The sequence below is a fragment of the Bubalus kerabau genome, chromosome X (genome assembly GCF_029407905.1).
Source record: "Bubalus kerabau isolate K-KA32 ecotype Philippines breed swamp buffalo chromosome X, PCC_UOA_SB_1v2, whole genome shotgun sequence".
Taxonomy (NCBI): domain Eukaryota; kingdom Metazoa; phylum Chordata; class Mammalia; order Artiodactyla; family Bovidae; genus Bubalus; species Bubalus kerabau.
The window spans coordinates 81,173,264-81,461,621 of record NC_073647.1 but is presented as its reverse complement, the minus strand read 5'-3'; the positions used below and the strand labels follow the sequence as shown (position 1 = coordinate 81,461,621).

The window sequence follows — 288,358 nt, the reverse complement described above, 5'->3', positions numbered from 1 at the left end:
AAGTAATTAGCCTCCAATTAAAATTAAAAAAAAGTTTTAGGGCTTAATTTATTTTTAAAGATTTAAACCATATGCTAGGTAAAAATTCAAAATTATATAAAAGAGATTAGAGAAATCTCAATTTCATCACTATCACCTCCATATCATTACCATTTTTCCCACTGGTAGTATCCATTGTCCTTCAACTTCCACTTTTTCCAGTTTCTTTTATTACAAAACAGCCAAGTATACATATTTGCAAAAGAAACTGCATTTTGAAAAAAAAAATGTAAATATTTGAAAAATAGATTGTAACGTAAGAGATGTGCTTTGGTTAGTCACTCAGTCATGTCCAACTCTTTGCAACCCCATGGACTATAAACTGCTAGGGTCCTCTGTCCATGGGGATTCTCTAGGCAAGAATACTAGAGTGTGTTTCCATGCTCTCCTCCAGGGGATCTTCCCAACCCAGGGATCTAACCCAGGTCTCCCACATTTCAGGTGGATTCTTTCCTAGCTGAGCTACCAAGGAAGCCCAACACAAGAGATATCAGGTTTCAAATTAATTAACTGGGCTAGAGCAGTTACCAAAAGTCAACCAGCTCTTTTTAGTTATTAAAAAAAAAAAAAAGATGTATGATTTCTTTGTAGGATGAACCAAGACCTAATATATGACCATATGTTATTTTTCTTTGCTCATCAGTTTATTTGAAATAAAAACAAATCATGAAAATAATATCCAAATATATTTAAACAATTTAAAATACATTCTTTGATTTTACTCAGAGACTCTGTTACTGATCTTTATACATGTCTACTACTACGTTTCAGAACTTTAATATTCTAAGGTTTAATCCTTTTTTTTTTTGTTTGTTTGTTTTCTATAGTCACTTTACAATTACAGTGGTGCTTTGAGAACTGAAGGGTTAACTTTGAAAGGAGCAATGCAGGGATAACTAAAAGATCTCCTGATGGACCAGCCTGGGGTCAGCAAAAGGAATTTTTCAGGAATCTCCTATAGGAACTGCTTGGGGACCTGAAAGAGGACTTCCAGTGAGACCTGTAGGGGGACATGCTGTGAGTCCTACAAAAGGATTTGCTGAAAGATATGCAAAAGGAGACACTGTGAGTCCAGTGAGAAGTATTTTCGTGAAACCTGTAGGGGGACTTGCTGTGAGTCCTATAAGGGGCTGTTCTGTGAGTCCTTCAAGAGGACACGCTGAGAAACATTCAAAGGGACATACCATGAGTCCTACAAGGGCGCTTGTGAATCCTGCCAGAGGACTTATTGTGAGACTTGAAGTGGGACCTGCTGCTAGTCCAGCAAGGAGACATGATTTGAGTCTTTAAGAAGCCATACTGTGAGCCCTGTGAAAGGACATGCTGAGAGAAATGCAAGAGGATATATCATGAGTTCTACTAGAAGACTTGCTGTGAGTCGTGCAAGAGGTTTTACTGAGAAAAAATCAAGATGTATTATGAGTCCTTCAAAGAAATATTCAGTGTCTCCTGCAAATAGACTGGCTATAGGACCAGAAGGGAGACCTACTATAGGTCCTGCAAGCAGGTACCTATAATGATGCCTGCAGGAGAACTTGTTTTAGGAGCTGCAGAAGCACTTACTGTGAAACCAGCAGAAGGATATGCTGAGGGAATTTCTGGGAGATCTGCAGAGCCTTCTACCCGGTAAGATACTTTTCAAGTACCATTTCACATAAAAGGCCCAATATGCATTATTTCTTTAAATAACATTGCATTTCACATACACATACTTGTCACTATGTGTAAGTCAAAAGACATTATTTCAGCATCAAATTAAAGAACTGAAAGAAAGGAACTTATATCTTGTGATTTTAAAAAAAATCTCCTCTTAATAAAAACATAAAGAACAGCTTAAAGACAAAGTGCTTTTAATTCAGCCCCATGTTTTCTCAAATTGAGAGGAAAATGAAGAGGAAAAAACAATATGTTGGGTAGTTCAATAAACTGACCTAACTTTGAGAAATGATAAAGCCATGTTCCAGAAAGAAATTATTTCAATATATCCCCCAATAAAACCCCCAAAATGGAAAATATTTTTGTCATTTATAATGATCAGGAGGCAACAAAGTTAAAGGTAAGATAAAAAAATTATAGAAGATACTGTGCATACCATCTAATTGACAATGTTGAGTTACCTTCTACGCTATTTTCCACTTTGTTAGTATAAAAAAGCTTCAGGAGTCACCAACAATATCAGGAATCTTTAAAATTTGTATTTGTTTTCCTCCATATGGAGATATTTCATATATAGCATCTCACTAAATCATAAAGTAGTGTTTATTTGTGTGGAAACAAAAAAGACTGGAGTAGCCAAAGCAAACTTGAGAAAGAAAAATGGAGCTGGAGGAATCAGGCTCCCTGATTTCAGGGTATACTACAAAGCTATAGTAATCAAAGCAGACTGGTTTGATCTCCTTGCAGTCCAAGGAACTCTCAAGAGTTTTCTCCACAGCCACAATTCAAAAGCATCAATTCTTTTGTTAGAACAATTCTTTTGTTAGTGTTAGAATACTCCCTAACACCATACAAAAAAAAAAAAAAAAAAACCCTCAGTATATTAAAGACATGTTAGTGTTAGAATACTCCCTAACACCATACAAAAAAAAAAAAAAAAAAAAAAAACCCTCAGTATATTAAAGACATAAATGTAAGGTTAAACACTGTAAAACTCTTAGAGAAAAACACAGGCAGAACACTCTTTGACATAAACTGCAGTGAGATTTTTTTTTTTGACCCACCTCATAGAGTAATGAAAATAAAAACAAAATTAAACAAATAGGATTTAGAGAAACTTAAAATCTTTTGCATGAGAAAGGAAACCATAAACAAGATGAACAGACAACCCTAAGAATGGGAAAAAAAATTTGCAAATGAAGCAATCAATAAGTGATTTATTTCCAAAATATACAAACAGCTCAGGCAGCTCAACTTAAGGGGAAAAAAAAAAACCAAAACAGCAAATCACCCAATCCAAAAACGAGCAGAAGACCTAAATAGATATTTCTCCAAAGAAGACATACAGATGACCAAAAAGCACATGAAAAGATGCTCAACATTGCTAATTATGAGGAATGAAACTGAAAACTACAATGAGATATTACTTCACACCAGTCAGAACGGCCATCAACAAAATGTCTACAAACAACAAATGCTGGAGTAGGTGTGAAGAAGAGGAAACCCTCCTACACTGTTGGTCACAAATGCAAACTGGTGCAGCTACTATGGAGAACAAATGGAGGCTCCTTAAAACAAAATAACTAAAAATAGAGCTACCATATGATCCACCAATCTCACTCCTAGATGTATGTCTGGAGAAAACCATAGTTCAAAAAGATACATGTATCACAGTGTTAATTTCAACACTATTTACAACAGCCAGGACATGGAAGCAACCTAAGTGTCCAGCAACAGAGGAATTGCTTTTTAGTACTTTTTTTTTTTTTTTTTGCTAACAAACTGTTCTTTTCCTATCCACTGCCTTAATAATAATAATGATATAATAATAATAATATATAATGATCTATAATCAGGTCAATATATATGTGAGTTTCTGAATTTCATTATTTTGTAGCTTGCGACAGTGCCATTGAAGAGCACCCTGGGGCCTTAGCAGTGTAGACATGAGAGGTAAACACTGCCTTGGGCTGTGGCAAACTCAGTGCAGTCCATCCTATGTGAGCACTACATACATGCCAGCAGTATTTGTTTGCAGTGTACCTCCCCCCTGCACAGCACAAATGAACAAGTGAGCATGAATAAGTAACCCCCTTCACCACCTCATGTCGGGGCAGAAATTAGACACTGAAGAGACTTGCAAACAGAGGAAGCTAACATAAAGAAAGAAAGGGGAACTGACAGGTGCAAAGGATTAAAACCCTGTAGTTAATGCTGAGCCTATGCATTTGAGAAGCAACTACAGACCTTGAGAAAAGGTATAAGCCAGAACAAGGGAATATCTGAAACTGAACTGACCCAACAGTGCCCACAAAAGCACCAGAGAAATTCCTAAATAGATGTTTATTAGTATCACTTTTTTAATTTTTTAAAACTGTAGTTCATTGTTACTACTTTAAGTTTCATTTTTATAGCCTACTATTAACTTTCAGAAAAAAAAAAAAAACTATTTTTAAACCAATTCCATATATATTTTTTAAATTTTTGCCATCAATTGTTTTGTATTTTTATATTGTATTTTTGAGAGTCTAAACTCTATTCTAGGTTTTTAATCTTTGTTTTTTGATATTTGTTATCAGTTTTTTACCTTTAAAATTCAATTTTCAGTAACCATTTTAACATAGGGATTTGATTACTGGCTTGATTACTCTCTCCCCTTTTGACTCTCCCTTTTCTCCTCCTGGTCACCTCGATCTCCCTCCTCCCTCTTCTCTTCTGTATATAAGTCTGAATGTCTCTGGTTGTTCCTGGCTGTGGAGCATTGTTTCACCATTAACCTAGGGATTCTACCTTCTGTGCTGTGTGTATGCAGAAGTCTTGAGGTAAGAGGGGGACCAAAACCCAGAGGAAGGAGACTCAACTCCAGAACTTCAGAACGTAAAAGAACTCCTGACTCCAGACAAGCAAGTCACACCAAGCTAATTCTCCAGCAAAACAGAAACACAACCCTGAACATCAAAAAACAGCCTACCCAAAGTCATAGCATACCCACACGCCCTAAAACTCATTACTGGACACTTAATTGCACTCCAGAGAAAAGAGATCTGGCTCCAACCACCAGTACACAGACACAAGTTCCCCTAAACAGGAAACCTTGACAAGCCACTGGTCCAACCCCACCCACAGGGACAGACACCACAATGAAGAGGAACCACGACCTTCCAGCCTGCAGAAAGGACACTGCAAACACAGCAATCTATACAGAATGAAAAGGCAGAGAAATGTTCAGCAGGTGAAGGATCATGATAAAAACTGACTAAATCAAACAGCAGAGGAGTAGATAGGGAATCTACCTGAAAAAGAATTCAGAATAATGATAGTAAGGATGATCCAAAATTTTGAAAACAAAATAGAATTACATGTAAATAGACCAGAGACAAGGATTGAAAAGATGCAAGAAATGTTAAGCAAGGACCTAGAAGAAGCAAAGAAGAGTCAGTCAATAATGAACATTGAAATAACTGAAATGAACACTCTGGAGGGAAGCAACAGTAGAATAACTGAGGCAGAAGAGAAGATAAGTGAGGTTGAAGATAGAATGGTGGAACTAAATGAAGCAGAGAGGAAAAAAGAAATAAAAAAGAAATAAGGACAACCTCAGGGACCCCTGGGACAATGTTAAATGCACCAACATTTGAATCATAGAAGTCCCAGAAGAAGATGACAAAACGAAAGGGCACAAAAAATACTTGAGGAGATAATAGTTGAAAAGTTCCCTAATATGGGGAAGGACATATCCACCTAAGTCCAAGAAACCCAGAGAGTCCCAAAGAGGATACACCTAACACAAAACACCCCAAGACACATTAATCAAACTAACAAATATCAAACACAAAGAGCAAAAATTAAAAGCAGCAAGGGAAAAGCAACAAATAACACATAAGGGGGTTCCCATAAGAATAACAGCTGATCTTTCAATAGAAATGCTTCAGGCTAAAGGGAATGGCAAGACATACTTAAAGGGATGAAAGAGAAAAACCTACAACACAGATTACTCTACCCAGCAAGGATCTCATTCAGATATGAAGGCAAAATCAAAAGCCTTACAGACAAGCAAAGGATCAGAGATTTCAGCACCACCAAACCAGCTCTTCAACAAATGCTAAAGGAGCTTCTCTAGACAGGAAACACAGAAAATGTTTATAAAAACGAACCCAAAACAACAAAGTAAATGGTAATGGGATCATACTTATCAATAATTACCTTAAATGTAAATGGGTTGAATGCCCCCAAACAAAAGACAAGGACTGGCCTAATGGATTAAAAAGGAAAAAAAAAAAAAAAAAAACTTATTTATGCTGTCTACAAGAGACCCACCTCAAACAGAGGGACACATACAGACTGAAAGTGAGGGGCTGGAAAAAGCTATTTCATGGAAATTGAGACTAAAGGAAAACAGGAGTAGCAATACTCATATCAGATAAAATAGACTTTGAAATAAAGACCATGATAAGAGACAGAGAAGGATATTGCATAATGATCAAAGGATCAATGCAACAAGAAGACATAGCAATTATAAATATATATATACACCCAACTTAGGAACACCTCAATATGTAAGGCAAACGCTAACAAGCATGAAATGGGAAATTCACAGTAACAGAATAATAGTGGGGGACTTTAATATTCCACTCATACCTATGGACAGACTAACCAAACAGAAAATTAGCACGAAAAACAAGCTTTAACTGATACAATGGACCAGTTAAACCCAACTGATATCTACATGGCATGTCACCCAAAAACAGTGAATTTCAGCTTTTTCTCAGGTGCACCCACAACATTCTCCAGGATAGATCATATTCAGGGCCACAAATATAGACTTGGTAAATTTTAAAAACTTTGAAACCATTTCAAGCACCTTTTCTGATCACAATGTGGTAAGATAAGATATCAACTACAGGAAAAAAATCAATGAAAAACACAAACATATGGAGGCTAAACAACACATGTCTGAATAACCAACATATCACTGAAGACACCAAAAAGGAGATCAAAATATGCATAGAAACAAATTGAACACATGACAACACAAAACCTATGGGATTGAGTAAAAGCAATGCTATGAGGGAGGTTCATAGCAATACAAGCCTACCTCAAGAAACAAGAGAAACATCAAATAAACAATCTAACTTTACACCTAAAGCAGCTAGTAAAAAAGAACAGCAGCAAAAAAATATTAGTAGAAGGGAAGAAATAATAAAAATCAGAGCAAAAATAAGTGAAAAAAAAAGAAAAGAAAAGAAAGAGACTATAGCAAAAGTCAACAAAAGTAAAAGCTGATTCTTTGATGTGGTAAATAAAATAGACAAACCATTAGCCAGACTCATCAAGAAAAAAAGGGATAAGAATCAAATCAATAAAATTAAAAATGAAAATGGAGAAATCACATGTATGTTCCTTCTATGCCTGTTTCTGAAAAGCTTTTTATCACAAATGGGTGCTGAACTTTGTCAAAGGCTTTCTCTGCATCTATTGAGATAACCATATGGTTTTTATCTTTCAATTTCTTAATATGATGTGTCACACTGATTGATGTGCAAATATTGAATATTGAAGAATTGCTGTGTTGACTGTTGTAATACAAAAGATCATAAGAGACTATTATGAGTAATTATATACAAATAAAAAGGACAACTTGGAAGAAATGGACAAATTCTTACAAAAGTGTAACTTTCCAAAACTAAACCAGGAAGAAATAGAAAACCTCAACAGACCAATCACAAACACAGAAATCAAAACTGTGATAAAAAATCTCCCAAGAAACAAAAGCCCAGGACTAGATGACCTCAAAGGTGAATTCTACCAAAAATTTACAGAAAAGCTGATCTCTTTCCTGCTCAAACTCGGCCAGAAAATTACAGAGGAAGGCAAACTTGAAAACTCATTCTATGAGGCCACCATCACCCTAATACCCAAAACAGATAAAGATGCCACAAGAAAAGAAAACTACAGACCAATATCGCAGATGAACATAAATGCAAGAATCCTCAACAAAATTACAGAAGACAGAATCCAACAACATTGTATAAAGATCATAATATAAAGATATATCATGACCAAGTGGACAATATTCCAGGGATACAAGGATTCTTCAATATTCAGAAATCAATCAATATGATACACCATATTAGCAAATTGAAAGATAGAAACCATACGATTATCTCAATAGATACAGAGAAAGCCTTTGACAAAACTCAACACCCATTTATGATAAAAACTCTCCAGAAAACAGGCATAGAAGGAACATGCCTCAACATAATAAAAGCAATATATGACAAACCCACAGCAAACATTATCCTCAATGGTGAAAAATTGAAAGCATTTCCCCTAAAGTCAGGAACAAGACAAGGATGCTCACTCTCACCACTACTATTCAACATACTTTTAGAAGTTTTAGCCACAGTAATCAAAGAAGAAAAAGAAATCAAAGGAATCCAGATTGGAAAAGAAGAAGTAAAACTCTCACTATTTGCAGATGACAGGATCCCAGACACTAAAAACCCTAAAGATACCACCAGAAAATTACTAGATCTAAACAATGAATACAGTAAAGCTCCAGGATATAAAATTAATACACAAAAATACCTTGCATTTCTATACACTAACAATGAGAAAACAGAAAGTGAAATTAATGAAATAATCCCATTCACCACTGCAATGAAAAGAATAAAATACTTAGGAATAACTTTACCTAAAGAAACAAAAGACCTATATATAGAAAACTATAAATGATGATGAAAGAAATCAAAGTGACACAAATAGATGCAGAAATATACCATGTTCGTGGATTGTAAGAATCAGTATTATGAAAATGAGTATACTACCCAAAGCAATCTATAGATTCAATGCAACCCCTATCAAGCTACCAATGGTAATTATCACAGAAATAAAACAAATAATTTCACAATTTGTATGGAAATACAAAAAGCCTCGAATAGCCAAAGCAATCTTGAGAAAGAAGAATGGAACTGGAGGAATCAACCTGCCTGACTTCAGAATATGCTATAAAGCTACAGTCATCAAGACAGTATGGTACTGGCACAAAGACAGAAATATCGATCAATGGAACAAAATAGAAATCCCAGAGATGAATCCATGCACCTATGGACACCTTTTCTCTGATAAAGGAGGTGGAAGTATGCAATGGAGAAAAGAAAATCTGTTTAGAAGTGGTGCTGGGATAACTGGTCAACTACATGTAAAGGAGTGCAACTAAACACTTTCAGAGACCATACACAAAAATAAAGTCAAAATGGATTAAAGATCTAAATGTAAGACCAGAAACTATAAAATGAATAGAGGAAAACATAGGCAGAACACTCCTTGACACAAATCACAGCAAGATCCTCTATTATGCACCTCCCAGAGTAATGGAAATAAAAACAAAGATAAACAAATGGGATCTAATTAAACTTAAAAGCTTTTGCACAATGAAGGAAACTATAAGTAAGGTTAAAAGGTTGCCTTCAGAATGGGAGAGAATAATAGTAAAAGAAAAAAACGGACAAATAATTAATCTCCAAAATATACAAGCAGCACATGCAGCTCAATACCAGAAAAAATAAACGACCCAATCAAAAAATGGACCAAAGAACTAAACAGAAATTTCTCCAAAGAAGATATACAGATGACTAACAAAAACACTTTAAAGATGCTCAATCTCACTCATTATGAGAGAAATGCAAATCAAAACCACAATGAGGTACCATCTCACACCAGTCAGAATGACTGCCATCAAAATGTCTACAAACAGTAAAAGCTGGAGAGGGGTGTGGAAAAAAGGGAACCCTCTCACACTGTTGGAGATAATGCAAACTAGTACAGCCACTATGGAGAACAGTGTGGAGATTCCTAAAAACACTTGAAATATAACTGCCCTATGACCCAGAAATCCCACTTCTGGGCATACACACTGAGGAAACCAGAATTGAATGAGACACATGTGTCCCAATGTTCATTGCATCACTGTTTACAAAGACTAGTACACAGAAGCAACCTAGATGTTCCTCAACAGATGAATGGATAAGGAAGTATTGGTACAAAATGGAATATTACTCAGGTTTAAAAACAGAATGCACCTGCATCAGTTCTAATGAGGTAGATGAAACTGGAGCCTATTACACAGTGAAGTAATTAAGAAAGAAACATCAATACTGTATATCAATGCATATCTATGGAATTTAGAAAGATGGTAACGATGATCCTATATGAAAGGCAGCAAAAGAGGCTTTGATGTAAAGAACAGATTTTTGGTCTCTGTGGGAGAAGGCGAGGGTGGGGTGATTTGAGAGAATAGCATTGAAACATGTATATTACCATATATGAAATAGTTAACCAGTGAAAGTTTGATGCATGAAGCAGAGCACTCAAAACCAGTGCTCCAGGATAACCCACAGGGATGGGGTGGGGAGGAATGTAGGAGCATTTCAGGATTGGAGAGACACATGCACTCTCATGGCTGATTCATATCATTGTATGTCAAAGACCATCCCAAAATTGTAGTTATTTTCCTTCAATTAAAGTTAATTAATTAAAAAATACACTAGATGGAACCAACAGCAGAATGAGAGACAGAAGAATGGATAAGTGAGCTGGAAGATAAAATAGTGGAAATAACTGAATCAGAGCACAATGGATAAAAAAGAGTGAAAGATATGAGGACAATCTCAGAGAAGTTTTGGACAAAATTCGATTCAGTTCAGTTCAGTTAAGTTGCTCAGTCATGTCCGAATCTTCGCGACCCCATGAGTCCCAGCACACCAGGCCTCCCTGTCCATCACCAACTCCTGGAGTTTACTCAAACCTATGTCCATTGAGACGGTGATGCTATCCAGCCATCTCATCTTCTGTTGCCCCCTTCTCTTCGTGCAATCAATACCTCCCAGCATGAGGGTCTTTTCCAATGAGTCAATTCTTCACATGAGGTGGCCAAAGTATTGGAGTTTCAGCTTCAGCATCAGTCCTTCCAATGAACACCCAGGACAGATCTCCTTTAGAATGGACCGGTTGGATCTCCTTGCAGTCCAAGGGACCCTCAAGAGTCTTCTCCAACACCACAGTTCAAAAGCATCAATTCTTCGGTGCTCAGCCTTCTTCACAGTCCAACTCTCATTTCCATACATGACCACTGGAAAAACAATAGCCTTCACTAGATGGACCTTTCTTGGCAAAGTAATGTCTGTGCTTTTTAAAATGCTATCTAGGTTGGTAACAACTTTTCTTCCAAGGAGTAAGCATCTTTTACTTTCATGATTGAAATCACCATCTGCAGTGATTTTGGAGCCCCAAAAAATAAAGTCTGACACTGTTTCCACTGTTTCTCCATCTATTTGCCATGAAGTGATGGGACCAGATGCCATGAACTTCGTTTTCTGAATGTTGAGCTTTAAGCCAACTTTTTCACTCTCCTCTTTCACAATCATCAAAAGGCTTTCTAGTTCTTCTTCACTTTCTGGCATAAGAGTGGTGTAATCTGCATATTTGAGGTTATTGATATTTCTCCTGGCAATCTTGATTCCAGCTTGTGCTTCTTCTAGCCCAGCGTTTCTCATGATGTACTCTGCATATAAGTTAAAGAAGCAGGGTGACAATATACAGCCTTGACGTACTCATTTTCCTATTTGGAATCAGTCAGTTGTTCCATGTCTAGTTCTAACAGTTGCTTCCTGACCTGCATATAGGTATCTAAGAGGTAGGTCAGGTGGTCCAGTATTCCCATATCTTTAATAATTTTCCACAGTTTATTGGGATCCACACAGTCAAAGGCTTTGGCATAGTCAAAAAAGCAGAAATAGATGCATTTCTGAAACTCTCTTGCTTTTTCAATGATCCAGCGGATGTTGGCAATTGGATCTCTGGTTCCTGTGCCTTTTCTAAAACCAGCTTGAACATCTGGAAGTTCACGGTTCACATAGTGCTGAAGCCTGGCTTGGAGAATTTTGAGCATTATTTTACTAGCATGTGAGATGAGTGCAACTATGTGGTAGTTTGAGCATTCTATGGCATTGCCTTTCTTTGGGATTAGAATGAAAACTGGCCTTTTCCAGTCCTGTGGCCACTGCTGAGTTTTCCAAATTTGCTGGCATATTGAGTGCAGCACTTTCACAGCATCATCATTTAGAATTTGAAATAGCTCAACTGGGATCTCATCACCTCCACTAGCTTTGTTTGTAGTGATGCTTTCTAAGGCCCACTTGACTTCACATTCCAGGATGTCTGGCTCTAGGTGAGTGATCACACCATCGTGATTATCTGGGCCATGAAGATCTTTTTTGTACAGTTCTTCTGTGTATTCTTGCCACCTCTTCTTGATACCTTCTGCTTCTGTTAGGTCCATACCATTTCTGTCCTTTATTGAGCCCATCTTTGCATAAAATGTTCCCTTGGTATCTCTAATTTTCTTGAAGAGACCTCTAGTCTTTCCCGTTCTGTTGTTTTCCTGTATTTCTTTGCATTGATTGCTGAGGAAGGCTTTCATATCTCTCCTTGCTATTCTTTGAAACTTCATTCAGATGCTTATATCTTTCCTTTTCTCCTTTGCTTTTCGCTTCTCTTCTTTTCACCGCTATTTGTAAGGCCTCCTCAGACAGCCATTTTGCTTTTTTGCATGTCTTTTCCATGGAGATGGTCTTGATCCCTGTCTCCTGTACAATGCAATGAACCACTGTCCATAGTTCATCAGGCACTCTGTCTATCGGATCTAGTCCCTTAAATCTACTTATCACTTCCACTGTATAATCATAAGGGATTTGATTTAGGTCATACCTGAATGGTCTAGTGGTTTTCCCCACTTTCTTCAATTTAAGTCTGAATTTGGCAATAATGAGTTCATGATCTGAGCCACAGTCAGCTCCTGGTCTTGTTTTTGCTGACTGTATAGAGCTTCTCCATCTTTAGCTGCAAAGAATATAATCAATATGATTTCGGTGTTGACCATCTGGTGATGTCCATGTGTAGAGTCTTCTCTTGTGTTGTTGGAAGAGGGAGTTTGCTATGACCAGTGCATTCTCTTATCAAAACTATATTAGCCTTTGCCCTGCTTCATTCTGTACTCCAAGGCCAAATTTGGCTGTTACTCCAGGTGTTTCTTGACTTCCTACTTTTGCATTCCAGTCCCCTATAATGAAAAGGACATCTTTTGGGGGTGTTAGTTCTAAAAGGTCTTGTAGGTCTTCATAGAACCGTTCAACTTCAGCTTCTTCAGCATTACTGGTTGGGGGCATAGGCTTGGATTACCATGATATTGTATGGTTTGCCTTGGAAACGAACAGAGATCATTCTGTCGTTTTTGAGATTGCATCCAAGTACTGCATTTTGGACTCTCTTGTTGACCATGATGACTACTCCATTTCTTCTAAGGGATTCCTGCCCGCAGTAGTAGATATAATGGTCATCTGAGTTAAATTCACCCATTCCAGTCCATTTTAGTTTGCTGATTCCTAGAATGTCGACATTCACTCTTGCCACCTCCTGTTTGGCCACTTCTAATTTGTCTTAATTCATGGACCTAACATTTCAGGTTCCTATGCAATAGTGCTCTTTACAGCATTGGACCTTGCTTCTATCACCAGTCACATCCACAGCTGGGTATTGTTTGTGCTTTGGCTCCATCCCTTCATTCTTTCTGCAGTTGTTTCTCCACTGATCTCCAGTAGCATACAGGGCACTTATCGACCTGGGAGTTCATCTTTCAGTATCCTATCATTTTGCCTTTTCATACTGTTCATGTGGTTCTCAAGGCAAGAATACTGAAGTGGTTTGCCATTCCTTTCTCCAGTGGACCACATTCTGTCAGACCTCTCCACCATGACCCTTCTGTCTTGGGTGGCCCCACAGGGCATGGCTTACTTTCATTGAGTTAGACAAGGTTGTGGTCCATGTGATTAAATTGGCTAGTTTTCTGTGATTATGGTTTCAGTGTGTCTGCCCTCTGATGCTCTCTCACAACACCTACCATCTTACTTGGGTTTCTCTTATCTTGGACGTGGGGTATGTCTTCACGGCTGCTCCAGCAAAGTGCAGCCTCTGCTCCTTACCTTGGATGAGGGGTATCTCTTCATGGCTGCCCCTCCTGTCCTTGAATGTAGAGTAGCTCTTCTTGGCCTGTGACAGACTGTGCAGAAGTGTGCCGGTTGCAATGGACTGCATAGAATTCTGACAACATTAAGCACACTATATTCAATTTACAGGTCCACAAAAAAGAGAGAAATAAAGGGTTGAGAAAACATTTAAGGGGATTATACTTAAAGATTTCCCTAACATGGGAAATTAAATAGCCCCCAAGTCCAGGAAGCCCAGAGAGTCCCATATAGGATAAATCCAAAGAGAAACACACCAAGATATATATTAATCAAACTAACAAAAAATTAAACATAAAGAACAAATATTAAAATACACAAGGGAAAAGCAGCAAATAATATATAAGGGTATTCCCCATAAGATTAACAGCTGATCATTCAACAGAAACTGAAGGCCAGAAGGGACTGGCAAGAGAAGCTTAAAGTGATGAAAGGAAAAACTTACCACCAAGGTTACTCACTCTATCCAGCTAAGATCTCATTTATATGCCGTGGGGAAATCAGAAACTTTACAGATATGCAAAATTAAGAGAATTCAGGACCACCAAATCAGCTTTACAACAAATGCTAAAGGAAATTCTCTAGACAGTAAACATAAAAGAAAGAAAAGACCTACAAAAACAAAACCAAAACAACAAAGCAAATTGTATCAATAATCACCTTAAGTGTATATGGATTAAATGCTCTGCACAAAAGAGGCAGATTGGCTGAATGTATAAAAGAATAAGACCCCTACATTAGTTGTCTACAAGAGACACACCTCAAACCTAGGGACACATACAGACTGAAAGTAAGGGGCTGGGAAGTGATATTCCATACAAAGGGAAATCAAAAGAAGGCAGAAGTAGCAACACTCAGATAAAATAGACTTTAAGATAAAAACTGTTACAAGACAAGGAAGGACACTACATAATGATCAAGGAATCAATCCAAAAAGAAGACATAACAATTATATATGTGCCCAACATAAGAGCACCCCGGTACATAAGGCAAATGCTAACTGCGGCCACGAAATTAAAAGATGCTTTCTCTTTGGAAGGAAAGCTGTGACCAACCTAGACAGCATATTAAAAAGCAGAAACATTACTTTACCAGAAAAGGTCCTTCTAGTCAAAGCTATGTTTTTTCCAGTAGTAATGTATGGTTCTAAGATTTGGACTATAAAAATATCTGAGGACCGAAGATTTGATGCTTTTAAACTGTGGTGTTGAAGACTCTTGAGAGTCCCTTGGATTGCCAGGAGATCAAACTAGTCAATCCTAAAGGAAATCAGTCCTGAATTCCTGAATATTCATTGGAAGGACTGATACTGAAGCTGAAACTCCAATACTTTGGCCACCTGATGCTAAGAATTAACTCATTGGAAGAAACCCTGATGCTAGGAAAGATTGAAGGTGGAAGAAGAAGGGGACGACAGAGGATGAGATGGATGAATGGCACGATGGACTGACAAAATGGACATGAGTTTGACTAGGCTCTGGGAATTGGTGATGGACAGGGAAGCCTGGCATCCATGGGATTGTAAAGAGTCAGAAACAACTGAGTGGCTGAACTGAACTGATAAAGTGGAAATGGGCAGTAACACAATAATAGTGGGGGACTTTAACACCCCACTCACATCAATGGACAGATCATCCAGACAGGAAATGAGTAAGGAAACTCAAGCATTAAAAAACACATGGACCAATTGGAAGTAATTGATATCTATAAGGCATATTATCCAGAAACAGTAAATTTCACTGTTTTCTCAAGTGCACATGGAACATTCTCCATGATAGATCACATCATGGGTCACAAATCAAGCCTCTGAAATTTTTCAAAATTTTAAATCTTTTCAAGCATCTTTTATGAACACAATACTATAAGATTAGATATCAACCACGGGGGGGGGGGGGACTGTAAAAAACACAACTACACTGAAGCTAAATACTATGCTTTAGAATATCCAACACATTATTGAAGAAATAAAAAAGGAAAGCAAAACTATCTAGAAACAAATTACAAAGAAAACACAACTCAAAAGCTATGAGATGCAATAAAAGCAGTGCTAAGAAGTAAGTTTATAAGAATACCAGCCTAACTCAAGAAACAAGAGAAGTAACAAACAAACAATCAAAATGTACACCTAAAGCAACTAGAAAAAGAAGAACAAAAAACTTCAAAATTAGTGGAAGGGAAGAAATAACAAAGATCAGAGCAGAAATAAATGAAAAAAAATGAGGGAGAAAAAAAAAATTACAAAAAAATGAACAAACAACTAACCAGGTTCATCAAGAAAGAATGGAGAAGACTCAAATCAACAAAATTCGAAATGAAAAAGAAGTTACAACAGACAATGCAGAAAAACAAAGGAACATAAGAGACTACTATGAGCAACTACATGCCAATAAAATGGACAACCTGGGAGAAACGGACAAATTCTTAGAAACATATGACCTTCCAAAACTGAACCAGGAAGAAATAGAAAATGTGAAGAGATCAATCACAAATATGGAAATCAAAACGTTAATCAAAAGTCTTCAGACAAACAAAAGCCCAGGGCCAGATGGCTTCACAGGTGATTTCTACCAAAACTTTAGAGAAGAACTAACACCTATTTTGATTAAAGTTTTGGAGAAAATTGCAGAGGAAGTAAAACTCCCAAACTCATTCTACAAGGCCACATCACGCTGATACCAAAACCAGACAAAGATACCTCAAAAAAAAAAAAAAAAAAAAAAAAGGAAAAGAAAAAGAAAATTACAGGGAAATATCACTGATGGACATAAATGAAAAAAATCTCAACAAAATGCTAGCAAACAGAATTCAACAATACACTAAAAGGATCATATATCATGGGCTTCATCCCAAGGATATAAAGTACAAATGCCTTTCTCAGTTTTGGTTTCCTCAGGGTATATGCCTGGTAGTGGCATTGCTGGGTCATATCATGGTTTTATTCCTAGTTTTTTTAAGGAACCTCCATACTGTCTTCCATAGTGGCTGTATCAATTTATATTCCCACCAACAATGCAAGAGGGTTTCCTTTTCTCTACATCCTCCCCAGCATTTATTGTTTATATGCTTTTTGATGATGGCCTTTCTGACTAGTGTGAGGTGATATCTCATTGCAGTTTTGATTTACATTTCTCTAATAATTAAGAATCCTTGAACTGCAAGGAGATCCAACCAGTCCATTCTCAAGGAGATAAGTCCTGGGTGTTTTTTGGAAGGATTGATACTAAGGCCGAAACTCCAATACTTTGGCCACCTCATGCAAAGAGTTGACTTATTGGAAAAGACTCTGATGCTGGGACGGATTGGGGACAGGAGGAGAAGGGGATGACAGAGGATGAGATGGCTGGATGGCATCACTGACTCGATGGACATGAGTTTGGGTGAACTACAGGAGTTGGTGATGGACAGGGAGGCCTGGCATGCTGCAATTCATGGGATCGCGAAGAGTCGGACACGACTGAATGACTTAAATGAACTGAACTGAATAATGAGTGATGTTGAACATCTTTCATGTGTTTATGAGCCATCTGTATGTATTTGGAGAAATGTCTGTATATGTCTTTTCCCACTTTTTGATTGGGTTCTTTGTTCTTCTGGTATTGACCTGTATGAGCTGCTTGCTTATTTTGGAAATTAATCCTTTGTCAGTTGTTTTGTTTGCAATTATTTTCTCCATTCTGAGGGCTGTCTTTTAACCTTATTTATAGTTTCCATTGCTGTGCAAATTTTTTTTAGTTTAATTAGGTCCCACTTGTTTATTCTTTTTATTTCCACCACCTTCCTAGGAGATGGGTCATAGAGGATTATGCTGTGATTTATGTCAGAGTCCTCTCCCTATGTTTCCTCCATGAGTTTTATAGTTTCTGGTCTTACATTTAGCTCTTCAATCCATTTTGAGTTTATCTTTATGTATGGTGTTAGGAAGTATTCTAATTTCATTCTTTTACACTTAACTCTCAAGTTTTCCCAGCACCACTTATTGAAGAGGCTATCTTTGCCCCATGGTATATTCTCACCTCCTTTGTCAAAAATAAGGTACCCATATGTGCATGGGTTTTTCTCTGGGCTTTCTATCTTGTTCCATTGGTCTATTTTTCTGTTTTTGTGCCAGTACCATAGTGTCTTGATGACTATAGCTTTGTAGTGTAATCTGAATTGAGAAGGTTGATTCCTCCAGTTCCATTCTTCTTTCTCAAGATTGCATTGGTTTTTAAGGTCTTTCATGTTTCCATAAGAATTGTGAGGGTTTTGTTGTTGTTGTTGTTGTTGTTCTAGTTCTTTGAAAAATGCCATTGTTAATTTGATAGGGATCACATTCAATCTGTCAATTGCATTTGATAGCATAGTCAATTTCAAAATATTGATTGTTCCAACCCAGGAACATGGATTATCTCTCCATCTGTTTATGTTGTCTTTGATTTCTTTCATCAGTATCTTACAGTTTTGTGTATAAAGTTCTTTTGTCTCCTTAGGTAGGTTTATTCCTAGATTTTTTATTATTTTTGTTGTTGCAATAGTGAATGGGACTTATTCCTTACTTTCTCTATCTGATTAGTTATACATTGTTAGTGTATAGTAATGCAAGTGATTTCTGTGTCTTGATTTTGTGTCCTGTGACTTTGCTAAATTCATTGATTAGCTGTAGTAATTTTCTGATAGTATCTTTAGGGTTTTCTATGTATAATAGCATGTCATCTGCAAACATTGAGAGTTTTACTTCTTCTTTTCAGATCTGGATTCCTTTTATTTATTTTTCTTCTCTGATTGCCATAGCTAGGACTTCCAAAACTATGCTGAATAATAGTGGTGAGAGAAGAGTACTCATTCTTGCCATTATTAATCAACATAGTTTTGGAAGTCCTAGCCACAGCAGTCAGAGAAGAAAAAGAAATAAAAGGAATCCAGATTGGAAAAGAATAAGTAAAGCTGTCACTGTTTGCAGGTGACGGAATACTATACATACAAATCCCTTAGAGATGAAACCAGAAAATTACTAGGGCTAATCAATGAATATAGTAAAGTCACAAGATATAAAATTAATACGCAAAAATCTCTTGCAGTAATATACATTAATGGTGAAAAATCAGAAAGAGAAATTAAGGAAACAATCCCATTTATCACTACAACCAAAGAATATAATACCTAAGAATAAGCCTACCTTAAAAGACAATATACCCCTATGATGGAAGCTATACTCCTTCCAGTATCCTTGCCTGGAGAATCCCATGGACAGAGGAGTCTGGTGGGTTACAGTCCATAACATCACACAGAGTCAGACACAACTGAAGTGACTTAGCATACATAAGACACTGATGAAAGAAATCAAAGATGACACACACAGATGGAGAGATATACCATGTTCTTGGATCAGTAGAATCAATATTATGAAAATGACCATACTACACAAGCAATCTACAGAGTCAATGCAATCCATTTCAAACTACCAGTGGTATTTTTCACATAACTAGAACAAGCAATTGTACAATTTTTATGGAAAAACAAAGGACCCTGAATAGCCAAAGCAATCTTGAGAAAGAAAAATGGAGCTGGAGAAATCAACCTTCTTGATTTCACACTATACTACAAAGTTACAGTCATCAAGACACTATGGTACTGGCATAAAAACAGAAATACAGACCAAAGGAAAAATAAAGTCCAGAGATTAACTCATGCACCAATGGGCACCTTATCTTTGATAAAGGAGGCAAAAATATACAACAGAGAAAAGACAGTCTCTCCAGTAAGTTGTGCTGGGATAACTGAACAGCTACATATTAAAAAATGAAGCAAGAACACTTCTTAACACTATACACAAAAATTAACTCAAAATTCATTAAAGACAAATATAAGGCCAGAAACCATAAAGCTCTTTGAGGAAAGCATAGATCATACACTCCTCACCATAAATCACAGCAAGATCTTCAATGACCTAGCTGCTAGGATAATGGAAATAAAAACAAAAATAACAAGTGGGACTAGTTAAATTTAAAAGCTTTTGCACAGCAAAGGAAACTATAAACAAAGTGATAAATTAACCCTCAGAATATGAGAAAATAATTGCAAACAAAACAACTGACAAAGGATTAATCTTAAAAGTGTATAAGCACATACAACTCAATATCATAAAAACAAATGGCCCAGTTAGAAAATGGACAAAAGACCTAAACAGACACTTCTCCAAAGAAGACATATCAGTTCAGTTCAGTTCAGTCGCTCAGTCATGTCCGACTCTTTGCAACCCCATGAATCGCAGCACTCCAGGCCAATAAACACATGAAAAAATGCTCAATATCACTCATTATTAAAAAAATGAAAATCAAAGCTACAGTGAGATATCACCTCACACCAGTCAAAATCAATTTAATTTAGTTCAGTCACTCAGTCATGTCCAACTCTTTGCAAATCCATGGACTGCAGCATGCCAGGCCTCCCTGTCCATCACCAACCCCTGGAGTTTACCCAAACTCGTGTCCATTGAGATGGTGATGCCATCCAACCATCTCATCCTCTGTTGTCCCCTTCTCCTCCTGCCCTTAATCTTTCCCAGGATCAGGGTCTTCTCAAATGAATCAGCTCTTCGCATCAGGTGGCCAAAGTATTGGAGTTTCTGTTTCAACATCAGTCCGTCCAGTGAACACCCAGGACTGATCTCCTTTAGGATGGACTGGTCGGATCTCATTGCAGTCCAAAGGACTCTCAAGAGTCTTCTCCAACACCACAGTTCAAAATCATCAATTCTTTTGCACTCAGCTTTCCTTATAGTCCAACTCTCACATACATACATGACTACTGGAAAAACCATAGCTTTGACTTGGCAGACTTTGATGGTAAAGTAATGTCTCTGCTTTTTAATATGCTGTCTAGGTTGGTCATAAGTTTTCTTCCAAGGACAGAGTAGCCATCACACAAACATATACAAATAATAAATGCTGTAGAGCATGTGGTAAAAAGGGAACCCTCCTACACTCCTGATAGGAATTCAAATTGACACAGCCACAATGGAGAACAGTAGGGAGATTCCTTTAAGAAGTAGGAATAAAACTACCATATGACCCATCAATCCCATTACTGGGCATATATTCTAAGAAAGCCATAATTGGAAAAGACCCATGCATCCCAATGTTCATAGCAGCACTATTTACAATATCTAGGACATGAAAACAACCTAGATGTCCATTGACAGATGAATGACTAAAGAAAATGTGGTACCATATATGCATTTAAATATTACTCAGTCATAAAAAAGAATGAATTTGAGTCAGTTCTAGTAGATGAACCCAGAGCCTGTTATACAGAGTGAAGTTAAAGTAGCCAGGACATATATATACTACCATGTGTAAAACAGGTAGCTGGTGAGAAGTTGCCATATAACACAGGGAGTACGGCCTGGTGCTCAGTGATGACCTAAAGGGGGGGGATGGGGACAGAGGAGGGAGGCTCAAGATGGAAGTGAAGTGAAGTGAAGTGAAGTGAAGTTGCTCAGTCATGTCTGACTCTTTGCGACCCCACAGACTGTAGCCTACAAGGCTCCTCTGCCCATGGGATTTTCCAGGCAATAGTACTGGAGTGGATTGCCATTTCCTTCTCCAGGGGATCTTCCCAGCCCAGGGATCGAATCCAGGTTTCCCACACTGTAGACAGACACTTTACCGTCTGAGCCACCAGGGAAGTCCTAAGACGGAGGTGATATATGTATAATTATGGCTGATCTGTGTTATTGTACAGAAGAAACCAATACAACTTCATAAACCAAATTTCCTTCAATTAAACAATAAATTAAAAAGAAAGAAAAAATAGTAAATATTTGGGGCTAAAAAATAAAATCGAAGCAGACATTCTGAGGCAATTATAATGACCATCCTGGGGTGGCAATACCATTTCTGGTTAGAATATTTAATACGTTTTTAATAATATCATATATGAAACGAATTGCCAAAGTTCGATGCATGATACAGGATGCTTGGGGCTGGTGCACTGGGATGACCCAGAGGGATGGTATAGGGAGGGAGGTGGGAGGGGTGTTCAGGATGGGGAACACATGTACACACATGGTGGATTCATGTTGATGTATGGCAAAACCAATATAATATTATAAAGTAATTAGCCGCCAATTAAAATAAATAAATTTATATAAAAAAACAAAACGTTCACTTTCATCTTCTCTTTCAATCCCAAAACACCATTTTCTAAATTTAAGTGTAATAAATTAGGAATCATTAACATTTGTATTTGGATTACAGTAGGGAGAGGCGAATATTATTCTGTTAGTATTTCCAGAAGCAAAATAACAGAGCTGATTTGGGGAAAAGAGTCTATCCTAGATATCAAAAGACAGCTTTCTCCAGGTAAAATTCACCAACAGGTACTGTCTAAAAGAAAGCATCCAATCTAAAATAGCATATTTTTAGCTTGTAAAATGTTTGCCATGATTTTTAATAACATCATTTACATATATTAGGAGTTGAAAATTAAGACTGAGTCTTGCCTCTACAGATGCCATCAGGATAGTTCTAATTCAGCTTGAAAGACAATCTATAGGGAGGAGGAGCCAAGATGGCGGAGGAGTAGGACGGGGAGAACACTTTCTCCCCCACAAATTCATCAAAAGAGCATTTAAACATCGAGTAAATTCCACAAAACAACTTCTGAATGCCGGCAGAGGACATCAGGCACCCAGAAAAGCAGCCCAACTCTTCAAAAGGAGGTAGGAAAAAATATAAAAGACAAAAAAAGAGACAAAAGAGGGAGGGACGGAGTTGCATCCCGGGAAGGGAGTCTTAAAAAGAGAGAAGTTTCCAAACACCAGGAAACCCTCTCACTGCCGAATCTGTGCCGAGCTTTGGAAGCACAGAGGGCAACATAAAAGGGAGGGGAAAAAAATAAACAATTAAAAATCGCAGATTGTGAGCCCTACGGTAACTCCCCCAGCGGAGAAGCAGCGCAGACGCCTGCACACGGCATTAGCAAGCGGGGGCTGGGCAGGGAAGTGCGCCGCGGGCTGTGTCCCTTAGAGTAAGAATCGGGCCGAATGTGCTGAGCGCTATCTGAGCGAAATAATTTGGGCTAGCAAACCAGACTGTGGGATATCTACCACGCGAAAAGCCAGCCCTAACCTAAGACACCGCCAGGCCCGCGCACAGAACAAAGGACTGAACAGAGATAGCCGGCTGCAGACCTTCCCCCTCCGGTGACAGGCAGCCAGAGCCGGAAGGGGGCAATCGCAGCCCAAGAGAGACACTATCTATAAAACTGTAAGCAGGCTTCTTTGCTAACTAAAACTTCTTGTGGGTCTGGACGGTCAACAGCTGCCTGAGAAGGTGCGCCGGTTTTACACCCAGATAACCGAGTGGCGGGGAGGCGATAAGTCGCAGCATTGGCGCCCGCCAAACACCTCATCACCTGAGCTGCTCGGATCTGGGAAGAACACAAAACGCAGGCCCAACCGAGTCTGCGCCTCTGAGGACTACCCGAGTGCCTGAACCTGAGCGGCTTGGACCTGGGAGCTCAGCCCAGGGCCGGCCTCTGATTGTTCCCGGCAGAACAACCTAGAGCCCGAGCAGTGTGGGCAGGGAGGCTACACGCGCCTTGAGCGGGGGCAGACCCAGTGTGGCTGAGGCACTGCGAGCGCACGCCAGTGTTATCGGTTTGCAGCATCCCTCCCTCCCTCCCCACAGCACGGCTGAACAAGTGAGCCTAAATTTAAAAAAAAAAAAAAAAATAGTGTTCTCAACCATCCCCTTTGTGTCAGGGCGGGAACCAGACACTGAAGAGACCAGCAAACAGAAGAAGCTATAACAGAGGGAAACGCCTTGGAAGCTACAGGCCATAGATTAAAACCCTGCGGTTACTACAGATTACATAGGAAGGGGCCTATAGATCTTGAGAAATATATGTCGGACTAAGGAACTGCCAAAAATGAACTGAACCCACAATACTCACAACAAAACCAGAGAAAGACCTAGATATATTTTTACTATTTTTACGATCAATCTTTCTTTCTTTTTTTTTTTAATTAAAAAAAATTTTTAAGTCCTCTATTGTCCTTTAATTTTCACTTTTATAACTATTACTTTGCAAAAAAAAAAAAAAGACCCTATTTTTTTTTTCTTCTTCAGCAAACTTCATATATATATATTATAATTTTTTGACCGTGTTTTTTTTGTTTTTTCTTTTTTCTTTTTCTTCTTTTCTTTAACATTGTATTTTTGAAATTCCAAACTCTATTCTAGATTTTTAATTTTAGCCTTTTGGTATATGTTATCAATTTTGTACCTATAGTTTTTTTCATAATTTCTGTGACTTTTTTTTCCCTCTGTTTCTTTCTCTTCTTCTTTTATATAACATCGTATATCTGCAATTCCAAACTCTACTCAAGATTTTTAATTTATGCTTTTTGGTATTTGATATCAATTTTGTACCTGTATTTTCTTTATAATTTTTGCAACATTGTTTTTGTTGGTTTGTTTTCTCTCTTTATTTTTCTTCTTCTTCTTTTTTTTTAACATTGTATTTTTGAAATTCCAAACTCTACTCTAGATTTTTAATTTTAGCCTTTTGGTATATGTTATCAATTTTGTACCTATAGTTTTTTTTATAATTTCTGTGACTTTTTTTTCTTTTTTTTCCCTCTGTTTCTTTCTCTTCTTCTTTTATATAACATGGTATATCTGCAATTCCAAACTCTACTCAAGATTTTTAATTTATGCTTTTTGGTATTTGATATCAATTTTGTACCTGTATTTTCTTTATAATTTTTGCGACATTGTTTTTGTTGGATTGTTTGTTTTCTCTCTTTATTTTTCTTCTTCTTCTTCTTTTTTTTTTAACGTTGTATTTTTGAAATTCCAAACTCTACTCTAGATTTTTAATTTTTGATTTTTGGTATTAGTTATCAATTTTGTACCTGTAGTTTCTTTATAATTTTCACGACCTTGTTTGTTTTTCTTTGTTCGTTTTTTCTCTCTTTCTTTTCCTTCTTCTTTTCATTAACATCGCATTTTTGAAATTCCAAACTCTACTCTAGATTTTTAATTTTTGCTTTTATGTATTTGTTACCAATTTTGTACCTTTAAGAACCCAATCTTCAGGACCCATTTTTCACTAGGGTACGAGATTACTGGCTTGACTGCTCTCTCTCCCTTTGGACTCTCCATCTTCTCCACCAGGTCACCTGTATCTCCTCCCTAACCCCTCTCTACTCTACCCAACTCTGTGAATTTCTGTGTGTTCCAGACGGTGGAGAACACTTAGGGAACTGATTACTGGCTGGATCTGTCTCCCTCTTTTTCATTTCCCCCTTTTATCCTTCTGGCCACCTCTGTCTCCTGCCTCCTTCTTCTCTTCTGTGTATAACTCCGTGAACATCTCTGAGCGGTCCAGTTGTGTAGTGCACATAGGAAGTGACTACTGGCTAGCCCACTCTCTCCACTATTGATTCCACCTCATCTCATTTGGGTCACCTCTAACTCCCTCCTCCCTCTTCTCTTCTCCATGTAATGCTGTGAACCTCTCTGAGTGACCCTCACAATAGAGAAACTTTTCATCTTTAATGTAGATGTTTTATCAGTGGTGCTGTATAGAAGGAGAAGTTTTGAAACTACTGTAAAAATAAGACCGATAACTGGAAGTAGGAGGCTTAAGTCCAAACCCTGACTCCAGGGAACTCCTGACTCCAAGGAACATTAATTGACAGGAGCTCATCAAACGCCTCCATACCAACACTGAAACCAAGCACCACACAAGGGCCAACAAGTTCCAGGGAAAGACATACCAAGCAAATTCTCCAGCAACAAAGGAACACAGCCCTGAGCTTCAAGATACAGGCTGCCCAAAGTCACCCCAAAACCATAGACATCTCATAACTCATTACTGGACATTTCATTACACTCCAGAGAGAAGAAATACAGCTCCATCCACCAGAACATCGATACAAGCTTCCCTAACCAGGAAACCTTGACAAGCCACCTGTACAAAACCACACACAGTGAGGAAACGCCACAATAAAGAGAACTCCACAAACTGCCAGAATACAGAAAGGACACCCCAAACTCAGCAATTTAAACAAGATGAAGAGACAGAGGAATACCCAGCAGATAAAGGAACAGGATAAATGCCCACCAAACCAAACCAAAGAGGAAGAGATAGGGAATCTACCTGATAAAGAATTCCGAATAATGATAGTGAAATTGATCCAAAATCTTGAAATTAAAATGGAATCACAGATAAATAGCCTGGAGGCAAGGATTGAGAAGATGCAAGAAAGGTTTAACAAGGACTTAGAAGAAATAAAAAAGAGTCAATATATAATGAATAATGCAATAAGTGAAATTAAAAACACTCTGGAGGCAACAAATAGTAGAATAACAGAGGCAGAAGACAGGATTAGTGAATTAGAAGATAGAATGGTAGAAATAAATGAATCAGAGAGGACAAAAGAAAAACGAATTAAAAGAAATGAGGACAATCTCAGAGACCTCCAGGACAATATTAAACGCTACAACATTCAAATCATAGGGGTCCCAGAAGAAGAAGACAAAAAGAAAGACCATGAGAAAATACTTGAGGAGATAATAGTTGAAAACTTCCCTAAAATGGGGAAGGAAATAATCACCCAAGTCCAAGAAACCCAGAGAGTCCCAAACAGGATAAACCCAAGGCGAAACACCCCAATGCACATATTAATCAAATTAACAAAGATCAAACACAAAGAACAAATACTAAAAGCAGCAAAGGAAAAACAACAAATAACACACAAGGGAATACCCATAAGGATAACAGCTGATCTTTCAATAGAAACTCTTCAAGCCAGGAGGGAATGTCAAGACATACTTAAAATGATGAAAGAAAATAACCTACAGCCCAGATTATTGTACCCAGCAAGGATCTCATTCAAGTATGAAGGAGAAATCAAAAGCTTTTCAGACAAGCAAAAGCTGAGAGAATTCTGCACCACCAAACCAGTTCTCCAACAAATACTAAAGGATATTCTCTAGACAGGAAACACAAAAAGGGTGTATAAATTCGAACCCAAAACAATAAAGTAAATGGCAACGGGATCATACTTATCAGTAATTACCTTAAACGTAAATGGGTTGAATGCCCCAACCAAAAGACAAAGACTGGCTGAATGGATACAAAAACAAGACCCCTACATATGTTGTCTACAAGAGACCCACCTCAAAACAGGGGACACATACAGACTGAAAGTGAAGGGCTGGAAAAAGATTTTCCATGCAAATAGGGACCAAAAGAAAGCAGGAGTAGCAATACTCATATCAGATAAAATAGACTTTAAAACAAAGACTGTGAAAAGAGACAAAGATGGTCACTACATAATGATCAAAGGATCAATCCAAGAAGAAGATATAACAATTATAAATATATATGCACCCAACATGGGAGCACCGCAGTACGTAAGAAAAATGCTAACAAGTATGAAAGAAGAAATTAACAATAACACAATAATAGTGGGAGACTTTAATACCCCACTCACACCTATGGATAGATCAACTAAACAGAAAATTAACAAGGAAACACAAACTTTAAATGATACAATAGACCAGTTAGACCTAATTGATATCTATAGGACATTTCATCCCAAAACAATGAATTTCACCTTCTTCTCAAGCGCACATGGAACCTCCTCCAGGATAGATCACATCCTGGGCCATAAAGCTAGCCTTGGTAAATTCAAAAAAATAGAAATCATTCCAAGCATCTTTTCTGACCACAATGCAGTAAGATTAGATCTCAATTACAGGAGAAAAACTATTAAAAATTCCAACATATGGAGGCTGAACAACACGCTGCTGAATAACCAACAAATCACAGAAGAAATCAAAAAAGAAATCAAAATTTGCATAGAAACGAATGAAAATGAAAACACAACAACCCAAAACCTGTGGGACACGGTAAAAGCAGTCCTAAGGGGAAAGTTCATAGCAATACAGGCACACCTCAAGAAACAAAAAAAAAGTCAAAGAAATAACCTAATTCTACACCTAAAGCAACTAGAAAAGGAAGAAATGAAGAACCCCAGGGTTAGTAGAAGGAAAGAAATCTTAAAAATTAGAGCAGAAATAAATGCAAAAGAAACAAAAGAGACCATAGCAAAAATCAACAAAACCAAAAGCTGGTTCTTTGAAAGGATAAATAAAATTGACAAACCATTAGCCAGACTCATCAAGAAACAAAGGGAGAAAAATCAAATCAATAAAATTAGAAATGAAAACGGAGAGATCACAACAGACAACACAGAAATACAAAGGATCATAAGAGACTACTATCAACAATTATATGCCAATAAAATGGACAACGAGGAAGAAATGGACAAATTCTTAGAAAAGTACAACTTTCCAAAACTCGACCAGGAAGAAATAGAAAATCTTAAAAGACCCATCACAAGCACGGAAATTGAAACTGTAATCAAAAATCTTCCGGCAAACAAAAGCCCAGGTCCAGACGGCTTCACAGCTGAATTCTACCAAAAATTTAGAGAAGAGCTAACACCTATCCTGCTCAAACTCTTCCAGAAAATTGCAGAGGATGGCAAATTTCCAAACTCATTCTATGAGGCCACCATCACCCTAATACCAAAACCTGACAAAGATCCCACAAAAAAAGCATACAGGCCAATATCACTGATGAACATAGATGCAAAAATCCTTAACAAAATTCTAGCAATCAGAATCCAACAACACATTAAAAATATCATACACCATGACCAAGTGGGCTTTATCCCAGGGATGCAAGGATTCTTCAATATCCACAAATCAATCAATGTAATACACCACATTAACAAATTGAAAAATAAAAACCATATGATTATCTCAATAGATGCAGAAAAAGTCTTTGACAAAATTCAACATCCATTTATGATAAAAACTCTCCAGAAAGCAGGAATAGAAGGAACATACCTCAACATAATCAAAGCTATATATGACAAACCCAGAGCAAACATTATCCTCAATGGTGAAAAATTGAAAGCATTTATGATAAAAACTCTCCAGAAAGCAGGAATAGAAGGAACATACCTCAACATAATCAAAGCTATATATGACAAACCCACAGCAAACATTATCCTCAATGGTGAAAAATTGAAAGCATTTCCTCTAAAGTCAGGAACAAGACAAGGGTGCCCACTTTTACCATTACTATTCAACATAGTTTTGGAAGTTTGGCCACAGCAATCAGAACAGAAAAAGAAATAAAAGGAATCCAAATTGGAAAAGAAGATGTAAAGCTCTCACTGTTTGCAGATGACATGATCCTCTACATAGAAAACCCTAAAGACTCCACCAGAAAATTACTAGAACTAATCAATGACTATAGTAAAGTTGCAGGATATAAAATCAACACACAGAAATCCCTTGCATTCCTATCCACTAATAATCAGAAAACAGAAAGAGAAATTAAGGAAACAATTCCATTCACCATTGCAACGGAAAGAATAAAATACTTAGGAATATATCTACCTAAAGAATCTAAAGACCTATATATAGAAAGCTATAAAACACTGGTGAAAGAAATCAAAGAGGACACTAACAGATGGAGAAATATACCATGTTCATGGATTGGAAGAATCAATATAGTGAAAATGAGTATACTACCCAAAGCAATCTATAGATTCAATGCAATCCCTATCAAGCTACCAACAGCATTCTTCACAGAGCTAGAACAAATAATTTCACAATTTGTATGGAAAAAAGAAAAACCTCGAATAGCCAAAGCGATCTTGAGAAAGAAGAATGGAACTGGAGGAATCAACCTACCTGACTTCAGGCTCTACTACAAAGCCACAGTTATCAAGACAGTATGGTACTGGCACAAAGACAGAAATATAGATCAATGGAACAAAATAGAAAGCCCAGAGATAAATCCACGCACAAATGGACACCTTATCTTTGACAAAGGAGGCAAGAATATACAATGGATTAAAGACAATCTCTTTAACAAGTGGTGCTGGGAAACCTGGTCAACCACTTGTAAAAGAATGAAACTAGAACACTTTCTAACACCATACACAAAAATAAACTCAAAATGGATTAAAGATCTAAATGTAAGACCAGAAACTATAAAACTCCTAGAGGAGAACATAGGCAAAACACTGTCTGACATACATCACAGCAGGATCCTCTATGACCCACCTCCCAGAATATTGGAAATAAAAGCAAAAATAAACAAATGGGACCTAATTAACCTTAAAAGCTTCTGCACATCAAAGGAAACTATTAGCAAGGTGAAAAGACAGCCTTCAGAATGGGAGAAGATAATAGCAAATGAAGCAACTGACAAACAACTAATCTCGAGAATATACAAGCAAGTCCTACAGCTCAATTCCAGAAAAATAAATGACCCAATCAAAAAATGGGCCAAAGAACTAAATAGACATTTCTCCAAAGAAGACATACAGATGGCTAACAAACACATGAAAAGATGCTCAACATCACTCATTATCAGAGAAATGCAAATCAAAACCACTATGAGGTACCATTTCACACCAGTCAGAATGGCTGCGATCCAAAAGTCTACAAGTAATAAATGCTGAAGAGGGTGTGGAGAAAAGGGAACCCTCTTACACTGTTGGTGGGAATGCAAACTAGTTCAGCCACTATGGAGAACAGTGTGGAGATTCCTTAAAAAACTGGAAATAGACCTGCCTTATGATCCAGCAATCCCACTGCTGGGCATACACACAGGAAACCAGAAGGGAAAGAGACACGTGTACCCCAATGTTCATCGCAGCACTGTTTATAACAGCCAGGACATGGAAGCAACCTAGATGTCCATCAGCAGATGAATGGATAAGAAAGCTGTGGTACATATACACAATGGAGTATTATTCAGCCATTAAAAAGAATACATTTGAATCAGTTCTAATGAGGTGGATGAAACTGGAGCCTATTATACAGAGTGAAGTAAGCCAGAAAGCAAAACACCAATACAGTATACTAACGCATATAAATGGAATTTAGAAAGATGGTAACAATAACCCTGTGTACGAGACAGCAAAGGAGACACTGATGTATAGAACAGTCTTATGGACTCTGTGAGAGAGGGAGAGGGTGGGAGGATTTGGGAGAATGGCAATGAAACATGTAAAATATCATGTATGAAACGAGTTGCCAGTCCAGGTTCGATGCACGATACTGGATGCTTGGGGCTGGTGCACTGGGACGACCCAGAGGAATGGAATGGGGAGGGAGGAGGAAGGAGGGTTCAGGATGGGGAACACATGTATACCTGTGGCAGATTCATTTTGATATTTGGCAGAACTAATACAGTTATGTAAAGTTTAAAAATAAAATAAAATTAAAAAAAAAAAGAAAGACAATCTATAAACAAGGTTAATTGACATGTATTTGTACTTAGCTTTCTAATGTTGTTAATATGAAAAGTTAATTACAAACTATCCAACAATCAATAATGCAGCTTTCTTCAATCTCCTGATTAAAGAAGGCTCTTATATAATTTATATTGGCCTTGTCTCATAATTTTTACTTGTTTTAATTCTGGTTTGTACTATTCAGTTCAGTTCAGTCACTCAGTCGTGTCTGACTCTTTGTGACCCCACAGATTGAAGCACATCAGGCTTCCCTGTCCATCAGTGACTCCCAGAGCTTGCTCAAACTCATGTCCATTGAGTCAGTGATGCCATCCAATCATCTCATCTTCTGTCATCCTCTTCTCCTTCAGCCTTCAATCTTTCCCAGCATCAGGGTCTTTCCCAATGAGTCAGTTCTTCGCATGAGGTGGCTAAAGTATTGGAGTTTCAGCTTCAGCCTCAGTCGTTCCAATGAATACTCAGGACTGATTTCCTTTAGGATTGACTGGTTTGATCTCCTGGCAGTTCAAGGAACTCTCAAGAGTCTTCTCCAACATCACAGTTCAAAAGCATCAATTCTTCAGCACTCAGCTTTCTTCATGGTCCAACTCTTACATGACTTTATGGTCCAATCCATACATGACTGCTGGAAAAACCATAGCTTTGACTAGACAGACTTCTGTCAGCAAAGTAATGTCTCTGCTTTTTAATATGCTGTCTAGGTTGGTCATAGCTTTTCTTCCAAGGAGCAAGTGTCTTTTGATTTCATGGCTGCAGTCAACACCTGCAGTGGTTTTGGAACCCGAGTAAATAAAGTCTGTCACTGTTTCCATTGTTTCCTCATCTATTTACCATGAAATGATGGGATCGGATGTCACAATCTTAGTTTTTGAATGTTGAGTTTTAAGCCAACTTCTTCACTCTCCTCTTTCACTTTCATTATGAGGCTCTCTTGTTCTTCTTTGCTTTTTGCCATAAGGGTCGTTTGTACTATTGCTTTTTTGTTAATTTAAAGAAAAGTATTGTCTATTTATATTCTGGCATTTGGTGTCAAAATATATCCCATTGAATATTAACATATTTATAATGACACCTTGAAGCCATGAATTGTAGTGGTGAAGACTGTCGACTCAAGAGCTAGGCTTCCCGGATGAAGAGTAATATCAAATACTAGGTTTGTGACCTTGAGCATCTTATTTACCCTCTCTGAACATAATTTTTCTCATGTTAAATGGGAATAATAGTTTCTATCTCTTATGGTTGACATAAGTTTTAAAAGAATAAGTGCTTTAAATATCATAGTCATTCAATAATTATTGACTGTTCCTATTAAATATTTTTTTCTCCTGGGTATTTTTTTTCAGCTGGGTTGGACAAATGTTACTGTTAGCATATGGTTCCTCCTTTGGAGATGCAATTGCTAATGAAGATAAGAAGGTTAAAGTCCCTTTAGTCTAAATATTTGAGCAGTTCAAATGTTGTAAGTCAATTATAATTAAATTTTAAAAGTGCAGAAATATGATTTAAATATAAGTTCATCATTAACACATCTTTGCATATATGGTATCATTTAAAGATTAAAAGCATTTTCACTATAATGCATTTAATAAATTCAAAAGGGTTACTTTTGAATATATGTTCAAGAATTACTGAATTGTGCCAAAAGAATTTAATCTCTAAAACAGAGACATATAAATGAATTATATATATTATTTAAACTTTTGGATACATCATTTATTGGTTAGTTTAGGAAATGGGTATTTTATGAATGCAGTACACTTTATTTATCACTTGCTTCTTTACTCTCTCACATCATAATTCAAAGCACATTTTTCTGACTAATTCATCAGAGCCTCAGATCAGATCAGTTGCTGAGTCGTGTCCGACTCTTTGTGACCCCATGAATTGCAGCACGCCAGGCCTCCCTGTCCAACACCAACTCCCGGAGTTCATTCAGACTCACGTCCATCGAGTCAGTGATGCCATCCAGCCATCTCATCCTCTGTCATCCTCTTCTCCTCTTGCCCCTAATCCCTCCCAGCATCAGAGTCTTTTCCAATGAGTCAACTCTTCGCAAGAGGTGGGCAAAGTACTGGAGTTTCAGCTTTAGCACCATTCCTTCCAAAGAAATCCCAGGGCTGATCTCCTTCAGAATGGACTGGTTGGATCTCCTTGCAGTCCAAGGGACTCCCAACACCACAGTTCCAAAGCATCAATTCGTCGGCCCTCAGCCTTCTTCACAGTTCAACTCTCACATCCATACATGACCACAGGAAAAAACATAGCCTTGACTAGACGAACCTTTGTTAGCAAAGTAATGTCTCTGCTTTTGAATATGCTATCTAGGTTGGTCATAACTTTCCTTCCAAGGAGTAGGCGTCTTTTAATTTCATGGCTGCAGTCACCATCTGCAGTGATCTTGGAGCCCAGAAAAATAAAGTCTGACACTGTTTCCACTGTTTCCCCATCTATTTCCCCTGAAGCGATGGGACCGGATGCCATGATCTTCATTTTCTGAATGTTGAGCTTCAAGCCAACTTTTTCACTCTCCACTTTCACTTTCATCAAGAGGCTTTTTAGTTCCTCTTCACTTTCTGCCATAAGGGTGGTGTAATCTGAATATCTGTGGTTATTGATATTTCTCCCGGCAATCTTGATTCCAGCTTGTGTTTCTTCCAGTCCAGCGTTTCTCATGAAGTACTCTGCATATAAGTTAAATAGACAGGGTGACAATATACAGCCTTGATGTACTCCTTTTCCTATTTGGAACCAGTCTGCTGTTCCATGTCCAGTTCTAACTGTTTCTTCCTGGCCTGAATACAAATTTCTCTACCTAAATGCTCTTTTGTAATTCTGCACACATTAATTTTATTCCTCTAGATAACAAATTCCTGAAAGACAAAAAGCAAGATCCAGTTAAACTAGTTGACATAATCCCTAGTGTTGTTCAGATCAGTTCAGTTCAGTCACTCAGTCGTGTCCAACTCGTTGTGATCCCAAGAACCACAGCAAGCCAGGCCTCCCTGTCCATCACCAACTCCTGGAGTCCATCCAAACCCATGTCCATCGAGTTGGTGATGCTATCCAACCATCTCATTCTCTGCCATTCCCTTCTCCTGCTGCCCCCAATCCCTCTCAGCATCAGGGTCTTTTCCAGTGACTCAGCTCATTGCATCAGGTGGGCAAAGTATTGGAATTTCAGCTTCAACATCTGCCCTTCCAATGAACACTCAGGACTGATCTCCATTAGGATGGCCTGGTTAGATCTCATTGCAGTCTAAGGGACTCACAAGAGTCTTCTCCAATACCACAGGTCAAAAGCATCAATTCTTCAGCACTCAGTTTTCTTTATAGTCCAACTCTCATATCCATACATGACCATTGGAAAAACCATAGCCTTGACTAGATGGACCTTTCTTGGTGAAGTAATGTCTCTGCTTTTAAATATGCTGTCTAGGTTGGTCATAACTTTCCTTCCAAGGAGTCAGACCAGATCAGATAAGATCAGTCGCTCAGTCGTGTCCGACTCTTTGTGACCCCATGAATCGCAGCACGCCAGGCCTCCTCGTCCAACACCAACTCCCGGAGTTCACTGAGACTCACGTCCATCGAGTCAGTGATGCCATCCAGCCATCTCACCCTCTGTTGTCCCCTTCTCCTCCTACCCCCAATCCCTCACAGCATCAGAGTCTTTTCCAATGAGTCAACTCTTCACATGAGGTGGCCAAAGTACTGGAGTTTCAGCTTTAGCATCATTCCTACCAAAGATATTCCAGGGCTGATCTCCTTCAGAATGGACTGGGTGGATCTCCTTGCAGTCCAAGGGACTCTCAACAGTCTTCTCCAACACCACAGTTCAAAAGCATCAATTCTTCGGCCCTCAGCCTTCTTCACAGTCCAACTCTCACATACATACATGACCACAAGAAAAACCACAGCCTTGACTAGACGGACCTTGGTTGGCAAAGTAATGTCTCTGCTTTTGAATATGCTATCTAGGTTGGTCATAACTTTCCTTCCAAGGAGTAAGCATCTTTTAATTTCATGGCTGCAGTCACCATCTGCAGTGATCTTGGAGCCCAGAAAAATAAAGTCTGACACTGTTTCCACTGTTTCCTCATCTATTTCCCATGAAGTGATAGGACCAGATGCCATGATCTTATTTTTCTGAATGTTGAGCTTTAAGCCAACATTTTCACTCTCCACTTTCACTTTCATCAAGAGGCTTTTTAGTTCCTCTTCACTTTCTGCAATATGGGTGGTGTCATCTGCATATCTGAGGTTATTGATCTTTCTTCCAGCAATCTTGATTCCAGCTTGTGTTTCTTCCAGTCCAGCGTTTCTCCTGATGTACTTTGCATATAAGTTAAATAAACCGGGTGATAATATACAGCCTTGACATACTCCTTTTCCTATTGGGAATCAGTCTGTTTTTCCATGTCCAGTTCTAACTGTTGCTTCCTAACCTGTATACAAATTTCTCAAGAGGCAGGTAATGTGGCCTGGTATTCCCATCTCTTTCAGAATTTCCCACAGTTTATTGTGATCCACACAGTTAAAGGCTTTGGCATAGTCAGTAAAGCAGAAATAGATGTTTTTCTGGAACTCTCTTCCTTTTTCTGTGATCCAGTGGATGTTGGCAATTTGATCTCTGGTTCCTCTGCCTTTTCTAAAACCAGCTTTAACATCTGGAAGTTCACGGTCCATGTATTGCTGAAGCCTGGCTTGGAGAATTTTGAGCATTACTTTACTAGTGTGTGAGATGAGTGCAATTGTGCGGTAGTTTGAGCATTCTTTGGCATTGCCTTTTTTTGGGATTGGAATGAAAACTGACCTTTTCCAGTCCTGTGGCCACTGCTGAGTTTTCCAAATGTGCTGGCATATTGAGTGCAGCACTTTCACAGCATCATCTTTCAGGATTTGAAAGAACTCAACTGGAATTCCATCACCTCCATTAGCTTTGTTTGTAGTGATGCTTCCTAAAGCCCACTTGACTTCACATTCCAGGATGTCTGGCTCTAGATCAGTGATCACACCATCATGATTATCTGGGTCATGAACATCTTTTTTGTACCACTTGATCACTTCCATCAATAGAAGAATCATTTATCAAGTGATTTTGAGACCAAGGAAACAGAAGTTCTTACTATGGAAAACATTCTCAAGTATTCATTATTGTTACCAATAATTAAAAGAAATCTTGCATTTAAGCTGATCTGGAAAATAAAGGAAATGACAATAAAACACATGCTTACACAGAAATATTGCATTAAAATTTTTACTTGCATATTTTGTTGCTGATCCTGCTCATAGCGCCAATTGTCTCACTGTATGTCACTGTGGGCACTGTTTGCTGAACCCATGGTAGGCAAGGCAGGAGCTAAGAGGCTGGAAGAAAATGCAAAGAGCCATATGAACTGCAGACATATTTACTCCCTTATGGCTGGCACAGCAGCCATAGTAGCATTCATAACATAACACAACATAACCGCACACAACCTGTGACCAAGTGAGTACTTTGATACATGCATGCACAGTGCCATAAGTGATCTTAGCTGTTACATAACCATTATTTATGAAATTTGGGGCAAAAATGAGAGGCCATGGGGTGAGAGAGCCTGACCACACCATCTTAGTTAATTTGTTCTTTCCATACTCCACCCCTTCAGTGTCTCTTGCCTCACAGTCTACACACAGTGCATCTTATGCAGTATTTCCTTGGTGAGTAATCCTGGCCCTTTGGTTTACATCTTGCAACAGCAGTAGCTACAACAGTTACATCCCCAATACAGAGCAAAATCCAATGTCAGATAACACCTGGAACTTATATTGCAGATCTTGCCCTCATGGGGCTAGAAGAGCCTCCCACTGCACATAGAATGACTTTATCTTACATGGCCAAGTCCAGTCCACTATCTGTCCTTTTGAACTCACAGGGAAGCCTCCACAGGGGCAACTCCACTCCTGCTGGGTTTTTATTAAGGGCCCACAACCCCCCCCCCCAACACAGGCACTAAGCCCATCCCTTCAAGGAGAGGATTTTTGTGGTGTTCACAGCCCACCCACAAGATTCCAAATGCTTTCACACTGTGCTAAATCTGCAAGAGAATCAGAGGTTAATAGCGCATCATAGGACACAGCCTTTACAGTATACCTTCACACAAATCAGCCCACATTTACATCTGCATAACCCAGAGAAGACCCCTGACTGCTCAGGCCCCTTTCAGGGTCTTCACACTTCTAATTCCCTTTGCCTGCTGCCACTGTCCCTCTATTTCTCTCAAACTAGCTACATTGACGTCACCCGATAGATGGGGCACTCCACATAGGATGCAAGAATAGCAGTCAGGGATCCAAAAGTGGTGGATGGGGCATTGTTCAAAATGGCATCTTGCATCCTGCCAGTAAAATGATCATCACCTGGGCCTCGGGTATTTGGATTAAGCATAGACTGCTTCATGCCCAGCTCTCTCACCACTTGGGTCAACTCGGTATAGGTATGCCATTTACTCACAGTATCCAGGAGCTCTCCAGCATTCAACCACATGCTGTGGATGGCAACATTAATCCATTCCATGAGGGTGTGCATTTGGTTAGGACCACCCTGTATGAACCGCCCAGCAGTCCACAACCTTTGTCTTAACGAGGGGTGAGTGGTCATAGACGCCAACCATTCTATTTCATCCCCAACACATATTATGCTGTCCACCCCTGTGTCCCAGAGCCCCTGTGACTCATGCTTCCAAGAGTTCCCCTTGCTTTTGCCTAAACTGCATACCCAAGTCGACCAACTCCACCTGAGTATATACGTATTCACCTTCAGGGCAGTCAGGAAAATCTATCCGATGGAGCAAGTGGCCGTCTGTTGCATCTTGTTTGGCAAACAGGAACTCACCGCCTGTAACACCTTTTCAGTGTGATCTGGTGAACTGTCCACTGCTTCCCAGTCTTCCACCAGACCCCCTGCTGAAAGGATCACAGCCGCACAGTACCACATACTATCTGATGGCCACTGGATTCCTCCATCCAGTGGAGCCTCAGGCTTTTCTAACTGCTGGGTATCCTGCCAACTATTCTTCTGTGGAGTCTCAGTCCCCTCTTTCTGCTGGGTATCCTGCTGACTATACCAACTGTATTGCTGATCCTGCTCATAGTGCCAATTTTCTCACTGTATCTCACTGTGTGCACTGTTCCCTGAACCCATGGGTAGGCAAGACATGAGCTAAGAGGCTGGAAGAAAATTTGAGGAACTGCAGATGCATTTATTCTCTTCTGGCTGGCACAGCAGCCACAGCAGCATATATAACATAACACATCACAACCACATACAACCCATGACCAAGTGAATGCCTTGTGACACACATGTGCAGTGCTATAAGTGATCTCAGCTGTTATATAATCATTATTTACAAAATGTGGGGAAAGAATGAGAGGCCGTGAGGTGAGAGTCCATGAGGTGAGAGAAGACCATGCCTTCTTGGCTAATTTGCTCTTTCCCTACACATATTTGTCAAAAAGCAATTATAAATGGGGTACCAAATTCCAATATTTACTAATAAAAAGATAGATGCAATTTTATTGCAGAGTTAAAGTATGGAATTCTAATTGAGCTATTTAAAATCATAAAAGATGATAGTGTTAAAGTGCAGCACTCAGTATGTCAGCAAATTTGGAAAATTCAGCCATGGACACAAAACTGGAAAAGGTCAGTTTTCATTCCAATCACAAAGAAAGAAAATACCAAAGAATGTCCAAACTATAGACCAATTACATTCATTTCACATGCTAGCAAGACAATGCTCAAAATCCCTCATGCTAGGTTTCAGTAATTCATGAGCAAGAACTTCCAGATGTACAAGCTGTATTTACAAAGCAGAAGAACAAGAAATCAAGTTGCCAACATCCGTTGGATCATGGGAAAAGCAAGGGAATTCCAGAAAAACATCTACCTCTGCTTCATTGACTACACTAAAGTCTGACTGTGTGGATCACAAAAACTGGAAAATTCTTAAAGAGATGGGAATAATAGACCACCTTACCTGTATCCTGAGACACCCATATGCAGGTCAAAAAACAAGAGTTAGAACTGGACATGGAAAAACAGACTGGTTCAAAACTGGGAAAGGAATACATCAAGGCTATATATTGTCACCCTGTTTATTTAACTCACATGTACATAGTGCAAAATGCTGGGCTGGATGAATCACAAGCTGGAATCAAGATTTCTGGGAGAAATATCAATAACCTCACATATGCATATGATACCACCCTAATGGCAGAAAGCCAAGAGGAACTAAAGAGCTTCTTGATAAAGGTGAAAGAGGAGAGTGAAAAAGCTGGCTTAAAACTCAACATTCAAAAAACTAAGATCATGGCATCTGGCCCCATCACTTCATGGCAAAGAGATGGGGAAAAAGTAGAAACAGTGGCAGATTTTATTTTCTTGGGTTCCAAAATCACTGCTGATGATGACTGCAACCATGACATTAAAGACATTTGTTCCTTGGAAGAAAAGCTATGGCAAACCTAGACAGCATATTAAAAAGCAGAGATATCACTTTGCCCGCAAAGGACCATACAGTCAAAGCTATGGTTTCTCCAGTAGTCATGTATGGATATGAGAGTCGGACCATTAAGAAGACTGAGCACAGAAGAATTGATGCTTTTGATCTATGATGCTGGAGACAACTCTTGAGACTCTCTTGGACTGCAAAGAGATCAAACCAGTCAATCCTAAAGGAAATTAGCCTTGAATATTCATTGGAAGGGCTGTTACTGAAGTTCTAGCTCCAATATTTTGGACATCTTTTGCAAAGAGCCATCTCATTGGAAAAGATTCTGATTCTGGGAAAGAGTGAGGGTGGAAGGAGAAGGGGCTGACAGAAGATGAGATGGTTGGATGACATTACTGACTCAATGGATGTGAGTTTGAGCAAACTCTGGGAGATAGTGAAGGATAGGGAAGCCTGGTGTGATGCAGTCCATGGAGTCACAAAAAGTTGGACATAGCAACTGAACAACAGTGGACAATGAATAAATAAATAAATAACAAAATCACTTAGACCTATTCCATACAGCTAATTATTTACTGAAATATCCCACCAACACACAGCAAGCATGCATGCTCAGTCATGTACAACTCTTTGTGACCCCATGGACTGTGGCCTGTCAGGCTCCTCTGTCCATAGGATTCTCCAGGCAAGAATATTGGGATGGGTTGCCATTTCTTCCTCCAAAGGATCTTTCTGACCCAAGAATCGAACCTGTGTCTCCTGCATTGGTAGACAGATTCTTTACCACTGGGTGACTTGGGAAGCCAACACACAGCATACAAATGCACAATAATAAGGAGTGGCAAAGTGCAAACTCTGCATACAACACTAACCACTATTTCCATTGTCAACCTCAATTTCCGTTATTTTAAGATTGGTAGTTGATTGGATGCCTCAGAATGCAAGTTGTTTACTGAAATCCTGGATATAGCAGTAGTACTAGCCACATAAGCAAAATTTCCAGACTAGTGAAAAATAACAACCACTGACATCACTGAGTATACTGTTATGCACTAGAAAGAAAAGATTAGTTAAAAGTGTTTCTCTTTTTATTTGTCATCTCTTTAGCTATAGCACATATTTTAAACTATTATAAAAATAGCAATCTGCAAGTTATCATCGGGTAGACACTTCAAACTCAGAGTTTTTTCTTACAGAATAGAGAAGTACAGGTGCTTTCACTTATGCTAACTGTATTTTGGACCTAACAAGAAATTTTCCTGCGATTCGGTATAATACTTGCCACGATTCAACCACACTGTAAGTACTGATTCAATGTTGGTCAGCCATGGTCAATTGAGGAACACTCAAATTTTCAGTTGTTTAAAAGTGTTTGTGTCATAAGCAGTTCCTTATTGAAACACCTTAGTGTGAAAATATAAATACCATTTCCAGAAAATAGAATTGAAGACTCTATAGAGAAAAATAACGAATGAAAGAGGACAATCACTTACCTTCCCCTTAATTTTGCTGCACTAGATAGCATGATGAAAACTGGTATGTTAGGTGGATTTTAACACAAGCAAATTTTTTTTGTTTGAACATTGAATTGGTGGCATCAGCATAAATGTGCTAAATAAATGTATCTGGAAGAAATAAAATTCTTATTCATATTATATATTAATTCATATAATTCTTATTCAAAAAATCATCTTAGAATCTCATTTACAGCCTCAGGTAGGATTTTATTTATTCCCTTTAGATTTTTAAAGGGCATAAAATACATAGTTTAGAAAAAACTAGTAAAATTAAAACAGCCACTAAATTTTGTTTGCATTTGACTCTAAATGCTACAATTTTTCATATTTTTTCTCTAGCTTTCATGATACAATACCCTATATAAGAAGAACCAAAGAGACTGCCTAAAGCAACAGCATCACAATGCAAACTTCAGGCTACTATGTCATGCTGCATTATCAACTGGAAGATGAGACTAAAGCCTCAAAAAATAATTTCTAAATTTTTAACCTTTTACTACTAGATATTTTTAGAAGAGAAAATGTCTATCTGTTCAATAGTCCTTTATTTTTGTTTTATTTGGGATAACAATAAGAGGAGACTCTTCTATATTTGATTACAGTACTTTCTCACAGAATGTTCCAATCAAATATTAATAAGTGGTTTTATTTGAAATGTTACATATTAAATTCTGTTTATAAAACTCAAAGTTAAACACAATTTTAAAAGACTTCTCTGGAATGGAAAATAGTATAGACACTTGAGGAAATAGTCTGACAGTTTGCCAAATGTTTAAACATAGAATTAGTATACTGTATTGGTGTTTTTCTTTCTGGCTTACTTCACTCTGTATAATAGGCTCCAGTTTAATCCACCTAATTAGAACTGATTCAAATCGAGACAGCAAAAGAGACACAGATGTATAGAACAGTCTTTTGGACTCTGTGGGAGAGGAAGAGGGTGGGATGATTTGGGAGAATGGCATTGAAACATGTATAACATCATATATGAAATGAATTGCCAGTCCAGGTTCGATGCAGGATACAGGATACTTGGGGCTGGTGCACTAGGATGACCCAGAGGGATGGTATGGGGAGGGAGGTGGGAGGGGGGTTCAGGATGGGGAACACGTGTACACCTGTGGCAGATTCATGTTGATGTATGGCAAAACCAATACAATATTGTAAAGTAATTAGCTTACAATTAAAATAAATTTATATTTTTAAAAAAACATAGAATTAAAATATGACCTAGTAATTCTACACTGAGGTACATGCCCAAGTGAAATTACAGACTCATATGTGAATGCTCCCTGGAGGCTCAGACAGTAAAGTGTCTGCCTACAATGCGGGAGACCCGGGTTCCATCCCTGGGTCGGGAAGATCTCCTGGAGAAGGAAATGGCAACCCATTCCAGTATTCTTGCCTAGAAAATCCCATGGACGGAGGAGCCTGTTAGGCTACAGTCCATGAGGTCACAAAGGGTCGAACACAACTGAGCGACTTCACTTCACTTCACTATAGCAGTGTTAGTCCAAAGATCCAAAGAGTAGAAACAACCCAAATTTCCATCAACTAATATATGGATTAACAAAATGGTACATAGCCATACACTGGAATAAAGCTAGTGGAGGTGATGGAGTTCCAGATGAGCTGTTTCAAATCATAGAAGATGATGCTATGAAAGTGCTGCACTCAATATGCTAGCCAATTTGGAAAACTCATCAACCATAGGACTGGAAAAGATCAGTTTTAATTGCAATATCAAAGAAAGGCAATGCCAAAGAATGTTCAAACTACTGCAAAATTTCACTCATCACACATTCAGCAAAGTAATGCTCAAAATTCTCCAAGCTAGGCTTCAACAGTACATGAACTGAGAATTTCCAGATGTTCAAGCTGGATTTGGAAAAGGCAGAGGAACCAGAGATTAAATTGCCACCATCTGTTGGATGATCGAAAAAGCAAGAGAATTCCAGAAAAACATCTATTCTGCTTCACTGACCATGCTAAAGACTTTAACTGTGTGGATCACAACAAACTGGAAAATTCTTCAAGAGATGGGAATACCAGACCACCTTACCTGCCTCCTGAGAAATCTGTATGCAGGTCAAGGAGCAACAATTAGAACCGGACATGGAACAAAGGACTGGTACCAAATTGGGAAAGGAGTATGTCAATACTGTATATGGTCACCTTGCTTGTTTAACTTATATGCAGAGTACATCATGCAAAAGGCTGGACTGGATAAAGCTCAAGCTGGAATCAAGATTGCAGGGAGAACTGTCAATAACCTCAGATATGCAGATGACACCACCTTTATGGCAGAAAGTGAAGAGAACCTAAAAAGCCTCTTGATGAAAGTGAAAGAGGGGAGTGAAAAAGCTGACTTAAAACTCAACATTCAGAAAACTAAGATCACGGCTTCCAGTCCCATCACTTGATAGCAGACAGATGGGGAAACAATGGGAACAGTGAGAGACTTTATTTTCTTGGGCTCCAAAATCACCAGATTCTTTACCAGCTGAGCCACAAGGGAAGCCCAATGGTGACTGCAGCCATGAAATTAAAAGATGCTTGCTTCTTGGAAGAAAAGTTATGACCAACTTAGACAGCATATTAAAAAGCAGAGACATTACTTTACTGACAAAAGTCCATCTATTCAAAGCTATGGTTTTTCCAGTAGTCATGTATGGATGTGAGATTTGGACCATAAAGAAGGCTGAGGAGCTCCAATCCCATTCTTCCTCCTTCAGTAGCTGTCATGCCCCTGGTTGTCACTGTGAATGCAAGTTGTTGGTTTTCATGATTACTGAGAGTTTTTATCATGAATGTATATTGCATTTTCTCAAGTGCTTTTTCTGCATATTTACATACTAATAAATTCAACTAAATCTGAAGATCTAATTGGCATTATTAAATGATTCGTAAATTGGGCAGTGTCTTACATGGCAAGCAGAAAGATATTTTGTAGAGTTATACAAAATGCAAGGCTTTTATAGAAAGAAGGGTAAGACAAGAAAGTTGTCAACAAGAGAAAAATAGAAGTTTATTTTGGAGAAAAATAAGAGTTCATATGCTAATGGCTTCTCATTGTCTGAGCTGCAGCATTTCCAGTGGCTAGGCCTGCAGCTAATGAGAAAGAAAATCTTCCTCCTCTTGGAGTAAAGTTGCACCTCCTGTTTTGGAATGCGTTTGTCTCTTCAGACTGGGGTCTGTAATTAATGGTTCTTCCTATTTGGGGTAATTGGTAATGAGTGGCAGGGCATAACAGCTCCCTCTACATGCTTTCCTAGTTCCAATTTTAGTTTGTTTCCTTTTTATAATCTTCACAGTTTCCCCTCTTTTGATCAAGATCTTTCTCAGAAAGCATCTCTGATCAAGAGTCAGGTTTTCCAGTTCAGTAGATTTCAACACTCTGCCAGGAAGGACCTTTCCTGGTGTCATGTCCCACGTGGGAGGAAAAGTGTATGAAATGGCTTGAGGCCACATGTGAGTAATAATGAAGGATAATAGGGAGAGCTTTCAGATGTCCTTATCACAAGTCTATATTTTGTCAAGGTAGATATCATTGGAGATCATCTCAAAGAACTGAGTTCAGTTCAGTTCAGTCTCTCAGTCATGTCCGACTCTTTGCGACCCCATGAATTGCACCACGTCAGGCCTCCCTGTACATCATCAACTCCCGGATTTCACTCAAACTCACGTTCATCGAGTCGGTGATGCCATCCAGCCATCTCATCCTCAGTCATCCCCTTTTTTTCTTGCCCCCAATCCCTCCCAGCATCACAGTATTTTCCAATGAATCAACCCTTCGCATGAGGTGGCCAAAGTACTGGAGTTTCAGCTTTAGTATCATTCTTTCCAAAGAACACCCAGGACTGATCTCCTTTGGAAAGGACTGGTTGGATCTCCTTGCAGTCCAAGGGACTCTCAAGAGTCTTCTCCAACACCACAGTTCAAAAGCATCAATTCTAAGGTGCTCAGCTTTCTTCACAGTCCAACTCTCACATTCATACATGACCACAGGAAAATCCATAGTCTTGACTAGACGGACTTTTGTTGGCAAAGTAATGTCTCTGCTTTTCAATATGCTATCTAGGTTGGTCATAACTTTCCTTCCAAGGAGTAAGCGTCTTTTAATTTCATGGCTGCAGTCACCATTTGCAGTGATTTTGGAGCCCAGAAAAATAAAGTCTGCCACTGTTTCTACTGTTTCCCCATCTACCTGCCATGAAGTGATGTGACCAGATGCCATGATCTTCGTTTTCTGAATGTTGAGCTGTAAGCCAACTTTTTCACTTTCCTCTTTCACAGTCATCAACAGGTTTTTTAGTTCCTCTTCACTTTCTGCCATAAGGGTGCTGTCATCTGCATATCTGCGGTTATTGATCTTTCTCCTGGCAATCTTGACTCCAGCTTGAGCTTCTTCCAGCCCAGCGTTTCTCATGATGTGCTCTGCATATAAGTTAAAGAAGCAGGGTGACAATATACAACCTTGACGTACTCCTTTTCCTACTTGGAACCAGTCTGTTGTTCCATTTTCAGTTCTAACTGTTGCTTCCTGACCTGCATATAGGTTTCTCAAGATGCAGGTCAGGTGGTCTGGTATTCTCATCTCCTTCAGAATTTTCTACAATTTATTGGGATCCACATGGTCAAAGGCTTTGGTATAGTCAGTAAAGCAGAAATAGATGTTTTTTCTGGAACTCTCTTGCTTTTTCAATGATCCAGAGGATGTTGGCAATTTGATCTCTGGTTCTTCTGCCTTTTCTAAAACCAGCTTAAACATCTATCTCCAAGTACACGGTTCACATATTGCAGAAGCCTGGCTTGGAGAATTTTGAACATTACTTTACTAGCATGTGAGATGAGTGCATTTGTGTGGTACTTTGAGCATTCTTTGGCATTGCCTTTCTTTGGTATTGAAATGAAAACTGACCTTTTCCAGTCCTGTGGCCACTGCTGAGTTTTCCAAATGTGCTGGCATATTGAGTGCAACACTTTCACAGCATCATCATTCAGGATTTGAAATAGCTCAACTGGAAATCTATCACCTCCACTAGCTTTGTTTGTAGTGATGCTTTCTAAGGCCCTCTTGACTTCACATTCCAGGATGTCTGGCTCTAGGTCAGTGATCACAGCATCGTGATTATCTGGGTCATGAAGATCTTTTTTGTACAGTTCTTCTGTGTATTCTTGCCACCTCTTCTTAATATCTTCTGCTTCTGTTAGGTCCATACCATTTCTGTCCTTTATCAAGCCCATCTTTGCATGAAATATTCCCTTGGTATTTCTAACTTTCTTGAGATCTCTAGTCTTTCCCATTCTGTTGTTTTCCTCTATTTGCACTGATTGCTGAAGAAGGCTTTCTTATCTCTCCTTGCTATTCTTTGGAACTCTGCATTCAGATGCTTGTATCTTTCCTTTTCTCCTTTGCTTTTCACTTCTCTTCTTTGCACAGCTATTTGTAAGGCCTCCCCAGACAGCTATTTTGCTTTTTTGCATTTCTTTTCCATGGGGATGGTCTTGATCCCTGTCTCCTGTACAGTGTCACGAACCTCAGTCCATAGTTCATCAAGCACTCTATCTATCAGATCTAGTCCCTTAAATCTATTTCTCACTTCCACTGTATAATCATAAGAGATTGATTTAGGTCATGCTTGAAAGGTCTAGTGGTTTTCCCTCCTTTCTTCAATGTAAGTCTGAATTTGGCAATAAGGAGTTCATGATCTGATCCACAGTCCACTCCTGGTCTTGGTTTTTCTGACTGTATAGAGCTTCTCCATCTTTGGCTGCAAAGAATATAATCAATCTGATTTCAGTGTTGACCGTCTGATGATGTCCCTGTGTAGAGTCTTCTCTTGTGTTGTTGGAAGAGGGTGTTTTCTATGACCAGTGCGTTCTCTTGGCCAAACTTTATTAGCCTTGGCCCTGCTTCATTCCGTATCCCAAGGCCAAATTTGGCTGTTACTCCAGGTGTTCCTTGACTTCCTACTTTTGCATTCCAGCCCCCTGTAATGAAAAGGACATCTTTGGGGGTTTTAGTTCTAAAAGGTCTTGTAGGTCTTCATAGAACAGTTCAACTTCAGCTTCTTCAGCATTACTGGTTGGGGCATAGGCTTGGATTACCGTGATATTGTATGGTTTGCCTTCAAACGAACAGAGATCATTCTGTCATTTTTGAGATTGCATCCAAGTACTGCATTTTGGACTCTTGTTGACCATGATGGCTACTCCATTTCTTCTGAGGGATTCCTGCCCGCAGTAGTAGATATAATGGTCATCTGAGTTAAATTCACCCATTCCAGTCCATTTTAGTTCTCTGATCCCTAGAATGTCGATGCTCATTCTTGCCATCTCCTGTTTGACCACTTCCAATTTGCCTTGATTCATGGACTTAACATTCTAGGTTCCTATGCAATATTGCTCTTTACAGCATCGGACTTTGCTTCTATCACCAGTCATATCCACAACTGCATATTGTTTTTGCTTTGGCTCCATCCCTTCATTCTTTCTGGAGTTATTTCTCCACTGATTTCCAGTAGCTTAATGGGCCCCTCTGACCTCTTTCAGTATCCTATCATTTTGCCTTTTCATACTATTCATGGGGTTCTCAAGGCAAGAATACTGAAGTGGTTTGCCATTCCCTTCTCCAGTGGACCACATTGTGTCAGACCTCTCCACCATGACCCGCCTGTCTTGGGCGGCCCCACAGGGCATGGCTTAATTTCATTGAGTTAGACAAGGTTGTGGTCCTAGTGTGATTAGATTGACTAGTTTTCTGTGAGTATCGTTTCAGTGTGTCTGCCCTCTGATGCCCTCTTGCAACACCTACTGTCTTACTTGGGTTTCTCTTACCTTGGACGTGGGGTATCTCTTCACAGCTGCTCCAGCAAAGCCAAGCCACTGCTCCTTACCTTGGACGAGGGTATCTCCTCACCACCACCCCTCCTGACCTTGAACATGGAGTAGCTCCTCTCGGCCCTCCTGTGCCTGAGTATTGAGTACTGAGTTAGCATCACCTTTATTAAGCATGTCATTTACACAAAGATTTGACAAACAGCAAGGACAGAACTTAAAAACAAGTATGTAAAGCAGAATTAAAAATAACATAGCAACCCAAATTTGCTTCAAATCTCATTTCTACCACCCATCTGGTAAAATAAATAAATAAAATAAACACATGTATACCTGTGGCGGATTCATTTTGATATTTGGCAAAACTAATACAATTATGTAAAGTTTAAAAATAATAAAAAAAAATAAACTGAATAATTTGAACATCTATATGACTGTATTAACTCATGAATCAGGCAACATCTCATCTAACAAACAGAGAGATATTCAAAGGGGTTGTACAAAGTAGAAAGTTTTTACAGAAAGGAGTTTGGGACAAGGAAGTCATCAAAAGGAAATTGAAAATTTATTGGAGAAAAGTGAGAATTCAAGTGATTAACTATGGCTCTTCATTCGCTGACCTCCAGTATTTCACATTGGCTGAACTTATTGCTGGGCATGAAAGAAACCTTCCTTCCTCCTTCAGGAGTAGCAAAGTAGTTATGCTTCCTGTTTGAGAGTGTAAGGTATATTCTACTAGTTGGGATCTGTGATTGACACTTCTTTCTGTTGGGGTCTCTAATTGATATCTTCTTGTCTGAGGTAACTGATGTCAAATGATAAGGGATGAGAATTTCTTCTATAGGCCTTCCTGACTCCAATTTTAGTTGAGGTTTCTGTTATTAGTTTTCATAGATATGATCATGTGGTTTTTCTTTTTAAGCCTGTCTATGTGATGAATTACATTAATTGATTTTCTTTTTAAAATTAATCTGTCTTGGAGTATACTAATTGATTTTCGACTGTTGAACCAGCCTTTTACACTTGGTAGAAGTCCCACTTTGTTGTGGTATATAATTATTTTTAAACATTGTTGGATTTGATTTGCTAATATTTTGTTAAGCATTTTTATATCTATGTTCTTAAGAGATCTTCATCTGTAGTTTTCTTTTCTTATAATTTATTTGTCTCATTTTGTCATTGAGGTGATGTTGACCTTATAGAATTCCCTCTGCCTCTATTCTCTGAAAGAGATTGTAAAGTGTTGGTGTGACTTTTTCCTTGAATCTTTGATATAATTCATCAGTGATCCACCTGGGGCCTAGTGCTTTCAGTCTTGGAAGGTTATTCATTATTAATTCAGTTTCTTTAATAGATATATGTCTCTTCAGATTGTCTGTTTCTTTTTGTGTATAGTTTGACAAATCAAATCCTTCAAGGAATGATCCGTTTCATTTAGGTCATCAAATTTGTGGGCATAGAATTCTTCATAGTATTACTTTATTATCCTACTAATGTCCATAGGATCTGTAGTGATATCCCTGCTTTTATTTCTGATATTAGTAACACGTGTCCTTTTTCTTTTTTTCTTAGTTACATGAACTAGAGATTTATTGATTTTATTGATCTTAAGAATCAGATTTTGATTTTATTTATTGATTTCTTTTCTTCATTGACTTCTGCTCTACTTGTATTAATATCTTTTCCTCTTCTTACTTTGAATTTAATTTGCTCTTCTTTTTCTAATTTTTTAAGTTGGAAATTAAGATGATTGCTTTTAGATCTTTCTTCTTTTGTAATATATGTATTTGATGCTATAACTTTCCCTCAAATCATTGCTTTTGATGAGGTGAATTTTCATTTTTATTTTGTTCAATTTTTAAAAATTTCTCTTGAGATTTATTCTAAATAACTCATGTTATTTAGAACTGTGTTGTTTAGTCTCCATATCTTTGGATTTTCCAAGTATCTTTCTGTTATTGATTTCTAGTTTAGTTCCATTGTGGTCTGAGAGAAGACATTAAATGATTTTCTTGAATTCCATTGTGGTCTGAGAGGAGCAGACATTGTACAATTACTATTATTTTAAGTGTGTTGAAGTGTGTCTTATCGCCCAGAATGTTGTCTATCTAGGTGAATGCCCATGTGAACTTGAGAATGTGTATTCTGCTGTTGAATTAAGTAGTCTATATATGTCCATTATATCCAGTTGATTGATGGTGTTCAATGCAATGATATCCTTATTATCTACCTACTATATCTGTCCATTTGTTAGTTAAGAGGTGTTGAAATCTCCAACTATTTCTCCTTGCACTTCTATTAGTTTTTTCCTCATGCAATTTGATGTTCTTTTGGTAGGTGTATACATGCTAAGGACAATTGCCTTCTTAGAGAATTGACCTTTTTGTCATTATATAATGCCATTCTTTCTCCCTGATAATTTTCCTTGCTTAGAAGTCTGTTCTGTCTGAAATTAACATAGCTACTCCTGCTTTCTTTTAGTCACTATTAGCATGGCATTTTTTTTTTCTTGAACCATTTACTTTTAATCTATATGTATTTTTAAAGTGAATTTTTTGTAGACAATATATATGTAGGTCTTGCTTTTTGATCCACTTTAACAACCTCTGTCTTTTAATTGGTGAATTTAGACTAATGAGGTTGAAAGTGATTATTATTATAGTTGGATTAATACACACCATGTTTGTCACTGTTCTCTAGTGGTTGCCATTATTCTTTGTCTTTATCTCTTTTTCTGCCTTTTGTGGGTTTTTTTTTTTTTGTATGTTTTAATTTAAATGTATTTATTTTAATTGGAGGCTAATTACTTTACAATATTGTATTGGTTTTGCCATACATTGACATGAATCTGCCATGGGTATATATGTGTTCCCCATTCTGAAACCCCCCCCCCACCTGCCTCCCCATACCATCCCTCTGGGTTATCCCAGTGCACCAGCCCCGAGCATCCTGTATCATGCATTGAACCTGGACTGGTGATTAATTTCACATATGATAATATACATGTTTCAATGCCATTCTCCCAAATCATCCCACCCTCGCCCTTGGGGCATTTTATATGATTTTTCTCTTCTTCTTCTTCTTTTTTTTTTTTTTAGTGGTTGCCCTAGAGTTTGCAATACATTCACAACTAATAACACTTCCAATTTCAATTTACCAATTTACTGGTAGTATAAGTACCTTATAATAACAAAATAATCCTAATTCCTGTCTCCCATTCCCTGTATCATTGCTGCCATTTATTTCATTTCTGTGTAAGCATATATTTCTGCATAAGTTTTTTAAAATTTTTTATATAAATCATTTTAGTAAATTTTAGGTTTCCAATTGGATCAAATTATGAGTGCTCATATAACCCTACCTAACTGAATAGGTAGTTAGGTAGAAAGATACACATATATGTGATTTAATATATAAATGCTAAAACACATTATATATATATTAAAATATATTTTTATATTATTTTTTACTTTTTCTCTGCTTATATATATTTGGGTTTGTTTTTTGTTTTGTTTTGTTTTATTTTCTGTTTCTTTAAATTGGGCTTCTAGTTGCTTACAGCTGCAGTTTCTAGTTTCTGTCTTTGGCTATTAACTCATAGTGTGGACTTTCTAGATGATTACAGAAAAAGGGGGGAGAAGGAAGGGGACTGGTGGCCTCCTCTAGGCAGCCATTTCTTGTTTCATTTTCCCAGTTCATTTTCCAAGGATTGGGATTTGAATCCAGAGAACTATCACAAAGTTAGCCCCTTGCTTGAAATATCAGTCCCTTCTCATTATTTTTTTAACAAAATCTTTTCAAATAGCTTATATATCTATGTGGATGAAATTTCTTTCTTTTCTTCTCTCTTTATTTTTCTCTTCCATCTGTCCCCCAATTTTTATCTTTAAAGTGTTTTTTATTAGATAATCTTCTGGTAGCCCTGAGTCACCCTGTTCATAGATAAGCGCCTCCCTTTCTAAGGTGTCCTAATTGAACTTTGAGGTGCTTGGATCCACTTTCATGAGAGTAACAGTGGCCTTATCCATAACTTTGAGTCTCTAGATTTTGAACGTAAGGCCCTAGGCATGCTAGTGAGCAGCAGTGCTCAATAGGCATTTTATATACTGAATCAGTTGCATGACCTACTTGGGGGTTTTAGGTGGGGCAGGGATAAAGCCTGGATGAAGCACAAGCTGGAATCAAGATTGCTGGGAGAAATATCAATAACTTCAGATATGCAGATGACACCACCCTTAAGACAGAAAGCGAAAAAGAACTAAAGAGCTTCTTGATGAAAGTGAAAGAAGAGGGTGAAAAAGTTGGCTTAAAACTCAACTTTCAGAAAACTAAGATCATGGCTTCTGGTCCCATTATTTCATGGCAAATAAATGGGGAAACAATGGAAACAGTGAGAGACTTTATTTTGGGGGGCTCCAAAATCACAATGCTTGCTCCTTGGAAGAAAAGCTCTGACTAACATAGACAGCATATTAAAAAGCAGAGACATTAATTTGCCAACAAAGATCTGTCTAGTCAAAGCTGTGGTTTTTCCAGTAGTCATATATGGATGTGAGTGTTGGGCCATAAAGAAAGCTGAGCACCGAAGAATTGATGCTTTTGAACTGTGGTGTTGGAGAAGACTCTTGAGAGTCCCTTGGACTGCAAGGAGATCCAACCAGTCCATCCTAAAGGAAATCAGTCCTGAATATTCATTGGAAGGACTGATGCTAAAGCTGAAACTCCAATACTTTGGCCACCTGATGTGAAGAACTGACTCATTGGAAAAGACTCTGATGCTGGGAAAGATTGAAGGACAGAGGAGAGGGGAATAACAAAGGATGAGATGGTTGGATGGCATCACCGACGTGATAGACATGAGTTTGAGTATGTGATCATCCAGGAGTTGGTGATGGACAGGGAAGCCTGGTGTGCTGCAGTCCATGGGGTAGCAAAGAGTTGGACACAACTGAGTGACTGAACTGAGCTGAACTGAGGGATAAAGTGTCCCTTCTCCTTTTTTATTATGAATGTGCCACTTGTATCCAAGGGTGAAAAATATCCTTGTGCCCTACTGGGTCAGGGGACAAATTGCAACAGCAGCAAGGCATGCAGCAACACAAAAGTTTATGTCCAGAATTACACATTTTGGGGGGTGCCATAGGTGAACGTCCTCACACTGACTCTATGTGTTTCTAACAACACACAAGTACCTCTGAGTAGTATTTTCCTTCCACTCAACAGGTCAGGCTGAAATATATAGGAAAATAGCAACCCAGTTTCCTCTACCACTTGTCTTTGTTGCCTGATCAACTAATCAGGTCCATCCCATAATACTTGAAGGGAAGTCATATCTCACTTTCTTCAGAGTCAGCTTTTGAATTCCAAATTTTAGGCTGAGAACTCATGGCAACTCCCAATAAATGGAACAGTAATCAGAGCCATAGCACAAGAGCATGTCAACAAGCAGAGACACTATCCCAGGGAGTCTGATAGAACCAATCAGTAAGTCAAGAACAGTCTAATGGTATACCATTCCAGTCTGAGGCCAAACAAATCTGACCACTGTGTGAAATGTTTTAATACAGGTTTTATTATTTAGGTATAATAAGGCCAACAGATCAGATGATTGCCATTGAAAAGATAGTTTGTTATACTTACAGATTCCAAGAGGAGAAAGCATCCTTGTCATGGGGGTCCACACAAGGAAGCATGACAATGGGTCAGAATGCAGAGGGAAATGGAGAAGCTGGACAAGAGCCTTAACTGAGGTTTCTACAGGAATAAATAGGCAAGCCAGGGTTTGCAGCTTTAGGATTGGCTAATTTGTATAAATTTAGCAGGCTCTGGGACCTAGGAGCTGTCCCTTGCTATCTGGTATCTGGTCCTGGGGTGATTAAGGTAGGCAGATAGTGGCCTAGAATGCAAGAGCCTGATAAAAGAGATGGTTGGATATGGGCTGTAAATTGGTTTGTATGTGAAAGGCTTGTTCATGGGTAAGTAGTAAACGCTTTCTAGGATTTGGCTAAGCCTGTAAAGGGCAGTCCTTCCAAAGTCAGCAAGGCCCCAGGTATCAAAGCATCATAATACAGAAAATGTAAGGCATGGTTAAAACAGTAAGTTATATATATATATATATATATATATATATATATATATATATCTCAATAGAAAGACTTCTCACAGCCTTAGTAGACTCCTGTATATTATGAAGTTATAAGATAGAATATATACTATTTTCTAAATTATTATTACCCATGGAATCTTGTGTGTGTGTGTGTGTGTGTATGTGTGTGTGTTGGAGCCATTGATGAGACTAAAGTTCTAGGAAACACTGGGAAACACTAGACTAGAATAACGTATCCCTTAAAGAAAGAAAATATTTGGGAGAGTCCTTATATTTCTCAATGGATTTTAAGTAATCTGAGTATGTTTATAGTGTCTATTTTGGAATTATACTAGTCTTACAGATCTACGATACTATGTATCAAAAACAAGACAAGCATTAATGTAATGTGATGCATTGTATTTCTAGATAACAAAAAAAGTTCATAGTCTGATTTTCAAAATTAATGATTTAATCACGTTTTTTTTAAAAATTGTATTATATAATGTTTTGAACTTGAATTTCTTTTCAGATTGTTTCTGTAAATCCAAACTTCCAATACAGATGTGCTCAAGATGTTTCTGATGAGTTCATCTATTTTCATCCTATTGATCCAAAAGTTCGGGAAGAGGCCAGAAGACAAAACAACAACAACAACAGAAATCAACCATAGTCTCCCATCAACACACCAGAGAAGGTATCTATCAGAAGGACTTGGGAATTATAAATCAGGTGGTGATGGTAACTACACATCTGCCCCCGACACCCTGCTGCCACTAACTAAAGAGTTAGAGAGAGCATTGCCTTTATAAGACCAAAACTTTCATGGCTTCTTCACCTAGAGAAAATATCAGTTAAATCTCCAAGGGTCGCAGAATCTCAACTCTTAGAAGTTACAAGAATTTCCAGTCCAGAGAAAAGGGAGAAAGGCACAATACTTGTTGCTGGTGTGTCTGGAAACAAGGAGCTGGGTGATGTTGAAATTTCAACTTTGAAATTCACTGAGCCTATATACCTGGAGGCTTTAATAAATAAATGTTCACCATCCTCAGAAAACAGTCATCCAAGGACCCCAAGAAATCTATTGCTGAAATCTCCAGAAAATGTAAAGTCCCCAGGAAGTGATGACTTGGAAGTAGCAAGAAGCATGTACCCTTTTAGAGAAAGACCCATTTTCCGGGGTTCCTAAGAAGAGCTTTTAGAGGCACCACTGAACAGTGAAGGAAGCCATATACTCCAAACTACTCTTAGAGAGGAGAGAGAGACTGACTACCTGCAGCTACCACCAGAAGAGGAAAATCACACAACCACCTCGCTCAGGGGTCACCATCTCCATATTTAGCAAGGACATTTCCCACCGTTTCCCCAGTGCTCTAAGCTCCAGAGGCAGCACAGTCACAGCTTGCCATGATACAGTGATGGAAGGAGCCAAAAAGTAAATGGACCTGAGTTAACATTTAACCCTCATTCCATAGTTCATCAGGCACTCTATCTATCAGATCTAGGCCCTTAATCTATTTCCCCATGGAAAAGAAATGCAAAAAAGCAAAATGGCCAGGGGAGGCCTTATAATTAGCTGTGAAAAGAAGAGAAGCAAAAAGCAAAGGAGAAAAGGAAAGATATAAGCATCTGAATGCAGAGTTCCAAAGACTAGCAAGAAGAGATAAGAAAGCCTTCTTCAGCGATCAATGCAAAGAAACAGAGGAAAACAACATAATGGGAAAGAATAGAGATCTCTTCAAGAAAATCAGAGATACCAAGGGAATATTTCATGCAAAGATGGGCTCGATAAAGGACAGACATGGTATGGACCTAACAGAATCAGAAGATATTAAGAAGAGATGGCAAGAATACACAGAAGAACTGTACAAAAAAGATCTTCATGACCCAGATAATCATGATGGTGTGATCACTCACCTAGAGCCAGACATCCTGGAGTGTGAAGTCAAGTGGGCCTTAGAAAGCATCACTACAAACAAAGCTAGGGGAGGTGATGGAATTCCAGTTGAGCTATTTCAAATCCTGATAGATGATGCTGTGAAAGTGCTGCACTCAATATGCCAGCAAATTTGGAAAACTCGGCAGTGGCCACAGGACTGGAAAAGGTCAGTTTTCATTCCAATCCCAAAGAAAGGCAATGCCAAAGAATGCTCAAACTACCGCACAACTGCACTCATCTCACATGCTAGTAAAATAATGCTCAAAATTCTCCAAGCCAGGCTTCAGCAATAGGTGAACGGTGTACTTGTAGATGTTCAAGCTGGTTTTAGAAAAGGCAGAGGAAATAGAGATCAAATTTCCAACATCCACTGGATCATCGAAAAAGCAAGAGAGTTCCAGAAAAACATCTATTTCTGCTTTATTGACTATGCCAAAGCCTTTGACTGTGTGGATCACAATAAACTGGGGAAAATTCTGAAAGAGATGGGAATACCAGACCACCTGACCTGCCTCTTGAGAAATCTGTATGCAGGTCAGGAAGCAACAGTTAGAACTGGACATGGAACAACAGACTGGTTCCAAATAGGAAAAGGAGTACGTCAAGGCTGTATATTGTCACACTGTTTATTTAACTTATATGCAGAGTACATCATGAGAAACGCTGGACTGGAAGAAACACAAGCTGGAATCAAGATTGCTGGGAGAAAGATCAATAACCTTAGATATGCAGATGACACCACCCTTATGGCAGAAAGAAAAGAGGAGCTAAAAAGCCTCTTGATGAAAGTGAAAGTGGAGAGTGAAAAAGTTGGCTTAAAGTTCAACATTCAGAAAATGAAAATCATGGCATCCGGTCCCATCACTTCATGGGAAATAGATGGGGAAACAGTGGAAACAGTGTCAGACTTTATTTTTCTGGGCTCCAAAATCACTGCAGATGGTGACTGCAGCCATGAAATTAAAAGACACTTACTCCTTGGAAGGAAAGTTATGACCAACCTAGGTAGCATATTCAAAAACAGAGACATTACTGTGCCAATAAAGGTTCATCTAGTCAAGGCTATGGTTTTTCCTGTGGTCATGTATGGATGTGAGAGTTGGACTGTGAAGAAGGCTGAACGCCAAAGAATTGATGCTTTTGAACTGTGGTGTTGGAGAAGACTCTTGAGAGTCCCTTGGACTGCAATGAGATCCAACCAGTCCATTCTGAAGGAGATCAGCCCTGGGATTTCTTTGGAAGGAATGATGCTAAAGCTGAAACTCCAGTTCTTTGGCCACCTCATGCGAAGTGTTGACTCATTGGAAAAGACTCTGATGCTGGGAGGGATTGGGGGCAGGAGGAGAAGGGGACGCCAGAGGATGAGATGACTTGATGGCATCAATGACTCGATGGACGTGAGTCTGGTGAACTCTGGGAGTTGGTGATGGACAGGGAGGCCTGGCGTGCTGCAATTCATGGGGTCGCAAAGAGTCGGACACGACTGAGAGTCTGAACTGAACTGAACTGAACATTTAACCCAGAGGAGACATGCTTCCTCTTTCCAAGTAACCACCATTTGCTTTAAGAGGCAAGATGTTCAAACTCACTATGACTGCTTTTATAAATCATATATAAGTTTCCAGACAAGGAGACTTAATTTCAATTGAAGGATAATTTCTTTACAGAATTTTGTTGCTTTCTGTCAAACTTCAACATGAATCAGTGATAGGTATACATATATCCTCTCCCTCTTGAACCTTCCTCCCATCTCCCTTCCCAACCCAACCCTCTAGGTTGGTACAGAGCCCCTGTTTGAGTTTCCTGAGTCCTACAGCAAATTACCATTGGGTATTTTATATATGGTAATGTAAGTTCCCATGCTACTCTCTCCATACATCTCACCCTCTCCTCTCCTCTCCTCTCCCCATGTCCATAAGTCTGTTCTCTATTTCTACTTCTCCATTGCTGCCCTGCAAATAAATTCTTTGGTACCATCTTTCTAGATTCCATATATATGCATTAGTATACAATATCAGACAAGGAGATTTTAATTAGTGAACTTATTTTCAAACTCACCACCTGGAAATCTATTTGTTTCAATAAAACATTAGCTTATTCTAAGAAAAATATTTGATGGTTATAGTTTGACTTTAAGTTGTATAATTTAATCAGATCCCAGTATTAACCATATGAAAGTAAACTCTTAAATATTGACTGGTTATAACTTCAGAAATTTTTTATAATGGTTAAACCATCTCATCTTACACCCCAGAAAATAGGAGTTTTCTAATATAATAAAATTTATTTATTTTATTTTTGGTTGCTGTCGGTCTTCATTGCTGTTCAAGGGCTTTCTTTTATTGCAGAGAGCAGTGTTACTCTCTAGTTGCAGTGTGCAAGGCTTCTCATTGCAGTGGCTTCTCTTGTGGCATGCAGACTCGAGGCACATGGGCTTCAGTAGTTGCAGCATGAGAGTTCAGTAGATGTGGCTCAGGGGGTCTAGTGCATGGACCCAGTAGTTGTGGTGGCTGGGTTTAGCTTCTCCACAGCATGTGGAAGAGCCTTCTGGGACCAGGGATGAAATCCATGTCCCTTGCATTGGCAGGCAGATTTTTATTCACTGAACCACCAGGGAAGTCCAAGAGATTTTGAATAAATATTCTCTACTAAAAATAACTTCCAGTTAAGTGAGTAATCTTGAGAAAATGACATTGCATCATAGTTTTTAACCAATAGAATAGAACATTTTACCCCCTAGCACACTCATCAACAGAGGATTAGATTAGAAAATGAAGGAGATAATGGATCTCATCCTGTTGTTTAAAAAGGAAGAAGAAAAAGAAGAAGGAGGGGGAGGAGATTCTCTCCATTTCTTCCTGTATATGTGCACCTTATTCTTTAGAAAATATTGACAAATGAATGATTAATATTATAGCCTCTTCCTGATTAAAAATAATATTAAATTGAATATTTAAATGTATTTATTAGTGTGCTTATAATGTATTTTATGCAAAATCCTAGATTTATCTTTGCTATTAACTGTAAGTTAGCATTTTTGTTTTTATCATTGACAGCTATGTAAACATGCACAACAATGCTACTATGGATACCATATAGTATTTGGAATCTTTAATTTAACTCATGTTAGTAGCCTTCCCCATAATTTCCTGAAAATGGTGTCATCAGTCAGAAACCTTTCATAGAATTAGCCCCACCAAAGGTAGTTCCAACTATCAAACTATCAAAGGTAGTTCCAATATCTGGAATCTAGCCCAGAGTTTGTCTGGAAATCATAATCTGGCTATTATGTAATTTATTTCTTTTTCTACACATATTTAGGGCACCAAGAGGTTCTTTATCAGCAATTGAAATCCAAGTATAATCCAAAGTCAGCTTAGATCACTTCATCTTAAAATTGGCTCAATCTCAGTCTCACATTCAATCCCCTCCTCAAGATTCCTGTAGATTCCTGTGTACTTCCATCCTATGGTTACCACTCTCTGATTTCATGTTACCACTGAATAAACTCTCATACTGCCAAAGAAATAAAATTGAATATTAAATGTCCTTGTTCCAAAAGCCCTTCAGCTACCCACCACTATAATTTCTCATTGGCTAATATGCTTCTGTAGTCCACCTCCCATCACAATGTTACTTAATCTCTCTCTTCCTCTCCTTCCATGCCTTACTATATTTTCCATTACCCTAAATTCTTGGTCATTGTGTGGGACTATTTAGCCAGATTTTCACTTTTCTCTGTCCATCTTTTCACCCAAAAGAACATATCAATATATTTTGCTAAACAAAAGATTACATACTGTGATACTATTGTCATATAATTTTAAGTCATTAAAATGATTGAACTGAGATCAAATTTGAGTTCATTAGTTTCTCATTCCTATTCATGGAGTTTTTCCTTAAAATGATAGTCAATATTTAATCATTTAAAACTAACTTTTAACTTTGTGTTTTAGAAAATGCAAAGGAAAGTGACAGTTGAAGAGGCCTGGCAAAAGTCCGTTTTGTCGGCTTCTGGAGAACATCTTCCTATCAATCCAAGTTTTGAGAAATCTTCTGCAATGAGGGATACAGTTGGAATTCCTGGAGATAATCCTATGCTCCCCAGGAGCAATGGTCGACTTCCCAGGAATAATGTCATCATACCCAAGGCTAATGTTGGGGTTCCCATGGGCCATGTTGGGGTTTCTACAGATAATTCTGGGATTCCCAAGAGCAAGTGTGAAGTCCCCATAGGTAATGTTGGGGCTTTCATTAATAAAGCTAGGATCCCCATGGATAATTCTGGAGTTCCCAGGGACAGAGGTGGTGTCCCCCTGGTTAATCTTGAAGTTCCTAGAGGAAATGGTGGCCTTCCCAGGGGAAGTAATATTGGAATACCCATGGGTAATGTTGAAACTCTCAGGAATAATATTGGAACTTCCAGGCATATTGTATCATCTCCACTTATTGAACTCTCAAAGATAGGTGAACACAATTATAAAAACTGACACCTTACAAAGCTGTCCTAATAGTTAAAAGAATATACCAAGACACTAAACACCAAAACAGAGCTGTGTCAAATTTTACAATCCAAAATAGTAAATGAAAAATCTTAATTAACTTAATTAATGTATAAATAAACATATAAATACATTTATTATAGATGTCTTTTATTGGAATTTTTGGAATTAGATTGGAATCTACTTAGTAGTTTATTCTGAATGGTTATCCTCTATTAATCTGTGGAATAATATGATTGGAAGGGATGAGTTGTGGAGGAGTAAAACACTTACTTCATCAAGCCTATATTTCTATATATAGTAGTAAAGAGATAGTGTCTATCTGTCACCAAACAAAATAACCACTAATCTCTAAATAATATTGAATATCTCATAGTCCCCCAAACTTCAGGCTTTCTTGAATATTTTGATGGGCAAATGAAAGTGATATCAGTTATCAAGTTATCTGGATGAATCCAGCTTAATGTCCAAGAAGTTTATTAACTGAAAGTTAAGGAACCAGAAGACTTAGCAGAAGATTCCTGCATACAATGCATTTCTGATATGACTTATGAAGAAAAGTCACTAACAAGAGTATTTAAACATACATATTTATTTCTGTGTCACATATCTGGAAAAATTGTAAATATTTACTGGATGCTTTAAAAATACAAGGAGATAAAACTGTAAATGTATATGTGGTTGTGATGTAAATAATATGGGTACAGGTAAAACAACACTAACAGCACCACAGGATACTTAAAATATTGCATGTTAAAACATGTCTTTTAAGGAAATTAACTTTACTCATTCTTCGCAATTACTAGTTTTGCAAAAAAATACAAGATAGAAGTGAGAAATTAGTGAAATATTTTACTAAATTACTGAATAGGATGCCTTTCTCAGAAGAAAGAAGACCACTTTTACATGTCCGAGGTGATCAGTATAGTATTCAAATCATGCAACCATAGTTATCTATAAAATCTGATTTTCACAAATGTTTATTTCCTAACTCTCTTTAGATAGATAAGTTATATAAGATAATGAAACTCACCCCATAAACTACATGGGTAAAATAATTTCATTGCTTTATATTTATACATAATATAAATTTTGTCCAAAGGTTTAGAGCATATGAGTCACTACTCAATTTGTACATTTAAATTTTCAACTTTCCTAAATAATGATAGCTGTTGTTTTACAAAACCAAGGAAAATTTAATTATAGGTACCACCTAACCCCTTATTGTGTGCCTTACCACAGTGTGTGTGTGTTAGTCGCTCAGTCATATCCAGCTCTTTGCAATACCGTGGAATGTAGCCCACCAGGCTCCTCTCTCCATGGAATTCTCCAGGCAAGAATACTGGGGTGGGTTGCCATTTCCCTTTCCAGGGAATCTTCCCAACACAGGGATAGAACCCAAGTCTCCTGCATTGCAGCTGAATGCTTTACCATCTGAACTAGTACAAGGGGTGATAATCTATGATCTGAGGGAAAACTCTTCCCTACTCACAGGCTTCATTTGGCTTTCAAGGTAAGAGGTAAAGAGGCTGGCTAGCCTCCCTTTTTTTACTCTCTGCTGGCTTATTGTGGTTGTTGAACCAAGACCTTGGCCTCACAAGGAAAAGTAGCGAGATTTCTTTCTCCTACTTCTTACAACCCAGAAGCTGGGGTACTATTTCAGATTAGAGTAACCTGAATCTTGCATGGGGTGGCAAAACCACAGAAATAATGGAAGAATACAGACTGCTATACTTCAGTTACTGCCAAATCCTGAAAACAAACAAACAAACAGCTCATCTCTTTAACTGAAAGTCTACCCTCTAAGCTCTCTTGTAACACTGACTTTGTGAAACAGAACTATTCCTTTGTGAGTGCAAAAGGAGTAAGGTGGAAACTGAAAAATGACTTACTAAGAACTAGCATTTATCAAACAGCAAGTGATAAGAAAGACAGTAGAAAAACATTGCATTCAACTGTATATAACACTGATATGCAATTAAAGAGGGTCACTGAAACAAAACAAACAAACAAAACACCATCACAGTACCATCAAGAACAACAAAAATAACTTCTGTGTAAGTGTTCATGTAAGTGTTCATCATGTTCATGATTCATAAAATTTTGGGTGTTATGTTTAGTGATTTAAAATTTAAATATAAAAAGTATATGTAAGAGTGGGCAGTCCTAAGATGGCCGAGGAATAGGAAGGGGAGACCACTTTCTCCCCCACAAATTCATCAAAAGAACATTTGAATGCTGAGTAAATTCCACAAAACAACTTCTGAATGATGGAAGAGGACATCAGGCACCCAGAAAAGCAGCCGATTGTCTTCAAAAGGAGGTAGGAAAAAATATAAAAGATAAAAAGAGAGACAAAAGAGGTAGGAATGGAGCTCTGACCTGGGGAGGGAGTCTTAAAAAAGAGAGAAAAGTTTCCAAACACCAGGAAACACTCTCACGACCAAGTCTGTGGTGAGCCTTGGAACCAGGAACCACAGAGGGCAACATAACCAGGAGGAAAAAAAAAATAAATAATTAAAACCCACAACGGTAACTCCCCCAGTGGAGAAACAGTGCAGATGTCTGCATCCACCGCTAGCAAGCAGGGGCTGGGCAGAGAGGCACAGGCTGCATTGCTTAGAGTGAGGACCAGGCCTAAATGACCCAAGGGCAATCTGAGGAAACTAACTTGAGATAGCAAACCAGACTCTGGGATAGCTACCACACAAAAAGCCCTAACCTAAGACACCTCCAGGCCTGCTCACAACACAAAGGACTAACTAGAGCTAACCGAAAAGCCCTAACCTAAGACACCTTCAGGCCTGCTCTCAGAATAAAGGACTGAGCAGAGCTAGCCGGCTGCAGACCGGCCATCCCCCTCTGGTGACAGGCAGGTGAGGGCAGCCAGAGGCGGAAGGGGGCAACCATGGACCCAGAGAGGCATTATCTAACAAACTGCAATCAGGTTTCGTTGCTAACCAAGACTTCTTGGGATTCTGGATGGTTAACATCCGTCTGAGAAGGTGAGCCAGTTGCACACCCAGAAAACTGAGTGGCAGGGACAGGGTTGGCAATAAGTAGCAGCAACCACACTCGCCAAGCACCTGGTCATCTGAGCTGCTTGGACCAGGGAAGGGCACAAAATGCAGGTCCAACCGAGTATGCACCTCTGAGGACTACCCCAGTACCTGAAACTGAGCAGCTTAGACCTGGGAAGTGCAACCCAGGGCTGGCCTCAGACAGTTCTTAGCAGAGCAACCTAGAGCCTAAGCAGTGTAGACACGGAAAGCACACATGCCGTGAGCGGGGGCAAACCCAGTGTGGCCGAGACACTTCAAGCACATGCCAGTGTTATTTGTTTGCAGCTTCCCTCCCTCCCCACAGAACGACTGAACAAGTGAGCCTAAAAAAGTGTCAACCACTGCCCCCTTGTGTCAGGGTGGAAATCAGACACTGAAGAGACCAGCAAACAGAAGAAGCGAAACCAGAGGGGACCTCCTTGGAAGTGACAGGTGCAATATATTAAAACCCTGTAGTTAGTACTGGCTACATAGGAAGGGGCCTATAGATCCTGAGAAATATAAGCCGGATCAAGGAACTATCTGAAAATGAACGGGCCCCACACTGCCCACAACAACAGCAGAGAAAGTCCTAGATATATTTTTACTATTCTTACTATCATTCTTTAATTTTTATTTTTTTTATTTTTAAGTCCTCTATTACTTTAATAGAGTAAATTTCATTTTTATAACCTACTATTACTTTGCAAAAAAAAAAAGAGACACTATTTTTTAAAGCAAACTTCATATATATATATACATTTTATAATTTTTGTGACTTTTTTTTCTTTAATATTGTATTTTTGAAAATCCAGCCTCTACTCTAGATTTTGAATCTTTGCTTTTTAGTATTTGTTATCAATTTTGTACCTTTAAGAACCCAATCTTCAGTACCCATTTTTACTTGGGAGCGAGATTACTGGCTTGACTGCTCTCTCCCTCTTTGGTCTCCTTTTTCTCCACCAGGTCGCCTCTAACTCCTCCCTCCCCCATCTCTTCTCTACCCAACTCTGTGAATCTCATTGTGTGTTCCGGGCTGTGGAGAACACTTAAGGAAATTATTACTGGCTGGATCCGTCTCTCTCCTTTTGATTCCCCATTTTCTCCTCCTGGCCACCTCTGTCTCCTTCCTCCTTCTTCTCTTCTCTGTGTAACTCTGTGAACATCTCTAAGGGTTCTGGACTGTGGACAGCACATAGGGAACTGATTACTGGCTAGCTTGTTCTCGCCTATTTTGATTCCCCCTCTTTTCCCCTGGTCACCTCTATCTCCCTCCTCCCTCCTCTCTTCTCCATTTAACTCTGTGAAAATCTCTGGGTGTCCCTCACTGTGGAGAAACTTTTCACCATTAAACTAGATGTTTTACAAACAGTGCTGTATAGATGGAAAAGTATTGAGGCTACTGTAAAATTAAGACTGAAAACCAGAAGCAGGAGGCTTAAGACCAAATCCTGAGAACACCAGAGAACTCCTGACTCCAGGGAACACTGATCGACAGGAGCTCATCAAACGCCTCCATACCTACACCGAAATCAAGCACCACCCAAGGGCCAACAAGTTCCAGAGCAAGACATACCACGCAAATTTTCCAGCTACACAGGAACATAGCCCTGAGCTTCAATATAGAGGCTGCTCAAAGTCACTCCAAACCCTTTGACATCTCATAACTCATTACTAGACACTTCATTGCACTCCAGAGAGAATAAATCCATCTCCACCCACCAGAACACCGACACAAGCTTCCCTAGCCAGGAAACCTTGACAAGCCACCCGTACAACCCCATCCACAGAGAGGAAACTCCACAATAAAGAGAACGCCACATACTGCCAGAATACAGAAAGGCCACCACAAACACAGCAATATAAACAAGATGAAGAGACACAGGAATACCCAGCAGACAAAGGAAGAGGATAAATGCCCACCAAACCAAACAAAAGAGGAAGAAATAGGGAATCAATCTAATAAAGAATTTCGAATAATGATAGTGAAAATGATCCAAAATCTTGAACACAAAATGGAGTTACAGATAAATATCCTGGAGATAAGGATGGAGAAGATGCAAGAAAGGTTTAACAAGACCTAGAAGAAATAAAAAAGAGTCAATATATCATGAATAATGCAATAAATCAGATCAAAAACACTCTGGAGGGAACCAACAGTAGAATAACAGAGGCAGAAGATAGGATTAGTGAGGTAGAAGATAGAATGGTTGAAATAAATTAATCAGAGAGAAAAAAAAACAAATTAAAAGAAATGAGGACAATCTCAGAGACATGAGACAATGTGAAACGCCCCAACATTTGAATCATAGGAGTTCCAGAAGAAGACAAAAAGAAAGACCATGAGAAAATACTTGAGGAGATAATAGTTGAAAACTTCCCTAAAATAGGTAAGGAAATAATCACTCAAGTCCAAGAAACCTAGAGAGTCCCAAACAGTATAAACTGAAGGCGAAACACCCCAAGACACATATTAATCAAATTAACAAAGATCAAACACAAAGAACAAATATTAAAAACAGCAGGGGAAAAACAACAAATAACACACAAGGGGATTCCCATAAGGATAACAGGTGATCTTTCAGTAGAAACTGTCTAGGCCAGGAGGGAATGGCAGGATATACTTAATGTGATCAAATAATATAACCTACAGCCCAGATTACTGTACACAGCAAGGATCTCATTCAAATATGAAGGAGAAATCAAAAGCTTTACAAACAAGAAAAAGCTGAGAGAATTCAGCACCACCAAACCAGCTCTCCAACAAATACTAAAGGATATTCTCTAGACAGGAAACACAAAAAGGGTGTATAAAGCCCAACCCAAAACAATAAAGTAAATGGCAATGGGATCATACTTATCAATAATTTTCTTAAATGTAAATGGGTTGAATGCCCCAACGAAAAGACAAAGACTGGCTGAATGGATACAAAAACAAGACCCCTACATATGTTGTCTACAAGAGACCCACCTCAAAATAAGGGACACATACAGACTGAAAGTGAAGGCCTGGGAAAAGATATTCCACGCAAATAGGCACCAAAAGAAAGCAGGAGTAGCAATACTCATATCAGATAAAATAGACTTTAAAACAAAGGTTGTGAAAAGAGACAAAGAAGGACACTACATAATGATCAAAGGATTAATTCAAGAAGATATAACAATTATAAATATATATGCACCCAACAGAGGAGCACCACAAAATGTAAGTAAATGCTAACAAGTATGAAAGGGGAAATTAACAATAACACAATAATAGTGGGAAGCTTTAATACCCCACTCACACTTATGGATAGATCAACTAAACAGAAAATTAACAAGGAAACACAAATTTTAAATGACACAATGGACCAGTTAGACCTAATTGATATCTATAGGACATTTCACCCCAAAACAATGAATTTCACCTTTTTCTCAAGCGCACACAGAATGTTCTCCAAGATAGATCACATCCTGGGTCATAAATATAGCACTGTTAAATTCAAAAAAACTGAAATCATTCCAAGCATCTTTTCTAATCACAGTGCAATAAGATTAGATCTCAGTTACAGGAGAAAAACTATTAAAAATTCCAACATATGTAGGCTGAAAAACATGCTGCTGAATAACCAACAAATCACAGAAGAAATCAAAAAAGAAATCAAAATTTGCATAGAAACGAATGAAAATGAAAACACAACAACCCAAAACCTGTGGGACACTATAAAAGCAGTCCTAAGGGGAAAGTTCATAGCAATACAGGCATACCTCAAGAAACAAGAAAAAAGTCAAAGAAATAACCTAACTCTACACCTAAAGCAACTAGAAAAGGAAGAAATGAAGAACCCCAGGGTTAGTAGAAGGAAAGAAATCTTAAAAATTAGAGCAGAAATAAATGCAAAAGAAACAAAAGAGACCATAGCAAAAATCAACAAAGCCAAAAGCTGGTTCTTTGAAAGGATAAATAAAATTGACAAACCATTAGCCAGACTCATCAAGAAACAAAAGGATAAAAACCAAATCAATAAAATTAGAAATGAAAATGGAGAGATCACAACAGACAACACAGAAATACAAAGGATCATAAGAGACTACTATCAGCAATTATATGCCAATAAAATGGACAACTTGGAAGAAATGGACAAATTCTTATTAAAGTACAACTTTCCAAAATTGAACCAGGAAGAAATACAAAATCTTAATAGACACATCATAAGCAAGGAAATTGAAACTGTAATCAGAAATCTTCCAGAAAACAAAATTCCAGGTCCAGACAGCTTCACAGCTGAATTCTACAAAAAATTTAGAGAAGAGCTAACACCTATCCCACTCAAACTCTTCCAGAAAATTGCAGAGGGAGGTAAACTTGCAAGCTTATTCTATGAGGCCACCATCACCCTAATGGCAAAACCTGACAAAGATGTCACGAAAAAGAAAACTACAGGCCAATATCACTGATTAATATAGATGCAAAAATCCTTAACAAAATTCTAGCAATCAGAATCCAACAACACATTAAAAAGATCATACATTATCACCAAGTGGGCTTTATCCAAGGGATACAAGGATTATTCAATATCCACAAATCAATCATTGTAATACACCACATTAACAAATTAAAAAATAAAAGCCATATGATTATCTCAATAGATGCAGAGAAAGCCTTTGACAAAATTCAGCATCCATTTATGATAAAAACTCTCCAGAAAGCAGGAATAGAAGGAACATACCTCAACATAAATAAAGCTATATATGACAAACCCACAGGAAACATTATCCTCAGTGTTGAAAAATTGAAAGCATTTCCCCTAAAGTCAGGAAAAAGACAAGGATGCCCACTTTCACCACTACTATTCAACATAGTTTTGGAAGCTTTGGCCACAGCAATCAGAGAAGAAAAAGAAATAAAAGGAATCCAAATTGGAAAAGAAGAAGTAAGTCACTGTTTGCAGATGACATGATCCTCTACATAGAAAACCCTAAAGACTCCACCAGAAAATTCCTAGAGCTAATCAATGAATATAGTAAAGTTGCAGGATATAAAATCAACACACAGAAATCCCTTGCATTCCTATACACTAATAATGAAAAAATAGAAAGAGAAATTAAGGAAACAATTCCATTCACCATTGCAACGAAAAGAATAAAATACTTGGGAACATATCTATCTAAAGAAACAAAAGACCTACATATAGAAAATTATAAAACATTGGTGAAAGAAATCAAAGAGGACACTAATAGATGGAGAAATATACCATGTTCATGGATTGGAATAATCAGTATAGTGAAAATTAGTATACTACCCAAAGCAATCTATAGATTCAATGTAATCCCTATCAAGCTACCAACGGTATTTTTCAGAGCTAGAACAAATAATTTCACAATTTGCATGGAAATACAAAAAACCTCGAATAGTCAAAGCAATCTTGAGAAAGAAAAATGGAACTGGAGGAATCAACCTACCTGACTTCAGGCTCTACTACAAAGCCACAGTCATCAAGACAGTATGGTACTGGCACAAAGACAGAAATATAGATCAATGGAACAAAATAGAAAGCCCAGAGATAAATCCACGCACATATGGACACCTTATCTTTGACAAAGGAGGCAAGAATATACAATGGATTAAAGACAATCTCTTTAACAAGTGGTGCTGGGAAAACTGGTCAACCATTTGTAAAAAAATGAAACTAGAACACTTTCTAACACCATACACAAAAATAAACTCAAAATGGATTAAAGATCTAAACGTAAGACCAGAAACTATAAAACTCCTAGAGAACATAGGCAAAACACTCTGGACATAAATCATAGCAGGATTCTCTATGATGCACCTCCCAGAATATTGGAAATAAAAGCAAAAATAAACAAATGGGACCTAATTAAAATTAAAGGCTTTTGCACAACAAAGGTAACTATAAGCAAGGTGAAAAAACAGTCTTCAGAATGGGAGAAAATAATAACAAATGCAGGAAGTGACAAAGAATGAATCTCAAAAATATACAAGCAACTCCTGCAGCTCAATTCCAGAAAGAAAGAAAAACAAACAAACAAACAAACAACAAAAAAAAAACAAACAAAAAAAACGACCCAATCAAAAAATTGGCCAAAGAGCTAAACAGACATTTCTCCAAAGAAGACATACAGATGGCTAACAAACACATGAAAGGATGCTCAACATCACTCATTATCAGAGAAATGCAAATCAAAACCACAATGAGGTACCATTTCACACCAGTCAGAATGGCTGCGATCCAAAAGTCTACAAGCAATAAATGCTGGAGAGGGTGTGGAGAAAAGGGAACCCTTTTACACTGTTGGTTGGAATGCAAAGTAGTACAGCCACTATGAATAATAGTGTGGAGATTCCTTAAAAAACTGGAAATAGAACTGCCATATGACCCAGCAATCCCACTACTGGGCATACACACTGAGGAAACCAGAATTGAGACACGTGTACCCCAATGTTCATCACATCACTGTTTATAATAGCTAGGACATGGAAGCAACCTATATGCCCATCAGCAGAGGAATGGATAAGAAAGCTGTGATACATATACACAATGGAGTATTACTTAACCATTAAAAAGAATACATTTGAATCAGTTCTAATGAGGTGGATGAAACTGGAGCCTATTATACAGAGTGAAGCAAGCCAGAAAGAAAAACACCAAGACAGGATATAAACTCATATATATGGAATTGAGAAATATGATAACGATAACCCTGTATGCAAGACAGCAATAGAGACACCGATGTATAGAACAGTCTTTTGGACTCAGTGGAAGAGGGCGAGGGTGGGATGATTTGGGAGAATGGCATTGAGACATGTATAATATCATATGTGAAATGAATCGCCAGTCCAGGTTTGATGCATGGTACAGGATGCTCTGGACTGGTGCACTGGGATGATCCAGAGGAATGGTATGGAGAGGGAGGTGGGAGGGGGAGTTCAGGATGGGGAACACGTGTACAGCCGTGGTGGATTCATGTTGATGTATGGCAAAGCCAATACAATATTGTAAAGTAATTAGCCTCCAATTAAAATAAATATATCAAAAAACAGTATAGGTAAGATGGCTACCTGCATCTTTTTTGTAATTTTTTTTAAAAAATTGCTCTCTGGCATACAGTGTTATCATTACCATCTTTCTAAATTCCATATATGCCTTAGTATAAAGAGACACAGATGTATAGAACAGTCTTTTGAACTCTGTGGGAGAGGGAGAGGGTGGGATGATTTGGGAGAATTACATTGAAACATGTACAATACCGTATATGAAATGAATAGCCAGTCCAGGTTCGATGCATGATACAGGATGCTTGGGGCTAGTGAACTGGGATGACCCAGAGGGATGGTATGGGTACGGAGGTGGGAGGGGGGTTCAGGATGGGGAACACGTGTACACCCGTGGCGGATTCATGTTGATGTATGGCAATACCAGTACAATATTGTAAAGTAATTAGCCTCCAATTAAAATAAATAAATTTATATTAAAAATAATAAAAATTGAATGAAACTAAGATAAAGCAGCAAACAAATATAGTCTAAGAAAATAATTATGAAATTTGTAAAGAAAGTTACTTATAGAATCGGTTTTATTCTGCTAAATATTGTTTGTTTAAAACTGGGCAATGCAAAAGTTTCAGTGATATGTTGTTATCTATAGTCAAAGATTGTACCATGTCTTAGGCTTACACATATCAAGGAAGTTATCTAAAGTCAGTCAGTAATCATCAGAAGTCAACAGAAATGATAGTAAGGAGTATACAATATATTGAATAAGAAAACTTTTATCATAAATTTCACACCAAATGAATTTGAGATTTTCATGAAAAAAAAAATTAAAGTTGCAATGCTAAATATATAATGTTGAAGGAAGAAAATAAGCCATTTCTAACTCTTTCACTCTTACCAAAGATAGATTAAATTTATATATATACTTCTATATTTTAATATATCCTCTTTAAAATAAGAAAATTATGTGCTAAAATTAATAATGGCACTAAGTGGGAGAAAGAACTTGAAAATTTTTCTGCATATTGTTCTGTACTGGAAATAAAATTTGATTAAAAGACAATAATATAATTAGCTTAATTAGCCATATAATTTCCTTCCAAGGTACTAGAAAAGCATGAAGTGTTCTCAGTGTGAATAGAAGATTAATTTTTCTAACTCTACAGATTTATATATCTCTTTTCTCATAAACCTTTGAAATGATCTATTATTAAAAGTTTTAATATCTGTAATCACCTTTTTATTAGATTGTAACAGTAAATTTAAAAATCACAGAAAGTAAAATTGTTCATTTTTATATTGATTTGATCTTCTTCTGTTATTTAAATTTAAAATTTACCAGAAGTCAGCCATATTGTGCAGGACAGTTACTACTGTCCAACTAACAGGGCATTGTGACCATTTGGTGTAAAAAAAAATGAGCTGATAAATAAAATAACTTTAATCTTAAGAACAACCTAAGAACACTGAATTTTGACTAATAATTAGAAATGATTTTGAATACTAAACTGAGAACAAATTATGCCCATAATTAAAAAGTAAAATTGAGGGCTTATACATGTAGTGAAACTTTACTTCAGAAAACCACAGTATCAAAAGCAGTTATAATATTAAAATATATAACTATCAAAAAAATCTAACCAAAAGGAAAACCAAGTAAGGGGAATTGTTTTTGATTATTAATATAATAGTAAATTAATGTAAGTGGTATCTCTATTTAAGAATAAAGCAAATACAGAAAATGTGCACTATCTATTCTAAAATCCATTAACTAGTAAGAAAGCTTAATTAATTGCATGTGATATTTCCATCTAATGATTATATTTTAAGTGTTTTAGAAGTGAAAATTCAAAATATAGCAAAGTGCTTTAAATAGGTCATAGGGTGTAAAGTCATGTGCCTTTTCCATAATGCAAGACTAGAGACCCTCACTAGTGAAAAGTGAAAAGAAGAAAGAACAGAAAAATAAAAATTAGAATAAAATTGTAGTTTTTAAAAATGATATTATTTTGAAGATAATTCTGTTTGCTTTTTTTTTTTTGCTCTTTTGAAAGCTATTTTCTTTTTTAAAATTAAGTAATTTATTTTAATTGGAGGCTAATTACTTTACAATATTGTAGTGATTTTTGCCATACATTGACACGAATCAGCCATGGGTGTACATGTGTCCCCCATTCTGAACCCCCCTCCCACCTCCCTACCCATCCCATCTGAAGGAAAGTTACATGGCTCAAAATAGCCTGGAGTTAAAACTCCCCTCCAGGTCCTCCCCACCATTCTATGCAAAACAAAGAATTCTCTTACCCGAAGAAAAAAATGGACATTAGGTTGATTACGCCCAGCTCCCAGCCGGTCCAGCCTCTGGCCGATCTCCAAATTCCCCTGCCCCAGCCATTTAAGAGATAACTACTCCAAACAACCTTGGAGAAGAACAGGCCCCCTTAGACAGTAGCTTTCCACATGCATGCCTATATATACTTACTCTTTTCTTGGGTAAGTGCAGCAGCTCACTAATCTGACTGCTGCCCCTTGTGGCCTCATTAAAGGCGATCTGCTCCTGTAAAATGAGGGTTTCCTTCTTATTCTGAACCTCGCCTTCTCTAACTCCCTTACCCTACACCATCCCTCAGGGTCATCTCAGTGCACTGGCCCTGAGCGCCCTGTCTCATGCATCAAACCTGGATTGGCAATCTGTTTCACATATGATAATATACATGTTTCATATATGTATATGAAACATATACATGTTTCATACGTTTCACATATGATAATATACATGTTTCAGTAAACTGAAATATACATTTCAGTTTCTCAAATCTATTTTCTTATTAATATGAACAAATAAGCCTTAAAATAATTCAACTTTATCATTTACATCTCTGAATCTTATACTATTCCCTGGTTCCCAATTTTCACTCCTTATACATTTTCCTCACCCCAAAACTTATTCCAATCCATCCTTCACCTTATCTCACACCTCCCTTTACCCTATCCTTGACCTCTTCTCCATACACTGCAAACCTCATTCCTAACTTTATTTTTCCCTTGCCCTTACCCAACCCTACCTCATTCTGGATATCTTTCCTCATCTCTTACCCTCACCCCATTTCCTACTTATTTTTCTCTTCCCATCCCATTCTAAGTTCACACCCTATCCCTGATCTCTACCCTGTTATGTACTCTACTCAAATTCCTATAACCATTCTTTCCATCAACCTATTCCTGAGCCTTATCCCAACCCTAACTCCACCTTTGACCTCACCCATCCCAAGCATTGCCCTATCTTAGACCCTTCAACTCAACCCTAACACTAATCTTACACTCTCCCAAAATCTTGACCTTCAGAGATAAGAATAGAATAAAGACTAATATGAGGGTCATGAATGAATTAAAGATGTTTATTCCATACCTTTACTGATTTATTAAAATAAAACCCCAAGGTTGTATTTCTTCCAGATTATGTCAGAATATCCCAAATTATGCCATCCATGATATCAAAGCAGCTATGTCAAAATGATTTTGCCAAAATATAGGGCCCTGGATACTTTGTATGCCATAAAGGCATCCTTAATAGGGAAAATAGACTAGTTTATAGCAGACTTTAAAGGACTGTACAATCATATAAACATCATTTAAAACCTTTGTCTGTTTTATTTTTAAATTTTAATTTTTAAATGATTTTCAAAAGACTTGAAGGTTTTTTCCTTCATTCATATATTATAAAATATCTCTCAAAGTACTCATTTTAGGCTTCTTAAATAAATGAATAGATGTACATAACCAATTTCTTATTCTTAGTTGTAAGTTAATGAAAAAAGATAAAACATTTACTTTGTTATTTTATCTAGAAAATATTTTTACTATTAAAAAATAATATTTTGAAAGTTTATTTTTAAAGCTGATTCACCTCTAATAAATGTCATTATCTTATGCACCTAGTATCCATCTAAAAATCATGTTCTCTATTCTTATACACATATTATAATAAAATTAAGATATCATCTTCAAAATAAAACTCACTTTAAAATGCAGTTACATTCAAAACTATAGCTAATATAATATTAAACAGTGTTAGAAATATCAACTGCTAATATTACTGATTTGTCCTTCAGAGCCCAAGAATCTTGAGGATATCAACTAATTTTTATAATTCCTCCAGAAATGCATCTAGTCAGTTGAAAATAAATACACATAAATTTGATAATTCTAAAGTCACAGAATTATAATGGCCAAAGTTCATTTCTTAAACCCAACATTTCAGTACTGTATAATATGAGTTAATGCTAATAAATGTAAAGTACTTGGAGGGATTCAAAAGTCTATGAAGAAGAAAAATTAAATAGCATATTGATTTGGAAATACCCACTTTTGTCAAAATTTGATAACACCTTTACACATTGCACTTTCTCAAACCTTTAAACCCATCAAGCTCTCAAACCAAGTGATCAGTTTGTTGTGACTATGTCCAATATGTTCAAGCAAATAACTCCATATTTCTCTTTTACTACATTTATTACCAGTGATTAGAGGACAAATCTGTTTTAACTTGGGGGGAAAAAAACAGCTTGAAGAAAATCAGTGAGAGCTGATGTAATGTTAGCATTTATCATGAATTAAAATTTTCCACCTTTTGAAAATGAAGCATGTGACTTGGTTTTATTTTCAAAGAAAAGGAAGACAGCAAAGTATACTAATATTGTGAAATATTTGCATTTTACATTGATATTATATTACATTTTTCAAAATGCATATTGCCATTAATTGTTGGCCATTGTTGAATGCTTTCTCATTTATTAAGTATCTACTGTGACATGTTCAAACAGTGTACCATTCAAGGTTATATTTTAATGTATTCAAGGTTATATTTTAATGTATTTGTGATATATGTTTCTTGACCTGTATTGTATCTTTAAATAAAGTGTGGTGTAGATTGATGTGATGCATTCTTTTATTCAGGGGTTGAATTGTCACAGCACTAGACTGGAGAACTGCTAGTGCTAAGTCTATAAGATTATCCTAAGCTTCCAAGGCTCTCAACAGGTATTTTAATATCTTGATGGTGGTGATTCAGTGGCTCAGTCATATCTGACTCTTGTGACTCCATGGACTGTACCCCACCAGGCTTCTCTGTCCATCGGATTTTCCAGGCAAGAATACTGGAGTGGGTCTCCATTTCGTTCTCCATGGATTTTAATATGTTGCTAACTTAAAATTTAAATTAAGAATATTACAGAGAGGTTATGACTATTTAAAAACTAAACTACCAAATTAATCTTATTTCTGTAGCAAAATACAGCAAACATTCATTAAGACTCTTTTCAAAAACAGACAAAATCAAAATTATTTTTACACCTACTGGTGTAGCTGCTGCTCCCATTCCATGACCTTTTGTCTAAGAGTAGTACCAATGTGGACATTTTTACTTTTGGATCTTTCTCAGGAGCATGTATGTGTAGGTTTGTGTGTGCACATCCGTATATTAACAATCCAGGAACAAGGGGATCTGAAGAAAAATTTACACTATTATTAACACTTACATTTAATCACTGGTGGTTTTGAAAATACAACATATTTTTTCTTAACCAACCTAAAAGTATTATTTTATATTTTGATAGAAAATAATCCCCCAAGTAATACCTTCCAATACAACTTCATCTGCATTCATAATACAAACCTTTGCCTTGGTAAGTTTGCAAGCCAGGGAATAGATATACCAAATGTTGACTTTTGTGTTCTAATCAATCATGAATAAAAATAGAAAGGGCAGTTAACCTCCAGACTTATACATTGACAATTGTGGTTGGTTCTGTGTTTCACATTTTATTTATACACAAAATTTCATCAAAAGTTTAATTTTTCTGTTTTCATAAAGTGAACTCTTCTCTGAAACACAAACTTTATTAGAAACCTTATAAACTAGAACACTAGTAATGTTTGATGCTACAAATATAAGAATTAACTCCCCTCTTGTATCTTTAAAACTAAATTTCAACTCCTAGAAAAGATATTACTTCTCCTAAATTTTTCAACTTTGTATTTGTACCATGTTGAAACTTAAACTCTTAAAATATAAGCTGTAAGGGTTCAATGTTTCTCTTCGAGTAAATTGTGGTAATAATTGTAACTGACAACTTTTTTCCTATCATATTTCTGCAAGATTCAGTTCAGTTCAGTCACTCAGTCATGTCCGACTCTTTGTGACCCCATGAATCGCAGCACGCCAGGCCTCCCTGTCCATCACCAACTCCCGGAGTTCACTCAGACTCATGTGCATCGAGTCAGTGATGCCATCCAGCCATCTCATCCTCTGTCTTCCCTTTTCTCCTCCTGCCCCGAATCCCTCCCAGCATCAGAGTCTTTTCCAATGAGTCAACACTTCGCATGAGGTGGCCAAAGTACTGGAGTTTCAGCTTTAGCATCATTTCTTCCAAAGAAATCCCAGGGCTGATCTCCTTCAGAATGGACTGGTTGGATCTTCTTGCAGTCCAAGGGACTCTCAAGAGTTTTCTCCAGCACTACAGTTCAAAAGCATCAATGCTTCGGCGCTCAGCCTACTTCACAGTCCAACTCTCACATCTATACATGACCACAGGAAAAACCACAGCCTTGACTAGATGGACCTTTGTTGGCAAAGTAATGTCTCTGCTTTTGAATATGTTATCTAGGTTGGTCATAACTTTCCTTCCAAGGAGCAAGCGTCTTTTAATATCATGGCTGCAGTCACCATCTGCAGTGATTTTGGAGCCCCCCAAAATAAAGTCTGACACAGTTTCCACTGTTTCCCCATCTATTTCCCATGAAGTGATGGGACCGGTTGCCATGATCTTCGTTTTCTGAATGTTGAGCTTTAAGCCAGCTTTTTCACTCTCCACTTTCACTTTCATCAAGAGGCTTTTGAGTTCCTCTTCACTTTCTGCCATAAGGGTGGTTTCATCTGCATATCTGAGGTTATTGATCTTTCTCCCAGCAACCTTGATTCCAGCTTGTGTTTCTTCCAGTCCAGCATTTCTCATGATGTACTCTGCATATAAGTTAAATAAGCAGGGTGACAATATACAGCCTTGACGTACTCCTTTTCCTATTTGCAACCAGTCCGTTGTTCCATGTCCAGTTCTAACTGTTGCTTCCTGACCTTCATACAGATTTCTCAAGAGGCAGGTCAGGTGGTCTGGTATTCCCATCTCTTTCAGAATTTTCCACAGTTTATTGTGATCCACACAGTCAAAGGCTTCTGCAAGATTAGCATGTTAATATTTGTGTCTGATAAAACTTGTTGATGGGAAATATCACTTTGTTGTCCTCATTAGGTATATATTTTCTGATACAGTACAATGATGTGCAAGGTGCACGGCAAAAATCCTAAAATTTTTTTCTAGCAAATCAATTTGCAAAAAATATATGTATTTGGCACAATAGTGAAAAGAACCTATTTGTTTCTGAATCCAAATTTGCCTTTTGTTTTATAAACTTCATTTGTAAATTTAAATTTCAATAAATGGTGTCATCTGTATTTAAATATTGTTTTACTTTTAAATTTCTTTTAGAAACACTTTACTTAGTGTTGCAAACACCCCTAATTTCGCATCCTTAATACAGGCAATTAATAAGAGTAACTCTTTGACTGTTTGAAAGCTTAAGCATAACCCCCCAACCAAAATAGTCCAATCATTTAAAAAACTTTCAAGCAAGTTTGATGGTACTACTCTAAACCTTGAGGAATTGATTGTTCTATCTAATTGTATGTGATCAAGGCCTAATAACCTCAGGATTTCTAAGAAACACAATCTTCTCTCATATCCTAGGATTCTTTCATGCATGAGTCTACAGCTACAACTGTGCTAAAAGCCTCTCTTCCCAGTTCACCAAACTTGAAATAATCCTTTTGATACTCTCTAGATGTATATGTGCTGAATTCATCCTGTGGGGACTCCAAGAACTTTAGTGATTCCACTATAGTTAACATATCTCTAGATGAGCACTATTAATCCCTTTCCATGAAACAGGTGTTGAGCAAATATTGATATTTTAATGAAAATATACATATATAATAATATATTATACACATTAAAGTTTATTCCAACTACTTTATGTTGATGAGACACAAAGTGATGATTAAAACCAAACCAAAGTAGCTACTGTTCTTTCCTAAGTTCCAAATTAAATCTGATGGCTTTGGATATCTTTCTGATTTAAAAAGCTAGATACCTTATATGGAAAAAAAAATTATTCCAACCAATGAATAAATAAACATCAGTGTCTTGATGTTTCATTGAGAAGAGGAGAATTACTGCAGAAAACCTGAGAGAACTATGATTCATTCATTTTATTCAACATACAATTGAGCACCAATCATGGGGCATGTACTGTACCAGACAATAGTGGATATTGCTTCTGTTGTTGTTTAGTTGCTAAGTCGCGTCTGACTCTTTGAGACCCCATGGATTGCAGCACACCAGGCTTCCCTATCCTTCACTATCTTCTGGAGTTTGCTCAAACTCATGTCCATTGAGTTGGTAATGTCATCCAACCAACTCATCCTCTATTGTCCCTTTCTCTTCCTGTCTTCAAACTTTCTTAGCATCAGACTCTTTTCCAATGAATTTGCTCTTTGTTTCAAGTGGGCAAAGTATTGGGGCTACAGCTTCAGCATCAGTCCTTCCAATGAATATTTTGAGTTGATTTGTTTTAGGATTGACTGGCTTGATCTCCTTGCCGTCCAAGGAACTCTCAAGAGTCTTCTCCAACACCACAGTTCAAAAGCATCAGTTCTTCTGCACTCAGTCTTCTTTATGGTTCAACTCTCACATCCATACATAACTGCTGGAAAAACCATAGCTTTGACTATATAGACTTTTGTTGGCAACATAATGACTCTGCTTTTTAATACACTATCTAGGTTTTTCATAGTTTTCCTTCCAAGGAGCAAGTATCTCTTAATTTCGTGGTTTCAGTCACCATCTGCAGTGATTTTGGAGACCAAGAGAATAAACTCTGCCACTATTTCCACTTTTTCCCCATGTATTTGCCAGGAAGTGATAGGACTGGATACCATGATCTTGATTTTTTGGATACTGAGTTTTGAGCCAGCTTTTTCACTCTCCTCTTTTACCTTCATCAAGAGACTCTTTAGTTCCTCTTTGCTTTCTACCATAAGGGTGGTGTCATCTGCATATCTGAGGTTGTTGATATGTCTCCCGGCAATCTTGATTCCAGCTTATTGTGATCCACACTGTCCAAGGCTTTGGCATAGTTAATAAAGCAGAAATAGATGTTTTTATGGAAGTCTCTTGCTTTTTCCATGATCCAGCGGATGTTGGCAATTTGATCTCTGGTTCCTCTGCCTTTTCTAAAACCAGCTTGAACATCTGGAAGTTCACAGTTCATGTATTGCTGAAGCCTGGCTTACAGAATTTTGAGCATTACTTTACTGGCGTGTGAGATGAGTGCAATTGTGCGGTAGTTTGAGCATTCTTTGGCATTGCCTTTCTTTGGGATTGGAATGAAAACTGACCTTTTCCAGTCCTGTGGCCACTGCTGAGTTTTCCAAATTTGCTGGCATATTGAATGCAGCACTTTCACAGCATCATCTATCAGGATTTGAAATAGCTCAACTGGAATTGCATCACCTCGACTAACTTTGTTCATAGTGATGCTTCCTTAGACCCACTTGACTTCACATTCCAGGATGTCTGGCTCTAGGTGAGTGATCACACCATCGTGATTATCTGGGTCATGAAGATCTTTTTTGTACAATTCTTCTGTGTATTCTTGCTACCTCTTCATAATATCTTCTGCTAGATACCTACCATTTCTGTCCTTTATCGAGCCCAACTTTCCATGTAATGTTCCACTGGTATCTCTAATTTTCTTGAAGAGGTCTCTACTCTCTCCCATTCTATTGTTTTCCTCTATTTCTTTGCATTGATCGCTAGTTGTAGAATCAGGGTAAATGATTAAGGTGGTCATGAAAGGCCACTCTGGCAGTAACTGGTAATTATTTGGTCGCATTTCTTATAAGAAATAACTCTTAAAATTAGCTATAAATAAAGCATTAACACTGATGAAAAGGTCTGGTTAGGTTTTTATTGCATTATAATATAAGACATCCCTGGATAAATATCAAGTGGTTTCTGCTACTAGAAGAATTTTGGAAGAATATTCTGTCTCTCTAAAATACAGCAAAGTCTTAAGTCATGGCATCTAATCATGATTTAATCATACCAAAGAAATCATTACATATGTTCCTTCAAACTTGTTGGTAAGACAATTTTGATCGCAACAACAATCAAATGTGCTGTACATTAACGTCTCCTGGAGTATCAGATAAAAGATTAATTCTGAGACTAGATCCTAATACTAAAAGAGAATCTCAAGGGATGGGGCATAGAAAAATCTATATTTTTATTTTGAAATAACCACATAATTTAAAAATTGTGTAATATAGTAGAGAACATTTTTATCTCTGGAACATCAAAGAAAAAATGTTTCTGAGTTGCTGACCAGATGCACCATCACCCTTGAATAATTTAGTGTGTATTTCCTATAAACAAAAGCATTCACCTATAATCACAATACAGCTATGAAAATCAGAGTCCTACTGGACTCTATATAGGATCCTTCAAATGTCTCAATAATGTCCTCTATTGCAGAGGATCTAATTTAGAATCACAAGTTGCATTTGAGGGCTTTCCAGGTGGCTCAGTAGGTAAACAATTCTCCTGCAATGCAGGAGACACAGAAGATGCAGCTTCAATCCGTGGGTTGGTAAAATTCCTTGGGGAAGGGCATGGCAATCCATTCCAGTATTCCTGCCTGGAGAATCCCATGGACAGAGAAGCCTGATGGGCTAAAGTCCATAGGGTTGCAAAGATCAAGCACAACTGAAGTGACTGAGCATGCACACATGTCGCATTTAAATTCCAGGATACTTAAGTCTCCTTCAACCTGGATCATTCCCTTAGTCTTTCCTGGAGTTTTATGACCTTGATTCTTTTGAAGATTGTTAAGAGTTCCTTTAAATGTTAAATGTGGATTTGTCTGATTTTCCCTCATAATTAGGTTCAGGTGATGCATCTTCAGGAGGTATATCACAGATGTAGTGTACTTATCATGTCCAACTCTTTGTGACCCCATGGAATTCTCCAGGCCAGCATACTAGAGTGGGTAGCCTTTCCCTTCTCCAGGGGATCTTCCTGGGAAGTGCATGAAACACAGTGCCCACTTGGGACAGTGCCGTTGCAGAGCACCCTGGAGCCTAAGCAGTGTGGACCTGGGAAATACATGCTGCCTTGTGTGGTGGCGAGCCCAGTGTGGTCCATCCACTGTGAGCACTCCCTACACATGCCAGCAGTATTTGTCTGCAGTGTCCCTCCATCCCCACAACACAGTTGAACAAGTGAGCTCAAATAAGTGACCATCTTTATCTCCTTCTGTTAGGGCAGAAATTAGACACTGAAGAGAATTGCAGAGGAAGCCAAAATAAGCAAAGAAGAGGGAACCGATCTGAAAGTAACAGGTGTAACAGATTAAAACTCTGCAGTTAATACTGAGAAGGTGCATCTGAGGGGCACCTAGAGACCTTAAGAAAAACTACAAGCCAGAACAAGGGACTATCTGGCACTGAATTGACACCACACTGCCTACAACAGCTCCAAAGAAACTCCTAGATATATTTTTACTATTATCACTTTTTAAGTTTTTAAAAATTGTAGTTGTTTATTACTCTTTTAACTTTCATTCTATAGCTTACTGTTACCTTTCCAAAAAATCCTATTTAAAAAAAAAATTCCATATATACTCTTTTTCATTTTTGTGATTGATTTTGTTTTATATTTTTATATTATATTTTTGAGAATCTAACCTCTATTCTACTTTTATTAATATTTGACTTTTGATATTTGTTATCAATTTTGTACCTTTAAGAATCTAATCTTCAGTATCCAATTTTACTTAGGGATTTGATTACTGGCTTGATTGCTCTCTCCTCTTTTGGCTCTCCCTCTTCTCCACAAGGTCACCTCTATCTCTTTCATCCCTATTCTCTTCTCTACATAACTCTGTGAATCTATCTGGGTGTTCTGGCCTATGTAGAGCACTTAGGGATTTGATTACTGGCTAGATTGCTCTCTCCCTTTTTGACTCCCCTTTTTCTCCTCCTGGTCACTTCTATCTCCCTCCTCCCTCTTCTTTTCTCTACATAACTCTGTGAATCTCTCTGGGTGTTCCTGGCTGTGTAGAATTGTTTCACCATTAACCTAAGGGTTTTATCTTCTGTGCTGTATGGATGGAGAAGTCTTGAGGCTCCTGTAAGTGAAGGACTGAAAGCCAGAGATAGGAGGTTTAACTACACAACATTAGAAATCAAAGAACTCCAGACTCCTGGGAACATTAATAGACAAGAACCCACCCAGAAGTCTCCATACCTACACTGTAACCAAGTTCCACCCAAGAGCCAACAAGTTCCAGTGCAAAACACACAATGCTAATTCTCCAGCAAAACAGGACTTGAACGCTGAACATTACAGGACAGGCTTCCCAAAGCCATGAAAATCCCATAGACACCCCAAAACTTACCACTGGACATTTCATTGCACTCCAGAGAAAAGAGATCAAGATTCACTCAAGAGACACAGATGCAAGCTCCCTCAACCAGGAAACCCTGACAAGCCACTAATTCAACCCCACCCACAAGGAGCAGACTCCATAATTAAGAGGAACCACGAACTTCCAGCCTGCAGAAAAGGCATGCAAAACACAGCAATCTAAACAAAATGAAAAGGCAGAAAAATATTCAGCAGGTGAAGGAACATGATAAATGCCCACCAAACCAAAGAGGATGAGATAGGGAGTCTACCTGAAAAATAATTCAGAATAATCAAAGTAAAGAAGTCCAAAATCTTGAAAACAAAATGGAGTTACAGACGAATAGACTACAGACAAAGATTGAGAAGATGCAAGAAAAGTTTAACAAGGACTTAGAAGAAATAAAGAAGAGTCAATCAATAATGAAGAATGCAATAACTGAGACCAAAAGCACTCTGGAGGGAACCAAGAGTAGAAAAACTGAGGCTGAAGAGAGGATAAGTGAGGAAGAAGATAGAATGGTGGAAATAAATGAAGCAGAGAGGAAAAAATAAAAATGAATTAAAAGAAATGATGAAAACCTCAGAGACCTCTGGGACAATGTTAAATGCCCCAGCATTCGAATCAGAGGTGTCCAAGAAGACAAAAAAAAAAAAAAAAAAAAAAAAAAAAGAAAGAAAGAAAGAAAGAAAGGGCATGAGAAAATATTTGAGAAGATAATAGTTGAAAATTTCCCTAAAATGGGGAAGGAAATAGCCACCCAAGGCCAAGACACCAAAAGAGTCCCAAAGAGGATAAACCTAAGGCAAAACACCCCAAGACATATTAATCAAATTAACAAAGATCAAACACAAAGAGCAAAACTTAAAAGCAGAAAGGGCAAAGCAACAAATAACACACAAGGGGATTTCCATAAGGATAACAGCTGATCTTTCAGTAGAAATGCATCAGGCCACAAGAGAATAGCAGCACATACTTAAAGTAATGAAAGAGAAAAGCCTACAACCAAGATCACCCAGCAAGGATTTCATTCAGATATGAAGGAGAAATCAAAAGCTTTATAGATAAACAAAGGCTGAGATAATTCAGCACCACCAAACCAGCTCTTCAACAAATGTTAAAGGAACTTCTCTAGAGAGGAAACACAGAAAAAGTTTATAAAAAACTAACCCAAAGCAACCAAATAAATGGTAACAGGATCATACTTATGGGTTAAGTGTGCCAACCAAAAGACAAAGATGGGTGGAATGAATAATAAAACAAGAACCCTATATATGCTGTCTATAAGGGACACACCTCAAACCTCAAACAGACTGAAAGTGAAGGGCTGGAAAAAGATCTTTCATGCAAATGGAGATTAAAGAAAGCAGGAGTAGCAGTACTCATATCAGATAAAATAGACTTTGAAACAAAGGCTGTGAAAAGAGATAAAGAAAGACACTACACAGTGATCAGAGGATCAATCCAAGAAGCTGCTGCTGCTGCTGCTGCTAAGTCACTTCAGTTGTGTCTGACTCTGTGTGACCCCATAGATGGCAGCCCACCAGGCTCCTCCATCCCTGGGATTCTCCAGGCAAGAATACTTTAAGTGGGTTGTCATTTCCTTCTCTGATCCAAGAAGAACATGTAACAATTATAAATATATATGTACCCAACATAGGAGCACCTCAATATGTAAGGGAAATCCTAGCAAGTATGAAATGTGAATTTAACAGTAACACAATGATAGTGGGGATCTTTAATACCCTACTCACACCTATGGATAGATCAATCAAACAGAAAATTAGCAAGGAAACACAAGCTCTAAATGATACAATGGACCAGTTAGACTTAATTGATATCTATAGGGGATTTCATCCAAAAACAATGGATTTCACCTTTTTCTCAAGTGCACATGGAACATTCTCCAGGACAGATCACATCCTGGGCCATAAATCTAGCCTCAGTAAATTTTAAAAAACTTGAAATCATTTCAAGCATCTTTGCTTGAATCACAATGTGATAAGATTACAAGACAAAAAAAAAAAAACTATTCAAATACAATATATGGAGGCTAAACAACACACGTCTGAATAACCAACATATCACTGAAGAAATCAAAAAAGAAATCAAAATATGCATATAAACAAATGATAATGAAAACCCCAAACCTATGGGATTCAGTAAAAGCAGTGCTAAGGCATGGGTTCATAGCAATATATGCCTACATCAAGAAACAAGAGAAACTTCAAATAAACAACCAAACTTTACACCTAAAACAACAAGAAAAAGAAAAAAAGAAGAAACCTAAATTTAGTAGAAGGAATGAAATCATAAAAATCAGATAAATAATTGAAAAAGAAACGAGACTATAGCAAAAATCAACAAAACTAAAAGCTGGTTCTTTGAGAAGATAAATAAAATAGACAAAGTCATCAAGAAAAAAATGGAGAAGAATCTATTTAGTAAAATTAGCAATGAAAATGGAGAAATCACAACAGACAACACAGAAATACAAAAGATCACAAGAGACTAGTATCAGCAATTATATGCTAATTAAATGGACAATTTGGAAGAAATGGACAAATTCTTAGAAAAATATAACCTTCCAAAACTGAACCAGGAAGGCATAGAAAATCTGAACAGACCCATCACAACTCAGAAATCAAAACTGTGATGAAAAATATTTCAACAAACAAAAGCTCAGGACCAGATGGCTTCACAACTGAATTCTACCAAAAATTTGGAGAAGAGTCTCACCAATCCTACTCAAACTCTTCCAGAAAATTTCAGAGGTAAACTCCCAAGCTCATTCTATGAGGTCACCATCACCCTAATACCAAAACCAGAAAAGATGTCAGAAAAAAAATTTAAAAACTACAGGCCAATATCACTGATGAACATAGAGGTAAAAACCCTCAACAAAATTTTACCAAACAGAATCCAACAACATATTAAAAAGGTCATACATCATGACAAAATGGGCTATATCTCAGGGATGCATAGATTCTTCAATATTTGCAAATAAATGAGATGCACCATATTAACAAAATGAAACATAAAAATCACATGATTATGTCAATAGATGCAGAGAAAGCCTGTGACAAAATTCAACACCCATTTATGATAAAAAATCTAAATAAAGCAGATGTAGAAGGAACATACCTCAACATAATAAAAGCTATATATGACAAACCCACAGCAAACATTATACTCAATGGTGAAAAATTGAAAATATTTCCTCTAAAATCAGAAACAAGACAAGAGTGCCCATTCTCAGCATTACTATTCAACATAGTTTTGGAAGTCCTTGCCACTGCAATCAAAGAAAAAAAGAAAAGAAATACAGATTGGAAAAGAAATAGTAAAACTCTCACTGTTTACAGATGACACGATCCTCTACATCAGTTTAGTTCAGTTCAGTCACTCAGTCACTGACTTTGAGACCCCATGAATCGCAGCATGCCAGGCCTCCCTGTCCATCACCAACTCCCAGAGTTCATCCAGACTCACGTCCATAGAGTCAGTGATGCCATCCAGCCATCTCATCCTCTGTCGTCCCCTTCTGCTCCTGCCCCCAAACCCTCCCAGCATCAGAGTCTTTTCCAATGAGTCAACTCTTCGCATCAGGTGGCCAAAGTACTGGAGTTTCAGCTTTAGCATCATCCTTCCAAAGAAAACCCAGGGCATATTTCCAGAATGGACTGGTTGGATCTCCTTGAAGTCCAACGGACTCTCAAGAGTCTTCTCCAACACCACAGTTCAAAAGCATCAATTCTTTGGCGTTCAGCCTTCTTCACAGTCCAACTCTCACATCCATTCATGACCACAGGAAAAAACATAGCCTTAACTAGATGAACCTTTGTTGGCAAAGTAATGTCTCTGCTTTTCAATATGCTATCTAGGTTGGTCATAAAATTCCTTCCAAGGAGTAAGCGTTTTTTAATTTCATGGCTGCAGTCACCATCTGCAGTGATTTTGGAGCCCAGAAAAATAAAGTCTGACATTTTCCACTGTTTCCCCATCTATTTCCCATGAAGTGGTGGGACTGGATGCCATGATCTTCGTTTTCTGAATCTTGAGCTTTAAGCCAACTTTTTCACTCTCCACTTTCACTTTCATCAAGAGGCTTTTTTGTTCCTCTTCACTTTCTGCCATAAGGGCGGTGTCATCTGCATATCTGAGGTTATTGATCTTTCTCCCAGCAATCTTGATTCCAGCTTTTGTTTCTTCCTGTCCAGCGTTTCTCATGATGTACCCTGCATATAAGTTAAATAAGCAGGGTGACAATATATAGCCTTGACGTACTCCTTTTACTATTTGGAACCAGTCTGTTGTTCCATGTCCAGTTCTAACTGTTGCTTCCTGACCTGCATATAGGTTTCTCAAGAGGCAGGTCAGGTGGTCTGGTATTCCCATCTCTTTCAGAATTTTCCACAGTTTATTGTGATCCACACAGTCAAAGTCTTTGGCATCGTCAATAAAGCAGAAATAGATGTTTTTCTGGAACTCTCTTCCATTTTCTATGATCCAACGGGTGTTGGCAATTTTATCTCTGGTTCCTCTGCCTTTTCTAAAACCAGCTTGAACATCAGGAAGTTCACGGTTCACATGTTGCTGAAGCCTGGCTTGGAGAATTTTGAGCATTTCTTTACTAGCGTGTGAGAGGAGTGCAATTGTGTGGTAGTTTGAGCATTCTTTGGCATTGCCTTTCTTTGGAATTGGAATGAAAACTGACCTTTTCCAGTCATGTGGCCACTGCTGAGTTTTCCAAATTTGCCGGCATATTGAGTGCAGCACTTTCACAGCATCATCTTTCAGGATTTGAAAGAGCTCAGCTGGAATTGCATCACCTCCACTAGCTTTGTTCGTAATGATGCTTTCTAAGGCCCACTTGACTTCACATTCCAGGATGTCTAGCTCTAGGTCAGTGATCACACCGTCGTGATTATCTGGGTCATGAAGATCTTTTTTATACAGTTCTTCTGTGTATTCTTGCCATCTCTTCTTAATATCTTCTGCTTCTGTTAGGTCCATATCATTTCTGTCCTTTATCGAGCCCATCTTGGCATGAAATGTTCCCTTGGGATCTCTAATTTTCTTGAATAGATCTCTAGTCTTTCCCATTCTGTTGTTTTACCATTTCTGTTGTATGAAAAGGCAAAATGATAGGATACTGAAAGAGGAACTCCCCAGGTCAGTAGGTGCCCAATATGCTACTAGTGATCAGTGGAGAAATAACTCCAGAAAGAATGAAGGGATGGAGCCAAAGCAAAAAGAATACCCAGCTGTGGATGGGACTGGTGATGGAAGCAAGGTCCGATCCTGTAAAGAGCAATATTGCATAGGAACCTGGAATGTCAGGTCCATGAATCAAGGCAAACTGGAAGTGATCAAACAAGAGATAGCAAGAGTGAATGTCAACATTCTAGGAATCAGCAAACTGAAATGGACTGGAATGGGTGAATTTAACTCAGATGACCATTATATCTACTACTGTGGGCAGGAATCCCTCAGAAGAAATGGAGTAGCCATCATGGTCAACAAAAGAGTCCAAATGCAGTACTTGGATGCAATCTCAAAAACGACAGAATGATCTCTGTTCGTTTCCAAGACAAACCATTGAATATCACAGTAATCCAAGTCCATGCCCCAACCAGTAACGCTGAAGAAGCTGAAGTTGAACAGTTCTATGAAGACCTACAAGACCTTTTAGAACTAACACCCAAAAAAGATGTCCTTATCATTATAGGGGACTGGAATGCAATAGCAGGAAGTCAAGAAACACCTGGAGTAACAGCCAAATTTGGCCTTGGTATACGTAATGAAGCAGGGCAAAGACTAATAGAGTTTTGCCAAGAAAAGGCACTGGTCATAGCAAACACCCTCTTCCAACAACACAAGAGAAGACTCTGCACATGGACATCACCAGATAGTCAACACCAAAATCAGATTGATGATATTCTTTGCAGCCAAAGATGGAGAAGCTCTATACGGTCAACAAAAACAAGACCAGGAGCTGACTGTGGCTCAAACCATGAACTCCTTATTGCCAAATTCAGACTTAAATTGAAGAAAGGAGGGAATACCACTAGACCATTCAGGTATGACCTAAATCAAATCCCTTATGATTCTACAGTGGAAGTGAGAAATAGATTTAAGGGCCTAGATCTGATAGATAGAGTGCCTGATAAACTATGGACTGAGGTTTGTGACACTGTACAGGAGACAGGGATCAAGACCATCCCCATGGAAAAGAAATGCAAAAAAGCAAAATGGCTGTCTGGGGAGGCCTTACAAATAGCTGTGAAAAGAAGAGAAGCGAAAAGCAAAGGAGAAAAGGAAAGATATAAACATCTGAATACAGAGTTCCAAAGACTAGCAAGAAGAGATAAGAAAGTCTTCTTCAGCAATCAATGCAAAGAAATAGAGGAAAACAACATAATGGGAAAGACTAGAGATCCTCTACATAGAAAACCCCAAAGACACCACCAGAAAATTACTAGAGCTAACCAATCAATGCAGTAAAGTTGAAGGATATAAAATTAATACACACAAAAAAACCCTTTCATTCCTATACACTAACAATGAATAAACAGAGAGATTAAGGAAACATTCCTACTTACCATTGCAATGAAAAGAATAAAATACTTTGGAATAAATTTACCTAAATAAACAAAAGACCTATATATAGAAAATGTAAAACACTGATGAAATAAATCAAAAGTAATACAACTAGATGGAGAAATATACCATGGATTGGAAGAATCAATACAGGGAAAATGAGTATACTACCCAAAACTTTCTAGAGATTCAATGCAATCCCTACCAAGCTACCAATAGTATTTTCCATAGAACTAGAAGAAATAATTTCACAAATTGTATGGAAACACAAAAAACTTCAAATAGCCAAAGCAATCCTGAGAAAGAAAAATGGAACTGGAGGAATCAACCTTCCTGACTTCAGACTATACTACAAAGCTACAGTCATCAAGAGAGTGTTGTATCGGCACAAAGACAAAAATAATATATATCAAAGGAACAAAATGCAAAACAGAGAAATAAATCCACACACCTATGGACACCTTATCTTGGACAAAGAAGGCAAGAATATACAATGAGGCAAAAACAATCTCTTTAACAAATGGTGCTGGATAAACGGATCAACCACCTATAAAAGAATGAAACAAGAACTCTACCTAACACCATACACAAAAATAAACTGAAAGTGGATTAAAGATGTAAATATATGACCAGAAACTATAAATCTCTTAGAGGAAAACAGGCAGAACACTCTCTGACATAAATCACATCAATATCCTCTATGACCCACTCCCATAGTAATGGAAATAAAAGCAAAAATAAACAAATGGGACCTAATAAATTGAGAAGCTTTTGCACAATGAAAGAAACTATAGGCAAGGTGAAAAGACAGCCTTCAGAATGGGAGAAAATAATAACAAATGAAGCAACTAACAAATAATTAATCTCAAAAATATATAAGCAGCTAATGCAGCTAAATACCAGAAAAATAAATGACCTAATCTAAAAATGGACCAAAGAACTAACCAGACACTTCCCCAAAGACATACAGATGGCTAAAAAACACACGAAAAAAATGCTCAACAGCACTCGTTATCAGAGAAATGCAAATCAAAACCTCAGTGAGGTACCATCTCATGCCGGTCAGAGTGGCTGCCATCAAAAAGTTTACAAAAAATAAATGCTGGAGAGGCCGTGGAGAAAGGGAACTCTCTCACACTGTTGGTGATAATGGAAACTAGTAAAACCACTATAGAGAATAGTGTGGAGATTCCTTAAAAAAATGGAAATAGAACTACCATACAACACAGCAATCCTACTGCTGGACATACACACTGAGGAAATCAGAACTGAAAGAGATACATGTACCCCAATGTTCATTGCAGCACTTTTTACAATAGCTAGGACATGGAAGAAACCTAGATGTCCATTGGCAAATGAATAGATAAGGAAGTTGTTGATACATATACACAATGGAATATTACTCAGCTACAATAAAGAATGTATTTGAATCAGTTCTAATGAGGTGGATGAAACTGGAGCCTATTATAGAGAGTGAAGTAAGTCAGAAAGAGTAACACCAATAATGTATATTAATGCATATATATGGAATTTTAAAAGATGGTAATGATGACAAGATATGTCTATATGCAAGACAGCAAAAGAGACACAGATATAAAAAACAGAATTTGTACTATGTGGGAGAAGGTGAGGGTGGGATGATTTTAGAGAATAGCATTGAAACATGTATATTACCATACACAAAATAGATTACCAGTGCAAGTTCCATGCATGAAGAAGGGCACTCAAAGCCAGTGCTCTGGGACAACCCAGAGGGAAGGAGTGCAGAGGAAGGTGGGAAGGGTTCAAAATGGGGGGACACATGTACACCCATGACTGATTCATGTCCATGTACGGCAAAAACACCCACAATATTGTAATTAGCCTTCAATTAAAAAAATATTAATTTACAATAAATAAAATAGAATACTGGAGTGTGTTGCCAGATTCTTTACCACCTGAGCCACCAGGGAAGCCCTTTACTCAGTGAAATCCCCTTCAAAGCAAACATCCTTTAAGCACGTCTTCATTATTCTTTTGTACTTCTTGGACCTCTGAATTAAGATGTTTTGGTATCATGCAGTATTTTTTCTGCCCCAGTCCTGGAATTAGCCATTTCTCCAAGGAACCCTCATATTTTTTGAGATTGGCATTTAGAGGTCAAAATCTAGATGTTAAGTGATTAACATAATATTAATTACATTAGAAGCCAATATATGAGTGTTAAATGATTAAAATAATGTTAGTTGCATTAATATTATAATATAATAATAATATTAATGTATGGCTGCTTTAATATACAGAGCCAGAGAATAGATAATAGATTATTGTTGATTGATAGATAATGATGCAAACATATTTATGTCTATATTTATTTCTATATCAATATATATTGAAAACCATGAGTTCATATCAATACCTCCAATTCCAATCAAAACCATCAAAATTAAGTTTTAATTCTAATTTTCTCCTTTTCTTCATTTGTAATGTCCTTCTCTGACAGTGAGAAACCTGCCTTTAATTATACTTAATATTCTTACATGATTAACTAGCTAATATCCCATTTATGAGCTTCGCCTGTGGATGAGTGGTAAAAAATCGGCATGCATTGCAGGAGCTGTGAGTTCAATCCCTGGGTCAGGAAGATCCCCTGGAGAAGAAAGTGGCAATGCACTCCAGTTTTCTTACGTGGAGAATCCCATGGACAGAGGAGACTGGCAGGCTATAGTCCAAGGGTCACAAAGAGTCAGACATGACTGAAGCAATTTAGCATGGACATCCCATTTACATAGCCACACCACTTCCCCTTGCAGATACTGTATTCTCCTTGTTCCCACTCAGTCTCCATTCTGAGTCAAACAGAGTCCTCTTTCACCCACATGGATGTATTCCTCATCTTACTCAAGCTCTGACATCCTGTGCCAGGCCATCTCTCTGCAGGGATACTTCCCTCACCTTGCTGAGACACTGAATGCCCATGTCAGGATATTTTCCTTGTGTACACCTTTCTCGTTCTGCTTGGACTGACACACCTCACCAGATTGCCTTTTATCAAGGATGCTTTTCTTATTCAGCTTGGTCTTACTCCTCTACCAGGACATTTTAATGCAGGTATGCCTTCCTTAACCTTGTTTGGCTATGACACTCCACAGCAGGCTACCCCTCTGTGAGGATGCCACGTTGTTATGCTTGTGTTCGGACTCCCCACACTAGGCTACTGCTCCTCTTATAGACATCCTCCTCATTATGGTTGGTCTATGACACCTTGCTGTGGGTCTTTAGACCCCTGCCACTGACATCATGGATGCTTACTTTTCTCTTCCCTCTCAATGGCTTTAGGACTGAATTGATCAGGAATAAAAGGAAAGGAGCTTCCCAGGTGGTGCAGTGGTAAAGAATCCACCTGCCAATGCAGGAGATGCAGATTCGATCCCCAGGTTTGGAAGATCACCTGGCATAGGATGTGGCAGCCTGCTCTAGTATTCTTGACTGGAAAATTCCATGGACAGAGAAGTCTGGTGGGCTACAGTTCATGGGGTCACAAAAGAGTTGGACATGACTGAGCACACAGTCTTTACGATGTAAAGAGAAATACTGCATAGGAACCTGGAAAGTCAGGTCCATGAATCAAGGCAAATTGGAAGTGGTCAAACAAGAGATGGTAAGAGTGAATGTCGACATTCTAGGAATCAGCGAACTGAAATGGACTGGAATGGGTGAATTTAACTCAGATGACCATTATATCTACTACTGTGGGCAGGAATCCCTCAGAAGAAATGGAGTAGCCATCATGGTCAACAAAAGAGTCCGAAATGCAATACTTGGATGCAATCTCAAAAACGACAGAATGATCTCTGTTTGTTTCCAAGGCAAACCATTCAATATCATAGTAATACAAGTCTATGCCCCAACCAGTAATGCTGAAGAAGCTGAAGTTGAATGGTTCTATGAAGACCTACAAGAACTTTTAGAACTAACACCCCAAAAAGATGTCTTTTTCATTATAGGGGACTGGAATGCAAAAGTAGAAAGTCAAGAAATACCTGGAGCAACAGCCAAACTTGGTCTTGGTATATGCAATGAAGCAGGGCAAAGACTAATAGCGTTTTGAAAAGAAAATGCACTGGTCATAACAAACACCCTCTTCCAACAACACAAGAGAAGACTCTACACATGGACATCACCAGATGGTCAACACCAAAATCAGATTGATGATATTCTTTGCAGCCAAAGATGGAGAAGCTCTATACAGTCAGCAAAAACAAGACCAGGAGCTGACTGTGGCTCAAAACATGAACTCTTTATTGCCAAATTCAGACTTAAATTTAAGAAAGGAGGGAATACCACTAGACCTTCAGGTATGACCTAAATCAAATCCCTTATGATTCTACAGTGGAAGTGAGAAATAGATTTAAGGGCCTAGATCTGATAGATAGAGTGCCTGATAAACTATGGACTGAGGTTTGTGACACTGTACAGGAGACCGGGATCAAGACCATCCTCATGGAAAAGAAATGCAAAAAAGCAAAATGGCTGTCTGGGGAGGCCTTACAAATAGCTGTGAAAAGAAGAGAAGCGAAAAGCAAAGGAGAAAAGGAAAGATATAAACATCTGAATGCAGAGTTCCAAAGAATAGCAAGAAGAGCTAAGTAAGCCTTCTTCAGCGATCAATGCAAAGAAATAGAGGAAAACAACATAATGGGAAAGACTAGAGATCTCTTCAAGAAAATCAGAGATACCAAAGGAAAATTTCATGCAAAGATGGGCTTGATAAAGGACAGACATGGTATGGACCTAACAGAAGCAGAAGATATTAAGAAGAGATGGCAAGAATACACAGAAAAACTGTACAAAAAAAGATCTTCATGAACCAGATAATCACGATGGTATGATCACTGACCTAGAGCCAGACATCCTGGAATGTGAAGTCAAGTGGGCCTTAGAAAGCATCACTACAAACAAAGCTAGTGGAGGTGATGGAATTCCAGTTGAGCTATTCCAAATCCTGAAAGATGATGCTGTGAAAGTGCCGCACTCAATATGCCAGCAAATTTGGAAAACTAAGCAGTGGCCACAGGACTGGAAAAGGTCAGTTTTCATTCCAATCACAAAGAAAGGCAATGCCAAAGAATGCTCAAATTACCACACAATTGCACTCATCTCACACACTAGTAAAGTAATGCTCAACATTCTCCAAGCCAGGCTTCAGCAATATGTGAACCGTGTATTGTAGATGTTCAAGCTGCTTTTAGAAAAGGCAGAGGAACCAGAGATCAAATTGCCAACATCCACTGGATCATCGAAAAAGCAAGAGAGTTCCAGTAAAACATCTATTTCTGCTTTATTGACGATGCCAAAGCCTTTGACTGTGTGGATCACAATCAACTGTGGGAAAATCTGAAAGAGATGGCAATACCAAACCACCTGACCTGCCTCTTGAGAAATTTGTATGCAGGTCAGGAAGCAACAGTTAGAACTGGACATGGAACAACAGACTGGTTCCAAATAGGAAAAGGAGTACGTCAAGGCTATATATTGTCACCCTGCTTATTTAACTTATATGCAGGGTACATCATGAGAAATGCTGAACTGGAAGAAACACAAGCTGGAATCAAGATTGCTGGGAGAATTATCAATAACCTCAGATATTCAGATGACACCACCCTTATGGCAGAAAGTGAAGAGGAACAAAAAAGCCTCTTGATGAAAGTGAAAGTGGAGAGTGAAAAAGTTGGCTTAAAGCTCAACATTCAGAAAACGAAGATCATGGCATCCGGTCCCACCACTTCATGGGAAATAGATGGGGAAACAGTGGAAACAGTGTCAGACTTTATTTTTCTCGGCTCCAAAATCACTACAGATGGTGACTTCAGCCATGAAATTAAAAGACGCTTACTCCTTGGAAGGAAAGTTATGACCAACCTAGACAGCATATTCAAAAGCAGAGACATTACATTGCCAAGAAAGGTTCGTCTAGTCAACACCATGGTTTTTCCTGTGGTCATGTATGGATGTGAGAGTTGGACTGTGAAGAAGGCTGAGCGCCAAAGAATTGATGCTTTGGAACTGTGGTGTTGGAGAAGACTCTTGAGAGTCCCTTGGACTGCAAGGAGATCCAATCAGTCCATTCTGAAGGAGATCAGCCCTGGGATTTCTTTGGAAGGAATGATGCTAAAGCTGAAACTCCAGTACTTTGGCCACCTCATATGAAGAGTTGACTCATTGGAAAAGACTCTGATGCTGGGAGGGATTGGCGGCAGGAGGAGAAGGGGACGACAGAGGATGAGATGGCTGAGTGGCATCAATGACTCAATGGTCGTGAGTCTCAGTGAATTCCGGGAGTTGGTGATGGACAGGGAGGCCTGGCGTGCTGCGATTCATGGGGTTGCAAAGAGTTGGACACGACTGAGCGACTGATCTGAGCACACAGATACACACACATACACACGGAAATGAAGGGATGAGAACTAAAGGTATTAGGCTAGGTTCTCTGAGAACTGGATGCCAAAATATGAATAAATATACAATGATTTTATTAAAGGAAATATTTGTAATAGAAAAGGGGAAGGGAACTAGAAAATACTGGGAGAGCTATTGGTCTTTAGTAAAAGAGAGAGGGAAAGAAAGTTGGGTGGAAACATTCTGGACCACCTTACAGTCTCAGAAAGTTTAACCAAGACCCTTGTGAATTTCACAAGCCCAAATTATCAGTCAGAAGAATCCTATGTCTCTCAGTAATCTGCCTCCCTTAATTTATGTGCCATGTTCAGTCACATGCCAAGAGCACTCCATGGGAGGCATGGTCTCCGTGCAAATGTAACAGTGAATTTCAGAGTGCTGAAGCTGGGGCCCTTGGTCAACTATAGTTCCTATAGTTGGGATCTAAAAGGGGCATATTTCAAGGACTCCACAGAAGAATAATGAAGGATGGAAGAAAAGAGAGGGGAAGTACACTCAACAGAGCATCTATATAGGTCACATCAAAAGCTCTGTGGCCTTGGTAAATGTCACTCTAATACTCAGTTTACTTATCTTAAGCACTTCCACAATCTAGACTTTCACATTAAGACACTTCAGGAAGAATTTCTTAGAGCTTGTTTCCTCAAAAATAAAGGGGGATATAAGAATTTTAAGAATTTAGAACTTCATGAACTTCAATCTAACATATCTATTCTGTCTAGCACATAACATCCACCTTTTTACACATGTATATCCAGAGAGATCTCTAATGTTTCCTGAATACATCTCAAAAGGAACTAATCATTTTCCTAATAGAGAGAAAACCAAACATATCTAACTATCACACTAAGATGTCATCAGTGAGACTATTTCAAACACTGCTTGTCATTCTCATATTACATAATGTCCAGGTGATACAATTTTTGGTACTCATTTCTATTCCACTTTTGTCAGACTTCTACCAAGTTGTTATTTATCACAATTCCACCATTCTAAGTAGTAGATAAAACCACCACTAATACATAGAATATATATAACATTAGAGTAAATCCCATGGAGCTCCATTGCAATTCTCCTATTTGAGTTTGCCCCATCCTAAACCTTGGTTTGTCTCAGGCTTCAACAGTCATTCAAGTACCATTATATCAAATATATATATATATATATATATATATATATATATATATATATATATATATATATGAGAATCAATGGATAGGGATGCATGTGCCTCATCCTGGACTGATGAAAACTTTCAGATCCATGTAGAGATAATTTTCTCCATCACACATTAACTAAGCAGGAAAAGGAATGCATATGAAGTGCATACTGGCTTCCAAATCCAAAGACATCCATCAGGTATTATACCTTCTTCTTCTTAGTAGGGAACTTAAGGTGGTGTAATTTTTCTTCCACTTTTGACATTAATGCCACATGCCTCAGACCATAGCATTTTCCTAATAAAGAACTCCCTTACTAATGGAGAAAGTCATAATATTTTCTTCAGTATTTATTTCCCAGTCAGGCTTTCCTATATTTAGAATTTTATAAATTCCAGTTACCCAAGGCCCATGAACACAATAGTATCTTTATATGCACTATAAACGTTGTACACCATAATGATTATGGTGTATAAAATGATGCTTTGGAGGAGGGTAAGATGACCAAATTTCTAGTAGAGTAAGTCAATGTTTTGACAAAAATAATTGTGCAATATAGCAAAATAAATGGCATAATCCTTGGGTATAATGGTAGAGGTATAATATAAATACCATTAGGTGAAGGTGAATTGTGTCAGATAGTCACCTAGTGGATAGGAGCAGAGGGATAAAAAAGTATTATATATATTAGTAGCTCCATGTTAAGTTTAGGAAGTTAAATTTTCTGTTCAGAGAGGAAATTCCCATCTAGAATAGAAAATATAATCCAAACAATCATTTTGTTAAGTTCTTAGCAATCAATGGCTACTGGTCTGTCAGGGAATGTTTAACAGGAGGATTCCTATGTGCTGTTTCTCATAAATCCTCTGTTCCTTATCAGTTTCTGTTGTCAGAAACCAGTGGAATGGCAAGCCGCTCCCAGGACTGAGGTCATTGGATGAGACAGGCTTGAATCTCCTTCAGTAAACATTCTCCTTATGACAAAACTGCTTAGTCTCGATCCTCTTTCTTGAGATATAGATTGTCTCCTGACCTTGTCACCACTATTAATCCCTTGTTCCCTTGGTAATGGTTGCTGTATGTTTGGTTTTCTGATCTTTATCATTGTCGAAATAAATTTCTTGTACAACAGCCTATGTATACTCACAGAAAGATCATTAAAGCACTTTTGCTCCATCAGAGCTTGGGTCTCCGTGTCTTTCTTTCTTTCTTTATCTCTCTCTCTCTCCCTCCCTCCAGCTCTCTCTTTCACTTTCTTATTGTCAACTCCAGACCACCAGGTTCCGGTCCATTAAAGGACTCCAACACTGGTCTTTTGCAATGATTGAACTAAGAAAATGAATGGGAGATGTCACACAAATCTTTGATAGTGGCTCTAGTATCTGTAATTCTTCTAGAGAGGTGATACTATCATCATTGATTTAGCCTGTTGATAGAAAAGTGGTATGCCACTGTTTTCATTTAGTTTTTCCTAAGACAACCTTTAATTCATCAGGCAAAGAACTCAACAGAAAGTTCTACCAGTTACCAAAGATATCTTCACCTACTATCTCAGGAACTGAGTTGATTAATACAGAAAGAATTTGGGGACCCACTGAAATTAACATGAGGTAAACATATCAAGCCTATTACCCTCTGGTACAGCCATGGAAATGCACCGCTCAGATCTTTCTTCCAGAGAGAACTTGTTTATCTCTAAGTAAAGTTAGCTGACAGCTTCCAATTATTAGTACCTTCAGGATCTACTTCGATTTTTGAGCTGAGGCCCTCCTATTCTGGGTAGCCACAAATAGTGTCTGAAGATGGCAGAAATACTAGGGCCTGGACATTTCTACCTAATGTGGAACTCTTCTAATAGGAAATCTTTGCTCCTTATTTCCCCTTTATGTTGGTTAAGACTCCATTACACCTGAAAAAGGTCTGAGATTCTGTGCTTCATAGACAGCCAAGTACCACAGTTGTTTAGCTGCTAAATTGAGTTCAACTCTTTTGCAACCCCATGGACTAGCCTCCTAGGCTTCTCTGTCTATGGGATTTCCCAGGCAAGAATACCAAAATGGGTTGTCATTTCCTTCTCCAGGGGATCCTCCCGACCCAGAGATCAAACACGTGTCTCCTGCATTGGCGGGTGGATTCTTTAACACTGAGCTGCCAGGGAAGAACTTCAAGTACCATTAGATCACTAAAATTACGAGAATCAATGGAAAAGGAATCTTTATTCTTACCCTTATCCAAAAGACCTTTTGCATTTTCAACTCCATTTCAACATCTGCCTCCTAACCTATAGACGATCATGACACTTGGAATCTTCAGGAATTAGAATTAGCTCAGGGTCAGTCAAAAATATAATAATTTTCCTTACTCCAGTATTCAGTCACATGGATGGATATACTGCTTCAGTTTCCTTTGTGAAAGGCTATAAATAAAATCACAATTCATATTTGAGGTATTATAAGACATCTTTAAATTTTTCTGGACTCCCTATCATTAAAAGGTCTACATTTTGTTAAATGATCTTGTTCAGAATATAATGAATGAGGAAAGATGTTCTTCTCTGTATGTTTGAGTCAGGCTGAGACTCTTACATAGGCCCAGAACTTCTCTGACAAAAGTACAACCTTTGGGTCCTGAAGGTCAATTTAATATATGGGGCAATATTGTGCTTAAATCCAAAGAAAAATATATTAGACCACTCTTCACCTCAGATTGCTGTCCCATCTGGCTGAAAATTAAGTTTTTTATAACTGGCAAATACACTGAACCAACTCTGTTTCTCTTTTAGTTACTGTGATTTCTAGAGCATTTCTGAATAGCACAGCATGTATAGGGAGAGGCGTTTTACCTTAAAGGGGTTTAGCTTGGGAGCAAAGTTACAAGACAATCAGAAAGACAAATAAGATCTAGTACCACAAAAACCTTGCTTCTCACACCCAGAAGCTCCCAGGCCCATTTCCTATTATCAGCCATGACACCATATCTAATTTAACAGCCTCTTTAATCTCATGCTGCTTGGAATACCACTCATTGAAATATTTTTTTTGCATAGATTTGACTCACTAATGTTGTAAGTGCTATAATTACATTCTGTAATGAGAATTTAATCAAGTTTGTCTGGGAATGTAGAGTAGCAAGGTTTTCAACTTTTTAGCCAGAGCACTACAGTAGATCGCAGTCTCCCAAGAATAGAGGACCTTTTAAAAATTCATAGATTCAATACAATCCCTATCAAGCTACCAATGGTATTTTTCACAGAGCTAGAGCAAATAATTTCACAATTTGTATGGAAATACAAAAAACCTCGCATAGCCAAAAGCAATCTTGAGAAAGAAGAATGGAACTGGAGGAATCAACCTGCCTGACTTCAGGCTCTACTACAAAGCCACAGTCATCAAGACAGTATGGTACTGGCACAAAGACAGAAATATAGATCAATGGAACAAAATAGAAAGCCCAGAGATGAATCCACACACCTATGGACACCTTATCTTTGACAAAGGAGGCAAGAGTATACAATGGAGGAAAGACAATCTCTTTAACAAGTGGTGCTTGGAAAACTGGTCAACCACTTGTAAAAGAATGAAACTAGAACACTTTCTAACACCATACACAAAAATAAACTCAAAATGGATTAAAGATCTAAATGTAAGACCATAAACTATAAAACTCCTAGAGGAGAACATAGGCAAAACACTCTCCGACAGAAATCATAGCAGAATCCTCTATGACCCACCTCCCAGAATACTGGAAATAAAAGCAAAAATAAATAAATGGGACCTAATTAAAATTAAAAGCTTCTGCCCAACAAAGGAAACTATAAGCAAGGTGAAAAGGCAGCCTTCAGAATGGGAGAAAATAATAGCAAATGAAGCAACTGACAAACAACTAATCTCAAAAATATACAAGCAACTCCTACAGCTCAATTCCAGAAAAATAAATGACCCAATCAAAAAATGGGACAAAGAACTAAATAGACATTTCTCCAAAGAAGACATACAGATGGCTAACAAACACATGAAAAGATGCTCAGCTTCACTCATTATCAGAGAAATGCAAATCAAAATCACAATGAGGTACCATTTCACACCAGTCAGAATGGCTGTGATCCAAAAGTCTACAAGCAATAAATTCTGGAGAGGGTGTGGAGAAAAGGGAACCCTCTTAGACTGTTGGTGGGAATGCAAACTAGTACAGCCACTATGGAGAACAGTGTGGAGATTCCTTAAAAAACTGGAAATAGAACTGCCTTATGACCCAGCAATCCCACTGCTGGGCATACACACTGAGGAAACCAGAACTGAAAGAGACACGTGTACCCAATGTTCATAGCAGCACTATTTATAATAGCCAGTACATGGAGGCAACCTAGATGTCCATCAGCAGATGAGTGGATAAGAAAGCAGTGGTACATATACACAATGGAGTATTACTCAGCCGTTAAAAAGAATACATTTGAATCAGTTCTAATGAGGTGGATGAAACTGGAGCCGATTATACAGAGTGAAGTAAGCCAGAAGGGAAAACACCAATACAGTATACTAATGCATATATATGGAATTTAGAAAGATGGTAACAATAATCCCGTATGCGAGAGAGCAAAAGAGACACAGATGTATAGAACAGTCTTTTGATCTCTTTGGGAGAGGGAGAGGGTGGGACGATTTGGGAGAATGGCATTGAAACATGTATAATATCATATAAGAAACGAATCATCAGTCCAGGTTCTATGCAGGATACAGGATGCTTGGGGCTGGTGCACTGGGATGACCCAGAGGGATGGTACAGGGAGGGAGGTGGGAGGGGGGTCAGGATGGGGAACACGTGTACACCCCTGGTGGATTCATGTTGATGTATGGCAAAACCAATATAATATGGTAAATTAAAAAAAAAAAAAAAAGATGGACTGGTTTGATCTTGCCATTCAAGGCACTCTCAAATGTCTTCCAGCACTACATTTCAAAAGCATCAATTCTTTGTCTCTGTGCCTTCCTTATGGTCCAGCTCTATGGTCCAACCATACATGACTACTAGAAAGACCATAGCCATGAATAAAGGGGCCTTTGTTAGTAAAATGCTATCTTTGCTTTTTAACAATCTGTCGAGGTTTGTCATTGCTTTCCTGCCAGGAAGCAATCGTCTTCTGCTTTCATGGCTGGAGTCGCCATCCACAGTGATTTTAGAGCCAAAAAAGAAGAAATCTGTCACTGCTTCCAACTTTTCCCCTACTCTTTTACATGAAGTAATCGGGCCAGGTGCCATGATCTTTGTTTGTTTGTTTTAATACTTAGTTTTATGTCAGCTTTCTCACTCTCCTCCTTCACCCTCATCAAGTTCTTTAGCTCCTCTTTGCTTTCTGCCATTAGAGTGGTATCATTTGCATATCTGAGGTTGTTGATATATCTCCCAACAATATTTATTCCAGCTTGTAACTCACTCAGCCCTTCTGAGTGAAAAATGAAAAATGAAAATAATTTTTCATTATCTGCTTTGCATATATGTTAAATAAACAGGGTTACAACAAAAAGCCTTGATGTACTCCTTTTTCAATCTTGAACCAGTCAGTTGTTCAATACAAGGTTCTAACTCTTGTTTCTTGACCTGCATACAGGTTTTGCAGGGGACAAGTATAGTGGTGTGGTATTCCCATCTCTTTAAGAATTTTCCAAAGTTTGTTGTGAACCACACAGTCAAAGCCTTTCACATAGTCAGTGAAACAGAACTAGATGTTTTTCTGCAATTCCCTTGCTTTTACTATGATCCAACGGATGTTGGCAATTTGATCTCTGGTTCCTCAGGCTTTTCTAAATCCAGCTTGTACATCCGGAAGTTCTTGGTTCATGTACTGTTGAAGCCTAGTTTTGAAGGATGTTGAGCATCACCTTGCTAGCATGTGAAATGGGCTCAATTGTACTGCATGAGCTCATGTGAAATGAGCTCAATTGACCATTCTTTGGTATTGCATTTCTTTGGGATTGGAATGAAAACTGACCTTTTAGTGGATATAATGGCGAGAAAAAGAAACCCATTCAGACATTCCTAAAACTTACAATCTAGTTGAAGAAACGGTGTAAATGATTAAATTGGTCATGAAAGGCCACTCTGGTAGTAACTGGTAATTATTTTGCTCCATTTCTTATAAGAAATAACTCTTAAAACTAACTATAAATAAAGTATTCACACAGATGAAAAAGTCTGCTTTGCACATAATGCTGAAGCCTGCATGCAGGATTTGGGTGCAATTTGAATGCAATTGTCCAGTGGTTGGAACATTCTTTAGTATGGCTTTCTTGGGAATTGGGGTGAAGATTGACCTTTTCCAGTCCTGTGGCCACTGCTGGGTTTTCCAAATTTGCTGATATATTGTGTGCAGAACTTTTATGGCATCAACTTTCAGGATTTTAAATACTTCTGCTGGAATTACATCACCTCCACTAGCTTTATTGACAGTAGTGCTTTCTAGGGACCACTTGAATTCACACTCCAGAATGTCTGGCTCTGGATGAGTGACCACACCATCATGGTTATCTGGGTCATTAAGATCTTTTTTTATATACAGTTCTTCTGAGTGTTCTTTCTATCTCTTTTTTTTTAATCTCTTCTGCTTCTTAGGTCTTTACTGTTTCTGTCCTTTATTCTATCCCACTTCATGGATCACTGCCTTGTCATGACAAAGTGGCTTGCATAACTCAGTGAAGCTATGAGCCATGTCATGCAGGGCCACCCAAGACGAATGGGTCATAGTGGAGAGTTCTGACAAAACGTGATCCACTGGAAGAGGGAATGACAAACAGCCCCAATATACTTGTTGTGAGAACCCCATGAGCTATATAAAAAGGCAAAAGGATATTCTAGTCTATAACCCTTCATTTTTCTCAATTCCTCCTTTTTTCCATCCTTTCAACAGTGGGCAAGTACAAGCACATGTGTCACTTAGATGTGATTTACAATTTCACTTCCAAAGTTCCTTTTCAGAAGATATCCTTTCAGTAAATTTTAACACAAAGTGTACAAAAATATGTTAGTTTACTATCCATACTTTTGTCATACATTGGAAACTTCTTTAATATCTAGAGACTAGACATTATAAAATTGGGTTCCATTTGTCCAGTATATACATAATATATACAATAATGTTAAATGAAATGCAATTTAACATATAGAGCAATGGTAAGCTGAAATTTTCTAGTACACACTAGCAAAACATCATTTGCAATCTTCCCTCTCACCTCCCTCAACCCAATGAAAATTACAGAGAATTCTGTTCAGAGAAGAGGTCTAATGATTCAACTTTCAAAGACAGTATTTCCCATCAGATTTTAAAAACTATTTACACAAGATGGTGGAGTAGGAGGATGTGTGCTCATCTCTTGTAAGAGCGTCAAAATCAAAATTAGCTATTCAACAACCACCAATAGGAGGATACTGTAACCCATCAGAAAAAGATACCTTGCATCCAAAGACAAAGGAGAAGCCACAGGCCACAACAATACTGCAGGAGGGGCACCATCATGATAAAAATCAAATCCCATACCCACTTGATAGACAACCCGTAAACTGGAGAACAATAATACCAAAGAGGTTCTCCCACTGTTGTAAAGCTTCTGAACCCAATGTCAGGCTTCCAAGCCTGGGGACCTGGCATAGGACTGGGAATCCCCAGGGAATCTGACCTTGAAGGGCAGCGAGATTTGATTATAGGACTTCCGAAGGACTGCAGGAAACAGAGACTCCTCTCTTGGAAGGCACAAACAAAATCTTGCATGCACAAAGACCCAAAGTAAAGGAGCAGTGACCCCACAGGAGACTGAACCAAGCCTACCTGCAGGTTTGAAGGGTCTCCTGTGGAGGTGTGGGTTGGCAGTTGCTTGCCACAGGTACCAGGGCACTTTCAGCAGCAGTTCCTTGGCTTAATTCCTCTTGGAGGTCACCATTATCCCTACCATAAAGCCCATAGATTCCAGGGCTGGTCAACTCAGGCCAAATAATTAACAGGGAAGGAATACAACCCCACCAATCAGCAGATAATTGAATTAAAGCTTTACTAAGCCTAGTACTGCCAACCAGAGCAAGACTCAGTTTTTCTCACCCAATCCCCCCCATCAGGAACCTTACAGAAGTCTCTTAGCCTCATCCATCAGAGCACAGACAGAAGAAGCAAGAAGAATCACAATCCCACAATGGCTGAAATGAAAACCACATTACAGAATCATAATCAGGATGAAAAAGCAGAGAGTTATGTGCCAGATGAAGGGACAAGTTAAAACCCCAGGGGGTGTGGGAAACTAAATGAAGTGGAGATAGGCAAACTTCCAGAAAAAGAATTCAGAATAGTGATAGTGAGGATGATACAGGATCTCAGAAACAGAATGGAAAGGTGCAAGAAATGTTTGCCTAATCAAGGCAGAAGAACAGATAAGTGACTTAGAGTAAAGAATAGTAGAAATCAATGGTGCAGAGTAGAATATATATATAGAAATGGAAAAAAAAAATGGAGTAAGCCAAAGGGAACTTCTGGCACATCATTAAACACACCAACATTCACATTATAGTGGTCCTAGAAAAAGGATGAGATGGCTGGATGGCATCACTGACTCGATGGATGTGAGTTTGAGTGAACTCTGGGAGTTGGTGATGGACAGGGAGGCCTGGCATGCTGCAATTCATGGGGTCGCAAAGAGTCGGACACAACTGAGCAACTGAAATGAACTGAACTGAGAAGGAGAAGAGAGAGAAAAAGGATCAAGAAAATATTTGAAGAGATAATAGCTGAAAATTTTCCTAACATGGAAAAGAAATAGTTCTTTAAAAGCAACAGGGAAAAATGACAAATAACATACAACATAACTCCCATGAGGTTATCAGTTCATTTCTCAACAGAAGCTCTGCAAGCCAGAAGAAAATGGCACAATTACTTTAAGTGATGATAGGGAAAAACCTACAACCAAGATTGATCTCCTCAGCAAGGATCTCATTCAGAGAAATCAAAAGCTTTACAGAGAAGGAAACATCAAGAAAAGTCAGTACCATAAAGCCAGCTTTACAACAAATAATAAAGGAACTTCTCTAGACAGGAAACACAAAACAAGAAAAAGATGTACACAAAATAAGCCTAAAACAATTAAGAAAATGGTAATAGGATCATCAGTTCAGTTCAGTAACTCGGTCGTGTCTGTCTCTTTGTGACCCCATGGACTGCAGAACACCAGGCTTCCCTTTATATCACCAACTCCCGGAGCTTAATCAAATTCACGTCTGTAGAGTTGGTGATGCCATCCAACCATCTCATCCTCCGTTGTCCCCTTCTGCTCCTGTTTTCAATCATTCCCAGCATCAGGGTCTTTTCGTGAGTCAGTTCTACACATCAAGTGGCGAAAGTATTGGAGTTTCAGCTTCAGCACCAGTCCTTCCAATGAATATTCGGGAATTCAGGACTGATTTCCTTTAGGATGGACTGGTTGGATCTCCTTGCAGACCAAGGGACTTACAAGAGTCTTCTCCAACACCACAGCTCAAAAGCATCAATTATTCAATGCTCAGTTTTCTTTATAGTCCAACTCTCACATCCATACATGACTACTGGAAAAACCATAGCTTTGACTAGACAGAGCTTTGCTGGAAAAGTAATGTTTCTGCTTTTTAATATGCTGTTTAGGTTGGTCATAGCTTTTCTTCCAAGGAGCAAGCATCTTTTAATTTCGTGGCTGTAGTCACCATCTGCAGTGATTTTGGAGCCCCCCCAAAATAAAGTCTGACACTGTTTCCATTATTTCCCCATCTATTTGTCATGAAAGATGGGACCAGATGCCATGATCTTAGTTTTCTGAATGTTGAGCTTTAAACCAATTTTTTCACTCTCCTTTCACTTTCATCAAGAGGCTCTTTAGTTCTTTTCTTTCTGCCATAAGGGTGGTGTCATCTGCATATCTGAGGTTATTGATATTTCTCCCAGCAATCTTGATTCCAGTTTGTGCTTCATCCAGCTCAGCATTTTTCATGATGTACTATACATATAAGTTAAATAAGCAGGGTGACAATATATAGCCTTGACGTACTCCTTTCCCGATTTGGAACCGGTCTGATATTCCATGTCCAGTTCTAACTATTGCTTCTTGACCTACATACAGATTTCTCAGGAGGCAGGTCATGTGGTATGGTATTTTCATCTCTTTAAGAATTTTCCAGTTTGTTGTGATCCTAACAGTCAAAGGTTTGGTGTAGTCAATAAAGCAGAAGTAGATACTTTTTTGGAACTCTCTTGCTTTTTCAATGATCCAGTAGATGTTGGCAATTTGATTTGGATCCTCTGCCTTTTCTAAATCCAGCTTGAACATCTGAAAGTTCACAGTTCATGTACTGTTGAAGCCTGGCTTGGAGAATTTTGAGCATTGTTTTGCTAGTGTGTGAGATGAGTGCAATTGTGCAGTAGTTTGAACATTCTTTGCCATTAGCTTTCTTTGGGATTGGAATGAAAACTGACCTTTTCCAATCCTCTGGCCACTGCTGAGTTTTCCAAATTTGCTGGCATATTGAGTGCAACACTTTAATAGCATCATCTTTTAGGATTTGAAATAACTAAACTGGAATTCCATCACCTCCACTAGCATTGTTCATAGTAATGCTTCCTAAGGCCCAATTGACTTCATATTCCAGGATGTCTGGCTCTGGGTGAGTGATCACATCATTGTGGTTATCTGAGTCATTAAGATCTCTTTTGGACAGTTCGTCTGTGTATTCTTGCCACCTCTTCTTAATATCTTCTGCTTCTGTTAGGTCCATACCATTTCTGTCCTTTATTGTGCCCATCTTTGCATGAAATGTTCCCTGGTATCTCTAATTTTCTTGACGAGATCTCTAGTCTTTCCCTTTCTATTGTTTTCTCCTATTTCTTTGCATTGATCGCTGAGAATGGCTTTCTTACCTCTCCTTGCTATTCTTTGTAATTCTGCATTCAAATGGGTATATCTTTCTCTTTCTCCTTTGCCTTTAGCTTCTCTTCTTTTCTCAGCTGTTTGTAAGGCTTCGTCAGGCAACCATTTTGTGTTTTTGCCTTTCTTTTCCTTGAGGATAATCTTGATCACTGCATCCTGTTCAATGTCATGAACCTCCATCCATAGTTCTTCAGGCACTCTATCAGATTAAATCCCTTGAATTTATTTGTCACTTTCACTGTTTAATCATAAGGGATTTGACTTAGGTCATACCTGAGTTGTCTACTGGTTTTCCCTACTTTCTTCAACTTAAGTCTGAATTTTGCAATAAGGCGTTCATGATCTGAGCCACAGTCAGCACTCAGTCTTGTTTTTGCTGACTGTAAAGAACTTCTGATCTTTGGCAGAAAAGAATACAATCAATCTGATTTCGGTATTGACCACCTGGTGATGTCCATGTGTACAGTCTTCTCTTGTACTAGATGTACTAGATGATTCAAATAAGGACTTCATTTGTCCACTCTATACAAAGCAGTCTCCAATAAACTGCACACATCTAACAGTTATAATCTGCAAATGTCTTCACAATATGAGCCTAAGACCAGCACCCTTCTCTTGTCTCCTGCCTCCACCTACCCAGGGGGCTATAATGATCAAATTTTCAGAAGACAATCTTTCCTAGAAATTCTAACACAAAATATATATTATTCGCCATTTCCATTTTTGTCATACACTGGCAATTTCTTTAACATCTAGAATGACTAGATATAAATTAGGGCACATTTGTTTATTATATATGCTTTATGCACAGCAAAGTGAAACAAAATGGGCAAACATAAAAAAGACAATGATTAATTTTGCCTCACTATAAATACATTGATACAGAACTCTGCACTTCCTTCTCCTCCCTCTGTCCTTGAACCAGTGCACAAGGAACAGCCTTAGTTCTTCTTGCTTTGTGCCATAAGGGTGGTATCATCTGCATATCTGAGGTTATTGATATTTAATCTCCCACCCCGCCCAGCCCTGCCCACCAGTCCCCACCGTCCCTGTCACAGACACTCTGCTCTGCAGCCACGGGGCACAAGGAACAACCCTGAGCTTCCACGCATGATGTTTCCCCCCATGTCTGCAGCCATGAGGCAGAGGTTCGACCAATTTCTTCACCAAAAGAACTGCATGACTGAACTCTTGGCCAAGATCAAGGCCAACTGGAGTGAACTGGAGCTTCATCATTCTCAGTGTCTTCAGGCTGGTGGTTTAGTATCGGTTATGGAGCCTCTCTCCTCTGCAACATGATAGGATTTGGTTACTCAGCCTATGTCTCAGAAAAGAAAGTTGTTTTTTTTTGTTTGTTTGTTTTGGTTTTTTTTGTTTGTTTTTAGAAAAGAAAGTTTTGAGAAGCAAATAAGATGAAGATTTACTGAGTATGGCCCCACCCATCAGAACAAGATCCAGTTTCCCCCACAGTTAGTCTCTCCCATCAGGAAGCTTCCATAAGCCTCTTATCCTTATCCATCAGAGGGTAGACAGAATGAAAACCACAATAACAGAAAACTAATCACACTGATTACATGAACCACACACACAGTGGTGAGGAATACAATGCACACACAAAACAATGGTTATCATATGGAAATATCTTTTAAGTATGACCAGCCTGGCATACAGCCTTCTTTTATTTCTCTTCAAGGTCTTCCATTCCATGTCCTCTAAACGAAGGAACAAACATGGGCCTCTGGAGCTCCTGAGGTCACTTCTAGAGGCGGTCAAACAACTCAATTTCGAAAAATAATTTCCAGAAGACATTTGTTTTCTATGTTGTTTTTCAAACAAAAGGGCATTTATAAGACATGTGATTTTATAACTCTAGTATATGTTGGCAACTTCTTTACATCTAGGGGGTCTAGATGTAGTGAAAGTTTTCTTTTGAAAAGTTGAGGGGGAAGTTGAGAGCAGATTTTTCATATTATTGGAGAAGGGAATGGAAAACCACTCCAATACTCTTGCCTCAAGAACCCATGAACAATATTATATACACAGGCCTTTCATAAATAGCCAGTAAATCTTCCCAAAGGGCAGTGGGCACTTCTTGCCAGCAACATGGGGCACATTTTCTACCACTTATATCTTTTGACATTAAAGTCTTGGTAGAATTATGACCAACTGCCAGATGGCCTGCTAAGTTTCCACCTATCTTCCAGGACTGTTAAGACCTTTGTTTGTCATTGTTCAGATAAGGGGAGATCTGGTCCAACTTGGACAGAGGAGTCACTTCAGGTCCTGAATCTCTGTGGCTACAAGGCCTAAGGGTGGCCAGGCTGATAACCACACATGTATGCCTTCTGGCACCCCTGAGGCTCTAACAGCCCTCCATGGCATTTGAGCAGCCTCCAATCTTCTCATCCTGACATGCCAGAGGCCCAAATGTACCACATCCTCAGTAGCCTGGTGGAGGCTTTGACTAGGCCCAAGACCTGCAGCATTTGGCCAAGAGACCTGGTGGTAAAGGAGATCTGGGCTTGGAGGGGCCATTGCCATAAGGTCTCAGCAGCAGTGGGGGTGGGCCAGAATTCCCAGCTTCAGCCCTGCCAGTAGGCAGTCGCATGGAGGGCTCTGGGGCTCCACAAGACACAGCCTGAGGCTGTCCCAGGCCCTCCAGTTCACTCACTGACCAGAGGCCAGAGGATCTGGAGGGTCCCAGGGTAGAAGGCCATGATCCACTTCTTGCCATGTTCTCTGCCTGAACTCTCTTCTGTGTATTCTTGCCACCTTTTCTTAACTTCTGCTTCTGTTAGGTCCTTACCATTTCTGTCCTTTATTGTGGCCATCCTTGTATGAAATGTTCACTTGATATCTCCAATTTTCTTGAACAGATCTCTTGTCTTTTCCATAACATTGTTTTTCTCTATTTCTTTGCATTGTTCATTTAGAAGGCCTTCTTATCTCTCCTTGCATTCAGTCTTCTTATCTCTCTGCACTCAATCAGGTATATCTTTCCCTTTCCCCCCTGCCTTTCATGTCTCTTCTTTCCTCAGCTATTTGTAAAGCCTCCTGAGACAACCACTTGGCCTTCTTGCATTTATTTTTCTTTGGGATGATTTTGGTCACTGCCTCCTTACAATGTTATGAACCTCCATCTTTAGTTCTTCAGGTACTTTGTTCACCAGATCTTATCCCTTGAATCTATTTGTCACCTCCATTGTACAATCATAAGGAATTTGATTTATTAATAAATCATACCTGAATGGCCTAGTGCTTTTCCCTATTTTCTTCAATTAAAGCCTGAATTTTGCAATAAGGAGCTCATCACCTTAGTCATAGTCAGCTCCAGGTCTTGTTTTTACTAACTGTACAGAACTTCTCCATCTTTGGCTGAAAGAATGTAATCAATCTGATTTCAGTATTGACCATCTGGCGATGTCCATGTGTTGTGTCATCTCTTGTATTGTTGGAAAGGAGTGTTTGCTATGACCAGCGTGTTCTCTTGACAAAAACTCTGTGAGCCTTTGCCCTGCTTCATTTTGTACTGCAAGGCCAAACTTGCATATTATTCTAGGTATCTCTTGATTTCCTACTTTTGCATTCCAGTCTCCTATGATGAAAAGGATGTCGTTTTTTCAGTGTTAGTTCTAGAAGATATTGTAGGTCTTCATGGAACCATTCAACCTCAGCTTCTTCGGCATCATTAGTTAGGGAATAGACTTAGATTACTGTCATGTTGGATGGTTTGCCTTGGAAACAAACCAAGATCATTTTGTTATTTTTTTCTAAATTTCTTTCTTTTTTTTTTTTTTTTTAAATTTTATTTTATTTTTAAACTTAACATAACTGTATTAGATTTGCCAAATATCAAAATGAATCCGCCACAGGTATACATGTGTTCCCCATCCTGAACCCTCCTCCCTCCTCCCTCCCCATTCCATCCCTCTGGGTCGTCCCAGTGCACCAGCCCCAAGCATCCAGTATCGTGCATCGAACCTGGACTGGCAACTCATTTCATACATGATATTTTACATGTTTCAATGCCATTCTCCCAAATCTTCCCACCCTCTCCCTCTCCCACAGAGTCCATAAGACTGTTCTATACATTTCTTTCTTTTTTAAAAAATTATTTATTTTTTAATGAAGGATAATTGCTTTGCATAATTTTGCTGTTTTCTGTCAAACCTCAACATGAATCAGCCATAGGCATTGTACCCAAGTTTTGCATTTCAGACTCTTTTGTTGACTGTGAAGGCTACTCCATTTCTTCTAAGGGATTCTTGCCCGCAGTAGTAGATATAATGGTCATCTGAGTTAAATTCTCCCATTCCCATCCATTTTAGTTCATTCACTCCAAAGATGTCAATGTTCACTCCTGCCATCTCCTACTTGATTACATCCAATTTACCTTGATTCAAGGACCTAACATTCCACATTCCTATGCAATGTTTTTCTTGACAGCATCGGACTTTACTTTCACCACTAGACACAACTACAACTGAACATTGTTTCCTGTCTTGGCCCAACTACTTCACTCTTCCTGGAGCTATTAGTAATTGCCCTCTGCTCTTCCCCTGGAGAAGGCAATGGCAAGCACTCCAGTACTCTTGCCTAGAAAATCCCATGGATGGAGGAGCCTGGTGGGCTACAGTCCATGGGGTCGCCACGAGTCGGTCACGACTGAGCGACTTCACTTTCACTTTTCACTTTCACGCAATGGAGAAGGAAATGGCAACCCACTCCAGTGTTCTTGCCTGGAGAATCCCAGGGATGGCAGAGCCTGGTGGGCTGCTGTCTATGGGGTCACACAGAGTCAGACACAACTGAAGCGACTTAGCAGCAGCAGCAGCTCTTCCCAGTACCATATTGGACATCTTTCAACTGGGGGTGGCAGGGGGGTCGCTCATCTTCTGCTGGCATATCTGTTTGCCTTTTCATACTTTCCATGGGCTTCTCCGGGCAAGAATACTTGAGTGGGTTGCCATTTCCTTCTCCAGTTGACCATGTTTTGTCAGCTCTTCACTATGATTCATCCATCTTAGGTGGCCCTGCATAGCTTGACTCATAGCTTCATTGAGTTATGCAAGCCCCTTCACCACCAGGCTGTGATCCATGAAGGGGATCATGTGTCACTGTTGTTTTGTTGTTTAGTCAGTAAGTTATGTCCAACTCTTTTCCAACCCCATGACCCACCAGTCTCCTCTGTCCATGGAATTACACAGGCAAGAATACTGGAATGAATTACCATTTCCTTCTCCAGGGGATTTCCACAAATCAGGGATCAAAACCATGCCTCCTGCATAGGCAGGCGGATTATTTACCACTGAGGCATGGGGGAAGACTTCATGTGTCATTCAGTTCAGTTCAGTTCAGTTCAGTCGCTCAGTCATATCCAACTCTTTGTGACCCCATGAACCACAGCACGCCAGACCACCCTGTCCATCATTAACTCCTGGAGTCCACCTAAACCCATGTCCATTGAGTTGGTGATGCCATCCAACCATCTCATCCTCTGTTGTCCCCTTCTCCTCCTGCCCTCAATCTGTCCCAGCATCAGGGTCTTTTCCAATGAGTCAGCTCTTCTCATCAGGTGGCCAAAGTATTGGAGTTTCAGCTTCAACATCAGTCCTTCCAATGAACACCCAGGATTGATCTCCCCCAGGATGGACTGGTTGGATCTCCTTGCAGTCCAAGGGACTCTCAAGAGTCTTCTCCAACACCACAGTTCAAAAGCATCAATTCTAAGGTGCTCAGCTTTCTTCACAGACCAACTCTCACATCCATACACGACCACTGGAAAAACCATAGCCTTGACTAGACCGACCTTTGTTGGCAAAGTAATGTCTCTGTTTTTAATATGTTGTCTAGTTTGGTCATAACTTTCCTTCCAAGGAGTAAGCGTCTTTTAATTTCATGGCTACAATAACCATCTGCAGTGATTTTGGAGCCCAGAAAAATAAAGCCAGCCACTGTTTCCCCATCTATTTCCCATGAAGTGGTGAGACCAGATGCCATGATCTTCGTTTTCTGAATGTTGAGCTTTAAGCCAACTTTTTCACTCTCCTCTTTCACTTTCATCAAGAGGCTCTTTAGTTCTTCTTCACTTTCTGCCATAAGGGTGGTGTCATCTGCATATCTGAGGTTATTGATCTTTCTCCTGGCAATCTTGATTCCAGCTTGTGCTTCTTCCAGCCCAGCGTTTCTCATGATGTACTCTGCATATAAGTTAAATAAGCAGGGTGACAATATACAGCCTTGACGTACTCCTTTTCCTATGTGGAACCAGTCTGTTGTTCCATGTCCAGTTCTAACTGTTGCTTCCTGAGCTGCATACAGGTTTCTCAAGAGGCAGGTCAGGTGGTCTGGTATTCCCATCTCTTTCAGAATTTTCTACAGTTTATTGTGATCCACACAGTCAAAGGCTTTGGCATAGTCAATAAAGCAGAAATAGATGTTTTTCTGGAACTCTCTTGCTTTTTCTATGATCCAGCAGATGTTGGAAATTTTATTTCTGGTTCCTATGCCTTTTTTGAAACTAGCTTGAACATCTGGATGTTCACGGTTCACATATTGCTGAAGCCTGGCTTGGAGAATTTTAAGCATCACACTACTGCATATGAGATGAGTGCAACTGTGTGGTAGTTTGAGTCATTGGTCATTAGGGAACTGAAAATTAAAACAACAGTGACATATCACTGCACACTTATTAGAATGGCCAAAGTTTTAAACATTGATAAAACCAACTGCTGGGGAGGATGTAGAGCAGCAAGGATTCTCACTCACTAATGGTGGCAATACAAAATAGTACAGCCACTTTGGAAAGCTGTTTGCCTCCAGCATGTTAGAACTTAGACTGAACATCTAGTGCCCTAATTTTTCTGGCTGCTAACCAAAGGACTGGCTTCCAATCCACATGTCTCTGAGATATGATAGGGTCCAACATTACTTAGGCCCCTGATATGACAGAGTCAAGCAACAGTTTAAAACAGCATACATTCTGAGCAAATGTGCAGATATCTGCCATAACTCCTCTTTCTGGCTCAATGCACAGTGAATGGATGATACAATCCACCTCCTATCTTCTTCTGAGGAGAAAAGGAATTGAACCAAACATCTAGTGCCCAAGCTTTTCTTGCTACTACTAAAAGAACTCAAAGAACTCGCTTGTATTTCATCTGTCTCAGAGTACTGATGGAACTTAGCATACTCTAGCCTACAGAGAACCACTAAGAACAAAGATGGTGGTTTGGACACATAGAGTTTTTGTATTCAGGTGAGGTTAATTTGTGATTAGCTTAAAATAAAGAGTTATAAATAAACAATATTTTATGTAAGCCCCATGATAACCACACAAAAATTACCTATGGAAGTTACACAAAAGAAGAAGTGAAAGGAATTAAAGCCTATCAATTCAGAAAAAAAAGAAAGGAAAGAAGTACAAAGAAACTAGCATGACAGAAAAGGAGGGGCAGAAAAACTGTAAAGTCATTAACAAAATAACAATAGTAAATCCTTTCAATAATTATTAAATGAAAATAGATTAAATTCTCCAGTCAAAAAGGATATATTTAATGGCTTAATGGATATAAAATAAGATCCAACTTTACACTGTCTACAGGAAGCTCACTTTAGATACTCGTAGACTGAAAGTGAAGGGATAGAAAACATAGTTCACAAAAATGATAATCAAAAGAGAGCAGGGTTAGCTAGACTTATATCAAACCAAATAGATCTTAGGTCAAAAACTGTCTCTAGAAAAAAAGATATCCATTATATAAGGGTAAGGGGGTCAATTCACCAGGAAGGTATAATAATTATAAATGTATATGCATCCAACATTACATCAACTAAATATATAAAGCAAATATTGACAGGTCTGAAAGGAGAAACCAACAGCAATACAATAATAGTGGGACACTTCACTACCCTCACTTTTAATAATGTACAGAACATCTAGACAGAAAACCAATAAAGAAACAACTGACTTATATAACACTATAGATCAAACCTAACATACATATACAGAATTTTCACTCAACAGTGGAAGAAAACACATTCTTCTCAACAGTACATCACATGGAATATTTTCCAGGATTAATCACGTACTAAGTCACAAAACAAGTTTTAACAAATTTCAGTTCAGTTCAGTTCAGTCACTCAGTTGTGTCCGACTCTTTGGGATCCCATGAATTGCAGCACGCCAGGCCTCCCTGTCCATCACCAACTCCTGGAGTGCACATAAACTCATGTCCGTCGAGTTGCTGATGCCATCCAGCTATCTCATCCTCTGTCGTTCCCCTCTCCAACTGCCCCCAATCCCTCCCAGCATCAGGGTCTTTTCCAATGAGTCAACTCTTCGCATGAGGTGGCCAAGTATTGGAGTTTCACCTTTAGCATCAGTCCTTCCAATGAACACCCAGGATTGATCTCCCCCAGGATGGACTGGTTGGATCTCCTTGCAGTCCAAGGGATGCTCAAGAGTCTACTCCAACACCACAGTTCAAAAGCATCAATTCTTTGGCACTCAACTTTCTTCACAGTCCAACTCTCACATCCAAATATGATTACAGGAAAAACCATAGCCTTGACTAGACGGACCTTTGTTGGCAAAGTAATGTCTCTATTTTTGAATATGCTATCTAGGTTGGTCATAACTTTCCTTCCAAGGAGCAAGCATCTTTTAATTTCATGGCTGCAGTCACCGTCTGCAGTGATTTTGGAGCCCCCAAAAATAAACTCTGCCACTGTTTTTACTGTTTCCCCATCTACCTGCCATGAAGTGATGTGACCAGATGCCATGATCTTAGTTTTCTGAATGCTGAGCTTTAAACCAACTTTTTCACTCTCCTCTTTCACTTTCATCAAGAGGCTTTTTAGTTCCTCTTCACTTTCTGCCATAAGGGTGGTGTCATCTGCATATCTGAGGTTCTTGATCTTTCTCCCGGCAATCTTGATTCCAGCTTCTGCTTCTTCCAGCCCAGCATTTCTCATGATGTACTCTGCATAGAAGTTAAATAAGCAGCGTGACAATATACAGCCTTGATGTACTCCTTTTCCTATTTGGAACCAGTCTGTTGTTCCATGTCCATTTCTAAGTGTTGCTTCCTGAGCTGCATATAGGTTTCTCAAGAGGCAGGTCAGGTGGTCTGGTATTCCCATCTCCTTCAGAATTTTCCACAGTTTATTGTGATCCACACAGTCAAAGGATTTGGCATAGTCAATAAAGCAGAAATAGATGTTTTTCTGGAACTCTCTTGCTTTTTCCATGATCCAGCGGATGTTGCCAATTGGATCTCTGGTTCCTCTGCCTTTTCTAAAATCAGCTTCAACATCTGGAAGTTCACAGTTCATGTATTGCTGAAGCCTGGCTTGGAGAATTTTGAGCATTACTTTACTAGCGTGTGAGATAAGTGCAATTGTGCAGTAAGTTGAGCATTCTTTGGCATTGCCTTTCTTTGGGATCGGAATGAAAACTGATCTTTTTTAGCCCTGTGGCCACTGCCTAGTTTTCCAAATTTGCTGGCATATTGGGTGCAGCACTTTCACAGCATCCTCTTTCAGGATTTGAAATAGCTCCACTGGAATTCCATCACCTCCACTAGCTTTGTTTGTATTGATGCTTTCTAAGGCCCATTTGACTTAGGAATATTAAAATCATACAAAGTACCCTTTCTGACCACAGTAGATGAAACCAGAAATTGATAACAGAAAGAAAACAGGAAAATTGACCAATATATGGACAATACACAATACATTCTTGAACAACCATTTAGTTAAAAAGAAATAAAAAAGGAATCATAAAAGTACCTTGATAAAAATGAAAACAAAACACAACATATCAAAACTTATGAAAAATAGTAAAATCAGTGCTAATAGAGAAGCTCATGGCAATAAGCACATTAAAAAAGAAAAAATATCAAATAAAAACTAACCTTTATACCTCATGAATTTAGAAAAAGAGCAAACTAATCCCAAAGTTGGCAAAAGGAAGAAAACAATAAAGATTAGAGTAGAAATAAAGATTAGAAAAGCTATAAGAAACAGTCTATAAAACTGAGAGCTGGTTTTCTGAAAAGATAAACAAAATCAACAAACTCATACCTAGATTACCTAAGGGAAAAAAAAGAAGATGCAAATAAATAAAATTAGAAATGGAAGAAGACACATGACACTGGCTTATTTATTTGCCTCATAAACAATAAAGATCATAAGAAACTATTATAAATTTTGTATGTCAATAAGTTTGAAAACCTAGAAGAAATGGATAAATTTCTAGAAAATATACAATCCCCCAGGACAAAACATGAAAAAATGGAAATACATAATATGTCAATAAAAATTAGGAGATTAACACAGTAATCGAAAACCTCCCAACAAAGAAAGCCTAGGACCAGATAGTTTCACAGGTGAATTCTACCAAGCACTTGAAGAATAATTAATATAAATTCTAAACTTCTTCCAAAATAGAAGAAAGCACTTTCAAACACATGACCTTGGTGTCAAAATCAGACAGACATCAGAAGAAAAATGCAGGTCAATATCCCTAATGAACATAGATGCAAAAATGTTCAATAAAGTACTAACAAAATGAATTTGACAGTGAATTAAATGGATTAAACACCATAATGAAATGGGATTTACACTTTAGATGCAAAGATGATCAACATATGCAAATTAATGTGGTCTGTGGTATGATCTCCTAGTAATGCTGAAGACATGGGTCATGTGTGGTTTATTTACACTCCTAGTTGATTTTACTGCTTTGTTAGAGGCTAAATGAAAACATTTAGATTCATATGGCCATCAATATCCTAGTTCTATGACTCTTTTCAGTTTTATGTTTATAATTAATTCACAATATAATTAACTAGTAAAAAGATCTCTTCTGTGAAATATATTTTCAATGATGTACCAAACAAGGTTATAGAACATTTCTGTCTTATACATATTACACATATTTCAAGAAATAGTTCTTGAAATGTGTTCTGCATATGTGTGGTTTCACCCTACTCTAAAGAAAATATATGCTAGCACATATTCTTTTTTCTCAGTTTTATTAAGATAAACTTATAAATACTCACCCTTATAAAATGGCTTTAGTATGCTCACATGTGGATGATAAGTCACTTCTGCTGCTGCTGCTAAGTTGCTTCAGTCGTGCCTGACTCTGCGACCGCATAGACAGCAGCCCACCAGGCTCCGCCGTCCCTGGGATTCTCCAAGCAAGAACACTGGAGTGGCTTGCCATTTCCTTCTCCAATGCATGAAAGTGAAAACTGAAAGTGAAGTCGCTCAGTCGTGTCCGACTCTTAGCGACCCCATGGACTGCAGCCCACCAGGCTCCTCTATCCATGGGAGTTTCCAGGCAAGAGTACTGGAGTGGGGTGCCATAGCCTTCTCTGGATAAGTCACTTCAGTCATGTCCAATTCTTTGTGGCCCTATGAACCATAGTCTGCTAGGCTCCTCTGTCCACGAGATTCTCCAGGCAAGAATACTGGAGTGAGTTACCAGTACTACCAGGTACCAGGAGACTACCAGTAGATCTCCTCCAGAAGATCTTCCTGACCCAGGGATTGAACCCACATCTCTAACATCTCTCCTGCTTCTGTAGGTGGGTTCTTTACCACTAGTGCCACCTGGGAAGCCCAGTATAATCAGAGTTGTGCAACCATTGCTACAATCTAATTTTAGAGTATTTCATAATTCCAAAAGAAATTCTGTATCCATAAGCAGTTACTTTCCATTCCCCCCACCCCCCCGCCTCAACTTTCCAGCCCTAGGAAAACATGAATCTACTTTCTATCTCTAGAGATTTCCCTATTTTGGACATTTAACAGTAAACGGAATCATACAGTATGAAAACTTTTGCAACCGTTTCCATTTTTTTAAGAATATATTTTACTTCAGTTCAGTTCAGTCGCTCAGTCATGTCCGACTCTTTGCGACCCCATGAACTGCAGCACTCCAGGCCTCCCTGTCCATCACCAACTGCCGGAGTTCACTCAAACTCACGTTCATCGAGTCGGTGATGCCATCCAGCCATCTCATCCTCAGTCATCCCCTTTTTTTCTTGCCCCCAATCCTTCCCAGCATCACAGTATTTTCCAATGAATCAACCCTTCACATGAGGTGGCCAAAGTACTTAGGCAACAAATATTTATTGAATGGCTTTAATACGAAAATAATGACAATAAACATTTTATGAACATGGTTATTTCCCTTTGAAGAATTAATTATATATAGCATATGGGGAGAGAAAAGATGATTGTACCAAATATTTTGGAATTAGAATGTCTGTTTAAAGGAAAAAGTGAATAATCATGAGATAAGCAGTTAGGGAAAATGTAACTACAATTCATCCCTATGCTTAAAAAAAAATATATATATATATATATATATATATTCATTTATTTAATTTTGGGTATGTTAGGTCTTCATTTCTTTGACTAGGCTTTCCCTAGTTGCGGTAAGTGGGGGATACTCCTCATTGTGGTGCATGGGTTTCTTATTGCCGTGGCTTCTCTTGTTGCAGAGAACAGGCTCTAGGCATGTGGGCTTCAGTAGTTGCAGCCCGTGGGCTCAGTAGTTGTGGCACTGGGGCTTAGCTGCTCCATAGCATGTGGAATCTTCCTGGACCAGGGATCAAACCTGTATGCCCTGCATTTACAGACTGATTCTTATCCACTGCATCACCAGGGAAGTTCCATCACAATACTTTTAAAACAGCATTTATTCACAATGCATTTTTAAATGAGTGGTATGCAATTCTTTCTGTGTGACAAGTATGGATGGATACTAGCTAAACATGAATTTTATAAATTCATATGTCTATATATTACAAATACATAATTCACACACACATATAATGCCAATTACACAAATAATTTAAATCATCATTTAGAAAACATATAACTGAATATTAGAACCTCAAAAAAATAACCTACTTTAAAATTTCAGTTTGTGTGACTGGCTTCTTTAACCTAACATAAAGTTTTAAAATTTCATCCATGTTTTAATATATATATATATATATATATATGAGCACTTTATTCACTTTTATTGCCAAGCAGTACTCTATTGAATGTATATACCATATTTTTTAATACATTCATCAGTTGGTGGACATTTGGCTTGTTTCCACTTTCTAACTACTATGAATAGGGCTGCTGTGAACATTGATGCACAAGTTTTTGTGTGCACATATTTTTAATTTTTCTTGGTTAGATACATAATAGTGGAATTGCTGGGTTATTAGTTATTTCTAGATGTAACAATTTGAGGAACTGCCAAACTATTTTCCAAAGTGATTGTGCCATTTTACATTCCCATCAGCAGTGTAGGAGAGTTCTAATTTCTCCACATTCACACCAACAATTGTTATAGTGAACCTTTCTGATTATAGCTAATCAAAAAGTGAGTATGATGTGATATCTCATTGCAATTTGGATTTGCATTTCCCTGATGACTAAGGGTGTTGAACATCTTTTCCTGTGCTTGTTAGACATTTGTATACCTCCTTTGTAGAAATGTTAATTTAGGTTATTTTCTCATTGAAAAGAGTAGGTTGTCTATTGAATTGTAAGACTTTTTTACATATTGTAGATACAAAGTCCCTTTTTCAGATATACAATTTGAAAAAATTTTCTCTCCCAGTCTCTCTAGAATATATATATATATATTTTTTTTCTTTTCACATTCTCAGTGGTGTCCTTTGAAGAATGAAATTTTATAATTTTGATAAATCCAACTTAATTTTTTCTTTTTATGCCTGCACTTTTGGTATTATATCTGGGAAATATATATAAGAAATACAGGATACCTAAACTCACAGTATCGAAGATTTGCCCTGTGTACATCCATTATAATCATTTCTCTACTGCTTTATATATATATTTGATATTATCCAGTGTTTAACAATATAGTTTTTAGAGGAAATTTACCAGCAGCTTGAGCTCTCTGTACAAATACTTAGTAGCTAGCTTTGCACAGTTATTAGCAAGTCTTTTCCTCTGTTTCCTATGATAAATACATCTTTGAATGATGCTTCTTTGTTTTGGTCTCTTCTCAAATTTAAGCAGTCCATGGGATTGCAAAGAGTCAGACATGACTTAGTGGCTGAACAGCAACTTTAAGAGAAAAAAAAATCATCAGTTTTATTTCACAAATAATTATTTTGTACTTGTTTTAGAAAAACTCAGTTCACATTGAATGTACTCTGGATATGGCACAAAATTATCAATAAAATCAATTCATTATTTTCATAATTCTCATAATGGACAACATGCTAGGAATTTGGAGTGAATATATCACTGATTCAATAAAATCTAATTTTTATATATTTATCATTGCAGTTCCTGGAAATATTTTTTCTTTTTTTAAAGTTACTTATGCAAAATTATTGCATTCCCAGATGCATATATCTAAATGCATGATGATAAATAGTCTACACTTGTTCAAAAAGTATACTAAAAAAACTGGTACTCTTTTCCCTTCTGGATAGCTTACCTATTTCACCTCTGTCCATAAGAAAAGAGTTGTTTATACTATTTTTTCTAACTCTTCACCAATTATTATTTATGTGCATTTTATTAAATATGTGATACATGAATCCATTCTTATAAGAAAAAAATTCAACTGATACAGAAATAGAGAAAAACATAAAATCTGTGTTCATTATCCATATTTACATTTTTATGGCTTGTAGTTTTTAGGTTATTTATTGTAGTACTTAGACTATCTTAATAACTATTATGTATTTTTGACACATTCTTCCACCAATGATTAATTTTTGTTAAAGATCTGAGGCAACCTAATTAGTAACAATAAAATGCAAATTTAATAAATCTAAAGACAAAATGCAAATACTTAAAAATATACTAAGAAAGAGAAAATGAAAATGTCTTTGATGTGCACACATAAGCTTTGAGTATACAATTTTTACTAAGAATATAATGAGATTTCTGTAAAAATATTAATCTAAGATCTCAACTTTGTGATTATGTAACCAAAATTATTTTCTTGTATTTTTACTCTGAAACTTCCAACTAGCCTTGAGATTACTGGAAGAAAGATTACTCCATGCTTACCCTGAGCAGTTTCATTCATTAATCACCTATATGCAAGATTCCAAAATATTTGTAGACAGTTCAGACCTCTCATCAAAACTCCAATATGCAAATGAATGCCCCCCAAATATCTCATACCGGGCACATCCAAAACTGAACTCATCAACTCACATCTTCCTTCACTCCACTATATAACTGTCTCTGAGCACATTTGATTATGATAAACAGAAATTACTCAAGGTTGATCAACTTAAAAAAAAAATCTCAGGAAGCTCAACTGTTACAGGGTGTAATAGTTATGGGATTTGGTTTTCTGCTTTAACAACAAGTTCTTCTTTTACTCTGGATAGAAGGTTACTAATTGTAAAAAGTATGGGGTATTTGGAGTTTCCCAGGTGGCACTGGTAGTAGTGGTAAAGAACTTGCTTGCCAATGCAGGAGATTTAAGAGACATCAGAAGGATCCCCTGGAGGAGAACATGGCAGCCCATTCCAGTATTTTTGCCTGGAGAACCCCATGGTGAGAGGAGCATGGTGGGATACAGTCCATAGGGTCCTAAAGAGTCAGGCACAACTGAAGCAACTTAACACACACACACACATGGAGTACTTATTCCTCCCTTCCAATGAAGGAAAATTCTATTTCAAAAGACTTCAGAAAGGATGTAAAAAATTAAAAGTGTGTTGTGAAGAACTGAGTCAGGCTCTTTCTCATGATTGTCAGACCCTATTTTGGGGGGGACATGTTAGAATTAAGACTTTGGTGAATAAAAAGAAAAGCAATGCAAATAAGTCAATCCTAAAGGAAATCAACCCTGAATATTCATTGTAAGGACTGGTGCTGATGCTGGAGTTTAACCTCCAATACTTTGGCCACCTGATGCAAAGAGCCAACTCATGGGAAAAGACCCTGATACTGGGAAAGATTGAGGGCAGGAGGAGAAGAGGATGACAGAGGATGAAATGGTTGGATGGCATCACTGACTCAATGGACATGAGTTTGAGCAAACACTAGGAAACGGTGAAGGACAGGAAAATCTGGCATGCTGCAGTCAGTAAAGTCACAAAGACTCACACATGACTTAGTGACTGAACAAAAACAACAATAAACAAAATTCTAAAGTCGGTAGGAACAGTGGGGAAAAAGGCATATTGCAGAGGCTTTGTATCCTGAAGTTCAGATGTCTGGCCACATCCTTGAATTCCATAAACTATAGTCTGGAAGGTGCTGAAACTAGTGAGTTTCTATGAAGAGCACTGTGCAAGTACCCAGGATCTCTGATTAAGTGGAAAAATCACACCATCACTATATCTAGGAGATGACTTCACCTGGCATGAGCCCTATGAAATTTTGCTTGAATTTTCTTGTCTTAATATAAATTTCTATTGATTAAAGAGTTCAAGAACCCAGGTAAGTAATAACAATACAAAATACAGGACTAGAACTTGGTAATTCCTGCCACTTTATACCACTCATAACCTCCAGGTTTTGGGTTGCAGACTATGTGTGTGGTCTAAATATTTAAAAATCAGAATATTTTGTCAATATTTTGTCTTTAAAACTTGGAATTGAGTAGAAGGGAATGCGCTAAGGTTTGCCAGAGTATCTCTTTCTCTTTCTATTGTCTTCCTGACACTGAGGCTAAGTACCATTGATCATTACACTAGTGTTGTTTTCTTTGTATCCTTTTTTTTTTTTTTTCAAAGCACTGGGACGACCCAGAGGGATGGAATGGGGAGGGAGGAGGGAGGAGGGTTCAGGATGGGGAACACATGTATACCTGTGGCAGATTCATTTTGATATTTGGCAAATCTAATACAGTTATGTAAAGTTTAAAAATAAAATAAAATTAAAAAAAAAAAAATAGGAAAATAAAAGGTAGACTAAAAAAAAAAAACTATGTATCTCTTGCATATCTTATGATTCATTCATTTATACTAATAGATTACGAGTAATTTTGTGCCAATATATCTGAAAACTAAGATGAAAAAAGTCAATAATACTATAACTCTACATATGCATCCCTAAAAAGCAATTCACCATAAAATCATATAATAAAAACTGCAGATCTTATGGGGAAAATGAGATTAGAGGTGTAGCACCCAAACACTTCATCAGTGACACATTACAAAAATATAGGAACTTAATAAAATTGGTAGTACACTTTTATGCATGTTAAACTACAGCTCAACTCCAGAAAAATAAATGACCCAATCAAAAAACGGGCCAAAGAACTAAATAGACATTTCTCCAAAGAAGACATACAGATGGCTAACAAACACATGAAAAGATGCTCAACATCACTCATTATCAGAGAAATGCAAATCAAAACCACTATGAGGTACCATATCACACCAGTCAGAATGGCTGCGATCCAAAAGTCTACAAGCAATAAATGCTGGAGAGGGTGTGGAGAAAAGGGAACCCTCTTGCACTGTTGGTGGGAATGCAAACTAGTACAGCCACTATGGAGAACAGTGTGGAGATTCCTTAAAAAACTGGAAATAGAACTGCCTTATGATCCAGCAATCCCACTGCTGGGCATACACACTGAGGAAACCAGAATTGAAAGAGACATGTGTACCCCAATGTTCATTGCAGCACTGTTTATAATAGCCAGGACATGGAAGCAACCTAGATGTCCATCAGCAGATGAATGGATAAGAAAGAAGTGGTACATATACACAATGGAGTATTACTCAGCCATTAAAAAGAATACATTTGAATCAGTTCTAATGAGGTGGATGAAACTGGAGCCTATTATACAGAGTGAAGTAAGTCAGAAAGAAAAACACCAATACAGTATACTAACGCATATATATGGAATTTAGAAAGATGGTAACAATAACCCTGTGTACGAGACAGCAAAAGAGACACTGATGTATAGAACAGTCTTATGGACTCTGTGAGAGAGGGAGAGGGTGGGAAGATTGGGGAGAATGGCATTGAAACATGTAAAATATCATGTATGAAATGAGTTGCCAGTCCAGGTTCGATGCACGATACTGGATGCTTGGGGCTGGTGCACTGGGACGACCCAGAGGGATGGAATGGGGAGGGAGGAGGGAGGAGGGTTCAGGATGGGGAACACATGTATACCTGTGGCGGATTCATTTTGATATTTGGCAAAACTAATACAATTATGTAAAATTTAAAAATAAAATAAAATTAAAAAAAAAAGAAATATATACATACTACAAACAATACATAGGGAAGTCATCTGAAGTTTGCTTATGAAAGCGGATGTAGCAAGAGTTGCAGCTCAGGAGTCACTGGGAAGTCATTTTAAACAAAATTTGCAATATTTCACAGCCTTGAATCCGAGGTCATTATTCTTTCTTTAAATAGCCATTCAAGAGATGCAGATAACTGTTTCATTAAAATTGAAAATGTAAACCAATGTAATCCTTTTTCTTCCATTAACATGTGTTTCACTGCTAGAAATTCTTTTTCAAGTTTTAGATCTGTAATCATAGCTTTATCTAAGGCTGAAAGCTTTGGAAATTACAACAGTGTCTTAAACCATCAAACCATCATCTCAGTAATTGTGAAATGTCTACTTATTCTTTATTTCTTCTATGTCCTTGGTGATTGTATTAACTGTGTTAAAAGTTTCTTGCAGTTTCTCCATTCTATTTTCAAGTGTTCAGAGCATCTTTACTATCATTATTCTGAATTCTCTTTCAGGTAGATTGCTTATTTCCTCTTCATTTATCTGGTCTTGTGAGTTTCTCTTGTTCTTTCATTTATGATGTATTTATCTGTCTTTTTTTTTTTTTTTTTTTTAATTTTGCTCTGCTTGAGGTCTCCTTTTCCTGGGCTTTAGGATTGTATTCCTCCTTCCTTTTGGTTTTTGCCCTCGGAGAAAAATGTTTGTTGAGTGGTTTGTGTTGACTTTTTGTTAGGTGTGACTTTTGCCTGTGTTCTAGTAGGAGGAGATCAAGCAGATCAAGCAGGTAGTTACATAAGTACTGGGACATACACACACACTTCCATACACACAGTTATAACCAAAGTATTCTAAAGAGTACAGGAAATTGACTTGATGAACAAGGGAAACAAAAGGTGATATTGACCAATTAAAAGCAGAGCTAAACTAATGCTCAATCTTGAAAACTGAGCCTGAGCAGATTGCCAACTGGGGAATATAGCAAAGAGAGCACAACAATTTAACTTACATGGTGAAGAAAGAAAGAGTGAAGGAAAAAAGGGAAGAAAGAAAAAGAAAAAAGAGAATAAGGAGAGAAAAGAGAAAATGAGGGGGTTGGAAAGAGGGTTAAAAAAGAGAGAAAAAAATAGAAAAGCAAAGGTAAATAGATGTATGTGAAAAGGATTTATATATATTCAGGAATAGCTACAGTTGGTAAAGAACTATATGAAAGGCAGTTTCATATTAAAAATCACAAAAAAGGTGAAAAAGATCTTAAAAAGAATGTTTTTAACAAGAACAATAAGAGGAAAACTCCACAGCAACACACAAGGCTAATGTGAAGGTAGAAATACGTAGGGGGCATAAACTGTGATTTATAAGAAGAAAAAGAAAAAGGTCTCAAGATCATAGTTCTGTGTTGTGGAGTCTGCCCCCATGGATGGGGTTGGATTAGTGTCCTGTGATGTTTTCCTGGTTGGGGGAGTTTGTGCCTGTGTTCTGGTTGATGGAGCTGGATCTCGTCTCTCTGAAGGGCAGTGCAGTGTCCAGTAGTAGGTTTTAAGGTGTCCATGGGTTCATATGTTACCGAAAGGTATGCATGGGGGATACAACTGCTTGCCACTCAAAAGCCAATAAACAGGCCAGATTGGTGGAAAGGAAAGCTTGCTTTATTTCAGATGCCAGCAATTGGGGGAGAGGGTGGCAGATATGTGTCCAAAGGCTGACCCTTCCTCCTGACAAGCAGAGGGTGCGAGCTGTTATAGACAAAGTGAGGGGGAGGGTCACATGCAGAAACAGTATAGTCATCTCTAACAGTCATCTTCAATTGGTCATCAGTGATATTACTGGCATCATCTTGGTTATTTTAGGTACGGTTAATGTTCAGTTCCAGGGTGCACCTGTTCCCATTTCTTTGCAGTCAATTCTCATACCTGTGGCAGCTCAAGTCCAGGTAGTCTGGTCATCATGTAGTTAACTTTTCCACCTGGGGTTTTAGTATATATAAGACAGGATATGGTTCAGAATCTATAGTCCTTGAGAAAGAACTAAAGGTCCTTGACTATGCTTAATGACTACTTTATTATTATTTAGTCTCCTTAGACTATTTTCCTTTGTTTCGGCATATCTCACTTTTCTGATTAAGCTTCTTCTTTGATTAAAGTTTTCCACAGGCAAAAGGCAAGCAGAAGACATTGGGGGTGGTGGGCAAGGGCCATACAGTCCTACTCTCTTTCAATCCCCCCCTTTTCTTTAATACTCCTCAATCTCGAGGAGGGACAGGTACAGAACAAGAAAGGCAACAAACTTTCATAGTACCTGGACAAACATTTGAAAATTTCTAGACATATTACAATGAGGATAATAATAAAGATATACTTTTGTACTGTTTTTTGTCTTAATGATTAAAGCAGATGTACAACGCATGTTTAATAGGCCACAAATAGGCTGTTTTGGTTAACCTAAAGTTTAAATTAAATCATGTATAGGGCAGAATGACTTCTTCACACCTCAATATGTGAATTTTTTTTTAATCATTTTCCCCTTTTAAGTTGTAACTCTTTCTGTAGAGAGCATTGATAATCAATATATTTTTTCAACGTTGCCAGAGTGGTTCATTTGCCTGCTCTGGATCCATCCATGTCCTTCGGTGCCAGGCCTCCTCTTTATTGATATATTTGCCTAGTTGTCCACATTGGGAGAAAACTAATCAGATATCATGAACAGGTTCAGAGGTTAGTAGGGAAATGCTTTATAGGCCATACATTTTCTCATTTATACCCAATTGTCACACAAACATTGTACATGTGCTTTATAGTACACTTCAAGCCAGCAATGCTACACATCATGAGCAGCTATACTTTGTGATTCCTTTATTGGAAAAATTTTCCATCCTGAACGTTGGGGTTGGAAGAATGATTAGAAACAAAACAATTACTTTCCATTAGAAGTCTTTGTTACCAAAATCAGATCAATTTTCCAGGAGAAGTTTGCTTTCTTAACAGAGAGAAAATCCAACCTCAGTCTTGCATCAGCTTACTGTTAATAAAACTCATATATCTAATTAAATTTAGTCCAATGTTAATCATGACAATGTACACAATTCTTTTTAAAAATCCCTTTTTCACAAGCCTTTTGTCACTTTCTAGACCCAAACAAATTTGTCCTGTATTTCTTCATCAAGAAACAAGCAACTGTAGGACAAAACTATTATCATCATTTTTCCTCAACAAAAGTATCTCCATTCTTTATACCTCCTCTTTGTCGACAACATATATCCTACTTGCTTTACATACCAAAATGTTTTGCTTATCATTTTTACATATCACAATTTTTAACCCTTGAAAGCTTTAACAAAACCAAGAAACAATCACTTGAAATGTTACACCAGCATTTCCTGATTGGCAGACTTATGAACATATTTCATAACCTCAAAAAAATGTTTTTTCATAGTGTAATTTTTCTTCAGTGGTACAACATGTATGTTTAATAAACCCCAAACATCTTTAGTTTCCCTCTTGGTCTTACAAAGGGACCAAAGTAGATAAATTTAGATTTGTTTGATTTGTAAGTACCTATATTTTCTAAGGTCAATTAAATAGAGTTCCTTTACAAATTAACCTCAGTGATATTCTCCAAAGACAAAAACACATATTGAAACAAACAACATCCAGACAGAGATCCCATTGTTTCATTTTTTACCTTTCATTAATTAGGCATTGCAATTACACTTACCAGTTTATGGATAATAATCAGAATAGCCAAATCACACACTCAATTTTAAAAGTCTTCCCTCCTGTTTTTTTTTTTTTTTTTCCTTAGCTTGACATTTTACAATTAACCAAAGGCTGGAACTTCAGGCTATGTGGACTGTGGTTGTATTTCAACAACATGATAAGCATTAACTTCAAGTTTTTTCCTAGGTATATTTTTGTTTTCTCAGGGCCTGAAAAAATTGTTTTATCAAGTTAGCTTTCCCTAACTGCATATGCAAAAAGAATTGGTCTTTTGAGTTTCAAGAGTTTGATGAATTTCAACAGTTTTATCTTAGCCAATTTTCTCTGGAGTCTAAAGAATTCTGTAGACATATATTATCCAAAAAAAATTCATTTTTAGTCATAAATCCACAGCTAAAGTTTTCTTAATGAATTGAACCCGGATTTCCCATTTTACGTAAGGCAACAAGATTACCAGTCATACAAATAGAATACACACCTATACACCAAACATAGGCTCTGTTATAAACCTTCTCCAAGGGTGACCAGTACAGAATCCCAAACACTTCTCCAACACAAACGGTCCTCAGTGTTAGTCAAATGTTAGAACCAATTGGCAAAATACCCAAATGACACTCGGTGCTCACACATAGTCCTCAAGAATAGCCAGACATCAGGACTAATTGGCAAAAAATAACCAAATAGCAGTCAGTGCTCATAAATGATCCTCAACTTCAAACACAAGTCAGAACCAACTGGCAAAATGCCCAAATACCACCTCATGTCTCAAATAGTTCTCAACATCAGACACACATCAGAACCAACAGGCAAGAATGCCCAAATAGCACTAGAGCTCACAATCTTCAACAGTAGTCAGAACTAATTGGCAAGAATGCCCAAATAGCACTATCACTCACAAATGGGAAGGTTGCCCGTGTGCACACCAGTGGACTTAGCCAGTCTTGGAGCTCATCAACTCATCCCAAATGCAAGTTTCCATTCCACCAAGAAAAGCATAAGTTGGCAGTTAGTGCTGAGCAAGGGAGAAATAGGGAGGATCCTAAAAACACATAGTTTTGGCAGCTGCTAGGAAAGTCTCCCAAATCCCCTACTCAGGGCTAGCTAACCATGAGCAAGCTAATACACTGTCATGGCCACAACTCTCCCCTAGAAGACCCAGGAGAGCCAACTGCCATGAAAGCAAAGGAGTTAGCAGTAGCCAGCCATAGCTAGCAGTAGCTGCACCACGTTGGGCACCAAAATCTGTTACCGAGAGGTATGGGGGCCAGGGGTCCAGCTGCTTGTTGCTCAAAAACCAGTAAACAGGCCAACTTGGTGGAAAGGAAATTTTGCTTTATTTCATATGCCAGCAACTGGCGGGGAGGGTGGCGGATATCTGTCCAAAGTCCAACACCCTCCACCCTCTGCAACAAGCAAGGGGTGAGAGTTTTTATAGACAAAGTGAGGGGCGGATTACATGCAGAAACAGTATAGTCATCTCTAACAGTCATCTTCAATTGGTCATCAGTGGTATTACTAGCATCTTCTTGGTTATTTTAGGTACAGTTAATGTTCAGTTCCGGGCTGCACTTGTCCCCATTTATTTGAGGTCAATTCTCATAACTGTGGCAACTCAAGTCCTGGGTACAGTCTGATCATCATGTAGTTAACTTTTCCACCTAGGGTTTTAGTATATATAAGACAGCTCACAGGATATGGCTCAGAATATTAACTATAGCTCTGGAGAAAGAACTAAAGGTCCTTGACTATGCTTAATGACTATGATATTATTATTTAATCTCCTTAGACTGTTTTTCTTGGTTTCAGCATCTCTCACTTTTCTGATTAAGCTTATTCTTTGATAAGTTTTCCACAGGCAAAAGGCAGGCAGAAGATACGGTGGGGGGAGGGCAAGGGCCATACAGTCCTGCTGTATTTTAAGTATGTCTTTGAGCAGTCCTTCTGGCTTTGGCAGTGTTAGTCACATCTATTTCTGCAGCCACGTCAAAGTGGCCTTCTCAGCATATCTTCACTGCCACCAGTCCCCTACTTGCCCATAGAATCTTTGCTGGTGCTTCTGTTCCCAGGTCCTGCTCTGCACTGAAGGCCGAAGCTTGCTAGGTAGGGGCTTGTGTGGATCTTTTCTTGGCTCCCTGGCCCTGCCCTCTGTGTTGTGGACATTTGTATGGGCTTCGCTCAGGCCCCTGGGCTCTTTGTCCCTCAGCCCCCTGGGCCCTCCTTGTCAAGGGGCTTGGGTATTCTTCTTTTGGCTCCCCCAGCCTGCCTTCTGTGACACAGGGCTTCTGTGGGCTCCTCTGGTTCCCCAAGCCTGCCATCTGGTTGGGGCCACAATCCGTGAGCTGTCTGTGGGCTGAGAAGTACAACTTTCTCTGATATTTGCCTAAGTCCCAGCTTTGCTTGGCTTTCTGAGATTCCACAGCTCCCCCTTGGGCCCACCTGTAAGGAAGCTTCCCAGTGCATGGGAACTCTTCCTGCTTCATGACTCCCTCCCTCTCTCAGGATGCAAGCTCCCATCCAGAAGTACTCAGTCTTTTCGCTTTTTATTTCTCCATCCTCTCTCCTGCCTCATTCCAAGGAGCTTAGCCTGCCCCTCTGGAAGCCTGGGGTCTTCTGCTGTCACCTAGAGGTTGCTTTGTAGGAGTTGTCTGTATCTTGATGAGTTTTTGATATATTTGTGGGGAGGCTGGTGATCTCTCCATCTTACTCCTCCGCCATCTTCTTCCTCCTCCTGTCAAACCATCATTAAAGGAGCCAAGCCACTTTCACAGGATTTAATAATTCTCATTTAAGAAAATTTTGTGCATAGATAGTGACTTCTGAGCACCGAAGAATTGATGCTTTTGAACTGTGGTGTTGGAGAAGACTCTTGCGAGTCCCTTGGACTGCAAGGAGATCCAACCAGTCCATCCTAATGGAGATAAGTCCTGGGTGTTCATTGGAAGGACTGATGTTGAAGCTGAAACTCCAGTATTTTGGCCATCTCATGCAAAGAGTTGACTCATTGGAAACGTCTCTGATGCTGGGAGGGATTGGGGGCAGAGGAGAAGGGGACGACAGAGGATGAGATGGCTGGATGGGATCATTGACTCGATGGACATGAGTCTGAGTGAACTCTGGGAGGTGGTGATGGACAGGGAGGCCTGGAGTGCTGCGATTCATGGGGTCACAAAGAGTCGGACACAACTGAGCGACTGAACTGAACTGAACTGAGTGACTTCTTAGCGCTTCCCAGGTGGTGCTAGTGGTAAAGAACCCACCTGCCAATGCAGGGGGCATAAGAAACCCAGGTTCGATCCCTGGGTCAGGAATATCCACTGGAGGAGAATCCTGGAAATTCTCATGGATTCTCATAGAATGCCTGGAGAATCCGTGGACAGAGGAGCCTGGCAGGTACAGTCCATAGGGTCACAAAGAGTCAGACAAAACTGAAGCAGCTTAGCTCACACGCAGGCACTGACTTCTCAGTGCTTGTGAGAGAGGTTATTCCTGTGTAGTTAATCCACAGAATCATCAATCTTTTCATTTCTTCTATTACTTTAATTCTCATGACTTTTTGTATTTCCTGAAGTTTTTCTAGCTGTAAGTGTTTATTTTCACAGTACTGTCTCAGGACAGTTTCTGTTTCAATGAAGATTTCTTTATACCTACTGTTCAGGAATTATTACATATTCTCTCATTTCTTTCAAAATGCTTGGTTACCTCAAACTTTGAGTTGGTGGCCATTTTCTGCATTCACATCATGTTTCTTATAAAAGGAATAGTATATGAATGCACATGAAATTTATGTAATTTTCAAATTATTTTCTAACATATCCATCATATTGGAACAAAGTCACCTTTGTAAAACACGTGTTATTGTAGAACTGTCTGTGCACAACTCAGTAAAGCAGCCACTTTGAGAAAATTTGAGAGCATATTAAATAATTTGGATTTATAATTAAAAACTTTATTACAAAGAAATCTCCAGGCCTAGGTGGTTTCATTGGTGAAAGCTGTTAGACATCTAAGGAAGCAACAATGCCAATCTTAAACAAATTCTTCCATAAAATAAAGGAAACAATTCACAACTTGTTCTATGAAGCTAATAAAACACTGATACCGAAGTCTTAAAAGAAAATTACAAACCAATAACCATCATGTACATAGACGTAAAAATCCTAAAGAAAGTATTAGCAAATGGAAACAAGCAATATATAAGAAGGATAACGTATTAGTCTGCTTAGGTTTCCACAACCAAATACTATAGTCTGAATGGCTTAAACAACAGAAATATATTTTCTAACAATTCTGGAGGCTAGAAATCTCAGGTAAAGGTCCAGTAGGGTTGGTTTCTGGACACCACTGAAGGGATAAAAAGGTGAGCCACCGTGTGGGAGAAAATATTAAAAACACATATTACTGGCAAAGTGCTTGTATACAGTCTTATGAAGAACACCTACAAATAAATAACAAAAATGGACAACAGAATAGAAAAAAATGGATTAAAAGCTTAAATAAGCACTTTATTAAAGATAACATCAAAATGGCCAATTGAAATATAAAATGGTGATCAATTTCATTAGACATCAGAGAAATGCAACTTGAATAAGATATCACTAAACACCTGTCAGAATGGTTATAGTGAAAAAGATAATGCCAATTGTTGATGAAGTTTTTGAGCAACTGGAACCTTCAAACACTACTGATGAAACTGTAAACTGGTATAATCACTTTGGAAAAATTTTTGACTACGTCTACTAAAGTTGACGTCTCTGGGTACTGGTGCACACAAGATTTTGTTTGAGCCCTCTGAGCTTCCTCTGGTGTGTATGGGATTTAATTCTACATCCAATTTTGCCCCTCCTACCATCTTGCTGGAGCTTCTCTTTTGCCCTTGGACATGGGGTATCTTTTTTTTTTTTTTTTGTGAGATCCAACACTCTCCTGTTGATGGTTGTTCAGCAGTGAGTTGTAATTTTGGACTTCTTTCAGGAGAAGATGAGCATGTGTTCTTCAACTCCGCCATTTTGTGTCTTGCGCATCAGGACTCAGAGACCCCACAGAGACTGAGCCAGACCTGTGTTTGAGTCTCCTATAGAGGTACAGGTCAGCAGTGGTCTATCAAAAGGCCATGGGCTCTGGATGAAGCATACCTGAGTCAAAGATTGTGGCATAAGCCCTCTTGGAGGAGATCACCATGAACCCTACCATATAGCCATTGAGCAGAACAATTATACCAAAGAAATTCTCGCACTGTTAAGAAAGTTCTAGAACCTACAACAGATTTCCCAACCTGGGGATCTGGCAAAGGGACTGAGAACTCCCAGGGAATTTGACTTTGGAGGCCAATGGGATTTGATTACAGAACTTACACAAGTGGGGGAAACAGACTTCTGTAAGGCACAAACAAAACCTTGTGTGCATTAGGACCCAGGAGAAAGGAGCAGTGACCCCACAAGAGACTGACCCAGACTTGCCTATGAGTGTCCAGTAGTCTCCGGCAGAGGCATGGGTTGGCGGCAGCCTGCTCCAGGGTCAGAGGCACTGAGTGTGGCAGCACATGCATGGGACCTTTTGAATGAGATTGCCATTATCTTCATTACCTCCACCATAGTTTGGTCTCGAGTCAAACAGGGAGGGAGCACATCCCCGCCCATCAACAGAAAATTGGATTAAAGATTTACTGAGCATGGCCCTGCCCATCAGAAGAAGACCCAGTTTGCCCCAGTCAGTCTCTCCCATCAGGAAGCCCCCATAAGCCTTTTATCCTTATCCATCAGAGGGCAGGCAGAATGAAAACCACAATCACAGAAAACTAATCAAACTGATCACATGGACCACAGCCTTGTCTAACTCAATGAAATTATGAGCCATGCCATGTAGGGCCACCCAAGACGGATGGGTCATGCTGGAGAGATCTGACAAAATCTGGTCCACTGGAGATGGGAATGGCAAACCACTTCAGTATTCTTGTCTTAAGAACTGCATGAACAGTATGAAAAGGCAAAAAGACATGACACTGAAAGATGAACTCCCCTGGTCAGTAGGTGCCCAATATGTTATTGGAGAAGAGTGGAGAAATGAATCCAGAATAAATGAAGAGATGGAGCCAAAGCAAAACAACGCCCAGTTGTGGATGTGACTGGTGATGGAAGTAAAGTCCAATGCTGTAAAGAGCAGTATTGCATAGGAACCTGGAATGTTAGGTCCATGAATCAAGGTAAATTAGAAGTGGTCAAACAGGAGATGGCATGAGTGAACATCAACATTTTAGGAATCAGTGAACTAAAATTAACTGGAATAGGAGAATTTAATTCAGATGACCATTATATATACTGCCTTGAGCAAGAATCCTTTAGAAGAAATGGAGGAGCCCACATAGTCAACAAAAGTCTAAAAAGCAGTCCTTGGGTGCAGTCTCAAACATGACAGAATGATCTCTGTTCGTGTCCTAGGCAAACCATTCAATATCACAATAATCCAACTCTATTCCCCAACCAGTAATGCTGAAGTGCCAGAGTCCAGCTCCAGCAGCCAGGGAATCAGCCTGAAGGGGTGAGCTGTGTCGGCAGACAATTATGTAGCCTCTGACTCAAGGTGCAGGGCTACATGTTTATTTCAAGCTTCAGGTTTTCTTTTATACTTTGACAAAAGCAGTAGGTCAGAGGTTTGATATTTTTAGTTTCCCCCACCCAGATTTATTGTCTTTAGAAATCATTGTTGCCCTGCAGAGTTCCTGCTTCAGGGATCCTCTAAGAATTGGCTTTACTATCTATTATCTACTTCCTCTTATGTGTCCTATACTTAACTTGTGATTACATTGTAACTCATGCTACATTCCTCAGTTTATTTCTTATCTTTCTAAATCCTGTTTGCCCCTAACATCTTAAGATCACTATCTCCTAAAAGGCTTCTAGCTATTCTTGCTGCTGCTACTGCTAAGTTGCTTCAGTCGTGTCTGACTCTGTGCAACCCCATAGACAGCAGCCCACCAGGCTCCCCTGTCCCTGAGATTCTCCAGGCAAGAACGTTGGAATGGGTTGCCATTTCCTAACTATTCTTAATTATTCCTAAACCCTAAGCTCATCAAACTTCTTTTGCCATAAACATTCCCTTCACAAAGAGGTCTCAGATAACAATCCTTCCCATGGCCTAAATCTGAGGCCTATGTACTCATCCTGGAACATTCTTTGTAAAGATCCTTGTACAAATGAAATGGTTACCTTATAGATCAGTTTCTGGGCACAACTGCAGAAGGCTTTGTGCTTTCTCATGCTTCTCTCAAGAACAATAAGCACCTTAACATTCTTTCCAGCCAACTCAACCGAAGAAAGGAAAGAACAAGTCAGAATCACAAGACCTAACTCCTTCATCCTGGGACCGTGACTGCGGGATGAGGAGAGGGGGTTGGGGCCATGCCTCCATTTTGTCAGTAATACCTAACGCAGCTCCCGACACTGAAGAAGCTGAAGTTGAATGGTTCTATGAATACCTACAAGACCTTATAGAACTAACAACCAAAAAAAAGATGTCCTTTTCATCACAGGGGACTGAAACGCAAAAGTAGAAGTCAAGAGATATGTGGAGTAACAGGCAAATTTGACCCTGGAGTACAAAATGAATCAGGGCAAAGGCTAACAGAGTTTTGCCAAGGGAACGCACAGGTCATAGCAAATATCCTCTTCCAACAACACAAGAGAACTTGTGTGTTCTGTGTGTGTGTGTGTGTGTGTGTGTGTGTGTGTGGAACAACACAACTACACATGGAAATCACCAGATGGTCAATACTGAAATCAGATTGATTATATTCCTTGCAGTCAAAGATGGAGAAGGTCTATACAGTCAGCAAAAACAAGACTGGGAGCTGACTGTGGCTCAGATCATGACCTCCTTACTGCAAAATTCAGACTTACATTGAAGAAAATAGAGAAAACCACTAAACCATTCAGGTATGACCTGAATCAAATTCCTTATAATTATACGGTGAAAATGACAAATATATTGAAGGGATTAGATCTGATAGACAGTGTGCCTGAAGAATAATGGACCGAGGTTTATGACATTGTACAGGAGGCAGGGATCAAGACCATCCCTAAGAAAAAGAGATGCAAAAAGGCAAAATAATTGTCTGAGGAGGCCTTACAAATAGCTGAGTAAAGAAGAGAAGCTAAAGGCAAAGGGAAAAAGGAAAGATATACCCATTTGAATGCAGAGTTCCACAGAATGGCAAGGAGAGATAAGAAAGTCTTCCTCTGTGATCAATGCAAAGAAATAGAGGGGAGGAGAGGGTGAAATGTATAGAAAGAGTAACATGGAAACTTACGTTACCATATTGTAAAAGAGATGGCCAATGGGAATTTGCTGTATGACTCAGGAAACTCAAACAGGGGCTCTGTATTAATCTAGAGGGAAGGAGATGGGAGGGAGGTTCAAAACAGGGGGGATATATGTATATATATGGCTGATTCATGTTGAGGTTTGACAGAAATCAACAAAATTCTGTAAAGCAATTATTCTTCCATTATTATACAGGAAGCTTGGGGCTGGTGCTCTGGGATGACCCAGAGGGATGGTATGGGGAGGGAGGTGGGAGTGGGGTTCAGGATGGGGAACATGTGTACACCCATGGCAGATGCATGTTGATGTATGGCAAAACCAATACAATATTGTAAAGTAAAAATAATAATAATAATAAAATAAAATTAAAAAAGACAATTTAAAAAAGATAGATAATTTTTTTTTTAAAAAAGAAAGAAAAAAAAAAAAAGAATGGCAAAGACTAGAGATCGCTTCAAGAAAATTAATGATACCAAGGGAACATTTCATGCAAAGATGGGAACAATAAAGGACAAAAACAGTATGGATATAACGGAAGCAGAAGATATTCAGAAGAGGTAGCAAGAACACAGAAGAAGTATACAAAGAAAAATCTTCATGACCCAGATAATCATGATGGTGTGATCACTCACCTAGAGTCAGACATCCTGGAATGTGAAGTCAAGTGGGCCTTAGGAAGCATCACTATGAACAAAGCTAATGGAGGTGATGGAATTCCAGCAGAGCTATTTAATATCTTAAAATATGGCGCTGTTAAAGTGCTGCACTCAATGTGCCAGCAAACTTGGAAAACTCAGCAATGATCACAGCACTAGAAAAGGTCAGTTTTCATTCCCATCCCAAAGGAGGGCAATGCCAAAGTATGTTCAACATACTGCACAATTGCACTCATCTCACATGCTGGCAAAGTAGTGCTCAAAATTCTCCAAGCCAGGCTTCAACAGTATGTAGACCATGAACTTTCAGATGTTCAAGATGGGTTTACAAAAGGCAGAGGAAGCAGAGATCAAATTGCCAACATCTGTTGGATCATAGAAAAACCAAAAGAGTTCCAGAAAATAATCTACTTCTTCTTTATTAATTATGCCAAAGCCTTTGACTGTGTGGATCACAGCAAACTGTGGAAAACTCTTCAAGAGATGGGAATACCATACCACCTAACCTGATAAATCTGTATTCAGGTCAAGAAGCAACAGTTAGAATGGTATATGGAACAAAAGACTGGTTCCAAATTGGGAAAGGAGTATATCAAGGCTGTATATTTATCACTCTGCTTATTTAACTTATATGGAGAGTACATCATGCAAAATGCTGGGCTGGATGAAGCACAAGCTGGACTCAAGATTGCTGGAAAAAGTTTCAATAACCTCAGATATGCAGATGACACTATCCTTATGGCAGAAAGCAAAGAATAACTACAGAGCTTCTTGATGAAAGTGAAAGAGGGCAACGAAAAAGCTGACTTAAAACTCAACATTCAAAAAACTAAGATCATGACATCTGGTCCCATCACTTCATGGCAAATAGATGGGGAAACAATGGAAACAGTGAGAGACTTTTTTTGGGGGGGCACAAAATCACTGCAGATGGTGACTGCAGCCATGAAATTAAAAGACACCTGATCCTTGGAAGAAAAGCTATGACCAACCTAGACAGCATATTAAAAAGCAGAGACATTACTTTGCCAACACAGGTCTGTCTAGTCAAAGCTATGGTTTTTCCAGTAGTCATGTATGCATGTGAGAGTTTGACCATAAAGAAAGTTGAGCGCTGAAGAATTGATGCTTTTGAACTGTGGTGTTGGAGAAGACTCTTGAGAGTCCCTTGGACTGCAAGGAGATCCAACCAGTCAATTCTAAAGGAAATCAGACGTTAATATTCATTGGAAGGACTGATGCTGAAGCTGAAACTCCAATACTTTGGCCACCTGATGGGAAGAACTGACTTACTGGAAAAGACCCTGATGCTGGGAAAGATTGAAGGCAGGAGGAGAAGGGGACAACAGAGGGTGAGATGGTTGGATGGCATCACTGACTCTATGAATATGAGTTTGACCAAGATCCAGGAGTCAGTGATGGACAGGGAAGCCTGGCGTGCTGCAGTCCATGGGGTCACAAAGAGTTGGACACGACTGAGTGACTGAACTGAACTGAACCGATATGGACTCCCATTGAATTCACTCTGGGACGATCTATTATTGAGCAACTGAGAATGAGCACGGGGAGATCCACTGAATAAATAATCTTCCCTTTCTTCCCACTGCCAGACTGTCTTATGACAATCGATATAGCCTCTCAAAGAAGAGATTGTGATATTGAACAGTCAGTTGTTTTCATTACAAATTGTGGTAGGCCCAGGGAACACACACTTTTGTTGACTCACTTCTTCTGAGACTTAATCGCCTTGGGAATGTGCTCCCTAATAAAGTAGCAACATATAAACTTTATCTCAGGCTCAATGTTCTAAGGAATGCAAGCTAAGGAAATACCTGACTGAACCATATACATCTTGTACATGAATCCTGTACATGTGTCAAGAGACATGTGCAAAAATGTTTACAGCAACATTATTCACAATATTGAGTAACTGGAAACAACTCAAATGCCCATAAAAGTATAACATCAATAGATTTTAACATGTGAGAAAAGAAGTCAAGCACAAAGGGGGCCTACAATATGATTCCACTTACATAAGGTTCAAACATGATAAAACTAATATATAGTGCTAAAAGACACTCTAGTATTTATCTTTAGAGTTGATGGTAGGTACTTACTGAGAGTGAGCACAAGAAAGGAATCTGGAGTGCCGAAAATGTTCTATTTCTTGATCTGTGTGCAGTTGCTTGAATGGGTATACTCTATAATAATACCAGTTTATACACTTTTCTACAAACAGGTTATATTTCAACTTTAAAAGCTTAAATGATTGTAATCTCACTTGTTCATTTTTACTTTTGTTGTCTGTGCTTTTGTTGTCAGACAATCCATGAAATGGGAGAAAATATTTGCAAACCACATATCTGAAAAGGGTTAATTTCCAAAAAGCATGAGGAATTCTATAATTCAATAGCCCCCCAAAAATGTGCAGATTTAAAATGGGCAAAGGTCTTAAATAGACAGTCCTCCAAAGAGAACATATCAATGGCCAAAAACTATATGAAAAGTGCTCAACATCAAATATCATCAGACAAATGCAAAATCACAATGAGGTAGTCTTTTCACATCTGTTACAATGGTCATTACAAAGACAGAGAGAGAGGGAAGGAGGGAAGTCACTCAGCCTTCTTTATAGTCCAACTCTCGCATCCATACATGACTACTGGAAAAACCACAGCTTTGACTAGATGGACCTTTGTCAGCAAAGAGATGTCTCTGCTTTTTTTTTTTTTTTTTTTTTAATATGCTGTCTAGGTATCTCATAGGTTTTCTTCCAAGGAGCAACCCTCTTTTAATTTCATGACTGCAGTCACCATCTGCAGTGATTTTGGAGCCCGGGAAAATAAAATCTGTCATTGTTTCCACTTTTCCTCCATATATATGCCATGAAATGATGGGACTGGATGCCATGATCTTTGTTTTTTGAATATTGCTTTAAGCCAGCTTTTTCACTCCCCTCTTTCACTTTCATCAAGAGGCTCTTTAGTTCCTCTTTGCTTTCTGCCATTAGAGTGGTATCATCTGCATATGTTAGCTTGTTGATATTTCTCCTGACAATCTTGATTCCAGCTTGTGCTTCATCCAGCCCAGCATTTTACATGGTGTACTCTGTATATAAGTTACACAAGCATGGTGACAGGATTACAGCCTTGATGTTCTCCTTTCCCAATTTTGAAACAGTCCATTATTGTTCCATGTCCAGTTCTAACTTCTGCTTCTTGACCTGCATACAGGTTTCATAGAAGACAGATAAGGTGGTCTGGTATTTCTATCTCTTTAAGAATTTTCCACAGTTTGTTGTGATCCACACAGTCAAAGGCTTTGCTGTAGTCAATAAAGCAGAAGTAGATGCTTTTCTGGAACTCTCTTGCTTTTTTGATGATCCAACAGCAGTTGGCAATTTGATCTGGTTCCTCTGCCTTTTCTAAATCCAGCTTGTACATCTGGAAGTTCTCAGTTCATATACTGCTGAAGCCTAGCTTGAAGAATTTTGAACATTACCTTGCTAGTATGTGAAATGAGCACAATTGCATGGTAGTTTCAACATTTTTTCGCATTGCCTGTCTTTGAAATTGGAATGAAAACTGACATTTTCCAGTTATGTGGCCACTGCTGAGTATTCCAAACTTGCTGGCATATTGAGTGTAGCACATTAACAGCATCATCTTTTAGGATTTGAAAGAGCTCTGCTGGAATTCCATTACCTCCACTAGCTTTGTTCATAGTGATGCTTCCTAAGGCCCACTTGATGTCACACTCCAGAATCTCTGGCTCTAGGGTTATATGTGTCATGAAGATCTTTTTTGTATAGTTCCTCTGTGTATTCCTGCCACCTCTTCCTAATCTCTTCTGCTTGTGTTATGTCCTTGCCATCTCTTTCTTTTATTGTGCCCATCTTTGCCCAAAATGTTCCGTTGGCATCTCCAATTTTCTTAAAGAGATCTATAGTCTTTCTCCTGTGGTTTTCCTTTATTTCTTTGCAGTGTTCACTTAAAGAAGCTTTCTTATCTCTCCTTGCTATTCTCTAGAACTCTGCAACCAGTTAGGTTTATCTTCCCTTTTCTCCTTTGCTTTTGTTTCTCTTCTTTTTTCAGCTGTTTGTAAGACGTCCTCAAACAACCACTTTGCCTACTTGCATTTCTTTTTCTTTGGCATAGTTTTAGTCACCACCTCATGTACAATGTAATAAGCCTACATCCATAGTTCTTCAAGCACTCTGTCTACTAGATCTAATCCCTTGAATCTATTGTCACCTCCAATGTATTATCATAAGGGGTTTGATTTAGGTCATACATGAATGGTCTATGAGTTTTCCCTACTTTCTTCAATTTCAGCCTAAATTTTGCCATAAGGACCTCATCATATTAGCCATAGTCATTGCCATATCTTGTTTTTACTGACAGTATAAAGCTACTCCATCTTTGGCTGCAGAGAGTATAAACAATCTGTTTTTGGTTTTGACCATTTGGTGATATCTATGTGCAGAGTCATCACTTACATTTTTGGTAGACTGCATTTGCTATGACCAGTGCATTCTCTTGGCAAAACTCTGTTACCCTTTGCCCTGCTTCATTTTCTACTCTAAGGCCAAACTTGCCTGTTACTCCAGCTAACTCTTGACTTACTACTTTTGCATTCCAATCCTCTATGATGAAAAGGACATGCATACTTATTCTGTGGAACATCCTTAACTGTGTTGCCTGCATCCTAGCCTTCACTGATCTCTGCTGATGTTTCTGACCCTATGTCTCCAGAATTTCTCTTAATTTGGCTTATTGGCTAATATCTTTAAAATTTATTTTATATTTATTAATGTTAGCTAAAATTGCTAACAACTGTAGCTTACAACTAAGATTTATAGAAGATGTAAACAGATGGACATGGACGGATTGGAGCCCAATAAGCAGACTTTGTAATAAGCAGACATTGTAATAATTACAATTTGATGGAACACATGCTTTTAGACAACAAAGCCTGGAATTGATTGTCGATTAGTTCTTCCTATTTAGATTCTCTTGCTATCTTGGTTCCTGACATTTTAAAGTTCTAGTTATTTAGCTTTACGTTTGATTCAATTATTTGTCTAAAATAAGTTCCATTTTTGCTTATATCATCCAGAGCTGGGCTTTGTTGCCTGTCAACAAAGAATGCGAACCAATACAGAAATTGGTAACAGGCTGAAGTAATTTGAGAAACACAAAGAATCAGTCTTTGAGTTTAGCTTTTAAAATCTCTGCTTTTTTGACCATGTGAAGTAAAGGAGCTTTGCTTTCTTTAGTATGGCTATAAAAAGTCACTGAGGTTTACCATATGTCTTGGGGAAATTTTTTAAAGTTGCACATACTTTTCTTCTCACCTTCAGTTCAGTTTAGTTCTCAGCCGTGTCCGACTCTTTGTGACCCCATGAATTGCAGCACGCCAGGCCTCCCTGTCCATCACCAACTGCCGGAGTTCACTCAGACTCAAGTCCATCCAGTCAGTGATGCCATTGAGCCATCTTATGCTCTGTCGTCCCCTTCTCCTCCTACCCCCAATCCCTCCCAGCATCAGGGTCTTTTCCAATGAGTCAACTCTTCGCATGAGGTGGCCAAAGTACTGGAGTTTCAGCTTTAGCATAATTCCTTCCAAAGAAATCCCAGGGCTGATCTCCTTCAGAATGGACTGATTGGATCTCCTTGCAGTTCAAGGGACTCTCGAGAGTCTTCTCCAACACCACAGTTCAAAAGCATCAGTTCTTTGGCACTCAGCTTTCTTCAGAGTCCAACTCTCACATCCATACATGACCACTGGAAAAAACATAGCCTTGACTAGACCGACTTTTGTTGGCAAAGTAATGTCTCTGCTTTTCAATATGCTATCTAGGTTGGTCATAACTTTTCTTACAAGGAGTAAGCGTCTTTTAATTTCATGGCTACAGTCACCATCTGCAGTGATTTTGGAGCCCAGAAAAATAAAGTCTGACGCTGTTTCCCCATCTATTTCCCATGAAGTAATGGAACCAGATGCCATGATCTTCGTTTTCTGAATGTTGAGTTTTAAGCCAACTTTTTCACTCTCCTTTTTCACATTTATCAAGAGGCTTTTTAGTTCCTCTTCACTTTCTGCTATAAGGGCAGAGTCATCTGTATATCTGCAGTTATTGATCTTTCTCCCGGCAATCTTGATTCCAGCTTGTGCTTCTTCCAGCCCAGCGTTTCTCATGATGTACTCTGCATAGAAGTTAAATAAGCAGGGTGACAATATACAGCCTAGATGTACTCCTTTTCCTATTTGGAACCAGTCTGTTGTTCTATGTCCAGTTCTCACTGTTGCTTCCTGACCTGCATACAAATTTCTCAAGAGGCAGGTCAGGTGGTCTGGTATTCCCATCTCTTGAAGAATTTTCCACAGTTTATTGTGATCCACACAGTCAAAGGCTTTGGCATAGTAAATAAAGCAGAAATAGATGTTTTTCTGGAACTCTCTTGCTTTTTCTATGATCCAGCGGATGTTGGCAATTTGGTTTCTGGTTCCTTTGCCTTTTCTAAAACCAGCTTGAACATCAGGAAGTTCACGGTTCACATACTGCTGAAGCCTGGCTTGGAGAATTTTGAGCATTACTTTACTAGCGTGTGAGATGAGTGCAATTGTGCAGTAGTTTGAGCATTCTTTGGCATTGCCTTTCTTTGGGATTGGAATGAAAACTGACCTTTTCCAGTCCTGTGGCCACTGCTGAGTTTTCCAAATTTGCTGGCATATTGAGTGCGGCACTTTCACAGCATCATCTTTCAGGATTTGAAAGAGCTCAACTGAAATTGCATCACCTCCACTACCTTTCTTCATAGTGATGTTTTCTAAGGCCCACTTGACTTCACATTCCAGGATGTCTGGCTCTAGGAGAGTGATCATACCATCGTGATTATCTTGGTCGTGAAGGTCTTTTTTGTGCAGTTCTTCTGTGTATTCTTGCCACCTCTTCTTAATATCTTCTGCTTCTGTTAGGTCCATACCATTTCTGTCCTTTATTGAGCCCATCTTTGCATGAAATGTTCCCTTGGTATCTCTAATTTTCTTGAATAGATCTCTAGTCTTTCCCATTCTGTTGTTTTCTTCTATTTCTTTGCATTGATCGCTGAGGAAGGCTTTCTTATCTCTTCTTGCTATTCTTTGGAACTCTGCATTCAGATGCTTATATCTTTCCTTTTCTCCTTTGCTTTTTGCTTCTCTTCTTTTCACAGCTATTTGTATGGCCTCTCCAGACAGCCATTTTGCATTTCTTTTCCATGGGGATGGTCTTTATCCCTGTCTCCTGTACAATGTATGAGCCTCACTCCATAGTTCATCAGGCACTCTGTCTATCAGATCTAGGCCCTTAAATCTATTTCTCACTTCCACTGTATAATCATAAGGGATTTGATTTAGGTCATACCTGAATGGTCTAGTGGTTTTCCCTACTTTCTTCAATTTAAGTCTGAATTTGGCAATAAGGAGTTCATGATCTGAGCCACAGTTAGCTACTGATCTTGTTTTCATTGGCTGTATAGAGCTTCTCCATCTTTGACTGCAAAGAATATAATCAATCTGATTTTGGTGTTGACCATCTGGTGATGTCCATGTGTAGAGTCTTCTCTTGTGTTGTTGGAAGAAGTTGTTTGCTATAACCAGTGCATTTTCTCGGCAAAATTCTATTAGTCTTTGCCCTGCTTTCTTCCGTATTCCAAGGCCAAATTTGCCTGTTACTCCAGGTGTTTCTTGACTTCCTACTTTTGCATTCCAGTCCCCTATAATGAAAAGGACATCTTTTTGGGGGTGTTCGTTTTAAAAGTTCTTGTAGGTCTTCATAGAACTGTTCAACTTGAGCTTCTTCAGCATTACTGGTTGGGGCATAGACTTGGATTACTGTGATTATCTCACCTTAAATTAAGTCAATGCCATCAGATGTAGCCACTTCTGACACACTGGCTTTTCTTTAATTGCTGCTGCTTCTGCATGGAAGGTTCTTCCCTAAATTCCTTCAGGACTTTTCTCAAATGTCACCTTATCAGAATGCCTTTCCCTAATGTATTGAAACTCCATCCATAGTTCTGTCTACCAGATCTAGTCCCTTGAGTACATCAAGGCCATTTATTGTCACCCTATTTATTTAACTTATATGCAGAGTACATCATGAGAAATGCTGGGCTGGAAGAAGCACAACCTGGAATCAAGATTGCAGGGAGAAATATCAATAACCTCAGATATGCAGATGACACCACTCTTATGGCAGAAAGTGAAGAGGAACTAAAAAGCCTGCTGATGAAAGTGAAAGAGGAGAGTGAAAAAGTTGGCTTAAAGCCTGACATTCAGAAAACGAAGATCATGGCATCCAGTCCCATCACTTCATGGCGCATAGATGGGGAAACAGTGGCTGACTTTATTTTCTGGGGCTCCAAAATCACTGCAGATGGTGACTGCAGCCATGAAATTAAAAGACACTTACTCCTTGGAAGGAAAGTTATGACTAACCTAGATAGCGTATTTAAAAGCAGAGATATTACTTTGCCAACAAATGTCTAGTCAAGGCTATGGTTTTTCCAGTGGTCATGTATGGATGTGAGAGTTGGACTCTGAAGAAAACTGAGCGCTAAAGAATTGATGCTTTTGATCTGTGGTGTTGGAGAAGACTCTTGAGAGTCCCTTGGACTGCAAGGAGATTCAACCAGTCCATCCTAATGGAGATAAGTCCTGGGTGTTCATTGGAAGGACTGATGCTGAAGCTGAAACTCCAATATTTGGCCTCCTCATGCAAAAAGTTGACTCATTGGAAAAGACCCTGATGCTGGGAGGAATTGGGGAGATGCTGGGAGAAGGGGACGCCAGAGGATGAGATGACTGCATGGCATCACTGACTCAATGGACATGAGTGTGGTGAACTCCGGGAGTTGGTGATGGACAGGGAGGCCTGGCGTGCTATGATTCATGGGGTCGTAAAGAGTCAGACACGACTGAGACACTGAACTGAACTGAATGGATTGAAATCAGTAAATTCACACCTCATCCCCATACTCTTTTTATTTTCCTTCATAGCACTTGGCATTTTGTAAAATTTGTCTGTTTCTCTTTTATTCCTGGAATCGTAAGCTCCGTGAGGGAAGGTATTACATTATTCTTTACTTTGAACAAATGCCTGGCACATAGTAGGTGCTTAGTCACATAGTTTTAGACTGTATGAACTTGCCCACGTATTGTAGAAATAACCCCTTCTTTTTGTAACTAGTTATTTATTAAGGGGGGCTTCCCTGGTGGCTCAGGGTAAATAATCCGCCTGCAATGAGGGAGACCTGGGTTCAATCCCTGGATTGAGAAGATCCTCGGGAGAAAGGAATGGCTAGCTACTCCAGTTTTCTGGCCTGGAGAATTCCATGGACCGTATAGTCCATGAGGTCGCAAAAAGGCGGACACGACTGAGGGACTTTCACTATCAGTATTCATTAAGGCAGCTGAACTTGGATTTTAAGTCCTCAGCTAGAAAAAATCTCATATCCCAGAAACAACTAACATAATGAAAAGTTCTGTACCCAGAAAAGTACGTTTCAAATGGACTATGGAGAATATATTCTGAAAGGTGTTATCAGGGACAGCGACAATCAATCACAAAGTTAAATCATTTCTCCCCAGAAAGGACAAACTGCTGCAGCTTCCCAGAGCAGCACTACAAGGGCGGAGAAAGGGCGGAGCCAGCCGGCGAGGGGCGGGACTGGCTGAGGCTAGTGTAAGTGGAATCTAGTTGAAATGTTTTGTCCCTTTCCGCTCTCCGTGCGACGACTTGGGCGGAGGCGGTCACAGCTATGGCAGCCCTTAGGGTAAGTTAAAAAAAAAAAAAAAAAATACCTTGCTTAGTTTCTGAAGTGCTGATAGCACTATAATAACCATAGAAGGGGTCCTCCTAACTTCAAAAAGGAGTCCCACAGCAAGAGGCGAGATGGAGATGAGGTTGCGAAAGGACTAGCAAGGTCAGGGAATCTTTAACCGGTTTGAAGCCTCAATACATCTGCCTAGGCTGCAGTCCATGGGGTCGCTAAGAGTCGGACAGGACTGAACGGTTTACTTTCACTTTTCACTTTCATGCATTGGAAAATGAAATGGCAACCCACTCCAGTGTTCTTGCCTGGAGAATCCCAGGGACGGGGGAGCCTGGTGGGCTGCCTTCTCTGGGGTCTCACAGAGTCGGACACGACTGAAGCGACTTAGCAGCAGCCGCAGCAGCAGCCGCAGCAGCAGCCTGGAACTGTACTCTCCTCAGTTCCCTGCTGTTGACTTTATACTGCGGTGGGGTGAAAACTGGGAAACTGCTGGGTGAAAATGGCCGCCTGGGCAACGAGCAGCAAACAGACTTGTGTCTTGAGCTGGAACAAAGAGAAAAAAAGCCTGGGCATTTGTCTGAGTGCATAGGGCGGAGCCTCACGACCCTTTGGAGGACTTCGTTCGAAAATTATTTCTGGTAAAATAGACCAGGATAGAGAGGTCTCTCCGCAGTGCGCGGGTTTGTATTCACTGCTGTTACTCTACGGGTTTGAATAACAAACCTGTTTCTTTTGAGTTCTGCAATGCGAAATGATCCTTTTACTTAGAAATCTGTACAGGAAGTGACCCAACTGGCTGCCAACTGCAGTTCCCTTAGTAAGTTTCAGTAACAGTCGTCGACAAATATCTATGGGTAGATATTTGTAGCAGGTTTTAAGTGTAAAATGCACTCTTGCAGGAGATACAAATATGAATAATTCAGGCTCTATATCGGGCTTGATAAGCCGTTCTCACTTCATTTCTGCATTCATGCATGCGTGCATGCTGAGTCACTTCAGTCGTGTCCGACTCTGTGACTCCATGGACAGCACCCCACCAGGTTCCTCTGTCCAAGGGATTCTCTAGGCAAGAGTACTGGAGTGGGTTGCCATTGCTCTTCTCTTCTTCTGCATTCATAATTTATTTGAATTACCACAATACCCGTCCAACTGGACTCGCTGCCTCTAGCCTGGTTCTAATGGAATTCATTTTCCCCTGCACTGCCAGAGTACTAAAATGGCAATCTGATTATGTTCCTCCACTACTTAAAAATCTTTATTGGTACGCCATCATCTGTCCTCTGGGCTCAGGTCAGACTCTTATGTGTCTACAACAGCCCAGCCTGCCTTGCCTTTCCAGCTTCTTTTCCTATCTTTCAGGAACTCTCCTAACATCTGTACTTTTTCCCTGCTCTTTCTCTGGGTCTGAAGTGCCCTTTACCATCCTCATGTAGTTAGTTCCTATTCATATTTCACTGATTAATTTAACAGTGATTTGTGTACTGCCTCCCCATATGCTAAATGCAAAATGCCTTTTCCGAGATAGTGTCCCAGATCTCCCCAGTCTGATTTAAGTAACTCACCTTTATGCTCCCAGAGGACCCTGGGCATAGTTTTACCTTTGGACTTATCATACTGCAAGTAATAGACTATTTACTGTCTATTCTACCCTCCTAAATGATAGCTACTTGAGAGCAGTAATTATATGTTAATTTTTGTATCCTTAGTACTAAACACAAGTATGACTTATATTAAGTACTCAATAAATTCTGCATGAATAAATAAGTGCCAGGCAATGGAGATAAAAGAAATTAAGTTAAGCATTGTATAACAAATGATAATGATTCAGAGTAGGGGAAGTGGTTTGCCTCAGGAGAAGCAAAAAGTGATCTGAGGGTTCAGAAGAGAGCTCACACCTGGTTGAAGAGAATAAAGAAAGACTTCATGGAGGGAGTACAGAGAGAGAATGAGTGGTCAATGATTAAAAAGCAAACCTAAAAAGTATGTTGTCACCAAAACCTAGAGAAGGAGACAGTTGAACAGTTTTTTGATTTGGCCAGTAAAAAGTCATTGGTAGCTGCCATTTATTAAGTGCTTACTACAAGGCTAGGCACCTTGCTAAAATACTTTGTGTATGTTATTTCACTTAATTATCAAGACAACTTTATGTTGAAGATACTATGATCACCATTTTACAAATGAGAAACTAAGGCTAAGAAAATTCAATTAAGTTCTCCAAAGTTATAATGCTCATAAGAGCTGAAGTGAGGTAAAGTGGTAGAGTGGGAACCTAGATTGTAAAGAGTTATGTTGTATTGTGCTCAGTTGCTTCAGTCATGTCCTACTCTTTGCAACCCTATGGACTGTAGACTGCCAGGCTTCTCTGCATATGGGATTCTCCAGGCAAGAATACTGGAGTGGGTTGCCATGCCCTCCTCCAGGGGATATTCCTAACCCAGGGATAGAACCTGTGTCTCTTACATCTCCTGCATTGGCAGGTGGGTCTTTACTGCTGAGCCACTGGGGAATCCCCAGATTATAAGGGGTTAAGGAAAGGATTTCCTTAAGGAAATCAGTCCTGAATATCCATTGGAAAGACTGATGCTGAAGCTCCAATACTTTGGCCATCTGATGTGAAGAACTGACTCATTGGAAAAGACCCTGATGCTCGGAGAGATTGAAGGCAGGAGGAGAAGGGGACAAGAGAGGATGAGATGGTTGGATGGCATCACTGACTCAATGAACATGAGTTAGAGGAAGCTCTGGGAGTTGGTGATGGACAGGGAAGCCTGGCGTGCTGCAGTTCATGGCGTTTCAAAGAGTTGGACATGACTGAGCGACTGAACTGAACTGAGGGAAAGGATAAGGGGTGGGAAACTGGCATTCATTTAGCACCTACTTTGACCAGCTGCTTTACATGTATTATTTCCGTTTAATCTTTTTGATGACCCTAAGAAATGGGGGTAATATACCCATTTTACATATGAAAAAACTGAGGCTTAGAAAAAGTGCTGGGTCCTGGTCATATAGCTACTAGGTGGAAGAACCAGGTTCAAACACAGGTATATTTGTCTTCAAAGTCCCTGATCTTTCCACTACTCCTTGTCTCCTCTGAAAGGGAGGTGTACATCACTCTTTAGAAAAATGTTATGGTCAAAGTAGGGAAGAGATCTTAAGATGGTGGTAGGAAGTTCCAGAAAAGATGTCTTTTCATTTAAAAAAAAGTGGGAGACTATATGCCAAATAAATCTCAATGAAACTGGGGGAAAAACATGTCAGGAGACCTGAGCAGGTTTGGAGACAGGGAGAAATGTGCAAGAACTATTACAAATTAATGATAGTGATCACAGCTATTGCACTAGGCATTTTGCTAAGTGCATTATGTGAATTTTCACATTTATGCGTCACAATGGCCCAATGAGTAGTTGCTGTTATGAGCGTTTTACAGGTAAAGAAGCTGAAATTTAGAAAGGTTAAATAACTCTGCCACAGTCACACAGTTGTAAGTGGTCAATCTGAATCTGAAATCTCTGATCTGAGTCCAGATCATGGGGCTTAACCTTGATGAAGCATCTGTAAAGCCAAGGTATGAAACGGATGATCTGTGTTAATTATGAAGTCCCAGAGTTTAATAATAATAAGGGATAATGTAGAAAGGAGTCCTGAATGTTGGTTAGATAATTCTGAAAATAGTTTACATTCATTTTGAAAGATAAGAGCTTTTTGAGCAAACATGATGATAGAACACTGATGTGGAATTAGCCTTGAGAACAAGGTCTGTACTGATCTTTCCTCCTTACTTCTTGAATCAGAGAGAATAGCTGGAGGACTGGCTTTCATTTCAAAGGATCAGGAGAAATATAGTGTCAAAAGCCAGATTTCATTAATGCCAAAAGTTGAGTGAATTTGGGGAAAATTTGGGTCCTGAAAAATGTTTGTTTATAATAAAATGCATAATATTGAAATATGGCTACCATGTACTGAGCAGTTCCTGTGTGTCAGATATTGTATTATGCTGTTGATGACATCATTTTACTTAATTCTCACAAAAAGTTTTCTGTGGTAGATAATATTGGCTCAAAGAACAGGAGTAGGACAGTAAGGAAGTCAAAACTGAAATAGGAGGTTGTAGTCAGAGAAAAGCTTATTGAGTTTATAATTTAAGCTGTTAACAAGTTCCAGAAAATGGTAAATTCAGGGTGTACTCATGGAGAGTGTAACTGGAGTGGACTGAAAGCTCTAAGAAGGTGAAGCCAAAGAACAGCAAGGTGAGGCTTTTGAGTGGCTCAATCACATGGACATTAAAGTCACTCAGAATTATGGCAGGATTTAGAGTATAGAAGAGGGCTTCCCAGGTGTCACTAGTGGTAAAGAACCTTCTGCCAATGCAGAAGAAGTAAGAAATGAGTGTTTGAACCCTGGGTCAGGAAGATCCTCTGGAGGAAGAAATGGCAACCCACTCCAGTATTCTTGCTTGGAGAACCCTATGGACAGAGGCACCTGGTGGGCTATAGTTCATAGGTTTGCAAAGAGCTGGACACAACTGAAGCAACTTAGTACAGCAGACAGAGTATAGAAGAAGGCTATTGACCAGGATCCTAAATCTTCAATGTGATGAAGTGTCCGGGAGGCAGGTGCTAAGGATGAATAGGTGGGTGGTATGAACCTCAAAGGAGAACTACTTTTCTTTCCTTAATGGGAACTTGTTTTCAGTTTAAGTGTAGCATACGTACGATTAAGTACACAAATCACAAGCAGCTTAGTAAATTGTCAAAAGATGAACATACTTATTCAACTGGCACCTAAATTAAAAGAAAAAAAGAACATTACCAGCAGCCCAGAAACTTTCCCCTTTTCTCCTCCTCCACCATAGATTAATCTTGCCTGTTTTTTAACTTTATATAAATAGAATTATGCAGTATTTACTTTGTTATATCTGGCTTCTTTCACCCAATATTATATTTTTGAGATTCAGCCATTGCACATGCATGCTAGTTCATTCATTCTTGTGTGCTATGTGATATCCTGGAAAAAAGTACTGATGCCTGACCCCCATCCCCGATTGGACATTTTAATATTTTAAAACTCCACCAATGGTTCTGCTGTGTTGCTAGGTTCAAGAACCACTGGTTTAGGAGGGAATTTGTGGCTTTCATACAAATTAGAGAAAAAGAGTATTAGGCCTTTTCAGGTTATAAAGAACAGATGCAAGATCAAGTTATCTTAAATAGTAGTTTAATGAAAAAATATTTAGGTTAGGAAGAATGCCTAGGAAACTGTCTCACCAGCTAAACAGATTGCAAGTAGAACCATTCAGGATACTGTATCAATGCTGGTAGTCATTCTCATGATTATTCTGCTTCTGTTAACTCTGTATGTTTCATATTCAGATTTTCCTAGAGCCAGGATCTGATCAGGTTGGCTAGACACAAACCACTGCAAAGTACCCTTCTTAGGCAGAAATTGCACATCAGGCCCTTTGGCAAGGCAGTTTCTTGTTGGCTGTCTTTGGCTCAGGTACGAATCCTGGTCCAGTCGGTTTTGGCCAGTGTATCAGTCCTGCATGGTGACCTGTGTTCCAGGGCTTCTTAGAAGGGGCAAGGCAATTGATGGGTACCTTTGGTGTTCATGGTTTTTCTGGTACAATGTACTTTTGAATACTTTCTAGAAGTAAGTAATAAGGTTGTTGAAAATATAATGGAATATATTTAGAGTTGTTTTTAAAAGCTTACTTATTAAGGTCTTATAATTTAAATTGGAAAATTGGTTGCCCATGAAAAAAAAAAAGACCATTGAGACAACCAGTGTAATAGCAATCTATAGTTGATAACAAATTTTGTTTAGTTACAATTTGAACATGTTAGGGGGGAAAAGTAACCCATTTCTATAATTTCCCTGATTGAGACCATCTGTTATATAGACTTGATCTATATTAGTAGTCTAAGCTAAGTCATGAGTTGCATACTTAATGTAGATTTGGCCTGGCTGTTTTTGAATCTTTTCTCTCAGTCATTCTGAGGCTTACCAGGGACTTTTTGTATCACTAGGCTAACTGCTACTGCCATATCCCTGCTTAGTCTGGCTCTGTAGTTCACCTCTTTCATTCATATTTCCAAATTCATACTTGATATCTTTAGGTGCATCAAATTCAACAAGGGCAAAATTCCTTTCTGTTTGCCAAATTTGACTTTTCTTCTGCATTCCTTATTTCATTTAAGAACATGAGCTTCTAAGCTTGGGGTCATTTTAAATTATCCTCTACACCCATACTGTTAACGAGTCTTCTGGATACTTTATACTTTCATACATTCTTGTTCTTTTATACATTCATTGATAAAAAAAAAATCTTAATGCCTATAATGTATAGGAGATGGTGATAAACACTGGGGATACAAAGATCAGCAAAATATAAACAAGGTATGTAGAAGAGAAAAACTAAAACTAATAAACACATGAAGAAATGCTTAAAACAATTAGCAGATAACTGCATACTAGAACAATGAGGTAACTATTAAGCTAGAGAAAAATAGAATTCTAGTTAATGTTGGTAGGGATTTATTCAGTGAAATTAAGTATATATACATATCCTATGGCATGGCAGTTCTGTTCTTGGGTGTATATCACAAAGATATACAAGTTCATGAGGACACTTATTGAGTAATATTCCTCACAGTATTTTTTTTTATGGTGACAGGGAGTTTAAGGCAATGTAGTTGTCTATCACTGACAGTGGATAGGTGAAATGTGGTGGATATACACTGTACATCAGCTGGAAGAAATTGGTTGTATGAACACAGATGGCTATGTTTTATGAAAAAGGGTAAGAAACAAAATAACTGTAATACACCATTTATGTTATTTTAAAAAGTAAGAAAAAATGAGATATGTAATAACAAAAAATGTGTCTGTGTTTAAATGTGTCTGACTTTTTGCAACCCTATGGAGCCTGCCAGGCTTCTCTGTCCATGGGATTTCCCAGGCAGGAATACTGGAGTGGGTTGCTATTTCCTACTCCAGGGGATCTTCCTGACTCAGGGATCAAACCTTTGTCTCTTGCATCTCCTGCACTGGCAGGCAGATTCTCTACCACTGCACCATCTGGGAAGTCAACAGTTAAAAATATATGTACATGTTACTACAATATGCATTTTTAAAAATGCAAACAAAAAGATAATACAATCACTAAACACGTTAAAATACCCACATACATATGATGGGTAAATTAGAGTGAGATTTGATGTTTAAAGGAAATTAATTAATCAATCAATTTTAAAAGCAGAAGGCCAAAGAGAAGCAAGACCAAACTATTGTCCTCAAGGAATGGACTCTACTAACCGAAATTGATAAATAAACACAAATTCTATTCAAAACAAAAGATATTTAAAAGTTAAGTTCAGTTCAGTTGCTCAGTCATGTCCGACTTTTTGCGACCCCATGCAATGCAGCACGCCAGGCCTCCCTGTCTACCACCAACTCCTGGAGTTCACCCAAACTCAAGTGCATCGAGTCGGTGATGCCATCCAACCATCTCATCCTCTGTCGTCCCCTTCTCCTCCTACCCCCAATCCCTCCCAACATCAGGGTCTTTTCCAATGAGTCAACTCTTCGCACGAGGTGGCCAAAGTATTGGAGTTTCAGCTTCAGCATCCATCCTTCCAATGAACACCCAGGACTGGTTGGATCTCCTTGCAGTCCAAGGGACTCTCAAGAGTCTTCTCCAACACCACAGTTCAAAAGCATCAATTCTTGGCACTCAGCTTTCTTCACAGTCCAACTCTCACATCCATACATGACCACTGGAAAAACCATAGCCTTGACTAGACAGAACTTTGTTGGCAAAGTAATGTCTCTGCTTTTCAATATGCTATCTAGGTTGGTTATAACTTTCTTTCCAAGGAGTAAGCATCTTTTAATTTCATGGCTACAGTCACCATCTGCAGTGATTTTGGAGCCCCCCCAAAAACAAAGTCAGCCACTGTTTCCACTGTTTCCCCATCTATGTGCCATGAAGTGATGGGACCAGATGCCATGATCTTCGTTTTCTGAATGTTGAGCTTTAAGCCAACTTTTTCACTCTCCTCTTTCACTTTCATCAACAGGCTTTTTAGTTCCTCTTCACTTTCTGCCATAAGGGTGGTGTCATCTGCATATCTGAGATTATTGATATTTCTCTCTGCCATCTTGATTCCAGCTTGTGCTTCTTCCAGACCAGCGTTTCTCATGATGTACTCTGCATAGAAGTTAAATAAGCAGAGTGACAATATACAGCCTTGACGTACTCCTTTTCCTATTTGGAACCAGTTTGTTGTTCCATGTCCAATTCTAACTGTTGCTTCCTGACCTGCGCATAATCTAAAAGTTACTATGGGAGAAAAGAGGAGGAAATAGTTTAAATGCCTACAGAATATAAGACTGCTTCATTATTGTTCATTTTAGTTCATTCAGGTATGGATTAAACACCTGCCATGTGTTAAGAACCTCTATTTGCCAAGTGGTGGTAGATTGTATTTTTTATTTTAAATATTTGCAATCTCTTACTGTAAGAGTATTATACAACCCTGCCTAGATTTCTTATTCTTTTCCTCTACCGCAAGAATGACTCGTATTACTTTACTAGGTAAATAATTTTATAATTTGTTTTTGGCATATCTTGGTACTGATCAAAATATGGTTAAAATAAAATATTTACTCCACCTTAGTTTAATTGAAACACAAATCCTTGTGTTTATCATGAAAGAACCAGTAGAGTTAAACAGAACTTAATTTTGTAGGCAGAGAAAGTACCATTATATCTATTCACTCATCAGTGCTAATGGAAGGAAAGGAACAGCATAAATAATTGAAAACCAATATTGCATTTAACTTTGGAATGTATTTTTATATGTATTTTTCTGCCTAATGCAAAAATTGCAATTTTGGTCCCTTTGACAAAATTCACAATAGAGCTCCTATGACAAAAACTCACAGAGCCATGCACTGGCAGGGACAATTCATCCTTCCATTAAATTGTTTTGGCACGTTTATCAAAACTTAATTGACCCTAAACATAAGGGTTTATTTTTGAACTCTCAGTTCTATTCCATTGATTTGTATTGTCTTCGTGCCAATATTATATTGTCTTCTTTGCTATAGCTTTTTATTAAGTTTGAAATGGGAAAATGTGAGTTTTCTAAATTTGGCTTTTTTTTTTAGTATTATTTATTGTGAAATAATTTCAAACGTACGGAAAAGCTTAAAGAAGAGTACAAAGAACTCATGTTAAATCAGATCCTAGAGTTGTTAGCTTTTGCCATTTTCCCCCTTTCACCTCTATTATAATTTTTCTTTTCTTTTTTTTTTTTTTAATGTTTCCTTTTCTGATCAGTCTGAGAGCAAGTTGCAGACATGTTGCTATTTCACCCATGAATATTTCACCGTGTAATTCCTCAGAAGCATATACTGTTCTTTAACCTTTGCGCAAGCCTCCCAATCTGAGATGGTAACACTGATAGAATGCTACCATCCAAACCATAGATGCCATTCAAATTTCATCCACTGCACAATATCTCCTTTTCTTTTCTAGTGTGTTAGTCATTCATCGTGTCTGACTCTTTGCGACCCTATGGACTGTAGCTCCTCTGTCCATGGGATTCTCCAGGCAAGAATACTGGAGTGGGTAGCCATTCCCTTCTCCAGGGGATCTTCCTGACCCAGGGATCGAACCCATGTTTCCCACATTGCAGGCAGATTCTTTACCATCTGAGGTACCCCGGAAGCCCAGAGGCCAGGATCCAAATCTAGAATCATGCATAACATTTCCTTATCATTCCTTTTTGATCTGCTTTAATCTGAAATATTTCCTCAGTCTTCCTGTCTTTCATGAATGACCTTAAAATTATTTTTTTCTTCCAGTTTTATTGAGATGTCATTGACATGCAGAACTTCATAAGTTTAAATTGTACAGAATGATTTGACTTACAACCTGAAATGATTATCATAGTAACTTTAGTGAATACATATCATCTCATTTAGATACAAAATTAAAGAAATAGAAAAAAAAATTTCTTGTGATGAGAATTCCAATTTTTATCTTTTTTTTCTCAAGATGTTGACTTTTCTGGGTTCCTTGCATTTCCATATGAATATATAATCAGCATATCAATTTGAAAAAAGAGACATTTGAAATTTGAATTGAATTTTGATAGTAATTACATTTAATCAGTAGATCACTTTGGAGAATATTGCTATCTTGACAATGCTGAGTCTGACAATCCATGAATTTGGGATGTCTTTAAGTCGATTTAAGTCTTCAATTTTTTTCAACAATATTTGGTAGTTTTCAGCCTAGAGAGTCTTGTACTTATTTTGCAAGTCTTGCAAGACTTGAAAATTTAGCACTGTATTGAATTTATTCCTATTTTATTCTTTTAATGTTCTTGTTAATGAAATGGTTTTCATTTCATTTTCATATTATTCATTACAGGCAAATAGAAATAAAGTGTACCTTGGTATATAGATTTATATCCTGTGTACCTTGCAACCTTGCTGAATTCGTTTATTATCTTGAATAGTCGAGTGCATGCATGTACATGTGTGTGTATGAGTGTATTTCTTAGGATTTTCTATGTACAAGATCATGTCATGTATAGAGATAGTTTTACTTCTTTTCTAAACTACATGCCTTTTATTTCTTTTTATTGTCTTATTGCCCTGACTGGAACTTCCAGTGAAGTGTTGAATAGAAGTAGTGACAGTAGACATTCTGTTCTTCTTCCTGATCATAGCTTTCAGCTACTTGTCATGAAATTGTTAGCTGTGGGATTTTATAGGCACCCTTCACTGGGTTAAGGGAGTTCTTTTCTATTCCTAATTTGTTGAGTGGCTTTTTAAAAACATGGAAAAGTACTAGTATTTGTCAAATGCTTTTTCTGTGTCTGTTGATATGGTCATTTGTTTTATTGTCCATTATTTTACTAATATGATACATTGAGTAATTTTCATTTGTTAGACTAACCTTGCATTCTTTTTTAAAATTTATTTATTTTTAATTGGAGGGTAATTGGTATACAGTGTTGTGTTGGTTTCTGCCATGCATCAACATGAATCCACCATAGACAGGTATACCTATGTACCCTCCTTCCATGCCCTCCTTCCCACCTCCCACCCCATCCAGCCCCTCTAGATAACCTTGCATTCTTGATACATATCCCACTTGGTCAGATGCATAGGTCTCTTTATATGTGTCTATACTCAATTTTATTATTTTTTACTTGAAGGTTTTTAATCTATATTTATAAGCAATGTTGGTCTGTAATTTTCTTGTGACGTCTTTGGTTTTAGTACCAGGACACCAAATGAGAGGGAAAGTGTTGCCTCCTCTGCTCTTTTTTCTTCTTTAAACATTAGATAGAATTTACCCATGAAGCTATGACAAACCTAGACAGCATATTAAAAAGCAGAGACATTACTTTGCCAACAAAGATCTGTCTAGTCAAAGCTATGGTTTTTCCAGTAGTCATGTATGAATGTGAGAGTTGGACCATAAAGAAAGCTGAGTGCCGAAGAATTGATGCTTTTGAACTGTGGTGTTGGAGAAGACTCTTGAGAGTCCCTTGGACTGCAAGGAGATCCAACCAGTCCATCCTAAAGGAAATCAGTCCTGAATATTCATTGGAAGGACTGATGCTGAAGCTGAAGCTCCAATACTTTGGCCACCTGATGGGAAGAACTGACTCATTGGAAAAGACCCTGATGCTGGGAAAGATTGAAGGCAGAGGGAGAAGGAGACAATAGAGGATGAGATGGTTGGATGGCACCACTGATTTGATGGACATGAGTTTGAGCAAGATCCAGGAGTTGGTGATGGACAGGGAAGCCTGGCATGCTGCAGTTCATGAGGCTGCAAAGAGTTGTACATGACTTAGCAACTGAACTGAATTTAACTGACCCATGAAGCAGTCTACACGTGAGCTTTCCTTATAGGAAGATTTTTTAGTGTTAATAATTCTGCCTAATCTTTAAAAAAGAATTAACATCAATCTTTCAAAAACTTGTTCAAAAAATAGCACAGGAGGCAACATTTCCCCTCATACTGTTACATATTCAGATTTTCCATTTCCTCTTCATTTTTTTTGGTAATTTGTGTCTTTCTAGGAATTTGTTCATTTCTTCTGAGTTATCTAATTTGATGTTGTACAGTTTTTCATAATATTAACTTAAAATGTTTTTCTTGTAAAGTCAGTATGTGATGTCCTCTCTTTCATTAATGGGCTTCCCTTGTGGCTCAGCAGGGAAGAATCTGCCTGCCAATGCAGGAGACATAGGTTTGATCCCTGGGTCAGGAAGATCCCCTGGAGAAGGAAGTGGTAACCCACTCCAGTATTCTTGCCTGGGGAATCCCATGGACAGAGAAGCCTGGTGGGCTATAATCCATGGGGTTGCAAAGGAGTTGGACACGACTGAGCAACTAAACAACAACAACAACTTTTATTACTAATTTTAGTAATTTGAGCGTTTTCTGACCTTGTTCAAAGGTTTGTCAATTTTGTTGCTCATTTCAAAAAAGTGACCTTTGGTTGTGTTGATTTTTCTGGGTTGATTTTCTTTCCTCTATTTCATTGATTTACACTCTAATCTTCATTCCTTCCTTCCTTCTACTGGCTTTGGGGTTAAGTTTCCTTTTCTACTTTCCTAAGATAAATTATTAGATTATTGATTTGAGGTATTGTTTTTCTAGCATTTACAGCTATATATAAATTTCCCTTTCAATACTGCTTTTACTGGATACGTAAGTTTTGGTCTCGTGTTTTAATTTTCATTCAACTCAAAGTGTCATCTGATTTTACTTGTGAATTTTCTTCTTTGGCCTGTTGGTATTTAGGAGTGTTTAGTCGGTTTTTGTTTTTAATTATTTTTTACATGCTTGGGCATTTTTTAGATCTTTATGTTGTTCTTTTCTAATTTAATTTTGTTGTAGTTAGAGACTGTATTTTCTTTGTATAATTTAACATATTTTGAGACATGTTCTATGGCTACTGTATGGTCTATCCTGGAGAATGTTCCATATGCACTTAATAAGAATGTATATTCTACTGTTGTGAGATAGAAGTGTGCTGTGGAAGTCTGTTAGGTCTACTTAGTTTATATTGTTCAGATCTTCTGAATTGCTGATTTTCTGCCTAATTTAATTTATTAAAATAAGACATTGAAATTTCTGTTATTATTACATTGTCTAATTTTTCCCTTCTGTTTTCTTTGTTCTTTACTTTCTGTTTGTTCTGTTTTTCCTTGCTGTGTTTTGTGTCAGTTTTTGTTTTAAGTATTTTGTGGCTCTGTTGTTAGGTGCATATATGTTTATAATTGTGATCATATATGTTTCAGGTAGATTTACTATTTTACCATCATAATATGTCTCTTTAGCTCTAGTTACAATTTTTGCCTAAAAGTCAAATCATGGTGGCTGTTTTCCTGGTGTACCATTTTCTATGCTTTTACTTTTTAAAAACTATTTATTTATTTGGCTGCATTGGGTCTTAGTTGTGGCACACAGAATCTTTCATTGTAGCATGTGGGCTTCTATTTGTGGCTCGGGCCCCAGAGTGCATGGGCTTAGTAGTTGTGGTGTGTGGGCTCTCTAGTCGCAGCTTGTTGATTTAGTTGCTCCATAGCATATGGGATCTTAGTTCCCTGACCAGGGAGGGTAGAGTCTTTTTGTTTTTAATTCTTTTTAAAAATTTTATTTATTTGTTAATTGAAGGATAATTACTTTACAGAATTTTGTTGTTTTCTATCAAACCTCTACATGAATCAGACATAGGTATACATATATCCCCTGCCTCTTACTACTGGGCCACCAGGGAAATCCCTATGCTTTTATTTTTAACCTAAATATATCTTTGTATCTAAAATATATTTTCTTTGGACAGGGTATACTTGGATTTTTTTTTTTTATATATAAAATCTGACAAACTTTGTCTTTTGATTGTTTAACTCACTCAGATTTAATGTAATTATTGAGGCAATTAGATTTATTTTTGTGATTTTGCTTTCATTTTCTATGTCTCATGTCGATTTTTGTTCTTCTCTTCCTCCTTTAATGCCTTTACTTGTATTCAGTAGATATTTTATGGTGTGCCAATCAGGTACTGTGAGTATCAGAACAACTCTTTAACAGCATAGAGACATGAGGGAATATGGGACTGGAATTTTCACCAACTGGCTTTCTTAACCTTCTCAATAGAGAAGGAGCTAGGCATGGGGAATTAGTGTGTATGATATCTTCTGGTTTTCACCAACTGCCAAATCCACCTATGCACGTGTGCATGCTCAGTTGCTAGGTCATGTCCAACTCTTTGCTACCACATGAACTACAGCAGACCAGGCTTCCCTGTCCTTCATCAACTCCCTGAGCTTGCTCAAACTCATGTCCATTGACTCAGTGATGCCATCCAACCATTGCATCCTCTGTCATCCCTTCCTCTTCTTGCCTTCAATCTTTCCCAGCATCAGGGTCTTTTCCAATGATTCAGGTCTTTGCATCAGGTAGCCAAAGTATTGGAGCTTCAGCTTCAGCATCAGCCCTTCCAATGAATATTCAGGACTGATTTCCTTTAGGATTCACTGGTTTTATCCATTTGCTGTCCAACTCAAAAGTCTTCCACAGCACTACAGTCCAAAAGTATCAATTCCTTGGTGCTCAGCCTTCTTTATGGTCCAACTCTCACATCCATACCTGACTACTGGAAAAACAATAGCTTTGACTATATGGACCTTTGTTGGCAAAGTGATGTCTCCACTTCTTAATATGCCGTCTAGGTTTGTCATAGCTTTTCTTCCAAGGAGCAAACAACTTTAACTTCATGACTGCAGTCAATGTCCACAGTTTTTTTTGGAGACCACCTGAGAGTAGATTAAAGGAGTGCAGGCCCCACCCTCCCTTGCCCCTTGAACCATTATTATGAAACCCTTCATCAAATCCTCTGGGCTTGGGAAACATAGTTTTTAAAGGCAGGAGCCCACTGTGTCCCCATTTGCCTGACAAAGTTATAAAGCCATCCTGTTGCCAAAATCTTGGCTATCTGTGCATCAATAGTGTGTGCCAAACAGTAATACAGAGACAGAGTTATAGATGAGAAGGAAAGAATGGCTTTATTACTTTGCCAGGCAAAGGGGGAACACAGTAGGCTAGTGCCTCAAGAGCTATGCACTCCTCCCTGGTGAATAGGGAGGAATCAGACAGGGGTATGTGATAAGGATCAAGGCAGTAACAGTCTTTCTTCTTTAGAGTTTCAAAAGGGTGGAGTTGCTGACAAGATTATGGGCTTCCTATGTGGTTCAGTTCAATTCAGTCAGTTAGCTCAGTCCTGTCTGACTCTTTGTGACCCCATGGACTGCAGCATGCCAGGCCTCCCTGTCTATCACCAACTGCCTGAGTTTACTCAAACTCATGTCCTTTGCGTGGGTGATGCTATCCAAACATCTCATCCTCTATTATCCCCTTCTCCTCCCACCTTCAATCTTTTCTAGCATCAGGGTCTTCTCCAATGAGTCAGTTCTTGCATATCAGGTGGCCAAAGTATTGGAGTTTCTGCTTCAACATCAGTCCTTCCAATGACTATTCAGGACTAATTTCCTTTAGGATGAACTGGTTGGATCTCCTTGCAGTCCAAAGGACTGTCAAGAGTCTTCTCCAACACCACAGTTCAAAAGCATCAAGTCTTCAGCTCTCAGCTTTCTTTATAGTCCAACTCTCACATCCATACATGACCACTGGTAAAACCATAGCATTGACTAGACGGAACTTTGCTGGCAAAGTAATGTCTCTGCTTTTTAATATGCTGTCTAGGTTGGTCATAACTTTTCTTCCAAGGAGCAAGTGTCTTTTAATTTCATGGCTGCAGTCACCATCTACAGTGATTTTGGAGCCCCCCAAAATAAAGTGTGCCACTGTTTCCACTGTTTCCCCATGTATTTGCTATGAAGTGATGGGAAGAGGTGCCATGATCTTAGTTTTTTGAGTGTTGAGCTTTAAACCAACTTTTTCACTCTCCTCTTTCATTTTCATCAAGAGGCTCTTTAGTTCCTCTTCGCTTTCTGCCATAAGGGTGGTGTCATCTGCATATCTGAGGTTATTGATATTTCTCCCGGCAATCTTGATTCCAGCTTGTGCTTCCTAGGTGGTGCTAGTGGTAAAGAATCTGCCTTCCAATGCTGGAGATGTAAGAGATCCAGGTTCAATCCCTGGTTTGGGGAGATTCCCTGGAGGAGGGCCTGGCAATCCATTCCAGTGTTCTTGCCTGGAGAATCCCTTGGTCAGAGGAATCTGACAGGCTATAATCTACAGAGCCTCAAAGAGTCAGACAAGACTGAAGTGGCCTAGCACACACACTGACAAGATTAGGATGTGTTCAGGGTCTCAGGTGGCCAGGTCTCCTAATCCTGATGAGCTGCTCTTGTCCCTTTAATCTTGCCTCAGGTGGTTTTGTTGCTGCTTCTCCTTTTTTAACTCACAGAAGTTCATGGAGGCTGGGGTCTTGCCTACAAGAAATGGGAGACAATGAGGCCTCAGTGTGCAGGAGCTCCACAGGGTTGTGCTCGGCACCAGTCCTTTTCTATTTGGCCAAAACTCTTTCTCCGAGATTCAGTTCGACACTAGTGTATAGAGAAGCTTAGCTTTTGGTAACACATCATTTCTTTCTTCTTTTAGGATTGGTGTGCTGGTTAAAAATTCTTTTAGTTTTCTTTCCTCCTTATTCTTAGTGGAAATCTTTTCTAGATATAGAAATACAGGCTAACAGTTCATTTCTTTCACCACTTGAGAAATGTGACACTTTCTTTTGGACTGTGTGGTTTCTGATGAGATATCTGCTGTTATTTGAATCATTTTCTCCGTGTAGTTTAGATGTTGCTTCTCTTTCATTGTTTTCAATATTTTTTCTTTTTCTTTAGTTTTTAGAAGTTCAACTGTGATGTATCTTGGTATGGACTTCTTTGGGTTCTTAGAGCTCACCCACTGAGTTTTTTATTTCAGTCATTGCATTATTCAAGCCTAAATTTTCCATTTGATTTTTCTTTAAATCTTATATTTATCTGCCAAGACTGTGTTTCTTTGCTGAGACTTTCTATTTTTAATTTGCTTCAAATGTTTATAATTGCTTGTTGAAACATTTTCTGATTGTTGCTTTAAAATGTTTGTCAGATAATTCTGCATCTCTATCACTTGTTGATATTTGTCTTATTGTCCTTTTAAATTAAGTTGCGATTGAGGGTAAAAGTCAAGCTTGCCTGCTCAGTGTCTTTTGACACCCAAGGAGGGGAGAGCCCATTTGATATTCCTGATCAAGAGTGAGTTTAGGTCTCCCATAGATTTCTGCTATTAGCACCCCGGCTGGGAGGGGTAGAAGTATCTTATTAGTGCTTCCCACTAGTGAGCACTGTTAGTGGAGTGGGGAGGGGGAGTGACCTTGTTACCATTTGATGATAGGGAAAACTCTCCACTAGGCCTTCTCAGGTACTGCTTTAGCAGGGAAGGGGAGGGGTGTCCTCACTAATATCAGATGGTAGTGGATATTCAGATTCCCTACATGGTCTGGACTAATATCTTGGGAGCCAGGGCTTATTACCATCTGGCAGGGATGAAAGTTCTACCTTCTGTAATGCTACGTTGGTGGGATGGGGAGTGTTAGAATACTGTATTTCAGCCTAGCCAGAATGGAAGTCTAGGTTCTCTCTCCCCTCAGCCTTGGCTCATGCAATTGTGTCTGTGGTGTTTGACTGTAGTAGAGTGACTATTTTGTATCTTGCTGGACCACCCCTTTCCGGCTCTTTTGGCTAAAGAGAGCTGCTTTTCTTGGGTGTCTGTCCTCACTGGTTGCCATTTCTGTGTTGCTAGCTTCTTCAGCAGACAGTCTAAGACATATGAGGCAAAAAGAAAATCCAGGGACCTCGCTGCCATGTCATTCCTCAGGTCCCGACATCCCTATCTGGTCTTCCATCTTCTCTCCACCATTGAGTCTTCCTGTACTTATTTTCTATATAATATCTTGTATTTGAGCTGTACTTAGTAAAAGGAATTGGGAAAAATATATCTTCTTCATTTTTCCATAAGTGGAAGTCCTCCACCATATTCTTTTATCATCCTTTACTGGTGATATATTTGTCCAACTCCCACACTAGAGATTATACAATACTTGAGGGCAAGAATAATGTTTTTGCATATTTATACCCCTCATGGCCTAAGATGACACTTTCTTGGAGCATAGTGTTTCTTTAGGAACTGTTTGTTGACTGAGTTAAAACTTTGAATAACTTTTAGATTTCTTGCCCTTAAAGAACATAGCATCCTGGTTGAAGAAATATTAATTAATAGTTCATAAGAGTAACATGATTAAATTCTGAATTATCCCAGGCTTTCATAGACTGGGCAATTTATGTCCTGTATAGGTAAAATTTTCCATCTCTTTGAAATACTTGAAAATGAAGATATCATCCTTATCTGCTCCCTAAATAGAAAATATTAATTCCTTCTCTGTATCCCCATTGTACTTACTTCTTTTATGCTGCTTAAAACCATGTATTGCATTTATTTTTGTGTTTTTTCTTCATTAAGCTAAAAGTTTCCTTTAAAGCAGAGATCATGTTTTATTCATATTTGTAGCTCAAGTTTCTCAGGGTCTTGAGATATAATATACAGAAGACACTTGAATGGTTGTTGAATGAATGAATCAGTGCATTCTGTTACACCTATATATGCAAACATATGATTCAAATTTTAATGTTTAGACATTTATACTTAAATATATTTAGAGGGAAATTAATCATAACTCTAGATGGGCTTCCCATGTGGCTCAGCTGGTAAAGAATCCACCTGCAGTACGGGAGACCTGGGTTCAGTCCCTGGGTTGGGAAGATCCCCTGGAGAAGGGAAAGGCTACCCACTCCAGTATTCTGGCCTGGAGAATTCCATGGACTGTACAGTCCATGGGGTCACCAACAGTCGGACATGACTGAGTGACTTTCACTTTCACTAGATTTAAAAATATATTAATTGCTTCCTACTAAGTGAAGTAAGTCAGACAGAGAAGGAAAAATATCATATGACATCCCTTATATGTGAAATCTAAAAGGAAATAATTCAAACGAACTTACTTACAAAACAGAAAGAGACTCACACTAAGAGAACAGACTGATTCATGACTGCTGGGGGAAGGATCGGGAGAAGGGATAGTTAAAGTTTGAGATGGAGATGACAGCTTACAGTAAACAGTGTCGGATTCATGATCTCTGGAGGAGATAATTTCACTTTGGGACAAAGACACAGCTTCACTCACTCAAAGCTTTGTATAGCAAAAGTTTTATTAAAGTGGAAAGGGATAGAGAAAGATTCTGACACAGACATTAGAAGTGGGCAGAAAGAGTGCCCCACCCCCCCCACCACCCCTCCCCCCACCTCCCAGTTTTAGCAAGGGATTTATAGACCTTTTCACTTGTTTACTAAAAATAGGTCAAAAGAATGCCTCAAGGTTGTGAAGGTCTTAGCAGACCCACTCCCACAACATGCATCTTAAAATAACAAATAACAAGATTAGCCAGAAGGAACAGGTTCCTGTTAAGGAGAAACATATCATCCAGCAAGATACATTGTTGTTATATAATCATTAGTACAGAGCTTAAGGAAAAACATACCCTTGAGCAAGATGAGTTGTTTTGTTGTGTAATCATTAGTTCTGGCTTAAAGAAAGTTAGATTGTTGCCATAACAACACAGAGCTTAAGAAAAAACGTCCTATGTGACTAAGACAAAGGATGGAAAATGTTTGTCACTTCCTCCTCCTCCTCAACTGGACTCCTTATCAACCTACCTAAGAACTAGCTCTCTCAGATATGTTCAGTTCAGTTCAGTTCAGTCGCTCAGTTATGTCCGACTCTTTGTGACCCCATGAACCACAGCACGCCAGGCCTCCCTGTCTATCACCAACTCCCGGAGTTTACCCAAACTCATGTCCATTGAGACGGTGATGCCATACAACTATCTCATCCTTTGTCATCCCCTTTTCCTCCTGCCCTTAATCTTTCCCAGTATCAGGGTCTTCTCAAATGAGTCAGCTCTTCACATCAGGTGGCCAGAGTACTGGAGTTTCAGCTTCAACATCAGTCCTTCCAATGAACACCCAGGACTGATCTCCTTTAGGATGGACTGTCTGGATCTCCTTGCAGTCCAAAGGACTCTCAAGAGTCCTCTCTAACACCACAGTTCAAAAGCATCGATTCTTCTGCACTCAGCTTTCTTTATAGTCCAACTCTCACATCCATACATGACCACTGGAAAAACCATAGCCTTGACTAGATGGACCTTTGTTGACAAAGTAATGTCTCTGCTTTTTAATATACTGTCTAGGTTGGTCATAACTTTTCTTTCCAGGAGTAAGCGTCTTTTAATTTCACGGCTGCAATCACCATCTGCAGTGATTTTGGAGCCCAGAAAAATAAAGTCAGCCACTGTTTCCCTATCTATTTCCCATGAAGTGATGGGACCAGATGCCATGATCTTAGTTTTCTGAATGTTGAGCTTTTTCACTCTCCTCTTTCAGTCTCATCAAGAGGCTCTTTAGTTCTTCTTCACTTTCTGCCATAAGGGTGGTGTCATCTGTATATCTGAGGTTATTGATATTTCTCCCGCAGTCTTGATTCCAGCTTGTGCTTCCTCCATCCCAGTGTTTCTCATGATGTACTCTGCATATAAGTTAAATAAGCAGGGTGACAATATACAGCCTTGACGTACTCCTTTTCCTATTTGGAACCAGTCTGTTGTTCCATGTCCAGTTCTAACTGTTGCTTCCTGACCTGCATACAGATTTCTCAAGAGGCAGGTCAGGTGGTCTGGTATTCCCATCTCTTTCAGAATTTTCCACAGTTTATTGCGATCCAGTCAAAGGCTTTGGCATATTCAATAAGGCAGAAATATATGTTTTTCTGGAACTCTCTTGCTTCTTCAATGATCCAGCAGATGTTGGCAGTTTGATCTCTGGTTCTTCTGCCTTTTCTAAGACCAGCTTGAACATCTGGACGTTCACAGTTCATGTATTGCTGAAGCCGGCTTGGAGAATTTTGAGCATCACTTTACTAGCATGTAAGATGAGTGCAATTGTGCGGTAGTGCCATTCTTTGGCATTGTCTCCAATGCGGGAGACCGGGGTTTGATACCTGGGTCAGGAAGATCCCCTGGAGAAGGAAATGGTAACCCAATGCATTATTCTTGCCTGGAGAATCCCATGGACGGAGAAGCCTGGTAGGCTACAGTCCATGGGGTCGCAAAGAGTCAGACATGACTTAGCGACTTCACTTTCTTTCTTTCTTTCTTTGGGGTTGGAGTGAAAACTGACCTTTTCCAGTCCTGTGGCCACTGCTGAGTTTTCCAAATTTGCTGGCATATTGAGTGTAGCACTTTAACAGCATCATCTTTCAGGATTTGAAATAGCTCAACTGTAATTCTGTCCCCTCCACTAGCATTGTTTGTAGTGATGCTTCCTAAGGCCCACTTGACTTCACATTCCAGGATGTCTGGCTCTAGGTGAGTGATCACACCATCATGATTATCTGGGTCATGAAGAATTTTTTTGTACCACTTGATTACTTTCATCAATAGAAGAATTATTTATCAAGTTATTTTGAGACCAAGAAAACAGAAGTTCTTACTATGGAAAACATTCCCAAGTATTCATTATTGTTATATGCCAGTAGGCTGGTAACTTGCTTTTCATAACAGTGAACAATAACAGTTTCAAGCAAGTAGAATAGGAATTTGTTGTGTTATATATTCAGTTTTTATTAAAATGAGTACATATTTATAGCCTTGTTTCTTCTTGAAGTGAAATCCTTCAGTCGTGTCTTACTCTTTGCAAGCCTATGACTTTAGCCTGTCAGGTTCCTCCATCCATGGAATTTACCAAGCAAGAATACTGGAGTGGATTGCCAATTCCTTCTCCAGGGGATCCTCTTGACCCAGGGATCAAACCTGGGTATCCTTGTTTCTTCTTAGAATTATTTTGATTTGTTTCAGACCCTTGATGGTTATTCATTATATTTTAATGAGAGAAATCATCTTTAAAAGTGTAAAATACAATGTATTTATTTGGTTACCATTCCATTTATGTGTAATTTAAATGTAGAGGTTATTTCTGAGATTGTTTACTCAAAAACTATAATGTGAAACATGCATTAAGAAAGGTTTCCTTAAGAATAACCCAAATTTAAGGATTCTCTTGGTAGAATTCTAGTAGAGTGGAAATGAGATTACCATTTTCATTGATCATCTATTAAAAAGCTAACTGATAAGAGTGTAAATTAAGGTATTCTAGAGTCTCAAACCTTTGAGGATTGAGATGCTAAAGCCTTTATAGTTTGTGGCTGTTTTACCCCTATAGCTTTTTCACAGGTTCTTTATTTTTGTCTTAGCATTTCAACCCTTTGAAAAATAGACTGTTTGAAATGCTGACATGGAAGGCCCAAATTGTACAAATACGTTTTCATAGTATTTGCTCTTTATCACAAGTGTTTTGAAAAAATACAGGCAGAGTTTTAAAATTTCCTATTTCAGCAAAGTATCTGCTTTCCATGTACCAATATAATAAGTAATGCTGTAGCCGATAGACTGTGTTCTCAGTAGATTTAATAATAGCTTATTCTCTTAGAGATGATTCACCCACTCATTATTTCTTTAAGAAAATAAGCACCATGATATATATAGACATGTTAGTGACTCACTGGTGATTACTTTAAAACAGAACAAAGTCTTGTGTAAGACTTTTATCTTGCTCTCAAGAAATAGTTCTTATACAATAGCTACATAATGAAGCATTAAGCACCTTTTCTTGTTTCAATTTTAGTCAGAAAAAAAGATATGGTAATATCTCTGTTAAAGCAGAAGATGAGTTAGTGCACTTGCCATTGCCATAAAATTTATTAATCTTGAAAAAGTAATATAGGGGACACACAAATTAGTAATGGAGAATTATAATATGCTTTCATTGACAAGAGTGGTTGGACCTCTGCTCCATAAACCAAGAGTGTAATCAGGACCAGTGAAAATTGCATGTTTCAGTTCTGTCTTTAGTAGAATTTTCTCATAGAGCTATAAAAAGATGGAATGATCTGTTAGTGGAGATTCCCATTACTGAGGGGGGGGTCAGTACATACACTCACTTGGGGTCACTTGGTAGTGTGTTATAGGAGGGATTCTATTGTCAGATGAATGTCTGAACCAGAAGACCAGTAAGGTCCCTTTGTATTCTGAGACTGAAACTCTAGTACAAAGAAGGTGCTGAAACACAGCACATTTTGAAACCAGTCTCTCTTACCATTTTATATTGGTTTCAATAATGTTTAGTTTATCTTGAAGCAGTGCTTGATTTTTCAGGCCAATTTATGTTTTTCCTGTCTCCTACCTAATATTTCAAAAGAGGCTAAACTTCATCAGTTGCATATTTATGCCTGTGTGTTTGTACTTTAGCTCTGTGAATGAAGGAAATCACCCAGAAAGTCACAGTCTTCTCTCCCCTGCTGATAAGGCAAGCTATTAGCCATTCAGATCTACAAAGGAAAGGGAGAAAGATGGAAAAGTAGGAAATGGAGGTAAAATAAGGATAGAAAAATAAGTGAAACAAGGACTTCCCTGCTGGTCCCATGTTTAAAAATCCACCTGCTAATACAGAGGACGTGGGTTCAATCTCTGGTCTAGGAAGATCCCATATGCCATGTACCAAACTACTGAGCCCACATGCTACAACTACCGAAGCCCACACACTTAGAGCCTGTGTTCCCAAGAGATGCCACTGTAATGAGAAGCCCACACACCACAATGAACCATAGCCCCTGCTCACTGCAACTAGAGAAAGCTTGTGCATAACAATGAAGACCCAGAGCAACCTAAATAAATAAATATATTTTTTGTTAAAGTCTATTAGAAAAGAAAAATAAGTAGAATAGATAGTTTCTGGGGGAAAAACGGGTGGGGGAAAGAGGTGACGAGAAGAAAGAGCAAAAAGTAGGAGCAATTGGCGATGAATAAGCTACTTTTTTCCTTTACCAGGGATGGCAGACTATACCTTTCCTCTTTTCTCTACCAAAGTGTGGTGGTGGTGGTGGTTTAGTTGCTAAGTCGCAAATCATAAACATCCTTGTGCTGATGAGATTTTCCTTGTGAACAGCTCCTCAGGCACCAGCCTTACACTAAGAGGAATACTTCTTTTCATACCTTTCCAGCTCCCTCCATTTCTGAATCTTTTGACCTCAAAAATGAAGCCTTTTAAAAATTAAGCAATTATCGTATAAAGGTATATTTTTCCCTAAGCAAGGTATTATTGACCATTGTAGCTAAAAATGCATCAACTTAGAGAGTATTATATTTTAAGATATTTGATATAATAATTACATTAATTTCATGAAGAAGTTTTGGCATGGCACATGCAAAGTAGAATGTTGTTTCTAGTAAGAAGGAATCAGGCTTGTTCATTAGATATAGTATTCAGAAGGTTGAGATTTAGTCAAGAAATGTGGAATAAGAATACTTCCTTCCATTTATCTAACACTAAACAGTTCATAAAGTTTTCATCTATTGTAGTATTTGATTCTTTAAACATTCTTGTGAGAATTGTTAAGAAAATTTATCTGAGGCATTTATACTTGAATTAGGATAAGATGTATTTGTGAAAAATTTTAGTTGTGGTGGGGCTGAATTAATTGGGCCCCCAAATGTGTCAGAGAGTGTGGCAGAGCCTGCAAGCATATGCAAAATTTTGAGAATAACTACATTTGGACAGACCATAATACATAGTTTTCATTTAATTCTCAAAAAACTCAGACCATTGAATCAGTCTTACAATTTCAGATTAGTTTTAAGGACCTTTAGTTATCATTTCCCTTCACAAATGGTTGGCACATAGGTAGTCAATAAATGTTACATAGTAGAACTTGCTAGATTACGTATGCATACTGCCCTATATAAACAAGTGAATTATTTTATAACTTTTTTCAGATCCTTATCCCTACAGAGCCCTGTGAATGCAAAGAGGCATAAGCCTACTCACTAGGAACCTATATTTTATTAGAAAAATAGGCTATATATGTGTATAATTGAGGGTAAATAGTAACATAACATTATGTTTGTCTAATTCCAGATTAGTGTTTCACACAAGAGCTTTATGAATTTAGAAAGATGGCTCTGAGTGAGCTAGTAGGACTTGAGCTAGACCTTCAAGGAAGGGCAGGGTTTGGACAAGTGTATTCATTCTCCAGATATTTTTTGAGTGCCTACTATGTACCAGTCACTGTTAGGTTTAGGAGAGGGGTAGATACTTTAGCAGAGAAAATGGAGTGAAGGCCCTGAGGAAGGAATGTACTTGACATATTTTGGCCTAGGAAGATGAATTTGGTTAGAGCCAGAGGGTCTAACAAACACATTTGATCCATAAGACAATTGGTTAATGAGACATTTGGACAACACCTCCTTGAAATTTGGTCCCGTCTAAAACATCCGTGAGCATATTTGATCTGTGTCAAATGCTTTTGGATAGGACCAAATATCAAAGACCTTTTGATGTGGGCCAAACGTCTTACAAACATTTTGAACAAGAGCAACTGTCTGCTAACCCCAGAGGATATATACAGAGGGAGAAACTAAGATGGCTTGTTTGTTGAGCCAGGAAAACAAAACAGTATTTTAGAAAGATTCACTTCATTTTCTGTATAGTTTATATAATGCTCTTTTGAAATTTAGTAGCAACTGAACTCTAAATTGACAACACCTTGAAAATCATCTCTTACTGGAGTATCATCATATTCTCAAGTAAATAGAATGCTCTCAATATTCCTTTCCTACAACACTATAAGGTAGATATAGCCTAGATTCTTTGATATACAATTGCTTGTAAATATGTATGTGAAAGGGAGCTTTTAGATGTTTTTGAAAATTTATTTACTGCTATTGACAGTAAGTTAGTATTTTCCTGACTCTGATTACCATAAACTGAATAAAATTGAATTGCACCAATCTACATTACTATTTCTGGAGGATGTTTAAAGTGTTTATGTAACTGCTACATTCCCTGTTCTTATTTTTAATTTTCTACTTTAGTTTTTATTTATCTAAGATCAACTTTTGACACTTTCAGATGTTAGTAATAATTCAGTTCAGTCACTCGGTCATGTGTCACTTTGTGACCCCATGGATTGCAGCATGCCAGGCTTCCTTGTCCATCACCAATACCCGGAACTTGTTCAAACTCATGTCCATCGAGTTGGTGATGCCATCCAACCATCTCGTCCTCTGTCATGCCCTTCTCCTCCTGCCTTCAAACTTTCCCAGCATCAGGGTTTTTTCCAATGAGTCAGTTCTTCACAGCAGGTGGCCAAAGTATTGGAGCTTCAGCATCAGTCCTTCCAATGAATATTCAGGACTGATTTCCTTTAGAATTGATTTGTTTAGGATTTAGTAATAATTCAGTTCAGCTCAGTTCAGTCACTCAGTCATGACCAACTCTTTGCGACCCCATGAATCACAGCATGCCAGGCTTTCCTGTCCATCACCAACTCCCGGAGTTCACTCAAACTCATGTCCATCAAGTCGGTGATGCCATCCAGCCATCTCATCCTCTGTCATCCCCTTCTCCTCCTGCCCCCAATCCCTCCCAGCATCAGGGTATTTTCCAATGAGTCAACTCCTCAAATGAGGTGGCCAAAGTACTGGAGTTTCAGCTTTAGCATCAGTACTTCCAATGAACACCCCGGACTGATCTCCTTTAGGATGGACTGGTTGGATCTCCTTGCAGTCCAAGGGACTCTCAAGAGTCTTCTCCAACACCACAGTTCAAAAGCATCAATTCTTCAGTGCTCAGCTTTCTTCATACTCCAATTCTCGCATCCATACATGACCACTGGAAAAACCATAGCCTTGACCTGACGGACTTTTGTTGGCAAAGTAATATTTCTGCTTTTCAATATGCTGTCTAGGTAGGTCATAACTTTCCTTCCAAGGAGTAAGCGTCTTTTAATTTCATGGCTGCAATCACCATCTGCAGTGATTTTGGAGCCCCCCAAAATAAAGTGTGCCAATGTTTCCACTTTTTTCCCCATCTATTTCCCACTCAGCAGTGGCCACAGGACTGGAAAAGGTCAGTTTTCATTCCAATCCCAAAGAAAGGCAATGCCAAAGAATGCTCAAACTACCGCACGATTTCAGTCATCTCACATGCTAGTAAAGTAATGCTCAAAATTCTCCAAGCCAGGCTTCAGCAATATGTGAACCGTGAACTTCCTGATGTTCAAGCTGGTTTTAGAAAAGGCAGAGGAACCAGAGATCAAATTGCCAACATCCATTGGATCATCAAAAAAGCAAGAGAGTTCCAGAAAAACATCTATTTCTGCTTTATTGACTATGCCAAAGCCTTTGACTGTGTGGATCACAATAAACTGTGGAAAATTCTGAAAGAGATGGGAATACCAGACCACCTTACCTGCCTCTTGAGAAATTTGTATGCAGGTCAGGAAGCAACAGTTAGAACTGGACATGGAACAACAGACTGGTTCCAAAGAGGAAAAGGAGTACGTCAAGGCTGTATATTGTCACCTGCTTATTTAACTAATATGCAGAGTACATCATGAAAAACGCTGGACTGGAAGAAACACAAGCTGGAATCAAGATTGCTGGGAGAAATATCAATAACCTCAGATATGCAGATGACCCCACCCTTATGGCAGAAAGTGGAGAGGAACTAAAAAGCCTCTTGATGAAAGTGAAAGTGGAGAGTGAAAAAGTTGGCTTAAAGCTCAACATTCAGAAAACAAAGATCATGGCATCCGGTCCCATCACTTCATGGGAAATAGATGGGGAATCAATGGAAACAGTGTCAGACTTTAAAGGGCTCCAAGATCACTGCAGATGGTGACTGCAGCCATGAAATTAAAAGATGCTTGCTCCTCGGAAGGAAAGTTATGACCAACCTAGATAGCATATTCAAAAGCAGAGGCATTACTTGGCCAACAAAGGTTCATCTAGTCAAGGCTATGGTTTTTCCTGTGGTCATGTATGGATGTGAGAGTTGGACTGTGAAGAAGGCTGAGCCCCAAAGAATTGATGCTTTTAAACTGTGGTGTTGGAGAAGACTCTTGAGAGTCCCTTGGACTGCAAGGAGATCCAACCAGTCCATTCTGAAGGAGATCAGCCCTGGGATTTCTTTGGAAGGAATTATGCTAAAGCTGAAACTCCAATACTTTGGCCACCTCATGCAAAGAGTTGACTCATTGGAAAAGACTCTGATGCTGGGAGGGATTGGGGGCAAGAGGAGAAGTGGACGACAGATGATGAGATGGTTGGATGCCATCGCTGACTGACTCGATAGACATGAGTCTCAGTGAACTCCGGCAGTTGGTGATGGACAGGGAGGCCTGGCGTGCTGCGATTCATGGAGTCACAAAGACTCGGACACGACTGAGTGGCTGATCTGATCTGATCTGATCTGATGGGACCAGATGCCATGATCTTAGTTTTCTGTATGTTGAGTTTTAAGCCAACTTTTTCACTCTCCTCTTTCACTTTCGTCAAGAGGCTTTTTAGTTCCTCTTCACTTTCTGCCATAAAGGTGGTGTCATCTGCATATCTGCGGTTATTGATCTTTCTCCCAGCAATCTTGATTCCAGCTTGTGCTTCTTCCAGCCCAGCGTTTATCATGATGTACTCTGCATATTAGTTAAATAAGCAGGGTGACAATATACAGCCTTGACGTACTCCTTTTCCTCTTTGGAACCAGTCTGTTGTTCCATGTCCAGTTCTAACTGTTGCTTCCTGACCTGCATATAGGCTTCTCAGGAGGCAGATCAGGTGGTCTGGTGTTCCCATCTCTTTCAGAATTTTCCACAGTTTATTGTGATCCACACAGTCAAAGGTTTTGACATAGTCAATAAAGCAGAAATAGATGTTTTTTTGGAACTCTCTTGCTTTTTCTATGATCCAGCGGATGTTGGCAATTTGATCTGGTTCCTTTGCCTTTTCTAAAACCAGCTTGATCATCTGGAGGTTCATGGTTCACATATTGCTGAAGCCTGGCTTGGATAATTTTGAGCATTACTTTACTGGCATTTGAGATGAGTGCAATTGTGCGGTAGTTTGAGCATTCTTTGGCATTGCCTTTCTTTGGGATTGGAATGAAAACTGACCTTTTCCAGTCCTGTGGCCACTGCTGAGTTTTCCAAATTTGCTGGCATATTGAGTGCAGCACATTCACAGCATCATCTTTCAGGGTTTGAAATAGCACAACTGGGACCCCATCGCCTCCACTGGCTTTGTTCATAGTGATGTTTTCTAAGGCCCACTTGACTTCACATTCCAGGATGTCTGGCTCTAGGTGAGTGAGCATACCATCATGATTATCTGGGTCGTGAAGATCTTTTTTGTACAGATCTTCTGTGTATTTTTGCCGCCTCTTCTTAATATTTTCTGATTCTGTTAGTTCCATACGATTTCTGTCCTTTATTGAGCCCATCTTTGCATGAAATGTTCCCTTGGTATCTCTAAATTTCTTGAAGAGATCTCTAGTCTTTCCCATTCTGTTGTTTTCCTCTATTTCTTTGCATTGATCGCTGAGGAAGGCTTTCTTATCTCTTCTTGCTATTCTTTGGAACTCTGCATTCAGATGCTTATATCTTTCCTTTTCTCCTTTGCTTTTCACTTCTCTTCACAGCTATTTGTAAGGCCTCCTCAGAGAGCCATTTTGCTTTTTTGCATTTCTTTTCCATGGGGATGATCTTGATCCCTGTCTTCTGTACAATGTCACGAACTTCTGCCCATAGTTCATCAGGCACTCTGTCTATCAGATCTAGTCCCTTAAATCTATTTCTCACTTCCACTGTATAATCATAAGGGATTTGATTTAGGCCATTCCTGAATCAAATCAAAGTGTGGTTTTCTGCACTTTGTTCAATTTAAGTCTGAATTTGGCAACAAAGAGTTCATGATCTGAGCCACAGTCAGCTCCTGGTCTTGTTTTTGCTTACTGTATAGCGCTTCTCCATCTCTGGCTGCAAAGAATATAATCAATCTGATTTCGGTGTTGACCACCTGGTGATGTCCATGTGTAGATTCTTCTCTTGTGTTGTTGGAAGAGAGTGTTTGCTATGACCAGTGTGTTCTCTTGGCAAAACTCTATTAGCCTTTGCCCTGCTTCATTCCGTACTCCAAGGTCAAATAAATTTGAAAATAATTTAGTTCTTTATTACATCATAATTAAAGCACTTGGTGCTTGAAATGCTTTAACATAATGTTCTACAAGTTAATGCTACAGTTGAAAAACAAACAAACAAACAAACATATCTATCCAAGCCATACTGAGATGGGCAGTTATTAGTTCTGGCTAATTTAAGATTGGACGTTTTAAGTACTGGAATTTTAATTTTGATGAAGATTAGAACTGAAGTGTAAGAAGTACTTCCCATTCATCTTTAACCAGAGAGAATTTAACCTGTTCTTTATCGTTCGATATCTTCATTATTTAACTTTGCTGGTTTTAATATGCTCTAGCTATTTTTCTTTTTGTTTTTTAATTAATTATTTACTTTTAAATGAAAAAATATGAATATTTTTAATGATAAAAGGTACAGTTCACAAAGAAGATAGACATTATAAACCATTAGACACCTAACAACAAGAAACAAAGATACATGAAGCAAAATCAGAAAATATAAGAGGAAAGAAAAATATGTATAATCATAATGAGACATATTAATATTTCTCTGAGAATATTTTATCAAGTACAGAAAAAATAAGAATAAGAGCATCTTGAATGATATCATTAATAATTTAAATATAATAGATTTCTCTTTATATTAATCTGATATCCTAAACAAATATATTTAGATTTTGTGTCTCATACATTGTTATGAGATGTCCATAGGACATTTAGAAAAACTAGCAAAAAGATAAACATTTCTAAATTTCAAAAAGTAGAATTCTTTTGTTTTGTAATTCAGTTATATATGCATTTATATTATTTTTGAAATTATTTTCCATTACAGGTTATTGCAAGCTATTTACTATAGTTCCCTATGCTATACAGTAAACCTTTTTTTTCTTGTTGCATATCTATTTCTTAAAATTAGAAGTCTTACATTCTATTCATACTAAGTCAAACAGGTGGAATCAAACATTATACATTTTTTAGTTAAGGAAAAATTCATAAGTATTCTAATATATATATATATATTACACATATTATTCATCTATGTGTATACAAGAGGTTTTCTGCTACACTTGATGAAGGCTTGAGAAATAACATTAAAAAAAGTTAGAAAAATTGGAAACAAACTAAATGAAACGGGAGCACTGAATATTAAATAGAAAAAGTGAAGCAAACTGCTGCTGCTGCTGCTAAGTCACTTCAGTCATGTCCAACTCTGTGTGACCCCATAGACGGCAGCCCACTAGGCTCCTCTGTCCCTGGGATTCTCCAGGCAAGAATACTGGAGTGGGTTGGCATTTAACTAGATAAAAATAAAAGGTCCTTATATAGTTCAGTTGTTTTTAAACACGGATGCTAACTAGAATCATATCTGGAGCTCTGGTGGAAAAAAGAAAGCAATAACTGGGCATTTGAATTTTTCAAAAACTTCCAAGATAATTCCGATATGCATCTGGATTTTAAAAAGTGATTACAGGTTTTTCTATTAAATGGTAGTTTTTCTGATACAGAATTCTCTTATTTTTCTGTTGACCAATCATGGTACACTTGTTTTAAGTGAGGAATAGTTACATAATCATAATAGTGAAAAATGTTTATTGGTTTTCACGATCAATGAAAGTGAAAGTGAAATCGCTCAGTCATGTTCCAGTCTTTGCAACCCCGTGGACAGTAGCCCACCAGGCTTCTCTGCCCATGGGATTCTCCAGGCAAGAATACTGGAGTGGGTTGCCATTTCCTTCTCCAGGGGATCTTCCCGAACCAGGGATCGGACCCAGGTCTCCCGCATTGCAGGCAGATGCTTTAACCTCTGAGCCACCAGGGAAGCCCTTCACCATCATTAGCCAGACCCGCCCCCCGCCCCCCCGCAAAAAAAAAAAGATAATTACAAATGCAAGCTATAATAGGAACATGATTAACCTAACAAATAATTACTTGCAATTTGGGGGGTCAAGCAGAGTGAGGTGGTAAGTGGAGTGCACATATTTTCATATATGTACATGTTTTCATCTGCTCAGCCAGTCTGTCTTTTGGTTGGTACATTTAATCCGTTTACGTTTAAGGTAATTATTAATACATATAATCCTATTGGGCTTCCCTGCCTCAGATAGTAAAGAATCTGCCTGCAATGTGGCAGACCTGGTTTGATCCCTGTGTTGAGAAGGTGCCCTGGAGGAGGGCATGGCAACCCACTCCAGTATTCTTGCCCGGAGAATCCCGTGAACAGAGGAGCCTGGTGGGCTGCAGTCCATGGGGTCGCAAAGAGTCGGACATGACTGAGTGACTAAGCACAGCACAACACATGATCCTATTACTGTTTTCTTAATTGTTTTGGGTTTATTTTGTAGAGGTAGGTCTTTTCCTTCTCTTATTTCCTATCTAGAGAAGTTCCTTTAGCATTTATTGTAAAGTTGATTTGGTGATGCTGAATTCTCTTAACTTTTTCTTGTCTGGAAAGTTTTTGATTTTTCTTCATCAAATCTGAAGGAGAGTGTTGCTGGGTAGAGTATTCTTGGTTGTAGGTTCTTCCCTTTCATCACTTTAAATATATCATGCCATTCCCTTGTGGCTTGTAGAGTTTCTGTTGAGAAATCAGCTGATAGCCTGATGGGAATTCCCTTGTATTTTATTTGTTGTTTTTCCTTTGTTGATTTTAATATTTTATGTTTGTCTTTCATTTTTGTCAGTTTGATTACTATGTGTCTCAGTGTGTTCCTCTTTGGGTTTTTCCTGCCTGGGACTCTCTGTGCTTCCTGGATTTGGTTGACTATTTCTAATTAGAAATTATATATATATATATATATATATATATATATATATATATATATATATAATTAGAGGGGTAGGAAAGACCACATGAAGAGTACTATATCTAAGTAGTTCTTAAGAATGCCAATATAGTAAAGAGGGTATTCCTGGGGGTTATTACATGGAAATAAGCAACCAGTTGAGCTTAACTATGTCAAAGAATTCCTGAGGGAGAGTAGTGAACAGAGACAAGGATAGAAAAGTTATGGTAAATTCCCTTGGAGATGGGGCATGGGAAGTGGGGGCATATTTTTTTATGTTTATTTTTCTAGTATCTAGCACAGTTGTTTGACTATTATTTGTGTAAAAAATGGAAAGATGTAAGTATAATGAATACAGTGAACAACGTGAGTTTGAACTGCCCAGGTCCACTTATATGCAGATTCTTTTCACTAAATTTTTACTGCAGTACTACATGATCCCAGTTTGGTTGAATCTGTGGGTGTGGAGCCACAGATATAGAAAGCCAACTATAAAGTTATACATGAATTTTTGACTACAAGGAGGGTCAGCACCCCTAAGCCCTCCACTGTTCCAGGGTCAACTGTTTCATAGGTTTGTTTTCATTTTATGAGAATGTTTTCTGATTTATAGATTTAAACCACCATTCCTATAACAGGATAACATTTCTCATTTTCATATTTTACTCTCTTAAAAATGTAATGCCATTATATTCTTCTGCAGTGGTATAAATAGTGTCCAGTTCTTTCTTCTGCTGTTTTCAGGTTAACATATATGCCCTGAATAGATGGATTTAGAATTAAAACTGGTATATTTGAAATCAGAAATAATCGTTTCTTATTGAATAAATTTGATATGTAATGTGTAAGTTTAAGGTGTATTGTATGTTGCTTTTATACATGTATAGGTTGTAATGTGACTGCTGTTATATAATACTTATCAAATTATATAATTATATTACAACGTTGTCTATATTGTGCGTTAGATCTCTATGGCTTATTTACTATGTACAAGTTTGTACCCTTAAACCCCATCAATCTTATTCCCCTCCCCCACATCCCTTAGTAACCATCATTTTACTATCTGGTTTTTACATATTTGACTTTTTAGATTTCACATCTAAGTGACATTCTCCAGTACTTGTCTTTCTCTGACTTATATGGCTTAGTATAATATGCTCAAAGTCCATCCATATCGTTGAAAATAGTTTGATATCCTCCTTTATCATGGCTGAATAATATTCCATTGTGTATGGGCTTCTCAAGTGGTGGTAGTGGTAAAGAACCTACTTGCCAATGCAGGAGACATAAGAGACCCAGGTTTGATCCCTGGGTTGCGAAGATCCCCTGGAGAAGAGCATGGCAACCCAATCCAATATTCTTGCCTGGAGAATCCCATGAGCAGAGGGGCCTGGGGGGCTACAGTCCATAGGGTTACACAGAGTAGCCCTATGGTTACATGATCAAAGCAATTTAGTGCACAGGCAGTCATGCATATATATGTATACCACATCTTTTTTATCCATTCATCTGTCAATGGACTTTTGGGTTGTTTCCATATCTTGGCCATTGTGAATAATGCTGTGATAAACATAGGAGTGTATATATCTCATTAAAATCTTAATCTCTTTTTTGATAGAATTATAAGAAAATCCTAAATGTTGGAGCTTTAAGGCAGTGCTATCCAATAAAACTTTCCCCTATGGTAGGAATGTTCTGTTTCTGTGCTGTCCAGTTGGTAGCCACTAGAGTCCTATGCATCTATTGAGACCTTGAAATGTGGCTAGGGGGATGAAAGAACTAATTTTTAATTTTAATTAAAATTTAATTTTAATTTTTAAATTTTCATCAATTGAGATATAATTTTAAATAACATGTGGATATTGGCTACCCTATTGGAGAGTGCAGGTCTAAGGCCCTCAGAGATTATCTGCACAAGATATTTTTACAAATAAAGAAACGTAGGCCTGTGACTTAACTAGAGATTACATAGTTGTTTAAGAACAGAGCTGGGACTAAACTCTTGAGAGTCCCTTGGTCTGCAAGGAGATTTAACCTGTCAGTCATAAAGGAAATCAGCCTTAAATATTCATGGGAAGGACTGATGCTGAAGCTGAAGCCCCAATACTTTGGCCACCTGATGCAAAGAACCAACTCACTGGAAAAGACCCTGATGTTGGGAAAGATTAAGGGCAAGAGGAGAAGGGGGCCAAGAGGATGAGATGGTTGGATGGCATCATTGACTCAATGGACATGAGTTTGAGCAAACTATGGGAGATGATAAAGGATGGGGAAGCTTGGAGTTTTGGAGTTGCAAAGAGTCGGACATGACTTAGTAACTGAACAACAGTGTAGCTAGTAATTACCATATTGGGCAGCATACCTCTTAGGAGCTTAAGTAACTTGCCCAAACGTAGACAGTAAGCTCCAAAACTTGAGTTCAAAACCAAGTCTGTGCAACTTGTGAGCTTATATTTTTGCCATTATGCCATACAGCTTTATCACTGAAAGTCAAGGTGGATGGACTCTGCCCTACAGAGTAGAAAATGTAGCCAAGGATATCAATACTTGGGCATTTTTAAAGGTTATACTACTGCTTTAACTTTTTAGTGAAAGTGAAAGTTGCTCAGTTGTGTCCAACTCTTTGCAACTCCATGGACTATACAGTCCATGGAATTCTCCAGGCCAGAATACTGGAGTGGGTAGCCTTTCTCTTCTCCAGGGGATCTTTCCAACCCAGGGATGGAACCCAGGTCTCCCGCATTGCAGGCAGATTCTTTACCAGCTGAGCCACAAGGGAAGCCCAAGAATACCGGAGTGGGTAGCCTATCCCTTTTCTAGCAGATCTTTGCGACCCAGGAATTGAACTGGGGTCTTCTGCAATGCAAGCAGATTCTTTACCAACTGCGCTGTAAGGGAAGCCCTAACTTTAAAATATATATATATATATATATATATATATATATATATATATATATATATATTTTCAAACTGATGCTGGCAAGAATGTTCTCTTCTGTGGACTAATTAGTGGCTTACTCCCCAAGTTCCCAGGCTGAAATATGGAAAAGTTCATATATCAGGCTGGAAACTGTGCCCCAAGTTCCCGGGCTGAAATATGGAAAAGTTTAGGCCACTAGTTTAATTAGTCCACACTCTGTAGCACAGGATTATAATTATTAAGTAATACCTATGAAATTATTTTATAGTCTACATGTTATTTTTCCATTATGTGAAGTAAAATGACTGTGAGAACACAGATTGTTGAAATTTTTTCAGATATTAGCAATATTCAAAGATATTTTTCTTTTATCTAGGAAGTAATGTCTAATCATGTATTTTAAAAATAGCTTTAAAATATTGTAAGAATTGACTTGCTTCAAATAATCACTTCAGAGCTTTATTAAAATATTTTTTTTCAGGTACATAGGAGAACATTCTTGCCAGCATCAGTTTTAATATATATTTTTTTGATACCTGACATTATATATTGAGTGGGAATCTTGTTATTTCATTAGTAAATACCAAATATGTATAAGAAATCAAAAGTGATGTATTTCGGGAAGCCAGGACTAGATCAATTGTTCTATGATGCTGACATACGTACTAGAGGGAAGGTTGAAGGTAGAAAAACAGTGAAAACAATTTCTTTTTATTAGTGTTGTCTTAATTTTACTGTATATTTTTGGAGTCTCAATCTAAATCAGAGTCATGCCTAAACAGGAAATTGCTTTACTAGTACCAGTACTTTCCCTTATTTTGCCCAGAAATTATGGAAAAAATATGTCAGAAATGAAATGCAGTTACTATCACTGTTATCTGAGAACATTTGGAATCCTTTGGCTGGTGTTTCTTCCAGTTCTTGAACAATTCCACTTATGTGTAAGCCAGAGAAACCTCTTCCCTGTGGATGTCTTTTGTCAATTTCATCAGGCCCTCCTTTCGAGTCTAAAGAATAAAGCTCTTAAAATAGTTGTTCTCTGGAGAGTTTTTCATTTGGCCTTGTTGAATGTATAATTTTTAGGAATTATTTTACACTGGATAAACACTGGAGCACTTTGTTCTTAGAGACAGTAATTTTCCAGCATTCTTAATTTAAATCAAGTTATATCAAAAACAAAGGTCACTTTTGGCTTTAGATCAAGCATTAAATATAATGGCTAAAAAAGAATGTATTAGGGGAATAAGATTTGTAATGGTAGGAAGTTATTTTTATAAATAATGTGATTATAAATTATGTTTCAAGATACAACCTGAATCACCTAGTACTCCAGATCACCCTTATTTTTTACTTTCTCCTTAGCATTATCGATTGTAGTATACCATATAATTTATGTATTGTATATATCTTCTGTCTCTACTCCACTAGAATGTCAGCTCCATGAAAGCAAGAATTGTTGTTTTGTTCCCAATGGGTCTGGCATATAGTAATTACTCAGTTAATATTTGTGAACTGAGTGAATATCATAATCTATCTCACTTCACCTGTAAAATTTTATATTCACTTCTTCCTGCTAATTACTATATTGCTGTATTCCATATGAAGTAAGTAGTTAACAAATTGGTGAAAATAATACTCTACCATTTATCATGAGAGGAGAATTTTAGGAATTATATCCTAAAAAGGTATGAATTGTTTGGAATGCTTGAGTTTTTAATACACCTAAATGAAACCCATAGTGTTCCTCAAATGTGCCACCCCCAAATTTATCAGGAAATATGGGGTGGGAAGCTTTTCAATTAAAAATACATTTTGATATATTTTCTCAGATGGGAAAGTTGACAACCATGCCAGCAGGTCTAATATATGCATCTATAAGTGTGCATGCGGCCAAAGAAGAGGAGTCCAAAAAGCAGCTAGTGAAACCAGAGCAGGTAACTTGCCTACAAAAGTTTGTGAATTTTGTATGACATAAATATGATGTAAAAACTGTTAGGTTTGTTTCTTTGTTAACTCTATTCATCAAAAATGTCTTTGAAGTATTTGTTAGGCATGTTTTTCAAGTTGAGAGAAATAGTTACAAGATGTCTCAAAGTAAATATTTTATTATTTTTAGCCCAAACATCTAAAATACTAACTCCAATAAAAAACAGTTTTTTGATTTTTTTAATGAATAATCGATGAGTAGTATAGGGTTTTAGTTCTTGTAAGCAGTCTAGTTTTTGTTTCTGGAAAAAAAATTATACAGGTGCACATGATATTTGGAAGCTTTAGTTTAAGAAATTCATTAAGATCTCAGTTTTGAAAGCAATCTTAGATGTTTTCTAATTTGCCTACTCTATAGTATTGTAATCCCCTCTACAATAGGCACACTAACTGGCTGTTTTCTTCAATGTGAATAAAACTGGATAAAGGAACCTAAGGCAGTCCATTCCATTTTCTGGCAGCTCTCATTCAATTTAAGGTCCTTTCTTTCATCAAACACAAACCTGTCTCATAATCATATTCTACCTATTGGCCCTGTATCTCTTGCATTGATGCTATCCAGAACAATTCTCATCTCTCTTCCACATATTCTACCTGTCTCATAATCATATTCTATCTATTGGCCCTGTATCTCTTGCATTGATGCTATCCAGAACAGTTCTCATCTCTCTTCCACAAAACAACTCTTCAGATGTCCATTCACTTTATTTAGTTTTGTTTCCTGGGTAAACATATTAGTAATTTAACAATTACTCCTGGGTCAAAGCTTTGAGTTCCTTCACTTTCATGATCTTTTTCTGCCAAACATGTTCAGGATGGCTAGTGTTTTCTTCTGGTGTAAGTATTTTGAATACTGCAAGATAGAGTCAGACTCTGACTTTTCTTGTTCAAGATAATTGATTTCTGTTTTAATGCTGATTAGGCTTCCCTGGTGTTTCAGTCTAAGATTACATTTGTTTTTATATTTATTTTTGTTTTGGGTCATCACAATCAACCTTGCTTAAAATCAGCTTTTGACCATGACATAGTGAATGTGCAGTTTTCTAAAATTCATTAAACATTTTTATATGGGCTACTAGTAAGCTACTAGTACATAGCTTACTAGTAATTTCCGAGTTTGTACTTATGCATATGTACATTTTAGACTTAGTTACAGGTACATTTATGCCTTTTTAACTTACATCTCATTAATCTAGTCTATCATATCAGCCTTTTAATGTCTCATTGTAGTAACTTATTCTCTTCACCATGGTACGTTTCATCTTTTCTAGCCTCAAGTTACCCTTAAGATATATCTGCATGCTTAGAAATATATATTGGAGGCAAACAGGCCTAAATCTGAATCTTGACCCTGTCATGGACTGTTGGATGGCATTGGACAGAATTCTTAATATTGGCATAAATATTCTGTTGTATGAATATATCATATCAAATATGTATTTTTCATATATTCTGGAAATTTAGTGTATTTCCAATTATTTTGCAAATGTAATCAGGGCTTTGTCAAAACACTTTGTACCTGAATCTTTGTGTACATATGTAACTGTTTCCTTAGAATAAATCTCTAGAAATGGAATTGTAGGTGAGAAAGCATGAAAAATATCAGTAAGTTGCCAAACCAACATGCATAAAGGTGGTATTTACTTATTCATTAAACAAAAAAATATTTCCTGAGCTCCTCTTATATATGTGAGGCATATAAAAAGCACTGGGTAAAGTTTTATTAATTTTCATTAGCAGTCTAGAATAGATTTACTCTCCTGTATACTTGCAGACTCTCAGTATTTTTTTCTCCTTTTTATTAATCTTAGTGAGATGTTGTTTTTAAGCCTACCTTGGCACTTCTATCTTTGGAAAGTTTAAAATCTAGGTTGGATAATAGGAAACTGGCATTTGGCTCTAATGCTTAATTTACATATTTCTGTATTTTAAAATAAATTTGTGCTCCTTACTATGTTATGGAATGAACAAGATATCTTGGTATTTATTGTGTTCCCCAGTATATTTTAAACAGAATTCAATTGAGTTACTTATTAAACAAAGTTGCCAGCTAAGTGCTATGGACTATTTACATATGTATGTATGTTGAAGTCGCTCAGTCGTGTCCATCTCATGATCCCATGGAGTATGCAATCCATGGAATTTTCCAGGTCAGAATCCTGGAGTGGGCAGCCTTTCCCTTCTCTGGGAATCTTCCCAACCTACTGATCGAACCCAGGTCTCCTACATTGCCATCTGTATGTCCTCTTTGGAGAAATGTCTGTTTAGTTCTTTCTCCACTTTTTGATTGTATTGTGCATTTTTCTGGTATTGAGCTGCATGGATTGCTTGTGTATTTTGGAGATTAATTCTTTGTTAGTTTTTACATTTTCTATTATTTTCTCCCATTCTGAAGGCTTCTTTTTCACCTTGCTTATAGTTTCTTCATTGCCCAAAGGCTTTTAAGTTTAGTTAGATCCTATTTGTTTATTTATTTATTTTTTGTTTCTATTACTTTGGGAAGTGGGTCATAAAGGATCTTGCTGTCATTTATGTCAGAGAGTGTTCTGCCTGTGTTTTCTTCTACAAATTTTATACTTTCTGGCCTTACATTTAGATCTTTAATCCATTTTGAGTTTATTTTTGTGTATGGTGTTAGAAAGTGTTCTATTTGCATTCTTTTACACAGGGTTGACCAGTTTTTCCTGCACCACTTGTTAAAGAGATTTTCTTTTCTCCATGGTATATTTTTGCCTCCTTTGTCAAAGATAAGGTGTCCATAGGTGCATGGAATTATCTCTGGGCTTTCTATTTTGTTCCATTGATCTATATTTCTGTCTTTGTTCAAGTACCATACTGTCTTGATAACTGTAGCTTTGTAGTATAGTCTGAAGTCAGGCAGGTTGATTCCTCCAGTTCCATGCTTCTTTCTCAAGATTGCTTTGGCTATTCGAGGTTTTTTGGATTTCCATACAAATTGTGAAATTATTTGTTCTAGTTCTGTGAAAAATACCACTGGTAGCTTGATAGGGATTGCATTGAATCTTTAGATTGCTTTGGGTAGTATACTCATTTTCACTCTGTTGACTCTTCCAATCCATGAACATGGTGTATTTCTTCATCTGTTTGTGTCATCTTTGATTTCTTTCATCAGTGTTTCATAGTTTTCTATATATAGGTCTTTTGTTTCTTTAAATTTATTCCTAAGTATTTTATTCTTTTCATTGCCATGGAGAATGGGATTGTTTCCTTAATTTCTCTTTCTGTTGTTTTTCATTGTTAGTGTATAGGAATGCAAGGGTTTTTTTGTATATTAATTTTATATCCTGCAACTTTACTACATTCTTTGATTAGCTGTAGTAATTTTCTGGTGGTATTATTAGTGTTTTCTATGTAGAAGTGACAAAGAAGGACACTACATAATGATCAAGGGATCAATCCCAGAAGATATAACAATTGTAAGTATATATGCAGCCAACATAGGATCACCACAATATGTAAGGGAAATGCTAACATGTATGAGAGGCTATATTAGCAGTAACACACTAATAGTGGGGGACTTTAATACCCCACTCACACCTGTGGATAGATCAACAAAACAGAAAATTAATATGGAAACAGACCTTTAAATGATACAATGGACCAGTTAGATCTCATTGATATATACAGGGCATTTCACCTAAAAGCAATGGATTTTTCCTTTTTCTCAAGTGCACACGGAACATTCTCCAGGATAGATCATGTCCTGGGCCACGAATTTACTCTTAGTAAATTGTAAAAAAATGAAATCATTTCAAGCATCTTTTCTGATCACAGAATGGTAAGTAAGATCATATCAACTATAGGGAAAAAAAACTATAAAAATACACAAACACATGGAGGCTAAACAACATGTTTCTTAATAACTAACAGATCATGGAAGACATCAAAAAGGAAATCAAACTATGCATAGAAACAAATAATAATGAAACATGACAACCCGAAACCTATGGGATTCAGTAAAAGCAGTGCTAAGAGGGAGATTCTTAGCAATACAGGCATACCTCAAAAAAAAAAAAAAAAAAAAAAAACCAGAAACATCAAATAAACAACCAAACTTTTACACCTAAAGCAGCTAGAAAAAGAAGAACAGAAAAACCCCAAAGTTAATAGAAGGAAAGAAATCATGAAAATCAGAGCAGAAATAACTGAAAAAGAAACGAATGAGGCTATAGCAAAAATCAACAAAACTAAAAACTGGTTCTTTGAGAATATACATAAAATAGATAAACCATTAGCCACAGTCAACAAGAAAAAAAGAGAGAAGAATCAAATCAATAAAATGAGAAATGAAAATGGAGAAGTCACAACAGACAGACAACACAGAAATACAGAAGATCATAAGAGACTAGTATGAACAATTGACAACTTGGAAGAAATGGACAAATTAGTAGAAAAGTATAACCTTTCAAAACTGAATCAGGAAGAAATAGAAAATCTTAACAGACCCATCACAAGCATGGACATTGAAACTGTTATCAAAAATCTTCCAACAACCAAAAGCCCAGGAACAAATGGCTTCACAGGTGAATTCTACCTAAATTTTAGAAAAGAGCGAACACCAATCTTAAACTCTGCCAGAAAATTGCAGAGGAAGGCAAACTCCCAAGTTCATTCTATGAGGTCACCAGCACCCTAATACCAAAACCAAAGATGCCACAAACAAACAAACAAAACTACAGGCCAATATCACTGATGAACATAGATACAAAAATCCTCGACAAAATTCTAGGAAACAGAATCCAGCAACATATTTAAAAGATCATGGTCAAGTGGGCTTTATTCCAGGGATGCAAGGATTCTTCAGTATTTGCAAATCAATCAATGTGATACATCATATTAACAAATTGAATGATTAAAAACCATATGATTATCTCAACAGATGCAGAGAAAGACTTTGACAAAATTAAACACCTATTTATGATTAAAAAACTCTCCAGAAAGCAGGCATAAAAAGAACATTCCTCAGAATAATAAAAGCCATATAGGTCAAACACACAGTAAACATTACCCTCAGTGGTGAAAAATTGAAAGAATATCCTCTAAAATTAGGACAAGAAAGGGTGCCCACTCTCACCACTATTATTCAAGAGAGTTTTGATAATCCTAGCCATGGCAATCATAGAACAAAAAGATATAAAAGAAATGCTGATAAACAAGATGAAAAGGCAGAGAAATACTCAGCAGGTAAAGGAACAGGATAAACGCCCACCAAACCAAACAAAAGAGGAAGAGATAGGGAATCTACCTGATAAAGAATTCCAAATAATGACAGTGAAAATGATCCAAAATCTTGAACACAAAATGGAGTTACAGATAAATAGCCTGGAGACAAGGATTGAGAAGATGCAAGAAAAATTTAACAAGGACCTAGAAGAAATAAGAAAGAGTCAATATGTAATGAATAATGCAATAACTGAGATAAACACTCTGGAGGGAACCAACAGTAGAATAACAGAGGCAGAAGATAGGATAAGTGAGGTAGAGGATAGAATGGTAGAAATAAATGAAACAGAGAGGAAAAAAGAAAAACGAATTAAAAGAAATGAGGACAATCTCAGAGACCTCTGGGACAATGTGAAATGCCCCAACATTCGAATCACAGGAGTCCCAGAAGAACAAGACAAAAAGCAAGACCATGAGAAAATACTTGAGAAGATAATAGTTGAAAACTTCCCTAAAATGGGGAAGGAAATAATCACCCAAGTCCAAGGAACCCAGAGAGTCCCAAACAGGATAAACCCAAGGCAAAACACCCCAAGACACATATTAATCAAATTAACAAAGATCAAACACAAAGAACAAATATTAAAAGCAACAGGGGGAAAACAACAACTAACACACAAGAGGATTCCCATAAGGATAACAGCTGATCTTTCAATAGAAACTCTTCAGGACAAGAGGGAATGGCAGGAAATACTGAAGGGATTAAAGAAAATAACCTAGAGCCCAGGTCTCATTCAAATGTACCCAGCAAGGATCTTATTCAGATATGAAGGGGAAATCAAAATCTTTACAGAGAAGCAAAACTGAGAGAATTCTGCACCACCAAACCAGCTCTCCAACAAATGCTAAAGGATCTTCTCTAGAGAGGAAACACATAAAGGGTGTATAAGCTTGAACCCAAAACAAAAAGTAAATGGCAGCAGGATCATACTTATCAATAATTACCTTAAATGTAAATGGGTTGAATGCCCCAACCAAAAGCAAAAACTGGCTGAATGGATAAAAAAGCAAGACCCCTATATATGTTGTCTACAAGACACCCACCTCAAAACAAGGGACACATACAGACTGAAACTGAAGGGCTGGAAAAAGATATTCCATGCAAATAGAGACCAAAAGAAAGCAGGAGTAGTAATACTCATATCAGATAAAATAGACTTTAAAATAAAGGCTGTGAAAAGAGACAAAGAAGGACACTACATAATGATCAAAGGATCAATCCAAGAAGAAGATATAACAGTTATAAATATATATGCACCCAACATTGGAGCACCACAATATGTAAGACAAATGCTAACAATATGCAAGGGGAAATTAACAATAACACAATAATAGTGTGAGACTTCAATACCCCACTCACACCTATGGATAGATCAACTAAACAGAAAATTAACAAGGAAACACAAACTTTAAATGATACAATAGACCAGTTAGACCTAATTGATATCTATAGGACATTTCACCCCAAAACAATGAATTTCACCTTTTTCTCAAGCACACACGGAACCTTCTCCAGGATAGATCACATCCTGGGCCATAAATCTAGCCTTGGTAAATTTAAAAAAATTGAAATCATTCCAAGCATCTTTTCTGACCACAACGCTGTAAGATTAGATCTCAATTACAGGAGAAACACTATTAAAAATTCCAACATATGGAGGCTGAACAACACGCTGCTGGATAACCAACAAATCCCAGAAGAAATCTCAAAATATGCATAGAAACGAATGCAAATGAAAACACAACAACCCAAAACCCATGGGGCACTGTAAAAGCAGTGCTAAGGGGAAGGTTCATAGCAATACAGGCTTACCTCAAGAAACAAGAAAAAAAGTTAGATACATAACCTAACTCTACACCTAAAGCAACTAGAAAAGGAAGAACCAAAGAACCCCAGGGTTAGTAGAAGGAAAGAAATCTTAAAAATTAGGGCAGAAATAAATGCAAAAGAAACAAAAGAGACCATAACAAAAATCAACAAGGCCAAAAGCTGGTTCTTTGAGAAGATAAATAAAATTGACAAACCATTAGCCAGACTCTTCAAGAAACAAAGGGAGAGAAATCAAATCAATAAAATTAGAAATGAAAATGGAGAGATCACACAAAGGAATATAAAAGACTACTGTCAGCAACTATATGCCAATAATATGGACAACTTGGAAGAAATAGACAAATTCTTAGGAAAGTACAACTTTCCAAAACTGAACCAGGAAGAAACAGAAAATCTTAACAGACCCATCACAAGCACAAAAATTGAAAGTGTAATTAGAAGTCTTCCAGCAAACAAAAGCCCAGGACCAGACAGCTTTACAGCTGAATTCTACCAAAAATTTAGACAAGAGCTAACACCTATCCTACTCAAACTCTTCCAGAAAATTTCAGAGGAAGGTAAACTTCCAGACCCATTCTATGGGGCCACCATCACCCTAATACCAAATCCTGAGAAAGATGCCACAAAAAAAGAAAACTTCAGTCCAATATCAGTGATGAACATAGATGCAAAAATCCTTAACAAAATTCTAGCAAATAGAATCCAACATCACACTAAAAAGATGGTACATCCTGACCAAGTGGGCTTTATCATAGGGATGCAAGGACTCTTCAATATCTGCAAATCAATCAATGTAATATACCACATTAAAAAATTGAAAAATAAAAACCACATGGTTATCTCAATAGATGCAGAGAAAGCCTTTGACAAAATTCAGCATTCATTTATGATAAAAACCCTCCAAAAAGCAGGAATAGAAGGAACATACCTCAACATAATAAAAGCTATATGTGACAAACCCACAGAAAACATTATCCTCATTGCTGAAAAATTGAAAGCATTTCCCATAAAGTCAGAAACAAATGCCCACTCTCACCACTACTATTCAACATAGTTTTGGAAGTTTTTGCCAGAACAATCAGAGCAGAAAAAGAAATAAAAGTAATCCAAATTGGAAAAGAAGAAGTAATACACTCACTGTTTGCAGATGACATGACAGAAAATTACTAGAACTAATCAATGAATATAGTAAACTTGCAGGATATAAAATCAGCACACAGAAATCCCTTGCATTCCTATACACTATAAATGAGAAAATAGAGAAATTAAGGAAACTATTCCATTCACCATTGCAACGAAAAGAATAAAGTACTTAGGAATATATCTACCTAAAGAAACAAAAGACTTCTATATAGAAAACTATAAAACACTGGTGAGAGAAATCAAAGAGGACACTAATAGATGGAGAAATATACTGTGTTCATGGATTGGAATAATCAATATAGTGAAAATGAGTGTACTACCCAAAGCAATCTGTAAATTCATTGCAATCCCTATCAAGCTACCAATGGTATTTTTTACAGAGCTAGAACAAATAATTTCACAATTTGTATGGAAATACAAAAAACCTCGAATAGCCAAAGCAATCTTGAGAAAGAAGAATGGAACTGAAGGAATCAACCTGTTTGACTTCAGGCTCTACTACAAAGCTACAGTCATCAAGACAGTATGGTGCTGGCACAAAGACAGAAATATAGATCAATGGAACAAAATAGAAAGCCCAGAGATAAATCCACGCACAAATGGACACCTTATATTTGACCAAGAAGGCAAGAATATACAATGGAGAAAAGACAATCTCTTTAACAAGTGGTGCTGGGAAAACTGGTCAACCACTTGTAACAGAAAGAAACTAGAACACTTTCTAACACCATACACAAAAATAAACTCAAAATGGATTAAAGATCTAAACATAAGACCAGAACCTATAAAACTCTTAGAGGAGAACATAGGCAAAACACTCTCCGACAGAAATCACAACAAGATCCTCTATGACCCACCTCCCATAATATTGGAAATACAAGCAAAAATAAACAAATGGGACCTAATTAAAATTAAAAGCTTCTGCACAACAAAGGAAACTATAAGCAAGGTGAAAAGACAGCCTTCAGAATGGGAGAAAATAACAGCAAACGAAGCAACTGACAAAGAATGAATCTCATAAATATACAAGCAACTCCTGCAGCTCAATTCCAGAAAAATAAACAACCCAATCAAAAAGTGGGCCAAAGAACTAAAGAGACATTTCTCCAAAGAAGACATACAGATGGCTAACAAACACATGAAAAGATGCTCAACATCACTCATTATCAGAGAAATGCAAATCAAAACCACAATGAGGTACCATTTCACACCAGTTTTATGGTGGCTATTCAAAAGTCTACAAACAATAAATGCTGGAGAGGGTGTGGAGAAAAGGGAACCCTCTTACACTGTTGGTGGGAATGCAAACTAGTACAGCCACTATGGAGAACAGTGTGGAGATTCCTTAAAAAACTGGAAATAGAACTGCCATATGACCCAGCAATCCCACTGCTGGACATACACACTGAGGAAACCAGAAATAAAAGAGACACATGTACCCCAATGTTCATTGCAGCACTGTTTATAATAGCCAGGGCATGGAAGTAACCTAGATGTCCATCAGGAGACAAATGTATAAGAAAGCTGTGGTACATATACACAATGGTGTATTACTTAGCCGTCAAAAACAATGCATTTCAATCAGTTCTAATGAGTTGGATGAAACTGGAGCCTATTATGCAGAGTGAAGCAAGCCAGAAAGTAAAACACCAATACAGTATACTAATGCATATATATGGAATTTAGAAAGACAGTAAAGATTGTTGGGGTCCTTTAATGGACCGGGACCTGGTGGCCCAGAGTCGATGATAAGAAAGTGAAAGAGAGAGCTGGAGGGAGAGAGAGAGAGAGAGAGAGAGAGAGAAAGAAAGAGTGAAAGAGAGAAAGAAAGAGAGAAGGAAGGGAGGGAGGGAGGAAGGAAGGAAGGAAGAAAGAAAGACATGGGGATCCAAGGTCTGATGGAGCAAAGGTGCTTAATGATTTTTCTGTGAGTATATATAGTCTGTGGTACAAGAAAGTTCTTTCAACAATGATAAAGATCAGAAAACCAAATGTACAGCAACCGTTACCAAGGGAACAAGGGATTAATAATGGTCACAAGTCAGGAGACAATCCATATCTCAAGAAAGGGGATCAAGACTAAGCAAGTTTGTCGTAAAGAGAATGTTTACTAAAGGAGATTCAAGCCTGTCTCACACAATTATCTCAGTTCCTGGGAGCAGCCTGCTGTTCTGATTAAAAAGAAACAAAGGACTTGTAAGAAACAGCATGTAGGAATCTTCCTGTTAAACACACCCTGACAAATGATAACCCTTTATGTGAGACAGTAAAAGCGACACAGATATGGAACGGTCTTTTGGACTCTGGGAGAAGGCGAGGGTGGGATGATTTGGGAGAATGGCATTAAAGCATGTATATGATTATATGTGAAAAAAATCACCAGTCCAGGTTTGATGCATGATACAGTATGCTCTGGGCTGGTGCACTGGATGACCCAGAGGGATGGTATGGGGAGGGAGGTGGGAGGGTGGTTCAGGATGGGGAACACATGTACACCTGTGGCAGATTCATGTCAGTGTAATGGCGAAACCAATACAATATTGTAAAGTAATTAGCCTCCAATTAAAATAAATATATTTAGGGGAAAAAAAAAAAAAAGAAATGCTGGAAATTTGATCTCTGGTTCCTCTGCCTCTTTGAAGCCCAGTGTGTACATCTGAAATTTCTTGGTTCACATACTACTAAAGCCTAGCTTGAAGGATTTTGAAAATAACCTTACTAGTATGTCAAATGACTGAAGATTCACTGTAGTTTGAACGTGCTTTGGCATTGCTCTTCTTTGGGATTGGAATGAAAACTGACCTTTTCCAGTTCTGTGGCCACTGCTAAGTTTTCCAAATTTGTTGACATATTGAGTGCAGCACTACAACAGCATTATCTTTTAGGATTTTAAATAGCTCAGCTGGAATTCCATCAACACCACTAGCTTTGCTCATAGTAATGCTTGCCAAGGCCCACTTGACTTCACATTCCAGGATGTCTGGCTCTAGGTGAGTGAACACATCATTGTGGTTATCTTGGTCATTAGACCTTTTTTTTCATAGTTCCTCTGTGCATTCTTGCCATCTCTTCTTAATATCTTCGCATGTGCTTCCCTGGTGGATCAGATGGTAAAAGCTGCCTGTAGTGCAGGAGACCTGGGTTCGATCCCTGGATCAGGAAGATCTCCTGGAGAAGGAAGTGGTAACCCACACCAGTATTCTTGCTTGGAAAATCCCATGGAAGGAGGAGCCTGGCAGGCTCTAGTGTATGGGGTTACAAAGAGTCAGACACAACTGAGCGACTTCACCTTTTTTTTTTTTTTTTTTTTCCTGTTAGATCCATACCATTTCTGTCTTTATTAGATTTGATAGAGTGCCTGAGGAACTAGGGATGGAGGTTCAAAACATTGTGCAGGAGGCAGTGACCAAGAAATGCAGGAAGGCAAAGAGGTTGTCTGAGGAGGCTTTGCAAGTAGCTGAAGAAAGAAGAGAATTGAAAGGTAAAGGAGAAAGGAAAAGCTATACCCAACTGAATACGGAGTACCAGAGAATAGCAAGGATAAGAAAGCCTTCTCAAATTTAAAGTGCACAGCTTGATTTTTTTTATATATATGTACATTGTGAAATGAGCACAGTCAAGCTAATTAACATCTGACATCTTATATAGTTACCATTTTCCTTGTGTGTGTGGTGAGAATATTTAAGATCTATCCTCTTCAATTCAGTTCAGTTCAGTCGCTCAGTCGTGTCCGACTCTTTGCGACCCCATGAATCGCAGCACACCAGGCCTCCCTGTCCATCACCAACTCCCGGAGTTCACTCAAACTCATGTTCATCGAGTTGGTGATGCCATCCAGCCATCTCATCCTCTGTCGGTCCCTTTTCCTCCTTTCCCCAATCCCTCCCAGCATCAGAGTCTTTTCCAATGAGTCAGCTCTTCTCATGAGGCAGCCAAAGTACTGGAGTTTCAGCTTTAGCGTCATTGCTTCCAAAGAAAACCCAGGGCTGATCTCCTTTAGGATGGACTGGTTGGATCTCCTTGCAGTCCAAGGGACTCTTAAGAGTCTTCTCCAACACCACAGTTCAAAAGCATCAATTCTTCGGTGCTCTGCTTTCTTCACAGTCCAACTCTCACATCCATACATGACCACTGGAAAAACCATAGCCTTGACTAGATGGACCTTTGTTGGCAAAGTAATGTCTCTGCTTTTCAATATGCTATCTAGGTTGGTCATAACTTTTCTTCCAAGGAGTAAGCGTCTTTTAATTTCATGGCTGCAGTCACCATCTGCAGTGATTTTGGAGCCCAAAAAAATAAAGTCTGATACCGTTTCCCCATCTATTTCCCATGAAGTGATGGGACCAGATGCCATGATCTTCATTTTCTGAATGTTGAGCTTTAAGCCAACTTTTTCACTCTCCTCTTCACTTTTATCAAGAGGTTTTTTAGTTCCTCTTCACTTTCTGCCATAAGGGTGGTGTCATCTGCATATCTGACCCTGTTAGCAAATGTTAAATATAGAATACATCATTATTAACCATAGTCACTAGTCGCTATGATATACATTGAATCTCTAGAACTTGTTCTTCTTACATAACTAAAACTTTGTACTCTTGGACCAAGACCTCCCCACTTTCCCTCTACCTCACCTCACACTGGTAACCACTATTCTACCTCTGGTTTTGAGTCTATTTTAGATTCTACATATAAATGAGATTGTGCAATATTTCTCTTTCTGTATCTCCCTTACTTCTCTTAGCATAATGTCCTCTAGGATCAGCCATCTTGTCAAAAATGGGGGATATCCTAATATTCCATTCATGCACACACATATATGTATACATTTTTAAGCCATGAAATTTGAAGTATTCAGTATCACACACACTCATAATACACCTTTCTTTATCCATTCATCTGCTGATTGACATTTAGGTTGTTTTCATATCTGGCTCTTTGAATAATGCTGCGGTGAACATGGGAGGTACAAATATCTCTTCAAGATCCATATTTCATTTTCTTTGGATATAGTTACAGAAGTGAGATTGCAAATCATATGGTAGATCTGTTTTTGACTTTTTGAGAAACCCCCATTTTGTTTTCCATTATAACTATACAAATTTACGTTCCTACCAGCAGTGTTTAAGGGATCTGTTTAGTCCAAATTCTTACCAACACTTGTTATGTCTTGAGTTTTGCCATCCTAACAGTTTTGACATGGTATATCATTGAGGTTTTAATTTGCACCTGATGATTGTGGGTGTTGAACACATTTTCATATACCTGTTGGACATTTGTATGTCTTCTTTTGAGAAATGTCTGTTAAAATTATTTGACATTTATTTATTTATTTTAATTGGAGGCTAATTACTATACAATATTGTAGTGGCTTTTGCCCTACATTAACATGAATCAGCCATGGGTGAACATGTGTCCCCCATCCTGAAGCCCCCTCCCACCTCCCTCCCCATCCCATCGCTCAGGGTTGTCCCAGTGCACTGGCCCTGAGCACCCTGTCTCATGCATTGAACCTGGACTGGCAATCTGTTTCACATATGATAATATACATGTTTCAATGCTTTTCTCTCAAATCATCCGACCCTTGCCTTCTCCCACAGAGTCCAAATGTATGTTCTTTATATCTGTGTCTCTTTTGCTGTCTTGCATATAGGGTCATCATTACCATCTTACTAAATTCCATATATATGCATTAATATACTGTATGGGTGTTTTCTTTCTGGCTTACTTCACTCTGTATAACAGGCTCCAGTTTCATCCACCTCATTAGAACTGATTCAAATGTGTTCCTTTTAATAGCTGAGTAATATTCCATTGTGCATACGTACCACAGCTTTCTTATCCATTTGTCTGCCAATGGACATATAGGTTGCTTCCATGTCCTAGCTATTGTACTATTGTAAACAGTGCTGCAATGAACATTGGGGTACACATGTCTCATTCAATTCTGGTTTCCTCGATGTGTATGCCCAGCAGTGGGATTGCTGGGGCATATGGCAATTCTATTTTCAGTTTTTTAAGGAATCTCCACACTGTTCTCCATAGTGGCTGTACTAGTTTGCATTCCCACCAACAGTGTAAGAGGGCTCCCTTTTCTCCACACCCTCTCCAGCATTTATTTTTTGTAGACTTTTGAATAACAGCCATTCTGACGGGCATAAGATGGTACTACCACATTGTGGTTTTGATTCGCATTTCTCTGATAAAAAGTGATGTTGAGCATCTTTTCATGTGTTTGTTAGCCATCTGTATGTCTTCTTTGGAAATGCCTTTTTAGTTCTTCGGCCTATTTTTTGATTGGGTCATTTATTTTTCTGGTATTGAGCTGCCTGAGCTGCTTGTATATTTTTGAGATTAATTCTTTGTCACTTGCTTCATTTGCTATTATTTTCTCCCATTCTGAAGTCTCTCTCTTCACCTTGCTAACAGTTTCCTTCATTGTGCAAAAACTTTTAAGTTTAATTAGGTCCCATTTGCTTATTTTTGCTTTTATTTCCATTCTGGGAAGTGGGTCATAGAGGATCCTGCTGTGATTTATGTCAGAGAGTGTTTTGCCTATGTTTTCCTCTAGGAGTTTCATAGTTTCTGGCCTTACATTTAGATCTTTAATCCATTTTGAGTTTATTGTTGTGTATGGTGTTAGAAAGTGTTCTCGTTTAATTCTTTTACAAGTGGTTGGCCAGTTTTCCCAGCACCACTTGTGAAAGAGATTGTCTTTTCTCCATTGTATATTCTTGCCTCCTTTGTCACAGATAAGGTGTTCATAGGTGCGTGGATTTATCTCTGGGCTTTCTATTTTGTTCCACTGATCTATATTTCCATCTTTGTACCAGTACCATACTGTCTTGATGACTGTAGCTTTGTAGTAGAGCCTGAAGTCAGGCAGGTTCATTCCTCCAGTTCCATTCTTCTTTCTCAAGATTGCTTTGGCTATTCGAGGTTTCCTGGATGCACCACAAGAACATTGTCTCAGGTGTGCTGTGTGTCTCCTCTAGGAAGCTGATCTCAGGCTGCGACCCTCCTGGCAGATGTCAGCCGTCCAAGATCCCAAGAAGACTTGGTTAGCAACTGGGAGCCTGCTCACAGTTTGGTGGAGGATGCCAGTCTCTGGGGCCAAGATTGCCCTTTGCCTTCTGACTCTGGCTGTTGCACACTGGCCTCTCTGCCCCCAGCATGCCCATGTTTTTAATCAGTTGGTTTTTGGTATTAAGTTATATGAGCTACTTATATGTTTGGGATGTTAACCTTGATCAGATGTAAGTTTTGCAAATATTTTCTCCCTTTCTTTAGGTTGTCCCTGTTAACTTTTTCCTTTGCTGTACAGAGGCTTTTTAGTTTAACGTTATTTCACTTGTTTATTTTTGCTTATGTTTGTGCTTTGGGGGTCATTGCTAAGACCAGTGTCCGGAAGCTTTAACCGTGTTTCTTTTTTTTTTAATAGTTTTATATTTAATTCTTCAATCTGTTTTCCTTTTTTTATTTTCTTTAATTTATTTCTTTTAATTGTAGGCTAATTACTTTACAGTATTGTGATGGTTTTTGCCATACATTGGCATGAATCAGTCACAGGTGTACATGTGTCTCCCTACTGTGAACTCCCCTCCCACCTCCTTTCCCATCCCATCCCTCTGGGTTCCCAGTGCACTGGCTTTGAGTGCCGTGCTTCATGTGTTTTGCGTTGATCTTTGTATATGGTATGAGATGTGAAATTTGGGTCCCATTTCATTCTTCTGCATCTAGATACCCAGTTCTCCCAACACCATTTTTTTAAAAATAGTTTTATTTATTTATTTTTGGCTGTGCTGGGTCTTCATTCCGTGGGTGTGGGCTTTCGCTAGTTGTGGTCAGCAGGAGCCACTCTTTAGTTGCGAACTTCACATTGCAGTGGTTTCTCTTGTTGCAGAGTATGGGCTCTACAGCGCCCAGATTTCAGTAGTTGTGGCATGTGGGTTCAGTAGTTGTGGTTCCCAGGCTCTAGAGCACAGGCTCAATAGTTGTGGCACACAGGCTTAGTTGCACTGTGGCATGTGGGTCTTCCCAGATCAGGGGTCAAACCTGTGTCTCCTCCCTTGGCAGGCAGATTCTTCACCACTGATCCACCAGGGAAGCCCCCAACACCGTTTATTGAAATGACTGTCCTTTTCCCACTGTCTTTATCACCCTTGTCAAAGATCAAGATTGGCCATAAAGGCATATATTTATTTCTGTGTAGTCTGTTCTGTTACATTGTTCTATATGCCTGTTTTATGCCAATATAATAATATTTGGATTACTATAACTTTGTAATATATTTTGAAATCAGAAAGTGTGATTTGTTGTTGTTGGTCAGTCGCTCACTCATACCCAACTTTTTGTGACTCTGTGGACTCCAGCACACCAGGCTTTCCAGTCTTTCACTACCTCATGGAGTATGCTCAAACTAATTTCCATTAATTTAATAATGCCATCCAACCATCTCATCCTCTGTTGCCCCCTTCTCCTCCTGCCCTTAATCTTTCCCAGCATTAGAGTCTTTTCCAATGAGTCAACTCTTCGCATCAGGTGGCCAAAGTATTGGAGTTTGAGCTTCAGCATCAGTCCTTCTAATGAATATTCAGGATTGATTTCCTTTAGCACTGATTGGTTTGATCTCCTTGCTGTCCAAAGGACTCTCAAGAATCTCCAGCACCACAGTTCAAAAGCATCAATTCTTTAGCACTTAGCCTTCTTTATGGTCTAGCTCTCACATCTATACACGACTACTGGAATAACCATGGCTTTGACTCTACAGACCTTTGTTGGCAAAGTAACATCTCTGCTTTTTAACATGCTGTCTAGGTTTGTCATAATTTTTCTTCCAAGGATCAAACATCTTTTAATTTCATGGCTGCAGCCACCATCTGCAGTGATTTCTGCCATTAGCATGGTGTCATCTGCATATTTGAGATTATTGATATTTCTCCTAGCAATCTTGATTACAGCTTGTGCTTCATCCAGCCCAGCATTTTTCATGATGTACTCTGCATGTAAGTTAAATAAGCAAGATTACAATATACGGCCTTGACATACTCCTTTCCCAGTTTTGAACCAGTCCGTGTTCTATATCCAGTTCTAACTGTTGCTTCTGCATTCAAATGTGTACATCTTTCCCTTTCTCATTTGCCTTTTGCTTCTCTTCCTTTCTTAGCTATTTTTATGACTTGCTCAGACAACCGCTTTGCCTTGTTGCATTTCTTTTTCTTGATAATGGTTTTGAAATCAGAAAGTGTGATACCTCCAGCTTGTTCTTGCTTAAAACTTGCTTTTCTATTCAAGATTTCTTTTCTTTTTTTCATTTGAAATTTAGGACTTTTTTTTCTGTTTCTATAAAGAATGCCATTGGGATTTTAATAGTTGCATTTAATCTATACATCACTTTGGGCAGCATGGACATTTTAGCAATATTAATTCTTCCAATCCATGGACATGGGATATCTTTCCTTTTTGTGTGTCTTCTTTAATTTCCTTTATCAGTTTTTTAATAATTTTCAGTGTCCAAGTCTTTCACCTCTTGTTGAGTTTATTCTTGTCTATTTTATTCTTTTTATTGCTATTGGAAATGGAATTATTTTCTTAATTTTTTTGGATAGTTCACCATTAATGTGTAGAAACACCACTAACTTTTTGTATGTTGATTTTATATTTTGAAGTTTAATGACTTTGTTTATTAATTCTCATAATTTTTGGTTGTTCTTTGAGTTTTCAACATACATTATTGTGTCTTGTGCAGATCCTTAACTTCTTCCTTTCTGATTTGATTTTTTTAATTTCTTTTTGTTGTCTAGTTGTTCTAGCTAGGATTTCTAATATTGTATTAAATAGAAGTTTTGAATGTGGGTATCCCTGACTTGAGTGGACTTAGAGAATAATTTTTCAGTTTTGTTTTTTTTTTCCAGTTGATGTTAGCCATGGGTTTTTCATATATGTTTATTGAGTTAAGTTCCTTCTGTACCTATTTTGTTGAGAGCTTTCGCTCATGAATGGATTTTGAATTTCATAAAATACTTTTTCTGCATCTATTGAGATGATGACAAATATGAGTTTTGTCTTTTATTCTGTTAATGTGGTGTATCACGTTGATATGCACATGATAAATCATCCTTGCATTCCAGGGATACAGTCCACTTGTTCCTGTTGTTTAATCCTTTTACTATGCTGTTGAATTTAGTTTACTTGGAATCCCTAGTGGCTCAGATGTTAAAGCGTCTTCCTGCAATATGGGAGACCCAGGTTTGATCCCTGAGCTGGGAAGATCCCCTGGAGAAGGAAATGGCAACCCACTCCAGTATTCTTGCCTGCAGAATCCCATGGAGTGAAGAGCATGGTAGGCTACAGTCCACGGGGTCGCAAAGAGTCGGACATGACTGAGCTACTTCACTTTCACTTTCACTGACTTTATTGAAATTTTTTGCATCTGTGTTCACTAGGGACGGGCTTCCTTTGTGGCTCAGCTGGTAAAGAATCTGCCTGTAGTGGGGGAGACCTGGGTTCAGTCACTGGGTTGGGATGATCCCCTGGGAAGGGAAAGTTTACCCACTCCAGTATTCTGGCCTGGAGAACTCCATGGACTGTATAGTCCATGGGGTCGCGAAGAGTCAGACATGCCTGAGCAACTTTCACTTTCACTTCGCTAAGGATACTGGTTTGTGGTTTTATTTTCCTATAGTTTCTGTGTCTGTTTTTGATCAGAGTGATACAATCAAATGAGTTTAGGAGTATTCCCTCTTCCGTTTTGTGGGAGAGTTCAAGAAGAACTGGTATTTGAATTTTTAATTTACCTGTGAAGCCATCTCATCCTGGGTTCTTCTTTGTTGAGGGGATTTTGACTACTGACTCAGTCTCCTAACTGGTCTCTTCAGACTTTGCATTTCTTCTTGGTAGGTTGTATGTTTCTAGCAATTTACTGATTTCTTCTAAGTTATCCAATTTGTTGGCATGTACTTATTCATGATAGTCTTTTATGATCCTTTTTGTTTCTGAGGCACCAATTATAATCTCTGGTATTTCATTTCTAATTTTATTTGAATCTACTCTTTTTATTTATTTATTTATTTATTTTTGCTAGTTAGACTAGCTAAGGGTTTGTCAATTTTGTTTATCATTTCAAGAAGTATTTTTATAATAAACCTTTCAAGTATGCTTGAATGCCCATATCTAAGAAGGAAAATAGTTTAAAGCACCGATTTTAACCATTTTGATTCCTTTGAGAATCTGATGAAACTTTGAATGTTCTTCCTAGAAAAGTTCATATTCAAAATTTTGCTTACAATAAACCACAATAAACAAACCTGTTCTTTAGACTGTTGATCTAATTTATACTGGGGTATAAATGAAAAATCAGCAGGTTTTGATTAGGATACAAGAGAGAACAAGAACACTTTATGACTCATAAGGTTTGAATTGGGGAGTGTAAAAAGGAACATGTACATGTAAAGAAACAAACATGTAAGTAAATGATTTTATCTGTTTTAACACCCATATATCCACATATATTCTTCCTTTCTTGGGAGCTGGGAAACTTCCTTACCTGCTGTGTACCTGCTTTTTATGCATGTTACATTCCTTTAATATAAAATATGTACCTCTGACCTTCCTAATTACACATAGTTGCTAATGTAGTGAATTTAATTTTCAAGTATTAGCGTGAAAAGAGAAACATTTTAATCCCGGTACAGGTAGCAAAGGGTGATCTGTCTAATGGTAAAACAAGAATTGTGTGACCCATTACTTGTAAAGTTTTACCAAACCTAAACTGTCTCATATTTGTTGCTGGTAGATCAGATCTAAAGCTATTAATAATCTAGTTCCCTTGCTGTTGATTGGTAAACTTGATTCTTCCCAAATATGTCTTTCTCAAATCTTAAGGAAAGATGATACACCCTGAATATAAAGCAGATAATATGTAATTTTGAAGAGACTAAGTCCTTACCTCATTAAGTTTTTCATAATTCTTTTACGTTTTATATTTGTTTTTATTGAATATGGATTAGAATTAAAAGACTATTTAATCAGTTTATGAAAAGTATAAAAATAACATGATGAACAACCATATACCTACCATCTAGTTTAAAGGAAAAACAAAATAAAATCCCTTTGTTCTTATAGCATTCCCTGTCCATACAGAGATAACCATTACCCTATCCTGAATTTTGATTATTGCTTCCTTTCTTTACTTTTTACCTTTATCTTGTATGTCAGTATTACTAAACAATGTTTTTGGTTTTATAAGTTTTTGAACTATATGTTGATGGAAATATACCTGCATATAATTTTCTCCAATTTTCCTCTTTTGCTCTACAAATACTTTTTTATTCTCAACATTTCTGAGATTCATCCAGATTTTTCCATGTAGCTGTAATTTATACATTTCTCCTTAATTTATAATATTTCATTGTGTGTATATAGCCCAATTCAAGGTTGCTCCATATTCTTGTCAACTTGATATTGTCAGACTTTGCCAAATAGGTGGAATTGAAATACTTTCTCACTGTGGTTTTCATTTGCATTTCTGTGTTATTGATAAAGTTGAACATCATTATATATATATATTAGTTATTCTAATGGTTATATATAGACCTAACATTGCACCTGTATTTTTCTATTAACTAATATGTTGAGCATATTTTCATGTGTTTATTTGCCATTCTTTTTTTGTGAATAATCTGTTAAAATGTTTGGGCCATTTTTATTAGGTTATTTGTTTAGTTTGTTATTATTGTGCTTTAAAATTTTTTATATATTCTGGACTTTCAGCCCTATATTAAGTATGTGATTTGCACATATTTTCTCCTAAACTGTGACTTATCTCTTCTTTATATATTACTTTTTCATTGCTTCTGTAAAAGACTACCAGGAAATTAGTGATTTTACACAGCACAATTTTATCATCTTGTAGTTTTTATTAAGCTAGAATTCTAATACAAGTATACTGGACTAAAGTCAAGGTGTTGGCAGGGTTGCATTTGTTTCTGGAGCATCTTGAGAGAATCCACTTTCTTCTTTTTTTCAGCTTTAGAGACTGGACCACTTCCCTTGGCTTATGGCCATTTCATTCATTTTTTTTTTTTTTAATGCAAGCAAAATGTTTTATTTTTTAATTAATTAATTAATTAATTTTACTTTACAATATTGTATTGGTTTTGCCATACATTGACTTGAATCCACCATGAGTGTACATGTGTTCCCCGTCCTGAACCCCCTTCTCACCTCCCTCCCCATCCTACCCCTCTGGGTCATCCCAGTGCACCAGCCCTAAGCACCCTTATCATGCATCAAGCCTGTACTGGCACTTTGTTTCACAAATGTATTTTACATGTTTCAATGCCATTCTCCCATATCATCCCACCCTCTCCCTCTCTCACAGAGTCCAAAAGACTGTTCTATACATCTGTGTCTCTTTTGCTGTCTCACATACAGGGTTATTATTACCTTCTTTCTAAATTTCATATATATGCATTAGGATACTGTATTAGTGTTTTTCTTTCTGGCTTACTTCACTCTGTATAATAGGCTCCAGTTTCATCCACCTCATTAGAACTGATTCAAATGTATTCTTTTTAATGGCTGAGTAATACTCCATTGTGTATATGTACCACAGCTTTCTTATCCATTCATCTGCTGATGGACATCTAGGTTGCTTCCATGCCCTGGCTATTATAAACAGTGCTGCACTGAACATTGGGGTACACGTGTCTCTTTCGATTCTGGTTTCCTCAGTGTGTATGCCCAACAGTGGGATTGCTGGTCATATGGCAGTTCTATTTCCAGTTTTTTAAGGAATCTGCACTGTTCTCCATAGTGGCTGTACTAGTTTGCATTCCCACCAACAGTGTAAGAGGGTTTAATGGTACCTCACTGTGGTTTTGATTTGCATTTCTCTGATAATGAGTGATGTTGAGCATCTTTTCATGTGTTTGTTAGCCATCTGTATGTCTTCTTTTGAGAAATGTCTGTTTAATTCTTTGGCCCACTTTTTGATTGGGTCATTTATTTTTCTGGAATTGAGCTGCAGGAGTTGTTTGTGTATTTTTGTGGTTAATTCTTTATCACTTGCTTCATTTGTTATTATTTTCTCCCATTCTGAAGGCTGCCTTTTCACCTTGCATATAGTTTCCTTTGTTGTGCAAAAGCTTTTAATTTTAATTAGATCCCATTTGTTTATTTTTGCTTTTATTTCCAGTATTCTGGGAGGTGGGTCATAGAGGATCCTGCTGTGGTTTATGTCAGAGAGTGTTTTGCCTATGTTTTCCTCTAGGAGTTTCATAGTTTCTGATCTTACATTTAGATCTTTAATCCATTTTGAGTTTATTTTTATGTATGGTGTTAGAAAGTGTTCTAGTTTCATTCTTTCACAGGTGGTTGACCAGTTTTCCCAGCACCACTTGATAAAGAGACTGTCTTTAATCCATTGTATATTCTTGCCTCCTTTGTCAAAGATAAGGTGTCCATAGGTGCATGGATTTATCTGTGGGCTTTCTATTTTGTTCCATTGATCTATATTTCTGTCTTTGTGCCAGTACCATACTGTCTTGATGACTGTGGCTTTGTAGTAGAGACTGAAGTCAGGCAGGTTGATGCCTCCAGTTCCATTCTTTTTTCTCAAGATTGCTTTGGCTATTCGAGGTTTTCTGTATTTCCATACAAATTGTGAAATTATTTGTTTTAGTTCTGTGAAAAATACCATTGGTAGCTTGATAGGGATTGCATTGAATCTTAGATTGTTTTAGGTAGTATACTCATTTTCACTATATCGATTCTTCCGATCCATGATCATTGTATATTTCTCCATCTATTTGTGTCCTCTTTGATTTCTTTCACCAGTGTTTTATAGTTTGCTATAAATAGGCCTTTTGTTTCTTTAGGTAAATATATTCCTAATTATTTTATTCTTTTCGTTGCAGTGGTGAATGGAATTGTTTCCTTAATTTCTCTTTCTGCTTTCTCATTGTTAGTGTATAGGAATGCAAGGGATTTCTGTGTGTTAATTTTATATCCTGTAACTTTACTATATTCATTGAGTAGCTCTAGTAATTTTCTGGTGGAGACTTTAGGGTTTTGTATGTAGAGGATCAGGTCATCTGCAAAGAGTGAGAGTTTTAATTCTTCTTTTCTGATCTGGATTCCTTTTATTTCTTTTTCTGCTCTGATTGCTGTGGCCAAAACTTCCAAAACTATGCATTTTCAAAGCTAGGAAAAATAGTGTACGTCATTCTCGTGTCACAGCATACTGACCATTCTTCTACAGTCACATCTCCCCCTGACATTACCCTTCCACGTGCCCCTTCTACTTCTAATGTCTTAAGATTACTTTGAACCCACCCAGATAATCCAGGAAAATCTTCTTCTCTTAAGGTTAACTGATTAATGTTAGTTATATATGCAACTTTAACTCTCATTTATTGTAACATAACATATTCATGGCTTCCAAGGATTAAGAGGTTTTTGGGTGGGGGTCATTGTTCTGCACACACTACCTCATTTTAACAGTGTCTTTTCAGGAACAGAATATTTTGATTTTTATAAAATCGAATTTGTCAGTTCTTGAATTTATGGGTTATGATTTTGATGTCATGTCTAAGAAATTTTTGCCTAATCAAGTCATAAGCATTTATTCATGTTTTAGTTATTTTTTAGAAATAATTGGGTTTTAGAATATTTAGATTTAATGCTAATATTATTTTTTTAAAATTTTCATTGGAATATAATTGATTTACAATGTGTTAGTTTCAGATGTACCGTAAAGTGAATCAGTTTTATATATACATATATCAACTATTTTTTAGAGTTTTTCATCCCCATATAGGCCAGAGTTCCCAGAAGTTCCAGCAGTATATAGCAGATCCTTATTAGTTATCTATTTTATATATAGTAATGTGTATATGTGGGCTTCTCAGGTAGCACTAGTGGCAAGGGACCCACCTGCCAATGCAGGAGACATAAGAGAGGTAGGTTTGATCCCTGGGTTGGGAAGATCCCCTGGAGGAGGGCATGGTACCCCACTCCAGTATTCTTGCCTGGAGAATCCCAAGGAGCCTGGTGGGCTACAGTTCATGGGGTTGCAAAGAGTTGGACATGACTGAAACAACTTAGCACACATGCACACATGCACATTTTGTATATGTAAATCCTAATCTCTCGATTTATTCCTCCCCCCTCCCCCTCTGTAACCATCAGTTTGTTTGCTATATCTGTAACTCTATTTCTGTTCTGTAGATAAGCTCATTTGTACCCTTATTTAGATTCCACATATAAGTGATATCATAAATTTGCCTTTCTCCTACTTCATCTTGGACTTCCCTGATATCTCTGTTGGTAAAGAATCCACCTCCAATGCAGGAGACCCCAGTTCGATTCCTGGGTCAGGAAGATCCACTGGAGAAGGGAAAGGCTGCTCACTCCAGTATTCTTGGGCTTCCATTGTGGCTCAGTTGGTGAAGAATCTGTGTTCACTGTGGGAGACCTGGGTTCGATCCCTGGGTTGGGAAGATCCCCTGGAGAAGGGAAAGGCTACTCACTCCAGTATTCTGGTCTGGAGAATTCCATGGATTGTATAGTACATGAGGTTGCAAAGAGTCGGGCGCAACTGAGCATCACTCAACAGTGGCACGTTGCCTCTATAGTGGTCATGGCTTTCTCCACAGGCATTCCTGGTTTCAGAGTTCCTCACCCTCATCCCCTCATGCTGTCTTCTCATAGCCAGCAGCAATATCCTCCTTTAGTCTGCTTTCCAAACCCCACGTTACAGAACCTAGCCCCAGGACACCCATCTCAGACTGAGGTGCACAGTGCTGTGGGACAAACCCTCTGTAGGTCTGCCTCTGTCCTCCCTGCCACTGACCAATTGCTGACCTCTCCTCCAAGACCCCAAATCTCCCCTTCTGTCCCATCTGATTTCCTTGCTGATAAAGGGGCTTCCCCAGATGTTGGAGCTTCTCCTCACCTCCAGCTCCCCACCAGGGACTCAGGTCCCATCCTGCTTCCTCTCTTCCTTTTCTCTTCTTTCTTTTGTCCTGCCCAGTTACGTGGGGATCTTTCTTGTCCTTTAGGTGTCCAAGGTCCTCTGCTAGTGTTCATCAGCTGCTCTGTGAGAACTGTTCCATATGTAGATGTATTCTTGATGTGTTTGTAGGGGCAGATGAACTTCACATCCGTCTTCTCCTCTGCCATCTTGGAAATCCCCTTACTGCTAATTTTAGGGGAAAAAAAATCATCACTACAAAAAGAAACCCTATACCCATTATCATCACTTCAATTTCACTCTTTCCTAAGCCCCTGGTCTAATCTACTTTCTGATGAAAGTAGATCAATGCCGATGCCAGACATGACATATAAATAGAATTATATGATTCTAAAGGTCATAATATATGACCTTTTGTTACTGGCTTCTTTCAATTACCAAAATGTTTTCGAGTTTCATCCATGTTATAGAATGTATCATTATGTAGTTTCTTTTTATTGATGAGTAATAGCTTACTCCTTGGAAGAAAAGTTATGACCAACCTAGATAGCATATTGAAAAGCAGAGACATTACTTTGCCAACAAAGGTCCGTCTAGTCAGTGCTGTGGTTTTTCCAGTGGTCATGTATGGATGTGAGATTTGGACTCTGAAGAAAGCTGAGCACCGAAGAATTGATGCTTTTGAACTGTGGTGTTGGAGAAGACTCTTGAGAGTCCCTTGGACTGCAAGAAGATCCAACCAGTCCATTCAGAAGGAGAACAGCCCTGGGATTTCTTTGGAAGGAATGATGCTAAAGCTGAAACTCCAGTACTTTGGCCACCTCATGTGAAGAGTTGACTCATTGGAAAAGGCTCTGATGCTGGGAGGGATTGGGGGCAGGAGGAGAAGGGGATGACAGAGGATGAGATGACTGGATGGCATCACTGACTCGCTGGATGTGAGTCTGAGTGAATTCGGGGAGTTGGTGATGGACAGGGAAGCCTGGCATGCTGTGATTCATGGGGTCACAAAGAGTCAGACACGACTGAGTGACTGAACTGAACTGAACTGAATACTTCATTTTGAAAATACAGCGAATATTTTTCCATGTATCAGCTGATAGATATTTGGGTTATTTTCACTTTGGGACTATTATGGCTGATGCTGCTATGACCTTTGGTGTATAAATTTTGTGTCAACATTTACTTTCATTTCTCTTGGGTATAGACCTAGGAATGGAATTTCTGGTCCATATAGTAAATCAGCTTTCACTTTTTGAGGAAGTGCCAGGCTGTTTTCCAAAGCAACTACACCATTTTATCTTCTCACCTGCAGTATATTAAGGTTCCAGTTTTTCCACTTATTTACCAGTCCTTGTTATTGTATGCTTTTTTTGATTGTAGCCATCCTAGTGGGGATTTTGATTTGCATTTCTGTAATAAGTAATAATGTCAAGCATTTTTTCATCTGCTTGCTGATAATTTGTACATCTTTGAAGAATTGTCTATTCAGATTCTTTGTCATTTTTTAAATTGGGTAATTAGCCTTTTTATTGCTGAATTGCAAGTTCAGAATATATATAGTTTATATATTCTAGATACAAGTTCTTTATGAGACATATGATTTGTAAGTATTGTCTATGGTTTGTCCTTTTACTATATTGATATCATTTGCAACACAAGTTTTTAATTTTGATGAAGTCCAACTTATTTTTATTTTTTTAGTTTTGTTGCTATTGCTTCTAATGTTGTATACAAGAAATCATTGCTTAACCCAAAATCATGAAGATTCACCTTTATGTTTTCTTTTAAGAGTTTTATAGTTTTAGCTCTTATAGTTATTTACATGATCCATTTTGCATTAATTTTTTGTCTGTGGCATGATGTTAGGATCCAACTTTGTCCTTTTGTGAGTTTTCAGGTGTCCATGTACTATTTATAGAAAATACTATTTTTACTCCATTGAATTTTCTTTGTTCTTTTGTTGAAAATCAGTTGACTATAAATGCATGGGTTCATTTCTAGACTCAAAATTCTATTCCATTTGTATATATGTCTATCCCTATAGCTATAACACACTATCATTTTGTAACAAGTTTTGAAATTGGGGACTACATGTCTTCTAACATTTTTCTTCTTTTTCAAGATTGTTTTGGCTATTCTGGGTTCCTTTCACATCTGTATGAATTTAGCATAAAATTTTTATTTTTATGGGGAAAAAAGGCAATTGGAATTTTCAAAGTGAAATCTGTGGATCAATTTGGGAAGTAATTGGCATTTTAACAATATTAACTTTCTAATCCAAGAACTTGGGATATCTGTGATGCCTTCTATTTATTTACATCTTCTCTATTTCTTTCAACATTTTTTACAGGTTTTGGTGTACAAGTCTTACACTTCTTTGTTAAATTTATTCCTAAGGATTTTATTTTTTGATGTTTTAAATGGAATTGCTTTCTTAATTTCATTTTCAGATCATTTATTGCTAGTATATAACAATACAGTTGATTTTTGTGCATTGATATTTTATCCTGCAGCCTTGTAGAATTTATTTGTTGTAGGGATTATGCTGGGTTTGTTAGGATTTTCTGTGTACAAGATCATGTCATCTGTGAATAGAGAGAGTTTTATTTATTCCTTTCAGGTTTATTGTCTTCTATTTCTTATTCTTGCCTGAATGCACTGACTAGAACCTCCAGTAAAATGTTGACTAGAAGTATTAAGAGTGGCATTTTTTATGTTGCTGATGTAAGGGAATAAACAATCAGTCTCTTACCATTAAGTAAGATTTAGCTGTTGGAATTTTGTGTTAGCATATTCTGTATATTAGTCCTTTGAAACTTCCTGAGAGTTTCAGTTCCTGAAATGGCACAGGGTGTGCTCAATTTTTATATATTTTCATTTGTGCTTGAAAATATTATGTATTTTACAGTTGTTCAATTCTTTGTGTTACATGTGTCCATGAGACCAGGAGTCAATAGAGTTTTTTTCTTTAAAAAGCCTTATAGTAAATATTTTAAACATACGCATCTCTGTCACACCTTCTTAATTATTGTTGTAGCACAAAAGCAGCCACAGACAATGTATTAATGAATGAGTATAGCTGTGATTCAGTAAAATTTGAGTTACATAAACAGGTGACTGGTCCACAGGTTGTCATTTGCCCATTTCTGCTCATTACTATTTTTTAAATCTTCTTTTGATAACCCATCATAGATAATAAGTTAAACTCCCTCTGTGATGGTGATTTTGCCTGTTTTTCCTTGTTTCATTAATTTTGAGAATATATTAATAGATTCATACAAGTTTAAGAAAGTAATCTCTCTTATTTAAACTTTTGGCCTTAATATAGGCACTTTATCTCTAGTAGTGGTTTTTGTCTTAAAATCTATTTATCCTAATATTCATATAACTTATAGTACCTTTCTTTTGGTGGCTGTTTGCCCAATATGTATTTTTTTATTCCTGTTTTTCCCCTGACTTTTCTAAGTAGTTGTTTTAGGAATGTCTCATATAAAAAGCATGTGACTGTATTTTGTAAATACACTCTTTTTGTCTTTGACTTTTAACTAGATCATTTTTACCATTTGCATTTACTATAATTTTTAATATCTTTGGAATTTTTTATATCAAGTTTTTGTGGGTTTTGTTACCTCTTCTTATTTCTTTGCTTTATGTTTACACTTAATTTTTTTCTATAACAGAATTTGTTGACTCTACCTTCTTTTTATTTTCTTTATTGGTCACCCTAGAAATTTTAACCTGTGTTCACATCTTTTTATTTTATTTTACTTTTTAACTTTACAATATTGTATTGGTTTTGCCATATATCAACATACATCCACCACAGGTATACACGTGTTCCCCGTCCTGAACCCTCCTCCCTCCTCCCTCCCCGTACCATCCCTCTGGGTTGTCCCAGTGCACCAGCCCCAAGCATCCAGTATCATGCATCGAACCTGGACTGGCGACTCGTTTCATATATGATATTATACATATTTCAATGCCATTCTCCCAAATCATCCCACCCTGTCCCTCTCCCACAGAGTCCAAAAGACTGTTCTATACATCAGTGTCTCTTTTGCTGTCTTGTATACAGGGTTTTTGTTACCATCTTTCTAAATTCCATATATATGCGTTAGTATACTGTATTGGTGTTTTTCTTTCTGGCTTACTTCACTCTGTATAATAGGCTCCAGTTTCATCCACCTCATTAGAACTGATTCAAATGTATTATTTTTAATGGCTGGGTAACACTCCATCATTTCAGTCTCATCATTATATTCACCCCCCATCCAAACAATACTAGAAACTGAGAACATTTTAATTTCTGTCATCCCTTCCTAACTTACGTGTGTGTGTGTGTGTGCACGCTTAGTCATGTCTGACTATTTGAGACCCCATGAACTGTAGCCTGCCAGGCTCCTCTGTCCATGGAATTTTTCAGGCAAGAATACTGGAGTGGGTTGCCATTTTCTGCTCTAGGAGATCTTCCTGACCCAGGGATTGAACCCTCATCTCCTGCATTGGCAGGTGGATTCTTGACCACTGCACCACCTGGGAAGCCTTTCCTAATTTATACTACCTTCAGGGATATAGTTCTTTTTTTAAATACATGCATACAATTATTATGGTATATTTTCATTGTTTCAGTTTTACTCACGTATCTACAACTTTCTTTGCTAATGATTCTTTCTTCTATCACAGACCTTCTCAATGGGAACATTTTTCTTCTACCTTAAGTACATGATTTGAAATTTCCCACTGAACGTCATTTCGTTTCAAACTATCTTGGATTTTGTCTGTCTGAATGTGTTCTTACTTCTCCCCTCATTTTTGAAACAAAGATATTCTACTGAATATATAATTCTCAGTAAAGATACTTTTTTAGCACATTGAAGATATTATATTATGCTTTCCAGTGTTGTTTTTCATAATTTTATCTAATTTTTATTCATTTGAAGGTAATCTGTTTTTTCTATCTGGTTTTCTTTTTAATACCCGCTCTTTGTTCTTGGCATTATGGAGTTTCACTATTGTTTGTCTAATTGTGGACCACTTTTTATTTATCCTGTTTGGGATATGTTGCATTTCTGAACTTGTCAAGTGTTTGTAAGTTCTAGAAAAATCTTAACCATTCTCTTTAAATATTACTTCTGCCCCAATCTTTCTCCTTTCTTTTGGAACTCTGATTAGACCTAAGTTGATAGTTCTCAATCTATTGTACATACCACTTTCATATTTTTTTCATTTCTTTGCATAACAATTTCTTTCAGGACTACTAGTTCACAAAATCCGTCAGAAGCTCTAAACTGTTTCTGATCTATCAAAACTTATCGACTGACTTCTTTAAGTTTTAATCTCCAGTTCTAGAAGTTAGTTCTCTTTCACTTTATTTTCCTTAGCTTTGGTAATTTTTGTAGTGAGAGAGTCATTTCCTAGGCAGGTTGATAAGGAGTCTAGGGGTCCCCAAGCAGAGAGGGGTCTGGAATTCTCAAGGAGGAAGGACAAACTTTTTTTCCTTCTCTGCATTCCTTAGGATTATATAACAATAATGTATCCTGCTTGAGGATAGTCTCTGGATTAAACCTTCTGGCTAATTCTGTTATCTTAAAATGTAAATTATGAGAGTAGGTCTGGTGAGGTCTTTATAACCTCAAGACATTCTTTGGATTCATTGTAGAGTATATAACTTCATTGCTAACACTAGCAAGCGGGTACTCTTTCTGCCCCCTTCTGATGCCTATGTCAGAAGCTTTCTCTATCTCCTTTATACTTTAATAGAACTTCATTACACAAAAGCCCTGAGTGATCAAGCCTCGTCTCTGGCCCTAGATTGAATTCTTCTCCTCCCGGGGCCAAGAATCCCGGTGTCTTCACGTGATTCAACAACAACCTTTCAGTAGTCTCTAGCTTTAAACTCAAATTTCCCCTTTTATTTCTCTAAATGTAAAAACATATGTTGTTGTTGTTCAATCACTGAGTTCTGTCCAACTCGTTGCGACTGCAAGGAATGGAGCATACCAGACTTCACTGTCCTTCACTCCATCTCCTGGAGTTTGCTTAAGCTCATGTCCATTGAGTCGGTGATGCCATCCAACCATCTCATTCTCTGTCACCCCTTCTTCTCCTGCCCTCAGTCTTTCCCAGCATTAGGGTCTTTTCCAATGAGTCGGCTCCTCTCATCAGGTGGCCAAAATATCAGAGCTTCAGCTTAAGCATCAGTACTTCCAATGAATATTCAGGGTTGATTTCCTTCAGGGTTGACTGGTTTGATGTCCTTGCTATCTGAGGTATTCTCAGGAGTCTTCTCCAGCACCACAATTTGAAAAATAAAAACAATTATTTGGCACTAAGCCTTCTTTATGGTACAACTCTCCCATCTGTACATGAATACTTGAGAAACCATAGCTTGAACTATATGGACCTTTGTCAGCAAAGTGATGTCTCTGCTTTTTAATGTCTAGGTTTGTCATAGCTTTTCTTCCAAGGAGCAAGTGTCTTTTAATTTCGTGGCTATGGTCACCATTCACAGTGATTTTCAAGCATAAGAAAATATAATCTGCCACTTTTCCACTTTTTCCTCATCTATTTGCCATGAGAATCAATATTGCTGGGAGAAATATCAATAACCTCAGATATGCAGATGACACCACCCTTATGGCAGAGAGTGAAGAACTAAAGAGCCTCTTGATGAAAGTGAAAGAGGAGAGTGAAAAAGTTGGCTTAAAGCTCAACATTCAGAAAAATTCATTAAGATCATGGCATCTGGTCCCATCACTTCATGGCAAATAGATGGGGAAACAGCGGAAACAGTGGCTGACTTTATTTTGGGGGGCTCCAAAATCATTGCATATGGTGATTGCAGCCATGAAATTAAAAGGCACTTACTCCTTGGAAGAAAAGTTATGACCAACCTAGGCAGCGTATTCAAAAGCAGAGACATTACTTTGCCAACAAAGGTCCGTCTAGTCAAGGCTATGGTTTTTCCAGTGGTCATGTATGGATGTGAGAGTTGGACTATAAAGGAAGCTGTATGCCAAAGACTTGATGCTTTTGAACTGTGGTATTGGAGAAGACTCTTGAGAGTTTGGACTGCAAGGAGATCCAACCAGTCCATCCTGGGGGAGATCAGTCCTGGGTGTTCATTGGAAGGACTGATGTTGAAGCTGAAACTCCAATACTTTGGCCACCTGATGTGAAGAGCTGACTCATTTGAAAAGACTCTGATGCTGGGAAAGATTGAGGGCAGGAGTAGAAGGGGCCGACAGAGGATAAGATGGTTGGATGACATCACCGACTGATGGACATGTATATGGGTAGACTCTGGGAGTTGGTGATGGACAGGGAGGCCTGGTGTGCTGCAGTTCATGGGGTCGCAAAGAGTCGGACATGACTGAGCGACTGAACTGAACTGAACTGAAAGGGACCAGATGCCTGCCATGCCGTGAATTTAGTTTTTTGAATGTTGAATTTTAACCTATCTTTTTAACTCTTTTCTTTGAACCTCATCAAGAGGTTTTTTTAGTTCCTCTTTGCTTTCTGCCATTATAATGGTATCATCTGCATATCTGAGATTTTTGATATTTCTCCTGGCAAACTTGATTGCAGCTCGTGATTCATCCAGCCTGGCATTTCATATGATGTAATCTGCATATAAGTTAAATAAGCAGTATAACAATATACAGCCATGCAATACTCCTTTCCCAATTTTGAACCAGTCCATGTTCTATGTCCAGTACTAACTATTGCTTTTTGACCTGCATACACGTTTCTGAGGAGATGGGTAAGGTGGTCTGGTATTCCCATCTCTTTAAGAATTTTCTGCAATTGTGATCCACACAATTAAAGGCTTTGGCATAGTCAATAAAGCAGAATTAGATATTTTTCTGGAATTCTCTTGCTTTTTCTATGATCCAACAGATGTCAGCAATTGGGGTTCTGGTTCTTCTGCCTTTTCTAAATCCAGCTTGTACATCTGGAATTTTTCAGTTCATGTACTGCTGAAGTCTAGGTTAAAGGATTTTGAGCATTCCCTTGCTAGCATGCGAAATTAATGCAGTTGTACGATAGTTTGAGCATTCTTTGGCATTGTTTGTCTTTGAGATTGGAATGAAAACAGACCTTTTCCAGTCCTATAGCCATTGAGGAGTTTTCAAAATTTATTGGCATATTGAGTGCAACACTTTAACAGCATCATCTTTTAGGATTTTAAATAGTTCTGCTGGAATTTCATCACCCTCACTAGCTTTGTTTGTAGTAATGCTTCCTAAGGCCCGCTTGACTTCATGTTCTAGGATGTCTGGCTCTAGGTGAGTGATCACAACATCATGGTTATGCAGGTCTTAAGGCTTTTATATAGTTCTTCTGTGTATTTTTGCTACCTCTTCTTAATCTCTTCTGCTTCTGTTAAGTCCTTACCATTTCTGTCCTTTGTAGTGGCCATCTTTGCATGAAATATTCCCTTGATATCTCCAATTTTCTTGAAGAGATATCTAGTCTTTCCCATTCTATTGTTTTCGCCTATTCTTTTCATTGTTAGCTTAGGAAGGCTTTCTTACCTCTCCTTTCTACTCTCTGGAACTCTGCATTCAGTTGGGTATGTTTTTCCCTTTCTAATTTGCCTTCAGCTTTTCTTCTTTTCTCAGCTGTTTGTAAGACCTCCTCAGACAACCATTTTGCCTTCTTGCATTTCTTTTTCTGTGGAATGATTTTGGTCACCACCTCTTGTACAATGTTATGAACCCCCCCCCATAGTTCTTCAAGCACTCTTATCAGATCTAATACCTTGAATCTATGTGTCATCCCCACTGAATAATCATAAAGAATTTGATTTAGGTCATACCTGAATGATCTAGTGATTTTCTCTACTTTCTTCAATTTAAGCCTGAAGTTTTCAATAAGGAGCTCATGATCTGAGCCACAGTCAGCTCCTGGTCTTGTTTTTGCTTCTCCATCTTTGGCTTCAAAGAATATAATCTGATTTTGGTATTGACTATCTGGTGATATCCATGTGTAGAGTCATCTCTTGTGTTGTTTGAAGAAGTGTTTGCTATGACCATTGTGTTCTTGTAGCAAAACTCTATTAGCTTTTGCTCTAGTTCATTTTGTACTCCCAAGGCCAAACTTGCCTATTACTCCAGGTAACTCTTGACTTCCTACTTTTGCATTCCAATCCCCTATTGTGAAAAGGACATCTGTTTTTTGTTTGTTTGTTTGTTTTTTATGTTAGTTCTAGGTTAGATCTTCATATAACCATACAACTTCAGTTTCTTCAGCATTAGTGGTTGAGGCATAGATTTGGATTACTGTGATATTGAATGGTTTGCCTTGTGAACAAGCTGAGATTATTCTGTCATTTTTGAGATTGTACCCATGTACTGCATTTTGGAATCTTGTCACCAAATACGGATGGGTCATGGTTGAGAGTTCTGGAAAAATGTTGTCCAGTGGAGAAGGGAATGGCAAACCACTTCAGTATTGTTGCCTTGAGAACCCATGAACCTATGAAAAGGGAAAAATATATGACTCTGGATGATGAGCACCCCAAGTTGGTAGGTGTACAATATGCTACTGAGGAAGAGCAGAGAAATAGCTCTAGAAAGAATGAATTGTCTGAGCTAAAGCAGAAATGATGATCAGGTATGAATGGGTATGGTGTTGAAAGTAAATTCCAATCCTGTAGACAAAAAATGGTACATAGGAACCTGGAATGTTAGGTTCATGAATCAAGGCAAATTGGACATGGTCAAGGAGGAGATGGCAAGAGTGAACATCAACATTTTAGGAATCAGTGAACTAAAATGAACAGGAATGGGCAAATTTAATTCAGATGACCATTTTATCTACTACTGTGGGCAAGGATCCCCTTAGAAGAAATGGAGTAGCCCTTATTGTCAACAACAAAAAAAATACATGTATTTGATATCATGTGTTCTAGTGTTGACATTTTTGTGGCTCTGATTCTGCTCTTTGTTGTTTCTGCTAGCTCTTGTCAAGATCCTTTCTAATTTTGCTTCTTTGAATTTTTTAAATTTTTCAAAATTGTGGTTTAATATTTCATAGAACTTTATCTGTTATAATTCTTTGAAGTCTGCGTAGCTTCCTCCAGAGAGGATCTGTTCATTTGCATCTGCCACATATCTGTGGGGGATACCAGCCTGGGAGCACACTACATGTATACTTGATTTGAGATTTCTTAAATTATTGAGATAGTTTTGTGCTGTAGTTTATGAGTTCTCACTTGTGATTGCCAATTCTTAGGAAATGTTCTTTCTTCTCTATTCAGTGACCAATCTTTGAGACAATCAGTTATCTTAACAGTCCCTTACAGTGAAATGTTTATTTCTAGCTCAACCTTAATTTGGGATACAGCACCTTGAGATGCCAGTTTTTAAATGGTCTCCAGTAAGATTGCCCACCTCAAGCTCATTCTGGGTTTTGTTTTCTGAATCCATACTCCAATAACCATCTGTTTCACAGCCAATGACATCAAGGTAAAAGCTGGTTTTGTTGTTCATCTCTGCATTTTTGCCTTCACTTAATGTCTGGCTTTTGAATAGTCTTTATAAACAGGTTACCAGGTTATTCCTGCATTTAAGACGGTTTACAATATATTTTGGTCTTCCCAGGTGGCGTTAGTGGTAAGGAATTTGCCTGCCAATGCAGGAGACATAGGAGATGCAGACTCGATCCCTGGGTCAGGAAGATCCCCTGGAGGAGGGCATGGCAACACACTCCAGTATTCTTGCCTGGAAGAGCCTGGAGGGCAACATAGTCCATAGGGTCGCAAAGAGTCGGATGTGACTGAAATGACCTAGCACACATGCGAAATATATTTTATCAGCATTTTTCAGTTGTTTTCAGTAGCAAGGTTGGTAAGGATTCTTATCCTGCCATATGCTAGAAAAAAGAAGTCCAGCTATTTTATATTTTTGACATGAACTTTTTCCCTTCTAGCTCCCCATATATACTGCACCACCGCTCCAGTCTAAATATGTTGAAGAGCAGCCTGGTCATTTACAAATGGGCTTTGCATCCATTCGCACTACAACCGGTCGTTATATTGGCTGGTGCAAGGTAAGTGAATTCTGATAGTGGTTTAATATCAGAGGGTTCTCATTTGTCTTACATAACAGTTGTTCCAGTTATCCACTGATGTGTAACAAACTTCCCCAAAACTTAATGGTTTAAAATGGTAACTATTCTAACTCATGATTTTGTAAGTCAGAAATTTAATCGTACTTCAGATAGCTGATTCTTCTGTCGCATATGTTATTGACAAAGGTCACTCAGTGATATTCGTCAGGTGAATGGATTGATCTAGAGGGTCCAAGACAACTTCATTCTCATCGCTGGTACCTTATCACAGATGGCTAGAAGGCTGGGCTCAGCTGGGAATGTTGACTGAAGCATCTATACCCAGCCTCAGATAGTCAGATAACTTATATGTACAGTTCAGGGCTTCTAGAGAAAATGTTACAAGAAGCCGTAGTCACAATTCACCAACCTATCTTAAGATATCCAGGAAGGTTACTTGTACAATACTTTGTTGTTAAATAAAGTCACTAAGGCCAACCCAGTTTTTATGAGAGAGGAATTAGATGCCATCTCTCAGTATGAGTAGCAGCAAAAAATTTGTGGCCATATATAATGTACTCTACCACTACTGCGTAGATTAAAGAAGTTCAACAAGCATTTATGTCACATGGCATGTACAAAACATTGTTTGAGTTTTTACATGAAGTTCTGAGGTTACGTCTGCATTGTTCCTTATTTGACTAAGTAAAATGTTCACATATTGGGTTTGGTTCATAAGACATTTCCGACTATAGTCATCTATTGGGCAAAATAGAATTCACCTTATTTTAATACTTAGCTTTGAATCGACACTATCCAGGAGTAGAATGGTGGAATAAGCTAGTACATTACTGTTGTTTCATTATCACATCCACATAGATGTGTGCTAACATCAACATTTCCAGTATCAGTGTCATAGTGATAATGTTGGTACTATTATTTTAATCATTGTGACCTAATAACCACACAACTTTCCCTCAAATCTAACCTATCCAATTGTGAGCCCCTGTGCCTTTTTTGTTTCTAATCCATTCTTTTTAGAAAGAAAATTCTAATGTTCTTAAATAGCAAATCTTTGAACTATGGTCATTTCAGCTGGCATTTCAAACATCTGATGAATATATGGTGTTTTATTTTATGCCTGTCAAACAATTCTGATGGACTTTTAATACACTCTTAATAGTTTGACTAGTTGTACTATAGTTTGGTCTTAGCAAGAAATAGCTTAACTAATAAGGTCTGAATCATGCCCCTGAGGCTATATGTCAACATCTGGATGATTCAGACTGAAGTCTCTTGAGAGCTCATTTTCCATCGTGTCCTCAAAGTCATTTTCAGTGAGGGAAATTGTTCCTGAGAGATCTTTCAATTGCTATTGTTACCGTCACCCAATTTAAGACCAAAAGAACTTTTTATTCTGTTAATATGCTGAACTGAATAAGTTGAAGGAGGGTGCTTTAAAATGCATTTCATCTTCAATGTAAACATTTCCTCTCTAATTTTCTCTTAAAAATAATCTATTCTCTAAAAATTACCTCTGACTCAAATTACATTCTGCATTAAACTTAGAATCATGGAGGGCAAATTCATTTTCTACTCCTATTCCTTAGTGTTTTGAAATTCAGGTAGCAGTGACCTCCAGTGGTAAAAGTGAATTCCTAAACACAGCTAAGGAAAATTTCCCAAAAGAAGTGACTAGTTTTCTTCCTCAACAGTTACATGATTCCCAATCAACTGGTCTGTAAGTATTATAACTTTGAAGGTAACATTTTCTCAAGAGACAATACCTAAAGAGAAATAGCTCAGTGGCAATTAAGGTACCTGTTGGTTTGTACAGCTTTAAAACACAATGAACATGTTCTGCACCTGATCATCATGAATGTATCTGAGACAAAGTTACTAATACTTTGTCAATAGCAATAACTTATTTCTTTCTTATTTAATGTAATTATTTCTATTTTCTTTTCTTTGAAAATCTTTTGTTGTTGTTTTCTTTTGTTGTTTTTATTCCATGATTTCATAGCATCTAGTTCATAGAAGGAGACTATATATTTACATTGTGTTTTGTAGTTCCATTGATAGAGTACAGCATGACAATGGGCAATTGATAGTGGTAAATTATACCATACCTTCATTTTTCTTCTGATGTAATTGAGATAATACCTGTTTAAAAAAATGTGTGTAACAATATTTCCTGTATTAAAATATAAACAGGTAAAAGAAGTAATTTAATTTAAAGCTTTAATCCCTCCAATGGGTTAATATGATGTTGATTTGCAGAGAATTTATGTTCCTATTGAAAAACTGTGTAGGATGATTTCTATCCTAAGATAAATGTCTTATTTATTTTTCTAATGCATACTATAAAACTCAACATTCAAAAAACTAAGATCATGACATTCGGTCCCATCACTTCATGGCAAATAGATGGGGAAACAATGGAAACAGTGACAAACTTTATTTTCTTGGGCTCCAAAATCACTGCAGATGGTGACTGCAGCCATGAAATTAAGACATTTGTTCCTTGGAAGAGAAGCTATGACAAATCCAGACATCATATTAAAAGCAGAGACATTACTTTGCTGACAAGGTCCATATAGTCAAAGCTATGGTTTTTCCAGTAGTCATGTATGGATGTGAGCGTTGGACTATAAAGAAAGCTGAGCACTGAAGAATTGATGCTTTTGAACCGTGGTGTTGGAGAAGACTCTTTAGAGTCCCTTGGACTGCAAGGAGACCCAACCAGTCAATCCTAAAGGAAGTCAGTCCTGAATATTCATTGGAAGGGCTGATGCTAAAGCTGAAACTCCAATACTTTGGCCACCTGATGCAAAGAACTGACTCATTTGAAAAGACCCTGATGCTGGGAAAGATTGAAGGTGGGAGGAGAAGGGGACAACAAAGGATGAGATGGTTGGATGGCATCTCTGACTCAATAGACATGAGTTTGAGCAAGTTCCGGGAGTTGGTGATGGACAGGGAAGCCTGGCGTGCTGCTGTCCACAGTATCCCTAAAGTCGGACGCAACTGAGCTACTGAACTGAACTGAATGCACACTAAGAAAAAGGGAGGTGAAGCACTTTGTTTAGGCTTTTTGTTGTTTTCTCCACAAATCATTAATGTTGTTGCTGTTAAATTTTTATTAATCAGATGTTGCTTCTAGGCTGAAATGTACCTCTCTTCATGCTTTTTAAAAATTCCATTCATTTTTCTACACTGTCATAAAATAAGATGATAAATCTTTGTATTTCTGTAATAACTTTTCTGTGAGCTGCAATGATTATTTTCTAGGCATTACTTTACCCATTTATATGAGGAAAATAATAACATGTATTATCCATGTTAAATAGATGAAAAACAAGAAGAGAAGCTAAGTTCAAGAAGTGTCCTGATAGATAATAGAGAAGCTAAATTTATTTTGGTGAAATTTCATACACTCTCAGAGATGTGGGCTATTTGATCTAATTATCAACATCTTCAAAAATACAGATGTCCTTTTTCCCCTCCTTTTTACTTAGGGCGTTTATGTCTTTGTGAAAAATGGGATAATGGATACAGTGCAATTTGGAAAAGGTAGGTGAGTGAACCATCTATATTCAGAAATGTTCTATTGTCTTTTTAACTTGCAGGGTTTACATGTGAGAAAACATACCTGGAATGTTAATCATTATCATGTTTTACTAACTCAGAAGATACTCCATATAGCAGTTTATGACAATAATAAAGCAATGGTATACATTTTTTATTTAGCAATTATTATATGTTGAGGCACTATAATAAGCATTTTACATAATTTATCTAATTTAATTTTGTAGCAAACCTGTGAATGTTGGTATTATGCTGCTACTGCTGCTAAGTCACTTACTGATTTAGACAGCTCAATCAGGGTGTTGAATTCTCAAGGATCAGCAACCGTGTCTTATTTGAGTTCTGTAGCCCTTAGAATGCCTAACAGGGTTGCTGCTGCTGCTGCTAAGTCGCTTCAGTCGTGTCCGACTCTGTGCGACCCCATAGACGGCAGCTCACCAGGCTCCCCCGTCCCTGGGATTCTCCAGGCAAGAACACTGGAACGGGTTGCCATTTCCTTCTCCAGTGCATGAAAGTGAACAGTGAAAGTGAAGTTGCTCAGTCGTGTCCGACTCTTAGCAACCCCATGGACTGCAGCCTACCAGGCTCCTCCACCCATGGGATTTTCCAGGCAAGAGTACTGGAGTGGGGTGCCATTGCCTTCTTCGTGTTGGTGTTATACTTACTCCCATTTTATAGATGACGAACCTGTAGTTTAGAAGGGTTAAGTGGATTACCAAGGTCACATAGCTAGTAAGTGGCAACACCTGGACTCAAACTGTTTTGGTTACAAAACCCATATTACATATTCATAAACCATAAACTAGAAATATATCTCCATTATTATTAGTTAGTTAAATAAGTACTGTTTGCTGTTAAAATGCATAGTAGTTTGCTACCTATTGCTCAGAAACAGTACTTCAGTCACCCTAGAATTTTTGAGCTAATGTTGGAAAACAATTGTATTTGACTTGTTAATTTGATAATAGAGTTTGGCAGCAGATATAGCTCCTTTCTTAGACTAAGTCAGTTGTCAAAATAAATGTGTGTTGGCGGTAGGGACAGAAAGATTAGCTAAAATCTTTAAATGTCGCTGATACTGATAACCTGTATATGTATCATCATATAATGTGTGTAGAGATTAATTCCAATTAATTCCAAGTTATATGCCTCATCAGCCTTGAGGAATATTAAATAAATGAAATCCATTAAATAATTATGATAGAAGAGTGTTTTTTGGGGTTGCATGGAACCAGAAACCATATAAACATATAAAAAAAAGTCAAGAAATCTGGACCTCTACCCACTCTCCGTCTACTTTTTGTCTGTACACTGACCATTGGTTTTAACTGAGAGCAACAACTACTCTGAGGTTACTGGGGATAGTGTGACAAGCAGAGTGTAGTAGCTGCATGTTTTACTAGACCCTTATTCAAAGTTCCTTAATAAAGTATCTATTTCAATTCTTTCTGTATCCTGCTGCTGCTGCTGCTGCTAAGTCACTTCAGTCGTGTCTGACTCTGTGTGACCCCATAGACGGCAGCCCACTAGGCTCCTCTGTCCCTGGGATTCTCCAGGCAAGAATACTGGAGTGGGTTGCCATTTCCTTCTCCAATGCATGAAAGTGAAAAGTGAAAGTGAAGTCGCTCAGTCATGCCCAACTCTTAGCGACCCCATGGGCTGCAGCCTACCAGGCTCCTCCATCCATGGGATTTTTCAAGCAAGAGTACTGGAGTGGGTTGCCATTGCCTTCTCCATTCTGTATCATACCATTGTTTAAATAGATAAGGCCAGAAGCATTTCCGTTATTATACATACACAATCAGGAATTTATAGTAATCCATCTTAAGGTGTGCACTCTAGCATTATATTTCATTAAAGTGTAATAATCACCTCTATTAAGAAAACAAATGCTATTAAATAAGCTGTGGAAGGAAGATTTTTATTCTGTAGCAGGTAACTATTATAACTGGCTTTTTAAGTTGCTTCTCAAATCATTATTTTGTGTAGTTCTTTTTGTTGTTGTTTTTCAGTCACTAAGCCTTGTCCAGCTGTTTGCAACCCCATGGACTGTAGCCTGCCAGGCTCCTCTGTCCTTCACTATCTCCTGGAGTTTGCTAAAACTCATGTCCATTGAGCCAGTGATGCCATTCAACCATTTCATCCCCTTCTCCTTTTGTGTTTGATCTTTCCCAGCATCAGGATCTTTTCCAATGAGTTGGCTCTCAAGAATGTTTGAATCATCTGCTATTATCTTAGCAAATCTCTTAACTTTTCATCATACTAATATGAATGCCCAATTGTAAGTTATTCATATTAATTTTTAACTGATTTCTTGAGATGCATATGTATATCTGAAGAATCCACCTCGAGATTTTCTTCCAAAAATTGGAGTGATTACAGTTTCAGGATTGGCAGGCTTCATTTCAGCAAGAAAAGGTAAGGTTAAAATATATATATTCCCTCTTTCAATGCTATTATACTAATTTCTGAATTTTACTGCTACAGGAAAACCACATATCCCTTATTGAATATTAGTAGGATAGGCTAATGTAAAAAATTTTTAGATTCTATAGTACCGTGTGTTTACTTTACTTTCACAAAGACTTTTTTGTGTTTTTAGAAATATAGTGATTCAAAAAGAAGTCCAATATCATTAGTTATTAGGGAAATGCAAATTAAAACTACAGTGAGTGAGATGTATGATGAGAGTAACCTGGAAACTTGCAATACCATATGTAAAATAGATAGCCAATGGGAATTTGCTGTATGATTCAGGGAATTCTATAGCAATCTAGAAGGGTTCAATGGGGAGGGAGATTGGAGGGAGGCTCAGGAGGGAGGGGATATGGGTGCACCTATGGCTGATTCTTGTTGATGTTTGACAGAAAACAACAAAATTCTGTAAAGCAATTATCCTTCAATTAAAAAATAAATAATTTTTTTTCAAAAAGATACAGTGAGATAACAATACATACCTATTATAATAGCCAGGACATGGAAGCAACCTAGATGTCCATCAGCAGATGAATGGATAAGAAAGCAGTGGTACATATACACAATGGAGTATTACTCAGCCATTAAAAAGAATACATTTGAATCAGTTTTAATGAGGTGGATAAAACTGGAGCCTATTGTACAGAGTGAAGTAAGCCAGAAAGAAAAACACCAATACAGTATACTAATGCATATATATGGAATTTAGAAAGATGGTAACAATAACCCTGTATGCGAGACAGCAAAAGAGACACAGATGTATAGAGCAGTCTTTTGGACTCTATGGGTGGGGAGGGGGGATGATTTGGGAGAATGGCATTAAAACATGTATAATATTATATAAGAAATGAATCACCAGTCCAGGTTTGATGCAGGATACAGGAAGCTTGGGGCTGGTGCACTGGGATGACCCAGAGGGATGGTATGGGGAGGGAGGTGGGAGGGGGGTTCAGGATGGGGAACACATGTTCACCCATGGTGGATGCATGTTGACGTATGGCAAACCAATATAATATTGTAAAGTAAAAAAAAAAAATAATAATAATAACAATTAAAAAATATCTCAAATTAAGAATGCTCATACAAAATATAGTTGAGAATGTAGAGCAACTAGCACTCTTGTACACTTTTGGTAGGAATACAAAATGAGATAGCCATTCTGGAAAATAGCCTGACAGTTTCTCATAAAGTTAAACATGTAATTACTATGAGATGCAGTATTCCCACTCTTGGGTATTTACTCTGGATAACCTGTACACTAATGTTTATAGTTGTCATTGTTGTTCATTCGCCCAGTCATGTCTGACTCTTTGTGATCCCATGAGCTACAGCATGCCAGGCTTCCCTGATATATTTATAGTAACTCCATTCATAGCCACCGAAAGCTGCAAACAACCTAAATGTCTTTCAACAGTGAACTAATCTATGGCACATTCATACAAAGGAATACTACTTAGGAACAAAAGGAATGAACCATTGACACGTACAACAATCTTGATGAATCTGAGTTAAAAAAGCCAGTCTTAAAAAGTTACACAATGTATGATTCCATTCATATTATTCTCAAAAAGGCAAAACTTTAGTGACAAAGAATAAGTCAGTGGTTCACAGGGGTTAGGAGTGGGGGAAAGGTGTGACTACAAAGGGATAGCATGAGATAATTTTTAGGAGTGATAGAACATATCCTGATAGTAGTGGTGGTTTCATGACTCTGTACATATATTAAAATGGATAGAACTGAACCCTCCCCAAAAGTTGAATTTCCCGCATGGTCATTTAAAAATAAAATTTGAAAAATATAGAGCAGTTCCTGTTAAAATTGTAATTTATCATTTTGTTTTTCATCTCTTAGATAACATTATTTTTGACAAGATCTTAATAATCTCTCGCTATTAAAAAAAATGATCTTGAAAATTTTACATTTATATAATAATGTATACTAACCACTCAAACTGCTTTTCTCTGCTTAGTTGTGAACACCCATATTTGGGGGACTATATTAAGAAATTGAGACAGAGATACTGATATATCTCAGAAAAAATTTATTCTCTCTTGGTCTCATCCTGACCAAGGTTGTTGGAACTGACATCAGCTAGCTGGGAATGGAGATTCTGAGGTAGACAACTCAATCACTACTCTCATTCAGCATATGAGGGTTAATATATTTCATTTCTTTTCATCTTTATACTCTGTATCTCTACCAACTTTGTCCTTCATTCCACTATACCACTTATACAGAGAGAGTCCCCACAGCCATTTCCAGGTTAGATGGTTAGTTCAGAAGACTTAGAGGAGTCAACCTATAGTCATATCCATGGCTAAGATTTATTCCATTGAAAGGATGCAAAGTAAAATCAACAAAGAGAAAAGATACATCAGGCAAAGCTTAGAGGAAATGAATTACAAGCTTCCAGGAGTTTTCTCCCAGTAGAGTTGTGTAAGTCATGTGTGTATGCTCAGTCACTTCAGTCATGTCCAACTCTTTGCGACCCTAATGACTGTACTCCGCCAGGCTCCTTGTATAAGTCATAGTTCAGTTCAGTTCAGTTCAGTTCAGTTCAGTTGCTCAGTCGTGTCCGACTCTTTGCAACCCCATGAATTGCAGCACACCAGGCCTCCCTGTCCATGACCAACTCCCGGAGTTCACTCAAACTCAAGTCCATCGAATCGGTGATGCCATCCAGCCATCTCATCCTCTGTTGTCCCCTTCTCCTCCTGCCCCCAATCCCTCCCAGCATCAGAGTCTTTTCCATTGAGTCAACTCTTTGCATGAAGTGGCCAAAATACTGGTGTTTCAGCTTTAGAATCATTCCTTCCAAAGAACACCCAGGACCGATCTCCTTTAGAATGGACTGGTTGGATCTCCTTGCAGTCCAAGGGACTCTCAAGAGTCTTCTCCAACACCACAGTTCAAAAGCATCGATTCTTCGGTGCTCAGCTTTCTTCACCCTCCAACCCTCACATCCACACATGACCACTGGAAAAACCATAGCCTTGACTAGACAGAACTTTGTTGGCAAAGTAATGTCTCTGCTTTTGAATATGCTGTCTAGGTTGGTCATAACTTTCCTTCCAAGGAGTAAGCGTCTTTTAATTTCATGGCTGCAATCACCATCTGCAGTGATTTTGGAGCCCCCAAAAATAAAGTCTGATACTGTTTCCACTGTTTCCCCATCTATTTCCCATGAAGTGATGGGACCAGATGCCATGATCTTCGTTTCCTGAATGTTGAGCTTTAAGCCAACTTTTTCACTCTCCTCTTTCAGTTTCATTAAGAGGCTTTTTAGTTCCTCTTCACTTTCTGCCATAAGGGTGGTGTCATCTGCATATCTGAGGTTATTGATATTTCTCCCGGCAATCTTGATTCCAGCTTGTGCTTCTTCCAGCCCAGCATTTCCCATGATGTACTCTGCATAGAAGTTAAATAAGCAGGGTGACAATATACAGCCTTGACATACTCCTTTTCCTATTTGGAACCAGTCTGTTGTTCCATGTCCAGTTCTGTTTCTTCCTTACCTGCATATAGGTTTCTCAAGAGGCAGGTCAGGTCTTCTGGTATTGCCATCTCTTTCAGAATTTTCCACAGTTTATTGTGATCCACACAGTCGAAGGCTTTGGCATAGTCAATAAAGCAGAAATAGATATTTTTCTGGAATGCTCTTGCTTTTTTGATGATCCAGCAGATGTTTGCAATTTGATCTCTTGTTCCTCTGCCTTTTCTAAAACCAGCTTGAACATCTGGAAGTTCACGGTTCACATATAAGATGCACCTAATTCCTCCACTAATGAATTGTGACAGTACTTATGAGATGTTGTCAGTCAGAGAAGCTCATTAGAGACTGAGTGACCGAGGCTATTATTGGAGGCTAGTCATATAAACACTGTCTTTCTGGCATGTACCAAGACTCCAGACTCCCAGAAGGAAAGTATCAATAGTGGTTCAGCATAAACCATGTTATTTGTGAGAGCTGAACTATAAAGAAAGCTGAGCACTGAATAATTGGTGCTTTTCAACAGTGGTGTTGGTGAAGACTCTTGAGAGTCCCTTGGACTGCAAGGAGACCCAACCAGTCAATCCTAAAGGAAGTCAGTCCTGAATATTCATTGGAAGGACTGATGCTAAAGCTGAAATTCCAATACTTGGGCCACCTGATACGAATAACTGACTCATTTGAAAAGACCCTGATGCTGGGAAGGATTGAAGGCGGGAGGAGAAGGGGACAACAGAGGATGAGATGGTTGGATGGCATCACTGACTCGATGGGCATTAGTTTGAGTGAACTCCAGGAGTTGGTGATGGACAGGGAAGCCTGGCGTACTGTGGTCCATGGGGTTGTGAAGAGTCAGACACAACTGAGCAACTCAACTGAACTGAACCATTCTTGTGATTCAGGAAACAGTTTCTGTTAGTGTAGTGAACTACTACTTACCAGTCAGGTTTCCAGGTGCCAGCTAATTGCCAGTCTTGCAAGCATACCTTACTAATGGTAGCAGTCTTGGGCATATGTTAACTCTTTTCTGCACATCATTAAATAACTCTCATAAGCACATGGTGAATTTTGTATTTGCCCATCTTCCATCTCTGGTATGGAAATCTCTCTCAGTAGGAATTACTGCCTCCCCTCCTCACTTAAGCCCTTACTAAGCTGGTCAGTTCTCTGGTCAATAGGCATTTTGAGCGCCTTCCATTTATCCTCTGTCTCCCAATGCCAGTCATTATCTCCAAACTAAATTACATGTGGTTAGAACCAGCTGAACCACATGTCTGAACCAGCCTGGAGTTTGACATCAGATACATTATGGTTGGTTTACCCAGCTTTAGTCTTTAAAGTAGCCTCAACCCAAGTATACCTAATCACATATAAAACCTCTGTAAGTTATAAGAACATTCCAGCATTCTACTATAGCCCATGTATCTATCACAATAGATCTAACACTTTCTTTATAGATAATATTAATGGCTCCTTGTATCATAGTTTTTATTCTAACACTATATGCAACCTCTAATTGCATACATATTATAAATTATTTGTTAGGAAAGACATTGAAAACCAAGATCACCATATGTAACAATAAGACAAAGAATTCAATTTTAAAGGAAACTGGCCAAAGTGTATTACTCAGTTCTCATAATCCACTTGTAAGAGAAACTGTTCCTTAGGTCATCCACAATGACTCCAAAGTGTCAGAGCTAGAATAATCTAACCCAATATTTTTTTTTTAAGTTACAGAGCTCAGTTTATAAGTAGGTAGTGAAATAAATATGGTGATTCTCAGGAAGCATTTTATTCAAAAATAAAATAGAGGAGGATAGCAAATATAAGAGTGTTTTGTACTCAGTATGGATAAATATTGTGAAACTTTTGTTTCAGTAGTGTGTGTGTGTGTGTGTGAGAAAGAGAAATAGAAAAAGACAAAGAAAGATAGGTCAAATTTGTTCTTCAATGTGAGTCATGGTCAAAAAAGTATGAAAGACGTTGGTTTAGTGTAATCATATAATGCTACAGATAGAGCTCTAGAGAAAGGAAATCATTCAATGATTGCATAGTACATATTATATAGCTGGTTAGTGACTATGTCTAGAGTCATTTCCTACTTATAGGAGTAGGGCAGTTGAACACAAATGCAATTCATTTTCTTGTAACCTGGCCTTTCATATCAAGTAAAGAAAGGATGAATGCAAATCTTTTTAATATTTAAATAATAAAGAATACATCTCGTGTGTACATATACACACAGAGAGAATGGAATATTATTACTCAGCCATAAAAAAAGAATGAAATAATGCCATTTACAGCAACATGGATGGACCTAGAAATTATCATAGTAAGTGAAGTAAGAGAAAGACAGGTATCATATGATATCACTTATATATGGAATCTAAATTATATAAACGAACTTATTTTAAAAACAAAAATAGAATCATAGACATAGAAAAACTTATGGTTGTCAAAGGGGATAGTGGGGATGAGAGAGGGAGGGAAATTAGGAGTTCGGGATTAACATATACACACTATTATATATAAACTAGATAAACAACAATGATATAACACAGGGAACTATATTCAATATCTTGTAATAACCAATAATGGAAAAGAATCTGAAAGAGAATATATATAACTAGATCACTTTGCTATACACCTGAAACTAACACAACATTGTAAATTAACCACACTTTCATTTTTTTCCATAGATATATATTCATATGAAAAAAAAAACAATAAATCCAAGCATATGTATGCATCATACACTAGACATTTGGATAGTTGATTAGAGAATGGTATACTATTCAATGTCAATCAATAAAGAAATGGTTATGCTTCAATTTTAAAATGGTTTTAAGAAGTATAGCAACTACAAAGAAAGTAAATAAAGAATAAAATAAGATGACACATAAAGGAAAAACTGCCACTTTCCAAGTTTAGGAGCAGCAGAAATTTGGCTGAGTCAAGGAAACCTACATTAAGAAATATTAGGTCAGTAAAATCAAGAACCAAACTACAGATACTAGGATAATAGTGAGCAAGACATATTTTAATATAATTATACCTTCTTTCCCAATATCACCAAAACAAGTCTATATCTAAAGGAAAGTAAAACTAAGGGTGGAAGCCGCCTACCTACCCACCTCCCTCAATGCTCAATCTATTGTAGACATGACTGTAGAAGGCCTCATTACTAATAGTCAAAGCCAGATAGAGAAATATTTCTTGTTTTACCTTCCCTAAACTGTGAAGTTGCCTGATATATTTTTCTGATATACCAGATAAACTGGTATATTTTACTGATATACCAGATAAACTGTCCAATTTTTAAACTGAGTTGTAAATTCTGTTCCAGAGAATAAAAGTACTTACCATAATTAGAAATTGCATCATCTATAATAGTTTCCCAGATCATATTTAGAGTCAAGTGTACCCACACAAGCATTTAAGATACATACTGTTTTGAACTAACAGTCTGTTTGAACTAAGCTACGGCTTAGAGTAGTGGGTTTCAAACTATTCTGTAGAATCTAGGGTTCCATGAAAGTGTTCAGTGGTGGTATGGGAATACTGGAAAAACCATGTAGGTAGGGCATGATATGAGCTTCACTTCCTCAGGCTAACTGGAGTAACTTCAAGTCCATAGATTTTATATATGAAGTTCCTAGTGAGGTTCTATTTGGAAGATTTTTTTTTTTAAGAATTTTGCTACTTTAAACACTTTGAAAATGACTCCTAGATGCTTAATTAAGGCAATAGTGAAAATGAATGAATTATTAGAAATTACTTGCAGTTATTAAATTATTACTTCAGTATTCTAAAGCAATGACATGAAGGAGTTATGTACCTTTTAAAATCTTTATTAGTTAGCTGGATCATTTCAGCTTTCTAGAGACTTAGTAAAAAAAAAAAAGATATCTGAAAAGAGTCCATTTCAGTTTAACATGGTGTTACAAACTTGGAAAAACTGTGGCTACAACTCTGGGTTTATTAGGACTTGAAAAAATACCTAGCTTTTAAAAAGAAGAAAATTATCAACCCCGTTTGTGTAGGTAATTATCAATGTTAGATTGAGAATACTTTTCTTAAATTGAATGTGACAACTAAGGGAGATTAATTGAACTGTAATACTTAAGGACATTTTAACTCTCATCTTGTTTGGTGTTTTTACCTAAAAAATAACTTAGCATAGATGGTGGCTTAAAGGGGAACAAAGAAAACATTAAAGTTCTAAAAGCATCAAGTGTCTGGCAGCATCTGTTTGGAGTTTAATAGTTTGTTTGAATGTTACAGGTTCTCGATTTAAGAGAATTGCTTATCCATTGGGATTGGCCACTTTGGGAGCAACTGTTTGCTACCCTGTTCAATCAGTAATAATTGCAAAGGTAAGCTCTTTTTAAGTGATAGCTTCATTTCAGTATTTGTTTAAATTCTCAGTGTGACAATATTTAAATGTCACACAGTACGTGTAACATTTAATTTTCAGGGAAATATAGTTGGTATTAACTCTGGTGGCAACTCTGTTGGCAAAATCACATTAGCATCTCAGCTTGTTAATGCCATTGTTAATTACATGATTATCACAAATAAATAGGATTAATTTGTTAAAATATAATTCAACAATATAAATGCTGGTTTGAGGATTAATGTACACGTGGCATTTCAGATCAGTGTGTAAAGAAAAGGTAGACTATTCAAGAAACGTGTTGGAATAATTGACATTTCAGAAAAATACTTTGACCTTTACCAAATATCATGCAAAAATATTGCAGGTGAAATAAAGATATAATGAGAAGATATAATGCTATAAAATATTAGAAGAGCAGAAAGGCATTTTTGTATAATCTTGAGATACGAAAGGCCTTCTTAAAACACAGCCAGAAGCCATGAAAGAAAAAAAATAATGTATTTTGCTACATCAAAGTCATACATTTCTGTTGATCACGGTATACCATGTACAAAGTTAAAGGATAAATGAAAAACTGAGAAAGTTATTTGCACATATATAATACAGGACTAAATAATATCCTTCAATATATTAAAAGCTTCTGTAAATCAATAGGAAAACAATGAATGCCCTCTAAGAAAATGAAGAAAGTATATGAACAAACAATCCACAAAATAAGAAATATAAATGGCCTAATATATTAAAGATCTTCGTTTTCTGAATGTTGAGCTTTAAGCCAACTTTTTCACTCTCCACTTTCACTTTCATCAAGAGGCTTTTTAGTTCCTCTTCACTTTCTGCTATAAGGGCAGTGTCATCTGTATATTTGCAGTTATTGATCTTTCTCCCGGCAATCTTGATTCCAGCTTGTGTTTCTTCCAGTCCAGCGTTTCTCATGATGTACTCTGCATATAAGTTAAATAAGCAGGGTGACAATATACAGCCTTGACGTACTCCTTTTCCTGTTTGGATCCAGTCTGTTGTTCCATGTCCAGTTCTAACTGTTGCTTCCTGACCTGCATACAAATTTCTCAAGAGGCAGATCAGACTTTATTTTTCTGGGCTCCAAAAGCACTGCAGATGGTGACTGTAGCCATGAAATTAAAAGATGCTTACTCCTTGGAAGGAAAGTTATGACCAACCTAAATAGCATATTCGAAAGCAGAGACATTACTTTGCCAACAAAGGTTCGTCTAGTCAAGGCTATGGTTTTTCCTGTGGTCATGTATGGATGTGAGAGTTGGATTGTGAAGAAGGCTGAGTGCCAAAGAATTGATGCTTTGGAATTGTGGTGTTGGAGAAGACTCTTGAGAGTTCCTTGTACTGCAAGGAGATCCAACCAGTCCATTCTGAAGGAGATCAGCCCTGGGATTTCTTGGGAAGGAATGATGCTAAAGCTGAAACTCCAGTACTTTGGCCACCTGATGCGAAGAGTTGACTCATTGGAAAAGACTCTGATGCTGGGAGGGATTGGGGGCAAGAGGAGAAGGGGACAACAGAGGATGAGATGGCTGGATGGCATCACTGACTCGATGGATGTGAGTCTGAGTGAACTCCAGGAGTTGGTGATAGACAGGGAGGCCTGGCGTGCTGCGATTCATGGGGTTGCAAAGAGTGGGACATGACTGAGCAACTGATCTGATCTGATCTGATATTAAAGATGCTTAACTTCATCAGCAACCAAATAAATGCAAATTTAAAAGATCATTTAGATATTGATTTTTAGCCTTTCCATTTGACAAAGATTTAAAAGATTCATAACATTGCTGCTGAGAAATTGGGTTGGAAAATAGTTATATACTCTTGATGGGAGTGTAAATTGCTGTAGTACAGTGCTGAATTTCTGAAGGCAATGTGGCAATAGTATAAAAAATTAAAATGTATATCATCTTTAATGATATACCCAAGGAATTACCACAAGGGTATATGATCCCAGTTATTTGTGGAAGGGTGCTAATTACAGCATGGTTATAATTGCCTAAAGAAAAAAAAGGATGCCCATCATCAAGGGATTTGTTAAATCATAATGCTCATATGCCCATCAATAGGGGATTTGTTAAATGAATTATGATATGTTCATTATAGACTACAGACTTTGCAGCTATTAGAAGCAGATCTTCTGGTATATAAACTGATATGGAAACATCTCTGTGACATGTTGTTAAGCTTTTGAAAAAATCACACCTCCAAATAATATATATCGTGAGGCAAATAATTTTTTGTATAAGATATAGAAAATGAGGCTTTGTGTTATCATGTTCTAGAGACTTATAGCTTTACTGTTGATTCTGACCTGGTTTTTCATATAAAATACAAGACATAATTTTTTAAAATATTTGTTATTTTAACTTTTAAAAATTTATATTATTTGACTCACTTTTTTTTTTTAATTAGGTAGCTGGGAAAAAGGCATATGCTACAAGCCAGCAAATGTATGAAGCAGTTAAATCACTGTGGACAAAAAACAACAAAAAACTTCCTGAACATAAAGAAAAAACTAAGGTAGAATTTAAATGGACTAAAAACGTAGACTGTTTTGTTTAGGTGAATGTCCTAGACAGAGGTCAAGGATGGAATGAAAAAAGATGAAGGAATATACTACCTTGCATGCTATAATTTTTTAGGATATTTTATTGTTTTAGTAAAATGATTTACCTATGAAAGAAAAATCTTTTTGTTAAACAGCTAGGAAGCACTGATGAAACAGAAACACCTGCAGAAACAACTCACAACCTGAAACATTCAGTGCCTTTGCCAACAGAACTCAGCTCTGAAACAAAGACAAAATCTACATCAGGTTTGTTTGGAATAATTCATTTTTTAAATTATTTTCTTAAATAACTTTATAGTATTATAATTAGTAGTTTGAATTTATTTATGTGTTTTCATAAATGTTTTGTCCTCATATCTGTAGTCTGTGTGTCTTTTTAGGTTATGAGGTTCTCAATCAGGTAGAGGAAAATGTGTCTTTCTGGATTCTTCTAGTTATAGGCTATAACAATATGTCATATCTACATAGAAGAAATACCAGGTTTCCATTTCTTGTTCTATCCCCATCCATCTTTGCTTCCACAGTCAGTTTTATTTAGTTTAGATACTAGGAAAACTTTCAAGATAAAATAGTAAAAATAGCACAAATTATAATACTAATATCTTTGCTAGTATTAGATACAGGCAACTATGCGAGATCAAAATGTGACAGTTATACTTTCTAAACATCATGGTTTTACCGTGATAAAAAGAAACATATCAGTTCAATAGTATATTCACATAAACTCACCAGTCATTGGCTTATGTAGGTTTATCTGTACTAAGTAAATGATACTATGCATCAAGTCATCTTATTACAAAGGAAATAGGACCAACTCAGAAGTAGAGAATTAGAGAATAATGAGAATATGTGCCCTTTACTGAGCAACTGCTGTGGGGCAAAGAGCTATAAATGTGTTATTCAATCTTCTCCCAAAAAGAAAAAAAAAAAAACTCTGGTGTGTATGTAATTATAATTATTTTATGATAAATAGACTGAGATTCAGGGAGCTTAAGTAACTTGCCCAAAATTATAGTTTACAAATAGAGTTATGTTTATAGTCTAGATATTCTTGACACCGAAGTCCAAGCTCCTCCTTTGCATATAGATTATCTAATTTAAAACAAGATTTTAGTCTCTAATTTCCTCTGAGGGGATTTTAGTCTCCTCCCCTATCACTTAATCTTTATAAAAGCTCTCACTGAGTAACAAACTTGATTTGAGTTTTAATATTTTCCTGTCACTTCTCTTTTCTAATCAAGATAAGTTGTACAGGTTTTAGACTCTCTGAATAATCCACAGTTGCCCATATTCCCTCAAGTATATAATATATCTGGTCATTTCTCTAAATGCCTGTCAACTCCAGAGATTTTTGTGGAGATGTTAGAGCTTATCAGTGGGACCAGACCATCCCTGCTGCTGCTGCTGCTAAGTTGCTTCAGTCGTGTCCGACTCTTTGCAACCCCATAGACGGCAGCCCACCAGGCTCCACCATCCCTAGGATTCTCCAGGCAAGAACACTGGAGTGGGTTGCCATTTCCTTCTCCAGTGCAGGAAAGTGAAAAGTGAAAGGGAAGTCGCTCAGTCGTGTCCGACTCTTCGCGACCCCATGGACTGCAGCCCACCAGGCTCCTCTGTCCATGGGATTTTCCAGGCAAGAGTGCTGGAGTGGGGTGCCATTGCCTTGTCCATCCCTAGCCAACGTCTTTTCTTCTCACATCTGTATTCTGGAACCTTTTACTGCCTATCATAAGTAATCTGGTATATGTAAAGCATCCTAAGGAGACATGTAGAGGAAAGAGATACTCAGTACTATTCATCGTTATCGTATATCATTCAGGGTTGATTATATAGTAGACCCAGAATTGAGACTCATTATTTCCACATTTCATATGCAATCCCAAAGGTCTATTATGTGAAAAACAGTAGTGATCATGAACATAGGTTTTAAGATAGAACATGAATCTTAATCCTAAATCCAACATTTACTAGTTCTATTGCCTGGGGCAAGTTATCTAATACCCCAAGCCTCAGTATCTTCATCTATAAAAGAGAGTCAATAATAGTATCTTTTTGACATGATTGTTATGAGGATTAAATGAAATATTGCATGTAAAGCAAAAAGTACAATGTCAAGCACATACTAAATTCTCAACGAGTGTTAAGAGATATCATTGCTGCTGCTAAGTCGCTTCAGTCGTGTCCAACTCTATGCGAACCCATAGACGACAGCCCATCAGGCTGTACCATCCCTGGGATTCTCCAGGCAAGAACACTGGAGTGGGTTGCCATTTCCTTCTCCAATGCATGAAAGTGAAAAGTGGAAGTGAAGTCGCTCATTCGTGTCCGACTCTTAGCGACCCCACGGACTGCAGCCTACCAGGCTCCTCCATCCATGGGATTTTCCAGGCAAGAGTACTGGAGTGGGGTGCCATTTTGCCAATAAACAAATTTGCCATTGAGCACATTTTGGGAGCACATTACTTAGCAGGGGAGCATGTCCCTAGCCACCACTTCTCACCATATAGAATAGATTGTGTATACTGTCCAACAATATATTGTAACTCACAGTGTGAGTTTGATTGTCCTCTATCATCCATATACATTTTTGGTGACAACTTTTATTTTGGGAATCACAAGTTTGGAAATTTGGTGACATGGACTTCTTCAAAATATGATGAAAGTAGAATGAAATCTTTCACAGTCTCACAAGATTAATATCCCTCTCAAATAGAGGTTGACAAACTATGGACCTTGTGCTAAATCTGGCTCACTAATTATTTTTGCACATTTCACAAGCCAAGAATAGTTCCTATGTAATTTAAATAGTTTAAAAAAATATCAGAAGAAAAATGTTTCATGACAAGTGAAAATTGTATGAAATTCAAATTTTATTTTATTTTTTTTTCTTTTTTTTTTAATTTTATTTTATTTTTAAACTTTACATAACTGTATTAGTTTTGCCAAATATCAAAATGAATCCGCCACAGGTATACATGTGTTCCCCATCCTGAACCCTCCTCCCTCCTCCCTCCCCATTCCATCCCTCTGGGTCGTCCCAGTGCACCAGCCCCAAGCATCCAGTATCGTGCATCGAAGTTTTATTGGAACACAGCCACACTCACTTATGTATTGTCTGTGGCTGTTTTCACCCTAAAATGGCAGAGTTGAGTGGTTGTGATGGAGACCTTATGGTTTACGAAGTTTAAATGTTTACTTTGGTCCTTTGCAAATAGATTTGCTGATTCCTATTTTAGAGGGATGAGGTGTTCCATACATACATGACTCATGTTCCCCTCATGATATTTCCCAGATTATTATATGGGTCATGACACTAAATATCCAAAATCAAAATCCTGAAAGGCAAAACAAAATTTCCTACAGTCTTTTAGTGTTAGGGAGACAGAAACTCAAGCTGTCAATCAGAAGCTAGAGAGTACCATACCTGAGGAACAGGGTTGACCAACTCTTCTATAAACTGCAACACAGCTCAGTGCCTGATTGGAGATGATAAGTATCAATACTTTACCCCTCCCCAAGAAAGGAAAAAAGTCCCCACTCTGGCAGATGATATCATCTGGAGCTTCTACAATTCTTTTTTACACAGTGTCCACCATACAAATAAAATGTGTGTTAGTCACTCAGTCGTGTCCAACTCTTTGCAACCCCATGGACTGTACCCCGCCAGGCTTTTCTGTCCATGGGATTCTCCAGGCAAGAATACTGGAGTGGATTGCTGTTCCCTTCTCCAGAGGATTTTCCACATCCAGGGATAGAACCCTGGTCTCCTGAATTGCAGGCAGATTCTTTACCATTTGAGCTACCGGGAAGTCCTACAAATAAAATATTAGTCATGCAAAGAGACAGGAAGATGTGACTAAGAAAAGAGAAAAAAACATTACAGCAGATCCACAGGTGATCTAAATATTGAAGTTAGAAGAAAAGCACTTTAAAATAACTATGACTAATATATCAAATGGAAAATATGATGAACAAAATAGATGAAAGGATGGAAAATTTCACAGCCAGTTGGAATCTGTGAAAAAATCAAGTGGATATTCTAGATGTGAAAAATACAGTATCTGAAATTATGAACTCATTGGATGGGTTTAATAGCAGATTGTATACAAAAAGAGGACAGAAATAATGAACTCAAATATAGGATAAAAAAGACAAACTGAAGCCAGAGAGAAAAAAGAATGGAAAGAATAGATCAGTGTGAGAATGCACTTTGCAATGATTAATATGTTTAAGTGTTTCAGTTACTGAGACAGCTGAATACTGAGTATCATCCCGATTTTATACAGAAGAAACAAAAATAGAATCTCTAATATTCATAACTTCACTCAGCAATTTATTAGTGATCTGTCCTATTTTTGATACCTAACTTGCTTAAAATATAAATGAGATAAGGAGTGAACTAAATTATCAATGAACAGATAATACCTAATGGCTATTTGAGACAATAATTCATTGCTTTTTAATAAACATCTTCATTCTTTACCTATTTGCTATAACAGCAGTTTTTTTTTTTTTAAGTCGACTATAAAAAGCTAAGCATAAATAGCTTTTCATTTGAGATTTATGATAAAATACAAAGAAAATCATTTTGATGATTAGGAGAATGAGATTCAAGAAGAGTTTTATGATGGCTAATTCTTTGGGAGGACAGAGAGCCTTTTATCAAAAGGGATTAAGAAATATTTGAGGAAAGGTATAATCTTTAATTACTCAGAAAAGCATGAGACAAACCCTTTTTAAAAAGGCAGAAATCAAATGACCTAGGCTAAGTGGTTCTAAGCCAGAGGGATCCACATCACAATTTCTTGAATTTCTTTCTTTTTTTTTTTTTCTAAAATTCACTCTACATAAGAATTATAAATTAGAATTTCCAGAGGTGAGGCCTCCAAGCAGGTGGATTATAGGAAAAGCTCCACAGGGAATTCTGTATGTACATTCCTCTAGTTAATAATGACCAACATAAGCTATGAATAAACAAAAAATCTGAAGCCTCTCAACAAATTTTGAGAGATGGGGATCTAAAGGTAACAGAGCCTTTCAAATTTAGGTGAGCTGACTATTTGACCAGATTTTGAACAAGAATATAAATTAAGAAAGTTAGTAGAGTGTTAGAAAACTTAGTCAGTCAATGGACATTTTTAAGCAAATCAGACACATTCAGACTTATATAAAATAAGTATTTCTCAATGCTTACTATAGTATGTCTATGGTAAGAGTTGGACTATAAAGAAGGCTGAGCGCCAAAGAATTGATGCTTTTGAACTGTGGTGTTGGAGAAGACTCTTGAGAGTCCCTTGGACTGCAGGGAGATCCAACCAGTCCATCCTGAAGGAGATAACTCCTGGGTATTCATTGGAAGGACTGATGTTGAAGCTGAAACTCCCATACTTTGGCCACCTGATGAGAAGAGCTGACTCATCTGAAAAGACCCTGATTCTGGGAAAGATTGAGGGTAGGAGGAGAAGAGGACGACAGAGGATGAGATGGTTAGATGGCATCACTGACTCGATGGACATGGGTTTGGGTGGACTCTGGGAGTTGGTGATGGACAGGGAGGCCTGGCGTGCTGCGGTTCATGGGGTTGCAAAGAGTTGGACATGACTGAGCAACTGAACTGAACTATAGTATGTCTATTTGATAAAACTATTTCTTAGTATATTTTTCACTTGTACTGACCAAAAGCTTCCACCAGGAAGATACATTTGGAAAAGGAGCAGTCAGAACACTGTTTCTTAACCTACTTGTACTACAGACCTCATCTCAGAATGTTTTTAAATACATAAACAAAATACACAGTAATGTATGAGCTTCCCTAGTTGTATTAATCAACAATAATTAACAACATACTGAAAAAGGGTATAATTTTGAAGTGGTAGTAAGTATAAATATTTCAAGATATCTGCAACTGCAGTGTGATATGAAAATATCTATGGTTTCTATTAGTGACAGAGTCTAAGGTATTCTTAGAGGATAGTATTGTGGTTTGTTGCCTGCATTCATTATTGAAGAAGACATTCATTTTCAGTCAGAGGTTAATGAAAACAAAGACAAATTTCCCCTATCCAAGTTCATAGATCATATGAATTCTTTCCACAGACTCCCCTCCTCCAAAGGGATTCCAGGTTAAAAGTCTATGGAGAACTGTATTCTTGTCATGCGTAGTGATTATTTAAGATCTGGCTGTTTTTAAAATATACTTAGTGGTGAAGTTACATATAGAGCTATCCCAGTTTATAAAACAGAAACTATTTCTGAAAAGGTAGATGTAAAATAAATAATTGTATGTAAATCTATTTCTCACTTTTAACTAGAAACTAAATTTCTCTCTGGCAAAAAGATGTGTCTCAAATGTAAAAAAAAAAAAATCATTTCAAAATGAATCAGAATTTGAAAAATATTTAAAATTTTAAAAATGGTGAAAAATATTTTTAGTGTATGTCACAAAATAAATATAAAAACTATTCTTACCTACTTAACATACACAGGGTATTATATGTACCACTTTGTATATATTATTATGTTGAATACTAAAAACAATTTTGTGACATTTTGTGACTACACTAACCCCAGGGTTTGTGACATTTTGTGACACTTCTGCATACTCTAACCCCCATTTTTCAGAAGATCCAGGGTTGTTGTATTGGGAGTCAGACAAAACTGGATTCAGTCCTGGTTCCAATGCTTATCACCTTGATGACACTGGTCAAGTTTCTTAACCTATCTACATTAAAATGTCCTTATCTGTAAAACATGAATAATATAAAAATGTCATCTATCTCACAGTGTTATTCTGAGATAATGCATGAAAATAATGTGGCATCTTGCCTGGTACACAGTCAGCTTATCAAGATCACATTGATCCACACTGCCAAATCCAGGTTCCATTCCCAATCTCTATCTTATGTAATCCATCAGTAATTTCTAACAGAAATGATTATTCCTTCGTCCTTGAAACAGTCTCTTTACTTGGCCTGTGGGATATCACTTACTCTTGGTTCTCTTACTTCACTGACTGGCTGTTTCTTCAGTCTTCTCTGCTATATTCTCCTAATATTCTTAACCTCAAAAACTTGGAGTATCCAAAGGTCTCATTCTTTGGACTTCTTTTATGATGTTACAGATGACCTCATATGGTCCCATAGTTTTAGATGCTATTTATACCTTAGGAACATAAAATTTATAAACCAGCCCAGGAGACTCCTGAACGTTAGAGTCACATTTCTGCTTACTCAGTATATGTATTCAGATGTTCAGTAAGTTCAGTTCAGTCACTCAGTTGTGTCCGACTCTTTGCAACCCCATGAACTGTAGCACGACAGACCTCCCTGTCCATCACCAACTCCTGGAGCCTACTCAAACTCGTGTCCATCACATCGGTGATGCCATCCAACCATATCATCCTCTGTCGTCCCCTTCTCCTCCCACCTTCAATGTTTCCCAGCATCAGAGTCTTTTCCACTGCTGGGCATATACACCAAAGAAACCAGAATGAAAGAGACACGTGTACCCCAATGTTCATCACAGCACTGTTTATAATAGCCAGGATATGGAAGCAACCTAGATGTCCATCAGCAGATGAATGGATAAGAAAGCTGTGGTACATATACACAATGGAGTATTCAGTTCAGTTCAGTCGCTCAGTCATGTCTGACGCTTTGCGACCCCATGAATCACAGCACGCCAGGCCTCCCTGTCCATCACCAACTCCCGGAATTCACCCAGACTCACGTCCATCGAGTCAGTGATGCCATCCAGCCATCTCATCCTCTGTCATCCCCTTCTCCTCCTGCCCTCAATCCCTCTCAGCATCAGAGTCTTTTCCAGTGAGTCAACTCTTCGCATGAGGTGGCCAAAGTACTGGAGTTTCAGCTTTAGCATCATTCCTTCCCAAGAAATCCCAGGGCTGATCTCCTTCAGAATGGACTGGTTGGATCTCCTTGTAGTCCAAGGGACTCTCAAGAGTCTTCTCCAACACCACAGTTCAAAAGCATCAATTCTTTGGCGCTCAGCCTTCTTCACAGTCCAACTCTCACATCCATACATGACCACAGGAAAAACCATAGCCTTGACTAGACGAACCTTTGTTGGCAAAGTAATGTCTCTGCTTTTCAATATGCTGTCTAGGTTGGTCATAACTTTCCTTCCAAGGAGTAAGTGTCTTTTAATTTCATGGCTGCAGTCACCATCTGCAGTGGTTTTGGAGCCCAAAAATTACTCAGCCATTGAAAAGAATACATTTGAATCAGTTCTAATGAGGTGGATGAAACTGGAGCCTATTATACAGAGTGAAGTAAGCCAGAAAGAAAAACACCAATACAGTATACTAACGCATAAATATGGAATTTAGAAAGATGGTAACGATAACCCTGTATGCGAGACAGCAAAAGAGACACAGATGTATAGAACAGTCTTTTGGACTCTGTGGGAGACGGAGAGGGAGGGATGATCTGGGAGAATGACATTGAAACTTGTATAATATCATATAAGGAACGAATCGCCAGTCCAGGTTCAATGGAGGATACAGGTTGCTTGGGGCTGGTGCACTGGATGACCCAGAGGGATGGTACAGGGAGGGAGGTGGGAGGGGGGTTCAGGATGGGGAGCATGTGTACACCCGTGGTGGATTCATGTTGATGTATGGCAAAACCAATACAATATTGTAAAGTAATTAACCTCCAATTAAAATAAATAAATTTAATTTTAAAAAATAAAATAAAAAACAAACAGAGTCCTTTCCAGTAAGTCAGTTCTTCACATCAGTTGGCCAAAGTATTGGAGATTCAGCTTCAGCATCAGTCCTTCCAATGCATGTTCAGGACTTATTTCCTTTAGGATGGACTGGTTTGATCTCCTTGCAGTAAAAGGAACTCTCAAGAGTCTTCTTCAACACCACAGTTCAAAAGCATCAATTCTTTGGCCCTCAGGGTTCTTTATAGTCCAACTCTCATACCAAGGGAACATTTTATACAAAGATGGGCTCAATAAAGGGCAGAAATGGTAGGGACTTAACAGAAGCAGAAGATATTAAGAAGAGGTGGCAAGAATACACAAAAGAACTGTACAAAAAAGATCTTCACGATCAATATAATCATGATGGTGTGATCACTCACCTAGAGCCAGACATCCTGGAATGTGAAGTCAATTGGGCCTTAGAAAGCATCACTACGAACAAAGCTAGTGGACGTGAAGGAATTCCAGTTGAGCTATTTCAAATCCTGAAAGATGATGCTGTGAAAATGCTGCACTCAATATGCCAGCAAATTTGGAAAACTCAGCAGTGGCCACAGGACTGGAAAAGGTCAGTTTTCATTCCAATCCCAAAGAAAGGCAATGCCAAAGAATGCTCAAACTACCACACAATTGCACTCATCTCACACACTAGTAAAGTAATACTTAAAATTCTCCAAGCCAGGCTTCAGCAATACGTGAACTGTGAAATTCCTGATGTTCAAGCTGGTTTTAGAAAAGGCAGAGGAACCAGAGATCAAATTGCCAACATCTGCTGGATCATCAAAAAAGCAAGAGAGTTCTATTTCTGCTTTATTGACTATGCCAAAGCCTTTCACCGTGTGGATCACAATAAACTGTGGAAAATTCTGAAAGAGATGTGAATACCAGACCACCTGACCTGCCTCCTGAAAAACCTATATGCAGGTCAGGAAGCAACAGTTAGAACTGGACATGGAATGACAAACTGGTTCCAAATAGGAAAAGGAGTACGTCAAGGCTGTATATTGTCACCCTGCTTATTTAACTTATATGCAGAGTACAGCATGAGAAACGCTGTGCTGGAGGAAGCACAAGCTGGAATCAAGACTGCAGGGAGAAATATCAATAACCTCAGATATGCAGATGACACCAACGTTATGGCAGAAAGTGAAGAGGAACTAAAGAGCCTCTTGATGAAAGTGAAAGAGGAGAATGAAAAAGTTGGCTTAAAGCTCAACATTCAGAAAACTAAGATCATGGCATCTGGTCCCATTACTTCATGGGAAATAGATGGGGAAACAGTGGAAACAGTGTCAGACTTTTTTGGGGGGGCTCCAAAATCACTGCAGATGGTGATTGCAGCCATGAAATTAAAAGACGCTTACTCCTTGGAAGGAAAGTTATGACCAACCTAGACAGCATATTAAAAAGCAGAGACATTACTTTGCCAACAAAGGTCCATCTAGTCAAGGCTATGGTTTTTCCAGTGGTCATGTATGGATGTGAGAGTTGGACTGTGAAGAAAGCTGAGCACCAAAGAACTGATGTTTTTCAACTGTGTTGTTGGAGAAGACTCTTAAGAGTCCCTTGGACTTCAAGGAAATCCTGCCAGTCCATCCTAAAGGAGATCAGTCCTGGGTGTACATTGGGACGACTGATTTTGAATCTGAAACTCCCATACTTTGGCCACTTGATGCGAAGACCTGACTTATTTGAAAAGACCCTTATGCTGGGAAAGATTGAGGGCAGGAGAAGGGGGCTACAGAGGATGAGATGGTTGGATGGCATCACTGACTAGATGGACGTGAGTTTGGGTGGACTCCGGGAGTTGGTGATGGACAGGGAGGTCTGGTATGCTGCGTTTCATGGGGTTGCAAAGAGTCGGACACGACTGAGCGACTAAACTGAACTGAACTGAACTCACATCCATACATGACCACTGGAAAAACCATAGCTTTGACTAAATGGACCTTTGTTGGTAAAGTCTTTGCTTTTAATATGCTTTCTGGGTTTGTCATCACTTTTCTTCCAAGGAACAACCGTCTTTTAATTTCATAGCTGCAGTGATTTTAGAGCCCAAGAAAACAAAGTCTGTCACTGTTTCCATTGTTTCCCCATCTATTTGCCATGAAGTGATGTCTAGATAGCAATTCAAATATAGCACACCCAAAACTCAACAATTAATTTACCTTCTCCCAAACATGCTTCTGGGGCTTCCCTGGTTGCTCAGTGGTCAAGAATCTGCCTGCCAATGCAAAAGATGCAAGTTCAATTCCTGATTTGGGGGAGATGCCATGAAGAAGGAAATGGTAACGTACTCCAGTATTCTTGCCTGAAAAATTCCATGGACAGAGGGACCTGGTGGGCTACAGTCCATAAAGTTGCAAAGAGTTGGACACGACTGAGCAACTGAATGACAACAACAACAAAACATGTTTCTACATTTCCCCCATCTCAGTAAATGTCATCTCCATTCTTTTAGTTTCTCAAATTAAAGAGTATCACTCACACAACATACTGAATCCATTTTGGAAATCCTGTCCTTAAGTTATCACCACCTCCACTGCCCTAATAAAAGCCATTAGCATTTCCATCCTGGTGTACTGCAGTCTTCTCTGCTATAATAGCTTCCTAACTCGTCTCCATACTTCTATGCTTATTTCCCTACACTCTCTTCTACCCATAGCCAAGAGTAATCTTTTTAAAAACATAATATTATGTTACACTTCTGCCCAAAACTGTCCAGTGACTTCTCATCTCTTAGAATAAAAGAGAAAAACTTTCCTATGACCTGTGTGGCCTAGCATTCCACTGTTTTCTGATTATGACTTCTATCACACTCATTGCATCCACCATCAGCACATCTTGCTAACTCTGTTACAGCCATATTTGCTATTTTATGGCTCCTCAGACATGCCTAAAGTCTGTTACACTTGCCACCTGCTCCTCCAGTAAGTCATTTCCCTCAAATAGCTACAGGGCTCATACCTGCACCTTCTTCAGTTCTTTGCTCAAATATATAAGGCTTTCTTTCCCTGGCCACCCTGTTTAAAATTGCAGATTACCCAATCTCTCCATATGCCTCTCCACCCTGTTTTATTTTTCTGCATACCACCATCTGACATGCCGTTTACTTAACTTATTTTCTCCTTTGCCCAACTTGAATGTTAGGTCCATGTTTGTGGAGATTTTTATCTGTTTTGCTCATTGATGTGCCCCCCATATCAACAAGAATTTTGTTAAATTAATGACTAATTTTCTTTTTCATTTTAATACTTTATCAGGTGCTACACAGTTTATGCCTGACCTCAAGTTCATGGATCACGGGCAGTCCCATCCAGAAGATATAGATATGTACAGCACTAGAAGCTGAAATAGTCTGCATAGAGAACTACAAGACGTGTGAAGTTTCAAATAATGGTGAAAAAAATCATGTAACGTGTAACTGATGCATAGGATATAAATTAAACCAAGTTTTCCCCTTACATCTTCTAATGTACAGTTTGAAAAATCACATTAGTGACTAAAACGCAAACTGAATACAATCCAAACAACATTAAATGATCACTGAGGAGGCAGAGGTAGAAGTATTAGGATGCATTTCATGACTTTAAGGGTGTTTATTAAAAAAAAAAAGTGTGTATATATAAAATATATATACATATACACATATATATTTGCTGTAGCTTTTCTGAATTAATATCAGCTAAATTAGAATGGTGTGTGGAAGGTTGTGTTCCCTCCCCCCTGTTTGTTTTGCATTTACCAGAGATATAATAAAATATACATATTTTATGACATGTGCTTGGCTTTGTCTCTTTGTTTAATTAATGCTAATTCCTCTTAGATGTCCAAAAATAAGTCTGTTTGAGAGGACCATGTGCTACATGGGACGCCTCAGTGCTGCTTAGCTTTCCTTCTACTGATTCCTATGTAGTTTCCTATTCTGGTCTCCAGGAGAGGTTTTCAGTTCAGTTCAGTCACTCAGTCGTGTCCGACTCTTTGCAACCCCATGAATCACAGCATGTCAGGCCTCCCTGTCCATCACCAACTCCCGGAGTTCACCCAAACTCAAGTGCATCGAGTCGGTGATGCCATCCAGCCATCTCATCCTCTGTTGTCCCCTTCTCCTCCTACCCCCAATCCCTCCCAGCATCAGGGTGTTTTCCAATGAGTCGACTCTTCGCATGAGGTAGCCAAAGTATTGGAGTTTCAGCTTTACCATCAGTCCTTCCAGTGAACACCCAGGACTGATCTCCTTTAGGATGGACTGGTTGGATCTCCTTGCAGTCCAAGGGACTCTCAAGAGTCTTCTCGAACACCACAATTAAAAAGCATCAGTTCTTCGGCACTCAACTTTCTTCACAGTCCAACTCTCACATCCATACATGACTACTGGAAAAACCATAGCCTTGACTAGACGAACCTTTGTTGACAAAGTAATGTCTCTGCTTTTTAATATGCTGTCTAGGTTGGTCATAACTTTCCTTCCAAGGAGTAAGCGTCTTTTAATTTCATGGCTGCAATCACCATCTTCAGTGATTTTGGAGCCCAAAAAAATAAAGTCTGACACTGTTTCCACTGTTTCCCCTTCTATGTGCCATGAAGTAATGGGACCAGATGCCATGATCTTAGTTTTCTGAATGTTGAGCTTTAAGCCAACTTTTTCACTCTCCTCCTTCACTTTCATCAAGAGGCTTTTTAGTTCCTCTTCACTTTCTGCCATAAGGGTGGTGTCATCTGCATATCTGAGGTTATTGATATTTCTCCTGGCAGTCTTGATCCGAGCTTGTGCTTCTTCCAGTCCAGCGTTTCTCATGATGTACTCTGCATATAAGTTAAATAAGCAGGTTGACAATATACAGCCCTGATGTACTCCTCTTCCTATTTGGAACCAGTCTGTTGTTCCATGTCCAGTTCTAACTGTTGCTTCCTGACCTGCATATAGGTTTCTCAGGAGGCAGGTCAGGTGGTCTGGTATTCCCATCTCTTTCAGAATTTTCCACAGTTTATTGACAGTTAAAGGCGTTGGCATAGTCAATAAAGCAGAAATAGATGTTTTTCTGGAACTCTTTTGCTTTTTTCTTATTCTGAAGCCTCCTATACCTGCCAAAGAAGACTATGTCTCCTATTACAGAGAGGAAAAAAATAAGTTATTAGACATAGTCTTTCCCAACTTCTTCCCATCTGTTTTCAAGACTTACCTCTTTTCAGCCATGCATCCCCCTTTTCTAAAGTTGATGCTTCTATTTGTGTTCCAGATCTCCTTTCCGTCTTTTCTAGTACCATATTCCATCCTGTTTAATTTTCAGTCTTTTGTTTCTCTTTCAACTGATTTCTTTTCCTCAGTCTCTAACAGCTTCAAATCCTCTTTATCCAAAAACAACAGTAGCAAAAACCTTTCCCTAACTCCCTCTTCCTCTTGAGCTATCTTTTCTTTCTCTTTCCTATGATTTTCAGACTTCATAAAACAGTAATTAATGTCATTTTCTTAAGTTCTCAATTTCAATTCCTCTATAACTTGCTACACCTTTGCCTCTATGTTGTTTTTCAGTAAATTATGTCTGATTCTTTGTGACCCCATAGACAGGTCTCCCTATCCGTCACTATCTCCCAGAATTTGCTCAAATTCATGTTCATTGAGTTAGTGATGCTATCTAATAATCTCATCCTCTGTACCTACTTGAATTTTATGTAATGATTGACTCGTAACTACTCCCTCCTAAAATTCAGTACTCCTTTTAGTGTTATTCCTGCTCCTCTTGTTACTCATTCTTCTCTTGCTTTGAATCCCTTACATGTTAAGGCTCCTCAGTTTGCATTTCTTGTCTTTTCTCATTCAATGCTCTCTCATTTCCATTCAACATACTTCACTGACTCCAAGCATCATTTATACATCCTTATTATTAATATTTCCATCTTCCATATTTCTCCAGAAGTGTGTATCTATTTTTCTAATTATTAGTCATGTCTATCTTATATCCAATATGTGCATGTGTGCTAAGTTGCTTCAGTCATGTCCGACTCTTTGTGACCCTATGGACTGTAGCCCACAGGGATTCTCCAGAAATCCTGGGATTCTCCTGTCAAGAATACTGGAGTGAGTTGCCAGGCCCTCCTCCAGGGGTTCTTCCCAAGCCAGGGATCGAACCCACATCTCTTACGTCTCCTTCATTGGCAGGCAGGTTCTTTTACCACTAGCACCACCTGGAAAGCCCTGTATATCCCATAGAGATTCTCAATATCAATACTTGTTCAATCACTTAGTCGTGTCTGACTCTTTGTGACCCCATGGACTGCAACACTCCAGGCCTCCTTGTCCTTCACCATCTCCCAGAGCCTGCTCAAACTCGTGTTCATTGAGTCAGTGATGCCATCCAGCCATCTTAAACTCTGTCATGCCTTTCTCCTCCTGCCTTCAATCTTTTCCAGCATCAGCATCTCTTCTAATGAGTTGGCTCTTCGCATCAGGTGGCCAAAGTATTGGAGCTTCAGAATTAGTCCCTCCGATGAACATTCAGGATCGATTTCCTTTAGGATTGACTGGTTGGATCTTCTTGCAGTCCAAGGGACTCTCAAGAGTCTTCTCCAACACCACAGTTCAAAAGCATCAATTATTTGGCACTCAGTCTTCTTTATAGTCCAACTCTCACATCCATACATGACTACTGGAAAAACCATAGCTTTGACTAGATGGACCTTTATCAGCACAGTGATATCTCTGCTTTTTAATAGACAAGATCCATCTGCAATGCAAGAAACCTGGGTTTGATCTCTAGGTTGGGAAGATCTCATGGAGGAGGGCATGGCAACCCACTGAGTATTCTTGCCTGGAGAATCCACATGGACAGAGGAGGCTGGAAGGCTACAGTCCCTGAGGTTACAAACAGTTGGACATGACTGAGCAACTAATCACAGCACAGCATAGGTTTGTCATAGCTTTTCTTCCAAGGAGCTATGTTAATTTATTGGCTGCAGTGATTTTGGAGCCCAAGAAAACAAAGTCTGTCACTGTTTCCATTGTTTCCCCATCTATTTGCCATGAACTGATGGGACCAGATGTCATGCTCTTAGTTTTCTCAGTGTTGGGTTTTAAGCCAGCTCTTTTACTCTCCTCTTTCACCTTCATCAATACACTGTTTAGTTCCTCTTGGCTTTTTGCCATTAAGGTGGTGTCATCTGCATATCTGAGGTTATTGATATTTCTCCCTGTAATCTTGATTCTAGCTTATGCTTCATCTAGCCTGGCATTTCACATGATGTACTCTGCATATAAGTTAAATAAGCATGGTGACAATATACAGCCTTGACATACTCTTTTCCCAATTTGGAACCAGTCTGTTGTTCCATGTCTGGTTCTAACTGTTGCTTCTTGACCTGCATACAGGTTTCTCAGGAGGCCAGGCTCTTCTGTCCATGGGATTCTTCAGGCATGAATACTGGAGTGAGTTGCCATTTGCTCCTCCAGTGGATCGAACCCAGGTCTACCTGCATCTTCTACATTGTCAGGTGAATTCTTTACCACTGAGCCACCTGGGAAGCCCCAATATCAAAAGACCTAAAACTAAATTGTCTCTACATGTCTCTCACTTCTGTGTTTCTCAAATCAATTGTACTTTCTCTAATCCTTACTCTCATTCAGGTCTTCATCATCACTTCCTGGATTATTATATATGCTTCTGGTCAATCTGCTTGCCATCAGTCTTGCTTTCTGTCACTTAACATTGCATTCTGCTTATAAGTAACAGTAAACCAGTTAACTGTAGCTGCTTAAATAAATGAGTCTGTTTAAAGTCTGGAATTGGTCAGTACAGAGTTGGTATAGTGACTCATTGGTGTCATCAAGGATCTAGATATATTTCTCTTTCTACTCTACTCTTTAGCATGTTGATTTTTCACCTCATGATCACAAAATGGCTCCTATACCTCTCAGGAACACACACATTCAAAGTAGGAAAAGGGGTTACAAAAAACTGTACCAGATACTTCTGACTCCCTCTAATCAGAGAATTAAATTATTTATTAGAATCCCTCTCAAAAGACTTCTGTCTATATCTTAACCAGAATTTGTCTTGTAAGTCAAATTTAAGGTTGGCAAATTACATTTTTGTCTATGAAGAGAAAGGCAAGTGGTAAGGGATTTGGAATGGTGTTCAGTTTAAGTTAATATATAGTGTCTGCTACCCTATTCTTCTAACCCATCTATCAGATTATTATGACATAGTTGTCTTCCTGAGATCTTCAGTGACTCAACATTGTCTACAGAATCAAATCAAGACCCATTAGCATGACATACAAGGCCTTCATATATGATCCCAGTTAAACTTTAATCCTTCTTTCCGTCTCCCCACCCACCCTACTATCAAGTATATAATATTGGGTTGGCCAAAAAGTTAATTTGGGTTTTTCCATAACACTGTACAGAAAAACTTGAACAAACTTCTTGGCCCGCCCAGTATGTTATCTATAATACCACTTGCTTCATAAACATGCTTTGCTCTTTTATTACCTCTTTCTCTGCCTGTGCTAGTGTCTCAGTGTTGTTTTTGTCTCGTCACGCTTCATTCCAACTTCCTACTTATTCTTCAAACTCATCCTTTCTCAGTTCCCCAGGGTAGGATTTAGATACTCTCCTATACATTAACTTACATTTGGTATTTATTGCTGTGATAGCCCACATAATTTATTATAAAAATAAAACTAATTTATAGAAGAGCTAACACCTATCCTATTCAAACTCTTCCAGAAAATTGCAGAGGAAGATAAACTTCCAAACTCATTCTATGAGGTAACCATTATCCTAATACCAAAACCTGACAAAGATGCCACAAAAAAAGAAAACTACAGGCCTATATCACTGATGAACATAGATGCAAAAATCCTTAACAAAATTCTAGCAATCAGAATCCAACAACATGTTAAAAAGATCATATAACATGACCAAGTGGGCTTTATCCTAGGGATGCAAGGATTCTTCAATATCCACAAATCACTCATTGTAACACACCACATTAACAAATTGAAAAATAAAAGCCATAGGATTATTTCCATAGATGCAGAGAAAGCCTTTGACAAAACTCAACACCCATTTATGATAAAAACTCTCCAGAAAGCAGAAGAAACATACCTCAACATAATAAAAGCTATACATGATAAACCCACAGCAAACATTATCCTCAATTGTGAAAAATTGAAAGCATTTCCCCTAAAGTCAGGAACAAGACAAGGGTGCCCACTCTCACCACTACTATTCAACATAGTTTTGGAAGTTTTGGCCACAGCAATCAGAGCAGAAAAAGAAATAAAAGGAATCCAAATTGGAAAATAAAAAGGAAAACTCTCACTGTTTGCAGATGACATGATCCTCTACATAGAAAACCCTAAAGACTCCACCAGAAAATTACTAGAGCTAATCAATGAATATAGTAAAGTTGCAGGATAAAAAATCAACACACAGAAATCCCTTGCATTCCTAGACACTAATAATGAGAAAATAGAAAGAGAAATTAAGGAAACAGTCACATTCACCATTGCAACAAAAAGAATAAAATACTCAGGAATATATCTACCTAAAGAAACTAAAGTCCTATATATGGAAAACTATAAAACACTGGTGAAAGAAATCAAAGAGGACACTAATAGATGGAAAAATATACCATGTTCATGGATCGGAAGAATCAATATAGTGAAAATGAGTATAATACCCAAAGCAATCTATAGATTCAATGCAATCCCTATCAAGCTACCAATGGTATTTTTCACAGAGCTAGAACAAATAATTTCACAATTTGTATGGAAATACAAAAAACCTCAAATAGCCAAAGCAATCTTGAGAAAGAAGAATGGAACTGGAGGAATCAACTTGCCTGACTTCAGGCTCTACTACAAAGCCACAGTCATCAAGACAGCATGGTACTGGCACAAAGACAGAAATATAGATCAATGAAACAAAATAGAAAGCCCAGAGATAAACCCATGCACCTATGGACACCTTATCTTTGACAAAGAAGGCAAGAATATGCAGTGGGGAAAAGACAATCTCTTTAACAAGTAGTGCTGGGAAAACTGGTCAACCACTTGTAAAAGAATGAAACTAGAACACTTTCTAACACCATACACAAAAATTAACTCAAAATGGATTAAAGATCTAAACATAAGACCAGAAACTATAAAACTCTTAGAGGAGAACATAGGCAAAATACTCTCTAACATAAATCACAGCAGGATCCTCTATGACCCACCTCCCAGAATATTGGAAATAAAAGCAAAAATAAACAAATGGCACCTAATTAAAATTAAAAACTTCTGCACAACAAAAGAAACTGTAAGCAAGGTGAAAAGACAGCCTTCAGAATGGGAGAAAATAATAGCAAATGAAGCAACTGACAAACAACTAATCTCAAAAATATACAAGCAACTCTGGCAGCTCAATTCCAGAAAAATAAACAATCCAGTCAAAAAAATGGGCCAAAGAACTAAACAGACATTTCTCCAAGGAAGACATACAGATGACTAACAAACACATGAAAAGATGCTCAACATCACTCATTATCAGAGAAATGCAAATCAAAACCACAATGAGGTACCATTTCACGCCAGTCAGAATGGCTGCTATCCAAAAGTCTACAAGCAATAAATGCTGGAGAGGGTGTGGAGAAAAGGGAACCCTCTTATCCTGTTGGTGGGAATGCAAACTAGTACAGACACTATGGAGAACAGTGTGGAGATTCCTTAAATGACTGAAAATAGAACTGCCATATGACACAGCAATCCCACTGCTGGGCATACACACCGAGGAAACCAGAATTGAAAGAGACACATGTACCCCAATGTTCATCACAGCACTGTTTATAATAGCCAGGACATGGAAGCAACCTAGATGCCCATCAGCAGATGAATGGATAAGAATGCTGTGGTACATATACACAATGGAGTATTACTCAGCCATTAAAAAGAATACATTTGAATCAGTTCTAATGAGGTGGATGAAACTGGAGCTGATTATACAGAGTGAAGTAAGCCAGAAAGAAAAACACCAATACAGTATACTAATGCATATATATGGAATTTAGAAAGATGGTAACAATAACCCTGTATGCGAGACAGCAAAAGAGACACCGATGTATACAACAGTCTTTTGGACTCTGTGGGAGAGGCACAGGGGGATGATTTGGCAGAATGGCATTAAAACATATATAATATCATATAAGAAACGAATCACCAGTCCAGATTTGATGCAGTATATACAGGATGCTTGAGGCTGGTGCACTGGGATGACCCAGAGGGAGGTGGGAGGGGTGTTCAGGATTGGGAACACGTGTATACCCGTTGATGTATGGCAAAACCAATACAATATTGTAAAGTAATTAGCCTCTAATTAAAATAAATAAATAAATAAAAACTAAAACTAGATTAGTATTTTTTTTTTTAATTTACAAGGCTCTTTGTGGTATAACTGAATCATCTTTGTATAGCTTTTTAAATGGGCTTCCCAGGTAGCTTAAATGGTAAAGGATTGGCCTGCAATGCAGGAGACCTGGGTTCGATCCCTGGGTTGGGAAGATCCCCTGGAGAAGCTCATGGCAACTTGCCCACTCTGGTATTCTTGCCTGAAGAATTCCACAGAGGAGCCTGATGGGCTATAGTCCATAAGGTCGCAAAGAGGTGGACACAACTGAGCGACTTTCACTTTCACTTCATAGCTTTTATACCCATAATACCTGGTATGTAGTAGGAACTCACATGGTGGTTGTAATATAGGGTGAAAAAATAATTATAATTCTATCAAAAGGCTTATATCCTACTAGAAAGGATAGAAACATACACAGATACAGTGTACTATGTAACACCTTCCCTAAGATAGTTACAACAAAAGTTGGTTTCTCAGAAATAGAATTTAGTTCCAAGATAAAGACAGAGATGTAATGTAGTTCCAAGATGAAGTCAAGGCAGTGGTCCTTGATCTGCTCAAGTTGGGGAAGCAGTTCATTTACTAGTTATTCATAGGTAAGCTTTTTATAATTTAGCTTTAGCATTTTATACTTTTTTTTTTTTACCTCAGATCTGTTTGTGACCAAATGTACAGTATTTCATCAAATCCAAGACCTCAAAGGGAAAAGTGTTGCCAGTTGATCATAATATTTATCCAAATTTCAGATGTGTTACAATATGAAAATATAAGCATTTGAAATTTCATAGGATACAGTAAGTAGGAAAATAAATATCCTAAAGCCAAGTATAAGTTATTTTTGAATTATCTTCTCTTTTGGGTTATCAGCTCTGCTACTAACCATTAGTATGTTAATTCGGATAATGGCAAGTTGTATCTACAAAATCTGTTTCAAAGATCTGCTGAAGCCAGAGTTTGTTCACTTGCTGTATTATACGACAGTTAAACTGCTGTTGGATATAGGCGACATTCAGATGTTGAAGCCTATATTGGGACAAGTGATAAGTCACCTTTCACTCTTCCCCTGCCATGTCCATGAGTTCTTCTCTGTTAAACCTGAACAGATGCCAGCCCTCCTTGGAAGAAAGGTCTAAAGCCCCTCGACGAGTGTAGTAGTCGATAGAAGCCTGGTTCCAAATGACAACAAGAAAGTGCATGCAGTTACACTGGCTTCTGATGGCTATCTGTTTAAAAACAAACAGACATTACTTTTATTTGAATGTATAATCTTCATTATCACATTTATTTTATGGAAAATCTACTATATGCAAGGCACTGTGTGTGTGTGTAAAATACTTCCAAATAATAATGCAATAGTTATCTCTTGGAGTTCTCTAAATCTGTAAAAAGAAAAAACGTACTGTTGAGTTTTAAAACCCTTTCTTTAGAAATCCAAAATAAATTCAGCTTTTTTTCAGAAAAAGTTAACTTATATGTATTTCCGAAATGCAAAAGAATCTTTTTATACTGTGGCAAAGATATGGCAACCCACTCCCGTACTCTTGCCTGGACAGACTGGTAAGCTGCAGTCCATGGGATCGCTAAGAGTCGGACATGACTGGTGACTTCACTTTTACTTTTCACTTTCATGCATTGGAGAAGGAAATGCAAACCCATTCCAGTGTTCTTGCCTGGAGAATCCCAGGGATGGGGGAGCCTGGTGGACTGCCATCTATGGGGTCGCACAGAGTCAGACACGACTGAAGCGACGCAGCAGCAGCAGCATATTCATACTATAGACACATTTTATGGGTAAATTGCCTTCTAATCTCCCTTTTGCTTGCTTCTGCTTTGTAGCAAAAGGGTATATAATGTGGTTGTGGATTATATCAGCTTTTAAACATGTCAAATAAGACCTAATTTGAAAACCTGTTTAATTGGAAAAAAATTAAGTGTATTTTGAGATTATGTTCCGATGTTAAGATAAAGTATCTATGCAATGTTAAATAATAACATTTGATGAAGAAAAGGATAACATATAGAATAACAATAGTAACTGTAATGCATACCTGACTTAGCCTCTTCAGCATTTCAGCTCCAATACCTAGACCTTTTCAATAGATAATACAAAACGAAAAAAAATATTGAAAAATTCCACTTAACAATTTGTTTGCTTTAGTTTAAAGCCTGTTATCTGGTTGTTACATATTCATAATAGCTTGTGTTGAAATTCATCTCAGGAATGCTTTCCATATCTCTTTTTCCGAAATGGAATGTGGTTCCAAAGGTAATGGGAAAGACTTTGGATTTATTTTAAAGATCAGTGAAGAGGAAATGAGTCCTTGTCACTATCATCTTATCACGGAATATATTTCTTATTCATTTTAGACAAATCAACACAAAATGTAAAAGCATGTTTTAGAGATTAAAAAAAATAGCTTTAAAAAAAGAAAACAAAAAAAAAAGATAAAAATATAGCTATGATAACTTGGCTTATTCAAGCCTTGATGGGAACTAATAAATCTTTTCTAATCTGTGATTGAGTCTTCACCATACCATATGCTAGGATAACTAGGATAGTAATCAGTCTCATGAAATAGAAAGTATTTACATAAACTAACTTAAACAGCATATTTATACTAAAGCTCCTTTAAATATACCATTTTAATTTTTAAAATATAAGTAATGCTATGTGTTACCTGACCTCGGTAAGCTTGTATGACATAAAAGTCCTCTAGGTAAAGTAACTTGCCAATCCAGGGGTCGTAAGTAAAGTAGTACATGGCAAATCCAACAGTCACTTTACCTAGGAAGAGGAAAGAGAGGATATAAAGAAGTTAATCATTGAATCTTACAATGTTCTTTCCTCCAAAATGGAATATGTTTGTGTTTATTTTTATCTATTAAAGTAATAAAAAGCTTGCTGGACAAAATTTTAAACAATACAGAAATGTGTAATAAAGAAGGTTTAAGTCCTTATAATACATTTAAGAGCAAACCCATCTTTTAACAGTGTGGAGTATATTCTTGCTAATTTTTTTCTATGCATATACAAACATAAATTCATGTCTGCTGTATACTAAGTCACTTCAGTTTTGTCTGACTCTTTGTGACCCCATGGACTGTAGGCCACCAGGCTCCTCTGCCCATGGGATTCTCCAGGCAAGAATACTGGAGTAGGTTGCCATATCCTTCTCCAGGGGATCTTCCTGACCCAGGGATTGAACCTGTTTCTCATGTCTTGTGCATTGGCAGGCTGGTTCTTTACCACTAGTGCCACCTGGGAAGTCCAACATGAATACATACCACACATTTTCTCTTTCAGAAAGCAAGACTTAGTTTATGTACTTACACTCATCTCCTTGGCTTAAGAGTAACTGTATGCTATCAAACTGTACTTTGTTTTCAGGGTAGAGAAAATATACTCTTGATTAAATTGAAAAATGGAAGTTTATTTTACCTGATAGTTTTGGATGATTCTGTACTTCTGCAATCAGACAGTAGAAAAGGGGATTGTCCCCAAAGCCGTCCCTGAGTAAATCTGAAATATTGATTCACATAAAATATATTAGAAAGTTTAGAGTAAAGAGAAGGAAGATAGTGGAGTTGGCAGTCCCAGAATTCCTTTCTTCACGTGTACAACAATTGTACAGGCATAAACTGCCTAAAGTGAATATTTTGGAACTAGAGTTTATTTTAATACCTGTACTTGCAGCTTCCAGAGGACAGCTTGACTGATAAATTGCAGTTAATTTTGGTGAAATTCAGCCATCAGCCTAGTGGTGGCTTCCAACTACCCCCACCCACTCGATCATCAACAAACACTTTTAAACAACTGTCTTAAATGTACTCAAAGAGCTAAAGGGAGACATGCACAAAGGAAAAAGATGTATAAACAAAGTATAAATATCAGTAAAGAAATAGAAATTATAAAAAATAATCCCCACCAAAAAATTCTGAAGCTGAAAAGTATAATAAAAGTGCACTGCAGGGGTTCAAAATCCAAATTTCTAAGCAAGCTGAAAAAAAGAATCAGTGAACTTAAAGATAGGATAATTTAAATTATCAAGTCTGAGGGAAAAAAAAAAAAAGATGAAGAAAAGTAAAAAGCCTAAGGTATCTGTGGAACACCATCAAGCACACCAACATATGTATTATGGGACTCTCAGAAGGAGAAGAGAGAAAGTAAGGAAAAAAGAATATTTGAATAATGACTGGAAACTTCCCAAATTGGATGCAATACATCATTTTATAAATTCAAGTTCAACGAACTCCAAGTAGTATAAGCCCCAAAAGATCAATACCAAAACACATAATTAAAGAGAAAATCTTGAAAGCAGCAAGACATAAATAGCTTGTCACATACAATGGATCCTCAATAGGATTATCATCTGATTTCTCATCAGAAATCTTGGCAGCAGGGGAGGAGAGGAAGAGTGCAGAAACTTAACTAAGAATTCTATATCCACCAAAAAATCCTTCAAAAATGAGGGAGAAATTAAGATATCCCCAGTTCTCCACCAAACTAAAAAAAAAAAAGAAGAAGAAGAAGCTGAGGAAATCATTATCACTAGGCCTGCCCTGCACGAAATGGAGTCTTTCAGGAGTCCTTCAGGTTGAAATGGAAGGAAAATAGGTAATAACTCAAAGCCATATGAAGAAATAAAGATAATGGTGCCTAGTTAAAGGTAAACATATGGGCAATTATAAAAAATTAGTGTTACCTCAAACTTATTTATAGTTCTACTTTTTATTTTCTACATGCTTTAAAAGACAAGTGCATAAAATTAGTCATTAATGTTTGTTCTTGGGCACACAATGTATGAAGATGTAATCTATGACATCAATAACTTAAAAAGGGGGAATGGAGATATATAAGGGAAGAGCTTTTGCACACTATTGACATTAAGCTAATATAAATACAAATTTTACTATTACAACTTTTAGATGTTATTGAGTTGGCCAAAAGGTCATTTGGGTTTTTCCATAAAGCCTGAACAAATATTTCTGGCCAACCTAATAAATATAATCCCTGTGATAACATCAAAGAAAATATCTATAGAATATACACCTAAGGAAATGAGAAGAGAATCAAAACATTTTACTGCAAAAATAAAAAGAAGGTAGAAATGTGGAAATGAAGGACCAAAAACTATATAGAAAACAAATGGGAAAATGTCAGAAGTCCCCCCTTGTCAGTAATTACTTTAAATATAAGTGGATTAAATGCCCTAATCAAAATACAGAGATTAGCAGAATGGATTTAAAAAAAAAAAAAGCACGATCCACCTATATGCTATCTATAAGAGACTATTAAAAAGGTCAAGTCTAGCTCTTTGTGACCCCATGGACTGTAGCCCATCAGGCTTCTCTGTCCATGGAATTATCCAGACAAGAATACTGGAGTGGGTTGCCATTTCCTTCTCCAGGGGATGTTCCCGAGCCAGGGATCGAACCCAACTCTCCCACAATGCAGGCAGACTCTTTACCAACTGGGCCACTAGGGAAACCCTTATGGTTTCTAGACTCTAGATTAAAAAAAAAAACAAAAAACAAAAAACAAAAACAAGAATATACAGTATTGATTGCTGTTTTTGTATGGCAGAAATCAACACAACATTGTAAAGCAATTATCCTCCAATTAAAAATAAATTTCTAGATTCTATATATATGCTTTAATATGCAACATTTGTCTTTCTGACTTACTTCACTCTGTATAATAGGCTCTATGCAGGTAACCCAAAGCTGGTGCTCTGTGATAACCTGGAGGGATGGGGTGGGGAGGGAGGAGGGAGAGAGATTCAAGAGGGAGGGGTCACATATATGCCTATGGCTGATTCATGTTGATATATGGCATAAGCCATCACAATATTGTAAAGTAATTATCCACCAATTAAAATATTTTTAAAAGAAAAACAGTTTTAATAAACACTAGAAGGTTGATAGTGAAATGAAGGAAAAAGACATTTAATGCAAATAGTAACCCAAAAAAAGCTGGAATGGCTGTACTAATATAACACAAAATAGACTTTAAGTAGAAAAATGTTACAGGAGAGAAGGATATTAAATAATGATAGAAAGTTCAATTCAGCAAGAAGATATAACATTTATAAACATTTATGCACTAAATATCAGAGCTCTGAAATATATGAAGCAAATATTGACAGAATTGAAGATAGAGACTGCTCTAAAATAATAGTAGGGAACTTCATGACATCAATTTCAATAATATACTGAACAACCAGAACAATGATAAATACATTAATATTGATAGATTATATGAACAAAACTATAGAACAACTGGACCCCTAACAGAAGTATTACACCCGACCCAAAAACATATACACATTTTTATTGAACTTTCTCTAGGATAGACCACATGTTAGGCCAAAAATCAAGTGTTAATACATTTTGAAAGATCAAAACCATACAGAGTATCTTTTCCAATCACAATAGATTGAAACTAGAAATCAACAGAAGGAAACCAGGAAATTCACAAATATGTGGAAATTAAACAATACACTCAAACAACTAATGGCTCAAAGTAGAAGTAAAAAGAAAAATCAGAAAAAAGAAATGAATGAGAAGGAAAACGCAACATATAAAACTTATGAGATTCAGTGAAAGAAGTGCTCAGAGGGGAACTTATAGTTGGAAATGCCAACATTAAAAAAAAAAAAAAAGAAAAGAAAGGCTTCAAGTAATAACTTAATCTAACACCTTAGGAACCAGAACTAGCAGAAAGAAGGCAATAAAGATTAGAAAGGAGATTAAGCTAAATATAAGATAGAAATGCAATAAGAAAGTCAATGGAACCAAAAATTGGTTATTTGAAAAGGTCAACAGATTTATAGATAGACTGAAAAAGAGGAAAAAAAAAAAATATGGCAGGTAATTAAAATCCACTGACCTTACAGAGATAAAAAGGATTATAAGTACTGTGAATTGTACACCAACAAATTAGATAGCCAAAAAGAAATGAACAGATTCCTTGAAACTTATGAATTCAAGAAGAAATAAAATCTAAACAGCACTATAACAAGAATTCAAATCAATAATAATAATAATAATAATAAATATCCCAACAAAGAAAAGTCAGGGACCACCAGATGGTTTCACTGGGGAATTCTACCAAACATTTAAAGAATTAACACCAATCCTTCTCAAACTCTTCCCCAAAAATTGAAGAGGAGGGAACTTTTTCTAACTCATTTTATGAAGTCAACATTATTCTGATACCAAATACAGAGAAAGATATCACAAGAAAATTAAAGACCAATATCCCTTATTAATACAGATGCAAAAGTACTCAACAAAATATTAATAGCAAATTGAACCCAACAGCATATTAATAGGATCATTCACTATGACCAAGTGTGATTCATCCTAGGAATGAAAGGATGGTTCAATATAAAGAAATCAATCGTGTTAACAGAACAAAGGGGGAAAAAGAGCATAGGACCATCTCAAATGTTACAGAAAAGGCAACTGACAGGATGCCCAGTCTCAACATTGCTATTCAACATTGCACTGGAAGTTATAGCTAGAGATATTATACAAGAAAAAGAAATAAAAGCCATCCCAATTAGAAAGGAAGAGGTAAAACGATCTCTATCCAGGCAAGAATAGTAGAGTGGTTTGCCACGCCTTTTTCCAAGGGATTATCTCACGTTTCCTGCATTGGCCGGCAAGTTCTTTATCACTAACACCACCTGGGAAGCCCTTATCTTCTGATGACATAAGCCTACTTATAGACCATCCCAAAGAATCCAAAGGAAAGCTATTAACACAAATTCAGCAAAGTTGCTGGCTACAAGATCAACAAACAAAAATCAGTTGTATTGCTATACACCAGCAAAGAACAAACCAAAAAGTCAATTTAAAAAGCAATTCCATTTACAACCACCCCTAAAAAATAACTAAATACCTAGAAATAAATCTACCCAAGGAGGTGAAATACATACAAAAAAACTATAAAACATTGCTGAAAGAAATTAAAGACCTAAAAAAATTAAAAGTTTTCCTGTGTTCATAGACAAGATTTAAATTAACATTGTTAAGATGTCAATATTATCCAAAGTGATCTGAAGATTCACTGTCATCTCAATAAATATTCTAACATCCTCTTTCACAGGAGTGATGAAGCTGATGCTCAAATGCATTTGGAATTCCAAGTGTGTAATTTTATCTAGGTCAAGACTTCACTTGACCTAAGATAGGGTTACATCCTGATAAACCAATCATAAGTGGAAAATGTCAAAAATCAAAAATGCATTTAATATACTCAAACTATTGAGCATCATAGTTTAGCCTAAACCTAAACCTACCTTAAACCTGGGGCTTCCCTGGTATCTCAGCTGGTAAAGAGTCTGCCTGCAATGCAGCAGACCCGGCTTCGATTCCTGGGTCGGGAAGATCCACTGGAAAAGGGATAGGTTACCCACTCCAGTATTCTTGGGCTTCCCTTGTGGCTCAGCTGATAAAGAATCTGCCTGCAATGCGGGAGACCTGGGTTTGATTCCTGGGTTGGGAAGATCACTTGGAGAAGGGAACAGCTACCCACTCCAGTATTCTGGCCTGGAGAATACCATGGATTTTATAGTCCATGGGGTCACAAAGAGTCAGACACGATTGAATGACTTTCACTTCACTACCTTAAACCTGCTGAGAGCAGTTAGATTAGCCTGCATGCTAAGTCGTTTCAGTTGGGTCCGACTCTTTGTGACCGTATGGACTGAAGCCTGCTAGGCTCCTCTGTCCATGGGATTCTCCAGGCAACAATACTGAAGTGGGTTGCCATATCCTTCTCCAGGGGATCTTCCTGACCCAGGGATTGAACCCATATCTTATTATTTCCTGCATTGCCAGGCAGGTTCTTTACCACTAATGCCACAGAAGAAGCCCTTACACTAACCTAGAGTGGGGCAAAATTATCTAACACAAAGCCTATTTTAGAATACTTTAGTATTGAGTATCTCATGTAATTTATTGAATATTGAGTGAAAACAGAATGGCTGTACGAGTACAGAATGGTTGTAAATATATCAGTTATTTACCCTCATGATCACAACACTGACAAGGAGCTGCAGCTCACTGCTTCTGCCTAGCATCATAAGAAAGCATTTTATCCATATAGCTAGCCCAGGTAAAGGAGAAACTTCAAAATATGAGGTACAGTTTCTATTGAATGTGTACTGCTTTTCAACCATTTATAAAGTCCAAAAATCCTTAAGTCATACTATATGTAAGTCAGGGACTGTACACTTTAATCATTTCATTTCTTCTCTCATTCCCTGCATAAAATGTTCTAATTCATCATCTTGTAGATTCTATGAAGACCTACAAGACATTCTAGAACTAACACCCAAAAAAGATGTCATTTTTATCATAGGGGACTGGAATGCAAAAGTAGGGTGTCAAGAGATACCTGGAGTAACAGGCAAATTTAGCCTTGGAGTATGAAATGATGTGGAGCAAAGGCTAATAGAGTTTTGCCAAGAGAACACACTAGTCATAGCAAACATCATCTTCCAACAACATGGGAGACAATGCAACACATGGACATCACCAGATGGTCAACACTGAAATCAGACTGATTATGTTCTTTGCAGCCAAAAATGGAGAAGCTCTATACAGTCAGAAAAAACAAGACCAGGAGCTGACTGGGGCTCAGATCATGAACTCTTTATTACAAATTCAAACTTAAATTGAAGAAAGTAGGTAAAACCACTAGACCAGTCAGGTATGACCTAAATGAAATTCCTTAACGATTATGCACTGAAAGTGACAAATAGATTCAAGGGATTAGATCTGATAGATAGAGTCTGAAGAACTATGGACGGAGGTTTGTGACATTGTACAGGAGGCAGGGATCAAGACCAAGAGAAAGAAATGCAAAAAAAGCAAAATGGTTGTCTGAGAAAGCCTTACAAATAGCTGTGAAAAGAAGAGAAGCTAAAGGCAAAGGAGAAAAAGAAAGATGCAGAATTCCAAAGAATAGCAAGGAGAGATAAGAAAGTCTTCCTCAGTGATCAATGCAAAGAAATAGAGGAAAACAATAGAATGGAAAAGACGAGAGATCTCTTCAAGAAAATTAGAGATACCAAGGGAACATTTCATGCAAAGATGGGCATAATAAATGACATAAATGGTATGGACCTAACAGAAACAGAAGATATTAAGAAGAGGTGGCAAGAATACACAGAAGACCTATACAAAAAAAGATCTCCATGACCCAGATAATAATGATGCTGTGATCACTCAACTAGAGCCAGATATCCTGGAATGTGAAGTCAAATGGGCCTTAGGAAGCATCACTACAAACAAAGCTAGTGGAGGTGATGGAATTCCAATTGAGCTATTCAAATGCTAAAAGATGATGCTGTGAAAGTGATTCACTTAATATGCTAGCAAATTTGGAAAACTCAGCAGTGGCCACAGGACTGGAAAAGGTCAGTTTACCTTCCAATCCCAAACAAAGTCAATGCCAAAGAATGTTCCAACTACTGCACAATTTCACTCATTTCACACACTAGCAAAGTAATGCTCAAAATTCTCCAAGCCAGGCTTTAACAGTATGTAAACTGTGAAATTTCAGATGTTCAAGCTGGATTTAGAAAAGGCAGAGGAACCAGAGATCAAATCACCAACATCCACTGAATCATAGAAGAAGCAAGAGAATTCCAGAAAAACATCTACTTCTTTATTGGCTACAATAAAGCATTTGACTGTGTGGATCACAAAAAACTGTGAGAAAATCTCCAAGGGACTGGAATACCAGACCACCTTTCCTGCCTTCTGAGAAATCTGTATGCAGGTCAAGAAGCAACAGTTAGAACTGGACATGGAACATCAGACTGGTTTTAAAAGGGGAAAGGAGGACTTCAAGGCTATATATTGTCAGCCTGCTTAGTTAACTAATAAGCAAAGTACACCATGCAAAATGCCAAGCTGGATGAAGCACAAGCTGGAATCAAGATTACCGGGAAAAATATCAATAATCTCAGATATGCGGATGACACCACCCTAATGGCAGAAATCAAAGAGGAACTAAAGAGCCTCTTGATGAAAGTGAAAGAGGAGAGTGAAAATGTTGGCTTAAAACTCAACATTCAAAAAATGAAGATCATGGCATCTGGCCCCACCATTTCATGGCAAATAGATGGGGAAACAATGGAAACAGTGATAGGCTTAAATTTCTTGGGTTCCGAAAAATCAATGCAGATGGTGATTGCAGCCATGAAATTAAAAGAAGCTTGCTCCTTGGAAGAAAAGCTATGACCGACCTAGATAGCATATTAAAAAGAAGAGACATTACTTTGCCAACAAAGGTCCATCTTGTCAAAACTATGGTTTTTCCAGTTGTCATGTATGGATGTGAGAGTTGGACTATAAAGAAAGATGAGCACAGAAGAATTGATGCTTCTGAAATGTGGTGTTGGAAAAGACTCTTGAGAGTCCCTTGGACTGCAAGGAAATCAAACCAGTTAATCCTAAAGGAAATCAGCCCTGAATATTCATTGAGAGGACTGATGCTGAAGCCGAAACTCCAATACTTTGGCCACCTGATCCGAGGAACCTGATGCTGGGAAAGACTGAAGGCAGGAGGGGAAGGGGATGACAGAGGTTAAGATGTTTGAATGGGACCACTGTCTCGATGGATGTGAGTTTGAGCAAGCTCCAGGAGTTGGTGATGGATAGGCAAACCTGGCATTCTGCAGTCCATGGGGTCACAAAGAGTCGAACACAACTGAGCAATTGAATTAAACTAGCCAACAAAAAAGATATTCACGACCAAGATAATCACGATGGTGTGATCACTGACCTAGAGCCAGACATGCTGGAATGTGAAGTCAATTGGGCCTTAGAAAGTATCACTACAAACAAAGCTAGTGGAGGTGATGGAATTCCAGTTGAGCTATTTCAAACCCTGAAAGATGATGCTGTGAAAGTGCTGCACTCAATATGCCAGCAAATTTGGAAAACTCAGCAGTGGCCACAGGACTGGAAAAGGTCAGTTTTCATTCCAATCCCAAAGAAAGACAATGCCAAAGAATGCTCAAACTACTGCACAATTGCACTCATCTCACATGCTAGTAAAGTAATGCTCAAAATTATCCAAGCCAAGCTTCAGGAATATGTGAACCGTGAACTTCCAGATGTTCAAGCTGGTTTTAGAAAAGGCAGAGGAACCAGAGATCAAATTGCCAACATCCACTGGATCATGGAAAAAGCAAGAGAGTTCCAGAAAAACATCTATTTCTGCTTTATTGACTATGCCAAAGCCTTTGACTGAGTGGATCCCAATAAACTGTGGAAAATTCTGAAAGAGATGGGAATACCAGACCACCTGACCTGCCTCTTGAGAAACCTGTATGCAGGTCAGGAAGCAACAGTTAGAACTGGACATGGAACACCAGACTGGTTCCAAATAGGAAAAGGAGTATGTCAAGGCTGTATATTGTCACCCTGCTTATTTAACTTCTATGCAGAGTATATCATGAGAAACGCTGGGCTGGAAGAAGCACAAGCTGGAATCAAGATTGCCAGGGGAATATAAATAACCACAGATATGCAGATGACACCACCCTTATCACAGAAAGTGAAGAGGAACTAAAAAGCCTCTTGATGAAGGTGAAAGAGGAGAGTGAAAAAGTTGACTTAAAGCTCAACATTCAGAAAACGAAGATCATGCCATCTGGTCCAATCACTTCATGGCAAATAGATGAGTAAACAGTGGAAACAGTGTCAGACTTTATTTTTTTGGGCTCCAAAATCACTGCAGATGGTGACTGCAGCCATAAATTTAAAAGACGTTTACTCCTTGGAAGAAAAGTTATGACCAACCTAGACAGCATATTGAAAAGCAGGGATGTTACTTTGCCAACAAAGGTCCGTCTAGTCAAGGTTATGGTTTTTCCTGTGGTCATGTATGGATGTGAAAGTTGGACTGTGAAGAAAGCTGAGCGCCGAAGAATTGATGCTTTTGAACTGTGGTGTTGGAGAGGACTCTTGAGAGTCCCTTGGAATGCAACGAGATCCAACCAGTCCATTCTAAAGGAGATCAGTCCTGGGTGTTCATTGGAAGGACTGATGCTGAGGTTAAATCTCCAATACTTTGGCCACCTCATGCGAAGAGTTGACTCATTGGAATAGACTCTAATGCTGGGAAGGATTGAGGGCAGGAGGAGAAGGGGACAACAGAGGATGAGATGGCTGGATGGCATCACTGACTCGATGGACATGAGTCTGAGTGAACTCTGGGAGTTGGTGATGGACAGGGAGGCCTGGTGTGCTGCGATTCATGGCGTTGCAAAGAGTCGGACACGACTCAGAGAGTGAACTGAATTGAACTGAGCCTATTAATATCGCTGGCTATCAAATGTAGCAATTCCTTGAAAATAGTTTTAAGTCATTTTGTTTTTATCCATTTCATCCTGTCATGTTGCTTTTAACATATTGGGCATTAAATTATTCTGTCTTTGATCAACTACACTTCTCATTTTATATATTGAAAGTTGAAGTCCATTGCTGCTGTAAAGATGACTTAACTATCAATTTCATAATTTAAAAATGGGGAAAATATAATATACTGCTGCACTGGCAAAACTATTAATATTATTTCATATGAGTTTTTGCCCCGTACATCTAGATACTATTAATGACAGTTTCTTTGTGCACAAAGGACAGCAGCATTCACATATCTAGGTACAAGTAATGCTTTGTGCATACATTATGCCATGTTTCTTTTTCTAGCTCTGAAAATACCATGAAACATCTTACCCTTTGATGTCAACTTCACTGCATCTAGCATGTTTTCACAGGCAGCCAATTCCTGTCAAAGTAGAGAAAACTTTCAGTTTATGGTTTAGTAACAAATTATTTAATTAAGAAAAAAAAAAGGGCATTCTGCACACCTTGCAGGATCTTTAAGTTCCCCAAACAGGGATTCAATCCATGTCATGGCAGTAAAAGCACCAAGTCCTAACCAGCAGACTACCAGGGGATTCCTAGTAACAAATTATTAAGATGATAATCATGAAGTTTTTATTGAGCATTTATTAACTTATGATGTTGTGGATAGTATTAAAAGTGAGTCAGATTTAACTCCAGTCATCTAGAAACTTAAAATTCAAAATAACATATGCAACAAGATAATAAATATACAGAGAGATTAACTATGTCAATACATCACTCCTATGAAGGTCTATCTAGGTAACTAGGTAACTATCTAGGTAACTAGCTTTGAATACAATGAAATCAGGAAGTAAAGCCTAAAGGTTCTCTGAGCATTTGAGGTAGATATAACAAAGTCTATGTATTATAAAGTTCACAGACTTTACAGAGAAGTCTGTCGTATTTGCTTATTAGGTGTTCTTTCCGATTTAACTTTAGAATTTATTGGGCTTTTTAATATCATTTTTTCTACACCTTCAAATTAATTTTTCACAGTTTTGATCTTGTTTGGAAAGGCAATCACCATTTTGGAATTATAAAAATAGTGACTTTTGTTTCTTTCTTAATTTTTTTTCCAGTTTTCTTTTTTGAGATATAATTAACATATAACATTGTATTAGTCCAAGGTGCACAACATAATGATTTGATGTATGTATACATTGTGAAATGATTACCACAATAAGTTTAGTTAACATTAGTGATGTCATATAGTTAATATTTATCTCTTGTGATGAGAACTTTTAAGATCTACTCTCTTAATAACTTTCAAATATGCACTACAGTTTTGTTATCTATGGGCTTCTTTGATAACTATAGCCACTGTACATGACATTCCCAGAGCTTATTTATCCTATACCTGGAAGTCTTTACCCTTTAACTACCTTCAGCCATCTCCCCAACCCCCACCTCCCACCTCTAGGAACCACCAAACTGTTTTAAGTTCTATATATTAATAATTGATTAATTTGGTTTCATCTGTGTGTAAGAAGGTGGAATTTCACACTTGTCTTTTTTCCCCAATTATCACAAAATTGTTTATTTAAACTTTTTAAACATAAATTTATTTATTTTAATTAGAAGCTAATTACCTTAAAATATTTTATTGGTTTTGCCATACATTGACATGAATCCACCACGGGTGTACATGTTTTCCGCATCCTGAACTCCATTCCCACCTCCCTCCCCATACTATCCCTCTGGGTCATCCCAGTGCACCAGCACCGAGCATCCTATATCATGCATTGAACCTGGACTGGTGATTCGTTTCACATATGATAATATACATGTTTCAATGCCATTCTCCAAATCATCCCACCCTTGCCCTCCCCCACAGAGTCCAAAAGACTGTTCTATACATCTGTGTCTCCTTTGCTGTCTTGCATACAGAGTTATCATTACCATCTTTCTAAATTCCATATATATGCATTAGTATACTGTATTGGTGTTTTTCTTTCTGGCATACTTCACTCTGTATAATAGGCTCCAGTTTCATCCACCTCATTAGAACTGATTCAAATGTATTCTTTTTAATGGCTGAGTAATACTCCATTGTGTATATGTACCACTGCTTTCTTATCCATTCATCTGCTGATGGACATCTAGGTTGCTTCCATGTCCTGGCTATTATAAACAGTGCTGCAATGAACATTGGGGTACACGTGTCTCTTTCAATTCTGTATTCCTCGGTGTGTATGTCCAGCAGTGGGATTGCTGTGTCATATGGCAGTTCTATTTCCAGATTTTCCAGAATCTCCACACTGTTCTCCATAGTGTCTGTACTAGTTTGCATTCCCACCAACAGGGTAAGAGGGTTCCCTTTTCTCCACACCCTCTCCAGCATTTACTGCTTGTCGACTTTTGGATAGCAGCCATTCTGACTGGCGTGAAATGGTACCTCATTGTGGTTTTGATTTGCATTTCTCTGATAATGAGTGATGTTGAGCATCTTTTCATGTGTTTGTTAGCCATCTGTATGTCTTCCTTGGAGAAATGTCTATTTAGTTCTTTGGCCCATTTTTTGATTGGGTTGTTTATTTTTCTGAAATTGAGCAGCAGGAGTTGTTTTTATATATTTGAGATTAATTCTTTGTCAGTTGCTTCATTTGCTATTATTTTCTCCCATTCTGAAGGCTGTCTTTTCACCTTGCTTATAATTTCCTTTGTTGTGCAGAAGCTTTTAATTTTAATTAGGTGCCATTTGTTTATTTTTGCTTTTATTTTCAGTATTCTGTGAGGTGGGTCATAGAGGATCCTGTTGTGATTTATGTCAGAGAATGTTTTGCCAAAGTTTTTCTCTAGGAGTTTTATAGTTTCTGGTCTTAGGTTTAGATCTTTAATCCATATTGAGTTTATTATTGTGTATGGTGTTAGAAAATGTTCTAGTTTCATTCTTTTACAAGTGGTTGACCAGTTTTCCCAGCACCACTTGTTAAAGAGATTGTCTTTTCTCCACTGTATATTCTTGCCTTCTTTGTCAAAGATAAGGTGTCCATAGGTGCATGGGTTTATCTCTGGGCTTTCTATTTTGTTTCATTGATCTATATTTCTGTCTTTGTGCCAGTACCATACTGTCTTGATGGCTGTGGCTTTGTAGTAGAGCCTGAAGTCAGGCAGGTTGATTCCTCCAGTTCCATTCTTTTTTCTCAAGATTGCTTTTGGCTATTTGAGGTTTTTTGTATTTCCATACAAATTGTGAAATTATTTGTTCTAGCTCTTTGGAAAATACCATTGGTAGCTTGATGGGGATTGCATTGAATCTATAGATTGCTTTGGGTATTATACTCATTTTCACTATATTGATTCTTCCGATCAATGAACATGGTATATTTTTCTATCTATTAGTATCCTCTTTGATTTCTTTCACCAGTGTTTTATAGTTTTCTATATATAGATCTTTTGTTTATTTAAGTAGATATATTCCTAAGTATTTTATTTTTTTCATTGCAATGGTGAATGGAAGTGTTTCCTTAATTTCTCTATTTTCTTATTATTAGAGATTTCTGTGTGTTGATTTTATACCCTGCAACTTTACTATATTCACTGATTAGCTCTAGTAATTTTCTGGTGGAGTCTTTAGGGTTTTCTATGTAGAGGATCATGTCATCTGCAAACAGTGAGAGTTTTACCTCTTCTTTTCCAATTTGGATTCCTCTTATTTATTTTTTTGCTCTGATTGCTGTGGCCAAAACTTCCAAAATTATGTTGAATAGTAGTGGTGAGATTGGGCACCCTTGTCTTGTTCCTGACTTTAGGGGAAATGCTTTCAATTTTTCACCATTGAGGATAATGTTTGCTGTGGGTTTGTCATATATAGCTTTTATTATGTTGAGGTAAGTTCCTTCTATTCCTGCTTTCTGGATGGTTTTTTATCATAAATGGATGTTGAATTTTGTCAAAGGCTTTCTCTGCATCTATTGAGATAATCATGTGGTTTTTATTTTTCAATTTGTTAATATGGTGTATTACATTGATTGATTTGTGGATATTGAAGAATCCTTGCATCCCTGGAATAAAGCCCACTTGGTCATGATGTACAATCTTTTTAATGTGTTGTTGGATTCTGTTTGCTAGAATTTTGTTAAGGATTTTTGCATCTATGTTCATCAGTGATATTGGCCTGTAGTTTTCTTTTTTTGTGGCATCTTTGTCGGGTTTTGCTATTAGGATGATGGTGGCCTCATAAAATGAGTTTGGAAGTTTACTGTCCTCTGCAATTTTCTGGAAGAGTTTGAGTAGGACAGGTGTTAGCTCTTCTCTCAATTTTTGGTAGAATTCAGCTATGAAGCTGTCTGGTCCTGGGCTTTTCTTTGCTGGAAGATTTCACATTACAGTTTCAATTTCTTTGCTTGTGATGGGTCTGTCAAGATTTTCTATTTCTTCCTGGTTCAGTTTTGGAAAGTTGTACTTTTCTAAGAATTTGTCCATTTCTTCCACGTTGTCCATTTTATTGGCATATAATTGTTGATAGTAGTCTCTTATGATCCTTTGTATTTCTGTGTTCTCTGTTGTGGTCTCTCCATTTTCATTTCTAATTTTATTGATTTAATTTTTCTCCCTTTGTTTCTTGATGAGTCTGGCTAATAGTTTATCAACTTTATTTATCTTCTCAAAGAACCAGCTTTTGGCTGTGTTGATTTTTGCTATGGTCTCTTTTGTTTCTTTTGCATTTATTTCTGCCCTAATTTTTAAGATTTCTTTCCTTCTACTAACCCTGGGGTTCTTCATTTCTTCCTTTTCTAGTTGCTTTAGGTGTAGAGTTAGGTTATTTATTTAACTTTTTTATTGTTTCTTGAGGTATGTCTGTATTGCTATGAACCTTCCCCTTAGCACTGCTTTTACAGTTTCCCACACGTTTTGGGTGGTTGTGTTTTCATTTTCCTTCATTTCTATGCATATTTTGATTTAAAAAAAAAATTTCTTCTGTGATTTTTTGGTTATTCAGCAGCGTGTTGTTCAGCCTCCATATGTTGGAATTTTTAATAGTTTTTCTCTTGTAATTGAAATCTAATCTTACTGCATTGTGGTCAGAAAGGATGCTTGGATTGATTTCAAATTTTTTGAATTTACCAAGGCTAGATTTATGGCCAAGGATGTGATCTATCCTGGAGAAGGTTCCGTGTGCACTTGAAGAAAAGGTGAAATTCATTGTTTTGGGGTGAAAGGTCCTATAGATATTAATTAGGTCTAATGGTCTTTGTATTATTTAAAGTTTGTGTTTCCTTGTTAATTTTCTGTTTAGTTGATCTATCCATAGGTGTGAGTGGGGTATTGAAGTCTCACACTATTATTGTGTTATTGTTAATTTCCCCTTTCATACTTGTTAGCATTTGTCTTACATATTGTGGTGCTCCTATGTTGGGTGCATATATATTTAAAATTGTTATATCTTATTCATGGATTGATCCTTTGATTAATATGTACTATCCTTCTTTGTCTCTTTTCACAGCCTTTATTTTAAAGTCTATTTTATCTGATATGAGTATTGCTACTCCTGCTTTCTTTTGGTCTTCATTTGTGTGAAATATCTTTTTCCAGCTCTTCACTTTCAGTCTGTATGTGTCCCTTGTTTTGAGATGGGTCTCTTGTAGACAAGATATATAGGGGTCTTGCTTTTGTATCCATTCAGCCAGTCTTTGTCTTTTGGTTGGGGCATTCAACCCATTTACACTTAAGGTAATTATTGATAAGTATGATCCCGTTGCCATTTACTTTGTTGTTTTGGGTTCAAGTTTATACACTCTTTCTGTGTTTCCTGTCTAGGGAAGATCCTTTAGCATTTGTTGGAGAGCTGGTTTGGTGGTGCTGAATTCTCTCAGCTTTTGCTTGTCTGTAAAGCATTTGGTTTATCCTTCATATTTGAATGAGATCCTTGCTGGTTACAGCAATCTGGGCTGTAGGTTATATTCTTTCATCACATTAAGTATGTCCTGCCATTCCCTCCTGGCCTGAAGAGTTTCTATTGAAAGATCAGCTGTTATCCTTATGGGAATCCCCTTGTGTGTTGTTTTATTCCCTTGCTGCTTTTAATATTTGTTCTTTGTTGTTGATCTTTGTTAATTTGATTAATATGTACCTTGGGGTGTTTTGCCTTGGTTTATCCTGTTTGGGACTCTCTGGGTTTCTTGGACTTGGGTGATTATGTCCTTCCCCATTTTAGGGATGTTTTCAACTATTATCTCCTCAAGTATTTTCTCATGGTCTTTCTTTTTGTCTTCTTTTTCTGGGACTCCTATGATTCGAATGTTGGGGCATTTAACATTATCCCAGAGATCCCAGGCAAGAATACTGAAGTGGGTTTTTACTTCCTTCTCCAGGGACTCTTCCCAACACAGGCATCAAGCCCACATCTCCTGCATTGTCAGGCAAATTCTTTACTGCTAAGGCACCAGGGAGACCCTATTATGTACTATATTCGCATATATACCTAAGAGAACTTCTAGACTCTCCATTCTGTTCCAGTGATCTATCTCTGCATCTATACTTATAGATTACCATAATATTTTAATTACTGACAGCTTTAGAGTTTCTAGTAGGAATCACCTCCCCTCATCACTGTTCTTTTTGGAATTTTTCTAGAAACGGTCACACATTTATTCTTCTTGGAGATTTTGACTGGAATCACATTAAATTTATAATTGAAAAAGCCTTTAAAATACATAAGGAAGACAGCAAGGGCCAGATTATGTAAAGCATTGCTAAGAAATTTTGATTTTATTCTCAGTGCAACCAGAGCCCAATGAAGTTTGAGCATTTTGGCTGCTGTTTTGAGCACCTTCCCTAAGATACTGTAAACTCTTTGAGGGCAGCAACTATATTTTAATAATCTGATATCCTTTATAGTGGAGCTTCCCAGGTGGCTCAGTGGTAAAGAATGTGCATGCCAGTGCAGGAGACACAGGATTTATACCTACGTTAGTAAGATAACCTGGAGAAGGAAACTGCAACCCACTCCAGTATTCTTGCCTAGAGAATCCCATGGACAGAGGAGCCTACAGTCCATGGGATCACAAAAGAGATGAACATGACAGTGATTAAAAAGCAGCAACATCCTTTATAGTACTTAGCACATGGCCTTCCCCTAGTACATACTCAATGTTCACATAATGAACAAAAAATCAGATATTAGCAGTACACAGTCCTTCTTATGGATCACCAATTATCCAAAAACCACATTTTGAGAACCACCATAAAAAAGGTTTTAAATGAAAAGTCTGGTAAGCAGGAAGTTATGGCTGCCTAGCCATAAAGTGGCTAGATCGCCAAAAAATGCTGTGGTGTGGTGATTAATAGGATAAAACAGATGCATACAAAAGATGCTTGGAAGAGTTTTAAGACTCTTGGCAGAACAGTAAGTAAAACCTGCAAAACTTTCAATTAAGGAATGAGTTATTATGATGGCAAATTCTCATGAATTCATTTACAAAGAGAATGTCTTGCAAACTTAGCAATGAATAGGAGTTAGGATGAACAGATACATATGTATTAGAGAAGATCATGTAAAAGCAAATGAATCATATTCATGTCTGTGATGCAGAATAATTTATCTTTTCTATTATTTTCTACAGTGAATGTTAATTAAAATTATTTCCAAGAAACATATAGTGTTTATTCAGGCACAAGAGGCAAATTCAAAAGTAAATGTGGTTAGGAACCTCAGAGATACAGGTTCACTAAAGTCAGAGAATCTAGTGATATGTTTTTCCCTTGGTGATAACAATGGGCCCTGTTTGTAAAGATAAGGAAGGTAAGTTTTCTGGATAGAAAGATTCATTGTTGTTCAATAATAATTTTATTAACTGCCAATTGAATGTCAGATACCAAGCTAAAAAAGCTCTTTAAAATTATTTTCTACCTGGAAAAATATGGTTTGAGAATAATTACCATGTTTGGCATAGTATTTTGATTGATGACCTACTCATGTGGATTAATGCCAATTAGATAAATTATGTGGGAACTCTGGGGGATAGAATAGAATGGAAGGCATGGAAGGATAGATAACCCACTTCTTACAGATCTGTAACCAGGCCTAGCATCATTTTGACAGACAGATTTCACTCGAAAACTTCCGGTATTTTATTTTGCCCATGAAAACACATTCTATGACCCAAGGGAACAGGAACTTGGCCTAATTTAAATTATATATTAGATGGAAACAGTTCCATTACAAAAATATTTTATGAGTGCCTTGTTCCAGCCACATATTTATTCCTTTAAAAACATCTAACCAACTGCTTTTATATGGGCTTTTATATGGAATTGTTTAGGTTGTGTGTCACATAAATGATTGCCTTGAGTGCCACAGAGCTCCAGCTCAGTAGCTATGGCTAATTGTTTGTCCCTTTTACTGCACTGGGATGATTTCCAGGAAAACAATTAAAATGAATTTTTAAATCAGAAATTTTAACCCCGCTCCTTGGACTCCTAGGAGGATATCTGTGGATGGGCTTCAGTAGTCAAACAACAGTCTTAAATTATACATAAAAAAAACTGTTGTGGACAAATATTGTTTCTGGACAGTTAATCATGAGATTCCACAAGTAGGTGTGGTCTTCAAACAAAGATACCCTATCCTAAAATCTTAGCTATTATTAGCTTGAAATTCTATCACTGACAGGTCATTCATGTGAGTTAAGCATTCCTTTTTTTTTTTTTTTTTTTCAAATTTCACATTTTATTATTTGGTTCCAGTCACTTGACATATATGCAATTAAGTGGCCTTGTGTTTGAATCATCTATTCTCCCATCACTGACGCCTTTTTCAGAGTTCTTACAATAAATCATGTTGAATGTTAAGTTCAGTAGTGTTTGCTTCCAGAATGATAAGCATTCCTTTTATTGAAGATCCTTTTTTAAAGTTAAATTTTCCCAGGAGGGATAACACATTAGGTCCCTGAAATATCTATGAATTGGTTCCCCCTTGATTTTTTAAGTCCCCTACTATAAGTCAAGCAATTAATATGTAATCATTTTATACTCTGAATCATTACAACAATCGTGTGAATAGATAGTACTATGATCTTGATTTTAGATGTGAAAACAGAAGCTTATAGAACTTAAGTAACTTCCATTAATTTATATATATATGAGTCATAATTAACAGAGCTGGGAGTCGGACATGACTGAGCAACTTCACTTTGACTTTTCACTTTCATGCATTGGAGGAGGAAATGGCAACCCACTCCAGTGTTCTTGCCTGGAGAATCCGATGGACGGAGGAGCCTGGTGGGCTGCCATCTATGCGGTCGCACAGAGTCGGACATGACTGAAGCGACTTAGCAGCAGTAGCAGGATTCAGAAAGAATATGCCTTCCATACCCTCAGCCTTAAGCTAATGCCTTGAAGCTCTATGGAATGAAGAGAAAGCAGCTTACTTTAATTAGACGCAGGATTTCTGGGCAGTCTCGAGCCTCCGCAGGTCTTACTCTAAAAGAAGTCACACTTGGTTGCCTCATGCTTGATTGGCTCCTGCCTGGTTGCCTCAAGCTTGGCTGCTTCATTCCTAGTTGGCTCATGCATGTTTGGCTTGTGCCTGATTGGCTCGGGCCTAGTTGACTCATGATTGATTGGCTCAGGCCTGGTTGCAGTTGACTCAGGCCTGGCTGACTTGTACTTGATTGGCTTGTATTTGCTTGGCTCATGCCTGTTTGCTTCATGCCTGATTGGCTCAGGACTTCTTGCCATGTGCCAGATTGCCTCATGCTTATTTGGCACAGGCCTGGTTGCCTCATGCCTAGTTGACCCAGTTGGTTAGTGTCAGCTAAGCTTGTGCTTGATTGGTTCACGTCCAGTTGCTTCATACCAAGTAACCTTGGGCCTGGCTGGTTCATGTCTGGTAGGCTTGATTGATTCATACCCAGTTGACTCATGTCTGGTTGGCTGAGGGCTAGTTGGCTTATGACTAGTTGATGGATTGTGGGTTGGCAGAGGACTGGTTGGCCAATGACTGAGTGCCTTGATGTACTAGGAGCCCTTAACTACACTTCTGTGGTGAGAGGCTGTAGGATGTTTCTGTTTTTCCTCAGTTTGATTCGTTCTTCGAGATACCCCTCTATCAAGATGAGAATGGGAAAATAAAGGAGTGCTATCTAAAGAAGATTATTAATGCCTCTGATTTGCTGGAGTTGACACCACCAGCTATCACAGCTGTATGCTTATCTGGGTTTCAGGTTGTCATCTGGCCTTTCCCTGCCAATGGGCCGGAAGTGAGGGGCAGAAGAAAATGACCCTGGGAGACTATTACTGCCGCACCACCTTGCACTGCCTCACAGCAATGAAGTCACAATGCCCTTATTTACATGTGTACGTGCTCCCCCAAGTGGTGAGGGAGGGGTGAAGCAGGGCCTGCTTGACCACTTTATTTCCTCCTCCCAAGAGCGACAGGGCTGAAACAAAAAGCTAGAAGGAATCTCAGAGCATATGCTTGACGTTCATCCTCAGTGCCCACTGTTTTAACCAACCAATTTAAAGATATTTGCCCTAAACCTTTTTGTTTTCCCCATTCTCCAGCCCTGAAATAATTGACTTCCTATTTTTGTTCTAACTTTTACTTATTATCTTTTCCCCACACCATAGAGAGTAGAATATTTAAAAGAGTTCTCCTAGAGAGGTGTTCAAGTCCCTGATGAAGAAAATATTTCTTTACAAATAATTAAGAATATCTGCGGCTACTACTTTTTGAGTTATTTTCTGACCTTGGTTCAGTGGGAACATTTTTTTTTTTTTTTTTACATTTTGACATTCAATCCACAGCAACCCTATTATACCCAATTCTAAGGAAATTTATTCAAAAGATTTGGTAACCTAACCAAGATCTGAACAGTTGGCAAAGAGCCTGAATTCAGACCCTGGTCTATCTGATTCCAATTCCAGGATTTTTACCATAATATTATCCTGTCCGTTATACACACTATACTTATCTCCACCCCTCATATCTGTGAGATCAGGTATGTTGTTCTTTCACGCCATCTCCCCTCATAGAATTCCTTTTCCTATCTTTTTATCTGTCAGACCCCTTCCTTAATAATATAGATTATGTGCTGGTGCTAATATTGTTGTAGATGGAGTGTCTTGTATTTTTTAAAAAATACCAGAAAATGTTGGTTGAAGCTGTGAAGTCTCACAGTTTGCTAATAGGTCTCTATGTATGCATTACTTCATTTAATCATCAAAGCAGGGGTGTTGTCTTAAGATGGCGGAGGAATAGGATGGGGAGATAACCTTCTCCCCCACAAATTCATCAAAAGATCATTTGAATGCTGAGGACATTCCACAAAACAATTTCTGAACACTGGTGGAGGACACCAGGCACCCAGAAAGGCAGCCCATTCTCTTCAAAATGAGGTAGGACAAAATGTAAAAGATACAGAGAGAGACAAAAGAGTTAGGACAGAGACTTGTCCCAAGGAGGGAGTCATGAAAGAGGAAAAGTTTCCACACACCAGGAAACCCTCTCAATGGCGGGTCTGTGGGGTGTTTTGAAATTTCAGAGGGCAACGTAATGGGAGGGGGAAAAAAAAAACCCACAGATTACTCGCCTAACTGCAACTCCCAGCAGAGAAGTAGCCCAGATGCTCACATCCACCAACAGTGAGTGGGGGCTGAACAGGGAGGTGGGTGGCAGCCAGAGCTGGAAGGTGAGGGGCAATCTCAGCCCCAGATATGGCATCCTCCACCAAACCGTGAGTAGGCTCCTGGTTGCTAACCAAGTTTTCCTGGGATCCTGGATGGTTGACATCCACCAGGAGGGTCGCAGTCAGAGATCAGCTCCCCAGAAGAGACACACAGCACACCTGAGATGGGGCTCTAGCACTGCACCCAGGAAACTGAGGGGCTGGGACCAGGGAGGTGATAAGATGCACTGCCCACCTGGGAGAGTGTGCTCACCAAGCACCTGGTCGCCTGAGCTGCTCAGACTTGGGAAGGGCACATGATGCAGAACAAACCGAGTCTGTGCCTTTGTGGAGTACCCGAGAACCGGAACCTGAGCAGTTTAGACCTGGGAAGTGCACGCAACCCAGGGCCCACTTTAGACAGTTCCCCTGCAGAGAAACCTGGAGCCTGAGCAGTGTAGGCCAGAAAAGCACACACACCATGAGCTGGGGCAAACCCAGTGTGGCTCAGACATTGCGAGTACTCTGCACACACGCCAGTGTTATTGGTTTGCAGTGTTCCACCCTCCCCACAGCACAACTGAACAAGTGAGCCTAAATAAGTGACCACTTTCACCCCCTTGTATCAGGGCTGAGAATAGACACTGAAGAGACTTGAAAACACAGGAAGCCAAAATAAACAAAGAAGAGGGAACTGCTCTGGAAGTGACAGGTGAAACAGATTAAAACCTTGTAGTTAACATTGACTCAGCATTGGAAGGGGCCTATAGATCTTGAGAAGAAGTATAAGCTGTAATAAGGAAAAATTCAAAACTGAACTGACCCCACACTGCCCTCAACAGCTCCAGAGAAATTCCTAGATATATTTTACTATTATCATTTTTTAATTTGATTTTTTTAAGTTCTTTATTGCTCCTTTAATTTTCATTTTTATAACCTATTATTACCTTGCCAAAAAAAGACCCTATTTTTAAAGCAAATTTCGTATATATTTTTTATAAATTTTGTGATTTAGTTTCGTGTTTTTAATATTGTATTTTTGAGAGTCTAACCTCTAGATTTTTAATCTTTGCTTTTGGTATTTGTTATCAATTCTGTACCTTTCATAATACAATCTTCAGTACCCATTTTTACTTAGGAGTCTGATTACTGGCTTAATTACTCTCTCCTCTTTTGACTCTCCTTTTTCTCCTCCAGGTCACATCTATCTCCTCCCTCCCCCTTCTCTTCTTTACCTAACTCTGGAATCTCTTTGGGTGTTCTGGGCTGTGGAGAATACTTAGGGAACTGATTACTGGCTAGATCCATCTCTCTCCTTTTGACTCCCCTTCTTCTCCTGGCCACTTCTATCTCCCTCCTCCTTCTTCTCTTCTCTATGTAACACCATGAACCTCTCTGGGTGTTTCAGAATGTGGAGAGCATATAGGGAATTTATTACTGGCTAGATTTCTCTCTCCCTTTTTGACTCCCCCTCTTCTCCACCTGGTCATCTCTATCTCCCTCGTCCCTCTTCCCTTCTCTTCTCCATGTAACTCTGTGAACTGCTCTTGGTGTCCCTCACCGTGGAGAATCTTTTCACCATTAACCTAGATGTTTTATCATTGGTGCTGTATGGATGGAGAAGTTTTGAAGCTGATGAAAGAAATCAAAGATGACACAAATAAATGGAGAAATATACAATGTTCATGGATTGGAAGAATCAATATAGTGAAAATGAGTATAATACCCAAAGCAATCTAAAGATTCAATGGAATCCCTATCAAGCTACTGCCGGGGTCCAGCCCCAGCTGATCCAGGGAGTTCGAAGTGGGGACGGCGTCGGCAACAATCGGGATACAATAGCTTCAATTAGATATTAATTAGAGATGTAAAGAGTAATAGAATGAGGATAGCTCAGTAGGAAAATTCAGTGGAGAAAAGAGGCTGAGTAGCTTGGTTTATGCAGGAGACCAATAAAACTTCAAGACAAGAAGTTTGCACCACTTACGTAGGCCGCAGGCATCCTTCCGTTCTCCCGAAGGAGAGGAGACACTAAGGCCTCCCCGGTTGGATCTTAGAAGCCCAGGCATAATTAGCAAGCATGGCGGGTTCCACGCTCCAGATGGAGACTCAGCCAGAATTTGAGAGAGAGAGTGACATGGGGAGACCAAGTTTCAGTGAACAAGGCCCACACTTTATTTTCCAAAGTAGTTTTTATACCTTAAGTTGTGCATAGAGGATAATGGGGGAAGGGGTGGAGTCATGCAAGGACAGCAGTTCCTGGTCCTAATCAAAGCCAGGCTTTCAAACTTATCATATGCAAAAGTTCAGGTGAATTACATCATCTTCTGGCCAGGAGGCCTGTTAACATTTTAAGAAACTTATCTTTCTCTAAAGGTGATTATTCCAAAGTCAGGCACCAGCCTCCAAAAAAGCATTTGACAAAGTTGCATTCCTATAGGGCAAAGGTGAGGTGGGCTCAATCAAGAAAAGAATTAACTCAAGGGTCCAAGGTTACAAACATTGAGGCTACTACTTACATTTCTATACACCCATTATATCAATCAATACACTGCCAAGGACACAGTAGGTAAGAAGTAGGAGACTTAGCAGCAAACATTGGCCCAATAAGTGAAAAACCCTTCACCAGTACAATTTCGAATCAATCTTTTAACTACTCAAAGGAATCTGTGTTTAGACAGTTTAGAACATCTCCTGACTCTCACAGCTGGGAGGCTCTGAACAATCACATGTGGCCAGAAAAACCTATTCAGGCAGGCTAGAGGATTTCCAAAGGAGTTTGTAGGTTGAAACACTGTCACACCCAGGAATTATTAACTGGAGCTGTAAGCTAACTCTTTTTTCAGAGAGAGGTAGTGGGGGACAGCCCCCCGTAAAGTCAGAGGTGTAGGTGAAAGCACAAAGCAGAAAGTAGGCAGACTCTGGTTTTGGGGGTAGATGCTTGAGAATTTCCAGGGGGACTCCTGAGGCTTGATCCTGCCTTTGCGTATGCCGAGCCTCCTTCCTCATGACCTTTGCCATGGGCGGAGTGCCTCATGCTGGCTCCCAGCAGTGATAGAATTCTAGTTGAGCTATTCCAGATCCTGAAAGATGATGCTGTGGAAAGTGCTGCACTCAATATGCAATTTGCAATATGCACTCAATATGCAATATGCCGGCTCCTGGCAAGCTACCAATGGTATTTTTCAGAGAACTAGAACAAATAATTTCACAATTTGTATGAAAATACAAAAAGCCTCAAATAGCCAAAGCAATCTTGGATAGAAAAATGGAACTGGACTAATCAACCTGCCTGACTTCAGACTATACTTCAAAGCTACAGTCATCAAGACAGCCTGATACTGGCACAAAGACAGATATATAGATCAATGGAACAAATAGAAATCCCAGAGATAAATCCATGCACCTATGGACACCTTATCTTTGACAAAGGAGGCAAGAATATACAATGGAGAAAAGACAATCACTTTAACAGTGGTGCTGGGAAAACTGGTCAACCACTTGTAAAAGAATTAAACAAGAACACTTTCTAACACCATACACAATAATAAACTCAAAATGGA

The 288,358-nt window shown here is 38.0% G+C and overlaps 2 protein-coding genes across 3 annotated transcripts; one reads left to right on the top strand and one right to left on the bottom strand.

Moving 5' to 3' along the window:
• Positions 1 to 148,828: 148,828 nt before the first annotated feature.
• APOOL (apolipoprotein O like) lies at positions 148,829 to 252,140 on the top strand. Of its 2 annotated transcripts, XM_055563602.1 has the most exons (9): positions 148,854 to 148,966; positions 186,683 to 186,787; positions 222,968 to 223,087; positions 226,606 to 226,660; positions 228,995 to 229,093; positions 236,929 to 237,020; positions 239,477 to 239,584; positions 239,768 to 239,879; positions 251,627 to 252,140. In XM_055563602.1, exons 1-9 carry the CDS (start codon positions 148,952 to 148,954, stop codon positions 251,713 to 251,715), a joined length of 795 nt encoding a protein of 264 aa, XP_055419577.1. In that variant the 5' UTR covers positions 148,854 to 148,951; the 3' UTR covers positions 251,716 to 252,140. The 2 variants fall into 2 exon arrangements, with proteins under 2 accessions (XP_055419578.1, XP_055419577.1); XM_055563603.1 differs by lacking the exon at positions 186,683 to 186,787 and having other exon boundaries at positions 148,829 to 148,966.
• Positions 252,141 to 259,847: 7,707 nt separating this feature from the next.
• Positions 259,848 to 283,013, bottom strand: SATL1 (spermidine/spermine N1-acetyl transferase like 1). The gene is made up of 6 exons (XM_055565323.1): positions 282,558 to 283,013; positions 273,514 to 273,565; positions 263,192 to 263,272; positions 262,436 to 262,537; positions 261,801 to 261,841; positions 259,848 to 260,975 (listed from the first exon to the last, which is right to left on the bottom strand). Exons 1-6 carry the CDS (start codon positions 283,011 to 283,013, stop codon positions 260,805 to 260,807), a joined length of 903 nt encoding a protein of 300 aa, XP_055421298.1. The 3' UTR covers positions 259,848 to 260,804.
• Positions 283,014 to 288,358: the final 5,345 nt, after the last annotated feature.

Excerpts from the sequence above, each read along its gene's own strand:
- APOOL (XM_055563602.1), top strand. Across the intron at positions 239,585-239,767 it reads AACATAAAGAAAAAACTAAG|CTAGGAAGCACTGATGAAAC; the intron begins GTAGAATTTAAA and ends TTTGTTAAACAG. Across the intron at positions 239,880-251,626 it reads AAAGACAAAATCTACATCAG|GTGCTACACAGTTTATGCCT; the intron begins GTTTGTTTGGAA and ends ATACTTTATCAG.
- SATL1 (XM_055565323.1), bottom strand. The coding sequence starts at position 283,013 with ATGAACCAGCCAGGCCCAAGGTTACTTGGTATGAAGCAACTGGACGTG. Across the intron at positions 273,566-282,557 it reads AAATCCTGCGTCTAATTAAA|GAATTGGCTGCCTGTGAAAA; the intron begins GTAAGCTGCTTT and ends CTACTTTGACAG. Across the intron at positions 263,273-273,513 it reads AGTGAAGTTGACATCAAAGG|ATTTACTCAGGGACGGCTTT; the intron begins GTAAGATGTTTC and ends TCAATATTTCAG.